Source organism: Salvelinus alpinus, chromosome 17 (assembly GCF_045679555.1).
Source record: "Salvelinus alpinus chromosome 17, SLU_Salpinus.1, whole genome shotgun sequence".
Classification (NCBI taxonomy): domain Eukaryota; kingdom Metazoa; phylum Chordata; class Actinopteri; order Salmoniformes; family Salmonidae; genus Salvelinus; species Salvelinus alpinus.
In genome coordinates this window covers 6800361-7088718 of record NC_092102.1, presented here as the reverse complement: position 1 = coordinate 7088718, position 288358 = coordinate 6800361, and the positions used below count along the sequence as shown (strand labels likewise).

Genomic DNA, 288358 nt, shown 5'->3' with positions numbered 1-288358 from the left:
ATTTATATGAGGGCCTATTTATAGGAGGCCCTCTGCTATCCCAACCATCTAGCCTCAAGTCCACCCCAGCTATCACAACACAATGATGGGATCGCTCATTCACTAATTCATCCAACGGCGATTCGATGCAAATAAATAAATTACGACAGCACATCTGTCCCCTGTTGTATTCTCAAACCAGGAAGGATGTAAGCTATTTTTGGCAAATCCCCGGGGGCTCCTCACGTGTCTGCAACTGTGCGATAGGTCAGGATGGTGCCTCCCAACAGCACTCCTCCCTTCTTCCCTCCCTCCCTACTTCCCTCGCTTTTTCTCTCTCTGGCCCCGCTACCAGGCACTCATCCCCCTTGCAACACTGTTTGTGATTCAATTAACTTATCAAGGCCTAATGTGGGACTGGAACAAAATAGTGCAACCTGTGCAAGACTCTTTAAACAGGTCAACATTCCGCGGGGCCAGGCGGATAACCAGGACGTGTACTCAGAGCATGCGCGGACCAACTGGCAAGTGTCTTCACTGACATTTTCAACCTCTCCCTTACCGAGTCTTTAATACTTACATGTTTCAAGCAGACCACCATAGTCCCTGTGCCCAAGAAAGCGTAGGTAACTTGCTTAAATGACTATCGCCCGTAGCACTCACATCGGTAGCCATGAAGTGCTTTGAAAGGCTGGTCATGGCTCACATCAACACCATCATCCCGGAAACCCTAGACCCACTCCAATTCGCATAACGCATCAACAGATCCACAGATGACGAAATCGCAATTGCACTCCACACTGCCCTTTCCCACCTGGACAAAAGGAACACCTATGTGAGAATGCTGTTCATTAACAAAGCTCATCACTAAGCTAAGGATCCTAGGACTAAACATCTCCCTTTGCAACTGGATCCTGGACTTCCTGAAGGGCCACCCCCAGGTGGTAAGGGTAGGCAACAACACATCTGCCACGCTGATCCTCAACACTGACCCCCTCAGGGATGTGTACTTAGTCCCCTCCTGTACTCCCTGTTCACCCACGACTGCGTGGCCAAACACGACTCCAACACCATCATCAAGTCTGCTGACGACAAGGGCCTCCCAAGTGGCGCAGTGGTCTAAGGCACTGCATCGCAGTGCTAGCTGTGCCACTAGAGATTCTGGGTTCGAGTCCAGGCACTGTCGCAGCCGGCCATGACTGGGAGACCCATGAAGCGGCGCACAATTGGCCTAGCGTCGTCCGTGTTAGGGGAGGGTTTGGCCGGCAGGGATGTCCATGTCCCATTGCGCACTTGTGGCGGGCCGGACACAGTCGCCAGGTGTACGGTTTTTCCTCCGGCTGGCTTCCGGGTTAAGTGGGCATTCTTTCAAGAAGCAGTGCGGCTTGGTTGGGTTGTGTTTCGGAGGATGCGCAGCTTGATCTTCGCCACTCCTGAGTCCGTATGGGAGTGGCGAACTACCAAACTACCAATTGGATACCATGAAATTGGGAAGAAAAAAAGGGGCAAAAAATATATATATTTTTTGCTGACGACACAACAGTGGTTTGCCTGGTCACCGACAACGATGAGACAGCCTATAGGGAGGAGGTCAGAAACCTGGTAATGTGGTGCCAGGACAACAACCGCTCCCTCAATGTGAGCAAGACAAAGGAGATGATCGTGGACTGCAAGAAAAGGAGGTCCGAACAGGCCCCCATTAACATCGACTGGGCTGCAGTGGAATAGTTTGAGAGTTTCAAGTTCCTTGGTGTCCACATCACCAACAAACTATCATGGTCCAAACACACTAAGACAGTCGTGAAGACAGCAGTCTCCCCCTCAGGAGACTGAAAAGATTTGGCATGGGCCCCCAGATCATCAAAAGGATCTACAGCTGCACCATGGAGAGTATCCTGACTGGCTGCATCACTGCCTGGTATGGAAACTGCTTGGGCTCCGACAGTAAGGTGCTACAAAGGGTAGTGCGTAAGGCCCAGTACATCACTAAGTCCAAGCTTCCTGCCATCCAGAACCTATATACTAGGCGGTGTCAGAGGAAGTTCCAAAAATGGTCAATGACTCCAGTCACCCAAGACATAGACTGTTCTCTCTGCTACCTCACGGCAAGCGATACCGGAGCGCCAAGTCTAGGTCCAAAGGCTCCTTAACAGCTTCTACCCCCAAGCCATAAGACTGCTGAACAATTAATCAAATGGCCACCTGGACTATTTACATTGACACCCCCACCCCCCCTTCTTTTTACACTAATGCGACTCGCTGTTTATTATCTATGCATAGTCACTTCACCCCTACCTACATGTACAAATTACCTTGACTAACCTGTACCCCACACATTGACTCGGTACCGGTACCCCCTCGATATAGCCTCATTATTATTTCATTGTTACTTTTTATTTGAATTTTTACTTTAGTTTATTCAGTAAATATTTTCTTCACTCTATTTCTTGAACTGCATTGTTGGTTAAGGTAAGTAAGCATTTCACGGTAAGGTCTACACCTGTTGGATTTGCGCATGTGACAAGTACAATTTGATTTGTTGAGAAACAGTTAAGTTCGTTACTAAAACGTGATTGTACATTTTCCCCTATCTACAGCTACAGTATCTTTACCATGGTACACCTTCTTTACCTCAGATGTCAGCCATGGAGAGCATGACGGAGAAGCTGGAGAGCTTTGGCGCTCTCAAACTGGATGCCCCGCCCAACTTGCTGCAGCACTCGGCCCGCCCACTCTTCAACTTCCGCTCTCCGCCGCCCTCCCTCTCCGACTCCATCCTCCGCAAAGGCAAGGAGCGCTACACCTGCAGGTAGGTACCCACCAGACAGTTTAGTTTGTCAACTTAAAAAAAGATATATGGGATCAACATAAGATATTAAAGCCATGCTCTCTCTCCCTCTCCCCGCTCCCCCATCTCGCTCTCTCACTTTACCTGCTCCCCCATCTCTCTCTCTCCCCCTTTCCTGCTCGCCCATCTCTCTCTCTCCCCCTTTCCTGCTCGCCCATCTATCTCTCTCTCTCACTTTCCCCACTCCCCCCTCTCTTTCTCACTTTCCCCGCTCCCCCATCTCTCTCTCCCCCTTTCCTGCTCGCCCATCTCTCTCTCTCCCCCTTACCTGCTCCCCCATCTCTCTCTCTCACTTTTTCTGCTCCCCCATCTCTCTCTCTCACTTTCCCCACTCCCCATCTCTCTCTCTCCCTTTTCCCACTCCCCATCTCTCTCTCTCTCTCTCACTTTCCCCACTCCCCCCTCTCTCTCTCACTTTCCCCGCTCCCCCATCTCTCTCTCCCCCTTTCCTGCTCGCCCATCTCTCTCTCTCCCCCTTACCTGCTCCCCCATCTCTCTCTCATTCTCACTTTCCCTGCTCCCCCATCTCTCTCTCTCTTTCCCCACTCCCCATCTCTCTCGCTCACTTTTCCCACTCCCCATCTCTCTCTCTCTCTCTCACTTTCCCCTCTCCTGCATCTCACTCTCTCTCTCTGACACTTTCCCCGCTCCCCCATCTCTCTCTCTCCCCCTTTGCTGCTCCCCATCTCTCTCTCTCTCACCTTCCCCGCTCCCCATCTCTCTCTCACTTTTCCCACTCCCCCATCTCTCTCACTTTCCCCTCTCCCCATCTCGCTCTCTCTCTCTCTCTCTAGGTACTGTGGGAAGATCTTCCCCAGGTCAGCTAATCTTACCAGGCACTTACGGACACACACAGGGGAGCAGCCCTATAGGTAAGCCATTCCTCTTCTCTCCTCCATCCCTCTATACCGCTGACAGAGACCTACTCCACCCGGTCAACCAATGATGACATCCCGTCCTTCCCACCTGATTTATTACTCCTCGTTTGGCAATCAAAACACACTCATGCCTTGCATATGCCTTCGTAACGGACACACACATACACACACACTCAAATGTGCTGATTCGGCTGTACACAGTGATATAGTGATATATACATATATATCTTGGAGGAAGGGAATAGGGTGGTAGGGAGGGATGGAGGAATGGTCCTGGACAATGTCGGGTTGTAATAGTGCCCTGGGGAAAACAGGGCCTCCATTTATAGAGACCAGTTAATTATCAGTCATTTGGCCCCTGCCCAGTCTCTGCACAGATAGGGAGGGGGCTTCCTTCCTCTTTAGACCCCAGCCATTCAGAGAGCCCACTGATTGACCTCTGAACCTCACAGCCCTCATTTCTCAAGATGCTCTTAAGCCGTTTATCATAACAACATCAAGTACGTAGTACGTCCTGCCAGCTACTTCTGCTCGCCACGCCACAGAGAGCTCACACATACACACTCACACATACCACGCTCTCTCTCTCGCTCTTGAACCCTGTGTCCCTCCATCTCTCTCTCTTTCTGCTGAATGTTTCTCCATCTCTCTATTTCTCCATCTCTTGGAGTCCAACAAACAGTACGCAGTTTGAGAACATGTTGACAGTGAAATGGCAAGAGTGGCAGTGATAGGCAAGCAGTTCTACTTTTGACAATAACCTGCAATCTCACTTTCAAATGGACCATCTAGTATTTGAAACTTGGTTAACCCGAGGGCACAAAACGAAAGTGGTGCACTTTGTCCTCTGTTGAGCTGTAGTGCCAACTCCCTGAGCACAATTTACAGAAAGAGAGAGAGAGAGAGAGAGAGAGAGAGAGAGAGAGAGAGAGAGAGAGAGAGAAAGAGACACACTCTCTCGGGGGACCCAGTCCCCACGCCCAGTCCAAACAATCTGCTGATTACCTCATTTAGAAACAATTTACCCTAACACATAGCAGACATCATTATCTCTGCCACTTTTCACGCAAATAACACCAAAGCGGCGCAGAGGGAGGGAGAGAGAGAGAAAGAGAAAGAGACAAGAAGAGACCTACAGCAACAGAGAGACAGAGAGAGGAAAAGAGCAACCAAGAGAGAGCGACAGTGTGTGTATGTGAGAGTGAGAAAGCAACCAAGAGAGAAAGACAGAGAGAGAGAGAGAGAAAATTGGGCCTCATAGCCAGGCACTCATGCTTCATTGTCGTAGGGCCATTTCCCTGCCTGAGATCTTTTATCCTATCAGACGGATGCTTTCTGCTTTGAAATTGGCCCCACTTAGACCGGACCACTGAAAGACCCCATTCAGGCGGTAGTGCTCCATTCATTACTTATTCAGAGGCTTTCATCAAATGGCCTGGACCAGGCTGCGTGTAGCTGGTTTGAAAATGATTTAAAGGAGAGAACACAGTGTGTATTTACTGATGGTGTTAAATGAGGTTTTCTAGACATTAACAGGGATCGATTTTTGGTCTGGTTCTTTTCATTATTTACATTAACAATATTGGCTTATCTGTAAAAAAAAAAGTATAACTTTCAGCTGTACCCAGAACTTCAATCTGCTTTATTGTCCTGCAGAAAGCCTTTGTTGAACCTAAATTGGTACTTCAGCAAAGTAAAACAAATTATATGTTATTTTCCAAATCACTTAAAAATGTATCTGATGTTATATGGATGGTGCCCTCATTGATCGTGTCTGGGCATCTGGATTGACAAAAAGCTATCTTTCAAAAAGCATGTTGAAGAGTTAGTTAAGACATGAAGAATTAAAACCGGCTTCTTCTATAGGAACAGGTCCTGTCTTTCATTAAATAGCAGAAAACAAATCGTTCAGTCAACATTCATTCCGGTTATTGACTACGGCGATAGCGTCTATATTCAAGGTACAATTTCTAAATTTGATTGAGCATCAGCCGTTTTTCTCTTGTTATTTCAGTCAAAATCTTTTCTCTGGACAATGGCAAAATGTATATAATTGCAGAAAATGTGGCTAAAAACAGCAGCATTTTCTCTACTCCCTATGGCAAAATGTGTAGAATTGCAGAACATGAACTCTAAAAAAAAATGTCTATACGATGTCAAGAGGGGGGCAGATAAAAGTAGTCTGGCCTCCTTTGAAGCAATGTATATTGCTTACCTCATTGTCAACCTACAGTATAAGTTAGCAGACCAGGACTCAGGGTCTAACCCTGGAGATGCCTTCAGACATACAGTATAAGTTACCAGACCAGGACTCAGGGTCTAACCCTGGAGATGCCTTCAGACATACAGTATAAGTTACCAGACCAGGACTCAGGGTCTAACCCTGGAGATGCCTTCAGACATACAGTATAAGTTACCAGACCAGAACTCAGGGTCTAACCCTGGAGATGCCTTCAGACATACAGTATAAGTTACCAGACCAGGACTCAGGGTCTAACCCTGGAGATGCCTTCAGACATACAGTATAAGTTACCAGACCAGGACTCAGGGTCTAACCCTGGAGATGCCTTCAGACATACAGTATAAGTTAGCAGACCAGGACTCAGGGTCTAACCCTGGAGATGCCTTCAGACATACAGTATAAGTTACCAGACCAGGACTCAGGGTCTACCTGGAGATGCCTTCAGACATACAGTATAAGTTACCAGACCAGGACTCAGGGTCTAACCCTGGAGATGCCTTCAGACATACAGTATAAGTTACCAGACCAGGACTCAGGGTCTAACCCTGGAGATGCCTTCAGACATACAGTATAAGTTACCAGACCAGGACTCAGGGTCTAACCCTGGAGATGCCTTCAGACATACAGTATAAGTTACCAGACCAGGACTCAGGGTCTAACCCTGGAGATGCCTTCAGACATACAGTATAAGTTAGCAGACCAGGACTCAGGGTCTAACCCTGGAGATGCCTTCAGACATACAGTATAAGTTACCAGACCAGGACTCAGGGTCTAACCCTGGGTAGGCCTAGGCAGAGCAGGTGGCTGCAGGTAGGCCTAGGCGGAGCAGGTGGCTGCAGGTAGTCCTAGGCGGAGCAGGTGGCTGCAGGTAGGCCTAGACAGAGGAGGTGGCTGCAGGTAGGCCTAGACAGAGGAAGTTTTTGTGGTTGCAGTCCTGTTCCACCCTTTATGTTAATGTATTCATATATGCAAATACACCCAGTGTATTTATGCAAACGAGGCACATATAATTATGTTTATTTTAACACAAAATATAAAATAAATACCTGATACCATTACAAAATGTATATACTGTACATATACAGTATGAGTGCAAAAAAAATATGACATTTGACAATAAATGGAATACCTTAATTACCACCAAAATCCCTGAAATCCATTATTTGTCTGTGCAAGTAAAATGTTTGATGTGCTATAATTCAGTCTCTACCTGACAGATTTAAAACGTGTAAACAGGTTGGAGTATCTTCATCCATTGTGCAACTGTTGCCTTTACTAGAATTGTTTTAAAACGTTTTACAATTTGAATGACCAACATTTAGACCACCTCTCCTTTCTTTACCAATGTTCGCTTTATTTCTCTTTCTCTCTGCCTCCCAAGCTCACTCCTTCTCCCTTCCTTCTCTACCTGTACTCTCTCTCTCCCTCTCTGCCTCCCTTCTCCCTGCCTGTCTTACCCCTTTACCTCTCTTCTCCTTTCTCTCTCTTTCTGCTTCCCTCTCCTCCGGTGTTCTTTCTCTCTATACTTTTCCATTTCTTTCTCTCTTTCTCTTTCAATTCAGTTAGATGCACATTAATCTTTCATTACCAAAGCAAATACAGAAACATATGAAATGTAATCTCTCTCTCTCTCTCTCTCTCTCTCTCTCTCTCTCTCTTCCCCCCCTCCCCCCAGGTGTAAATACTGTGACCGCTCGTTCAGCATCTCCTCCAACCTCCAGCGGCATGTACGCAACATCCACAACAAGGAGAAGCCCTTCAGGTGTCACCTGTGCAACCGCTGTTTCGGCCAGCAGACCAACTTGGACCGCCACCTAAAGAAGCACGAGCAGGAGAACCTGCCCGGTGGGTCCCTGTTCACCTAATGACCCCCCTAGATCAGCTGTGTTATACCATAAAATCTAAGTTTAGCAGATATTTTCAAACATCTTATGTCCAAGGCCACCTGTTTTGTAGATTCAGCGATAAGTGTCATTATAACCTCAAATGAATGGAAAAGATACGTGTAGTATAATTTCCAGATCTAAAAACATCTGACAAACATTGGTTTTGGAGTTTAATGTCCCTTTAACATACATGGTTGTTATTCGCAGCCTCAAATAAAATAGCATTTACCTATTTTCATTTTACTGCTGGTGACCGTACTGTAATTGATAACATTGACTATATTGACTACATTAACATGTACTTACTGTACATTAACTTTGACTACAGGGCCTAGTGAAAGTTTACACACTCCTTGCAAAGTTGTCACATTTTACTTCCTTTAAATAAAACCTAAAAAGGGATTAAATTGGATACACAACCTGCTCCACATTTTCAAAGTGAAATTAATAAAAATAAAAAAATGAAAATGTCTTGATTGTGTATGTCTTCACACCACGGAATACTTGGTGGAAGCACCTTACAGCTGAAAATCATTTTGAATAAGATTCTACCAACTCTGCACAACTGTTAAGGCAACATGATGGATCATTTGAAATAGATTTTTCAACATAGACCTTTTTACTTTGTCATACCGGCCAGTAATGCGGAGTGAATGCAATGATGGGAAACTTCTGTATTTGCAAGTATTGTGGTGGCAGCATCATGGTATGGATAAGCTTGTCACCGGCAAGGATTGGGGAGTTTGCTCGGATCAAAACACATATGAAAGGTAGAACAGCCCCGGTAAAAAGTTACAGGAAAACCTTCTGAAAAATGCTGACCGCAAGGCACTCCGGAGGGTGCTACTCTCAGCCGAACGCACCATTGGGTGCACACTGTCTGGCCTCCAGGACACCTACAACACCAGGTGTCACAGGAAAGTCAAGAAGATCTTGAGGGACCTCAGCCACCCGAGCCATGGCCTGTGCTCCCTGACTCTATCACTCAGACACGGGCAGTACAGGAGCATCATGGCTAAAATGAACAGATTGGCCAATACCTTCTACCCCTAGAACATCAGGCTGCTGTACAGCCACCACTAGTCACCTCCCCCTGTCCCCCTAATATCTTTTCTTATTATTCTTTCATTCACACCTGCACTGTGGGAGCTCGGAGCTTAAGTATTTCACTGTACACTGCAACTACATCTGCGACTTTGCGCATGTCACTAAATAAACATCGAATCTAATCTGAATACCTAACCCTGGGATAGAGTTGAATTTTTCATCAGGGCAGTTACATACATTTGAATGCCAAAGACACAGCAGAATGGCTTTCTAAGAGGTGTTGACTGGAACAAGAGGTCCAGCTTCAGTCCTGACTATAAAGGTTTGAATTTTGCTGTCCATCAGTGATTCCCAACCAAATTTACTCAGTTTAACTTCTCTAGGATAGGGGGCAGCATTTTCACGTTTGGATGAAAAGCATACCCAAATTCAACTGCCAGCTACTCATCCCCAGAAGATAAGATATGCATAGTGTTAGTAGATTTGGATATAAAACACTCTGAAGTTTCTAAAACTGTTTGAATCATGTCTGTGAGTATAACAGAACTTATTTAGCAGGCGAAACCCCGAGGACAAACCATTCAGATTCTTTTTTTTGAGGTCACTCTCTTTTCTATGGATTTTCATTGGGAATACAGATTTCTAATTGACCTTCTTGCAGTTCCTACCGCTTCCACTGGATGTCAACAGTCTTTAGAAATTAGTTGAGGGTTTTTCCTTTGTGTAATGAAGAAGTATGGCCATTTCGGATCAGGGTCACTTGTTGTGTACTGTTAGATAGAGCGCGTGACCAGAAAGCATGCTACAGATTGTTTTAATCCTGTATTGAACACAGATCATCCCGTCTTCAATTTTATCGATTATTTACGTAAAAAAATACCTAAAGTTGTATTACAAAAGTAGTTTGAAATGTTTTGGAAAAGTTTACAGGTAACTTTTGAGATATTTTGTAGTCATGTTTCACGAGTTGGAACCGGTGTTTTTCTGGATCAAACGCGCCAAATAAACTGACATTTTGGATATATATCGATGGAATTAATCGAACAAAAAGGACAATTTGTGATGTTTATGGGACATATTGGAGTGCCAACAACTGAAGCTCGTCAAAGGTAAGGCATGAATTATATTTTTATTTGTGCGTTTTGTGTCGCACCTGCAGGGTTGAAATATGCTTATCTCTCTTTGTTTACAATGGTGCTAACTCAGATAATAGCATCGTTTGCTTTCGCCGAAAAGCCTATTTGAATTCTGACATGTTGGCTGGATTCACAACCAGTGTAGCTTTAATTTGGTATCTTTCATGTGTGATTTAATGAAAGTTAGATTTTTATAGTAATTTATTTGAATTTGGCGCTCTGCATTTTCTCTGGCGATTGGCCAAGTGAGACAGTAGCGTCCCGCCTAAACTCAGATTTTTGGATATAAATATGAACTTTACCGAACAAAACATACATGTATTGTGTAACATGAAGTCCTATGAGTGTCATCTGATGAAGATCATCTAAGGTTAGTGATTAATTTTATCTCTACTTCTGCTTTTTGTTACTCCTCTCTTTGGCTGGAAAATGGCTGTGTTTTTCTGTGGCTATGTACTGACCTAACATAATCGTTTGGTGTGCTTTCGCCGTAAATCCTTTTTGAAATCAGACATGTTGGCTGGATTCACAACAAGTCTAGCTTTAATTTGGTGTCTTTCATGTGTGATTTCATGAAAGTTGGATTTTTATCGTAATTTATTTGAATTTGGTGCTCTGCACTTTTACTGGCTTTTGGCCAAGTGGGACGTTAGCGTCCCACGTATCCCAGAGAAGTTAACCAATTTTGACAAAAACAATGGAAACACAAGTAACTGATAAAAAAATGGAAACGCAAACATAAAGTGTCTTAATAGGGCGTTGGGCCACCACAAGCAGCCAGAACAGCTTCAATGCACCTTGACCTCTATTGGAGGGATGTGACACCATTCTTCCATGAGATATTCCGCAATTTGGTGTTTTGTTGATGGTGGTGGAAAACACTGCTTTAGAATCTCCGATAAACGTTCAATTGGGGTGAGATCTGGTGACTGAGATCGCCATGGCATATGGTTTACATAATTTTCATGCTCATCAAACCATTCAGTGACTACTGGTGCCCTGTGAATGGAGACATTGTCATCCTGGAAGAGACCACTCCCATCAGGATAGAGATGATTCACCATAGGTTGAATGTGATCACTCAGAATGGCTGTGTATTTATTGGTCTTTGCCTTGACCTCTACGGGGTTGAGTGGACCTAAACCATGACAGGAGAATGCACCCCGCACCATAACAGAGCTGCCAGAACCCACATTTACTCAAGTGTTTCCATTATTTTGGCAGTTACGTGTACACTGCATTCAGAGAATATTTATACCCTTTGACTTATTCAACATGTCTTTGTTTCACAGCCTGAATTCAAAATGGATTAAATAGATTGGTTTTCTCACTTGATGAAATAGATTGGTTTTCTCACTTGATGAAATAGATTGGTTTTCTCACTTGATGAAATAGATTGGTTTTCTCACTTGATGAAATAGATTGGTTTTCTCACTTGATGAAATAGATTGGTTTTCTCACTATACAATGTGGCTGCCACGTTTGAGTAGGCTAAATTACCTAGCTGCATTTGCTAGCTAAGTAAGTGAAACTGAAAGTTTCTCCTTCATTTTGGAAGAAAGGAATTTGTTCAAAACTGTTCCACTGTGGTCTTTCTCTCTCTTTGAGTCAACTACTCACCACTGCAGTGCTAGCTAGCTGTAGCTTATGCTTTCAGTACTAGATACATTCTCTGATCCTTTGATTGGGTGGACAACATGTCAGTTCATGCTGCAAGAGCCCCCCCCCGGAAATTACTGTGTAAGTCTATGGAAGGTAGTGAGAACCATGAGCCTCCTGGGTTTTGTACTGAGGAGGACAGGAACTAGCTGTCCTCCGGCTACACCATGGTGCTACCCTACAGAGTGTTGTTGAGGCTACAGTAGACCTTCACTGCAAAACAGTCTGTTTTCATCAATTATTTGGTGACAATATATTTACTTTAGTTTTAACTAAAATGGATCACTTTTTAAATGTTTGACTATTTTTCACAGAGGAGGATGGTCCTCCCCTTCCTCCTCTGAGGAACCTCCACTGGTGTGAATACTTTCTGAAGGCACTGCATGTTGCCCTAAGTGTTATGCAGAGTTGACAGAATGTTATTAAAAATGATTTACAGCTGTAATTTCCGCCAAAGTTACTTCCGCCAGGTAATAACTGTGGCATGTGAAGACATACACAATCAAGACAAAGTTCTATACTTCTCCTTTCACCTGTGGAGCAGATTGTGTTGATGTGTAGGAAAAAGAATCTAATGTAATCCTTTTTAGTTTTTTTGAGGCAGCAAAATGTGACAACTGTGCAAGGGGTGAGTAGACTTTAACTAAACACGTTACGCATCTCATCGAGTGTAGTCCCCTATTCCTGCTGTTGATTATAGCTTTATATGCTGTTACTAACGGTTGTGTGTGTGTGTGTGTGTGTGTGTGTGTGTGTGTGTGTGTGTGTGTGTGTGTGTGTGTGTGTGTGTGTGTGTGTGTGTGTGTGTGTGTGTGTGTGTGTGTGTGTGTGTGTGTGTGTGTGTGTGTGTGTGTGTGTGTGTGTGTGTGTGTGTGTGTGTGTGTCTCTGTCTCGCTTACAGTGAGTGAACACTCTGGGATCCTCTCCAACCTAGGAACCAACATTTCCTCTCCCAACTCCGAGCCAGATCACGTTTTAGATGAGAAAGAGGACTCTTACTTCTCGGAAATCCGCAACTTCATTTCCAACAGCGAGATGAACCAGGCATCCAGCTCCACAGACAAGAGGTAGGGGTAACACATGCACACACACACACACACACACACACACACACACACACACACACACACACACACACACACACACACACACACACACACACACACACACACACACACACACACACACACACACACACACACCCCTGTGTTAGCCGGTGGGGTTAAAGCCAAGGTATTAGCTCGGGGCGTCTTAAAAGTTACTCATCATTACATGAGTGTTGTTCACAGAATCACTTCCGTTTACATACCTTACTACACAGATAAACACCCAAATACATTTAACTCACATTGATCGTTTTTGATGTACATTTGGCTTCTAGGGAGTATACTATACAGTTATTGGGGTGTCACTCTGCCCTCCTGACAGAACTAACTCTGCTCCCCTGTCAGATGTTGCTCAAACAGGCTTTAGGGGGAGTACAGTACAGTAAGCACAGCACAGCCCCCAGTGCCCACTCCTCTACTCTGCCTGTTCTCAACGACTCATTTCACCTCAACTGAAATAAACCGCCCAGGCTGTTCCACTATAACTAAGGCCATGTTTACCAGACCTTCTGGCCTGCTCTCCTCTCCTCTACAGACTGAAGCATCACCAGCCTATAGTCTATGGCCCTGCAGTTCCAGGTAGTGCTAGAGGCTAGCAGGGTCATGTTCATTAATGCACACTGCAGCAAATGTTTTGCACCCGGGAAATGAAGACAAGCGTTTCTTACTGGACACGTTTCTTATAGTCCCTCCCTCCCTGTTTCAGTCCGTTTTCTTCAGTGTGGTGTCTAATAAATACGACCCAGGTTCCAAGGCAGTGGTTCCAAGGCAGTAGCTCTGACAGATGTGTGGGGGGAAATATGCAAGCTGTCTTCTCCAATAAGCCCCAGGGAAACAAGTTGGATTCTTTAGATGTCAAGTAATGGTTCCTCCTTGATTTCGCTGACCCGTCTTCATGCCAGTAACAGAGGGCTGCTTGTTTTTCTATTTTTCTCCAACTCTGTCTTTCTCCCCATCTCACTCTTCTTCTTTGTCTCTGTCTTTTCTCTGTCTGTCTTTCTATCTCTTTCGATCCCTGTCTCTCTTTCTTTCATGTCTCCCCCCATCCCTCCTCCCTGGTCAGTAGACAAGAGACATAAAAGCCAACAGAGCTCAAGGGTAATTTAGCCCCTCTGCCATCTGGGATCAATAGTGCAGAACCATCCAGAATATGCAAGCCTGGCATTTTAATATCTGTAATTCAAAATAAGTGCTCTGCTTTCTGTCTGTCACAGACACGCTCACATGCATGCACACACACACATGCATGTACGCACACACACATCACTCCCCCCCAATGAACACAGACACACAGCTGTGTGTATGCCTATCTGTGCACTCATGCGTCTCCTCTCCACAAAGGGTTTGTTAACTAAGTCAAGTTGGTCTAGTCACTTGTCTCACTCTATTGTGTTTCTCTCCTCTGGACACTGTCTAGCCTGTGAGGTAGGGTGCTGATCGAGATAGCTGGAGCTTTGTGTATGGGGCACAAAACAGTGTGTGTGAAGGAGGGGACTGGGACAGTGGAAGAAATTGTAAGCAGCAGAGACAGTAGAAAAGTGTGTATGGGGGGGCGGGTAGAGCTGGACGGGGCGTTTCTTCCCTCAAAAGTTGTGGGGTGGTGGCTGAGGCATTTATCTACGAGATAAAACGGATGGACCTACAGTGGTTCCTCCTTTTAAAAGTTGCGAGCTTACACCACGGGACCCACATCACGGTTTCATTGCTCCAGACCACCACAAGGGGGAGTTAGAGCACTCATCACTTTGTCACCAAAGCCCCATATACTACCCACCACTGCGAACTGTATGCTCTAGTTGGCTGGCCCTCGCTTCATATTCGTCGTCAAACCCACTGGCTCCAGGTCATCTATAAGTCTTTGCTAGGTAAAGCTCCGCCTTATCTCAGCTCACTGGTCACCATAGCAGCACCCACCTGTAGCACGCGCTGCAGTAGGTATATTTCACTGGTCACCCCCAAAGCCAATTCCCCTTTGGCCGCCTTTCCTTCCAGTTCTCTGCTGCCAATGACTGGAACGAATTGCAAAAATCACTGAAGCTGGAGACTCACATCTCCCTCACTAACTTTAAGCACCAGCTGTCAGAGCAACTCACAGATCACTGCATCTGTACATAGCCCATCTGTAAATAGCCCATCCAACTACCGCATCCCCATACTGTTTGTTTTTTTGCTCCTTTGCACCCCAGTATCTCTACTTGCACATTCATCTTCTGCACATCTATCACTCCAGTCTCTATTACTCCAGTGTTTAATTGCTAAATTGTAATTATTTCGCCGCTATGGCCTATTTATTGCCTTACCTCCCTTATCTTACCTCATTTGCACACACTGTATAGAGACTTTTTTTTCTTTTATCTATTGTGTTATTGACTGTATGTTTTGTTTATTCCATGTGTAACTCTGTGTTGTTGTTTGTGTCACACTGCTTTGCTTTATCTTGGCCAAGTCGCAGTTGTAAATGAGAACTTGTTCTCAACTAGCCTACCTGGTTAAGGAGAAGTTTATCTAAATGTAAAACAATTGTATCTTTTATCAATGTTTATTATGAGTATTTCTGTAAATTGAATTCTGCTCCCTGCAAAATCACCGGATGTTTTGGAGGCAAAACATTACTGAACATAACTAAGATTTTTGGATATAAATATGAACTTTATCGAACAAAACATACATGTATTGTGTAACATGAAGTCCTATGAGTGTCATCTGATGGAGATCATCAAAGGTTAGTGATTCATTTTATCTCTATTTCTGCTTTTTGTGACTCCTCTCTTTGGCTGGAAAAATGGCTGTGTTTTTCTGTGACTAGGTACTGACCTAACATAATCAGATGGTGTGCTTTCGTCGTAAAGCCTTTTTGAAATCGGACACTGTGGTGGGATTAACAACAAGTTTATCTTTAATGGTGTAAAATACTTGTATGTTTGAGGAATTTTAATTATGAGATTTCTGTTTGAATTTGGCGCCCTGCACTTTCACTGGCTGTTGTCAAGTCGATCCCGTTAACGGGATCTCAGCCATAAGAAGTTAATGCAACCGCTGTGTCAGATTTGTTTTTAAACTTTACAGAAAAAGCACACCATGCAATAATCTGAGTACAGCGCTCAGACACCAAAACAAGCCATACAGGTGCCCGCCATGTTGTGGAGTCAACAGAAGTCAGAAATAGAATTATAAATATTCACTTACCTTTGATGATCTTCATAAGAATGCACTCCCAGGAATCCCAGTTCCACAATAAATGTTTGTTTTGTTCGATAACGTCCATAATTTATGTCCAAATACCTCCTTTTTGTTCAGGCGTTTAGTTCCAAAATCCAAATTGATGACACGCAGGCCAGACGAAAAGTAAAAGAATTCCATTACAGTTTGTAGAAACATGTCAAACGATGTATAGAATCAATCTTTAGGATGTTTAACATAAATCTTCAATAATGTTTCAACCGGAGAATTCCTTTGTCTTTAGAAAGGAGAAGGAACGCAGCTACGTGAGCTCGTGGCACTCTGCCAGACCCCTGACTCAATCAGCTCCCATTCCCCCCTCCTTCACAGTAGAAGCATCAAACAAGTTTCTAAAGACTGTTGACATCTAGTGGAAGCCTTATGAAGTGCAAAATGACCCCATAGACACTGTATATTGGATAGGCAAACCTACAAACCTCAGATTTCCCACTTCCTGGTTTGATTTTTTCTCAGGTTTTTGCCTGCCATATGAGTTCTGTTATACTCACAGACATCATTCAAACAGTTTTAGAAACTTCTGAGAGTTTTCTATTCAAATCTACTAATAATATGCATATCTTAGCTTCTGGGACTGTGTAGCAGGCAGTTTACTCTGGGCACCTTATTCATCGAAGCTACTCAATACTGCCCCCAGCCATAAGAAGTTTTAAATAAAGGTAAAATATTTATTTATTTTTTAATTATGCATTTTGGTCCCAAGGTTTTTAAATGAGCAATCATATAGAGTGGTTCCAATGACGAATTTGATGCGAGCCACCCATCCCTGGTGACTTTCTCTAACAAAGATGACTGACAAAACATTACGGGGGAAGCAGATGTAAGTAGTTGTCATAACGTGTCAAACTAAAAATGGACAATTTAGAGGAATATGTTAATGTAGAGACAAACAATTGTGCATAGTTTTTTGTCATAAAGTTAATTTACGAAAATCGGGATTTAGCAAGTTAACTGACTAGCTAGCTAGCTGGTGTTATGACATGAGTACAGTATGACCTTGTAATTCATGTTATTTAATGTTTTAGGGACTCCTGAGGAAACCCGCAAACCGGGCTGTCGTCTTGGGAAACAGTGGATGTAAAGAATCTAGCTAGCTAAAGCATTTACTACAAATTGAATGTACATTTGTGTAAGCTTGCCTTGCAATGCAGCTGAAGTAACATAGCTAACTATTTACTTGCTTATTGTGTAGTGGATGATAAAAAGAACTGTATGCCTATGGATGTGTAGCTAGCTACAGTAAGTAGTCGATCTGTGTATGGACTCTAAAACGTTTGGTATGAATATTAGTTCAGAACCTATCTATGAACCTCAGCTATCATAGTTGTTGTATCAACTTCAAGTCTGAATGGCATTAATGAAGCCTATGGATTGAGTAGAATATAATACCTTTATTGTGCCAAGGATGCAAGTCCTATTTACATGTACTGTAGTTATTACCACACATGATATTCCCACATTGTAGCCTGTACATTTAATATATTCACTGATCATGTACTCTTCCATGGCAAATAAAGGTGCGGTTCAGGTATGAATCTCTGTGAGACATTCTTTTTCAGTCAGATCCAATACCAGGTGTATCAAACTCCAGTCTTTGAATGATGCTGTGTCTGCATGTATGTATTACAATTATACACTTCAACAGTGTTTACCACTCCTGCTCCTGGGACATCAATGATTACACATTGTAACTATGCAATAGACTAGAAATATGATTTGTAATTCATATATACAGAATAAAAAACCTATGCATATCTAACTCCCTTCATCTGCATTAATCTGAGGACACAGGATAGTATTTCAATGAGATACTTAATTTCACAAGTGGAGAATGTGAAACGCTTTATTGAAAGCAGTTCATTATCCAGGTGTTATAAAAACATAATACATGCATTCTAATTATGATAATTGTCATATTCTATTATAAGTTCAATCTGCACTTCAATGCACATATGGTGTGCATTATAAAATGAGGAAGAAAGACGAGGTGGGGAGAGAGGTAAGAACAGAGGCAGATAGCATATGATTAATGAATTACAGTGCTACCCTAATATTCTCTAGCGGTGTCTCCTAACCAGCGTTGGGCCTCCAGTTGGCCCGAAGGTTATCTTAAGAGCGGGTGAAGTGGCGATGACGGGAACTGGCTTCCTCTCTCACATCAAAACATACATGACAGATGGATAGAGAGAGAGCATGATTAAGCCTTGTTTGTTTTATTCTAACACGTTCAGTCATCATAATCATCAGGAGGTGAAGTGCAAAACTGACCTTGGATCATTAACTCTGGGACTACTACATCTCTATCTGCATTTCAATGTAAAGCATCTCTTTAATAATAGTTCCTGTTGAGCTGACCTCTCACCTATGATCATGCTGTGCCCTCTGTGTCAGCCAATTCAGATGCGGGAGGGGTTCACCAACACAGCTGATATAACTAGAGGATTTAGGGAGAAGGATGGAGTGAAGGAGAGAGTCTGTTATTGTGTGTGTGTGGTTTCACCTGGTGTCCACACTAAGTGGCCAAAGAGTACTTTATGCTGAAAAACAGACTCATGAGGACAAACAATAGAAGATAATGTCATTATTAGACTTTTACATTACCAGATCACAAATTAATATCAAATCACATTTATTTATATAAGCCCTTCTTACATCAGCTGATATCTCAAAGTGCTGTACAGAAACCCAGCCTAAAACCCCAAACAGCAAGCAATGCAGGTGTAAATACCACTTGAAGCTTGATGATGACTTGATCATTTGGATCAGCTGTGTAGTGCTAAGGCAAAAACTAAAATGTGCACAGGTGTTTGGAGCATTCCGATATGCCACAGCTGGTGAGGTGTCAGGTTCACCTCTGTACTTAAAGGGTGATTATTTCAACTCTCTGTGAAATGCTGCAGATCTGCACGCAGACGAGGTAGGAACACATATCCCACACAGAAGAGGTGGATAGAATTCGGCGGGTCAAGGTATCCTTCTTCCTCCAAACTGTGCATGTGAGACAGGTTCCATGTACAAGACAGGCAGAGAGGAAGAGAGAAAAAGAACAGTTTAATTACCTATGGTTATGGACACTTTTGCCAGGAATAAAGCTTCCTCGGACAGTGAACATCTGGCAATATCTACATTTTCAACCCCTTGATCAGCTCACACTCTGAAAGTAAAGAAAATTGCTTATTTTTTGTAAATATGAAAATAATAACTGAGATGAACGTTCAATCTAAAGCAGCAGATGTCATTTTCAGGATGCGTCAATACAGCACAGAAAGTTTAACACCAGACTGGTATTGTGGTTGTTCATTAGGTGATGGGAAATATGCAATATCTATACAAAATAATATACTCACCTTCCTTGAAAATCCATCTATACCACCAAATGAGACAATGCTGTATCTTGAAATAAAGCACTGGAATTAAAAGTGAAATGTTTCACCTATTAACCTGCTTCATTATTTATGTATTACCAGTTGATGAAGATCAACTTCAGTTTCATACATTATTGAATATTTGTCTTGGAATAAGTAAGATTAAAAAAGTTAACTTCTTAGATTTGATGGAGACATTATACATCTTAGTACCTTATCAATTTATGATTTGTATCATTGTGGACGAGAGACAGGGGTGCAGGAACAGAGTATTTCTGCAGAGCAATGCAACGAAGTTGGATAATTCCGGCAATGATACCTGCACCATCTACACGCTGCAAAGACTCTTCTCCATTGTACATGATGTCCCATCGCTCTGAGACTTCCTTTGACCATGCTAAAGCCTGCATGGGGCATCCTTGCCTTAATGGCCCTGACTTTCTGGTCTAACTCTTCATCTGACATATCAGAATGGCATTCCCTGACAGACATATTGTGTTCTTTCATCCTTCTGTAAAAAATGCTAACCGCTAACACTGTCATGAAATATGATTATATATCGACTATGAAACAAATAGGACATGGCCTGCTTATGAGTTGCCGTGAAAGAAAGTTAGATGAATTCAACTGAAAATGGCGAGAACAGGAGTTCGTAGCTGAATGCTTTTGGTTATCTTGAGAATAATAATTGCATGATTTATAATTCTACGGTATGTATGTATCTATGTAATATAGTAGAATGTTATGAACCGACACTGAATCGTAGGAGCTAACTACTAGCTATGTAACGTTAGAAGTTGGACGGAAGAACGCCCAGTGCTGCTTACCTGAGATGCCATCATCACACAGTCCTTCTTCGTAGGTGTCCGCTATGACTTCCTTTATGTCGGAGAAAAAGGCTGAACAGTATTGGTTGTAGCCAAACTGACACTCAAAAAAATTTCAAAATGGAAGGTGGTTTATAGGGAAATTAAATTGGTTTTGTTTTCAAATACATTTTTTGTTCTCAAAATATTTTTGGGGAATAAAAAGCATAACGTTTTGCGCTCTATTACCAAATATTTGATTGCAAAACATTTTTTTTTACTTTGAAGCCTATTTTTTGTTTTCAGAACAATTCTTTTTGGTCAAATTTTTGGGGGGGATTTTGGCTCTCGGCAAAAAGACATCCATTTGTTGCAAGTTGAGGAGAGGGGCTAATAGCTGAACAATAGACTATTCAACCTTTACTAAAGAATAGTCTAATAGACGAGCTAGGTGTGAAAACCCCCCGTCCTATCACAGACCAGATTTGCCCTAACGACCAAGGGGGAGTTAGAGCACTGATTATGCTTTTGTGTCCCAATGCACTACTGTGTCTCTAACTGACTATGAATGGGCAATATAAACCTAAATAGAAACTGGAAATTGTGCATGACTTCAAATGAAACAAGCAGGAAGCAGGTTTCGAACCCTCAACCTTCTTGCCTGAAGTCCAGCGCGCTATCGACAGTGCACCAAAAGCATGCTTAAGCCGCAGAGTTGATAGAGCACATCTTCGCGGTAGCTTGCTACTCAATGTAATAAATAAATTACTTTTCAAATAAGTTACCTTACATGTTATGTTGGCTGACAATTTGTTAGCTACGCTGTCCTTAAGAACCACATACCGGTACATACTGCTGTAATGATATGCTATGTTAGCTATCTAATTACCCAACGTTTATTGACTTGGTTATTCCAGTCATTCTTAGCTTAGCTAAATGGTATAATCGTTGTGCGTTCTCAATGGACATTCGGGTGATTTCGTAAATTCGCTCTGGCTATCTACGCCGATTTCAGAGCACTCTCGTCTGTGTACCAGAGCACAGAATAATGAATTTACGAGAGCTCAACACCCGTTGAATATGGCCGGTGTCAGTAACGTCAGCAAAAAAGACGAATTATTAAATTGTTTCCCGCAGCACAGTTAGTCACCAACGCTCTGGTTAACACGAAAACTGCCTAACCAGCTCTGCTAGGGCGAGTAAAATGGTCAGAGTGGTCTCACTTGTGTCTGGAAGTAGCTAGCAAGCTAGCCAACGTTAGCTTGAGTGCTTGACTTCCTCGGCCCGAACGTTCAGTGTGCGCTCCGAGAGCTAAACTTTCTGAATTTACCCAGAGGGTTTTGCATTTTTCATGGAATAGAAACACCATAATAATAATCAAATGAATTAAGCAAGTACCAGTCAAAATTTTGGACACACCTACTCATTCCAGGATGTTTCTATATTTTTACTATTTTCTACATTGTAGAATAAACAACACATATGGAATCAGTTAAGAACTCATTCTTATTACAAGGACAGCCTACTCCTTCCTCCCCGTCGGGGGATTGAACACCGGTCTTCCGCGTATCTGCAATATGGAAGACTATCAAATGCTTCTCAAAGATGCCCTCTGGTGGTCAAACTAGCAATAACTTGCAGTAACAGAAAAAAACGGCTGAGAATGAAATGACGTGCCACAGAATGCTGCAGCAGCACACAAGGTGTGCCGCAGTACGACAACTTTTAAAGGAGGAACCACCGTAGGCCGCTAACACAAACATACTGCTGATGTGTTTAGACTAAGTGACAAAATGGAGGGCTCTGCGTCAGAGCCGTGCTTGTCTCCCTATACCCCCCCCCCCCCCCCCTTACACACAGCCCATGCCAATTTGATTATAGGATATTTAATCTAGATTGATAAAGAAGAACAGCCCCCCCAGACACCCCTCTGTCCCACTTGCTCCCAGAAAGTACCCCGTCTAGTTTGATGAATGTCCATCTGCCCTCCGCTCTGTGGCAGTGGCTTCTCGGAGGGCTCACCCTGAGGAAATTACATCATGAGGCATTAAGCTGAGGAGACCAGGGGGCTTAAAAATGTGAAGGGCGGCTGGTTGCTGATGGCTTGTTTGCAGAGCAGCCCCCCTCGCCACACATCCACAGCCTCTAGAATCGGGGCCCGAGCGAGCCCTTTGAGCTTGGCCCTCTTGTCCAGTATGCTTCTTAGGAATTAGCCAGTTAATCATTCAGCTCCGTTTCTCGCCGATTGTCAACACGCATGTTTGTTTGCTTGGACTGGGGCTCTGCTCGCTGTCAACGGAGCTCCTGACAGCTTAGTTATGGCTCTGCAAAGTATGACTCATTGCCTATTGACAGATAGACAAACCGCAGGGATGCCTGGCCAGTGGCCCACTGAGGCAGGTAGGGCAGTGGGCCTATAAATCCCAATCAAAGTCCTAATGGAGGTGAGGTGGGCTGGGGGAAGGCCCTCGTCCCCCCTGTCTCCTCTCCCTCATCTCCGCTCGTCTGGCCAAGACAGAATGGGTGGGAACAGTAAACAGTAAGTCTAAATTGGCTGCGTTTGATGACCAGTTCTTTCACATCAGTGCAGATGAAGGAAAGGAAGCACAGAGAGAAAACGGCCTTAGACTATTTGGATGCAAATTATATTGTTCCACAGATTACACCCAATGAGGGTTTCATATAAAACAAGACATTTTAAGGATAAAATACTGGACATTTTGGGGGGTGTAAATGAATGGAACACATTTTTGGAAACTATGAATAAAGAGCAAAATCAATACAATATATAATGTACAGCCACTGACCTCGCGGTTCTCGTTGTTGCAGGTCAGAACTTGCGGAGGAGGAGCGTCTGTCGAGCCACGGCCTGTCCAGCTCCCGGGGGCTAGAGGAGGAGGAGGGAGTTGATGAAGAGGAGGTAGAAGGCAGCCTGACGGAGAAATCTCAGGACGAAGCGCCCGAATCCCCCTCCCCGATCAGCATGGTCACACCGGGGGCGTACGAAGACGAGGAGGAAGAGGAGGAAGCCACACCGTTGGCTATAAGCTACGAACACACCCGCAGGTATGTCTTGTCTGGCAGAATAAAAGCTCTTTTACAGACACAAAGTCCTGTCTAATAGACCACAGACATAGTTGCGGACACAACTACAGGTATGTTTTGCCTGTTACAGACTTCTGACCAAGTTACAGACACAACTACCACCGTCAGACCCGCAGGTAGTGGTAGAATACAGACATACTGTAGGGACAGACACAACTACAGACAAAGTCATGCAGTCACATACAGCACCACCACACCTTCACAAACAAACCCACCCAATCCCAACGGCCACCCCTGTCTCCTCCCATTCCAACTAACACGACTTATACAGTTTAATATAGCATGATCTGCCCTCTCTATGATGGCAGTACAATGAGTTCAATGAGAGATAGATGGTGATAAAGAGTGTTGGGATGCAGATAGAACTCTCACAGTCCCATTCCATTGCCACCTGTCTGTCTGTCTCTATCAGTGTCGGTAAGTGTTGTACCTGTCTCGAGACCACATATTGGGTGTCTCGGTCTTGTCTTGGTGTCAGGAAGATTTTACTTGGTCTTGACTCGGTCTCGGACAGCCAAGACCAGCGGAGAAAAACAAAAAAAAAGATCAGCTTCCATTCATTCATTGCATAAAACCGCTTCTCCAGGCAAAAAAAAATACAAGTTTCTACAGCTGCACCATCGAGAGCATCCTGACGGGTTGCATCACTGCCTGGTATGGCAACTGCTCGGCGTCTGACCGCAAGGCACTACAGAGGATAGTGCGTACAGCCCAGTACATCACCAGGGCCAAGCTTCCTGCCATCCAGGACCTCTATACCAGGCGGTGTCAGAGGAAAGCCCTAAAATTGTCAAAGACTCCAGCCAACCTAGTCATAGACTGTTCTCTCTGCTACCACACGGCAAGCGGTACCAGAGCGCCAAGTCTAGGTCCAAGAGGCTTCTAAACAGCTTCTATCTCCATGCCATAAGACTCCTGAACATCTAATCAAATGGCTACCCAGACTATTTGTATTCCCCCAAAAACTCCACCTACATGTACATATTACTTCAATTACCTCAACTAACCAGTGCCCCCACACATTGACTCTGTACCGGTACCCCCTGTATATAGCCTCGCTACTGTTATTTTACTGCTGCTCTTTAATTATTTGTTACTTTTATTCATTTTTTTCCATCTCTTTTTCTTTCTTAAAACTGTATTGTTGGTTAAGGGCTTGTAAGTAAGCATTTCACCGTAAGGTCTACACCTGTTGTATTCGGAGCATGTGACAAATAAAATTTGATTTGATTTGAAATACATACACTCCTTTCTTAAAACATGAATATCTTATCGTCTACTGAAACCTGGGATTCCTACTTTACCCATAACATTACTGTATGTATATTTATTATGGATCTCCATTAGTTCCTGCCAAGGCCTCAGCTACTCTTCCTGGGGTTTATTATGGATCTCCATTAGTTCCTGCCAAGGCAGCAGCTACTCTTCCTGAGTTATACAATTTTAGAAATATGACAATACATTCAGAGATTTCACAACACACTGTGTGCCCTCGGGCCCCTACTCCACAACTACCACATATCTACAACTGTCCTTTACCTTAGTTGAAAACTATTTTCAAACTTTGTTCGAATTTCCTTGACTCACTGGTAAGGAAGAGTGTGGAAAATTGTTGGAAAGTTGCACACTCACTATTAGTAAGGGGAGATGCGGCAGGTAGCCTAGTGGTCAGAGCGTTGGGCCAGCAACTGAAAGGTTGCAAGATCAAATCCCTGAGCTGACAAGGTACAAATCTGTCGTTCTGCCCCTGAACAAGGCAGTTAACCTACTAGGCTGTCATTGTAAATAAGAATTTGTTCTTAACTGACTTGCCTAGTTAAATAAAAAACATGTTATAGACCTGTTTGTGCAGTGTTGAGCCTATTGGGCCATCAGTGTGTGACAGGATCTTGATGCTGAATGGACAGCAAATTTTATTACCAGCACACTCAAGTATGTCAAAGAGTGCACTTTCTGTGAAACACAAAGGGCCAGTGGGCATTGTCTATGCTCACTTCTTAATCCCTACTGTTGAGTATCAAAGAAATTATGCACAAAATAGCCTACACAATCGCAAAGCACATGAAATATATTCATGCGCACCGCACAAATAGCCTAGTTTCAGCGGAATAGCAGCAAGAGTGCAGCTCTCAAAAGGTTGTAGCATGGAGCAGCTCACTGATGAATGACATCGGTAGCTGGTAGGTAGGAAAGATGTTTCAACTTATATCTACCAGTAAAACGCTAGCTAAGGCAACAATGGGTATGCAAAGCTATTGAAGGAAAGGCACCCTGTGTGAAAAGTCCTATGTTTTCCTATAGATTTTTCAGATGTACACTCTCAAAATTACACCAAAACAATTATAATAATAATCCTTAAACCACTTTAAAATATATATTTTTGGAGGGTGTAGTTGCCATTTAATTCAATTGAGCAAAACAAATGCCCTCCCCATTGATACAAATCTGCATTATATCATTCTGTCAGGTCGGCCTACATTATGTTCAACATTTAATTGGGAAGGGTTTTTGGGAAAGGCTTTAGAAATGTTCATGCAAACAGTGGATGATGACTGAAATGGCCATTGCAAATAGCCTACGAACCAAGACGATAGACTAACCTTTTTCCACACAGGACACACTTCTCCAGGCACCACTACACCACTGGATAGTGCCGATGGAAAGACAGCAGTCACACACAGCATGATGTTAAAGCACCACTACACCACTGGATAGTGCCGATGGAAAGACAGCAGTCACACACAGCATGATGTTAAAGCACCACTACACCACTGGATAGTGCCGATGGAAAGACAGCAGTCACACACAGCATGATGTTAAAGCACCACTACACCACTGGATAGTGCCGATGGAAAGACAGCAGTCACACACAGCATGATGTTAAAGCACCACTGCATAGGGCCGATAGAGAGACAGCAGTCACACACAGCATGATGTTAAAGCACCACTACACCACTGGATAGTGCCGATGGAAAGACAGCAGTCACACACAGCATGATGTTAAAGCACCACTACACCACTGGATAGTGCCGATGGAAAGACAGCAGTCACACACAGCATGATGTTAAAGCACCACTACACCACTGGATAGTGCCGATGGAAAGACAGCAGTCACACACAGCATGATGTTAAAGCACCACTGCATAGGGCCGATAGAGAGACAGCAGTCACACACAGCATGATGTTAAAGCACCACTACACCACTGGATAGTGCCGATGGAAAGACAGCAGTCACACACAGCATGATGTTAAAGCACCACTACACCACTGGATAGTGCCGATGGAAAGACAGCAGTCACACACAGCATGATGTTAAAGCACCACTACACCACTGGATAGTGCCGATGGAAAGACAGCAGTCACACACAGCATGATGTTAAAGCACCACTGCATAGGGCCGATAGAGAGACAGCAGTCACACACAGCATGATGTTAAAGCACCACTACACCACTGGATAGTGCCGATGGAAAGACAGCAGTCACACACAGCATGATGTTAAAGCACCACTACACCACTGGATAGTGCCGATGGAAAGACAGCAGTCACACACCGCATCATGTTAAAGCACCACTACACCACTGCATAGGGCTGATGGAAAGACAGCAGTCACACACAGCATGATGTTAAAGCACCACTACACCACTGGATAGTGCCGATGGAAAGACAGCAGTCACACACAGCATCATGTTAAAGCACCACTACACCACTGCATAGGGCCGATGGAAAGGCAGCAGTCACACACAGCATGATGTTAAAGCACCACTGCATAGGGCCGATAGAGAGACAGCAGTCACACACAGCATGATGTTAAAGCACCACTACACCACTGCATAGGGCCGATGGAAAGACAGCAGTCACACACAGCATGATGTTAAAGCACCACTGCATAGGGCCGATAGAGAGACAGCAGTCACACACAGCATGATGTTAAAGCACCACTACACCACTGCATAGGGCCGATGGAAAGACAGCAGTCACACACAGCATGATGTTAAAGCACCACTGCATAGGGCCGATAGAGAGACAGCAGTCACACACAGCATGATGTTAAAGCACCACTACACCACTGCATAGGGCCGATGGAAAGACAGCAGTCACACACAGCATGATGTTAAAGCACCACTGCATAGGGCCGATATAGAGACAGCAGTCACACACAGCATGATGTTAAAGCACCACTACACCACTGCATAGGGCCGATGGAAAGACAGCAGTCACACACAGCATGATGTTAAAGCACCACTACACCACTGCATAGGGCCGATGGAAAGACAGCAGTCACACACAGCATCATGTTAAAGCACCACTACACCACTGCATAGGGCTGATGGAAAGACAGCAGTCACACACAGCATCATGTTAAAGCACCACTACACCACTGCATAGGGCTGATGGAGAGACAGCAGTCACACACAGCATGATGTTAAAGCACCACTGCATAGGGCCGATGGAAAGACAGCAGTCACACACAGCGTGATGTTAAAGCACCACTAGACCACTGCATAGGGCTGATGGAGAGACAGCAGTCACACACAGCATGATGTTAAAGGATAAGCAAAATACGCCAGTAGGTCATAATCATAAGAATACAAAAACACAACCATTAGGCTAACCATTTCCCAATACAAAAACACAACCGTTAGGCTAGCCATTTCCCAATACAAAAACACAACCGTTAGGCTAGCCATTTCCCAATACAAAAACAGAACCGTTAGGCTAGCCATTTCCCAATACAAAAACACAACCATTAGGCTAGCCATTTCCCAATACAAAAACACATTCATTAGGCTAGCCATTTCCCAGTTCAAATGTGCAGCCATTAGGCTAACCATTTCCCAGTTCAAATGTGCAACCATTAGGCTAACCATTTCCCAGTTCAAATGTACAACCATTAGGCTAACCATTTCCCAACTCAAATGTACAACCATTAGGCTAACCATTTCCCAATTCAAATGTACAACCATTAGGCTAACCATTTCCCAAATCAAATGTACCATCATTAGGCTAGCCATTTCCCAATACAAAAACACATCCATTAGGCTAGCCATTTCACAATACAATAACACGACCCTTAGGCTAGCCATTTCCCAATTCAAATGTACAACCATTAGGCTAGCCATTTCCCAATACAAAAACACATCCATTAGGCTAACCATTTCCCAATTGAAATGTACAACCATTAGGCTAACCATTTCCCAATTGAAATGTACAACCATTAGGCTAACCATTTCCCAATTCAAATGTACAACCATTAGGCTAACCATTTCCCAATTCAAATGTACCGTCATTAGGCTAGCCATTTCCCAATACAAAAACACATCCATTAGGCTAGCCATTTCCCAATACAAAAACACGACCATTAGGCTAGCCATTTCCCAATACAAAAACACGACCATTAGGCTAGCCATTTCCCAATACAGAAACACAACCATTAGGCTAACCATTTCCCAATTCAAATGTACAACCATTAGGCTAGCCATTTCCCAATACAAAAACACATCCATTAGGCTAACCATTTCCCAATTGAAATGTACAACCATTAGGCTAACCATTTCCCAATACAAAAACACATCCATTAGGCTAACCATTTCCCAATTGAAATGTACAACCATTAGGCTAACCATTTCCCAATTCAAATGTACAACCATTACTTAACATTGTGTTTAGCACACAAAGTAACCGGTGATCTAAAGTTTAAATGCAACAATGTTTCACACACGTAAGTTATTTTCAAAGAGATGGCTAACAACAGCATGCGAGCTGCAATAAACAACTCAGTTCCATTCACCAGATGATGATCATTTGAAATGTAACTTCTTGTTGAAAGTTATTCTTGAAAAGGTACAAGCTAACAAATTAGCAACAACACCTTTTTGATAACAGCTGCTGCAAACTAGCCTACAAAGTTAGCTAGGTAGACCGTGGGAAAACTATTGCTCGCTATTGGAGAGTGGCCTGTTGGCCTTTGAGAAAGCAAATGTTTCCATACGTTTTTGTAAAAATGGTCCCACCCTTTGCAAGTCAATGTGATTGGTTGATTCCACTGTCACTCCAAAATGTTGCCCTAAAACAGTAAAATGGCAGATGCCTTCTATCAAGCATCTGATGGCCTAGCCAATGGCTGAATTAGCTAGCTAGACTTATTTCCCCAGAAACCACCAAAGAAAAATCCTGATTGGATTCCTGACTTCCTAACTAAAACTGAATAGATTGATTCCTTTCACTGAAAGCAGTGTTCCCCACTGTGTTTGGGTTAGTGATACTTTGTAGAGTGGCTCTATTTGCCTTCAGCATACATTTTTTCACCATTCTGGATGTCTAAAGAATTCATATGTTCCTCTGAAATATTAACACAGAAATACTGGTGTCGCTACTTTACCATCTCTCCCCACACTGAGAATGGTTAGCTCCTTGGTTAAGCATTTTAGTGCCGGCTTTCCCTTTTGGTGCACAAAACCGGTGAGGAAAACCATCATGCCCTTTGCAGGTTCTCTAGTGGGGTTTCAGTCAAGTTGGTTTTCAGCGGTAGTAGTGTGAACTGTTTTCAGACAACAACTCCATACCATCTATCCCAATCGTCCGTCTCCATCCATCCGTCCATCCATCTGTCCCCCATGCATGCACCATCGAAAGTCCATCCGTCGAGTTACAAGATAGTATTGGTTAGGCTAACTGAGGACAACCCCCCCTCCCTCACTGCACCTTCCCTTTCCTCCTCCACAACCTCTCCTTCCCCCGTCCCTCTCTTTATCCCTCCCTCCCCCCTGTCTTCTCTCTTTACTTACTCTATCATCCCCTCTCCTCTCACCTTACCCCTCCCGTTTATCCTGCCTCCCTGCTCTTCCCCTCCCCTTCCCCCGGTGCTGCTGCAGGTGTATAGAGGAGGACGGTGGGCTGTTAGACCTGGAGGCCCTACCCAGCTTCCCCAAGGGTCTGGACCTGCATAAGGCCAACAGCGGCGAGGAGCCCCCCTTTGATGTTAAAGTCATTTTTAACACCGCCTCACTCGAGTCAGAAGCCCTGAAAGAGACTCTGTACAGACATGCTAAAACTCAGGTAGGTGGACTCCCGTATAAAAAGAGAGAGGGAAGGGGGATACCTATTCCATTGTACAACGGAATGCATTCAACTCAAATGTGTCTTCCGCATTTAACCCAACCCCTCTGAATCAGAGAGGTGCAGGGGGCTGCCTTAATCGACATCCTCATCTTCCGCACCCGGGGAACAGTGGGTTAACTGCCTTGCTCAGGGGCAGAACGACAGATTTTTACCTTGTCAGCTCGGGGATTGAATCCAGCAGTCTTTCAGTTACTGGCCCAACAGTAACCGATTACTGTTGATCGGTTACTGGCTCTAACCACTAGGCTACCAGAATGGAGGCAGCAAGTGGCAAATCATTTTGAGCGTCCGTCCAAAAGCTTGAGTTCGGTAGGGGGAAATACAAAAAGGAAAATGCATGACAACCAGGCCAAAACACGATGCCAGGTTGTTCAATGTGACTTTATGGAGTGTCGGGATGAAAGTCAGTGAATAACAACCAGTATTTAATCTCGTTGACATGCTCTCCCCTCTCTTAGCTTACCTACTAACTGAGCTATTAACTCTCTCCCTCTTTTCTAAACCTCTCATCTAACTACTCCCCAATCAGCAGCATCACAGTGCTCTCTCACCTTTGACCTCTTGCATGCCAAGACATGTTGCAACGGGCAAAGTGACGCACCTAATCCGAGACGGAACAGCTCTTGGGTTTTATTGACAACAATGACACCCACGTTTGATTGGCTGACAATTAACGCGGAGACTCACAAAACGGTTCCTGAACAACGGTGGTGTCTTTTTTGTTGTTCCTCTGTCTCCTCCAGGCTTATGCAATGATGCTGTCTCTGTCGGAGAACAGTCCTTTGCACGCGTCCTCCCAGAACTCACTGGATGCCTGGCTGAGCATGGGAAGGGGCCCGTCCGAGACGAGCAACTTTTACCCACTCTGCCACATCTAAGAGAGTTAGGAGGAGGGATGAAGCCTACTGCGGAGGAGAACTCAACATCACATAGTCCTGGCCTGAGAAGAGAGAGGATTTGTGGCTCCTGCCCTTCTGTGTGTGAGTGTGTGTGTGTGTATGTGTGTGTGTATATGTGTTTGTTTGTGTGCACGCCCACATTCGTGCGTGTGTGTGTGTGTTTGTGCGTGTGAGTGTGTACGAGGGGCCTCTTAGATAGACACTCGCAGGCAGAGCTCAAGGTAGCACTGCTCCGCCCCTGTCGAGGGGTGAAGGACATCCCAGGAAGGACCACCCCACTCCATTCCAGCGAAGTCCTCTAGTTGAACTCTCAGAGACAGTCAAGTTTGAGTATGCCACTGCATTACCAGGGGAGAAAAACGTCTATTCTACACAGTCTACCACAGCAATTTCTCAATAGCTTCATATACAGTGACAGTAGGTCTGGAATATGTGCATTGCATGTCCATAGGGGGGCGCTCTTCTCACTCGGTGGGAGGAGCAAAAGTATCAACACATAATGGCGGTGTAGTAGCTCGTTCACCCACCCACCCCCATCCTCCTCATCTGATCAAATGACTTCACACTCTTCTTTCCTGTTTGAAATCAGTAATACCACAATGCTAAATGTTACAGCAGGAAACGGCACTCTGGTTTATAAAGAAAGTACAGGACGATGATGTCATGGAGATTGACCCACCCCCAACATATAATGTCCATTGCAGAGGACAAAGTCTGGACTTCAACAGTTATCTGGTGAGCAAGAGGTTTTAAATTGACGTCCATTGGTTAGAGTAGGGAAAAATGTATTTTCCCCTCTTTTTCTCCTCTGTTAACTTGATTCCATTTTGTGTTTTGCTTTTTGATAAACAATATTGTCTCTTTTTAGGCACCTCCGTGCTCAAATGTTAATATAAATATATAAATAGTGAAGGACCAAAATTGTATGATATTGTTGTATGATGTACAAAATAACCTGGACGTTCATAGCAAGAGTGGTATGTGCCAAATAACCCGACAAGCATTTCTTTTTCAAGGGGTTTTCATAGCTGTCAAAGTTGATGTGATTACCTTCTTCTATATTTAATTTAAAGACTGGGTGGATTCTATTTATTTGGGTAAACATTTTGGGGTCACGATTGACAAATGAAAAAGTATTTTTCTCTCTCTTTTACTTGTTGTTGAAGGAATGAAATTGAATCGAAATGCAAGCGAGATTGTGAGTCTCGGTTCCAATGCTTTTTTGTGTCAAGACCAGTGTGCCAAATTGGAAAGAAACCATGAAATCAGATGCTTTTATTTATAGTGACATGGTAGTTCTAGATTGTTTAGATCAGTGGTTCCCAACCAGGGGTACTAGGACCCCTGGGGGGTACTTGGTCTATCCACAGGGGGTACTTGAGAAGACAATGGGCCTACTGGTAAAATGCACATGAGGGGGTACTTCAGGGGTACTCCGGCCAGAGCAAAATTCAGTCGGTGGTACAATAACTGAAAAAGGTTGGGAACCACTGATTTAGATCATGTTTGCAATGTTGTGTCTATCGTGAGGTTTGATGATTCTCGCTTCAGTTGAAAACATTTCAACCAGTATGCTGAGTGTTTTGTGTTCAAGGTGGTTGAATTTTTACTTTGGCTATTTTGGAAATTGCAGCCTTTACTATGATTGTCAGGTGATTTGGATGCCAGGGCGTTGTATTGTTAGCTTGTAATTGATCCTAAGTTTGAGCAAATCCGTTTTACTCCACAATAAATCCCATCAACATGTTAACTTAATCAGTTTATCAGTGCTCCGATTCTGCGTGAATGGTTTCATTTTGTAGGAATTCTTATTTTTAAATGTGACCATGTGGTTTTGGAAAAGAACATCTCAGAATGCCCATCATAGATAAAATGGACATTGTTTGTCAGATAGTGTCCAACTACAGTGTACCATGCCATCATATTTCCACTCTTTAGTTGAAGGGTCTGTGCTATCCGGGATCCTTGGGACGTCCCTACCCCATTGAAATTGAAATGTAAAATGGTTAAGGTAAGGGTTTTCGGTAAGGGTTATGGTTATGGTTATGGTTATAGGTTAAGGTAGAAGTTAGGGTTTAGGGTATGGACGTCCCAACGATTCCGGAATAGCACTGACCTTACTTGAAGTAGCTTTACTCTCAGGGTCAAATGGTTCTGTAAGTAGTATTGACTCTAGTGACTTGCCTGGTTAAATAAAATAAAATGTAAATAGCTTGATGGTTCACCCCTTACTTCAGCTGTGTCTGAGATGTATTTATTGACTGTAAGGGGTTTTAACACCCAGCATAACACATTTACTGTACTGTGAGGAGTAAACGTGACTGGCCTCACTTAAAATAAGGAAAATCTAGATCTAACTGAAGCACTGTAACCCTTTGTTTTGTCAGCAGGTGGCAGGGTCATACTAGTTTTGCTGCATAAATCCTCTTAAGGATCCACCACTTTTTTCAAACATTTTTGCCTAAAATGACATACCCAAATCTAACTGCCTGTAGCTCAGGCCCTGAAGTAAGGATATTCATATTCTTGATACCATTTGAAAGGAAACACTTTGAAGTTTGTGGAAATGTACTACTGTAGTAAGTGTGCGCTGTTATGGATCCACATTGAAGTCAAAGGTCACATTGCCAGCTTTTGATAGGATCTGGCAATATTGGTCCCAAACTGGTCACTTCAGAATCCGGTTGCTGTTCTTCCCCCATTGTTACAGGAAAAAGTACAAAAAAATATGGTTCATTTTTAACTGTATAGACAGGTTGTTTGTTCAGCAATAAAACCGCTGTGTTCGTAACTATGGGGCCAAACAGGGGATGGCTTAGATTGTTGACAACATGTAAACTATATATCGTCTCCAATGTTTATTGAAAACATAAATACATTTGCACAATGAGCAATTGTTGTCTCTCAAATACATAGTTACAGTTGTTGGTTAGCTAGCTAGCACATTTTTTGCCATATTAACATTAGAAGTGACATCAATCAAAACACCTCAAACAAAGACATGGTATCAAGAACGGTAAAACTAGCTGAAACGAGTCACCCACGATTCACCACGTCAGCTTCTCGTTGCTAGCTAGCTATGTGGCCATCCAGAATCACAACACACAGACGTCTGCCCCATTGAAGTGCGCTCATCGTTTTCATTATGTTTTCAGCAAACCAGTCTATAGTATTTTAATAACAAACAATGTTGCATTATGTCCGAAAAATTAAATGAAAAAAAATGGGTTAAATGGATGGTGCTCGTTTCATTTGAATCTGAGTTGTATCACCTCTGTTATGTTTATTAAAAATATAAATTGTGCATGACGTGTTTAGCAGTCATAATGATGTCCATTTGTGAAATGTGTATCTTAAATTTAAAAATGAAATGTAAACAAAAATGAAACCGTATTTGCACTTATTGTAAGTGGTTGGGTTAGTAGGTTTGACTTCAAACCCTTACAAATGTATTGGGCAAGTGGTTCTTAAATGATTACAAAAAAGCTTGTGGCAGAGAGATGTAATTTTTTTTAAATGAAAGGATTGTAGAATAATATTGAACAATTCTGAAATTGCAGTTTTTTTAATGCTTGTGATTATTGAAGAAGTGTAATGGAAATTATATGATTCTGATGTTAATTCTGTAGAATAGAAATGTATACCAAATGTAATCTTTCCAATGTTATGAAGAATTTATACATGAAATTGATATGCAATAAAACCTGTGTGCTTTTTATATGAAATGTCCCTTGCATTTGTCATGTAGCCTTCAATGAACCTCAAATGACCCAATTGCACTTTCTCTCTATCTCTCTTTTTTCTCTGCATTGCCAAAATTGTCCCGGGCCAAATTTGTGTATGGCTTAGAAAGCAATGGACAGATAGTGAACTATTTAGATGATAAATGAATAGGCCTACCCCGCCCACTTGCCATGATTCTCAAATCATGCATACAACCACTTTAAAGGGCCAATCTGCGATTGGTACATCCTGTTAAATGAATGATATATACCCATTGATTCTTGAAGAATTTTACTTGTAAATGCCTAATGATTTTAGTTCACCCGTCGTACAGCATCAGAACGCAAAATGCTTTTTGTACTCCATTGTTCGTAAAAAAATAACTGTAAATCTACACTGCATAGCGAAGTGTCGTTCGATTGTCACGTGTTGAAAAATGCTGAACATAATGTTTGATTTGATTGAGATGTTTTAGGATCCCCATTAGCCGACGCCAATGGCAACAACTAGTCTTAATGGGGTCCGACACAAGACAAAACTTACAATATGGACAAAATACTTTACAATTAACATGCATTTAAAAACACAAATACTGTACATAAACACAAGTGGGTCACATGGGGGACAGGGGTTGTGCCTTTGCTTTATTCATTTTTTGTAAACAGGTTTGCAGTTCACTTGCGCCATATGAGATGGAAGGGAGTTCCATGCACTCATGGCTCTTTGTAATATTGTACATTTCCTTGAATTTGTTCTGGACCTGGAGACTGTGAAAAGACCCCAGGTGGCATGTTTGGTGGGGTAAGTGTAAGTGTCAGCGCTGTGCGTAAGTTGACTATGAAAACGTTTGGAATTTCCAACACATTAAAGGAGCATTATGTCGATTGTTTTGCATTATAAAGTAATAAAATGTCTCTGATATATCTGCACTAATAGTGGAATGATAGTGTTTCACAAAGCAAATATACAAAAACAATGCTTTGGGCACTTAAAAAAATTGCTTTCAGAATTTCCGTTTTCCTATTGGTCAATAAAAGGCGGCGCATCTCTTGTTTTCGAATTGGAGGACTGCACCCTCCCTCTTTGAGCAGCATCACTCAGAGGCATGGTCATCTTCTTCTGAGCGCAATCAACTGAGGCGGATTTCTTAGGCAAGTGTCCAGTCCCACTGGTTGCGGATACAGGGACAAAAAAAGGAGAAGTTTAGCCAAGCGACTAAATGATAAGGCTCGGGGGAAAACCAGAGTTAATATAGGTAACATTATTTATCATTGGAGAGAAGTTATAGCCCTGAAAGGGCTAAAGTCTGATGCAAAGTGTTAGGATTTATGTTTATGCACTATAGCCTGTTAGCATATTGTTTGAAGATGAATATTGTTTTGTTACACACACACACAAACAATACAGATGGGTGTGTGTGTAGGTGTGTAAGGACTGACCAACACAGGCCATAAAAGCTGTGGTCAGTCTGGAGAGGGGAGGGGTGCATCACTCTAGGCCAACCAGGGAGGTTGGGAGACTGATCAGTACCATATTAGGAATTGTTTGAGTGAAGATTCAAGGGGGAGACACAAGACGGAGCTAATCTACCCAGCAACCAGATGTGGACAAAGGAAAGCACTCAGGGACTTGGACAAGTCCAAGTGCCACCAAAGGCGGGGCAAAGTCTAAACCGCGCTCAGCCTCTACTCTGATAGGCCAACAGACGCGTTGGAACTACGTCATCACGGTATAAGAACAGCTGTTTACGCACTTCCTGCCAGTTCCCTGCTTTACCCTGCGTGGTGATACAGCGAACCCGTATATACGAAAATTGCATTTGCCATTCATTGTTTGCGGTAATTAAACATAATTAAAGAAAGTTAGCAGACCTTGCTTTTTATTTATCCTGACACCGGATGTGTTACACGCAGCGTTCACAAAAGATTACCGGTTTTCTGCTTGACAAGTAGCTAGCTAATGTTAGCTGAGATGGCTGTAGATGGAGAATCTGGGTTAGCTTTATGCTATCTAAATTATATGGCTGTCTTGATAAATAACTAAGATGTACATGGTATTTATGATCTAAAACTAGTCAAGATATTGACATAAACGTGTATTTTTGAGAGTTATGATCTTTTAGAACCTACTTACATTTTACACATTGTTTTCTTGGGGCGGCTAGCGAACGTTTCTTGTGCATTTCTCTGTTTGAGAGTGATAGAACTGTAAAGGCGCTCAGCTGTAACGTAAGCAGCTGTAATGGTGCTCGGCTGTATAGTTGCCTCACATATTTGAGACGTACAAGTAACTAACGTTATTACAGAACATTACTGAAACAATATTAGCTAGCTAGTTAACATTATGTAGCTTGGTAGAGAGTTGACAAGTTAGCTCACTAGCTAGGTTTTGTGACATACATTAGCAAGCTAGATATGTGATATAATAAATGGGACATGTGTGAAATAGAAATGTAATTTCTCATCTTCTAGTTATGAAAAGGCCCCACCACAGTCCACTTCAATGGAAGTGTTATCTCTGCCTGCTTTATCACGCATTGGAGTGGCATCCAGCACCACACTGTCAAATAGCTAAGAACACATGCTTCATTTCAATAGGAGAATAGCTAGGTACCTTTTTCCTATTCCTTTCAATGATGGGTAGTGTGAACTTTGTGTGCATCATTTATGGTTGGTTTCTGTGTACCTCTCTTTGAGCCTGCCTTCTTTGAGTGGCCTGTGTGTAGGTTTATCTCTCTTTGAGCCTGCCTTATTTGAGTGGCCTGTGTGTAGGTGTATCTCTTTGAACCTGCCTTCTTTGAGTGGCCTGTGTGTAGGTGTATCTCTCTTTGAGCCTGCCTTCTTTGAGTGGCCTGTGTGTAGGTTTACCTCTCTTTGAGCCTGCCTTCTTTGAGTGGCCTATGTAGGTTTATCTATCTGGCACTGTCATGTCTCCCTCTCTACTATTCAAAATGTTTGCCAGCAATAAAGATACTATATGCTTGGAGTATAACCAACTGTCTTTTTCTAAAGGGGGGATGAGTTTCTGAAGGAGCCTGGAGTTGTTGAACTAGATGGGAGCACCATGGAGGCAACAAATGGCGAAAACAGGCAACAAGGTTTTTTCCGTAAACTATTCCCAGACATTATCACCCTATTGTGTATTGCAATGTTGTACAGATCTAATTCAGTGAATTTACTTTTTTGTTATGTTCTATCACTTCTATTTATCCTGATGAATATGAGCATCTCCGAAGAGAGACCATAGAAGTAAATGATGATGAGGTCAATTACCTAATGAATAGTGTGTACACTGGTTCTTCCTGTCAAACCTGCACACCTTGCCGGTTGCCACAGAATTCTATGGCATTATTTAAATGTCAGCTATTGTTGCCATTAATGCTAGTTAGTGCTAGTTTGACCACCAGAGGGCATCTTTGAGAAGCATTTAACAGCCTTTAATGTTGTCTGTACTAGAGAATTTAAAACCTTTTTTGTAAGAACATAGTATATGGGATTAATTTTAAGAATTGTAGCTTAATTAAGTTGATTAATATTATAGTGTTTCTATTCCAAGAAAAAGGAAAAACTAAACTCAGAAAATATGGCGCTGTACAATGTGATCGGTCGGGAGTAGGCTACAGTACCAACAGCAAAATAATCCTAACATTTTCACACCTAATTGTAGTCTAACCAATACTCAAACGGAGATTCAGTGAAAATAAAAATCTCATTGATTTATCAAGACCAGTCTCCATGCCTGTCTCAGAGCAGCGCGAAACGGTGGTGAAATAGTTGACCACACGTGTGTAGGCTATTGCTTCATATCCTATTGCTTCTATCTTCAATATGCTTTAAATGCCACAAGGTCACAAATAATTGAACACACACTTCTTAAAACTCTGAATAGATTAATAGGAGGTGATCTGCACTGCATATTAAACTGACAATCTTATTGCTATATTCCACGCGTTACTGTGTGTTTCGATCCTCTCTCTCACACACACACACACACACACACACACACACACACACACACACACACACACACACACACACACACACACACACACACACACACACACACACACACACACACACACACACACACACTTGCTGTCTTGACCACTGAATGCTCGGCTTTGAATATCCAAAGGACATTTATTCCTACACTCTAAAAAGAAAAGGTTCCTGGAGTATCCTTTAGGGGATCTTCAAATTGAATCTGTAGGGGAACCCCTTTAAGTTCTTCGAAGAACCCCTCATAATGGTTACTCAATGAACCTTTTGGGGTTCATTTTTTTAACTGTCCACCTTCCCTGAATTAAAAAAATATATATTTTAATAGTGACAATATTGACTTAAATATATATATATATTTTTAGTGGCACCACAAATGTAAATTCATATTTACAAAACAATCTACCAAACAAAACCCATGACAAAATTGCAAAATTTCAGCAGACATGTCAGACCATAATAAATAATACATTTACTTTGTATAGTGCTTTTCATTACAATATGCAGGGAGACTATTCGAGCCACCGACTGATGGTTGAAGATGATAAGCGATCGGCAATCTGCGTGCTGCAAAACCAGTTCGGATTTAAGTGTAACTTTTGTATGACTGACGCCTTTAGTGAGAGGTCTATTGCTTTAATATTTAATCAGTTCTGCCCTCCGAATTCATATTCATTATATAAATAGGCCCATCTGCACCTTCATCAGCTAAAGTGATTTAATTAATGAATGCAAAAAAAATCAACCAATGTCAGCCTTTAAATGATTTACTATCCAAATGTTTAAAGTGCGTGTGAGCGACGGAGATAATGCATTTGACATGGAGGAATGGAAAATTGTGTGTAAATTCATTAACCATGTGCCATCGAAAATCTCTTCCCAACTATTTTGCAATCTATATGGCTCTACGCTAGTAATTATATTTAGAGGATTTGAGGATTCTAAATTCATAACAAGGGGGCATTTTTCGTTTGGGCAAATCTGTAAAATGACATGCGCAAGAGACGGTGGTAATGTTTTTCCTTTTAGAGCCTGTAATACATGGCATCCAAGTCAGGATAACCAAAACATTTCATTATTAAAGACTATCAGAAAGAATGTTGGTACTTATTTATTTTGTTCCAAAGCAATGCATGAGTGAGTCACTCAGCTTTATGTAGGTGCCTGAGGCTATATGAGTGAGTCACTCAGCTTTATGTAGGTGCCTGAGGCTATATGAGTGAGTCACTCAGCTTTATGTAGGTGCCTGAGGCTATATGAGTGAGTCACTCAGCTTTATGTAGGTGCTGAGGCTCTATGACTGCATCAACTTCAATATTTAGCAGGCATCACTTGCTTCAATTCAGTCAACACATATATCTGAAGAATATCATGGAATATAATTGGAATAAGAATAGAATAGAATAAAATAAAAACCTTAGTATAACAACAGTTACAGCTTCTTCTGATCAAGTAGAAACAAAAAAATAACTTTTTTTTCTGGGTGTGCGTGCAGGACAGAGGAATAGCAATTCTTACACTATTGTTCTAAATTCAATCACCTTCTTCATCCTTCTTCATCATTCAGTTAATTGAAATTCAGTTTTGAAGTCGTGCACATTTGTCAGTTTCTATATGGTTTATATATGTCGTGGCAATTTCCTGTATTACCAAATGAGGAGAGTTACAAACCACACACCAGTCAGAGTTATACTTAAATGTCATCTTTAATAATATGTGAGCTTTACTATAGCCCTTTGACTCTCAGATCAATTCAGTGTCTATAATGAATTCTGAGAGTGCCTACAAAAGAATACCAAAGTCTTTTATAGCAAAGATACACCCCCCTAGTCGACATGTCAAACCACAGCTCTTAGGAACTTGAGAAAAGAGTATCCCATAGCCAGATAGCATTCGCTATAAATTATCGTTCAGTTTGGTCTCTAAGACGAGGTTCTAATCTCGTTCCTGGTACTTCATAGTACTAAAACATTACCTCGTCCAAGGCATAACTCAATTGTCAACTCTATATTCTCCCATCTCAAGTAAACCCCCTCTTCTCCCCACTCCTGGACAAGCTCACTGAGGGGAGTGACTTGCGCACAGACATTGTGGAGCCAAGAGATAATTGGTTCCCCGTTAATCACGCCATCCCTTCACATGGTTTAACAGATACATTCACATATGAAGACAATGTTCCATTCTGACCTCTCCCTTTCTGATATTCTGCATATTACCAGACATGTAAAAGACAAGCCTGACCTCTCCCCTCTCTGGGCCCCAAGTGACTTTTCCCTAGCTGAGAAGGGAAAAGTGCAACTGCCAACAGTATAGTCCAAAGGGAGACATTCTAATGACAAGTATCTCACATAAGCATATTATGTATATAAAACATCTTATTTATCTATGTTACCCAACTAATTTTGATTCATCCTCCACATATCGCCCATTCATTGACAGCATTTCATTCAGGTAGAGACATATTAGCGCCAACTCCCCCTTGCGCTGGTCTGGAGCAATGAAACAGTGACGCAGGGTAACGTACTAAACTACAAATTACCTCTAAGTACATTTTACATTTTTACATTTTTTTTACATTTTTAGTCATTTAGCAGACGCTCTTATCCAGAGCGACTTACAGTAGAGTGCATACATTTTACATACTGAGACAAGGATATCCCTACCGGCCAAACCCTCCCTAACCCGGACGACGCTATGCCAATTGTGCGTCGCCCCACGGACCTCCCGGTTGCGACAGAGCCTGGGCGCGAACCCAGCCCAGCCTGGGCGCGAACCCAGAGACTCTGGTGGCGCAGCTAGCACTGCGATGCAGTGCCCTAGACCACTGCGCCACCCGGGAGCTCAGTAGTGCGGCATAATCTCAAAACTTTTAGTTGAGGAACCACTGTAAGTGTAAGATTGTTCTTAGTATTTGTGATGTGCTAGTGTACTTACTTTTGTTGTTTGTATTTATAATTTACCATTATATTATAATTCCGTCTTATTTGTGACAGCATCGATTGGGATGATGAGAGTGGTGCTGACGAGACCTGGTGTTCCACAAAGGAATCACAGGTGACTGAAGATTCTGATCAAGAGGAGTCTGACAAGTTTGAAGATTCTGGGGACAGCAGCTGGGACGAAGAATACATTCCTTCACTTTGTGTGAAGTATGTTTATCATTCTATGCCTTTAGCCATGTATACATTTTTAAATGTGTCTCTTATGCTACTTCTGTACCGTTTTTCGAAAATAGTTTATCCACATCATTTTCTATGTGTTGAAACAGAAGGGGTGGATCTCTTCATCCACAGCTGCGCACTGATAGACTACCGGTCATCAGTGTGGAAGAGGCAGAACATGACTCCATCCTTTTAGAAGACTGTTCTGCCACAGACGCGCCTCCGTCCGCAGACACGCCTCCATCCACAGACGCACCTCCATCCACAGACGGTCTTCCATCCACAGACGCACCTCCATCCACATCAAGTGATTTGCGAGGATGACATCATGTCACTTCTGAAGTCAGTTTAATACATCTGACAAACCTTCTTGTGCTACCTGTGGATCAGTGCCTGTTCCACAACCGTGGAACAGGTGAAGATTGTCATGCCCTTCCTCTCTTTGAGGTCCACATCAGTTCGAGAGGCACAGCAAGCATCATTGAATGGGTCAGTTAATCCAATCCTAACATGGGTTTGTTGTACTTCTCTACATGCATGCAATGAAGGGTGTCATAGACTTGTATCTTTGAACCTCTTATGCTATTTAGACATTGGTTGGCATCCACCCAAGTAAGGATGTATTTGTTCAAATAAAAGCTGTAACTTGGTAATAGTATACATTTTAATAGTATATTTTGAATATAATAATATAATATTTTAGGTTATTTTTAGTATACATTTTTATCCAGGTTGTGTCTCATTGAGATAAAATCTCTTCCAAGAGACCTGGTTTGAGACCAAGTGTCACGCCCTGGCCATAGAGAGGCTTTAATCCTCTATTTTGCTAAGGCCAGGTGGTGACTAGGGTGGGCATTCTAGTTTCTTTATGTCTATGTTTTGTATTTCTATGCTTTGGCCGGGTATGGTTCTCAATCAGGGACAGCTGTCTATTGGTTGTCTTTGATTGGGAATCATACTTAGGCAGCCTGTTTTTCCACCTTAGTTGTGGGTAGTTGACTTTGTTCGTGGCCTGTATAGCCCTAGTAAGCTTCACGTTCGTTTTTGTTGTTTCTTGTTTTGGTTGGCGACATTTAAAATAAAGTGAAATGTACGCTCACGACGCTGCACCTTGGTCCACTTCTTTCGACGATCGTGACACCAAGAGCACGGGGGGGGGGGGGGGGTATATTATATTATATACAGTTGAAGTCAGAAGTTTACATACACCTTAGCCAAATACATTTAAACTCAGTTTTTCACAATTCCTGACATTTAATCCTAGTAAAAATTGCCTGTCTTAGGTCAGTTAGGATCACCACTTTATTTTAAGAATGTGAAATGTCAGAATAATAGTAGAGAGAACGATTTATTTCAACTTTTATTTCTTTCATCACATTCCCAGTGGGTCACAAGTTTACATACACTCAATTAGTATTTGGTACCATTGCCTTTAAATTGTTTAACTTGGGTCAAACGTTTCGGGTAGCCTTCCACAAGCTTCCCACAATAAGTTGGGTGACTGTTGGCCCATTCCTCCTGACAGAGCTGGTGTAACGGAGTCAGGTTTGCAGGCCTCCTTGCTCGCACATGCTTTTTGTCCATTTGGAAGACCCATTTGCGGCCAAACTTTAACTTCCTGACTGATGTCTTGAGATGTTGCTTCAATATATCCACATAATTTTCCTACCTCATGATGCCATCTATTTTGTGAAGTGCACCAGTCCCTCCTGCAGCAAAGCACCCCCACAACATGATGCTGCCACCCCCGTGCTTCATGGTTGGGATGGTGTTCTTCGGCTTGCAAACCTCCCTCTTTTTCCTCCAAACATAACGATGGTCATTATGGCCATAAAATTATATTTTTGTTTCATCAGACCAGAGAACGTTTCTCCAAAAGTACGATCTTTGTCCCCATGTGCAGTTTCAAACCATAGTCTGACTGTTTCATGGCAATTTTGGAGCAGTGGCTTCTTCCTTGCTGTGCGGCCTTTCAGGTTATGTCGATATCGGACTCGTTTTTCTGTGGATATAGATACTTTTATACCTGTTTCCTCCAGCATCTTGACAAGGTCTTTTGCTGTTGTTCCGAGATTGAATTGCACTTTTCACATCAAAGTACGTTCATCTCTAGGAGACAGAACACATCTCCTTCCTGAGCAGTATGACGGCTGCGTGGTCCCATGGTGTTTATACTTGCGTACTATTGTTTGTACAGATGAACATGGTACCTTCAGGAGTTTGGAAATTGCTCCCAAGGATGAACGAGACTTGTGGAGGTCTACTTTTTTTTGAGGTCTTAGCTGATTTCTTTTGATTTTCCCATGATGTCAAGCAAAGAGGCACTGAGTTTGAAGGTAGACCTTGAAATACATCCACAGGAACACCTCCAATTGACTCAAATTATGTCAATTAGCCTATCAGAAGCTTCTAAAGCCATGCCATCATTCTCTGAAATTTTCCAAGCTGTTTAAAGGCACAGTCAACTTAGTGTATGTCAACTTCTGATCCACTGGAATTGTGATACAGTGAATTATAAGTGAAATAATCTGTCTGTAAACAATTGTTGGAAAATTACTTGTGTCATGAACAAAGTAGATGTCCTAACCAACTTGCCAAAACTATATATATATATATAGTTTTGGCAAGTTGGTTAGGACATCTACTTTGTTATATATATATATACAAAAAAAACGTATTTACATGAGTATTCAGACCCTTTTCTATGAGACTCGAAATTGAGGTCAGTTGCATCCTGTTTCCATTGATCATCCTTCAGATGTTTCTACAAGTTGATTGTGGAGTCCACCTGTGGTAAATTCAATTGATTGGACATAATTTGGAAAGGCACACACCTGTCTTTATAAGGTCCCAAAGTTGACAGTGCATGTCAGAGCAAAAACCAAGACATGAGGTTGAAGAAATTGTCCGTAGAGCTCCGAGACAGGATTGTGTCGACTGACTCACAGATCTGTGGAAGGGTACCAAAAGATTTCTGCAGAATTGAAGGTCCCCAAGAACACAGTGTCCTCCATCACTCTTAAATGGAAGAAGTTTGGAAACACCAATACTCTTTCTAGAGTTGGCACCTAAATGTCTCAAGATTCTTTTGTCTGACGAAACCAAGTTTAAACTTTTTGGCCTGAAAGCCAAGCGTCACGTCTGGAGGAAACCTGGCACAATCCCCACGGTCAAGCATGGTGGTGGCAGAATCATGCTGTGGGGATGTTTTTCAGCTGCAGAGACTAGTCAGGATCGAGGGAAAGATGAACGGAGCATTGTACAGAGAGATCCTTGATGAAAACCTGCTCCAGAGCACCTAGGACCTCAGACTGGGGCAAAGGTTCACCTTCCAACAGGACAACGACCCTAAGCACACAGCCAAGACAACGCAGGAGTGGCTTCAGGACAAGTCTCTGAACGTCCTTGAGTGGCCCAGCAAGAGCCCGGACTTGAACGGTCAAACATCTCTGGAGAGACCTGAAAATAGCTGTGCAGCAACGCTCCCCATCCAACCTGACAGAGCGTGAGAGGATCTGCAGAGAAGAATGGGAGAAACTCCCCAAATACAGGTGTGCCAAGCTTGTAGCATCATACCCAAGAAGACCTGAGGCTGTAATTGCTGCCAAAGGTTCTTCAACAAGGTACTGAGTAAAGGGTCTGAATACTTATGTAAATGTGATATTCTTTTTTTTTATAAAGTAGCAAAAATTTCTGAAAACCAGTTTTTGCTTTGTCATTATTGGGTATTGTGTGTAGATTAATGATGGGGGAAAACGATTATTCCAATTCATAATAAGGCTGTAACGTAACAAAATCTGTAAAAAGTTAAGGGGTCGGAATACTTTCCCGAATGTACTGTATATTGCTCATTGAACCATAGACCAAATATTTGTACTTATAAACCCTCCCCATAGGCTGTCCATACAGAATAAAACGATATCATCAGTAATTTCTTCTTTGAAAAGAACAAGACATTGCCACTGACAATTTAAAATCCCAATCAATCGACCATATTTCAACATCCACTATAGCTTGTTAAATAGATTTGATCACATGAGACCTTCCTTCCCCTCTTCCAAATAGATCCTGGGAACAGGAAACAAGGGGCAGTCAGACATGGTTTTAACTCTAGACACAGAAAAGGTAGGAAAAATACGGCGGGTACGGGGCAACAGAGGACGAACAGCAGAGGGGCTAATGATCTTGGAGCTGGGGGAAAGGTCTCGGTTTTTGGGGTTGTAGCCGCAGCACTATAGCGGCTTGCCAGTGCCTCAGGCTTGACCTTCTTGGATACCGGTTGGTGCTGCGGAAGCAAAGTGATCCGGGCCCTACTGAACCACTCCCGGAGTTCCTGGTACTCTGCGGAGCTGGCGGAGAGGTCCGGGGCAATTTCCAAGCCCACAGGAAGATGTCCCGGGGCAGGCAGAGCTGACTTTAAGCAATGAGTGTGGCAGGACGGTGCCCACAATGGCACCAGTAGCCCAGTCAATAGATGGATTGTGTCGCTGGAGCCAAGAGAATCCCAATACCACAGGAACCTGCAGAGACTCAACCAGCAGGAATTGGATCGTCTCGCTGTGGTTCCCCGACACTCGTAGGTTGACGGGGGTTGTCTGGTGGGTGACCCGATCTATAGAGCGCCAGCGCTCTAACACCCATGGGAATGGAGAGGGGTTGAGTGGGGATGCCCAGCTCGGACACCAGGGTAACTTCCATAAGACTCACATCGGCCCCCGAGTCGATGAGTACCTGGAGAGACTTGGACTGGTCGCTCCACCGCAGGATGGCACAGAAAGGGGGGCGAGCAAGGGGAGCCGAAAATTATCTTTAAGGCCTACCAGAGTACTCACTCCAACAAATTAGCTAGGTCTCTTGAAGGGACAGATGGACACATAATCACTGGCAGTACCGCAATACAGACAACTCTAGGTCTCAAGTCTGCATACACGTTCGGCTGGAGACAGCCTAGCCCTGCCGAGCTGCATCGGCTCAGGAAGAGGTGAATCGGCAGTCTTCGGAGGCTTTTGGAGGGACTCGGGTAAGCTCGGATCCTCTCGGGGACGTAGACGACGGGGACTTCCGGAGTTCATCAGATGCAAGATGGGATTCCTGAGTGAGAAATTGGAACCGCAATCGCACCTCTTCTCCCTCCCACGTTCCCATAGCCGACCATCAATCCGGATGGTTAAAGCGATGAGTGAGTCGAGATCCGTCGGTAGTTCTCGGGCTGCCAGTTTATCCTTTACCTCCTCCGATAATCCATGCAGGAACGTGTCAGGCACCCTCACCTGCTACCGTGCAGAACTCCACTGCATAGTGTGCCACACTGAGGGTGTCCTGCCGAAGCTGGAGTAACTTCCGGGCAGCTTCTCTCCTGGACAACTGAGCCTCAAACTTCTCACCTCCACCACAAATACCTCCAGACTGAGGCAGACGGCGGATTGTTGCTCTCACACCGCCGTGGCCCAGACGAGTGCCCTCTCGGACATCAGCGTAATAATATACGCTGTCTTCGAGCGGTCCGAGGGGAACAAAGAAGGCTGCAGCTCAAAAACGAGGGAGCACTGGGAGAGAAAGGCCAGGCAGGTTTTGGAATCTCCATTGTAGCGCCCCGGGGGAGGTTAGCAGGGCTCCCGGGAAACCGGGGTGATAGCGCTGCTACCAGCCAGATTACTGAGAGGCTGGGAGGTTGCTGCCTGGTAACCCACGGAATTGTTTCGGCAATGCGTCCAATGCTAGGTCGTGATGTTTGGCCACGTCCTAGAACCCTTCCATCAGACCATGAAGCAACTCCTCGTGTCTACTAATGATGGCTCCTTTGGGAGGAGATGGAGTTGAGGAGCTGGTCCAAGTCTGCTGTGTCAGTCATAGTACGAACTGGCTATCAGGTTTCAGGTAAGACCCAAGTGCAGACTGTGTTGAAGTAACAATGTTTATTGTAATGTGCAGTGAAACGACAGGTCAAGGCAGGCGGGCGTCAATAATCCAGAGTAGTGGGGCCAAGGTACAGGACGGCAAGCAGGCCCAGGTCAGGTCAGGCAGCGGTCGGTAATCCAGAGTAAGGGCAAAGGTACAGGATGGCAGGCAGGCTCTGGGACAGGCAGAGTGGTTAGGCAGGAGGGCTCAGAGTCAGGACAGGCAAGGGTCAAAACCAGGAGGATGAGAAAAAGAGAGATTGGGGAAAAACAGGAGCTGAGAAACGCTGGTTGACTTGAACAAACAAGACAAACTGGCACAGACAGACAGAAAACACATGTATAAATACCCAGAGGATAAGTGGGGAAGATGGGCGACACCTGGAGGGGGGTGGAGACAAGCACAAGGACAGGTGAAACAGATCAGGGTGTGACAATAAGACTGATAGCACTGGCTTGAGGAATGATTGCATGAATGAATACGGGCTGATTGCAGAACGTAAAGTCTGTTAGTGGGTCCCCCGCCAGGGTCAGGTTCTCGGTCTGGGCTTGTCAGACCGTGGAATCAATACTCCATATCACAGGGGCCACAATGTGTGAGCTGGGGATGATGGGTTCGGTGTCCCTCTCCTCGTTAGAGACATCGTGTTGGCGGGACAGGGCATCTGCCTGCTGATTCTTGGATCCCGGGCAATAGACTAGTGTGAAATCGAACCTGTTTAAAAAAACAGAGCCCACCTAGCCTGGCGAGCGTTCAAGCTCTTGGCTTCTTGAATGAAGACCAAGTTCTTATGGTCAGTCCAGATCACGAAAGGATGAGGTGCCCCCTCCAACCAGTGTCTCCACGCCTCAAGAGCCCACTTAACTGCCAAGAGCTCTTGGTTGCCTACATCGTAGTTGCGTTCCACTGGCGAGAACCGCTTGGAGAGAAAAGCGCATGGGTGCAGATTCTTGATCGTAATCTGGTTCAGCCCTCTGTAGTTGATGCAGGGACGCAGGCCTCCATCCTTCTTACCCACGAAGAAGAAGCCTGCACCAGCAGGGGATGTAGAGGGGCGAATGAAACCTGCCTCCAGCGACTCAAGGATGTAATTGTCCATGACTGCTGCTTCAGGGGTCGAGAGTCCTTACAAAGTTATGTCCAGAATGTGACCAGTTTTTTGGGGGGTGCAATGTTCAGACATTCACAGAAGTAGCAACAGCATAACACAATCATCCAAATCTGAAAATGTTTTATAACTCTCGACTGACAAAAACTACAATATGAATTAGCTAATAGCAATTACTATTTATAATTAATCACATCATGGGTGAGCTCACCATTGATCGAAATAATTGAGTAAAACACTTCTAGAAATCGGAAGTAATCCGACGATGGGTAGTTTGTGTGTGCTGCCATGTTTTTTTTCTTTCGCATCAACCAAAGATAATGAGAGGAGACAAGATGAGTTTGATCTATAGTATGCATGTTGAAAAGGGTGTCGTCTACCATCGTTCACATCACATCATTCACTTCCGGAAGTTTACTCTAAAAATTTGTGAACCCTCCCTTACCTCATTTTGTTATAACATCTTTGGTCCGACAGAAGTTTGTGAAACCCAGAATGCATTGTATGTCAACAAACATGGCTCCACACATAGCTAGAATTAGCTTAGCTCATCATAATCAGTACAACCTTCAAAAAAGTATTTTACACACATAATACGTGTCCATCTATGCAAGAATCGGAAGGCATGATTTGTTACCAGAACTTGAAAACTTGTGAATAAAACAGTAAATAAATAAATAATTACCACACAAAACATTTTCTGATAGTGATTTATTGATACAAATGGCGTGTGCCGGCAGTCAATCACATAACCTCTCACTCCCACTCTGAGCCATTCAGTGTTGTTGTTTATGTATGTAGCTAGTGAGCTAAGCTGTATTAGCAATGTCTTTCAAAAGGAGACAACTCACAAATGTGGAAATTCTAGAGATTTAAAAAAAAATCTGACAATGAGTCTGAGTATGAAAGTCAGGAATCAGATTCTGACAGTGAGGAGCTGGTCCCCCAACCTTGTAGCCACTGAGAACCCTGAATCTGAGGACCCCTTGTCCACTGACGAAGTCCCAGGTCCCTTTGAAGATGCGGGTGGTGATGGAGGCAGACCGACAGTGGATGTAGTACAGGAGTTCTGTGGTAGCTGGAAGGCTGCCAGCCATTTCACCCCTCCTGGCCCTGCTGTTTGCTTTGATGAGTCCCAGTCTGGAGTGCAAAGCCCTTGTCATTTCCCTCTGAGGCAGAGTGCTTCAAGCTGTTTCTGACAGAGGAGCTGATGGGAGACATTAGAGGAGACCAATCACTATGCCTTGGAGCTACAGGAGAAGAGAGGGCCAGGAGTGAGGGGTAAACTTGCTAAATGGGTGACAATCACAATTAGTGAAATGTATAGCTTCCTGGTGACAGTCCTTCTCATGGGAATAGTAAAGAAGAACTCCCTAAAAGAGTACTAGAGCACAGATGCTATGTTTGCAATTGCCTTCTTTGACACCCTCTTTTCCCAAGACCGCTTCCTAGTTCTGCTGCGATGGCAGCATTTCGTCAACAATGCTACTGCCAACCTTAATGACCCTTTACACAAAATAAGAAATGTTCTTATCAGCCTGACATCAGCATTTGGTAGGGTCTTTGTGCCATACAAGGCCCTATGCATTGATGAGTCCCTGATGTTATGGAAGGGTTGGCTGGCGTTCTTTCAATATATTCCTTCCAAAAGGCACAGGTTTGGGGTCAAGTTCTTTGTCATGTGCGACATGAGGACAGGATTTGTCCAGGACATAATAGTCTACACCGGGTCCACCACTGACATGCAACATTATGAGGGGCTTGGTGTGTCCGGGTCCATGGTGATGACCATGCTGGCTACTCATCTCGGGCAAGGGACAGCCTGAATTCAAAATGAATCCAAAATAAAATATTTTAACCCATCTTCACACAATACCTCATAATGACAACGTGAAAACATGTTTTCAGAATTTTTTGCTGATTCATTGAAAATGAAATACAGAAGTATCTAATTTACATAAGTATTCACACCCATGAGTCAATACATTGTAGAAGCACCTTTGGCATCGATTATAGGCGACGCATATAAGGCCCTCCCCCGCCCCCCCTTTCGGAAAAGCTGACCACGACTCCATTTTGTTGATTCCAGCCTACAAACAGAAACTCAAACAACAAGCTCCCGCGCTCAGGTCTGTTCAACGCTGGTCCGACCAATCTGAATCCACGCTTCAAGACTGCTTCGATCACGCGGATTGGAATATGTTCCGCATCGCGTCCAACAACAATATTGACGAATATGCTGATTCGGTGAGCGAGTTCATTAGGAAGTGCATTGACGATGTCGTACCCACAGCAACGATTAAAACATTCCCAAACCAGAAACCGTGGATTGACGGCAGCATTCGCGTGAAACTGAAAGCGCGAACCACTGCTTTTAACCAGGGCAAGGTGACCGGAAGCATGACCGAATACAAACAGTGTAGCTATTCTCTCCGCAAGGCAATCAAACAGGCTAAGTCCCAGTACAGAGACAAAATCGAGTCGCAATTCAACAGCTCAGACACAAGAGGTATGTGGCAGGGTCTACAGTCAATCACGGATTACAAAAAGAAAACCAGCCCCGTCGCGGACCAGGATGTCTTGCTCCCAGACAGGCTAAACAACTTTTTTGCCCGCTTTGAGGACAATACAGTGCCACTGACACGGCCCCCTACCAAAACCTGCGGGCTCTCCTTCACTGCAGCCGAGGTGAGTAAAACATTTAAACGTGTTAACCCTCGCAAGGCTGCAGGCCCAGACGGCATTCCCAGCCGCGTCCTCAGAGCATGCGCAGACCAGCTGGCTGGTGTGTTTACGGACATATTCAATCAATCCTTATCCCAGTCTGCTGTTCCCACATGCTTCAAGAGGGCCACCATTGTTCCTGTTCCCAAGAAAGCTAAGGTAACTGAGCTAAACGACTACCGCCCCGTAGCACTCACTTCCGTCATCATGAAGTGCTTTGAGAGACTAGTCAAGGACCATATCACCTCCACCCTACCGGACACCCTAGACCCACTCCAATTTGCTTACCGACCCAATAGGTCCACAGACGACGCAATCGCAACCACACTGCACACTGCCCTAACCCATCTGGACAAGAGGAATACCCATGTGAGAATGCTGTTCATCGATTACAGCTCAGCATTCAACACCATAGTACCCTCCAAACTCGTCATCAAGCTCGAGACCCTGGGTCTCGACCCCGCCCTGTGCAACTGGGTCCTGGACTTCCTGACGGGCCGCCCCCAGGTGGTGAGGGTAGGTAACAACATCTCCACCCCGCTGATCCTCAACACTGGGGCCCCACAAGGGTGCGTTCTGAGCCCTCTCCTGTACTCCCTGTTCACCCACGACTGCGTGGCCATGCACGCCTCCAACTCAATCATCAAGTTTGCGGATGACACTACAGTGGTAGGCTTGATTACCAACAACGACGAGACGGCCTACAGGGAGGAGGTGAGGGCCCTCGGAGTGTGGTGTCAGGAAAATAACCTCACACTCAACGTCAACAAAACAAAGGAGATGATTGTGGACTTCAGGAAACAGCAGAGGGAGCACCCCCCTATCCACATCGACGGGTCAGTAGTGGAGAAGGTGGAAAGTTTTAAGTTCCTCGGTGTACACATCACGGACAAACTGAATTGGTCCACCCACACAGACAGCGTTGTGAAGAAGGCGCAGCAGCGCCTCTTCAACCTCAGGAGGCTGAAGAAATTCGGCTTGTCACCAAAAGCACTCACAAACTTCTACAGATGCACAATCGAGAGCATCCTGTCGGGCTGTATCACCGCCTGGTACGGCAACTGCTCCGCCCACAACCGTAAGGCTCTCCAGAGGGTAGTGAGGTCTGCAGAACGCATCACCGGGGGCAAACTACCTGCCCTCCAGGACACCTACACCACCCGATGTCACAGGAAGGCCATAAAGATCATCAAGGACAACAACCACCCAAGCCACTGCCTGTTCACCCCGCTATCATCCAGAAGGCGAGGTCAGTACAGGTGCATCAAAGCAGGGACCGAGAGACTGAAAAACAGCTTCTATCTCAAGGCCATCAGACTGTTAAACAGCCACCACTAACATTTAGCGGCCGCTGCCAACATACTGACTCAACTCCAGCCACTTTAAAAATGGGAATTGATGGAAATTATGTAAAAATGTACCACTAGCCACTTTAAACAATGCCACTTAATATAATGTTTACATACCCTACATTACCCATCTCATATGTATATACTGTACTCTATATCATCTACTGCATCTTGCCATCTTTATGTAATACATGTACCACTAGCCACTTTAAACTATGCCACTTTATGTTTACATACCCTACAGTACTCATCTCATATGTATATACCGTACTCTATACCATCTACTGCATCTGCCATGCCGTTCTGTACCACCACTCATTCATATATCTTTATGTACATATTCTTTATCCCTTTACACTTGTGTGTGTGTGTAAGGTAGTAGTTGTGGAATTGTTAGGTTAGATTACTTGTTGGTTATTACTGCATTGTCGGAACTAGAAGCACAAGCATTTCGCTACACTCGCATTAACATCTGCTAACCATGTGTATGTGACTAATAAAATTTGATTTGATTTGATTTTGACTCTTCTGGGTAAGTCTGTAAGAGCTTTCCACATAAGGATTGTGCAACATTTTGCCCATTATTCTTTTAAAGAAATTGTCAAATTAGTTGTTGATCATTGTTACATGCTGACCAGACCGGACACGTCGCGTGCGCAAGCGTCGCAAAATAAATTTAGAAACCCATGTTATTCAATTATTGCACCCACACTGCTTGCGCGTGCCAAGGAGCGTCTGCGACACCAAGGGCTAAAATAGATGTCGTTCCTATTTCTGATGCAGATCGCGCTGCAAGTCCTGCCTCTCCCATCTCCTCATTGGTTTATAGAAGCAGGTATCCACGTGCCATCTCCTCATTGGTTTATAGAAGCAGGTACCCACGTGCCATCTCCTCATTGGTTATACCCACGTGGGTGATAGAAAGACGAAAACTGTTTTGCCGGTAGTCGTGGTAATACAATGAAAGTTTAGATGCGATCACCATATAATTTAAACGATGAAAAAGCCTGGAAGGAGGAGAGATGACTAGAAACGATTCGGTTGGCCGTTTTATATGTGGATTAATTGTCGGAGTAGAGATCCTTGTCCATTTCAGGTAAAATAACAACTCAAGGTTTATATCCCAGGACAAATTAGCTAGCAACAGCAAGCTAGCTAAACAGGACAAATTAACGTTAGCTAGCAAGTGCAAGCTAACTAGCTAAAATACCATACATGTTTAATGCTTTTCGACCTGTCCCCAAATGAATGTCATTGGTTCAGAGTTTGTTTTGATATTTTAACCTGCGTGTCGTGATCGCGTTTGGTGTGGGGGGGCAAAAAAAAATTATGCACGATAGCGCACGCGCGCAGAGGGTTTGGGCAAGGTGTTAGACAACCAATTTTAGGTCTTGCCATAGACTTTCAACTAGATTTAAGTAAAAACTGTAACTCGGCCATTCACTGGCAACTCCAGTGTAGATTTGGCCTTGTGTTTTAGGTTATTGTCCTGCTGAAAAGTGAATTCATCTCTCAGTGTCTGGTGGGAAGCAGACTGAAGCAGATTTTCCTCTAGGATTTTGCCTGTGCTTAGCTCCATTCCATGTATTTTTTATCCTGAAAAACTCCCCAGTCCTTAATGATTACAAGCATACCCATAACATGATGCAGCCCCCTGTATGCTAGAAAATATGGATAGTGGTACTCAGTAATGTGTTGTATTGGATTTGCCCCAAACATAACACTTTGTATTCAGGACACATTTATTGCAGTATTACTTTAGTGCCTTGTTGCAAACAGGATGCATGTTTTATTTTGTACAGGCTTCTTTCTTTTCACTCTGTCAATTAAATTAGTATTGTGGAGTAACTACAATGTTGTTGATCCATCCTCTGTTTTCTCCTATCACAGCCATTCAACTCTGTGAGTGTTTTAAAGTCACCATTGGCCTAATGGTGAAATCCCTGGGCAGTTTCCTTCCTCTCCGGCAACTGAGTTAGGAAGAACACCTGTATCTTTGTAGTGACTGGGTGTATTGATAAACAGTACCATCCAAAGTGTAATTAATAACTTCACCATGCTCAAAGGGATATTAAATGTTGTTTTTTTACCCAGGTTTTGTTTTTTTGCGAGGCATCAGTAAACCTCACTGGTCTTTGTGGTTGAATCAGTCTTTGAAATGCACTGCTCAACTGAGGGACCTTACAGATAATTGTATGTGTGTGGTACAGAGATAAGGTAGTCAATCAAAACTCATGTTAAACACTATTATTGCACACTCTTTAGTCCCAGGGTTCTTAGCTTATTGATGTGCTTTGAGGGCACTATGGTGTTGAATGCTGAGCTGTAGTCAATGAATAGCATTCTCAAATAGGTGTTCCTTTTGTCCAGGTGGGAAAGGGCAGTGTTGAGTGCAATAGAGACTGCATCATCTGTGTATCTGTTGGGGTGTTATGCAAGCCAGCTGTATGTTGATATTGTTTTCGTTCAGCCACGACACCGTGAAGCATAAGATGTTACAGCTTTTAAAGTCCCGTTGGTAGTTTAATCTTCCCAAATGCTCGTCCATTTTATTGTCCAAAGGTTGCATCTTTGCTAGCAGAATTGAGGGGGGTTTATTCGTTCGCCTCCGACTCCTCAGAAGGCAGCCTGCCCTCCGGCCTCTTTTTCTCCGCCTCCTCTTCACGCAGATCACTTTGGGTCGGGGCCTGTTCCCGAGGTAGCTGCATATCCTCCGCCTTGGGCTCGTCAGAGTCGTGAAAGAAGAAAAAGGATTCTGCTAGTCCGTGGTGAGTAATCGCAGTCCTGATGTCTAGAAGTTATTTTCGGTCATAAGAGACGGTAGCGGCAACATTATGTACAAAAATAGTAAGTTACAAACAACGCACATATACGAACAAAAAACACAATCGGTTGGGGGCACGTAAAACGTCTGCCTTCTGCTCCGGCGCCATCTTACAGGTATTGTATTAATATTAGTCCAGACGTGTCGCTCTGTTCTGGGCCAGCTGCAGCTTAATTAGGTCTTTATTTGCAGCACTTGACTATATGACTGGACAATAATAAAGATAAGATAAAACTAGAGCTTGCAGGACTTGCTTTGTGGAGTGTGGTGTCAAAAAATCTGATCATCTCTTTATTACAGACAGACCTCTCCATCTTTACAACCATTGAATCTATATGTTTTGACCATGACAGTTTACAATCTAAAGTAACAATAACTAATTTAGTCTCCTCAACTTGTTCAACAGCCACACCATTCATTACCAGATTCAGCTGAGGTCTAGAACATAGAGAATGATTTGTACCAAATACAATGCTCTTAGTTTAAAAGATGTTCAGGACCAGTTTATTCATGGCCTCCCATTCCAAAACAGACTGCAACTCTTTGTTAAGGGTTTCAGTGACTTCATTAGCTGTGGTTGCTGATGAGTATATGGTTGAATCATCAGCATACATGGACACACATGCTTTGTTTAATGCCAGTTGCAGGTCATTGGTATAAATCAAAATGAGTATAGGGCCTAGAGAGCTGCCCTGCAGTACACCACACTTTACATGTATTTATGCAAAAAAATAATAGGGAGAACAATGGAAATAAGTCCCCGACTTTATTGTGCAATCCTGGTCACTTTTGAAAATATTTGTACCCACTGACCACACACTGGTTGAATCTTTTTCACTCAGGACTCCTTCCACCATTTCACTCAGCCCCGCATGCACGCGACCACGCCTATTTCTATGGGCACAAGCACTGTTGCTGGAGACACATTTTGTTATTTAACTAGGCAAGTCAGTTAAGAACAAATTCTTATTTACAATGACCGCCTACTCCGGCCAAACCCGAACAACGCTGGGCCAATTGTGCTCCGCCCTATGGGACCCCAATCCCAGCTGGTTGTGATACAGCCTGGATTCAAACTGGGGTGTCTGTAGTGACGTCTCTAGCACTGAGATGCAGTGCCTTAGACCGCTGCTCCACTATAAAACATTTTGCCGTGTCTAATGTGTATTCATGGGATATTTGATTGACTCAAACATTACAACAAAATCTATGGGCAAAGAAACCTGGGCTAGTTGATCTGGACATTTCTGACAAGTTATAAATAGCTCTATAAGGTATGCAATGGCTGACATGATGCACTACCCAATTTTGAAGTTGCACCTTGCGCATTTCTACTTTTACAACTTTCAAGAGTAATAGTTCCTAGATTTTCTTTACCTTGATTTTGACAAAGTCAACGCTGAGATCAAGGTCTCTTCCAGATGAGACCTGTATAGCACCACAATACAATAAACACATTAAACTACACATTTATATACACAAAAAAATACATAAAAATACACAAAAAGCAAAACACAGTAATAAAAAAAACAGACACATTCTTCAGTAAAAAGGTCCCATAACAACTGTCTGAAATTACCTAGTGGCTTCCTGCAGATTAGAGAGAGACAAGATCTGTTATGCTGGTGAATGAGGACCCAAAAGCGACTTAATAGAAACAGAGTCTTTATTCCAGTCTTAAACAAAAAACGATACTCCTGGATATTATCTTAGGTAAATCCAAAACAGGAAAACTGAAATCCTCTCGTCAGTAGAGAGGAACGACTGGAGACGCGACCACAGACTGCAGGTCGCTTCGGGAAGGCACAGGCCGTAGCTGACATAGACACCTGCTCACACGCAGCATCTGAAGAAGGCAAAAACACGACAGGGCGGAACAAGGACACAGAACAGCAAACATCAAACAAGGATCCGACAAGGACAGAAGCGGAAAACAGAGGGAGAAATAGGGACTCTAATCAGAGGGCAAAATAGGGGACAGGTGTGAAAGATTAAATGAGGTAGTTAGGAGAATGAGGAACAGCTGGGAGCAGGAACGGAACGATAGAGAGAGAGAGCGAGAGAGGGAGAGAGGGAGGGGGAGAGAGAGGGATAGAAAGAGGGAAAGAACCTAATAAGACCAGCAGAGGGAAACGAATAGAAGGGAAGCACAGGGACAAGACATGATAATCAATGACAAAACATGACAGTACCCCCCCACTCACCGAGCGCCTCCTGGCGCACTCGAGGAGGAACCCTGGCGGCAACGGAGGAAATCATCAATCAACGAACGGTCCAGCACGTCCCGAGATGGAACCCAACTCCTCTCCTCAGGACCGTAACCCTCCCAATCCACTAAGTACTGGTGACCACGTCCCCGAGAACGCATGTCCATGATCTTCCGTACCTTGTAAATAGGTGCGCCCTCGACAAGGACGGGGGGGGGGAGGGAAGACGAACGGGGGCGCGAAGAAAAGGCTTGACACAGGAGACATGGAAGACAGGGTGGACGCGACGAAGATGTCGCGGAAGAAGCAGTCGCACAGCGACAGGATTGACGACCTGAGAGACACGGAACGGACCAATGAACCGCGGAGTCAACTTGCGAGAAGCTGTCGTAAGGGGAAGGTTACGAGTGGAAAGCCACACTCTCTGACCGCGACAATACCTAGGACTCTTAATCCTACGTTTATTGGCGGCTCTCACAGTCTGCGCCCTGTAACGGCAAAGTGCAGACCTGACCCTCCTCCAGGTGCGCTCACAACGTTGGACAAAAGCCTGAGCGGAGGGAACGCTGGACTCGGCGAGCTGGGACGAGAACAGAGGAGGCTGGTACCCAAGACTACTCTGAAACGGAGATAGCCCGGTAGCAGACGAAGGAAGCGAGTTGTGAGCGTATTCTGCCCAGGGGAGCTGTTCTGCCCAAGACGCAGGGTTTCGAAAAGAAAGGCTGCGTAATATGCGACCAATCGACTGATTGGCCCTTTCTGCTTGACCGTTAGACTGGGGATGAAACCCGGAAGAGAGACTGACGGAAGCACCAATCAAACGACAGAACTCCCTCCAAAACTGTGACGTGAATTGCGGGCCTCTGTCTGAAACGGCGTCTAACGGGAGGCCATGAATTCTGAACACATTCTCAATGATGATTTGTGCCGTCTCCTTAGCGGAAGGAAGCTTAGCGAGGGGAATGAAATGTGCCGCCTTAGAGAACCTATCGACAACCGTAAGAATCACAGTCTTCCCCGCAGACGAAGGCAGACCGGTAATAAAGTCTAAGGCGATGTGAGACCATGGTCGAGAAGGAATGGGAAGCGGTCTGAGACGACCGGCAGGAGGAGAGTTACCTGACTTAGTCTGCGCGCAGTCCGAACAAGCAGCCACGAAACGGCGCGTGTCACGCTCCTGAGTAGGCCACCAAAACCGCTGGCGAATAGAAGCAAGCGTACCCCGAACGCCGGGGTGGCCAGCTAACTTGGCAGAGTGAGCCCACTGAAGAACAGCCAGACGAGTAGAGACAGGAACGAACAGAAGGTTACTAGGACAAGCGCGCGGCGACGCAGTGTGAGTGAGTGCTTGCTTTACCTGTCTCTCAATTCCCCAGACAGTCAACCCGACAACACGCCCTTCAGGGAGAATCCCCTCGGGGTCGGTAGAAGCCACAGAAGAACTAAAGAGACGGGATAAGGCATCAGGCTTGGTGTTCTTATTTCCCGGGCGATAAGAAATCACGAACTCGAAACGAGCGAAAAACAACGCCCAACGAGCTTGACGTGCATTAAGTCGTTTGGCAGAACGGATGTACTCAAGGTTCTTATGGTCAGTCCAAACGACAAAAGGGACGGTCGCCCCCTCCAACCACTGTCGCCATTCGCCTATGGCTAAGCGGATGGCGAGCAGTTCGCGGTTACCCACATCATAGTTGCGTTCCGATGGCGACAGGCGATGAGAAAAATACGCGCAAGGATGGACCTTATCGTCAGAATGGAAGCGCTGGGACAGAATGGCTCCCACGCCCACCTCTGAAGCGTCAACCTCGACAATGAATTGTTTAGTGACGTCAGGAGTAACAAGGATAGGAGCGGATGTAAAACGCTTCTTGAGGAGATCAAAAGCTCCCTGGGCGGAACCGGACCACTTAAAGCACGTCTTGACAGAAGTCAGAGCTGTGAGAGGAGCAGCCACTTGACCGAAATTACGAATGAAACGCCGATAGAAATTAGCGAAACCGAGAAAGCGCTGCAACTCGACACGTGACTTAGGAACGGGCCAATCGCTGACAGCCTGGACCTTAGCGGGATCCATCTGAATGCCTTCAGCGGAAATAACAGAACCGAGAAATGTGACAGAGGAGACATGAAAGGCGCACTTCTCAGCCTTCACGTAGAGACAATTCTCTAAAAGGCGCTGGAGTACACGTCGAACGTGCTGAACATGAATCTCGAGTGACGGTGAAAAAATCAGGATATCGTCAAGGTAAACGAAAACAAAGATGTTCAGCATGTCTCTCAGTACATCATTAACTAATGCCTGAAAGACAGCTGGAGCATTAGCGAGACCGAACGGCAGAACCCGGTATTCAAAATGCCCTAACGGAGTGTTAAACGCCGTTTTCCACTCGTCCCCCTCTCTGATGCGCACGAGATGGTAAGCGTTACGAAGGTCCAACTTAGTAAAGAACCTGGCTCCCTGCAGAATCTCGAAGGCTGACGACATAAGGGGAAGCGGATAACGATTCTTAACCGTTATGTCATTCAGCCCTCGATAATCCACGCAGGGGCGCAGAGTACCGTCCTTCTTCTTAACAAAAAAAACCCCCGCTCCGGCGGGAGAGGAAGAAGGCACCACGGTACCGGCGTCGAGAGAAACAGACAGATAATCCTCGAGAGCCTTACGTTCGGGAGCCGACAGAGAGTATAGTCTACCCCGAGGGGGAGTGGTCCCCGGAAGGAGATCAATACAACAATCATACGACCGGTGAGGAGGAAGAGAGTTGGCTCTGGACCGACTGAAGACCGTGCGCAGATCATGATATTCCTCCGGCACTCCTGTCAAATCACCAGGTTCCTCCTGAGAAGAGGGGACAGAAGAAACAGGAGGGATAGCAGACATTAAACACTTCACATGACAAGAAACGTTCCAGGATAGGATAGAATTACTAGACCAATTAATAGAAGGATTATGACATACTAGCCAGGGATGACCCAAAACGACAGGTGTAAAAGGTGAACGAAAAATCAAAAAGGAAATGGTCTCACTGTGGTTACCAGATACTGTGAGGGTTAAAGGTAGTGTCTCACATCTGATACTGGGGAGAAGACTACCATCTAAGGCGAACATGGGCGTGGGCTTCCCTAACTGTCTGAGAGGAATGTCATGTTTCCGAGCCCATGCTTCGTCCATAAAACAACCCTCAGCCCCAGAGTCTATCAAGGCACTGCAGGAAGCAGCCGAACCGGTCCAGCGTAGATGGACCGACAAGGTAGTACAGGATCTTGATGGAGAGACCTGAGTAGTAGCGCTCACCAGTAGCCCTCCGCTTACTGATGAGCTCTGGCTTTTACTGGACATGACATGACAAAATGTCCAGCAGAACCGCAATAGAGGCAAAGGCGGTTGGTGATTCTCCGTTCCCTCTCCTTAGTCGAGATGCGAATACCTCCCAGCTGCATGGGCTCAGTCTCTGAGCCGGTGGGAGGAGATGGTTGAGATGCGGAGAGGGGGAACACCGTTAACGCGAGCTCTCTTCCACGAGCTCGGTGACGAAGATCTACCCGTCGTTCTATGCGGATGGCGAGTGCAATCAAAGAGTCCACGCTGGAAGGAACCTCCCGGGAGAGAATCTCATCCTTAACCTCAGCGTGGAGTCCCTCCAGAAAACGAGCGAGCAACGCCGGCTCGTTCCAGTCACTGGAGGCAGCAAGAGTGCGAAACTCTATAGAGTAATCCGTTATGGATCGATCACCTTGACATAGGGAAGCCAGGACCCTGGAAGCCTCCTTCCCAAAAACTGAACGATCAAAAACCCGTATCATCTCCTCTTTAAAGTTCTGATAATCGTTAGAACACTCAGCCCTTGCCTCCCAGATAGCTGTGCCCCACTCCCGAGCCCGACCAGTAAGGAGTGATATGACGTAAGCGATCCGAGCTCTCTCTCTTGAGTATGTGTTGGGCTGGAGAGAGAACACAATATCACACTGGGTGAGAAAGGAGCGACACTCAGTGGGCTGCCCAGAGTAACATGGTGGGTTATTAACCCTAGGTTCCGGAGACTCGGAAGACCAGGAAGTAGCTGGTGGCACGAGACGAAGACTCTGAAACTGTCCTGAGAGGTCGGAGACCTGAGCGGCCAGGGTCTCAACGGCATGACGAGCAGCAGACAATTCCTGCTCGTGTCTGCCGAGCATTGCTCCCTGGAACTCGACGGCAGTGTTGCGAGAATCCGTAGTCGCTGGGTCCATTCTTGGTCGGATCCTTCTGTTATGCTGGTGAATGAGGACCCAAAAGCGACTTAATAGAAACAGAGTCTTTATTCCAGTCTTAAACAAAAAACGATACTCCTGGATATTATCTTAGGTAAATCCAAAACAGGAAAACTGAAATCCTCTCGTCAGTAGAGAGGAACGACTGGAGACGCGACCACAGACTGCAGGTCGCTTCGGGAAGGCACAGGCCGTAGCTGACATAGACACCTGCTCACACGCAGCATCTGAAGAAGACAAAAACACGACAGGGCGGAACAAGGACACAGAACAGCAAACATCAAACAAGGATCCGACAAGGACAGAAGCGGAAAACAGAGGGAGAAATAGGGACTCTAATCAGAGGGCAAAATAGGGGACAGGTGTGAAAGATTAAATGAGGTAGTTAGGAGAATGAGGAACAGCTGGGAGCAGGAACGGAACGATAGAGAGAGAGAGCGAGAGAGGGAGAGAGGGAGGGGGAGAGAGAGGGATAGAAAGAGGGAAAGAACCTAATAAGACCAGCAGAGGGAAACGAATAGAAGGGAAGCACAGGGACAAGACATGATAATCAATGACAAAACATGACAAGATCTGTTTCTGTAAAAAAAAAAAAAAAAAAAGTTTCTTAACAAACTCAGTCGTATGTTTTGTTAACAATAAATCATTGCTTACCCAAATATCAAGGTATTTGTATGCAGGAAATGACTGTTATTTATCTAATCAACTAACTATGTTTAATTGTTACCTGTTCTGTGAAGGGAGTAGTACACAGCGTTATACAAGATTTTCAGTTCCTTGGCAATTTCTCGCATGGAATAGCCTTAATTTCTCAGAACAAGAATAGACTGATGAGTTTCAGAAGAAAGTCCTTTGTTTCTGGCCAATTTTAGGCCTGTAATCGAATCCACAAATGCTGATGCTCCAGATACTCAACTAATCTTTAATTTTGCTACTTTAAATCAGTACTACAGTTTTCAAACTGTGCTAACATAATTGCCAAAGGGTTTTCTAATGATCAATTAGCCTTTTAAAATGATCAACTTGGATTAGCTAACACAACGTGCCATTGGAACACAGGAGGTTGCTGGTTGCTGATAATGGGCCTCTGTACGCCTATGTAGATATTCCATAAAAAATCTGAAGTTTCCAGCTACAATAGTCATTTACAACATTAACCATGTCTACACAGTATTACGGATCAATTTAATGTTATTTTAATCGACAAAAATGTGCTATTCTTTCAAAAACAATTTCATTTCGAAGTGACCCCAAACTTTTGAATGGTAATGTATGACTCCGGAAAAAAATAGAAAGTGTTTTGCTAAGAGGGATGCTTGGGAAACCCCAACTCTGACATCATCCCATAGAAGTTTAAATGTAAAACAACTACGGTAAGGGTTAAGGTTAGGCTTAGGTAAGGGGTTATGATTAAAGTCAGGTTTATGCTAAGGGTTAGGGTTAATTTTAGGGTCGTCTCAAGTAACCCACTTAGCATCTGCCATATACAGTGCATTCGGAAAGTATTCAGACCCCTTGACTTTTTCCACATTTTGTTACGTTACAGCCTTATTCTGAAATGGATTACGTTGCTTTTTCCCCCACATCAATCTACACACAATACCCTATAATGAGTCAAAATGTGAGATTTTTGGTTCTAACCGCTGTGTCTTTGTGAGACGCAGAGTAGGTGAACGGATGATGTCCGCATGTGGGGTTCCCACCATGAAGCAAGGAGGAGGAGATATGATGGTGTCGGGGTGCTTTGCTGGTGACACTGTTGCGATTTATTTGGAATTCAAGGCACACTTAACCAGCATGGCTACCACAGCATTCTGCAGCGATACGCCATCCCATCTGGTTTGCGCTTAGTGGGACCAACATTTGTTTTTCAACTGGACAATGACCCAAAATACACCTCCAGGCTGTGTAAGGGCTATTTGACCAAGAAGGAGAGTGATGTAGTGCTGCATCAGATGACCTGGCCTCAATAACCCAACCTCAACCCAATTGAGATGGTTTGGGATGAGTTGGACAACAAAGTGAAGGTAAAGCAGCCAACAAGTGCTCAGCATATGTGTGAACTCCTTCAAGACTGTTGAAAAAGCATTCTAGGTGAAGCTGGTTGAGAGAATGCCAAGAGTGAGCAAAGTTGTCATCAAGGCAAAGGGTGGCTACTTTGAAGAATCTAGAATCTAAAATATATTTTGATTTGTTAAACACTTTTTTGGTTACTACAGGATTCCATGTGTTATTTCAGAGTTTTGATGCCTTCACTATTATTCTACAATATATTTGGGGAGTTTCTCCCATTCTTCTCTGTAGATCCTCTCAAGCTCTGTCAGGTGGGATGTTGAGCGTCATTGCACAGCTATTCTCAAGTCTCTCCAGAGATGTTCGATCGGGTTCAAGTCCGGCCTCTGGCTGGGCCATTCAAGTGCATTCAGAGACTTGTCCCGAAGCCACTCTTGCGTTGTCTTGGCTGTGTGCTTAGGATCGCTGTCCTGTTGGAAGGTGACCCTTCACCTCAGCCTGAGGTCGAGAACGCTCTGGAGCAGGTTTTCATCAAGGATCTCACTGTACTTTGCTCCGTTCATCTTTCCCTAGATCCTGACTAGTCTCCCAGTCCCTGCCGCTGAAAAACATCTCCACAGTGTGATGCTGCCACCACCATGCTTTATCATGGGGATGGTGCCATGTTTCCTCCAGACTTGACGCTTGGCATACAGGCAAAATAGTTCAATAGTTCAATCTTGGTTACATCAGACCAGAGAATCTTGTTTCTCATGTTCTGAGAGTCTTTAGTTGCCTTTTGGCAAACTCCAAGCGGGCTGTCATGTGCCTTTTATTGAGGAGTTGCTTCTGTCTGGCCATTGTATCATAAAGGCCTGATTGATGGAGTGCTGCAGAGATGGTTGTCCTTCTGGGAGGTTCTCCCATTTCCACAGGGGAACTCCTGAGCTCTGTCAGAGTGACCATCAGGTTCTTGGTCACCTCCCTGACCAAGGCCCTTCTCCCCCTTTAGCTCAGTTTGGCCGGGTGGCCAGCTCTAGGAAGAGTCTTGGTGGTTCCAATCTTCTTCCATTTCCATTGGGGACCTTCAATGCTGCATAAATGATCTGTGCCTCGACACGATCTTGTGTCGGCGCTCTACAGACAATTCCTTCAACCTCATGGCTTGGTTTTTGCCCTGACATACACTGTACACTGTGGGACCTTATAGATAGGTGTGTGCCTTTCCAAATCATGTCGAATCAATAGTATTTACCACAGTTGGACTCCAAACAAGTTGCAGATGATCAATGGAAAGAGGATGCACCTGAGCTCAATTTCAAGTCTCATAGCAAATGGTCTGAATACCTATGTAAATAAGATATGTCTGTTTTTTTTATACATTTGAAAACATTTTCACTTTTTCATTATGGGTTATTGTGTGCAGATTAATAAGGATTTTTATTTATTTAATCAATTTTAGAATAAGGCTGTAACATAACAAAATGTGGTTAAAGTCAGGGGGTCTGAATACTATACGAATGCATTGTAAGTAAGTTCCTTCAAACAGTTAATGACCCTCGTTCTAGTGAGTAAACATAAAACTTGTCAAAAGGTATGTGTACTCTGTCATATGCTGTATTATATTATTTTTAGAGAGAAAGAATAAGTAGGCTATTTAATTAGGGGCATTATTTTAGGCTACGTGAAAAGCAATTGAAAGTAAAGGTTTGGCTGGATTTTTTGTTGTGTCATAATTGTGTTGTGTCATATATAATTGTAGTTTATATTTTCCCATTGTCTTTTCAAATAAGTAGGTATTTTAAATTCTCCAGTGGCCAGGCAAAGTGCCACAAACCCCCTGTGCATCTCGCACACCGGTCCAGGGTTTTCTTTGCTCTTCTGATCTTGCCTGCCGTACTTTAAAGCGAGTCCTCGCGGAAGTACTGACGTGTTCACATTAGCCGAACCAGCACGAGAGGTAGTTAGGTAGAGCCGAGTGACACAGCGGCAGAATCAGGTAAGAAAACCCTGTCTTGCAGCAGTATGTCTGTCAGTAGGTGTGTGAACATATGTTCTTTAGTTTTAGTGGAATTAAGGGGACCAATACCAAAGTAATATTTCAATTGAAGTCCTCTCTAAATATGGTAACGAGAGGCTATGCCTATGCTAGCTAGAAAGGGCTCGGTTTCTAACCGGAAGTGAGTTGTCAAATTCACGAAGTTACTGCTGGTGGTTGTAGTTCAACTTCCCGCTGATTTGTAGCCATCAAAATGACAAGATTGAGATTAAAGACTACAATTTCCTTCTGTAAGGTAGCAGGGTTGAACTGTTTGATTCCCGCTGCACATTATGGGAAGTAGAGGGAATCCATCCCCATCCCCCTGTTTCACACACACTTAGTGAAAGGTGGTTGTTTAAAAACTACACAAACCAAGAAGCTTTTTTCTAATGTTAGCCAACGTCACTCACTCTGCTTGCGAGACAGGAAAACATTTAATCAAAATTGCGCTATGAATAAAAAAACACAAATGCTAACCATCTCATCTCAAACACTATGAATAATTGTTTTAGCTGGCTACAGTAGCTAGCAACTGCATTCGTTCGCTCGCTAGCTAACCAGTAAACGATTCAACGTTGGAGAGCTAACTAGCCATTATGAGAAGAGACAGTCTATGTGAGCGACTCAACCCCACGATTTACGATGGAGTGGCGCGCCGACTAGTGTGTGGGCGGCCTGTTATGTTTTTAATACAAACTAATGATTTCAGCGCTATTCTTTGGGTGCTGAAATATGTCGTTTTTGACTCATTACATTTTGTGACTTCGGAACTCCAGTCTGCCCACACTAGTCGCCGCTCGTAAATCGTGGAGTTTAGTTTAATTCGGCTATCAAGTCTGTCATTATCAGCTAACTTCAGTCTCACAATAATTGGATGGCTGTTTGATAAGCAACGTGACATTTGACTAGAATGGAAATTAAAATGAAACTATTATCGTTTGAGCCGGTAGACCTTCCAAGGGGGCTAGCCCTATTACAAGCCAAGGACTTTGGGTGGGACGAGTTGGGATAACATTAAACCAGTACTTAGGCTTGAGGAGAAGGTATCTCCTCTGACGCCCATTATCCTTAAATTTCTAAGTCCCATTAATCAGCTCTGCAAATGTGATGTCAAAATAAGTTCAGTACACACCCAAAATATGGAGTTTCGCAGCAAATATCGTCTTTACTGCCGTTGTGCGCAGTATGTACTTGCAAAAAAATTCTACATCGTTTTTGACCAAGTGCATGAGCCAAATCCACAAATCAACCTAACACCAAATGTTGACATTAGGTTGATGTAGCTGACTTAACTCAATTCCATGGAGTTGAGCAGAGACCAGGCTTTGTGGAATTCAGCTACTACTACATCGAATCGCTCCCAAGGTCAATACTCAAACATTTACATTATGTAACGCTTACCATGATGTCCCTATGTTTGCCCTCTAGTTGCATGCCTTTCCTTGTTTGCTGAGATCCATACTTTTTCAGTAAACGTTAATGAAATACAACCACCGATTGTTTGCTCGTTGCTTTTAGATGGCATGTGCCAATTTGAATCTCAACAACCAGTCGGTTGTATTTGATTCATGTTTTATAAAAAAAAAAAAATGGATTTCAGCAAACAAAGGCACTCAACTACACAAGATTAAACATAGGTACAAGGTAAGCATTTCATTTGTTGTTGTTGAAATGTTGACCTTGGGCAAATCAATTTAGTCAGAGCTGAATTCCAAAAAGCCTGGTCTCTGCTCAACTCTGTTCATGGAGTTCATCAGAAACTTCCTTTACGGACCTCCTGAACGGCGCAGCGGTCTAAGGCACTGCATCGCACAGCTAGAGGCATCACTACAGACCTGAGTTTGATCCCGGGCTGTATCACAACTGGCCGTGATCAGGAATCTCATAGGGCAGTGCATAATTGGCCCAGCATCAGCTGGGTTAGGGGAGGGTTTGGCCAGAAAGGGTTTACTTGGCACATTGCGCTCTAGCGACTCCTTGTGGTGGGCCAGACGCCTGCAGGTTGACCTCGGTCATCAGTTGAACGGTGTTTCCTCCGACACATTGGTGCGGCTGGCTTCCGGGTTAAGCGGGCGGGTGTTAAGAAGCGCGGCTTGTTTTGGGGGATGCATGACTCAACCTTCGCCTCCTGAGCACGTTGGGGAGATGCAGCGATGAGACAAGATCGTAATCGGGGTGAAAAAATATATAAATAAACTTCCTTTACCATGGAGTTGAGTTTAGTCAGCTAGGTTGATGAAGCATTGTTGTCGCTGTATGTGAGTTGTTGCCATGTTATTATATGTGGAAAAGGACTAACAGAATAAAGAAACTAGCTAGCTATATAGCTAGCCAATTCAAAAATTACTGTAGCCTACATGTTGGGTAAGGATGATCTGCCAGTGTTAGTACTGAATATCAATAGCCTGAATATCAATAGCCTATTTGCCAAATTGCTCTGAGCTGAAGGCCAAATATCCTCAGGCTCATCTGTCCACACATTATTTCTATGCAGCAAATGTAGCCATGCTTTGTGAGTCACAGCCAGGCAAGACGTTCTTGTCTTGATAGCACACCACATCAACACATTGTGTCGATAACACCTTACTATAAACACTTTGTCTACAGATCCATACTCACGTTGCAAACAAAAAGCCTGGTGGTGAAATCTGTTAAAGTAATACCTGTTAACAACCCTTTTCTCTCCTTCCACAGACAGAATGTCAGAAGGGGACAGTGTTGGTGAATCAATCCATGGGAAACCATCCACAATCGGAAGCTTCTTCACACGGGTTGGACAGGTACTGCTGCCAGGGCCTTTAGTTGTTCTCTCATCAAATGTCAAGAGGAAAGAAAACTAGGCCAAACCAAGGGAAACGCTGCCACCACTGTTTTGATGAAGATAACCATTGGACCCACTGTCACTGTGGTGCTGCATTGAAAAGTTAGAAATTATACTTCAGATAAGACGATGTGAAAATGTGACGCTTTATCTAATGTTTACTGTTGCGCTCCTGGTAATGGTTGTGCACTGTCTTTCTGGTTGGTGTCTTTTCCAGATCTATCAGTCATGGCTAGACAGGTCGACGCCGTTCTCCATAGGGCGATGGGGAGTCACTCTTTCGCTAACGGCCATCTACATGATCAGAGTGTACATATTACAGGTAGAGAAACACACCACACACAGGGCTTATGCTGGGTCGCGTTCAGGAGGTTGCAACGTACTGAACACTACAGATAGAAGTGCCATGAGTAGAGCTGACATTTTCCCTTTCTCAGCATGTCAAAGAGGTATGTCTGTTCTGCACAATATATTTCTATCTTAGCGTTCCACAACATTTTACCCTACTGAATATGCATCTGACGTGTTTTGAAGGTAGACTCTGTAATCTGGCGTCACCATATACAGTGCGACAACTTCCTCCTTTGACGAAAACAACAACAAAAGTAAAATCTGCCACGATTTGGGTATGCCTCAATGGAGGGAGCCTGTAACTGGCTTGTCAGATTTGAATTCTGTTGTTTATGACTGATCATGTTACATTTCTGAGTTTGAACGTTAAGATATTTTGGGGCTCTCCTAGGGTTCTGCAATGTGCCTTTAGGCGTAATATGCACTTGCACACATCCAAGGAGTAGAAGATCACTTTGGGCGCGTCTGTGTGAAAATGTAGGCTACTGTTTTCCCTTTAGACTAGTATTGCCCCAGATATTGTCAATGTGATACATTTGTGAATTATGTGAGGGAATACACATGTTTACGCTTCTTTAATTTCCAGTTTGGATAAGAGCGTCTGCTAAATGAGTAACATTTTAAAATGTAATGTATGAAATTCAAATGAACACTAATATAGGTTTTCTCTGCTCCCTCCAGGGTTGGTATATTGTAACGTATGCTCTGGGAATCTACCATCTCAACCTGTTCATCGCTTTTCTATCACCAAAAGTGGATCCATCAATGCTTGACGAAGGCAAGTTAGAGTTCACTGTAACATACGACATTCCTTTGGGTTGCAGTCATGTTTAAGATGTTTACTTTCTCACATAAAACGATGTACTTCTAGCGCTCACTCTTCATAAAGATACCCTCAAAGCACTCTCCATGTAGGACTGTGGCTCGAGACTATATTTTAAAAAACTTTGACATGGGGTGTGTATCTTTGGCCGACTACGCATCTTGAGACACTGGTGTGTATATGATTCAGGAAAGATACATTATAGTTTGGGACGATTCAATACTATATGTTTCAGTTTTCATCCTTATGACTAAACAAAGACTTAAAAATCACATTTTCTAATTGGGTGATTCTCAAGAAACTCACAGTTCACAAAAATTCCTCTTGGATCACTAAGATTAGATCTGTATTTATCTATTTCATAATTATGTTTATTAATGAGATTATGTAATTTACAACAATTTCCACATCTACCAATGCAAAAATGATCATTACTGCAACAGTTTTAGAAGTCCAAAGTAGTAGTACATTTCTAATATTTGTTTTAGCATTCCTCACTTAATGAAAAGGCCTGAGTTAAACATGACACGGAAATATTTCAAATGTTATTATTATTTTGTAACTTCTCATTACCGCTACACAACCTTTTCTGAATCTTGTGTATACATGGTATTTTCACGTACACGTTTAGATAAAGGCATAGTATCAGATTAAGCCCAAATAACTAGAGTACATTTTATTTGTTCTAATAGTTTTAAATGTTGGTGCATTACGGTAATGATGAGCAGGTTTCAGAGATGATAATGCGTGTTTGATAGTTGGCGATTTAAAAATTATACTGAGTTCTATTAGAGATTAGATATACTTTTGTATATATAGTGTACAGTTGAAGTCGGAAGTTTACATACACCTTAGCCAAATACATTTAAACTCAGTTTTTCACAATTCCTGACATTTTAATCCTAGTAAAAATTCCCTGTCTTAGGTCAGTTAGGATCACCACTTTGTTTTAAGAATGTAAAATGTCAGAATAATACCTTGACTTTGTTGTCCTTAAGCCATTTTGCCACAACTTTGGAAGTATGCTTGGGGTCATTGTCCAGTTGGAAGACCCATTTGCGACCAAGCTTTAACTTCCTGACTGATGTCTTGAGATGTTGCTTCAATATATCCACATCATTTTCCTACCTCATGATGCCATCTATTTTGTGAAGTGCACCAGTCCCTCCTGCTGCAAAGCACCCCCACAACATGATGCTGCCACCCCCGTGCTTCACGGTCGGGATGGTGTTCTTCGGCTTGCAAGCCTCCCCCTTTTTCCTCCAAACATAACAATGGTCATTATGGCCAAACAGTTCTATTTTTGTTTCATCAGATCAGAGCACATTTCTCCAAAAAGTACGATCTTTGTCCCCATGTGCAGTTGCAAACCGTAGTCTGGTTTTGGAGCAGTGGCTTCTTCCTTGCTGTGTGGCCTTTCAGGTTTTGTCGATATAGGATCGTTTTGCTGTGGATATAGATACTTTTGTACCGGTTTCCTCCAGCATCTTCTCAGGGTCCTTTGCTGTAGTTCTGGGATTGATTTGCACTTTTTGCACCAAAGTACGTTCATCTCTAGAGACAGAACGCGTCTCCTTCCTGAGCGGTGTGACGGCTGCATGGTCCCGTGGTGTTTATACTTGCGTACTATTCTTTGTACAGATGAACGTGGTACCTTCAAGCGTTTGGAGGATGAACCAGACTTGTGGAGGTCTACAATTTTTTTCTGAGGTCTTGGCTGATTTCTTTTGATTTTCCCATGATGTTAAGCAAAGAGGCACTGAGTTTGAAGGTAGGCCTTGAAATGCATCCACAGGTACACCTCCAATTGACTCAAATGATGTCAATTAGCCTATCAGAAGCTTCTAAAGCCATGACATAATTTTCTAGAATTTTCCAAGCTGTTTAAAGGCACAGTCAACTTAATGTATGTAAACTTCTGACCCACTGGAATTGTGATAGTGAAATAATCTGTCTGTAAACAATTGTTGGAAAAATGACTTGTGTCATGCACAAAGTAGATGTCCTAACCGACTTGTCAAAACTATAGTTTGTTAACAAGAAATTTGTGGAGTGGTTGAAAAAACAAGTTAATGACTCCAACCTAAGTGTATATAAACTTCCGACTTCAACTGTATGTGGACACCCCTTCAAATTAGTGGATTTGGCTATTTCAGCTACACTCATTGCTGATGGGTGTATACAATCGAGCACACAGCCATGCGATCTCCATAGACAAAAATTGGCAGTAGACTGGCCTTACTGAAGAGCTCAATGACTTTCCACGCTTCACCGTCATAGGATGCCACCTTTCCAACAAGTCAGTTCGTCAAAGTTCTGCCCTGCTAGAGCTGCACCGGTCAACTTTAAGTGCTGTTATTGGGAGGTGGAAACATCTAGGAGCATCAACGGCTCAGCTACGAAGTGGTAGGCCATACAAGCTCACAGAATGGAACCTCCGAAGCGCGTAAAAATCGTCTGTCCTTGGTTGCAACACTCACTACAGAGTTCCAAACTGCCTCTGGAAGCAACGTCAACAGAATAACTGTTCGTTGGGAGCTTCATGAAATGGTTTCCATGGCTGAACAGCCACACGCAAGCCTAAGATCACCATGCGCAATGCCAAGCGTTGGCTGGAGTGGTGTAAGGCTCGCCGCCATTGGATTCTGGAGCAGTGGAAACGCGTTCTCTGGAGTGATGAATCACGCTTCACCATCTAGCAGTCCGACGGCCGAATCTGGGTTTGGCGGATGCCAGGAGAACATTACCTGCCCCATTGCATAGTGCCAACTGTAAAGTTTGGTGGAGGAATAATGGTCTGGGGCTGTTTTTCAGGGTTCGGGCCATGCCCCTTAGTTCCAGTGAAGGGAAATCTTAACATTACAGCTTACAATGACATTCTAGACAATTCTATGCTTCAGTTTGGGGAAGAACCTTTCCTGTTTTAGCATGACAATGCCCCTGTGCACAAAGCAAGGTCCATACAGAAATGGTTTGTCGAGATCGGTGTGGAAGAACTTGACTGGCCTGCACAGAGCCCTGACTTAAACCCCATCAAACAGCTTTGGGATGAATTGGAATGCCGACTGCGAGCCAGGCCTAATCGCCCAACCTCAGTGCCCGTCCTCACTAATGCTCTTGTGGCTGAATGGAAGCAAGTCCCCGCAGCAATATTCCAACATCTAGTGGAAAGCCTTCCCAGAAGAGTAGAGGCTGTTATAGCAGCAAAGTGGGACCAACTCCATATTAATGCCCATGATTTTGGAATGGGATGTTTGACGAGCAGGTGTCCACATACTTTTGGTCATGTACTGTATCATGGGTGAATAAAACTTTATTTAAAAAAAAAAGTTTACAGAAACTTGAAAAAGTCTTAAGGTAATGGCAAACATGTCCACAGACAGTGTTTTTACTTAATACATATTTAGTTTAATGTGAATTTCAAATGGTATACAATTTATGATTGATCAAGTCAAATGTTACTGGTCACATACACATGGTTAGCAGATGTTAATGCGAGTGTAGCGAAATGCTTGTGCTTCTAGTTCCAACAGTGCAGCAATATCCAAACTACAGCAAGTGTTTTATTCGAATACATTAGGTTTATCGAAAGTAAAATTGTATAAAAGGAACTGAATTTATGGATGCATTTTGGTAATGAGAATTTGGGGTGAAAATGTCGTTCAGGCTCATATTTATTTGAAATGAGACACTATGCCTAAACTAGGCACCTTAGTCTTCAGAATGATTGCAGATGCAACATGGTTTTCTAAGTCCATTTGCAACTGTCAAACTGGTATCATGAGAATGACTCATTTCTGAAAACATTGCCATTGATATAGGCTAATGCCAAAATTAGATCACAAAATTCAGATATTTGTTACAGTTCAGTTCACCTACATGCAATATTTTGGATAACGGTTGGTTTACTTTGCCCTCACCAGACTTGCTAATTAAAAATTTGGAAATGCATTTGGTAAGTGGCGTTATTTTAAGGCTAGGATTGTGACCGAATCGGGGGGTGTCGTCTCATACCAGTTCTCAGAAAGTATTGGTGAATAGTTAAACCTACTCTGTACACTCAAGCAGACTTTCTTTAAGTATGGTTTGTGACCCACCTGTTAACGGTGGGTTGCGACGTGTCACAGTAAATGTATAATTATTTAATTCATTACCGGAATTAATTTGGCCAAGTGCAATTGCGCTCTATGGTCAGTGCTCTCTCTGCTTAGCAGGGGTGTCTCTGCTCATTTTGGTATCTGCGGGAGTGGGAGGGAGACGCCGGTGTGCTTTGCAGTTTGATCTGGTTTCTGCAGTTTTATTGAAGATCACTGCAGCGCTGTCTTTCAGCAGCAGATGATGCGCTGTCAGCCACTGATTTGTTATTCTCACTCGCCATCACTCACCGCTGCCATCAAATGGACTCAAGCTAGCCACAAGTTCTGACTGAGCTCATACACCACAAATACAGCGTTGAGTTTCTCTCATGCAAACTTTGAGAAATGGTGAGGAGCACCCACAGTGTGTTTTATGCGGGAAGTGCTAAGTAATGAGTCTCTCAAAACAAACATTAAAACGACACATCCGACCAAACATCCACAGCATGATGGTAAACCCAGAATTTTTTTCAGACAGGGCACAATGCTTCAGGAGACAGTGCTTCGACAGTGGAAAAGTAAGTCAGCTAGCAAGGCATTGTTGTCATTTTATAACAGGTGATGATAAGCAGAAATAAGGGAGCACTAACTCTCAGTAGTAAATGTGAATTTCTCTTTCAAAAAATCCCCTTGTACACAGCTAAGAGCTAGCTAATGTTAGCAAAAGCAAGTTAGCTACTGTACTTAAAAAAAATTAAAAAATTATAATTCACTAGCGAAGTCAGTTAGGAACAAATAATTGTTTTACAATGATGGCCTACCAGAAGGCCTCCTGCGGGGACGGAGACTTGGATTAAAAATAAATATTGGACAAAACACACAACGATGAGACGACAACACTACATAAAGAGAGACGACAACAGCATGGTAGCAACACAACATGATAGCAGCACAAAACATGGTACAAATATTATTGGGTACAGACAACCAGCACAAAGACAAGAAGGAAAAGACAACAGTGCATCACGCGAAGCAGCCACAACTGTCAGTAAGAGTGTCCATGATTGAGTCTTTGAATGAAGAGATTGAGATAAAAACTGTCCAGTTTGAGTGTTTGTTGCAGCTCGTTCCAGTCACTAGCTGCAGCGAACTGACAAGAGGAGCGACCAAGGGATGTGTGTGATTTGGGGCCTTTTAACAGAATGCGACTGGCAGAATGGGTGTTGTATGTGAAGGATGAGAGCTGCAGTAGATATCTCAGATGGGGGGGGGGGGGAGTGAGGCCTAAGAGGGTTTTATAAATAAGCATCAACCGATGGGTCTTGCGACGGGTATACAGAGATGACCAGTTTACAGAAGAGTATAGAGTGCAGTGATGAAATCTAATGGCTGAATGGTAAAGAACATCTAGCCGCTCGAGAGAACCCTTATCTGCCGATCTATAAATGATTTCTCCGTAATCTAGTATGGGTAGAATGGCCATCTGAATCAGGGTTAGTTTTGCAGCTGGGGTGAAAGAGGAGGGATTACGATAGAGGAATCCAAGTCTAGATTTAACTTTAGCCTGCAGCTTTGAGAGAAGGACAGTGTACTGTCTAGCCATACTCCCAAGTACATGTATGAGGTGACTACCTCAAGCTCTAAACCCTCCAAGGTAGTAATCACACCTGTGGGGAGAGGGGCATTCTTCTTACCAAACCACATGACCTTTGTTTTGGAGGTGTTCAGAACAAGGTTAAGGCAGAGAAAGCTTGTTGGACACTAAGAAAGCTTTGTTGTAGAGCGTTTAACACAATCCGGGTAGGGGCCAGCTGAGTATGACTGACTATCATCTGCATATAAATGGATGAAAGATCTTCCTACTGCCTGAGCTATGTTGTTGATGTAAATTGAGAAGATCGTGGGGCCTAGGATCGACCCTTGGGGTACTCCCTTGATGTGCAGTGGCTGAGACTGCAGATGTTCTGACTTTATACACTGCACTCTTTGAGAGAGGTAGTTAGCAAACCAGGCCAAAGACCCCTCAGAGACACCAATATTCCTTAGCCCGGCCCACAAGAATGGAATGGTCTACCGTATCATAAGCTTTGGCCAAGTCAATAAAAATAGCAGCACAACATTGCTTAGAATCAAGGGCAATAGTGACATCATTGAGGACCTTTAAGGTTGCAGTGACACATCCATAACCTGAGCGAAAACCAGATTGCATACCAGAGAGAATACTATAGACATCAAGAAAGCCAGTTAGTTGATTGACAAGTTTTTCCAACACTTTTGATAAACAGGGCAAAATAGAAATTGGCCTATAACAGTTAGGATCAGCTTTATCTCCCCCTTTAAATAAAGGATGCACCGTGGCTGCCTTCCAAGCAATGGGAACCTCCCCAGAGAGGAGAGACGGGCTTGGTGACGATAAGTGCTGCAACCTTAAAGAAAGAATCTGACCCAGATGTTTTTTGGGGGTCACGTTTAAAACTTCTTCAGGATTGGTGGGTCCCCTGCGGGACGGTTGAGCTAACATAGGCTAATGTGATTAACATGAGGTTGTAAGTAACAAGAACATTTCCCAGGACATAGACACATCTGATATTGGCAGAAAGTTTAAATTATTTTTGCACTGTCCAATTTACAGTAGCTAATACAGTGAAAGAATATCATACTATTGTTTGAGGAGAGTGCACAGTTTTGAACATGAAAAGATATGAATAAACAAATTAGGCACATTTGGACAGTCTTGATACAACATTTAACACAAATGCAATGGTTCATTGGGATCAGTCTTAAACTTGCACATACACTGCTGTCATCTAGTGGCCAAAATCTCAATTGCACCTGAGCTGGAATAATACATTATGGCCTTTCTCTTGCATTTCAAAGATGATGGTACAAAATAAATACAAAAACTTTTTCTTTGTATTATCTTTTACCAGATCTAATGTGTTATAGTCTCCTACATTCCTTTCACAGTTCCACAAACTTCAAAGTGTTTCCTTTCAAATGTTACCAAGAATATGCATATCCTTGCTTCAGGGCCTGAGCTACAGGCAGTTTTTCATCTGTATTGTTACTTAGGGTTGTATTATCAAACTGAGCCTGTGTGATGTGATCAATCTGTTTATTCCTGTTCAGAATGAAAATGATTTATTGTATTTTAACAGCAACAGTTCCAATCTAGACATATGTACGAGTTAATGGGGAAAATAAACATGAAATTATGGGTATTTAATTTCATTGTTATTTGTTTTTGTCTATATTGCATTTGTTTTAGGCATAAGGGAAATGAAATATACCGATAATTACGTATAGTCCCATGTTTTCATAAGCTTGGGTCCCAGGAAAACAGACTTTCTAATTTGGTTCCCAGGCTGAAAAAGTTTAAGAACCCCTGCACTAGAGAAACAAGATATTGGAGAGCTCCTTTCCTTTCAATGTGATGAGTAACTTAGAAAGGTATTTCTTTGGAAGCTCTTGGGTTACTATGCAAATACTATTTAAAATGCCTTTAGTGACATTTTGGTATTTAAAACAGAATGCAAAGTGTCTACACCAGTGCTCTTATCGGGATTCTATTTAGAGCCGTTTTGAAACTCTGTAGTCACTGTTCTTGTTTTGAGTCCATTTGATTGGCTAGCAACGTGATCCTCGCTGTAACTTTGCTCCCCCTCCATTCACCTGTAGATGAGGGCCCGGCGCTCCCCACCAAGCAGAACGAGGAGTTCCGTCCGTTCATCAGGAGGTTGCCTGAATTCAAATTCTGGTGAGATCCCCCAAGGACCACACCATCTCTAGCTGTCATCTACCCAGCTTGGCCTGTCACTGAACTGGACTGAGTTACAGGCTTGTGCATCATTTGTGCCCACTATTTCAGTGTCCTGTCGGAATATTCCACAAATCTTTGAGTGAATGATGTCACACAGAAAATACACACAATCCATGGAAAGTGAGAACACCCATATTAACGTAGTACACTGACATGTACAATACTGTGTTCTATGTCCCACTATTCAATAGCCTGGTTCACAGAAAATACCTCCTGCACACTGTCCCTTGCAAATTCTCTCCTTTTTATTCTGTTTACTCACCAAGTAGCCAGCTCACCCACCAATGTGAAGATATTCTTGGCCTGTGGAAGTATATTTCCAATAGGACACGGCACTAGGATTGCTCTACGAACTTTTACAATACAATGTAGCCTAGCTTTCCAGTGCAGAGCTGTATCGTTGTACATACTTTCCTTACTATCAAGGCCATTTCATTCTCAACCTGAACCTATAACAACAATGCTAATATGTACCGGAGGTGGCACTGACAAGTATGTTGTTGCCCATACTTATTTTGATGGTAGGAAACAGAAATATCTCGTGCTTAGCGTTGTAGTTTACTTGTGCTTTCTTTACCACTGTCTACAGGAAAGGAACTTACTATCGTTAACGCTGACTTTTTTGTTGTTGTGTGCATGTGTTTTTTCTTTTGTCTTCAGGCATTCGGCAACAAAAGGCATCGTCATCGCCATGATTTGCACGTTCTTTGAAGCCTTCAATGTGCCAGTGTTCTGGCCCATACTTGTAATGTACTTCATCATGCTTTTCTGTATCACCATGAAGAGGCAGATCAAGGTAAGGGAAACCCAGATGACGCTGCTGCTTACTCTGCATGATATATAGTTGTCAGACAATTCAAAGCTAAATGGATCACAGTCATACAATCCTAATGAATTCCTCTGCTCTTGATATGTATCTGTAATTAATCATGCTTGTCAATCTTCAAGATGTTTCACCTAGAATTCAGTCAATAAGAACATCATGTGAATGTGGCTAATTTTATTTTTCTTCTCCTACTTTCAGCATATGGTCAAGTACAGATACCTCCCCTTCACACACGGGAAGAGGACTTACAGAAGCAAGGAAGAAACCGGGAAACCTTTTGCTAGTTAAAATCAAACCCTCCCCCTTAACCCCCCCTTGAGAATTAAAAGTTATGGAAAAATAGTATATGTGGGTAAAAGGGGTCAGTGATTGTCTGAGGGGGGAAAAAGATACAATAAATAGGTTTGATCCAAAATGTTGACAGTATTGGATGGTAGTAGTGCTGAGGATTGACGTAATCACAAGAACACGCTGCCTTTGGTTATTATGGGGATGGGGAGTCATCGCTCAGCCGCGGGATACCGTTGTCTTTGGTCAGTGGATGAAACGCAGTGCCGCCCTTTGCCTTGTAACCCCCTGGGGTAAGTATGAACTCTGCTGGAGGGGGCGCCACTGGACGGATTGCAGGAGAAATTCAGTTGTGGATTCTTAATGACGCTCCATTTCTAACTGCTGGCTCCAAGCGAAATACAACTACTTTTGATTAAAGACATGGTACCTACTCGTTTATAACGTGTACTTGTGGGAAGTCCTTAGGTTTAGAATGAAATAACCTGATTAGATGTACTTTTTATTTTAATTTAATTGATTTAAATTGATGTGGGTCTATGATCAAGTGTACTTTTGCACTGTCTTGAGACTCACATCAGAAATGTTCCTTTATGTAAAGCAGTTAATTTTTAGTGACTGGTTACCCTTCAGTTGAACACGAATTCACTACATACAGTACAGAACCATCGTCCAACCATCTGTTGATGGCACAAGCAGTGATTTAGGTATAGGAGATTGGCTAGATAACAAGTTAGCGAAGAGTGAAAACGCTGCATGGCTAGGACAGACTTGGTGTACTTTCCAGAGAATATCATCATGGAGAATTATGAAATGTTATGTTTTTTACAACATTATGTACAGAGAGGTTTAAGAAAGCCCAGTTCAAGTTGTGTGGCTGCTAAAAAGAGAAAAAAAAAGTATTATTAATTTGTTACTGTTTTTCCCTCCGTAGCCATAGAATCCCTTTTGTGTTTATTCCCTCTGCTTTCCCGTCATGTCAAACATACGATTTGCTTGTACAGTTGAAGAGAACTGTAATTGTCATTCAGCACTCTTGGATACTAAATGACAGATTACTTTACGTATGGGGAAGTAAATCAAGTAGTTAAACTTCAGATTTATGCTTTGCGCCCCCTGTGAATATACTTTTTTGGGTTCAGATTTCTTAAAATGTACATCAGTATCATACTCTTATTCAAATTATTATTTCCTTACAAAAAAGTTATCCCCTGAAAGACCATATCCTTTGAACAAGCAGTTTAGGCAACTGTTTACAAACTAGGGTTCCATTCAAATCTAGTAGCTTGATACTCACATTCTTTATTTTTCTTTTGACAAATGTGGTAATAGTCTAATCATTCCAAACAAAAATTATTTTATCTTTTGCAGAGGACACATAAGAAAAAGTGAAATTTGAGAGCTTTTAATGTAACAAATGAATGAAGGGGGTATGCTGGGGATCTTATGAAAAGTGTGCGGTAGTATTTTTGGTAACCAGAGACATTTTGGAAAACCTTTGATCAGCAATAGGGAAGGGGGAAAAAAATAAAAAATCCTGTCAAAGTACATAGTGTTTCAAGGGTTTATATCTATTTTAAAGATTACATTTGTTTTGAGATTTATTTTCAACATTTTTTTTCTTCAAACAACTGTTGAACAAGTGTTCCAAGTCATCGTATGTCATTTAAAAATAAACTAGTAAAATTGATTTCTAGATTTATAAACTTTCTCATGAAAGAGATTGCATGTTCTTGGTTGCTCTTGTGCTGCAATTATAAACAAAAAAAGATTTTAATAACTTTTAAGTGTAATTTTTTTCACTCCAAATGCTATTAAAGAGACTGTGTCCCTTCAAATTAGGTGTGGCTGTTTCTGCTTCATGTTTTTGGATCTCACTGACATTTGTCTGTTAACTTTAATCCATTCCTGCTTTTAGAAGTAACCATTAGGGCGGTAGGTAGACCAGCGGAGATGGACAGTTCGAATCCCAGGCCAGGCACTGGAAAAATAGGGGGAATTGATCTGGCAGCTGGAGGGCTGCTGGGTTCACATCTTAAAGACCTCCCCCTACTGTTGGGCTCTTGAACAAGGGCATTAACCCCACAACTTGCTCTCCATCCAGGGGAGCTGCTCGTCTCAACTGTATGTGATGTTGGTGTGGACACAGGCACTCTGCCTTCACATTTACTATCTGAAAAAAACAATGCTGTAGCATCTCCTAGCCCTGCAGGTAATGCACTACCTGAATAATTCTCTTGCCCAGCCTCTGAGTTTAAACTGGATAGAGAATATATACTGGGAGGACTTTGACATTCATCATGCCAGCAGCTCAGTTCGTTACAACAGACCGGAGACTGGATTGCTCTCTGAGTACTGTAGCACAACATACGTTTCCACATTCAGGGAACTCCCAACTCTAGACCTGGAGAGACATTGGGTGTGCAGGGTTGGTTTTTTTACAGCCCAATTTAATTAAGCAATGCTTGTACTGAATACCAAGGTGATTATTGTAAACTGTTCTGTTAGTGTTGGTTTGGAATAAAAGCCTGCATACCCAGTTGGAGTTGGAGACCCCCGAGTTAAATAATAACACTTACATTTAAGTAAAGTGAAATGTCTTCATAGTACTGTAAATGTATTATACTGGGGCTATTCAACTATATTCTTACACGGGCCAGATTTGAAAAACGTTATTTACAGGGGTGGCAGACATTTTTTACATGGGATTACTCTTCCTAAAACTGGTATAAAGAACAATGCAGAAACATAATTAATGACCGCTAAAACACAGACTTTTATCTTAACCAATTGAAGAGTAGTATGCTTTTTCAAAGTGAATAGCTATATAAGATACACCATTTAAACAAAACCAATGGATTAATGAGTCAATGTGGTGGAATGATAGCTCCTGTATACATCTGTTTCAATAACTGTCTCGATAGACTCGATCCTACAAGAGAACAGAAGAAGTGTAACTATCAACAAGAGACAAAATCAGGAGGTGGAATTTGAGTCTATATATTATATCATAGGCCTATAGAGTTTATTGCTAGGCCTACTGATTTATTGTCCAAGTTGCCTGATACTCTGCTAATTGACAGCTTGATATAATGCAGCCAGCTATCATAAACCATTTAGAAAAGAGCATTAACATTGTTGTGGATAAATCTAAGAGCTACAGTACACCTGTGCGCTACATTCTTGTTAGCATTACACTGTGCTGTGTTACATGTGTTCTTTCTAGCAGCTATTTGTGCTACACGATGTAGTTGAGAGCCCAATTGGGTAATTGTTTAGCAAAAGAATGGGACAAAGATAACACAATGGTAGATGTCTTGCAGGGTTGACCGTAAGTTTGGGTTGTGTCAGGTAAAAGGGGCATGGTCATTCTTAGGTTAAGTCTCCAAATTCAGCCTTCAAGAGCCTTCATTTTCTCCACAATACTATAATTATGCTCTTTTAGTTTATTTTCATTTGGGCCACACGCCTGCAAGCACACACACACACACACACACACACACACTCTCACACGCACACACACTCTCACACACGCACACACACTCTCATGCGCACACACTCACGCACGCACACACAGTCTCACTCGCACACACACACACACACTCTCACACGCGCGCTCACACACAAACAGAGTAGTAGTTTGGTTGTTTGTGAGCTCTTGAAGACTGCATGTTGGGAGAGCAGCATGTTGGGAGAGTAGCATTGTAGTCTACAAAAAATTGTGCATCTGGCCTGTTGAGTGCTGCAGGCAGAGCAGAGCGAGTGAGTGGTGTGCTGCTTGTCTCTAGCCAGACGGTAAATCTCTAGCCAGGCGGTAGTGCTCTAGCTAGACAATAAGGCTCTAGCCAGACGGTGGTTCATCCTTGGGAGCAATTTCCAAACTCCTGAAGGTACCACGTTCATCTGTAAAAACAATAGTATGCAAGTATAAACACCATGGGACCACGCAGCCGTCATACCGCTCAGGAAGGAGACGCGTTCTGTCTCCTAGAGATGAAGGTACAATGGTGCGAAAAGTGCAAATCAATCCCAGAACAGCAAAGGACCTTGTGAAGATGCTGGAGAAAACGGGTACAAAAGTATCTATATCCACATCAAAATGATCCCATGTCAGTATCCAGGGCCATTAAGATGTCCTTCTCAGTAACCATGTCAGTATCCAGGGCCATTAGGATGTCCTTCTCAGTAACCATGTCAGTATCCAGGGCCATTAAGATGTCCTTCTCAGTAACCATGTCAGTATCCAGGGCCATTAGGATGTCCTTCTCAGTAACCATGTCAGTATCCAGGGCCATTAGGATGTCCTTCTCAGTAACCATGTCAGTGTCCAGGGCCATTAGGATGTCCTTCTCAGTAACCATGTCAGTATCCAGGGCCATTAGGATGTCCTTCTCAGTAACCATGTCAGTATCCAGGGTCATTAGGATGTCCTCCTCAGTAACCATGTCAGTGTCCAGGGCCATTAGGATGTCCTTCTCAGTAACCATGTCAGTATCCAGGGTCATTAGGATGTCCTTCTCAGTAACCATGTCAGTGTCCAGGGTCATTAGGATGTCCTTCTCGGTGGCCATCAGCATGAAGGCCTCTCGGTGTTCTTCTGAGAGAGTGCTCCTGAGTCTGCTCTTGATATACTTTAAGGTAGAGAAACTTCACTCACAAGCTACCTGGGTAACTGAGAGGGTGAGTAGGAACTACCTGGGTAACTGAGAGGTCAGTAGGAACTACCTGGGTAACTGAGAGGTCAGTAGGAACTACCTGGGTAACTGAGAGGTCAGTAGGAACTACCTGGGTAACAGAGGGTGAGTAGGAACTAGCTGGGTAACTGAGAAGGTGAGTAGGAACTACCTGGGTAACTGAGAGGGTGAGTAGGAAATACCTGGGTAACTGAGAGGGTGAGTAGGAACTACCTTTGTAACTGAGAGGGTGAGTAGGAACTACCTGGGTAACTGAGAGGGTGAGTAGGATCTACCTTTGTAACTGAAAGGGTGAGTAGGATCTACCTTTGTAACTGAAAGGGTGAGTAGGATCTACCTTTGTAACTGAGAGGGTGAGTAGGAACTACCTGGGTAACTGAGAGGGTGAGTAGGATCTACCTTTGTAACTGAAAGGGTGAGTAGGATCTACCTTTGTAACTGAAAGGGTGAGTAGGATCTACCTTTGTAACTGAAAGGGTGAGTAGGAACTACCTTTGTAACTGAGAGGGTGAGTAGGAACTACCTTTGTAACTGAGAGGGTGAGTAGGAACTACCTTTGTAACTGAGAGGGTGAGTAGGAACTACCTGGGTAACTGAGAGGGTGAGTAGGAACTACCTGGGTAACTGAGAGGGTGAGTAGGAACTACGGTATGCATCAGTCAGCAGGTTGTACCGTCTCAGCATCTGTTAACAACACAGTGGACATTCTTTGCAGGACGAGCAGCATTTATTCTTAATTTCCATCTCCACTGTCCTGGTCATGTATTCCATCAAGCCTGAACTTTTCAGTCTTTTCCACTGTTACAGCGAGGCTCCTCAGCTCACACTGCAAATTGTCAACAGTTGCTCGGCTATCAAATCGAAGCAAACATTTGCTGAGCTCTTGAAAGGTTGTCTGTTGAAGACCATGGGATGTTATTTGGGAGAAGTTTCCAGGGTCCAGATGGGCTAGGTCAGCATATAGAGTGTCATGAGACAGAAATCCCTTGTGGATACTATCTGTGACTGTATCCATAATTTGATTGTGGACTTGAACTTTCTAGGCACTCTCTGCCTCTGTCAAAGCTTCATCTTGAGCTAACTCTCCAGACATTTCTTCTTTCTTGCCCTTTTCTGTGGCAGAGTGGCTTCCACCTCCTCCAGCTCCGTGTCCTCATCCTGTTCTTTGATCTTCTTATTTGCAAACTGAAAAAATGTGTCTGTAGCTGCAATAATGGTGTCAAAGTCTCTTGGCATGCCTTTCAGGGTTTCCTGTGTAGCCACAACCATTCGGTGGGCAGACAGGATGTCCATCCCACTTGTCTGCAGGTATTTGGACATTGGTGACGTGTTCTCAAATATCCAAAGAAATATTTGAGCTGTCCGTATCATCTCATACCGGAGAAGAGCCTCAGTAAATCCTCTTGCCTTCACCCAAACAATTGTCTTCACGTTGGCCTGTCCTTGTATGGCTGACAGTGAGAGGAGTACTTCAACATAGAGACCCTGGCCTGGTTTTCCGAAGGATCCAAAGACCTTCAAAGCACTATCCTTAGCCCACCAGCGTGTTTCTCTGATTGGAGATAGGCGTCTGTGTCGCGTGTCCTGGCTCTTCTTCTCCCACACATCCATCCTTTGGTAGGATTCACGGAGTAACACAGCAATGTCGCTAAGGAGAGCAAACAGTGACCCACTTGCTAAGACAACTTCAGTTGTGTCAAAACCAGATGAAGGATATGTGTATAGCACCATACATGCGCTTGATTGGGGGACTTTGAGGATAACAGAGTAGAGAAACCCTTATATTTTCCCTGCATATTGGATGCTCCATCCGTAGCATTGCCAATGCACTTGCTCATGTCTAATTTGAGTTTATCCGCGGCATCTGTCAACAACTGGACAAAGCACTGTCCAGTGGACGCCTCACACCTCACAACAGCCACAAGCCTCTCTTGTACGACGTCTGTCGCATATCTCACAATGACAGAGCACAGAGCACTTGAGAAGTTATGTCCTGAGTTGTGTCGATCTGGACAGAGAACATTCCAGCTTGCTCAATTTCACTTGACATGGTCTCTTGGATAATGCTCTGAATTGTGTGAATGACGGTGTTGACGGTATTTTTTGAGAGGAGTGTGATTAGAGAACCTCTGCCTTTTGCCCCAGACTGATGTCGGTTCTTGCTTTTCTCAATGCATTCGGTGAGATGTTGTTTCAAGCAGACGTCATGCTTTCCCAGCAGTATTTATCATCTCCAAGAAATGACCGTGATGGATACTGGTGTCCTCTAATGTATACGCAGCCTCAGACTGCATCCCCCTGTAACTGAGCCACTCTTGCCAATCTGCATTGGCATCCCCCTGTAACTGGGGCGGCAGGTAGCCTAGTGGTTAGAGCACTGGACTAGTAAACGAAAAGTTGCAAGATCGAATCCCCAAGCTGACAAGGTAAAAATCTGTTCTGCCCCTGAACAAGGCATTTAACCCACTGTTCCTAGGCTGTCATTGAAAATAAGAATTTGTTCTTTAACTTACTTCCTTAGTTAAATAAAGGTAAAATAAAATAAATGGAGCCCTGCCCCCTCACATGTTCCAGCACCTGCCTTCTCCTGCGTTCCTGATCTCTGTGGGCAGACACCTGACTGCCACTGAGCAGACTTTGAATGTCTGCTTGGGAGGGCCTTAAAAAGTATGTCTCAGCACTACTTCTGTGTGTCAGGTTTTGGCCAGGACTGTTCTGGTTTTGTCACTAGATGTCCCCATTGCACCTTTTTTGAACCTTTTGTTTTTTCCTTGCTCTTTTATTGTTTGCACCTGTAGGTCGTTCCCTTGTTTGTATTTAAACCCTGTGTGTTCCTCAGTTCTTTGCTCAGTGTTTGTATGTTAGCACCCAGCCCCAGACCAAGCCTTTTTGTGTGAAACATATATTTCTCGGATTGGATTTTCCAGAGGTTCTCTGGTTTAGTTCTTGTGTAATTTTGAGTAGTCTTTTGAGGTTTGTTTTTCCCTGCTGTTTTTTACCACTTTGTTGAGTTTTCTTTGTATTTTTGAGGATATCCATTTTGTGCCTCTTGGCTTTATTTTGGACATTGTGGATTTAGATTTTGGCCTGAAGATTTTGTTCTTTAATTAAACCACCATCTCTAGAACTACTGTGTCTGCCTCATCTTCTGGGTTCTGCTGATTATTAGTGACTGTTTCTCGCACCGGGTCCTGACAGAAACACTGAGCCATTAATATGAACCCAGAGGCAGCCAGTACCCAGGACTTTTTTCCCATGCTGTCCCACCACGAGGGGACTGTCCAACGTCACGAAGCTGCTCTGGTTCAGCAAGAGGCCTTACTGGCTGGACATTCTCAACTTCTGTCGGAGATGATGACTTCCATAAAACAGATTTCTGATCAACTTTCTCCTGCAACCGCTTCTGCTCCAGTTCATCAGATTCAAGTGCCCGTGGCAGTTAACCCCCTGGCTGAACCTCGTCTGCCGCCTCCCCAACGGTTCTCAGGTGATCCGAGTGTTTGTAAGGGGTTTTTCACCCAATGTTCTCTCTCCTTCGAGCTGCAACCCTCGTCGTTTCCCACCGACCGGTCCAAGATAGCATATATCATCACCCTGCTGTCGGAAAAAGCCCTAGCCTGGGCTACTGCGGTGTGGGATGCCCAAAGTCCCTGCTGTGCCAGCTACTCTACCTTTGCTGAGGAATTCAAGCGAGTGTTTCAAGATCCCACCAGCGGTCCGGACTCAGCCAAACAGCTCCTGACTCTCAGCCAAGGTCGGCGCAGCGTGACGGACTATGCCATCCAGTTCCGCACGGTGGCAGCAGCGAGTGGCTGGAACGACGAGGCGCTCACAGTGTGCTTTTTGAAGGGTCTTTCCGACACCATCCAAGATGAACTGGCCACTCGGGAACCACCGGACAACCTCGAGTCCCTGATCAAGTTGGCTTCACGCATAGACCAGCGTCTGAGAGAGAGAGAGCTCAACCGTAGATCTCTCACCCTAGCTCCTATCGGTCCCAGCTCCGAGTCTCCACCTTTATCCTCGCTGACTCCACCGGAACCCATGCAGGCTGGACGCATCTCCCAGGCTGAGAGAGACCGCCGGATAAGGGAGCGATGCTGTCTATATTGCGGCAAACCGGGCCATTTCCTCTCCACGTGTCCCGGGCTCCAGGGAAAACGCACTCTCCCGTGCAGGCCTGGGAGGACTGTAACGGGAAACATAACCTCCTCCCATCCATCGAACTCCCGCCTGCTCATTCCAGTTACCCTTTCCTGGGACAACCACGAGCTTCCCCTTCAAGCCTTGGTAGACTCTGGAGCCGCAGGTAACTTCATGGATGGTGTCTGGGCGAAGGAGAATGGCGTTCCCTCTGAACCTCTAAGTGACCCCATAAGGGTTACTACGTTGGATGGAAGCCCTTTGGGATCTGGACTTGTCACTCGTGTCACTACCCCCTTGCGACTTTCAGTTTCCCAACACCAGGAAGTGATGAACTTTCATCTGACCTCGTGTTCCGAATTCCCTCTCGTCCTTGGATACCCCTGGCTTCACAGCCATAACCCTCACATCGACTGGTCTGTGGGCACTATCAAGCAGTGGGGTCCTACGTGCCAAGCCACTTGTATCTTCCCAAGTTCCCCGAGTTCCCCTCCCGAGTCTCTAGAATCCATCGACCTGTCCTGAGTTCCTGAGTGTTACCATGACCTCAAACCGGTATTTAGCAAACAGAGGGCCACCAAACTACCACCCCATCGACCTTACGATTGCCCCATCGACCTGTTTCCGGGCACCTGCCCCCCCAGGGGTCGGATCTTTTCCCTATCTCCTCCCGAACGAGCTGCTATGGATACCTACATCAAGGACGCTCTGGCAGCAGGCCTCATGCGTCCATCCACCTCGCCGGCAGGAGCAGGGTTTTTCTTTGTGGCCAAAAAAGACGGTGGATTACGTCCTTGCATCGACTACCGGGGACTTAATGCCATAACCGTCCGTAACTGCTACCCGCTACCCCTTATGGCCACAGCCTTTGAGCTGCTCCAGGAAGCAGTGATCTTCACTAAGCTTGACCTGCGGAACGCATACCATCTTGTGCGGATCAAACCCGGGGACGAGTGGAAGACCGCTTTCAACACGCCTACTGGTCACTACGAATACTCGGTGATGCCCTTCGGCCTGACCAACGCTCCGGCTGTGTTCCAAGCGCTCATAAACGATGTGCTTAGGGATATGCTTAACATCTTTGTGTTTGTTTACTTGGATGACATCCTCATCTTTTCGAGCTCCCTTCAAGAACACACTAAGCATGTCAGACAAGTGCTCAAACACCTCCTAGACAGCCATTTGTACGTTAAGCCGGAAAAGTGTGAATTCCATTCCTCTCGAGTACAATTCCTGGGATTTGTAGTGGAACCCGGTCGAGTCCAGATGGACCCCAAGAAGGTAGGGGCGGTAGCGGATTGGCCCACCCCCAAGTCCGTTAAGGAAGTTCAGCGTTTCCTGGGCTTCACCAACTTTTACCGCAAGTTCATCAAGAACTTCAGCTCGGTGGCAGCCCCTCTCTCAGCTGTAACCAAGGGTGGCAACACAAGGTTTCTGTGGGGAAGAGAAGCTGAGACGGCCTTCCAAGGACTCAAGCAGCGCATCCTCTCTGCTCCCATCCTGACACTACCGACGGCGGATGAACCTTTTGTGGTGGAGGTAGACGCATCAGAGGTTGGTGTTGGAGCTGTCCTGTCTCAGAGGGGTGAAGACAAGAGGCTTCATCCTTGCGCCTTCTTCTCTCACCGGCTTACCCCGGCCGAGAGGAATTACGATGTGGGGGATCGTGAACTCCTAGCGGTTAAGATGGCATTGAAGGAATGGAGACACTGGCTCGAGGGGGCTTCTCAACCATTTCAAGTGCTTACGGACCACAAAAATCTGGAGTATATCCAGCAGGCGAAGCGGTTGAACTCCAGACAAGCTCGATGGTCTCTTTTCTTCAGCCGATTCCAGTTTATCCTCACCTATAGACCCGGGTCGAAGAATCTCAAACCGGACGCCTTGTCACGTATCTACTCTCCTGCCATTCGAGAAGATACTGACATGACTGTCCTTCCTGCCGCTAAGATCGTGGCTCCGATCTCGTGGCAAGTGGAGGATACCGTGAAACAAGCTCAAGCCATCGAACCGGGTCCTGGAGGAGGTCCTGCCAATCGGTTGTTTGTTCCCAAGGCAGCAAGGTCCCAAGTCCTTCTGTGGGGGCACTCCTCTCGCCTCACCTGTCACCCGGGCGTAGGTCGCACCTTGGAGTTCATCCAGCGTAAGTTCTGGTGGCCCACCATAAAAGAAGACGTTGCCACTTTCGTCAAGGCTTGTTCCGTGTGCTGCCAGGGCAAATCTTCTCACCTCCGCCCTCAAGGACTCCTTCACCCTTTATCTATTCCCCACCGACCCTGGTCCCATATCTCGTTGGACTTTATTACTGGCCTTCCTCCGTCCCATGGTAATACCACGATCCTAGTCATCATCGACAGGTTTTCTAAGGCGGCCAGGTTTGTTCCCTTGACCAAATTACCTTCTGCCAAGGAAACGGCTGAGTTGGTGATTAACCATGTGTTCCGAGTCTTTGGCATTCCGCAAGATATGGTTTCCGACAGAGGTCCACAGTTCGCCTCTAGGTTTTGGAAGGTCTTCTGCCAACTCATAGGGGCCACGGCCAGTCTTTCTTCAGGGTACCATCCGGAGTCCAACGGCCAAACTGAGAGGATGAATCAAGAGCTGGAAACCACCCTCAGATGTATGGTCTCCAACAACCCATCCACATGGTCATCCTTCATTGTTTGGGCCGAGTACGCGCACAACACCTTGTGCTCCTCCTCCACTGGTATGTCTCCGCACGAGTGTCAGTTTGGCTATGCTCCGCTATTGTTCCCGGACCAGGAGGCAGAAGTCAGAGTGCCTTCAGCCTTGAGGTTCATCAGACGCTGTCGGCTTACGTGGAAGAAGGCCCGTCTTAATCTTCTGCGTGCCTCACAGCAGTACCAGCGACAAGCCAACAGACGTCGCCGTCCCGGTCCTACCCTGTACCCCGGCCAGAGAGTATGGCTCTCAACAAAGGACTTACCGCTACGGGTGGAGTCTCGCAAGCTGTCCCAGAGATTCATCGGTCCCTTTAAGATTGCCAGGAGAGTCAATCCCGTTACTTTTCGCCTGCACTTACCCAGATCCCTTAAGATCAATCCAACATTTCACATTTCTTTATTAAAACCTGTTGTTTTTTCTCCCCTTATCCCGGCAGGCAGACCTCCCCCTCCGCCCCGTGTCATCGGAGGCCAGTCGGCTTATACCGTCCACCGGATACTGGATTCCCGCCGGGTGCAGCGGTCCTGGCAGTATCTGGTGGACTGGGAAGGCTACGGTCCCGAGGAGCGCTCCTGGGTTCCTGCCAAGGACATACTGGACCCTGACCTCATTCGTCAGTTCAGGGCCCTCCACCCTGAGAAGGCTGGTAGGAACGTCAGGAGCCGTTCCTAGGAGGGGGATTCTGTCAGGTTTTGGCCAGGACTGTTCTGGTTTTGTCACTAGATGTCCCCATTGCACCTTTTTTGAACCTTTTGTTTTTTCCTTGCTCTTTTATTGTTTGCACCTGTAGGTCGTTCCCTTGTTTGTATTTAAACCCTGTGTGTTCCTCAGTTCTTTGCTCAGTGTTTGTATGTTAGCACCCAGCCCCAGACCAAGCCTTTTTGTGTGAAACATATATTTCTCGGATTGGATTTTCCAGAGGTTCTCTGGTTTAGTTCTTGTGTAATTTTGAGTAGTCTTTTGAGGTTTGTTTTTCCCTGCTGTTTTTTACCACTTTGTTGAGTTTTCTTTGTATTTTTGAGGATATCCATTTTGTGCCTCTTGGCTTTATTTTGGACATTGTGGATTTAGATTTTGGCCTGAAGATTTTGTTCTTTAATTAAACCACCATCTCTAGAACTACTGTGTCTGCCTCATCTTCTGGGTTCTGCTGATTATTAGTGACTGTTTCTCGCACCGGGTCCTGACACTGTGTTCTGTCAACCAATTGATTTTCTAGTCCTTCATCAAGGACTTTATTCAATTGTATAGTTGGAGGATCAAAAATCTATTTCTTGTAACATATTTTTTTATCATCCAACAGGCTATTCATTTTTTTGATATACATGTTGGTATTAGAAATCACTGTTTAATGCTGATAATGAGGCAGATTGACCAGAATGACATTTCATAGCTTCTTATTTTAAATCCACACACATAGTATGTAACTCACTGTATTTCAGGCATTAGTCATTTTACCTTTTCTCCCCTCAGCTGACCTTATTTGTATGTTTTTTATGTTTTGCAGTCCATGGTGGCCTATTAGACCAGCACATTAAGCTGGTCAACGGCATGCTCACCAGAAATCTCAAAAGGTCTGTATATACAGTATAGTCTATTTCTTTACGTTGTTTTCGCTTTCGTCCATCTCTGTCTTAATTTTTCCCTGCTTCCTTCAGAATTCCAAAGCTATTCTCTCATTTGTTATCTTCATGTTCTTTTTTCAGAATGGTCCCATTCAGACATTGTGAAAGCCCCTGTGAAACCAACAGAGAAATGCCAGACCAGAGGTCTCTCTGATGATTAAGATTGACAGGTATGGTTATTTAATATACAGTTCCAGTCAAAAGTTTGGACACACCTACTCATTCAACGGTTTTTCTTTATTTTACTATTTTCTACATTGTAGAATAGTAGTGAAGACATCAAAACTATGAAATAACACATATGGAATCATGTAGTAACCAAAAAAGTGATAAACAAATCAAAATATATTTTAGATTTGAGATTCTTCAAAGTAGCCACCCTTTGCCTTGACAGCTTTGTACACTCTTGGCATTCTCTCAACCAGCTTCATGAGGTAGTCATTGGAATGCTTTTCAATTAACAGATGTGCCTTGTTAAAAGTTCATTTGTGGAATTTCTTTCCTTCTTGTGACAAGGTAGGGGTGGTATACAGAAGATAGCCCTATTTGGTAAAAGACCAAGTCCACATTATGGCAAGAAGAGCTCAAATAAGCAGTCCGTCATTACTTTAAGACATGAAGGTCAGTAAATTTGGAACATTTCAAGAACATTGAAAGTTTCTTCAAGTGCAGTCGCAAATACCATCAAGCGCTATGATGAAACTGGCTCTCATGAGGACCGCCACAGGAAAGGAAGACCCAGAATTACCTCTGCTGCAGAGGATCCGTTCATTAGAGTTACCAACCTCAGAAATTGCAGCCCAAATAAATGTTTCACAGAGTTCAAGTAACAGACACATCTCAACATCAACTGTTCAGAGGAGACTGTGTGAATCAGGCCGTCATGGTCGAATAGCTGCACACAAAAAGCACTACTAAAGGACACCAATAATAAGAAGAGACTTGCTTGGGCCAAGAAACATGAGCAATGGACATTAGACCAGTGGTAATGTGTCCTTTGGTCTGGAGTCCAAATTGGAGAATTTTGGTTCCAACCGCTGTGTCTTTGTGAGACGTGGTGTTGGTGAATGGATGATCTCTCCATTTGTATTTCCCACCACTAAAGCATGGAGGAGGAGGTGTTATGCTGAGTGTTATGGTGTGGGTGTGATTTGCTGACAACACTGTTGTGATTTATTTAGAATTCAAGGCACACTTAACCAGCATGGCTACCACAGCATTCTGCAGCGATACGCCATCCCATCTGGTTTGCGCTTAGTGGGACTTATTTGTTTTTCAACTGGACAATGACCCAACACACCTCCAGGCTGTGTAAAGGCTATTTGACCAAGAAGGAGAGTGATGGAGTGCTGCATCAGATGACCTGTCCTCCACAATCACCCGACCTCAACCCAATTGAGATGGTTTGGGATGAGTTGGACCGCAGAGTGAAGGAAAAGCAGCCAACAAGTGCTCAGCACATGTGGGAACTCCTTCAAGACTGTTGGAAAAGCATTCCAGGTGAAGCTGGTTGAGAGAATGCCAAGAGTTTGCAAAGCTGGCAAAGGGTAGCTACTTTGAAGAATCTAAAATATATTTTGATTTGTTGAACACTTTTTTAGTTACTACATGATTCCATGTGTGTTATTTCATAGTTCTGATGTCTTCATTATTATTCTACAATGTAGAATATAGTCTCCCAAGCGTTGCAGTGGTCTAAGGCTGCATCTCAGTGCCTTCACTATAGTTCCTGGTTCAAGTCCAGGCTGTATCACATCCGGCTGTGATTGGGAGTCCCATGGGTGGCGAACAATTGCCCCAGTGTTGTCCGGGTTTGGCCGGGGTAGGCCGCCATTGTAAAAAATAATTTGTTCTTAACTGACTTGCCTAGTTAAATAAAAGTAAAATAAAATATCAAGAATTGGGCTGCCTGTGTAAACACAACTTAAAGATTTGGGAGTACATTCAAACTATTTCCCTACAATAACTTTTCAGTCAATGCTATTTTGCTTGACTAAATGGAGAGGAACAAGTCTCCCGAAGGTTTGTGCAAATTTGTTGACGAATAGTTGTATATCTCTCTGATTTAAATCAATTAAAAAAACTAAAATGCCCGTAATTTTTTTCTGAAATAGCGCAACTCTACCACTAGATGGCATGGTGACATCATTACCTCATTTAATGCATGTAAAAAAACATGGGTGATATCACACATTTTCCAATGCATTTAACAAAACATTTCCAAGTGCTCTGGAGTAAGACTCTGCTTCTCTTTTATCACACTGTCTTTTCGGTCAGAGGTGTGTGCAGCGATTTTTATTTTAAGACCAACTTTAAAATCCCCATGTCACTGGTTTTGCTTATTATCGTTCATCTGTCATTACATAAAGAACATAAAACAAACATTTGGAATGGCCTTCCTGTTCCAGTCTGTTACCACTGATAGGTGGTTAGAGAGGTAAGGAAACCTCACTATAACACACACACACACACACACACACACACACACACACACACACACACACACACACACACACACACACACACACACACACACACAGGGAAATGTATTGCCAGACACAGGATGATGGTGAACAGTGCAATAATAAAGTGTGTGCGTGTGTGTGTAATCACACCACAGTACTTCTATGAAAATCTATTTAACAGCTGAAGGCCCATTTGGAAGGACCTGATGTCAACCTTAGAGACCAAGCTGGAACAGTTGAATTGTTTATTTTTGTAAGTTATCAATCTTTGTTAACATATCACTGTCAGTATTAGAGCTTCTATTTTTTTAATTTATGTGTACGGTGGTTGTTCGTATTGTACATTTGCCTGACCTATGTCTTGGGCATCATAAAAAACATTGTGCGGGGACCGCGTTCTTCAGACTGCTTATCCAGACGCAAAGTACACAGGTTTATCCACACGCAAATGATAGCTCACCACACGCACAGGGAGAGGATAGCTCGCTTTGCTTCGATGATCACCCCTCATAGCTCGCAATGGATTTTGTCGCCTGCACAACACCTGTCAGTCCAAGCGCCTATCAAAATGACACTGTGCTTGTTGTGTAAAGGACTTCGGGCTGTTTGCTAAGCGAGTACCACTTCCTCCCTGTTCTTCATACTATTCGGCCAATACCTGGCACGAACTTCTGCCTCGCTCGCACAAGTGACTACTCTCCTGACGCGTCTTACCGGTCGGCGCCTCGAGAAAAGCTAGCTATCCGCTGGCGCAAGTGGAGACACTTCAGGCAGAGGTGTAAGTTTCACAGCTCCCCATGTGCTACACTTGCTCAACTGCCAAACTGCTTTCGATTTGACTGAAACCTTGTTCCTTAAAATGGCATGTTTACTATTTTACTAACCATTTAAAGCCATATATTTAAACGTTTGTGTGACAGTTGGTGGGTGCGTCTTGATTACACGCACTTCTGTGCGTAATGATACGTTTTCTTACCAACTAAAATGAAATAGTATTTTGTCTCAGTCTAGGCCTAGGTTATGGCTAAATATATCCCAGTCATACCAACAAAGACAACTAAGGAAAATTGAAATGAAGAGGAATATACCACGGTATCGTAGTTTTTATTACAGCTAAATATATGTACAATGCGTAATGGTAATACATATACAAATACATCCCTAAAAGAGACATTTTACGTTTTTAAGTAACATAACACAACGTGCTTACATATCGTTTACCTGCACAGACCCAGAATACTGAAGTCAAAAGTGCAAATGACACATAATAACCCTTTGGGTTTACAGAGGCGTTTTCTGTGGCCCTTTTATCATTTAACCCCCAAAGAGGACTAAATTTAGCAAAATAAAATCCATGCAGATCTTAATAAATAAGAAGAATTTCTTCAAACTTGTCCATTTACAGGACAGAAGACGTGTAATTACTTCAGTATATAATACTTAACTAACATGATTTAACGATGAAGTATAGCTTTTCATCAAGAGAATATGACAATGCATGCATCTCTATAGCCTAGTATTGACAAATACAAATGTACAAGAGACGTTTTCCCGACATGTACATATCATACAATTTACATTGGCGTTATGGCTTCTTGAATCTACCAGGGTCTCCACATGTTAGCATTGACAGCTTGTGGCACTGGCTGGGGCCGGTTGGGAAGCGAGTTCGAGTGGTTCTCGATTCTGGAGCCAACGTTGGCTTTGAGGCTCAGGAGTCTCTGCTGAATCTGGGGGAAAGCCCTGGAGCTCTGGGCGCAACAGTTCTGACAAGCTGGGTCGACGGACGCTGACATGGACTGCTGGATGAAGTCGTTCACCCGCTGACACGAGTCTTTGTCCAGGTTTGTTTTGGGGATCAGAGCGGTAACGCGCTGCAGGCAGGCTTTGTACCCTTCTTTGAAGCTGTCTGATGTACTTTTTTTCTGAGCAGCAGGAATATCACTGAGGAATCTTACGGTCATCTCAAGGATGTCAGCTTTCTCAAGCTTCGAGTACCGAGAATTCTGCACAAAAAGAGAACAGGGTGATGGTTAGACCACTATCTATCTATACGCATAACTTCGATGATGAAATGTTTACAGCTGTGTATTCTAGACACGTATAAAGCATAGCCTATTTGTTGGTTATTTGGAACTTACATCTTTTCCTGTGAGTGGAAGGATCAGAGTCTTCAGATGGTTGATGCTGTCATTGATACGAGCGCGCCTTCTCTTTTCCAACAAAGGTTTCATTGTCTGAAAAATGGTAACACACAATTTAGAATCCATGGCAAACCCATTTATCACGAGAATTTAGAAAAACAAAGTATTTTCTATTCTTGTATCTATTTAGACCCTTACCTTTCTCAATTCAAGCGCCTCTTTTCTCCTGGCCACAGTTAGCCTTGGAGCAAAGGATTGGACAGATTCGGAGGTTATATTTGGAATCATTTTCATTCTCGTATGTGGAGGAGCACTATTTTCAAGTAGGAATCTTTGAGATTGGAGAGGATATGTTTCCAACGACCTCAGGCCGCAGTTTATATGGAGGTCACGAGCGTCGGTTCTGTGCGTCACGGGTACGCCCCCAAGCTACCGTCAAATAATTTTGACTGAGGACTTTTGCATTTGAAACAACACGAGCACCAAATGTACAATAATAACCATCTGTCTCCCCATTTAATCCAAGCATAACAACTATGGTTTGTGCAAGCTACATTTGATGATACAAAGCTTGCAAAACGTCTGCGTAAATAAGCGTTGCTTTTTGGTCAAAGTGATTTGAACATCAAATGCTATTGTATACAAGCAGTCTTTAACTTCAAAGATTTCTCATTATTCTCTGATTATTCTAAATTGCATAGTCTTTTATGTACAGCTTATTATTTACGTTTTTAAATAAGTTAAATGGTTCGATACCCATGCGTAATTACGCATAACCAATGTTCCCATGGAAAGCATTTTGCATTGTAACACCTTTCATGGTTAGTGATTTAGAAACATATCAGCCACACATTAGGCCTACATGTTATTTGAATAAATATTAAACGTGTATGCAATTTCACGTTCAATTCGATAAATAGATGCAGGTTATAGTAGATGGACATTGTTCAATTCAATACACGTTTTTCAAATATACCGTTCAGCCTCTCACGTTTTGTAGATAGCATTAAACATGTTTTGCACAGATGTTGTTTGATATCCATTCTGTATCGTAGTCTAACATTGGTGGAGGGGCTATGGATGGATGGACGATGGGAGGGGGCACTGGGCTTTATGCATTATTTACATCTACACCGACAGATACCCAAGCCAAGCTAACTTCAAATAACATCTGCTTGTAAATTGTGATCAACAATTTTCTTAGTGTGTGATGTCTAGGCCTCTTACATTTTCTGATGGGAGCTGTCTTTACCTGTAGCCTACTTGTGCTGCCTGGGGAGGGGCGTGACTTTGGGGGGGTTGCACGACAGATGATGGGTATGAACTGAAATTCGTTTAAGTTCCTACATGAACAAAGCAAATGTAGAAATGTTTAGCATTCGGCCTATATCCTGAGACACATTTAGTAGACGAACCATTGTTGATTCGAGTCATGGTGTATACATTCCATGTGGCATAGTCTACAAACCCTTTACCGTTAATTCTATTCAGAAATGCCTTTAGCATGTCTTCCATAGGTTACCAGTTCCTAACAACAATCACTACTCCAGTGTTAACGACCTATCAAACTCGACGGTTCTCATGGGAATCACGCGTGCAGCACGCGCCATGGAGACCAGATGGGCGTATGTTACCGACCCCTAACCCAACCCATCTCTCCCATGTCCCCCTCCTCCCCACTACCATCACCCTACCACCAGCCCGTGTCACCCTACTATAAGGGAAGAAGCCCCCACCCTACTTGTTCTAAACTATTTCTGCATTAAGTTTTATGAAGCATGTTTTGCTAACAATTTTGGCGTCGGTAGCCTACAAATCTGCATGCGATTGGGTGATGGTCTCCATGGTATCCATGATTAAAAACTAGGATGCCAAAATAGATTTCCCCCCACACCCCCCTTTCTATAGATGCTCTCTCCATATTGCCATAGTCCGGTCGGCTTGACTTTTACATACTTTATAGCGTCCACGCTATATTTTTGCAAGTGTGTTTTTCAGTGTTTGTGCGTAAAAGCCTGTTTGAGTGTAACGAATTGATGATGGTCGATGCCCTAGTTCAGAGACGGGTCGCATCGATGTAGTTTAAGAAACACAGAATCAAACAAATAACATAGCCTTTCATTATAAGCCTTGTATATTTTCAAGTAACTTACAGATTGTTCGAAACTGGATATTTGCTATCACACAAATCACTTTTAATTACCATGTGTACTTGACCTGTGAGGTCTGCATGTTTCAAAACATTTTCAATAAGATAAACAATCGAAATACTTCCAAGATAACCATCGTTCTAATTCTGTGGGGACAGGACCTTCTAACGATGCAGTTGAGCGGACGCTTGGCTTGGAACAAAACGAAGCCGTGAAATTGATACGCGCATTTGCTGCACGCGCCCCTATCACCCCCGCGGGGCCTTCAATTAACATTTCGGCTGTGTGAATCCAGAACTTTTCCATATAGAGCTTACGGTTAGGGTTCCCTTTGTCTTCCCAGCCAATTCGGCGTGGGTAACCCATCTGTGCAAGCTGAATGGACAGTGACCTATTGTCTAAGAATGTTCTGATACGTGAGAATGAAAAATTCAGCTTTTGGGATGGGGGACGATGTCAGCCGCACCACGACTGCCCATGACGAGGAGCTGCGTAGCTGGAGTTGGGCTCTACACTTCTTTTGTCATGGCATGACCAGCGTCTCTTTAGCCAGACAAATGGGAATGGAAAAAAACAACCTCTCAGGTCATGTCTGGTTTTCTTGTGTGAGATCCAATGTAGCATATACCCATTAGTAGATCTCTGGTATATTAACCAAAGCAATTAGATGGTAAAGTAGTATTGTAATTTGGTTGAATACAATAGTTGTGTGTGTGTGTGTGTATATATATAACTCACATAACGGTTATTGTACATCAAATGAGTTTGGAAGCTCTTTTGTACAATGTGCACCTTATAACATTTGTTGGCATCCATCCAAAACATTTCATGTCATAAAATACAGTAAGATATAAAACATCGGTAAAGTATATCTAAACCGTTTTCGTCGAGCTTATCAGACCACAGTGATAATGAGCTGGTGACTGGTGCAGAATCTGACGTTTTAGGCGTGGAACACAGCTGGGAAAAGGGGCCAGAACTCACTTAATATAGTTGCAGCAGATATTTTGTGATTAAGTGTACGTGAAAACAGATTAATATTCTACATTTATTTTGATGGGTTTATTTATCCAGGGGTTACCAGGTAGACTTTGCACCTGATGCGAACACTTAAGAAATCCCCGTACTTTTATGGAAGTGGAAGAGGTTTAAATTGTAATTCAAGATGGAAGAAAAGATGAAGCAGTTAAAATAAGTGAGTGGTTGAGGGATGGATGGTTGGGGAATGTAAAAAAGTACATTTCTTTAAGAAAATGTCGTGTTTGCTAGTTTGTTTTAAAGTATTTATGGTTGTGAAATAAGTTATAATAATAGTATAAGTAGTAGTGATGACTGCAGTAGTAATGGTAGTGACTGGTTATAGTAGAAAAATTAGGTAGATGGAAAGATATTGATTGATTGACTGATTTGATAGGATGGGATACGATGGAATTGCCGAAACATGTGAAAGTTGGTTTGGTGTCTGTAGCATAAACGGTTCAAGAGTTACTGTTGGTGTGTTATTTTAAGCAAAAATAGTCATGGTTGATAAATATTTTTTACGAATTTGAAGTTAGCATAGCCTTAACATGTGAAAGTTGTTTTCCTTACTGTTGGTGAGTTATTTTCTGCAAATGTGTGCACATTTATGTAACTCTAGTTCATAAAGGTTTTAAAGAATTTGAAGTTAGGATACCCTATATGTTTTTTTTATAGCTTAATTGGCAAAGGAGCAGGACCATTTTGAATAGCTACCGTCAGTATTCCCATGATTCTCATTCAAACCCATGTTAATGTATGCACATTTTTAAATGGTTAGAGTTGAAAAAGTATAAATAGTATAAAAAATGGCAAGCAATCTAATTCGGGTCAGTCTGAACATCTCAAAGTGGCTTTTGTATTGATAGCTTATGTAAGAGCAGTGGCACATCCAAATAGCTCCTGTTCAATTCTATGGAGCGTTTATGAACATTTAACACGGTTATAGACTGTAGTTCAAAAAGTGTAAATTATATAACAATTCTGAAAGCAATGAATGTAAGTTGGGTCAGTCTGAACATCTCACCGTTGGTTTGGTGTTGATAGGTTAAATGGTGGAAGAGGAGATGCATGCCAATATTTTCACCGTGGAAGTCTATGGCTCTTTTATTGCCATAGGTCATGCATTGGGAGCTCATTTAAATCAGTGGTGTAAAGTACTGCGTAAGTTTTTTGGGGGTATCTGTACTTTAGTATTTATATTTTTGACTTTACTTCACTACATTCCTAAAGAAAATGATGTACTTTTTACTCCATACATTTTCACTGACACCCAAAGGTACTGGTTACATTTTGAATGCTTAGCAGGACAGAAATTGTCCAATTCGCACACTTATCAAGAGAACATCGCTGGTCATCCCTACTGCCTCTGATCAGGCGGACTCACTAAGCACAAATGCTTTGTTTGTAAATGATGTCAACAGCAAAGGTTATTGTGAAGATGCTGGAGGAAACAGGTACAAAAGAACGCGTCTCCTTCCTGAGCGGTATGACGGCTGCGTGGTCCCATGGTGTTTATACATGCGTATTATTGTTTGTACAGATGAACCTGGTACCTTCAATTCGCACACAAATGCTTTGTTTGTAAATGATGTCTGAGTGTTGGCGTGTGCCCCTGGCTATCCGTAAATTAAAAAACAAGAATATTGTGCCGTCTGGTTTGCTTAATATAAGGAATTTTTAATTAGTCATACTTTTACTTTTGATACTTAAGTATATTTTAGCAACTACATTTACTTTGATACTTAAGTATATCCCTTTAAGACCATCTGCCACAGGGAAGATAGCTTTATGGCATCACAGGATGTAGGCTACACATTTTGGCGCAATGGGGTCTCATGTACTTAGTATGAAACTGACACAATGCATGAAAATGCCAAGGAAATATGTTCACAGTGAGTTTGCTCAGTGAAGAGTTAATTCCAAGCCACTGGATGTATTAGGGGTGCTATCTGTTGTGAAGCCAATATGTTTTGTTGTAATTTTACTCAAATCATATTTTATTTGTCACATACACGTCTTTAGCAGATGTTATTGCGGGTGTAGCAAAATGCTTGTATTCCTAGCTCTAACAGTGCAGTAATATCTAACAGTAATATCTAACAATTTCACAACAATACACACAAATCTAAAATAAAGGAATGGAATTAAGTACATATAAATATTTGGGCAAGCAATGTCAGAGCGGCATAGACTAAGATATAGTAGAATATGATAGAATACAGTATATACATATGAGATGAGTAATACATAGACTAAGATATAGTAGAATATGATAGAATACAGTATATACATATGAGATGAGTAATACATAGACTAAGATATAGTAGAATATGATAGAATACAGTATATACATATGAGATGAGTAATATATAGACTAAGATATAGTAGAATAGGATAGAATACGTATATACATATGAGGTGAGTAATACATAGACTAAGATATAGTAGAATATGATAGAATACAGTATATACATATGAGATGAGTAATACATAGACTAAGATATAGTAGAATATGATACAATACAGTATATACATATGAGATGAGTAATACATAGACTAAGATATAGTAGAATATGATAGAATACAGTATATACATATGAGGTGAGTAATACATAGACTAAGATATAGTAGAATATGATAGAATACAGTATATACATATGAGATGAGTAATACATAGACTAAGATATAGTACAATATGATAGAATACAGTATATACATATGAAATGAGTAATACATAGACTAAGATATAGTAGAATATGATAGAATACAGTATATACATATGAGATGAGTAATACATAGACTAAGATATAGTAGAATATGATAGAATACAGTATTATATATATATATTGTTTAGAACTATCATCTAGATCTCATAGACTGTCACTCCTTGCACCTGTTGCTCCTTGACTGAATATGAGTGGTTACATTTCTCTAGCCCCATCCCTCAGCTTAGGATAGACAACTGGCAGGCTCAGGCTGTTGTACCTTTAACTTGAATAACAAATACAGATTTTGTTAATACAATTTTTGGAATCTATACTGACCCCTAAAGAGACATTGAAATACAGGACAGTAAGAGCAATCTGGTCTCATAAACGGATGTGTCCAAAGACAGAACAATCCATCCATTGGCTTCACATCAACCAGAAGGCAAAGACATTTCCTAAATGTAGCATGTCTTTATACAGAAACATTTTCTGTAAAATGTCATGTTGATGGTGCATTGGTCATTTAGATTACAATCCATCATGATGCTGTTATGGGACTCATACTGGTGAATTTTGAAGCACTTTATCTTAGCATTACACTACTTCGTATGGGCTCACCAAAATGTTTTCTTTAATTCGTTTTGTTTGAAATGCCTCTATGGGCTACCCCCATAGACTTTACCCCCAAACCAAACAAGCAAATGGCCTCTTTCCCGAGCAAATTCCCGATCAGAAGTTATGAGCAGCGCACCACCCCACAATGGGACAAATGGGGATCAACTGATGTGCAAACAACCAAATAGTTATAGAATTATTCCTATAGCGCCATTTCAGTAAATAAAGAGATTCATGTCATTTTAAAAGAAACACATGTTCAATCCAATGTTTCATGTTGTTGGAATAATGTTACCAATACTGAGAAAATACAACAAAACAGTTTCTTCTTCTTTTTTTTTTTTTTATATAATGAGCTTTTATTGAAAGTACATGATCAATGACAAAATCGTTTGTGTCATAGGATACATCAACTAAATTATGTCTTCATCAAATAAATAATACATTACTACAACACACAGTGTTTACAGTCTACTCCTTTGCACAGACCAAAAATACTTTAAGTCAATAGCGCAAACCTCAAACAAAATAACCCGTGGGGTTTTACAATTGTGTTGTCTACAACCCAAATCTTGGAAACCCCAAAGAGGATTGCATTTAGCCTAACAAAGATCATAGAATTTGTCTGCTCATAAAATCTGTGCTCATCTGATTTTTCTGTGAATAAATAAACACATTACTATAGTCAAACGTGAAATTACTCCCTCATCTCTTCCAGTTAATATCTACATCTAACAGCGTATATATATATATATATATCACAAAACAATGATCGCTAAGGGGAGCGTCTGTCTAATCTACCAGGGTCTCCACATGTTAGCATTGACAGCTTGTGGCACTGGCTGGGGCCGGTTGGGAAGCGAGTTCGAGTGGTTCTCGATTCTGGAGCCAACGTTGGCTTTGAGGCTCAGGAGTCTCTGCTGAATCTGGGGGAAAGCCCTGGAGCTCTGGGCGCAACAGTTCTGACAAGCTGGGTCGACGGACGCTGACATGGACTGCTGGATGAAGTCGTTCACCCGCTGACACGAGTCTTTGTCCAGGTTTGTTTTGGGGATCAGAGCGGTAACGCGCTGCAGGCAGGCTTTGTACCCTTCTTTGTAGCTGTCTGATGAACCTGGAAGAAAAATAGGCGAAAGTTTAGTTTAATGACCCAATGACAAATGTACAACTTATTCATACAATACAGTACACATATACAACATGAAATAATTAGCTTTCTGAAATAATACTCACTTTTGACTGGAGATGAAGGGAGATCTCGGAGGAATCGGACGGTCATCTCCAGAATATTGGCTTTCTCAAGCTTCGAGTATGGAGCGTTGTCTTTGCCGACCAGAGGGAGGATGAGAGTCTTCAAGTGACCGAGGCTGTCGTTGATGCGTGCGCGCCTTTTCTTTTCCAACAAAGGCTTTAGAGTCTGGAAGAAGCGATAAAAAGCCATTAGTAACTCGAAAAGGGTAGAGCATTGAACGAAAGCTACAGTATAGCGAGTTGATGATAAACACATTTGACTCTTAGTTTCTCTTACCTTTCTCAGTTCGTTCGCTTCTTTCCTCTGGGCCACCGTGGACCTTGAGGGGACAAGCTGGGTAGTCTCGGGAGTGATTCTTGGAGTCATGTCTTTAGCTAGAAGTTGTGCTTTTAGGAGAGAGGCGATGTGCTCTTTGCGAGGCGGTGAGCTGCTGTGTGCTGAGCGGAGGGAGAGCGCTCTATTTATGCGAGTCTCCCGCGTCGAGGGAGGGACCTCCATCCATTGTCTTGGAGTCTTGACGCAGGGGACTATGCCTTTGGGACAGCAACACATGCACTCGACTTGACCATCTGGCCTGTGGGGATATATGGTTGACATTTGGCTTCCACAACTGGCATGTCTCACTGCTGGTATTGCATTTTGTGGTAGCTATAACTTGAAAGCGATTTAAAGTTTCATTCATTCATGTGCACCATCTACATCATTGCCTATAACCTACATGCTTATATAACACGTGGGATCCTAAACTATCCTGAAATCCAATTTTAAAGATAAAACTGTATTTTTATGATAACATCATGTTTAATAAACAGCAGTAAGGTTTATTCGGAAGCATTTATTAGATAGCCTACAACTTGCTTATTGACACATTGTAAATTGCGTTATTTGCACATTGGGCTACTGGACCATAATGAACTTGGGGGGGGGGGGGGGGGGGGGGGGGTCTTACAACCAAACAAGTTGTATTACTAGTTCTTATAATCATGCTTCTATTCAAATGTAGATTCTGGGTCTAGGTTTGTTTTCTTCAGTCTTGATTCAGAGTTAGGACTCAGGCAAATGTAGCCAGACAAACGTTCTAAAATAGTAAGGCGATGCGATGCGATTCCAAAATGTTGAAAAACAGATCCCCAAGCCACGCTATGTATGGATTAACATTTGCTTGTCCTAATCAACATGTTTTCAATGCAGTCTATCTGAACAAGGACATTCACCTGTGGCCAATACCCTTCTTAAATGGGAGGGGGGGGGGGGGGGGCAATGCAGTGGAACCATAGATGTTTATAAAATAATGAAATGTAGATTGTTTGAATTATTTATGTCAAATAGCCTACATTCTGTTGATATTTCAATGCATGACAGGAGATTTATTTCCAAATAAACACCGTTGTGTTAGCCTACTCAGGTGGACTTTTCATGTATCACTATATGAACCAAAATGCAGAAGTTGTATTTATACATTTTGTAATTTTATGTAAGTCTTTGTCAATAGAGCGCTCTCGTTTGCTCTGTGCAGCTATGAGCTGCTGTTAAAAACTCACGCGCTCGGCACGCGCCATGGATGCGCAACAGATGGGCGTCTGTTGTACGCCCATCCCCCACGTCTCTGCCATTGCGCTGCACTTGTTCCGTGTCCCGTTGCCTACCCATGTTCTTGATTTGTGCTCCCGTCACCTATCTGCGTGTTTTTTCAAACATATTTGGCGTCAGTAGCCTATATTCCATCTGCATGATGGTGAGTGGGGGTAGGGACAATGGTTTACAACACCATCTCTAACAGTTTTGCACCAGAATTAGAAGCTCAAACGTCAAATTTCAAAGTGTTTAAGGTTAAGTTTAGGCATTAACCGCTCATTTTTAAGGTTAGGGTTAAGTGCAGGCACTCATTCCAAATTCTTAATGTTAGGCATTAACTCTGACAGTCAATATGTGACATAATACACCTGGTTTTGGATTGTTAAATCCTGGTGACACTGTATTGGCTTGTCAAATCTTCCCGAACAGGCGTGTGAAGGCTTCTTAACAGTCAATTGCAGCCTATATGCTACAATGTACTGTGCCAAAGTATAGAAAAGTATATGTCCTATACTTTGTCCATTACTTCTAGATTACATTAAGCTACACAATTTATTAGGCTAAATTAAAATACAAAGTCTCTCCAAACAATTTATGCATTGGTTATTCAATATTGCTTATCGAGGTGACCTTGCACCATCCATGTGCTTTGTAAATATATGTTGCATCCTTAGCTACATTTATAGTGTAAGGGAGATGGAAGTTATCATATAGGCTTACACTGTTGCAAGCTGCCCTTGCTTGTAGTCTCTTTGTGAGACAGCTAGGGCACTAGACGGTACACTGTATGGCCAGATGGTACACTGTCCTTCTCTCAGCACATATCAAAGCTGCAGGCTAAAGTTAAATCTAGACTTGGTTTCCTCTATCGTATTCGCTCCTCTTTCCCCCCAGCTGCCAAACTAACCCTGATTCAGATGACCATCCTACCCATGCTAGATTACGGAGACATCATTTATAGATCGGCAGGTAAGGGTGCTCTCGAGTGGCTAGATGTTCTTTACCATTCAGCCATCAGATTTGCCACCAATGTTCCCTATAGAACACATCACTGCACTCTGTACTCCTCTGTAAACTGGTCATCTCTGTATACCTGTCGCAAGACCCACTGGTTAATGCTTATTTATAAAACCCTCTTAGGCCTCACTCCCCCCTATCTGAGATATCTACTGCAGCCCTCATCATCCACATACAACACCCGTTCTGCAAGTCACATTCTGTTAAAAGGCCCCAAAACACACACATCCCTGGGTCGTCTTTTCAGTTCGCTGCAGCTAGTGACTGGAACAAGCTGCAACAAACACTCAAACTGGACAGTTTTATCTCAATCTCTTCATTCAAAGACTCAATCATGGACACTCTTACTGACAGTTGTGGCTGCTTTGAGTGATGTATTGTTGTCTCTGCCTTCTTGCCCTTTGTCCTGTTGTCTGTGCCCAATAATGTTGGTACCCTGTGTTGTGCTGCTGCCATGTTGTGTTGCTACCATGCTGTGTTGTCATGTGTTGCTGCCTTGCTATGTTGTCTTCTTAAGTCTCTCTTTATGTAGTGTTGTGTTGTCTCTCTTGTCGTGATGTGTGTTTTGTCCTATATTTATTTATTTATATATATAGGACAAAACACACATCACGACAAAAGATATATATATATTTATATATACACACACACACACAATACCGTTCAAAAGTTTTAGAACACCTACTCATTCAAGTTTTTTTTTAAACTTTTACAATTTTCTACATTGTAGAATAATAGTGAGTACATCAAAACTATGAAATAGTGTAACAGTATAACTTTATGGCGTCCCCTCGCCCCGACCCGGGCGCGAACCAGGGACCCTCTGCACACATCAACAACGGTCGCCCACGAAGCATCGTTACACATCGCTCCACAAAGGCCGCGGCCCTTGCAGAGCAAGGGGCAACACTACATATTGGTTTCAGAGCAAGTGACGTAACTGATTGAAATGCTACTAGCGCGTACCCGCTAACTAGCTAGCCATTTCACATCCGTTACACTCACCCCCCTTTCAACCTCCTCCTTTTCCGCAGCAACCAGTGATCCGGGTCAACAGCATCAATGTAACAGTATAAATTTAAACCGTCCCCTCGCCCCGACACGGGCGCGAACCAGGGACCTTCTGCACACATCAACAACGGTCGCCCACGAAGCATCGTTACCCATCGCTCCACAAAGGCCACGGCCCTTGCAGAGCAAGGGGCAACACTACATATTGGTTTCAGAGCAAGTGACGTAACTGATTGAAATGCTACTAGCGCGTACCCGCTAACTAGCTAGCCATTTCACATCCGTTACACTAGCACATATGGAATCATGTAGTAACCAAAAAAGTGTTAAACAAATCAAAATATATTTTATATTTGAGATTCTCCAAATAGTCACCCTTTGCCTTGATGACAGCTTTGCACACTCTTGGCATTCTCTCAACCAGCTTCACCTGGAATGCTTTTCCAACAGTCTTGAAGGAGTTCCCACATATGCTGAGCACTTGTTAGCTGCTTTTCCTTCACTCTACGGTCCAACTCATCCCAAACCATCTCAATTTGGTTGAGGTCGGGGGATTGTGGAGGTATGTCATCTGATGCAGCACTCCATCACTCTCCTTCTTGGTAAAATAGCCCTTACACAGCCTGGAGGTATATTGGGTCATTGTCCTTTTGAAAAACAATTGATAGTCCCATTAAGCCCAAACCAGATGGGATGGCGTATCACTGCAGAATGCTGTGGTAGCCATACTGGTTAAATGTGCCTTGAATTCAAAATAAATCACAGAACGTGTCACCAGGAAAGCACCCCCACACCATAACACCTCCTCATCCATGCTTTATGGTGGGAAATACACATGCAGAGACCGTTCACCAACACCGCGTCTCACAAAGACACAGCGGTTGGAACCAAAAATCTCCAATTTGGACTCCAGACCAAAGGACAAATATCCATTGCCCGTGTTTCTTCACACAGTCTCCTCTGTACAGTTGATGTTGAGATGTGTCTGTTACTTGAACTCTGTGAAGAATTGATTTGGGCTGCTATTTCTGAGGTTGGTAACTAATGAACTGATCCTCTGCAGCAGAGGTAACTCTGGGTCTTCCATTCCTGTGGCGGTCCTCATGAGAGCCAGTTTCATCATAGTGCTTGATGGTATTTGCGACTGCACTTGAAGAAACTTTCAACATTCTTGAAATGTTCTGGATTGACTGACCTTGATGTCTTAAAGTAATGATGAACTGTCATTTCTCTTTGCTTGTTTGAGCTATTCTTGCCATGATATGGACTTGGTATCTTCTGTATACCCCCCATACCTTGTCACAACATAACTGACTGGCTCAAATGCATTAAGAAGGAAATTCCACGAATTAAAAAGGCACACCTGTTAATTGAAATGCATTCCAAGTGACTACCTCATGAAGCTGGTTGAGAGAATGCCAAGAGTGTGCAAAGCTGTCATCAAGGTAAAGGGTGGCTATTTGAAGAATCTCAAATCTAAAATATATTTTGATTTGTTTAACACTTATTTGGTTACTACATGATTCCACATGTGTTATTTCATAGTTTTGATGTCTTCACTATTATTCTACAATGTATAAAATAGTAAAAATAAGGAAAAGCCTTGAATGAGTAGGTGTTCTAAAACTTTTGACCAGTAGTGTACATATTTATTTAAGAATCTTAACTAACTTGCCTAGTTAAATAAAGGTTAAATTTAAAAAACTTGCCAGAAATGGATAGGCCTACGCATTGTTTTTGCACTCGCCCTTTTACCCAAATGAACTGCCGCGAAGTCCAATTTGAGAACAGGGCTTTCGAGATCACACACAAAATCCTGGAGGGCTTTCTGTTAGGGCCCTCTTTGTCCATAATTTGGCGTGGGTATCCCATCTGTGCAAGCTGAATGGACAGTGATCCTTTGTTGGGGAATACCTCGAAATGTGGAGGAAATTATCATGTTTTTGTTGGCCACTGTATCGGAGATGCTGTGCATCATGGATGCGCTGGATGAGGGGTCACACAGCAGCTATAGAACAGACAAGTGTTCCGTTTTAGCTGGGATAATGTCTGTGTGCATCAGGATATAGGCTACATGAGCCATCCATGTTTGTCAACGAGATGTAGGCTAGTGCATCTATTTCAGTATGACAGTACTCCCAGTGCAAGAAACCATTTCATTGCCAGATTATTTTCCAGTTAAGACTATCCAATGACTATTTTGCACATTGAAGATCTAAACTATTTAATTTAACCTTATTCAATTGGCATATTTTCATGATCTAATTCACGTCAATGTGGTACAGGACTACACTATGAAAACCTTAGAATTATTATTCTATTGACCTATTATGTTGTAAATAAGATCATGCTATGCATCATAAATGGTGAGATTCTGGGTTTGAGCGGGTTCGCAGACGCAGTGCACCCCCTCTTTGAACTCGTTATGAAAACGGCATGAGACTGACACGAGCCAACATTTCAAGACAGATGGGGGTCAAATGAAAATTCAGTGAAGCATAAAGTGGAACATCAAGCTTCTATTTGGGGTAGACTAGCCTTGTTGGAACAGTTATTTGAATATTATAAGAATGCCATGGATTTGCCATCATGGAATGTAAATGTTCCAATATTGAATGGATCCAGATGTTAAATATGTATAGGCCTACATCAAAACTGTATTTGCTAGCATAAGTTACCTATAGTGCTATGATGGTTTCATTGTTGTCCATAACGGATATTTATTGCCATTCTAGTGGCATATAGAGTCATAGGCTACCCTCCTATAGGTCTTTAGCAGAACGATGGAGTGCTTATCTATATACAACACCCTCGTGATGACCAGCCAATGAGTACTGTTACATGCACACAATAATGCTATATAAGAAGAATAAATTCCCTTATAATCCTGTTCACATGGACACATCGGAATGCCATCAGGTTTCAGATAAGTGCAGAAAACCGCCACTCAAAATGAACGTTCTAATAAACAGCGACCATGTTGCTTTTGAGAAGCATATTTGATTCTGAGTTGGGACATATAACGTTTTAATGTGAAAACTACTTCTAAGACACATACATTCAGTTGTTCTGAACTTACTTCACTCGCCCTAAAGAGGGAGGCTCTCGGCTGGTGCTAGCACATGCGCAGATCAAATACATTGCTGAAACGCCCATGAAGGTGTTTACATATCCTAATAATTCTAAAGATTACTAAAAAAAAACAGATGTTTTAATCGGCATATGCTTACTCCGATTTTGACCTTATGCTGATTCAGATAAGTAGAGTAAGGTGTTAACATGACTTTTGCATAATCTGCCTACTGATACTCAACACGGGGGGCCCCTCAGGACTGCATGCTTAGTCCCCTCCTGTACACCTTGTTCACCCACGACTGCGTAGACAAACACCATCAATAAGTTTGCTGACGGCACAACAGTGGTAGGTCTGATCACCGACAATGATGAGACAGCATATAGGAAGGAGGTCAGAGACCCTTCTCATCGAAGGGGCTGTAGTAGAGCAGGTTGAGAGCTTCAAGTTCCTTGGTGTCCACATCACCAACGAACTCACATGGACCAAGCACACCATGACAGTCGTGAAGAGGGCATGACAAAACCTATTCCCCCTCAGCAGACTGAAAATATTTGGCATGGGTCCTCAGATCCTCAAAAGGTTCTACAGCTGCACCATCGAGAGCATCCTGACTGGTTGCATCACTGCCTGGTATGGCGACTGCTCGTCCTCCGACCGCAAGGCACTACAGAGGGTAGTGCGTATGGCCCAGTACATCACTGGGGCCAAGCTTCCTGCCATCCAGGACCTCTATACCAGGCGGTGTCAGAGGAAGGCCCTAAAAATGTTCAAAGTCTCCAGCCACCCTAGTCACAGACTGTTCTCTCTGCTACTGCACGGCAAGCGGTACCAGAGCGCCAAGTTTAGGTCCAAGAGGATTCTAAACAGCTTCTACCCCCAAGCCATAAGACTACTGAACATCTAATTAAATGGCTACCCAGACCACCTGCATTGCCCCCCCCCCCCCCCCCCCACCCCCACCCCCTTTAAGCTGCTGCTAGTGTCTGTTATTAACTTGGCATAAGTCACTTTAATAGCTCTACCTACATTGTACATATTACCTCGCTAATGTTATTTTACTGCTGCTCTTTAATTATTTGTTACTTTTATTTCTTTTTTTCTTAAAACTTAATTTTTGGTTAAGGACTTGAAAGTAAGCATTTCACTGTAAGGTCTACCTACACCTGTTGTATTCAGCATTTCACTGTAAGGTCTACCTACACCTGTTGTATTCAGCATTTCACTGTAAGGTCTACCTACACCTGTTGTATTCAGCATTTCACTGTAAGGTCTACCTACACCTGTTGTATTCAGCATTTCACTGTAAGGTCTACCTACACCTGTTGTATTCGCATTTCACTGTAAGGTCTACCTACACCTGTTGTATTCAGCATTTCACTGTAAGGTCTACCTACACCTGTTGTATTCGCATTTCACTGTAAGGTCTACCTACACCTGTTGTATTCAGCATTTCACTGTAAGGTCTACCTACACCTGTTGTATTCAGCATTTCACTGTAAGGTCTACCTACACCTGTTGTATTCGCATTTCACTGTAAGGTCTACCTACACCTGTTGTATTCAGCATTTCACTGTAAGGTCTACCTACACCTGTTGTATTCAGCATTTCACTGTAAGGTCTACCTACACCTGTTGTATTCAGCATTTCACTGTAAGGTCTACCTACACCTGTTGTATTCAGCATTTCACTGTAAGGTCTACCTACACCTGTTGTATTCAGCATTTCACTGTAAGGTCTACCTACACCTGTTGTATTCAGCATTTCACTGTAAGGTCTACCTACACCTGGTGTATTCAGCATTTCACTGAAAGGTCTACCTACACCGGTTGTATTCGCATTTCACTGTAAGGTCTACGTACACCTGTTGTATTCGCATTTCACTGTAAGGTCTACCTACACCTGTTGTATTCGCATTTCACTGTAAGGTCTACCTACACCTGTTGTATTCGGCGCATGTGACAAATAACATTTGATTTGAATTAGGCTGAGAAGTGAGTTTCCCCACATGCTACATTCACCCCCCATCTCACTCCACAGCATTAAGCTATGTGCAAACGCAGATCCGGGTCACAGTACCATTGTAAAGAGCATCACACTGCTTGCTTAATGAGTACAGCTTTCTCCTGATTCAGCTCTTAACGGGGCTCAAAATCATCCCTTATGGCTTGCAAACACATGCGACTTCCCTCCTAAAGCGTCTGACCCTATCTCCCCACCAAAAAGCCAGCCTTTCGGGAGTGCAAGTGGGGACACTTCAGGCTATGGAATGAGTTTCACAGATCCTCATCTACTACATTTAGTTCCATCTGACCATCCTGTTTCTTTTGATCATGAAAAACTCCCCAGATCCTGCCCTTGACAAGCACTCATAACATAATGCAGCCACCACCATGATTGAAAATATGCAGGGTTAGTGATAGGATTTGCCTCAAACCAAGGCCAAAAAGTTAATTCCTTTGGTGTTTTTTTCTTCTTCAGTAACAGTTTTACTTTAGTGACTTGTTACAAACAGGATGAATGTTTTGGAATGTTGTTGTTTTTTCAGTACAGGCCTCCTTTTTACTCACACCAGTTTTGTGTAGTGACCAAGCATTTGAACGGTTCCCTTCCTCTGGCAGGTCCGTTAGGAAGGACATCTGGATTTTTGTAGGGTCTGGGTGATATGATACACCATCCAATGCTTAATTATTAACTTGACTGTGCTCAAAGTGATATTCAGTGGGTTTGTGTTCATTTCGTCAACAATAACTATGACGAAAAATACTCGGCAATTATCTATTTTTCCTGACAAAAACTATGACGATAACGAGATGCCCTGGGGAAAAAACGCTAACTATTACAAATTACTTTTCATTTTAGTAGAAAATATGAGTCGAGACTAACGGACATTTTATTTGACATGAAGCTCCTTTTCTTCTGTTTTGTCCGATCCTAAACATGCATGCATGCAGAATATTTCATGCAATCTGCTTGAGTTGATCTTCCCGGCTCTCCCACATAGCTTCCAGGCGGTCACTTCAGTCACTCGTCCGTCTTTTTAACTGATGCGAAGCCAGGACACTTGACTTGTAACTAACCTCAACTAGAAACAATGTTGACTCTTACTCTCTCTTACTTTCATGTAGGCTATTTTTCCTTTGATCACATTATAAGCTTAATTTCCCCATGTGTTCTGTTATTCATTCATCTGTGTTGCCGCTCTCGTTCCGCCGTCCACAATGAGGTAGCGGTAGCTCTTTCCTATGGGAAAAACCAATGCTATTTGTTGAATATTACACTGAAAAAATGATTGGAATTTACTTCATTCAAATGTGTACATCGATTCCACATGAATGAAACATGTTAGATAAACACTTTTCTTTTCAGTTTACCTCTTTTTGTCAAGCAAATATAATGTGTTCAAGTAAATGCACTGTAATGGAATACAATCAATTTAACATGATTTGGTATTAAATGTGTAGCTTCAAATGGATTTGATCATGTTCCCTAAACCTGATCACAACTGAATAATTAACATTTTATTGATGATATTACTCATAATTATGTAGAACTTTGTCCATAATTTATATTATAAACAAGGTTCTACATAATTATTCATGGAAGCACAAGATGAAATGCTGCCATTTTCTACCTTAGTGTTTGAATTGACAAAAATAAGGGAATAAAAAGCAAATGCTAAAGATGCGTAACCAAGGAGCAAGAGACCATTTGCATCAGTGACTAAGAAGACAAATGGCATGCGTTTCAAAAATTACTGTATTTTTTTTAATGGTTCAGCTCTTTGGAATGACAAATGTCCATTCACTGACATTCAGTGTTCAATGAATTGCACAGGTCTAAATCACATTAATGTAGGCTATACAGCGGCAAGAAAAAGTATGTGAACCCTTTGGAATTACCTGGATTTCTGCATAAATTGGTCATAAAATTTGATCTGGTTTCCATCTAAGTCACAACAATAGACAAACACAGTCTGCTTAAACTAATAGCACACAAACAAGAATATGTTTTCATGTCTTTATTGAACACACCGTGTAAAAATTCACAGTGCAGGGTGGGAAAAGTATGTGAACCCTTGGATTGAATAACTGGTTGACCCTCCTTTGGCAGCAATAACCTCAACCAAACATGTTCTGTAGTTGTGGATCAGACCTGCACAATGGTCAGGAGGAATTTTGGACCATTCCTCTTTACAAAACTGTTTCAGTTCAGCAATATTCTTGGGATGTCTGGTGTGAACCGCTCTCTTGAGGTCATGCCACAGCATCTCAATCGGGTTGAGGTCAGGACTCTGACTGGGCCACTCCAGAAGACGTATTTTCTTCTGTTGAAGCCATTCTGTTGTTGATTTACTTCTGTGTTTTGGGTCATTGTCCTGTTGCATCACCCAACTTCTGTTGAGTTTCATTGGCGGACAGATAGCTTTACATTCTTCTGGAAAATGTCTTGATAAACTTGGGAATACATTTTTCCGTCGATGATAGCAAACTGTCCAGGCCCCGAGGCAGCAAAGAAGTCCCAAACCATGATGCTTCCTCCACCATACTTTATATTTGGGATGAGGTTTTGATGTTGGTGTGCTGTGCCTGTTTTTCTCCACACATAGTGTTGTTTGTTCTTTCCAAACAACTCTACTTTAGTTTCATCTGTCCACAGAATATTTTGCCAGTAGCGCTGTGGAACATCCAGGTGCTCTTTTGCGAACTTCAGACATGCAGCAATGTGTTTCTTCCGCAGTGGCTTCTTCCGTGGTGTCCTCCCATGAACACCATTCTTGTTTAGTGTTTTACGTATCGTAGACTCGTCAACAGAGATGTTTGCATGTAACAGAGATTTCCGTAAGTCTTTAGCTGACACTCCTGCATTCTTCTTATTAACCTCATTGAGCATTCTGCGCTATGCTCTTGCAGTCATCTTTTAGGCTTTTTCTTCTCTTGACTTTATATTGCGATTGGCAACTTTCAGAAATTAGGTGCATTACCACCACTGACCTAGTTCGTCTTTCAGACACCCACGTGGGTATAACCAATGAGGAGATGGCACGTGGGTACCTGCTTCTATAAACCAATGAGGAGATGGGAGAGGCAGGACTTGCAGAGCGATCTGCGTCACAAATAGAACTGACTTCTATTTTAGCCCTTGGCAACGCAGACGCTCGTTGGGGCGCGCGAGCAGTGTGGGTGCAATAATTGAATAATATAGATTCCTAAATTTATTTTGCAATGCTCGCGCAAGCGACACGAGCGGTGTAGTCAGCCTGTTACCGTGGACTGATGAACATCAAGGCTTTTAGAGATACTTTTTTAACACCGTCTGTGAAGATACGTGTGATGAAAGACTGAAGTGAGAAACAAGAATGATGCAGCCCATAAATAACAATAAACATAGTAGTGTCTAGTCTTCTTAACTAGAGGCTCATTTAACTATACAGGAATACATTGTGTCTCAGTAACACAATTACCAAACACTGCATCAACAGATCTTTACCAAATAACCTGTTAAGTGGGCAATTCTAAATTGGGATTGGGACCCATCATTAATATCTATTGATAAGATTAAACGTTGACACTGTCTCCAACACATTTTGACCATGATGACAGTGTCTCACAGGAGATGTTTAACAAGGTCCCTAGTAGCTATCTATAACCTTTCCCTACTCTCATGCTGTGCGGCTTTTCACTCTTCCTCATGGACCTGTGACAGGCAGCCCTCACGGTGATCTCCCCTGTCAATGTATATTTGTTAGATACTGTGTAGAAGACATGAATAACAATTATTTTTTAGCTAGCAAATATAGCTAGCAAGCATAACTTAACCAAGCTAACGAAAATACACACATTCTCAGATAGATTCTGTCAACGTTACATCATTTTACAAAGTAACTAGCTATAGTTAAATTAGCTAGCTAATATGATTGTAGCTAGCTAACGTTATATCTGTCACTGACTTGGTACTCACCTTCATAGTTGTCTATGTAGCTTCCTATATACATCTTGAACCCCTTTTCATTCTTGCTAGCTGGAGGCTGATTTAACAATTCGATGTACATCATTAATATTAATTTGAGGCAAGTCCTGAAAACACCTAGTAGAAAACTGCGACATAGTGGTAGTAACATTATATCGTCGATAACAACAAGACTGGCTTCCGTTCTATAGTATGCGCCACCGGACATTGCCACGCCGGTAGGAAGTGTGTTTAGAACGTTCGATCATGGAATGTGCATAAGGGCTATTCGGACTACAACCACACAGACAAACGTTGAATAAAATCAATCACCATGCTTACCTTGACCAAGATTCTAGGTACTGTCTTCTCCGCTAACGCGCCAGCGTTCTGTTGTGGCAATTTCCTGTATTACCAAATGAGGAGAGTTACAAACCACACACCAGTCAGAGTTATACTTAAACTGCATCTTTAATAATGTGAGCTTTACCATAGCCCTGTGACTTTCAACAATTCACTATCTATAATGAATTGTTGAGAGTCCCAACATAATGGCAACTGAGATCTTTTATAGCAAAGATACACCCCTCTCAACTTACACGACGAACCACTGAACTTTAGGAACTCTTCAGAAAGGGCCTTTTACTTGAGAAAGGAGTATCCCTTAGCCAGATTGCATTCTCTATAAATTATCGCTCAGTTTGGTCTCTAAAACGAGGTTCTAATCTCATTCCTGGTACTTCATAGTAACAAAACATTACCTCATCCAAGGCATAACTCAATTGTCAACTCTATATACTCCCATCTCAAGTAAACCCCCTCTTCTCCCCACTCCTGGACAAGCTCACTGAGGGGAGTGACTTGCGCACAGACATTGTGGAGCCAAGAGGTAATTGGTTCCCCCCATCCCTTCACATGGTTTAACAGATACATTCACATATGAAAACAATGTTCCATTCTGTACTCCTCCATTTCTGATATTCTGCATATTACCAGAGACATGTAAAAGACAAGCCTGACCTCTCCCCTCTCTGGGCCTCAAGTGACTGAGCCCTAGCTGAGGGAAAAGTGCAACTGCCAACAGTATAGTCCAAAGGGATACATTCTAATGACAAGTATCTCACATAAGCATATTACGTAAATAAAACATCTTATTTATCTATGTTACCCAACTAATTCTGATTCATCCGCCACAGTTCTTTCTGGAAGGTTCTTCTCTCGCGCGGTTTGAATTGTTCCTCATGACTCGTCATAAATTAACTTTATTGGTTCACACTCCCCCTACATGATTCAAACTAGCAGATCTGATTTTGCTTCGTGTTGCATTGATTGCAAGCTAATGATATCGCGTTGAGAGGAGAAACAAACATGTTTCAGTAAATCACACACAATATATTTTGTAAATCTGACAGCCCACCTTGTCCCGTTTTTTTCTGTGCAGGAGTACAGTAATACTGTACTTCTGGCATTTTTGTAAAGCTCATTCTCTCCTTTTTAAGGAAACTACTGTTATTTACCGCCCTTGATGGTTATGATTGGAAAATTTGAGCTGTAAATTGTTTCACCTGTAACCAAGGCCTATGGCTGTCATTGGTTACGACCTGCGACAATATCAATGTTGCCGGCTAAGGTATAGGAGGGGATAGTGGGCCTAGTTGGACAAGGCTATTCGAATGTGCACATGATGGAATTTAGAGGTAGTCTAAATTGTGACTGAAATGGCTGTGAATCATTTCTCAAGAGATTTAGGCGACTGATAAAAACTAAAACTAACGATGAACGATGAAATGACTAAAATGTGACTTAGTCTAAAAGGTATTTTAAGACTAAAATCTAAGACTAAAACGAAATAAAATAGCTGCCAAAATTAACACTGGTTTGTTTTTTTTGCTGCTTTTTATGTGTACCTATCTGTGCACTTTTTTATGAGCCATTGGAAAAGGTCCTTGGTCTTTGTGGTAGGGAGGGGGCCTGATCCTAGATCAGCTCTCATACTCTAAAACACTTTAAGTACAGGCACAGGTTTCATTTAGTTTAGTTTATTTGGATCCCCATTAGCTATTGCACATGCAGCAGCTACTTTTCCTGGGGCCCACATAAAACGTAAAATACATAAGGTAATATTACATTAAATAAAAAATCAAATAAGAGTTATATATTGTCAAGACACCAAGAGACAACAAATAGACTATTTACACACTATTTATAAATACATATTCATATATTCGTACACTCTTATATTACAGTACAGTTAAAGATGCAGTCCGGGATCTTAAGCACTTACAAATTTGCAACATATTGTACGAATTGGAGTTGGAATTCATAACATATGGTACAAACTTTTTGCAGGACCTAACATATAACACCAAATGGATGACGTAGTGCACTACTGGCACTGGCTCGAGAACACTACTTTCAAAACTACTGGCGGAAATTATACAAAAGCTCTGGAGCATCACTTGAAATTAGATCTTTAGAAAGAGGAGAGGCGTTGCGAAACAAGAAAATGTTTTATCTGTTTTTTAAAGCTTAACTTGCTTTTGCCTGAGTAACCTCTGGTGGCAGCGCGTTCCATGATGACATGGCTACACACATAACTGAGCGACGCATTCAATCCGTTTTTTGGTTTGGGTACCGTGAAGAAACCCACAGTGGTGTGTCTGTTGAGGTGTATGCAAATACATTTACGAGTGGTTAGGAATTTTCATAAAACACGAATGTTTTCATAACACCAGAAAATAAGTGGTCGATATCTCCTCAACCCTCAACCAGGAAAGGCAATCATGCATGTTGTTAGTTCTGTGTTGAGCCAGTTGCAGCTTTGCTAGGTATTTCTTTGCTAAACCTAACCATATCACTAGACAGTAATCAAGATGGGAAAAGACCAAAGCCTGAACAACTAGTACAGTTGAGCTTGAATCGAAAAACATATTTTTTAAAACAGACATACCTCTCCCCATCCTCACAACAACTTTGTCAATATGAACTGACCATGAGAACTGACCATCCAATGTTCCTACTAGGAGTTCAGCTTCTTCGACTTGCTCAACACCCTTCATGCTCAACTCCAGTTTAGGTCTTAGAGAATGTTTTGTCACCTGGTCCCCAGGAAGGTTACGCATCGCACAAGGATCTACATAGTAGTAGTGGGGAGGTGGAGTCGTCAAACATTGGAATATTTTTTTTACATCTAAAAACATGTAACACACTGCAACAAGAGAAAGATGGTGCTATGTTAACTAAACCAAGGTGCCACGAAGCCTAATGATCTGTGCCCACCCACTTGGCAAAAACTGGTTGAATCGACGTTGTTTCCACGTCATTTCGACAAAATAATTCAATGTGATGACATTTAACTGCCTCGCCTGGTTCACCAACTACTTCTCAGACAGAGTTCAGTGTGTCAAATCGGAGGGCCTGTTGTCCGGACCTGTGGCAGTCTCTATGGGGGTGCCACAGGGTTCAATTCTCGGGCCGACTCTTTTCTCTGTATACATCAATGATGTCGCTCTTGCTGCTGGTGATTCTCTGATTCACCTCTACGCAGACGACACTGTTCTGTATACTTCTGGCCCTTCTTCGGACACTGTGTTGGCTAACCTCCAGAAGAGCTTCAATGCCATACAACTCTCCTTCCGTGGCCTCCAACTGCTCTTAAATGCAAGTTAAACTAAATGCATGCTATTCAACCGATCGCTGCCCGCACCAGCATCACTACTCTGGACGATTCTGACTTAGAATATGTGGACAACTACAAATACCTAGTTGTCTGGTTAGACTGTAAACTCTCCTTCCAGACTCGCAATAAGCATCTCCAATCCAAAATTTAATCTAGAATCGGCTTCCTATTTTGCAACAAAGCCTCCTTCACTCATGCTGCCAAAACATACCCTCGTAAAACTGACTATCCTGCAAAAATCACTGAAGCTGGAGACCCAATCTCCCTCACTAACTTTAAGCACTAGCTGTCAGAGCAGCTCACAGATCACTACACCTGTACATAGCCCATCTGTAAATAGCCCATCCAACTACCTCATCCCCATACTGTTATTTATTATTTTTTGCTCCTTTGCACCCCAGTATCTCTACTTGCACATTCATATTTTGCAGATCTATCACTCCAGTGTTTAATTGCTAAATTGTAATTTTTTCGCCACTATGGCCTATTTATTGCCTACCTCCCTTATCTTACCTCATATATATACAGTTTTTCTCTATTGTGTTATTGACTATACATTTGCTTATTCCATGTGTAACTCTGTGTTGTTGTTTGTGTCGCTTTATCTTGGCCAGGTCGCAGTTGTAAATGAGAACTTGTTCTCAACTAGCTTACCTGGTTAAGTAAAGGTGAAATTAATGAATTAATTAACGTGGAAAGCTATTTGGATTTCCAGAAAGTCATTCAACCTAAGGGGATTTCGTCTTTTTACCCAAATCCAATGTCATGGTGAAATGTTTTGTTGATTTTATATTGAATTCATGTCAGCTGACAATTCAACCACATGTGAATCAAAACCAGATGTTGAAATGACTTCTGTGTTCCATAGTGGAACACATTTTTCTTCTTTAAAAGTATTTCTTAATGAGACATATGCATTTTCATTTTGATTTAGTAAATGTTCCATTTCATCTTCCAGTGGTTTAAAAAAGTCCAACTCCTATAGGTCCAGGTGCAGGAGAAATGAAGTACCAAACTTCATTACGGTTACATGTTGTAGTGGTGAAGCATTGCCAGAAGTCTCCCCTATCATACTAGGCATCATAATGGTGCAGATGTATTTCAGGCCAACTTGAACTGTCACTGTAAAGAAATTGTCAATACATGGCACTGCAAACCTAAGAGTATATGTGTTAGTCTGTGTAGCCTCTCTAGGAAAGACAATGGTCAAAAAACGAAGTTCAAATGGACTGAGACATGGAATGATTTTCTCTTTATACGGAAAAATTGAATAGTTTTATTATAAATGATCAGTATTGTGGAATCCTTTAAACCCAACCATAACAACAGAAAGTAATTCATCCTCCGTAAATCTGGGTACTTTACAATACAACTGCATTGCTTTGATCGAAATGTATAGTCCTCTGGATCTGTACAAACGAGTTCCTCTTTAAACATGATTATCATCGGTGTTTCATTAGATTGTAGAAATGACAATACTGTAGTTTATAGTGAAATTCTTTTTACACTGTAACTATCAGATGATAAATCTCAATCAAGTACATTTTGTATAGCATTCAAGTCAATTACACCCTAAACAAGCAATATATGGTGTGTACAATGTTACACTGCCCTTTGTTGTGCATCATATATTTACCATCTGTTTTTGTGAGTGACATGTCAATCAGAATATGCCTCTGGAGGTGTTTGAGCTTGAAACAAGAAACTGGTGTAAGAATTTTTAAAACAGCTTGCCAAGCATAAACCAACGTCATTTTCAGGAAGCATCTGCCACTTAGAAGCGTAAACATATAGTAAAATGTTTACACTGTAGCGAAGGACTCGAGTCAATACGACCAGGTGACGCGTCTCCTGGCCACAAAGCTTCCGCATCATTTCGAGTCAACAGGGGAACAACAAAGCGACAGGTGATTAATGTATTACTGTACAGACATGTTTATTTAATAACTAAATAAAACATATATTATGTCAACTGCAATGCTGAATACAATATGATACGAGAGTGGGTGACACTGTAATATCTCATTTGTGCTATATAGACTGTGATCACATCCTAATTTGTCTAAATATTTTTTGTTTTGGATTGTGCCATGAAAAAACAATAAACGAATTCGAGTGACATCCTGAAACAACGATTCCTAATTGAACTGACTGTAGTCTAACGGATCGGAGGTTCTTCAGAAATCTATGGTCAGTGTAGGTGAGGACCATTTTAAAACTCCATTTTAACTCGTTCGTATCTATTCTACAGTTGTCCATAGACTATATGTCTCTGAATTTAATGATTGAGCGCCAAATGAAGGGTCGCATTGTCTGCGTAATGGATGTCACGAGAACTGCACGAGCCGGGTGACTCGGGCACCAGTTGGTTGCGCAAGTGTGTTTTTGACGCACACAATAACCTACAAGATGAATGTAACAAACCCAAAAGACTGTCTCAGTATGTTTTACATTTAGCCTTTTTATAACAAGTGTATATTCTTTGTAGTTTGTAGGCCACCGAACTACCGGAAAACATAGCATGCGTAAGGGGGGCATAGCGTTCATTCTAACGAGACCTAGAAAAACAAGTCAAAAGATTATATTGTGGATTCATGCATAATATGTTTGGCTTACATGTCACCGTCAAATCAAGTCAAACAACGTTCACTTCTAAATCATTTAATAGTACAGGCTAAGGCACCCCTAGTCCCCAAGCGTGGACAGATTGTAAACGCATATGAACTTCATCAATGACATGAAATGTAAATACCCAAGCCAAAATCCAAGCTAAAAAAGTACACATCTGGTGCCTCAACTTTGGTTTCCCCTTAAACCATGTCAAATGGCTCTATGGCGTCACATTAGAGACTCAAGATATATTCCTAATGTCCTCCAACAGCAGTCTCTCTGACGCATCGGCCTGTATCAGACACGAGATCACGGTAGTCTGCATTAATTCTAGGTAGTAATAACTACAATTTTACTCGTATGGCCTTTTTATAGCCTATGCTTCTATAACTGAAATTAAAGAGATCGTGCGGTATTTCATATTTCAATCATATGTATTGGACATTGTCTTTCGGTATACAGAATTACAAGTGGGCTAAGCTGCAATCAGACATAGTCGAGGTTATTGGACAGACGGCTCGATGGCGCGTTTTTTGAATGCACGATTTCATATGGGCATTGAGGGGTCTTCATTGTGCGGCCCCTGTAGATATGGGGGGCACGAGAACGACACGAGCCTGAGGAACAAAAGGACAGATGGCCCTCCGGTCCATCTAATGAATTATGGAGAATTTGAAGGAAATTGGACCATCAAATATTTCATGAAGGGTGAGGTATCTTTCTATCTGATAATGTTGCATTATATTATTGTTATATTAGGCCTATAGGCTCCTGAAACTAAATACAATGCTCAATGCTATGGGCATCCAACGATATGATCATATTAATGATAGCCATCACATCTTTAAAAGAAGGTCTACCTTATAACATTATTTTACTGAAAATAGTGTAAGAAGGAAAGATAACTGGATTAATAAACTATATTGAGCTCATTTTGTGAAAGAATCAATCGATATAGATGTTTAACATGAAACAAATCTCGTAAACAACAACCAAAGCCAAACATGTTTTATGTTTTGATGTGGTAATATGCATACGGTTAGGCTATATTCCAGATATTCAGGTTTTGACGCTGAGGGCTTAGTCAAGCCTTAGAAGGCGTGGACCAATCGCCTCCGCCCACAAAGAGCAAACCAGCCACACTGGTTCACCAGCCTAGTGCGCTAAAAGGGCGCTCAATGCAATTCACTGTTCCAGCCATCCACGGGCAACGCCACGCTCCTGCTCCATCGAAGCTCCATCAAAGCAAGGAGGCCGATTTCTGGTATGTAATCATCAATAATATCCTCTATAGTATTATCATTACACGCTTTCCTTGAACGAACGTGTGAACTGTTTATATTATTCGGAGCACTCTCGAATTGGCAGAGCAAGTCGTTTATGTTGCACCATATAAGCATGAACGTCATTAGCATTTATCAGTACATTTGTAAATGCATTAAAGTAGTATCATAATCATATTGGTATGAAAGTAGCCTATTGTATCGATACAATGTAATCTTGTGCTTGTGCATGATTAAGTAACATGCATATCGAGAGCCTTTATTGTTACTCTATTATATGTAGAAGGTCTGTTCCATAATATCTGTTGTTATTAGTCGTATTCCTGTTATTCACTCATGTCAAAATGCTCAATTATGTCAAGTTAGTGTTAATTCAATCATGGATAAAGTGCTGTTGTTAATGAGATTCACGAATTTGTCAATTGAGGACAAGTGTGTGAGAAAGTTCGACCATGTAAATTCTCACCAGCAGCTCACACGGATGACTGCATTGCTGTGGTGTGGCAGAGGAATGGTAAGTTGGTGGTCATTAAGAAAGAATGTGTTGTCTCAAGGTTATATGGATGTTGGAATAGCTTGTATCTACAGTAAATAGGCTACATATGTCTGCTAATGTAACATGAAACCTAATTGTAGTTCAATCCGTGCAGTGTCAATAAGTGCATTTTGAATGACATAGTTAGCCTTAAACACTTAATAGTATGGTCAGTAGCTTAAGTCAAACAGTGGTTTTGTCTTTAACACACGTGGCAAATACTTAAAAGCAATGTGGCATCTCAATAAACAGCTCAGATAGTTTTGCTTTATGAAATGTCAATATGTCAAAGGCATGCATTATTAGTACAAAAAAAAAATGAGGGAATCAGAGTTAGGTCTACAAGGAGTTTACAACACATTATGCAGATTCATTTAATTGGAGGTGATTTCAAAGGTCTTTCACTTACATTAGTATTTCAACTTGAAAGAGATAAACACTATATTTCTCACTATGTTAGATATCAGAAATAACACGCATACTCTTAGAAGTAAATCCTATGACGTTTGCCAGGACATTTCCAGACGTACTTGTTATGAAAATGGGTTTTATGTTTTTATTCCCACATGTTTTTGTTTTCATTGCATTAAGATGCTATGAATATATATTTATATATATTTATATTTGATCTGTAAAAAAATATGCATGAATTATTTACTCACTAACTGTTTTTAAATCATTAGAAAACTGTCAGAATCTCAGTCATTTATAAACACCATAGTTATTTGGAAAAGTGGTTAATGAAATGTTTCATTAAAGCGGCAATCATATAGTTTTAACCATGTTTTTAGGCTATATGGTGTTTGTTTAAATGTACTTTGTTTACAAACATTGGAGTAAAACAAGCGTATATTTTGGGTTCTGATGATGGAACTAAGCTCATGAGGCATTTATAAGTAATACTTTTCAAAAATCAATAGGTAGGTATACATATCATTAATTCACAAGTCCACAAATGGATGTAGCAACAGCAGATTGCCCCTTTATGGATCTTAAAGTGAATTGACTAGTCTTTATGAATATATATATATATATGCTATTTATTATTAAACGATTTTATTCAAAGCGGCTTCCAGTCATGCGGTCCCGGGAATCAAACCCACCATCCTGGCATAGCACCAACCCAAACCAACTGAGCTACAGAGGACCACATGAATGTAGATTGCACTGTTACCGTGTCATTTTAAACCCCATATAGAGAACAAAAACCCATTGTTTCTGTTTGACCAATTCCACTGGGCACACACTGGTTGAATCAACGTTGTTTACGGGTCATTTCAATAAAATTACGTTGAACCAACGTGGAATAGACGTTGAATTGACGTCTGTGCCCAGTATACCTGTTAGATATACACAGTTAGGTATTGCTTCACAACGTGTGTGTGTGTGTGTGTGTGTATGCGTCTGTATGTCAAGAGAGAATCCACCATTAAAGTCTTCAGGAGGATCAAACTGGACGGCCAAATAAAGTGATCTCTTGCCGTTTGTGTCTTATTTAATTGTGACAATTTCACATGATGTAGCTATGCTAAACTGAAACACACATACATGCTGAAATATTAAAGTTTTTGTTGTGGTCTGGTCTGGTTATTTATGTATAGTACGCTATGGGTTGGGGTTATAAATGCGGCATTTATAGATTGCAGAAAAGTATGGTGTTGGGATGCATATAAATCCTAGTTGTCAATTATATAAGGAAATGTAGTTGTAATTTCCGTGAGAACATATTTACATATATCATTTTATATGGAAAAATTCCAATTGGTCAACGTATCGGTTTTTGTGAGAATAAATCTCCCCTCAGAGACTAGATGATGACGCACAGGACTGTGCCAAAATACATGTAAAACGGTAGGCGTCTTGGAGGTGGGATAATAACGATTGTCACAAAGGTTTAAAAAGAAAAGTGTTGAAAATGGAACCATAAAAAAAGTGACATTAAACACCCAATTGAACTCTGAATAAAAAAATAAATAAGAACACGGCCGTTTTATTTGTAATTTGATTTCAAAATGAATTTAAGGTACTATATGAGAGGCTCTTGATTTAAGAAGCGAAACAATGAATAGGCCTCCAACTGCACGCGTGCTGTTTGCTCAACCGAGGTTAATTCATGGCACGCGCCACCCCGCTGAGCATTTGGACAGATGGGCCAACCTCTCTCTGCGGAGGCTGTGTGGAGGCACTGCCATTAGTAAAGGAATTTGGTAACTGCAGTAGACCTACACTGGAAAATATATTTAATAACATGTTTATATTTAGCCATAAAATGTAAATACATGTTTTCATTTGAATGTAAAACACAAACCTACAATATAGGCCTAGGCCTAATTGCAGGGTATAATATGCAGTGATTTGTTGCTCATGTTATTGTTGTCATTGTTTTTAATTCGAGTCAATTTTGTTATCTTTTTTTATTTTGTTTTATTTGATCTGTCTTATAGATTTGGCTATTTCCACCCATAATTTTGGTTTAACTTGCCATTAAAATCTATTTGTAATATCCTACATTGTTAATTTTCACAATTTTCAATAGGTTACTAAAATGTTGAAAACAAATTGGTAGGCCTATATTGGAAACCAAAACGTCACTGAAGTTCCCCGGGGAGGCAGCAGCGTTCCTGATTTGAATGTTCCCGCGCAGGCAAGCAGCAGATGGCGATAACAACGGGCCTTCAGTTTGGCCATGCTCTGAATGTAATTGAATAACTGTCACACGTCAGACGCGTGCAAGGAATACCCCCGCGTTCCCAGACTTCGTCTTCAACGTTCAAATTGAAAAACCGTTGGAAAGCCTGTTCCAAGTCAATCGGGATTTCCAAACATTTGGAGCGTTTAAAATGACCATGGAAACAAATACCCATAAAAGACTAGTCTAGCTCCATAGTGCTTTATTTCTCTATATGGTCTATATAGCCTTATAACCCAAAATGTTTGTGCTATAAGTAGGTTATATACAGCAGCTGTTCTCTACAACAATAAAATAAAGCATATAAATAAATATATAAAATATAGGTCGTTTTTTTGAAAGCCTATTGAAAGCCTAAAAAAGGCATTTTAGCCTAATAATCACGATTGCGCAAAACATATCCATTTATTTCTGGCAATAAAACTAGTGTTCCTTATTTGTGCCATCAATTAATTGCCAGTCCCTCATGGGGTTTTAAAAGTCCAATGCAGCTGTTTTTATCTCAATATCAAATCATGTCTGGGTAACAAGAGGCTACCTTGCCGAGTTTGTTTTCAATTTTTTTTTAAATAATTTTTTACAAAAATAGCTACTTAACAAAGAGCAATTTCTCAAGCAAGGGAAACCTGAAAAGTAGCTGTTATTAGCAGAGAGGTTTGTAACTCTTTCTTATTGGTCTATTAACTCATTTACAGCCTCCATCCAACAGGCTGAAACTTCCGGCAGTATTTTCAAACAGCTCTTACACTAAAAAGGGCATTATCATCATTTTCACAATCTCACAGTATTATTCCAAACTCATAGTGTGGAAATATATATAAAACACGGGAAAAATCACGTTTTTGACTGCACTGGGCATTTAATAAGCACCTCCTCTTAGCAAGCACCCGCATGGTGTCTATAACAATTGGGCTTATGGCAACAGATTGTCCCATGAGGTACGAGTTAAGCACGGGGCTCAACCCATAGAGACCCAACCAACAGAGTGTGCTTGAGCAGAAAGTGATAAACCAGATAACACGAGTAGTAAAATAGAATGCGTGCTTATGATACAGCAACAATGCTCATATTTCTGTGCTTAAAACCGTTTGTTAAATCATCTTAAGGGCTGGAATTCTATTAAACGCCATTACATGATTCTTGCAAGTCTAACTAAACAAAACGAATAGAATATGATGGGATTAAAGTCTCTGAAAGAATATCATACATACAAATATATATACAAATATACAAATATTATATTAGGCTATAAAAATGTTGGGAACTATGAGACCTCAATAATGCTTTTGTGGTAAAGATCAGCCTAACATACAAGTCTCATTTAAAGGCCCAATGCAGCCATTTTTATATTAATATCAAATAATTTCTGGGAAACAGTTAAGTACTCTACTGTAATAGATTTCCATTAAAATCGTAAAAATTTGCTTTTTAGCAAGAAAACATCTCTCAAGCAAGAATTTTGCTAGGGCTAAGACTGAGTGGGGAGGGGATAACGGAAAACTAACTGTTATTGGCAGAGAGGTTTGGAACTCTTTGTTATTGGTCTATTAACCAATTTACCCCACGGTGATGTCACCATGGAAACCCAAAACTCATGCAAGCCTGCTGATTATAAGGTCCTGTGTTGATTGCGGCGGTTACTAGTCCAACGCTCTAATTAGTGGTTTGAGCGTTGGACTAGTAACCGAAAGGTTGCAAGATCGACTCCCAGAGCTGACAAGGTACAAATCTGTCGTTCAGCCTCTGAACAAGGCAGTTAACCCACTGTTCCTAGGCCATCATTGAAAATAAGAATTTGTTCTTAACCTACTTGCCTAGTTAAATAAAGGTAAAATAAAATTGTATTTTCAACCAGAAACTATCAGGAAATAACACTGATCACATTTTTTATCCCTTTTACACTTCTAACACTGAAACTAACAGTGTTAGTATCATCAGCTGTTGTACAATATGATATAAAACACAGGGACATCATTTGACTGCATTGGGGCTTTAAGGCTATATCTTATTCACAGATTATTGATGTTTTATCCAATATTGATGCATACCCAGCTAGGTTGCTTGTGTGAGCTGTGGTCCAACATATGATGATTTCCTGACACACTTTGGTGATGAAACATATTGCAATTCATCACAGTCAACCATGGAGAGGCATGTGCACAGGTATGCTACGGAGATGGAGAATAAAAAAAATAATATATATATATATTTGTGAGATGCGCCGAATACAACAGGTGTAAACTTTGCCGTGAAATGCTTACTTACAAGCGTTTTCAAAACAAAGCAGAGTTAAAAAGTAATAAAACCCCCCACACAAAGTTTCAGAATTGGTCGGGAGCCCGTAAAACAGCCGCTATCCACTGCACGCCATCTCCTGATATTGAAATGGCCTACAAAATGCACGAGAAAACGCACGACTCTCACACGTGTTGCTCCACCCCTACTTCCAATAAATATTATTGCAGGGTCCCTTTACATGATGCAAGCCATACATTTTGTTTCTGGACTACATCAACAATAAGATCTGTTTTTTGATATGAGCAAAAATGATTTAAAACGTTTTCTGATATAGCATGGGCTACCTGGCCTACAGGCTATTGTGTGTCCCCTGATGCGAACCACTAATTATATTGGGTAATGCAGAGTCTATCTCGAGTATGTAAAAGGATTTCGGAATTAAAATATACATAGGACTAACACTGCTTTGAAAGACATTACAGCCCCTTATAAGCAGTGGTGTGTAATGATGGATGTCAAGGGAAGCCAGGCGTCCCCCAAAAATTGACCAAGAAAAACAGAAAATTATCAAATGTTCGTGTCTCTGTTTCATAATTTTCCTTTAATTCAATAGGCTGAATGTACACTACAATGCCAAACGTATGTGGACACCCCTTCAAATTAGTGGATTTGGCTATTTCAGCCACACCCATTGCTGACAGGTGTATAAATTTGAACACACAGCCATGCAATCTCCATAGACAAAAATTGGAGCTCAGTGACTTTCAATGTGGCACCGTCATAGGATGTCACCTTTCCAACAAGTCTGTTTGTAACATTTCTGGCCTGCTAGATCTGCTCCAGTCGACTGTAAGTAAGGTGAATGCACCAATTTGTAAGTCGCTCTGGATAAGAGCGTCTGCAAAATGACTTAAATGTAAATGTTATTGTGAAGTGGAAAAGTCTTGGAGCAACAACGGCTCAGCTGCGAAGTGGTAGGCTACATGTAACAGTGCAGCTTCCGTCCCTCTCCTTGCCCCTACCTGGGCTCAAACCAGGGACCCTCTGCACACAACAACTGACACCCACGACGCATCATTACCCATCGCTCCAAAAGCGTCCCTTGCAGAGAAAGGGGAAAAACTACTTTGAGGTCTCAGAGGGAGTGACGTTACCAATTGAAACGCTATTAGCGCGCACCCTGCTAACTAGCTAGCCATTTCACATTGGTTACACACACAAGATCATAGAACAGGACCGCCGAGTGCTGAAGTGCATAGCGCGTAAACATCATCTGTCCTAGGTTGCAACACTCACTACCGCGTTCCAAACTGCCTCTGGAAGCAACGTAAGCACAATAACTGTTTGTCGGGAGTTTCATGAAATTAGTTTCCATGGCCGAGCAGCCGCACACAAGCCTAAGGTCACCATGCGCAATGCCAAGCATCGGCTGGAGTGGTGTAAACCTTGCCGCCATTGGACTCTGGAGCAGTGGAAATGCGTTCTCTGGAATGATGAATCACGCTTCACCATCTACCAGTCCAATGGACGATACTGGGTTTGGTGGATGCCAGGAGATTGCTACCTGCCCGAATGCAAAAATCAAATCAAATTTTATTGGTCACATACACTTGGTTAGCAGATGTTATTGCGAGTGTAACGAAATGCTTGTAATATAGTGCCAACTGTAAAGTTTGGTGGAGGAGGAATGGTCTGGGGCTGTTTTTCAAGGTTCAGGTTAAGCCCCTTAGTTCCAGTGAAGAGAGATCTTAATGCTACAGCATAAAATGACATTCTATACAATTCTGTGCTTCCAACTTTGTGGCAACAGTTTGGGGAAAGCCCTTTCCTGTTTCAGCATGAAAATGCCCCGTGCACTAAGTGAGGTCCATACAGAAATGTTTTTTTGAGATCGGTGTAGAATAACTTGACTGGCCTGCACAGAACCCTGACATCAACCCCATCGAACATATTTGCGATGAACTGTAACGCCGACTGCGAGCCAGGCCTAGTGGCCCAACAACAATGCCCCACCTCACTAATGCTTTTGTGGTTGAATGGAAGCATGTCCCAGCAGTAATGTCCCAACATCTAGTGGAAGCCTTCCCAGAAGTGTGGAGTGCTATAAGAGTGGCTGTTATAGCAGCAAACGGGGACCAACTCCATATTAATCCCCATGATTTTTGGAATGACATGTTCTAAGAGCAGGTGTCCACATAAGTTTGGCAATGTATCTCACCGGAGAAAGCATCCGAGTGAGCAAAACAGCGCCCCTCTGTCTCTGTATGTGTATCCCATCTAGGCCTATATGATGCTGTCTTATTATTACATTTTTTCCGCCCGTAGTATTGAATGCAAGGGAAGCTAATAATAGCCAATCAGCATTGAGCTAAACTGAGTGAGCGCACCCAAAAAAAGTGTCAAGGAAAGCCAGTTTGGATTTGGCTTCACACCAATCACATCAGGAGCAAAACATCAAATCACAGAATAAAATGTAACTGTTGCATCTCATTGTGTTGTTGTCCTCCGGTGGCTAGCTAGCTAGCTAAAAGTGTCCCTTTCCTAAATTAACCATGGATGGATGTAGGAATTTGGACTTGTGGGTTTTACTTAATTCTTCTTACTGGCCAATGATTATAATGGCGATTCTGATCGAACTATAAATTCATACTTTGTGCCCCTGGCCTGAGGGGATGGAAGATCAATATGTAGCTAAATGTAGTAGGCTAATGTAAACTAGCTGGGTCCTCGTAGCCCATGAAAGGAAGTTAGGCTATCGAGCAAGCATTTTAGCCAGGTAGCCTATGACAACACAAACTAAAAGCATACTGTATGACGGAGTCATAGATCATTTTCTCAACATGAAAGAAAGGATGGCATTACACGAACGCAAGCACAAACAGAAATCACAACCATGGACAGCCAAATCATATTTAGGTTACGTTGATTGGACTAAACAGTTTTGGTATCTTTTAGTTGTCACTGTATTAGACTAAACATATGTGATTTGATGTTGAAATGGTGCTGGAATAGTGGAGGCAGCTCCTGTTTTCTTTGTTACTTGTGATTTGGCATGGTCCTCAGATCCTCAAAAGGTTTTACAGCTGCACCATCGAGAGCATCCTGACGGGTTGCATCACTGCCTGGTATGGCAACTGCTCGGCCTCCGACTGCAAAGCACTACAGAGGGTAGTGCGTACGGCCCAGTACATCACCAGGGCCAAGCTTCCTGCCATCCAGGACCTCTATACCAGGCAGTGTCAGAGGAAAGCCCTAAAAATTGTCAAAGACTCCAGCCACCCTAGTCATAGACTGTTCTCTCTGCTACCGCATGGCAAGTGGTACCGGAGTGCCAAGTCTAGGTCCAGGAGGCTCCTAAACAGCTTCTATACCCAAGCCATAAGACTCCTGAACAGCTAATCAAATGGCTACCCAGACTACCTGCATTGCCCCCCTTTACGCTGCTGCTACTGTCTGTTATTATCTATGCATAGTCACTTTAATAACTCTACCTACATGTCCATATTACCTCAATTACCTCGACACTGGTGCCCCCGCACATTGACTCTGTACCAGTAGCCCCTGTATAAAGCCTCCACATTGACTCTGTACCAGTAGCCCCTGTATAAAGCCGCCACATTGACTCTGTACCAGTAGCCCCTGTATAAAGCCTCCACATTGTTAATCATTTGTTATTCTTATCTCTACTTTTTTAGGTATTTTCTTAAAACTGCACTGTTGGTTAAGGGCTTGTAAGTAAGCATTTCACTCTAAGGTCTACACCTGTTGTATTTGGCGCATGTGACTAATACCATTTCATTTGATTTGATTTGAACTCTCCCTGGTTCTAAATGAATAGTTGTTTAGTAGTCCGAAAATGTCGTAAACATTAACTAGCATGACCATGCTTTTGGTCATGTAACTATTTATTACATGCAATATGCTTTGTGGCAATCACCAGACAGAGGTTGCTCTCAGGTTTTGTGATGAAATAAAGGTGTGGTTGATTTATTCTGCCACTGTGTCTCGACCTTATCACGGTCGCAAGGCATATTAACTAACAGGTTATACAGCAAACAATCCAATTATCAATGCCCCATAGGTTGTAATATGGCTTTTTTTGTTGCTTGGCTTCCCCAGTGATTTTACCAAAGCACTGCTACTGCTTATAAGGGTAGATAGATTTTGCTACAATGTTATTTATCGACCACTGAAATAGCACAATCCCAAACTAAAAAGTGGTCAACTCTCCTCCCGCAGAGCAGATGGGGTCCGGAGGTTTTGGTACCAACCCTTTCTCTAACACACCTGATTCTGCTAATCAAGGTGCTGATTAATATTTGATTAGCAGTGTCAGTGTATAAGGCTGTAGGTTGGGTAGCTAGGTTGGTGCAAAAAGCTTGCAAAACAAGTATCTCTCCGTGAGGACTGGCCACCCCTGACATAGGTTACTGTCTCTTTAACTACTGATCCGATTTCTAGAGACGTTCTGTTACTGCAGGAGTGATCTCCCCCCTGATGGATTATTTAACAAGTGCTGAGTCCCAAATCGCAATCTGTGGCCACAGATACATGAGCCAAGATAGCCGCGCGCAATATTCTTCGTAGCTAATTTAATGGGCTACAACGTCGATAACGTTCTCAAAGCTGAGTAATATCTAAGAAAGAAGGCGATAAAACCAAGGAATATCCCTGCAGCAGGTGTTTGAGCTATGGTGTTGAGGCAGCGGAGAACAAGGTAGCCATCAGTTGAACATTATCGTCGTGCGCGATTACAAATCACCGGTACGCAATAATGATTAACTTCATTCGCTCAATTATACGAACATGACTGGTAATTGGTCAAGTCTGTGGATATAAAGCAAAAACATATGTTTTTACGTAGTAAAATGACCAAATACATGCGCATTGAAAGACATGTCCAAAGAAATAGGCTTTTTCTCGTTCTCAAAAAGTATGCTTACTTAGAGATGCATTTTTAAAAATCTGTCAATTCAGCAGGATAGGCTTCTAAAGACTGGACATGCATTTCTGTTCCTGTAATGAACACATGACTGAAATGACTTATCTACGAAGAAAATAGTTCGAGTTAAATAGAGATTAACCTCATTTAGATGGTGCGTTTATAAATACGGAGGAGTTGTCGAGCCGCAGTTATGGTGGTGGAAAGGACACTGATTGCCGCAAGGCAGGGGGATGTACAAACTCTGAAAGTGCAATTAGCGGAGAAAATACTGAACAGCGGAGTAAAGGACCTTTTGGGAGCCTCACCTGTCCACCACGCCGCCCGTACTGGAAAACTGACTTGCCTACGTTTCCTCGTGGAAGAAGTTGGTTTACCAGGCAACTGTTTGGCTAATAATGGCGCCAGCCCGGCACACGACGCTGCTGCCACTGGCAACCTATCCTGCTTACAGTGGCTATTAACTCAAGGGGGATGTCACACCGCGGTGAGTCAAGTTATTTTCTTGCCTCGGGCATACAGTACAGTAGCTTTTTAAATGGTATGATTAGTTCCCTATAGTCATCACGTAATTCACCACAGGCCTATTTTTCTCCTTTCAAACAAGAGCTTCAGACCTTCCGATATCTATACGACAACGTCTAGAGCAGCCAGGTCAAGGCCTACAGTGTATGGCATTTGTTCCAATAGTCCTGCAGCCTAGACCTGAAAACATGTATTATGTCACAAGAGTAGTCATCTTGGATAGTCCCTAACCATCTCTGTCAGGTCATTAGTTTGTCTGTAAAATTGAGCATATTGCCACATTTCCAGCCTGAAAATTCCATTCAACACTTTTTCACACTACTTCAACATACTAACACAATTAGTCACGCAGACAGTTCTTTGACATTTGTGATAGGCCTAAAGGGATTACCTTTGTCTATACTACACCACTATGCTTGTCCAGGCTTTTGTCTCAACGAACAACACACGGGATCATTGTAATGGCTATATCAGGGCTAAAGGCACACCTGTTGCAATTGAGAACACCTGAGATTGTTATTAGTGATTACACCCAGACCCCAGGTACCCATGAGAGAGAGAATTAAGGAGACGGTATGTGTCAAAAGGTGATTGATTGAGCTATTCCTGTGTTCTTCCTGTGCAGCTGTTTCTTCGAAGTAAAGGCCTGTGGTGACATTTTTATCCGACATGTACTTTACTTGTATAAAAAGGTTGGATGGAAACTTGTTTTCAAAGTGTGACATTTGTGTTGTAAATAAATGTTCAGGGAAAGTTTTAGTAAAAAGTGAAGTATGTTCGGATGTCCTCATTTAGGGTGTGCTTATGTAACATGATGGTGCAGCTGTTTCTTCGAAGTAAAGCAAATGTTTGCAATAAAATGTAATGGCCTGATTGATGTGTAGAGACCTTGTTGAACTGAAATAAAATGTGAAACAGTTTGTATTGAATGGGGGAGGCCTGAGTTTGAACAATGTGAAACAGTTTGACATTTTTGTGGTGAACTTATGGAGCTGCTGGGTAGTGAGCTTGTGACCCCTTGTATAATGAATAAGTAATTTCCGGGGTTGGTCTGCAGGGTATAAGTAAGTGTTAGACTTGTCTTGTGAACACTACGAGCGACAAGAAACCTCCAAAAGAGACAAACCACAGAGAACTTGAAAGAAAAAAATTAAGAAAACAAATCCATGTTAATTAAGTACTGGCGACCCTAACATTGGAAGTAGGACCCTGGCTAAAACAGAGAAATATATAGGGTGAATTCAGAAAAAGTTGGACATCATGTAAACCGGGACATATTAATCCTGAGAAGTACATTTTTTGGTCTGACAAGTGAAAATCAAAACCATTGTTACTAATGGTGCTTTCAAGACAACTGGGGACTCCGGAGGGGGGGGTTAAAACGCTTTTTCGCAGTCGGCGCTAGTTAAAAAAAAAAAAAATTGTTCCCAGTTGTCTTGAACACTCTGACGTCGGAAGTCTGAGATTGCTGAGTTGTTTTGAACGCGGCATAAGCCCTTGCAGAGAAACCTGCAAAATCACTTCGTTGGTGTGACATCATAGAGGGGGCGGAGCAAGCTTCAAACAGGAATCTCACCCAGTGAAGCACCTGCCTCCTGAGTCTGTACAGGAGTTGCAGTGATGAGACTAACTCCCAATTGGATACCACGAAATTGGAGAGAAAAAGGGGTAAAAATAAAAAAAAGTGTGTGTGTGTATATATATATATATATATATATATATATATATATATATATATATATGAAGATCATTGACAGCTTTTTTTTAATTTTAAGGTTATAAAACTGTCATAAATAATACACTGTGACAAATTGTGTTATAAATGTGCATACGATGTACTGGTGCATCAAAATAATTAAATAAGTTGCTAATATTAGGTTCCAATTTTGTAAATCACACTTTCTTTAAATGTTTTATTTTTTTGCTTTACCAACCATAGCTAGCTAACGTAGGACAGCATGGAGTAGGTAAAGTGGCACAGTCTTATAAGCTTTTCCAATTTAGGAAAGAGATCCAGTTTACATTAGGGACCTCCTGTACTTAGGTTAGGCAGGGCTTTGGTTCTTGTAGTAGCCTGAAATGACTTTGGTCGAAACAGTTTATAGAAGAATGAAAGACAATCAGCTTGTTACCAACCCATAATTAACTTTTGAAAAATATTGTGTTTGACCAGATACAATGCTATTTCACAGTAAACAAATTGACAACAGACTTTCAGCACGCTTATAGGGGGAAGGGCACTCAACATGTACAGCACTTACACAATTGACTGACTGGCTGAAATTGCTAAGAAAATTAGGGGATCTTTTTGTTAGACTTCAGTGTAGTTTTTGACATTGATAATAATCTGCTGCTGTATTATGGCTATACATCTCCTGCTATATCGTGGATCAAGAGTTAACTGTCTAGCAGGTCGAGAAATTTGAGTAATCAAGGTGACCGACAGTGACACATTCAATACCACCTTGTACACTCCTTGCCTGCATCTAGCTGATCTAGGGTGTAGTCATTAGTCCAACAGTTTGCAAATTAGTTTCTTCTATTGGACAAATGTAGGTATTTTTATCCCTGTTTTGTTCCGTTGGCTTCCGTTAAGTAAAGTTAACCGGATCAGTGGACTGAACACACCTCTGACTACACGCAAACACAGTTCACTTTCATAGCAGCCACATACATACAGCATGATCCCTTTGATCGTTGTATAATTACTTCTCACATCTACGTGCTCTCCTCTCACCTTTGTCCCTTTGCTTGTGGACTTCAGTGCACAACACGTCAGCTGTCTGTGACCAGGAGGAAAAATATTTCCAAGCCAAACCTTCATATCATCTTAACAGCTACACACAGCCTACATCGTTGTCACCATTTTACAACGTCATAGTCAACATAGCTACTGGAACTAACGCTTTAGTAAACCCACTACAATCATGCAGTACAGTCAGCAAGGAGTTTAGCAGTTACACTGGCGGGCCCCGGTGGAAATAAAATAATAAAAACAAAAGCTTACTTTGACTTGGAAGACTTCCAGTGTTGGATAGCCAGCTAGATACCTGACCACACGACTGAACAGTAGTCCAGGTACGACAAAACTAGGGCCTGTAGGACCTGCCTTGTTGATAGTGTTAAGAATGCAGAGTAGCCCTTTATTATGGACAGACTTCTCCCCATCCTAGCTACTGTTGTATCAATATGTTTTGACCATGACAGTTTACAATCCAGGGTTACTCCAAGCAGTTTAGTCACCTCAACTTGCGTTCGTGACGAACTCTAATTCACACTGCTTTGTTCACTGACCAATGCAGCAAAAAAACTAGGGATCATTTTTCTCATTCATAAATAGGTCTCAGGGAGTTGGCTACTTATGATGGTATTGAGGAGGCGGCGACTAGTGCCAGTGTGTGCATTGAGCTTACCTCCACTAGCCTTTCAGTGTTAAAATGTAGCCCCCAGTCCCACATGTCTGAGCTTGTCTATACATGATACAAAGGGTTGACAACAAAATAAACAGGGAGGAGGGCCAAAGAATGCCTTGACGCCATTTTGAAGCACCACAAATTATTATTTAAGGTGTACACCCATGCTCCTTTATTTGAATGGCGGGATTGACGCTAGTACTGAATTTGCATTAATGTCTCAAAAGGTCTGAAAAGGAAGTAAGGGCTATGGAGGGAAAATGGAGCCTCTCTCTCCTCTGGCTGTTCTACCATGCGTGTCTCAGGCTTTAGAGAGAGGGTACATGGAAAGGAGGGATGAGTGACTTCTTGTATGCCATCATTCTCACTAATACTATGCATCATCAAGCAACCTTTAATAAACGCAGCTAAATTCTCTTGATGGTCCGTTCACCAACATATTAGGGGGGGTTAAATAAGTGGTTACTCTCCCCAAATCAATGGCATGACTACCAGTAGCGGTGCATGGGTAAAATCACTGGGGAAACCAAACACCCACCCCCTAAATAAAAAAAGCCCTATTACAACCTGTTGTGATAATTGCATTGTTTGTTCTATAACCCGTTAATTCATATGCCTTGCGACTGTGATGTATAGGCCTAAAGGCTGAGACAGTAAGAAAACAGCGGCAGAAGAAATTCAACGGTAACTTTTTTTGTTTTATCACAAAACTGGATAGCAACCTCTGTCCAGTGAAGTCCACAAAGTGTATTGCATGTAATAGACAGTTACATGACCTTCAAGCAAGTTAATGTTTCCGACATTTTCGAACCACTAAACAACTATTACGTTAGGAGCACGGAGAGTTGCTGCAAGTCACAAAGAAAACAGGAGCTGCCTCCACCATTCCAGCACCATTTCAACATCATCTAATCACCTCTGCTTAGTCTAATACAGTGACAACTAAGATACCAAAAAACTATTTAGTCCAATCAACTAAAGCTAAATATTATGTGGCTGTCCATGCTTCTGATTTGTGTGTGTGTGTGCAAGTAGAAACACATGTTGCAATGCCATCCTCCTCTCATGTTGACAACAGTCTATCACTCTGTCATACAGTACACTTATTTATTAATTTTCTTGTCCTAGGCTACCTGCCTAAAATGCTTGCTCGCTAGCCTAACTTCCCTTCGTGGGAAATGTTTGCTAGTTAACATTAGCCTTCTACATCTAGCTGCATATTGAACTTCCATCCTCTCAGGCCAGGGGCACAACAATGTATGAATTAATGGTTGGATCAGAATCACCGTCATAATAATTGGCCAGTACGGTGAATTAAGTTAAACCACAAGTCCAAATCCCTGTCTGCATACATGGCTAATTTAGGTAAGGGCCAATTTTAGCTAGCTAGCCACCGGAGGGCAGCACAACGAGATGCAACAATTGTAGTTTTTCTGTCAATGACGTATGCTTTCAATGGGATTTGATGGGCGTGATGCCAAATCCAAGCTGGCTTCCTTTGACATCTAGTTTTTTGGTGCGCCAGGACCATCCCCAGTTTAGCTCAATGCTGATTTGGCTAATTCTGTTTTGTTTTTTTTGTCAAGGGAGGCCAGATGCTCAGTGGCTTCTCTTCCCTTCAATGCTACGGGCCGCAACAATGTCATAGTCGTTTGGACCAGACGGCATCAGATAAGTGGCCTACTCGTAGAGAGACAGAAGGGCGCTGTTTCACTCGCTTGGATGCTTTCTCCTGTAAGATACATTCAGCCTCTTGCGATTTGAAAGAAAATGATGAAACGGAGACATTGCTTCCCTTTGCGTCCACGAATACACACTACTGACGACAACTACTACTACAATTATTTTGCCCCTTTTTTTCTGCTCAATAAACTAGTGCCAGTAACGGGAGCAGCCTAATAAGAGATCTCTTCATTACCGCTACATGTTCACCATTCAATGCTAGGCTGAAGTGGTTGACCGACTATACAGCCACCACAAAGTGTGCAAGTGATAAGCAAATTGGCAAGCATTTGTATATGGCCTCTCTTACCATTAGTAATGTAGTCTAGATGGAGTTTGACACAGTGGGTGGTCCTTGTTCGTTTCCACTCTATATGTCAGCGTGTCATTGACACCTCTTGTTTTGTGAGTGGTTTCAGGCACAGTGTTACCCAATTCAGATCATATATGAACGTCTTTCAAATTATTTCAGGTTCACCCCATCTCTTTTTAATAATGGTTTCATACCTTTTTTTAAATGACTTGAATCTGTTTCAGGCAGACTTGAATGCAGGGCATAATGTCATCTTTTCTAATGCTGTATAGAGCTATTTTGTTGTTTATAAATAGTACTCTCTTGTTCCTGACATAAAGGTGAAGTGAGTCCAGTGAATTGATTGGACGATACAAGGCATACATTAGCACAAACCAGACTGTCACGACTTCTGCCGAAGTCGGTTCCTCTCCTTGTTCGGGCGGTGTTCGGCGGTCGACGTCACCAGTCTTCTAGCCATCATCGATCTATTTTTCATGTTCCATTTGTTTTGCCTGGTTGTCGCACTCACCTGGTTTCAATTCCCTAATTACATGTTGTATATGTTCCCTCTGTTTCCCCCATGTCCTTGTCGGGAATTGTTTATTGTAAGTGCGTGTGCTTTATGTGACTGGTGCGATACGGGTTGTTGTGCCCATGTGTTTTGTTACCTTTGTATGCCGGTAGTTATGTACATTAAACGGCTCTGGCTATTTACCAAGTTCTGCTCTCCTGTGTTTGACTTCCAATCCACCAGTTACGCACCCATTGACACAGACATTGAATAGTCCTGTGTACGTACGTGATGTAACACGTGTCCTTGATCTAGGCTACTACTAGGATGTAACCAAACTAACCCGACACATAAGCCCTGACGCCTATTTCTAATATTTTCCACGTTTCCCATGTTTTGCAGGACAGGGATAGTTCCGGAGCCACCGTTCTCCACCTCGCCTCCCGGTTCAGCCATCACGAGATCACTGATTGGTTGCTGAAGAGCGGGGAGGCTGATGCCAGGGTGTCCACAGAGACTGGGGCCCTGCCTGTCCACTATGCTGCTGCCAAGGGAGACCTGCCCTCCCTCCGACTCCTGTTGAGACACATCCCAAAGTAAGCTAACCCACTTACCTAGCCATTATCCACAAACAGCGCTAATGTGGCTAACCCTGACAGGATTTTGGGATGTTTCAAAAAAATAAATCCAAATAATTTCTGGGTAACAATGCATAATACACACTGCTCAAAAAAAATAAAGGGAACACTTAAACAACACGATGTAACTCCAAGTCAATCACACTTCTGTGAAATCAAACTGTCCACTTAGGAAGCAACACTGATTGACAATAAATTTCACATGCTGTTGTGCAAATGGAATAGACAACAGGTGGAAATTAGAGGCAATTAGCAAGACACCCCCAATAAAGGAGTGGTTCTGCAGGTGGTGACCACAGACCACTACTCAGTTCCTATGCTTCCTGGCTGATGTTTTGGTCACTTTTGAATGCTGGCGGTGCTTTCACTCTAGTGGTAGCATGAGACGGAGTCTACAACCCACACAAGTGGCTCAGGTAGTGCAGCTCATCCAGGATGACACATCAATGCGAGCTGTGGCAAGAAGGTTTGCTGTGTCTGTCAGCGTAGTGTCCAGAGCATGGAGGCGCTACCAGGAGACAGGCCAGTACATCAGGAGACGTGGAGGAGGCCGTAGGAGGGCAACAACCCAGCAGCAGGACCGCTACCTCCGCCTTTGTGCAAGGAGGAGCAGGAGGAGCACTGCCAGAGCCCTGCAAAATGACCTCCAGCAGGCCACAAATGTGCATGTGTCTGCTTATCACTATACAGTATGTCTGCTGCAGAGGGAGACGAGAGGGAGCTTGAGAATTTTATTTTTGTATTATCTTTTTAAAATGTTTATTTACTGTTTATCGGCCTGGGCTGAATCGGTGAATTTGTCCTCCACTGTCATCCTGTCTCTCCACAAAGCTAACAGGATGAGTATCTGCTGATAGTGCTACTGGAACATAAAAGGTGGGGAAAACTGGCAATAAACCTCTGCGAGATGGTCACACACAGAGTTTCACACATGTTTCACAATCAATTAGAGCAGATTAAGAGCTTTGCTAGAGCTTAATTGCAGAATGTGGTCAAGGGAGGCACAGCGACAGGGCCATAAAATAAGCCTTTTAGACTTTCTAAAAGCCTAAGCGACAGTGGGTGAACTTTCAACAGTGTCTCTCGCTCTCTCTGGGTCTAAAGTGTAGGATTTGGATTAGCCTAATGCACTCCCACTTTTCTGTATTGCTTTTTGTTAGATCTTCAACTTTCTAACAAGATGTATTGTTGTCTGGGTTTATCCAAGTCTGTAAACCACTATTGATGTTTACCTTTCAATCGCTCTGGATAAGATTGTCTGCTAAATGACTGAAATGTAACATACAGTTTCGGCCAAATATATTGGCACCCTTGCAGTTTTCTTAAATAATTCCCTTATTTCTTCTAAAATCTTTTGAAATTGAAAACTTATGGTCACCACACCTTATTGGATTTTCTACATTGCAGAACAGATTTTATTTTATAAACATAAGTTTACAATTTTAATAAAAAATTAAGACAAAATTATTGGCATTCTGGAGCTAGTACCTGGTTGCACAGCCTTTGGCCAAGATAACTGCAGACAAAATGCATCTTGTAGCCATCAATGAGCTTGCTGCACCTTTCTACTGACAATTTGTCCCATGTTCAACCTATAGGTATTGGATGTGATTCAGATCTCAACTCTTTGCTGGCCACTCCAGAACAGTCCATCTTTTTTTTAACCATTCCTGGGTGCTTTTTGATGTGTGTTTGGGGTCGTTGTCCTGCTGGAAGACCCACAACCTTCAATGGAGCCCCATTTTTAGACACTGGGTTGAACATTGGACTACAGAACACCTGATAATGTGCCGCTTTCATGCCTTGCGCATGTTCAAGGCCCCCAGTACCAGAGGCAGCAAACCAACATCACAACTTTTTATCAAACCTCACCCATCTTTGATTGTAGGGTCTTCTTTTTATGGAATGCTTAATTTGGTTGTCAGTAAACACACCGCTAATCTGTATTGCCAAAGAACTCACATTTTGTTCAATGGTCCACTGAACATTTCCCCCAAAAATGTAGGCTTTTTTTTACTGTTGGTGGGATTTTGAGTGTGTTTTTCAGCAGAGGGATCTTCCTTTGTCTACCAATACTCAAATGAAGTGTTCAAAGAAAAGAACACCCTCCCTACAATGACATATGGGGGGAGGTTCGATAATGCTGTGGGGTTGCTTTGCTGTCTCTGGTACTGGGGGTCTTGAATGTGTGCAAGACATAATGAAATCAGAAGATTATTAAGGTGTTTTGGAGTGCAATTTTCAACCCAGTGTCCAAAAACTGTCTCTGTTGAAGGATGTGGATCTTCCAATAGGACAACAACCCCAAACACACATAAAAGCACCCTGGAATGTTTCAAGTAAAAATGCTGGATTGTTCTGGAGTGAACAATGAAGAGTCCAGATTTGAGTCACATCCATAACCTAACTGCTGAAAACAGCAGTTTGTCGAGGGCACCCCTCGACATCGAATTAGAGCAGTTTTCTGCTGAGGAGTGGTTCAAATTGCAAGTAGAACATTGCAGCAAGCTCATTGATCGCTACAAGAAGAATTTGTTGGCAGTTGAAGTCGGAAGTTTACATACACTTAGGTTAGAGTCATTAAAACTAGTTTTTCAACCACTTCACACATTTCTTGTTAACAAACTATAGTTTTGGCAAGTTGGTTAGGACATCTACTTTGTGCGTGACACAAGTCATTTTTCCAACAATTGTTTACAGACAGATTATTTCACTTATAACTCACTGTATCACAATTCCAGTGGGTCAGAAGTTTACATACACTAAGTTGACTGTCCCTTTTAAACTGCTTGGAAAATCATGGCTTTAGAAGCTTCTGATAGGCTAATTGACATCATTTGAGTCAATTGGAGGTGTACCTTTGAGTTTGAAGGTGGGCCTTGAAATACATTCAGTGTCAATTTGCTTGACATCATGGGAAAATCGAAAGAAATCAGCCAAGACATCAGAAAAAAATTGTAGACCTCCACAAGTCTGGTTCATCCTTGGGAGCAATTTCCAAATGCTTAAAGGTACCACGTTCATCTGTACAAACAATAGTACGCAAGTATGAACACCATGGGACCACGCAGCCGTCATACCGCTCAGGAAGGAGACACGTTTTGTCTCCAAGAGATGAACGTACTTTGGTGCGAAAAGTGCAAATCAATCCCAGAACAACAGCAAAGGACCTTGTGAAGATGCTGGAGGAAACAGGTACAAAAGTATCTACAGTGGGGAGAACAAGTATTTGATACACTGCCGATTTTTGCAGGTTTTCCTACTTACAAAGCCTGTAGAGGTCTGTCATTTTTATCATAGGTACACTTCAACTGTGAGAGACGGAATCTAAAACAAAAATCCAGAAAATCACATTGTATGATTTTTATAAGTAATTAATTTGCATTTTATTGCATGACATAAGTATTTGATACATCAGAAAAGCAGAACTTAATATTTGGTACAGAAACCTTTGTTTGTAATTCACCAACACAGCTGATATAACCTAGAGGAGAAGGGGGAAAGGGATGAAGTGAAGAAGAGAGACTGTTATTGTGTGTGTGTGTGTGGTCTCACCTAGTGTCCACACTAAGTGGCTACACAGTACTTTATGCTGAAAAACAGACACATGAAGACAAACAATAGATGATACTGTATGTGACGCAGACACCTATCGGAGTGTACCTGAAACATTTAAATATAGAGGGCTATGTGTCTCACCTCTTGGTTATTGCAAGGCTAACCCCCAGGGAAATCATGACTTGGCAGCCACAGATAGTCCAGGGAAAATGGCTGTGTTTATGTGGTGTAAATCTGAAAATTAGCAGCAGACATCTTACTTTTTATTTAAATTAATGCATGTGAGACAGGTTCCATGTACAACAAGATAGGCAGAGAGGAAGAGAGAGAAAAGAACACAGAACAGTTTAATTACCTCTGGTTATGCACACTTGCCAGCAATAAAGCTTGTGGCAAAATCCTGCACTTAAGTGCGCTGCCACTTTAAAAGCACATGAGCAGTAGGAAGGAGGAGATAAAAGAGCTCGTTAAGCTCTATTGGAGAGGAGCTCTTGTTGGCGCGACAGTTTGGTTTGTGTGTGCTATGCGAAGACGTGGTTGTTCTCATTTGGGACCGCGACAGTTTTTGTTGTGTGCTATGCTGCAGAGGTTTTTTGTTTGTCTTCAGCGTATGTGGTTGTATAGTGTTTGGATCAATCCTCGGTGTGATCGCTCGACGACGTGGTTGTTCTCATTTGGGACCGCGATGGTTATGGATCAAATGGATTAGTAGCAACATTTGTTGCGAAGCGTTCAACTACAACCCAACATACCATCGGACAGTCAGACCGGATACCTGCACCCTCCAGACCACAGCTAAGCCCTCTCTTGTTCTTTTTCTCTTTCTTTTCCTGCTATGTTCCAGTGCTTTACACTGAAACCGACTCTATTTCCTAAGTACATTGAAGTTTCATTGGAGCTGGACTAGTGTGTGTATATGAACACCACCCATTCATACCCTCTGCACTCCTCACCAGGAAGAGAATACAAACTATTGCCAATCCTCTGTGTGATGACTGGTTTCATTCATTATTGTATGAAGTTGCTGTTTATTTGCTCTGCCATTATTGTTATATGAGGTATGCTTGGTGAAGTAGTGTGTATATGAACCCCACACATTCCTACCCTCTGCACTCCTTCACAACAGAGAATACAAACTGTTGCAAATCCTCTGTGTGATGACTGGGTTCATTCATTATTGTATGAAGTTGCTGTTTATTTGCTCTGCCATTATTGTTATATGAGGTATGTTTGGTGGGGTTACCAAGAATTGTGGAAGGACTGTGCTGTGATGTGGGATCTATAGGGTGTGTATTCTCTTTTCTCTCCGCTGGCTATCTGGTCAACAGGCTACACTCTAGGCAGTCTCTTCTGCTGATGTGTGTGGGTCTGGTAGTGGTACTCTCGCTGTTCTATTATTTCCTTCTTTCGGCAGGGTTAATACCTGCCTGGCGCCCGAACAAAATCTTCTTTACCTTTCTCTAATTAATACCGCTACAAGCTTCCACGGCCTGTTCCTCAGACAGTGAACATCTGGCAATATCTACATTTTCGGCCCCTTGATCAGCTCGCTCTCTGAAAGTGAAGAAAATAGCTTATTTTTTGAAGAGATGAACAATAACTGAGATAAGACCGTTCAATCTAAAGCAGCAGATGTAATTTTCAGGATGCGTCAATACAGCACAGAAAGCTTAACACCAGACCGGTATTGTGGTTGTTCATTAGGTGATGGGAAATATGCAATATGCATACAAAATAATATACTTACCTTCCTTGAAAATAGATCTATACCGCCAAATGAGACAATGTTGTATCTTGAAAAAAAGCACTGGAATTAAAAGTGAAATGTTTAACCTATTAACCTGCTTCATTATTTATCTATTACCAGTTGATAAAGAACAACTCCAATTTCATACATCATTGAATATTTGTCTAGGAATAAGTAAGATTAAAAAAGTTAAAATAACTTTTTAGATTTGATGGAGACATTATACATATATAACTCCTCATCTGACATATCAGAATAGCATTCCCTGACAGACATATTGTGTTCTTTTATCCTTCTGTAAAAAATGCTAACCGTTACACTGTCATGAAATATGATTATATATCGACTATGAAACAAATAGGACATGGCCTGCTTATGAGTTGCCGTGAAAGAAAGTTAGATGAATTCAACTGAAAATGGCGAGAACAGGCGTTCGTATTCAAATGCTTTTGGTTAGATTGAGAATAATAATGGAAGTTGGATGGAAGAACGCCCAGTGCTGCTTAACTGAGATACCATCATCACATAGTCCTTCTTCGTAGGTATCCGATATGACTTCCTTTGTGTCGGAAAGAAAGGCTGAGCAGTATTGGTTGTAGCCAATCTGACACTCAAAAAATTGTCAAAATGGAGGGTGGTTCATAGCAAAATTTGTTTTGTTTTCAAATGCATTTTTTGTTCTCTAAATGACTTCCTTTGTGTCGGATAAAAGTTGCTTTCAGAACAATTATTTTTGATTGGAACTAAAGTTTTGCTCTCGACAAAAAGACACACGTACCTCCATAGCATAACAGTTTTCCTGTGAATAACCACACCTTCATACAAACATGCAGAATTCTTGACGCACAACCGAATATGCTGCCATATCCTGCCAGCACGCCCACAAGCAAGCCGCAGAATGATGACGCGTGGAAGAGGGAAAGGAACGAGATGGGAACAACAAAAATTTGTTGCAAGTTGGGCCCCTCCCCAACAGCTAATAGCTGAACAATACACTATTCAGCCTTTACTAAAGAATAGTCTAATAACCGAGCTAGGTGTGAACACTCCTCTTCCTATCACAGACCAGATTAGTCCTAATGACCAAGGGGTAGCTTGCTACTCAATGTAATAAAGGACTTTTCAAATAAGTTATGTTGGCTGACAATTTGTTAGCTACGCTGTCCTTACGAACCACATAGCATATCATTACAGCAGTATGTACCGGTATGTTAGCTATCTAATTACCCAATGTTTATTGACTTGATTATTCCCATCATTTTTAGCTTAGCTAAATGGTATAGTCGTTGTGTGTTCTCAATGGACATTCGGGTGCTTTTGTAAATTCGCTCTGGCTATCTCCACCGATTTCAGAGCGCGCTCGTCTGAGTGTACCAGAGCGCAGAATAATTCATTTTACGAGTGCTCAACACCCATTGAATATGGCCGGTGTCAGTAAACGTCGGCAAAAAAGCGTAATTAAATAGTTTCCAGCAGCACAGTTTATCACCAACTCTCTGGTTAACACGAAAACTGCCTTACCAGCTCTGCTAGGGTGAGTAAAATGGTCAGAGTGGTCTCATTTGTGTCTGGAAGTAGCTTGCCAGCTAACCAACTTTAGCTTGGATGCTTGACTGCCGTTGTAAGGCCAGAATGCTCAAATCAACCCTACTCCTTGGCCCAAACGTCCAGTGTCCTCCAAGAGCAAAACGGTCTGAATTTACAAACTGACAATCTGACAACGCTCTGAATTTATGAGCGTCACGTTGTGCAGCGCCATATTTTCTGTTCCATCCTAACGGAAACCCTGAGGGTTTTTCAAATATCATGGAATTGAAACACCATAATATTAATCAAATTAATTAAGCAAGTACCAGTCAAAAGTTAACACACCTACTCATTTCAGGATTTTTCTTTATTTTTACTATTTTCTACATTGTAGAATAATAGTGAAGACATCACAACTATGAAATAACACTGGTCTCTCGCGTACCCCACATTCTGTAGTACAGACATGGTCTGCTCTCCCTTATGTAAGGATTTAGGCACTTTCCCATGTTTCCTGCAGTATGTATTGTAGACTGCACAGTAGCCTAATAAACAAAAAGACATTTCATTAATAGAATAATTATAAAAAATACTCTTTCAAAATGCAGATGTTGATTTAGTTATGGATCCATAATGGACTCCCAACGGGACTCCCAACGGCTGGTTGCGATACAGCCTGGAATCGAACCAGGGTTTGTAGTGATGCCTCTAGCACTGAGATGCAGTGCCTTAGACCACTGCGCCACTCTACACACCTGTACACATGGATGTTGTATTGTAGATATGTGATAGTAGAGTAGTGGCCTGATTGAACACACTTAATGTGTTGTAAAAGTGTTATGAAATGTAATGTTATGTAATATTTTAAATTGTATAGAACTGCATTAATGTTGCTGGACCCCAGGAAGAGTGGGGGATCCTTAATAAATAGAAATACTATCTCTGGGGTGCCAATAATTTTGTCTTTCATTTCTAAAAATGTTTTTGTAAACTTAAGTTTACAAAAATAAAATTGGTTCTGATATGTTGAAAATCAAATCAGGTGTGGAGACAGTTTAATTTTTTTTTTGACTTATTTGAGAAGAAATAGGGAATTATTTACAAAAAGTACACAGGTGTCAATATATTTAGCCGCAACTGTACCTGTTGAGACTGTCTAAGGGTGCAGGCCACAGCAAGCTAGAAAACTGAAATAGTAGCACCTAAATAATTGTTGAGAATGTCAAAAATGTAAGTGATTTTAGCATGACTATGTAAAGCGATCTTTCCCTGTGTGGGAGAAATAATGATGATAAGATTGGCCTTCCACGGAACACGGGGTAGGGGAGAAGGGTGTGTATTGCACACTGTACATCCAGTAATAGTGGAGGCAATTTCAAGTTGACTAATTGCAGACAAACCTGATAGCTTGAAAAAAAAAATATATATATAATTGGGTGTGTGCGTTTGTTGGACGGTGTCATCTATTGTTGCACTTTGTATTGCTACTCTCTCACAAGGACAAGCCCTTTGAAATCTACACCTGTACTCAAAGCACTTCCTTTATAGGAGTACCTAAGTATGTATAGGCTAGAACTCAGTAGTCCCCCTTGTCATGAGGCATCTCATAAGAGCACAGACATCTTGGTGCATTTTCTCTCCAGTAGTATTTGAGGGGGGTTGTGTGATGCGGGAATGTTAGTATATAAGCACCAGCCCCTTTCCATAAACCTATGTTGTTCTCCCCCTCCAGACCCTGGGATGCAGGAGAGCTCCGTCCCACTTTAGTTTCACTCCTGAATAATGCAGTTGTCTGCCCACTTCCTGATGACAGAACTGCAGATAAGGTCCCTTTCCTGTGGTGAAATATTTAAGGGGTGCTTGTTTTGACCTGGAGCATCACTCCAAATGCACTCCTAAGGATGCACACATACTGTTTGGAGTTTTGTCATGTTTTTGAGACACAAAACAAAGGGGGGGGCTTACTCGGTCGAGTAAGTTGTTGGCTTGGGTTCTAACTATGTTGGCTCTGTCCGGTGAGGTGAAACGGCGTGGAGTTGACACTCCTACTTCATTAACCCCCCCCCCCCCCCTCCCTCCATGTCTGGCCTGTCACCACACTGCTGCCTGGTTAACCCTGGGGTAGTGAGGAGCAGGACCAGCGGAGCGGTAAGCCTCTTAAGGGGCTCATTGCCTGCTTGTCAGTCAGTGTCCAACTAAAGAAAAGCCTTATGGGATTTAGAGGGGAAGCACTTGTTCACTCCTTGACCTCCCGCTGTGACTAGGAGATCTGGGGCAAGTGCGGGAATTGTCATTGGATGGTCCACCCTGTTGGCCTTTGGGGAAACAGGGAGAACATTGAGGGTGGAGTTTGGTTCCAGGGGGTGGAGTTGGCTCGACCGAGCTCATTCTGAGGGTGTTATGGATTTTTGACCTATTAGATTAGTTTGGTTATTCAGAACCCCGCCCCCCCCCCCCACACACACACACACACACACACACACACACACACGAATAGCATTAATTCCCAAGTGTTGGCAACCGGATACATGTTTACCCAAAACAATGTCATTTTACATGGTAATTCATTCAATAAAATTGAATACAGGTCTGTTAATCCTCTTTTAGCGTTGTCGATTCCCAAACAAAGAATGGTGCCACACCCCTCTACCTGGCCTGCCAGGAGGGTCACCTGGAGGTCGTCCAATACCTGGTGAAGGACTGCGGGGCGGAGCCGAGCATCAGAGCCAATGACGGGATGACACCTCTGCATGCTGCCGCCCAAATGGGCCATAACACTGTCATTGTCTGGCTGGTAGGTCAATTGTCCTGATTCATACTGTCTGCTTTTGTCATTTCTTCTACTGTATTTGTTGTACTGTTGTGTATTTGGGTCCTAGACAAGCACTAAATAAATCCACTGTGGGTGTACATAGGGCTGTTGCGGTGACCGTATTACCGCCACAATAGCAGTCATGAGTCATGACCGCAGTCAAAATCCACGTGACCGTTGAGTCATGGTAATCTCCTCTTATACACTCTGGACATGTTTTGGTAGTACCCAACTTTCTAAATACCATCAGGGCTCTATTGTCCCTCCATCAGGTCCTAATGGCCTCGTAGTCAGGGCTCTATTGTCCCTCCATCAGGTCCTAATGGCCTGGTACTCAGGGCTCTATTGTCCCTCCATCAGGTCCTAATGGCCTGGTACTCAGGGCTCTGTTGTCCCTCCATCAGGTCCTAATGGCCTGGTACTCAGGGCTCTGTTGTCCCTCCATCAGGTCCTAATGGCCTGGTACTCAGGGCTCTATTGTCCCTCCATCAGGTCCTAATGGCCTGGTACTCAGGGCTCTGTTGTCCCTCCATCAGGTCCTAATGGCCTGGTACTCAGGGCTCTGTTTTCCCTCCATCAGGTCCTAATGGCCTGGTACTCAGGGCTCTACTGTCCCTCCATCAGGTCCTATTGGCCTGGTACTCAGGGCTCTACTGTCCCTCCATCAGGTCCTAATGGCCTGGTACTCAGGGCTCTCTTGTCCCTCCATCAGGTCCTAATGGCCTGGTAGTCAGGGCTCTACTGTCCCTCCATCAGGTCTTAATGGCCTGGTACTCAGGGCTCTCTTGTCCCTCCATCAGGTCCTAATGGCCTGGTACTCAGGGCTTTATTGTTCCTCTAACCACTCTGACATCAATGCAAATGCAATAGAAAATCACATCAAACACATCATCAGAACAGTATCATGCTTTTAAAACTCACCTCACTGTGATGATCAATTTGAAGAAAGTTCAACAACAGGTTGAAACTGAGTGTAACACGTGTGGATGTTGTATCAAAGCCTAAGACAAGGAAATGGACAGCGCTTTCTAAGGTGATGATTCATTCAAAACCCTATTTGCATATTAGAGCTTATGCATATACACAGGCCTATATATGAGCTCAAGCCTGAAAAAGCTGAATTAAAATAATAATTGTGCTGTTTTACAATACATAGCCTATGCATGGCAGAAAAACATTAAATTATATTTTAAGATGTCTTTGGTACATAATAGGCTAGACCAATATTCTAAAATGAACACATTTTAGTAATCAGAGTGTGAACTGTGTTATTATGCATACTGGATGGACTGGTTACATTATGCTCCAAACTGTCTATTCATGAGTCTGGGAGAGAACGTATAGGCCTAGGCAATGCTGTTGGTTCATTGATTGTGCAGGGTGGCTTACAGAGTTAGCCTACCATTATAGTGAATGTGATTTTAAATAGCCTAGTAAAAGGGATTTTTTTAATATATTCATAATTTATAGGCCGACACATTTACCTTTTTTTAGCTACATCATATCTCACAACCATGAGTTTGGGCGGAATATCACCTGTCACGTAGGCAGAGGCTGCATGCTCCTCAAACAGTGGTTGATGCATGGAGTGAAACAACCGAAGTAGACTATCCAACATGATTGAAAAAAGAATTGGTAGGAAAGCGGCCTCCGCTCGCTATTGACTGCATACAGATGACATGTCTTTTTGCCCCTGACTCTTTGATAATGGGCCATTCTAAATCGCAACTCATTTTATATATTAGTAAAAGACCACATTTAAATTGAGAATAGTCTGATGGGTGAAAGTATGATCACTTGATGAAAGAGCATGTGCAGGCTGCACAAGGGAAGCTTTTTTTGCGACTTTCTCAAATCCTCAATAGCCTATAGTTGTATCATGCAGGCCATATATATTTTGAGTTCTAAAGCATTTTAAGCTTTGTATCATTCGCAACTAAAGTTGCCAAATAGGTTCTATATGTTAGATTTGGAGTTGTTTTAAATGATCACTTTTACGCTCAACATAGCCACTTCATATGTGCACTCGCTCCAGAATGGGAGAAAAAATGTCCTTTTCTATTTTATTCAGTTCAATTCTATTCTTCTTACTATAAAATGGCACAGGACTGGTTGCATATCTTGTCTGCTAATATAACAAGCCTACAGCCTATGGCCCATAGCCAGATGACATACAGTAGGCCTGCTCATATTCTGTTCTTCTGAAATACATTTATGTTTCTTTAGACATAAAATCATGGGTTTATTGTAATGGTGTATATGAAAAAAAAAAAAATTATACTTTACATTTTTTTTTAATGTAGATGTTACAAAGGCACATCAGCGGCTTGTATGAGTGGAGGCTAGGAGATGCTAAACACGTTTATGTTAATTAAGTGTCAATTACCGTGAGATTGGCAGTTTTTTGCATGCCAATAACCAGCTGGCAAAATGTCAGGACCGCCACAGACCTACATGTACATTAGTATCCTTTTAACCATAAAGGGCATACAGTGCCTTCAGAAAGTATTCAGACCCCTTGACTTTTTACACATTACATAACAGCCTATTGTCTACTTATTAGTCAAATTAAAGAGATACAGTGTATTCAGACCCCTTGACTTTTTACACATTTTGTTACTTTACAGCCTTATTCTAAAATGGATTACATTGTTTTTTTCCCCTCAGCAACCTACACACAATACCCCATAATGACAAAGCAAAAACAGTTTTTTAGAAAGTGTTGCTAATTAAAAAATAAATAACATAACTGACTACATTTACATAAGTATTCAGACACTTTACTCAGTACTTTGTTGAAGCACATTTGGCAGCAATTACAGCCTCGAGTCTTCTTGGGTATGATGCTACAAGCTTGGCATACCTGTATTTGGTGAGTTCCTTGAATTATTCTCTGCAGATCCTCTCAAGCTCTGTCAGGTTGGATGGGGAGCGTTGCTGCACAGCTATTTTCAGGTCTCTCCAGAGATGTTCGATCGGGTTCAAGTCTGGGCTCTTGCTGGGCTACTCAAGGACATTCAGAGACTTGTCCCGAAGCCACTCCTGCGTTGTCTTGGCTGTGCGCTTAGTCGTTGTCCTGTTGGAAGGTGAACCTTCACCCCAGTCTGAGGTCCTGAGCGCTCTGGAGCAGGTTTTCATCAAGGATCTCTCTGTACTTTGCTCCATTGATCTTTGCCTCGATCTTGACTAGTCTCCCAGTCCTTGCTGCTGAAAAACATCCCCACAGCATGATCTTGGTTTCATCAAACCAGAGAATCTTGTTTCTCATGGTCAAACTCCAAGCGGGCTGTCATGTGCTTTTTTACTGAGGAGTGCCTTTTGTCTGGCCACACTACCATAAAGGCCTGATTGGTGGAGTGCTGCAAAGATCTTTGTCCTTCAGGAAGGTTCTCCCATCTCCACAGAGGAACTCTAGATCTGTGACAAAGGCCCTTCTCACCCCATTGCTCAGTTTGATTGGGCGGCCAGCTCTAGGAAGAGTCTGGTTGGTTCTAAACTTCTTCCATCTAAGAATGATGGAGGCCACTGTGTTCTTGGGGACCTTCAACAATGCAGAAATGTGTTGGTGCCCTTCCCCAGATCTGTGCTGAGACACAATCCTGTCTCGGAGCTCTACGGACAATTCCTTCAACCTTGTGGCTTGGTTTTTGCTCTCACATGCACTGTCAACTGTGGGACCTTTATACAGTTGAAGTCGGAAGTTTACATACACCTTAGCCAAATACATTTAAACTCAGTTTTTAACAATTCCTGACATTTAATCCTAGTAAAAATTCCCTGCCTTAGGTCATTTGGGATCACCACTTTATTTTAAGAATGTGAAATATCAGAATAATAGTAGAGATTTATTTCAGGTTTTCTTATATCACATTCCCAGTGGTAAAGTTTACATGCACTCAATTAGTATTTGGTAGCGTTGCCTTAAACCATTTAAACTTGGGTCAAACATTTCGGGTAGCCTTCCACAAGCTTCCCACAATAAGTTAGGTGAATTTTGGCCATTCCTCCTGACAGAGCTGGTGTAACTGAGTCAGGTTTGTAGGCCTCCATGCTTCGGATTGATTTGCACTTTTCGCACCAAAGTTTAAAAAAATATATTTCACCTTTATTTAACCAGGTAGGCTAGTTGAGAACAAGTTCTCATTTACAACTGAGACCTGGCCAAGATAAAGCAAAGCAGTGCGACACAAACAACAACACGGAGCTACACATGGAATAAACAAACATATAGTCAATGATACAATATAAAAAAAAGTATATGTACAGTGTGTGCAATTGAGGTAAGATAAGGGAGGTAAGGTAATAAATAGGCCGTAGTGGCGAAGTAATTACAATTTAACAATTAAACACTGGAGTGAGAGATGTGCAGAAGATGAATGTCCAAGTAGAGATACTGGGGTGCAAAGGAGCCAAAATAAATAACAGTATGGGGATGAGGTTGTTGGATTGGCTATTTACAGACGGGCTATGTACAGGTGCAGTGATCTGTGAGCTGCTCTTACAGCTGGTGCTTAAAGTTAGTGAGGGAGATTGGGTCTCCAGCTTCAGTGATTTTTGCAATTTGTTCCAGTCATTGGCAGCAGAGAACTGGAAGGAAAGGCAGCCAAAGGAGGAATTGGCTTTGGGGGTGACCTGTGAAATATACCTGCTGGAGCGCGTGCTACGGGTGGGTGCTGCTATGGTGACCAGTGAGCTGAGATTAGGCGGGGCTTTACCTAGCTAGCAAAGACTTATAGATGACCTGGAGCCAGTGGGTTTGGCGACGAATATGAAGCGAGGGCCAGCCAACGAGAGCATACAGGTCGCAGTGGTGGGTAGTATATGGGGCTTTGGTAACAAAACGGATGGCACTGTGATCGACTGCATCCAATTTGCTGAGTAGGGTGTTGGGGGCTATTTTATAAATGACATCGCCGAAGTCAAGGATCGGCAGGATAGTCAGTTTTACAAGGGTATGTTTGGCAGCATGAGTGAAGGATGCTTTGTTGCGAAACAGGAAACCGATTCTAGACTTAATTTTGGATTGGAGATGCTTAATGTGAGTCTGGAAGGAGAGTTTACAGTCTAACCAGACACCTAGGTATTTGTAGTTGTCCACATATTCTAAGTCATAACCGTCCAGAGTAGTGATGCTGGACGGGCGGGCGGGCAGGTTCGGGCAGCGATTGTTTGAAGAGCAGACATTTAGTTTTACTTGCATTTAAGAGCAGTTGGAGGCCACGGAAGGAGAGTTGTATGGCATTAAAGCTCGTCTGGAGGCTAGTTAACAGTGTCCAAAGAAGGGCCAGATGTATACAGAATGGTGTCGTCTGCGTAGAGGTGGATCAGAGAATCACCAGCAGCAAGAGCGACATCATTGATGTATACAGAGAAAAGAGTCGGCCCGAGAATTGAACCCTGTGGCACCCCCATAGAGACTACCAGAGGTCCGGACAACAGGCTCTCCGATTTGACACACTGAACTCTGTCAGAGAAGTAGTTGGTGAACCAGGTGAGGCAGTCATTTGAGAAACCAAGGCTATTGAGTCTGCCGATAAGAATACGGTGTTTGACAGAGTCGAAAGCCTTGGCCAGGTCGATGAATATAGCTGCACAGTGTTGTCTCTTATTGATGGTGGTTATGGTATCGTTTAGGACCTTGAGCGTGGCTGAGGTGCACCCATGACCAGCTCGGAAACCAGATTGCATAGCGGAGAAGGTACGGTGGGATTCGAAATGGTCTGTAATGCCTGTAAATATGTAACATGTGAGTCCCTAAACCTTGCTGTCAATTTTCTGTTTTGGGAACTGGTAGCGAACATCCCAGTTGTGCATTTCAGTTTTTACCATCAATCATCTGTAAGCTTAATGATTTGATCAAAATCACCTTTAATTGTCTCTGAATGTATTCAAACTGTCTTTTTAAAGCCCTAGGTTAGATGGAGTCAATCAGTTTGATATAGAGGAGGACTGGAAGTCCGTAGTGAACTCACTGATATCAAATCACTTTGCAAACGCTCCAACATCCTACTTTTTTTAGCACATTTTCTTTTTTAATATTTTAATTGGGGATGGGGGTTTACCGGTACAATATTTTCAGTTCATTACTTCACACATTGTACCTATGACCTGCAACGCCAAATTATATATATTTTTTAAATTACAGAAGCTACAGAACTACAAATGATGTATCATATTTTACATACAGGAAAAGAAAGAAACAAAAAAGAAGTGGGCCTCCATCTTTCCATCCCATTCCTCCAGCCCCACCCCCAATGTTTTCCACCCCTCCCCCCTGGCAATTAGAGTTTCTTGTCAGTCACTCCTCCCTCCTCCCCCAGAAGACCAAATGAAACCCTGACTCTTAGATGGCAATCACCTCACTCTCCGCCAATTCATCAGTGGATAAGCATGTAACTACAGCGCACTCTCACTTCATATGAAGAAACGTGCCTATCTGATTTAGGGAACACGGAATGCCACGGTCCTATTTTTCAATTTTCTGTTCCAGTTAAAGGGTTGTTAAGATTCACTTAGATCTGTAGACCATATTTTTTTAATGGGCCTTCTCTGAATATGAGCTTTCCAACAGTTGTTTATATATTATAGAGGGAAGTCCTTTCAGGAGCCCAGATCATTTATTTATATTTCCCTTCATTGGATGGTTCGGTCGTTGGATTTCCAACATCCTCTTCTTAAAGTGGTCTCATAATTTTTATAAACAATTGTGAATCTCACTAGCCAAGTTAGCTAGTGAGATTCACAATTGTTTATAAATTTACAATTCGTTTTCTTTTTTGGGGGGGGGGGTCAAGGATAATCAAGCATAATTCAATTTCATTACTATATTATGGTCGTCTGCTGCAATATCCCGTCCGTGACAAGGATTGACGAGTTGTGGATGCCAAGATGCCGTTCTGCACACCGCTGTTGTATTGCGCCATTATTTGTCTGTTTGTGGGCCACCTGTTAGCTTGCACGATTCTTACCATTCTCCTTCCACCTCTCATCAACGATTTGTTTGCGCCCACAGGACTGCCGCTGACTGGATATTTTTTGTTTGTCCCACCATTCTCGGTAAAGCGTAGACGCTGTCGTGCGCAAACATCCCAGGAGGGTGGACGATTCTGAAATACTTCATCGGCTGGCACCAACGATCATACTAGGCTCAGTCGCTTAGGTCCTAATGTTTTGCCTATTCTAACGTTCAATCGAACAGTAACTGAATGCCTCGATGTCTACCTGCCTGCTTTATATAGCAAGCCACGTGACTCACTGTCTGTGGGAGCGATCCATTTTTGTGAACGGGATGGTGTACCTAATAAAATGTCCGGTGAGTGGATCCCTTTCCCACCTCGTCCCTACTGCTTGCTATGAATTATATTTGATGGTGTATGCATGTTTAGGCCCGTGCTTGACTTGGACGGAAATAGGTGACGGAACTCCTCCATACTTTTGCACTAGTATTCTATATGAGATGCAGGAATTCAATCCAAATAACATTTCAGGTGCAAGTGCTCTGTTCCGGTGAGCTCCTGCCAAAGTCGAGTACTGTGTTTAGGTAAAAAGACAAATAATGTTCCGTTTCGAACACTGACAAACGGAGCACCAAAAAATTTGCTCAATCTGATTGGGAACATCCATATTAGCAAAACTGCAGCAATATTTTCAGAACTACTTACATTGTTGTTAAAGTATATTTTTAGAACAATTCTGGGCCATAAACGTACAGAATGTTAGGAGAACATTCCAAGGATATTTCAGACATTCTTAAAAATATATGTGGTGATGTTTTGTGGAATGTTAGCTTGAACCATACTTTTATGGGAATATACGCTAATGTCTTGGGATTGTCCCCGGATTGCTGGTCTGTTATCAATAGACATAATTGGTTGTTAGGCCTATACTGGATCTTAATTTGAACACCCTGTTGCAGTACATGTTCCTGCGTCGTATTATAGTGTATTCAAGGTTTTTAAAAGAGGGTTTAAGTTTGTAATTCACACTTTTAACAAAACATTTTATCAACCCATCCAAAAATGTCCATTATAATCCACATAGTAATTCACATTTCCTGTTGCTGCAGGATAATTTTCCTGCTGTGAGAAACTGGTCAAACGAAGATCCTATACCTGGGTAGGCATCTCTCCATTAATGTTAGCGAAATGCTCCAGTAATGTTTCCTCAGAACTAATTTAATTAAATCATGATTACTGAAGAATGTATAGGGAACATTATTGTAATAATCGTGTCAAAACGTCACACTAGAACTTTGAGAGCATTGTGGGAATATTCCCCGCTTGTTGTGATGGGTGTTTTGAATTAACTCCTAATGTTTTCTCAGAACCATTTCTATTGCTCTCTCATTTTGTTGCGGCAGTATGTTCTTAAAGCATTACTGATGCATTGGCTTATTAAATTACCTGGAAACCTTATGAGAAAGTTAGGGATATGTTATGTGGTGGTTGTTACAAACATTTTAGTGAAAGTTAGGAGTACATTACAAGTAAATTTAATTGAAAACATTTTCTGATAAAAATTATCCTAATGTTCGATAAAATCCTGACTAGAACTTAATGGGAATTGTAGAATTGATTTGAATTTATTTGACAATTTGTAAAATCCATACGTAAGGGCGCTCCAGCTGGTGAGGCCTCCACATACAATTTAAGAAAATTATCAAGGATAACACAAAGCTTAACAGCTTATTTCCATTGTGGTCCTTTTGAAGAGGGAAAGGGGGAATACAACAAGGTTAGTCGGCGATTGAAATGACAACAGACACAACTTTAGTTTGTTTCACAGCATCCGATAATTAATACAATTTCTGTTCCTAATAAACAACTATGGACAGGTACAGCTTCCTTGTCTCACATACCCTTTATATATATACACACACAGTTGGAAGTTTACATACACTTAGGAGGAACGGGAAAAAATTCACCCAACTTATTGTGGGAAGCTTGTGGAAGGCTACTCGAAACATTTGACCCAAGTTAAACCATTTCAAGGCAATGCTACCAAATACTAATTGAGTGTATGTAAACTTCTGACCCACTGGGATTGTGATGAAAGAAATAAAAGCTGAAATAAATCATTCACTCTACTATTATTCTGACATTTCACATTCTTAAAATAAAGTGGTGATCCTAACTGACCTAAGACAGGAGATCTTTACAAGGATTAAATGTTGTGAAACTGAGTTTAAATGTATTTGGCGGAGGTGTATGTAAACTTCTGACTTCAACTGTGTGTGTGTGTGTGTGTGTGTGTATATATATATATATATATATATATATATATATATATATATATATATATATACACACACACACAAGACGTTTGACCAGCAAACCAGAAATGGTTGTTCCTGTGGTAGAAATGGCACATTATGCCTTGCGTTTTAGTTATTAATTTGCAGCTCACCACCAGTTACATACATACATACATACAACAATAACACATTTGATTTACATAATCCCCTTCCATCTAAGTGCTTAAAGCTCTTTAGTCTACAGAGCAACACCCATCCACTACCAATGGTTGATAGAGAATGCTTAATGTTAGGATTAGGGTTAATGGATACCAATTTGTTGGTGGGAAGTTGAACATCTATAAACTAAGGGGAGCCAACTAACAAAGTGTTACCGAATCAAATGGCAGCTGGCGCTACATGCTGTTCAACCTCTACTATTGTCCGTTGCAGATGAGCTTCACAGAGATCAGCCTGTCAGACCAGGACGGAGACGGTGCCACGGCCATGCACTTCGCCGCCAGCCGCGGCCATGCCAAGGTGCTCAGCTGGCTGCTACTGCACGGTGGCGAGATCATCACCGATAGCTGGGGCGGAACGCCGCTACACGACGCCGCCGAGAACGGGGAGCTGGAGGTGTGTGGGGGGGTTTATAACCGTACATAGGGAGGGATCTGTCGGAGAACACATGACAATGGTTCAATGGATTTAGACACCGTATAGGGCTGTGTGTGAGGTTGGTCAAGACAGATTGGAATTACGAACAGGTAACTTCATACAAATCCAGAAATAGCCAAGGGGGCCCATTACACCATGCATTTGAGTGAGAGCGGAAAGTTGATATTGTCTCCCAAAGGTTAGACGCACAGTTATTTTTTTGAATGAGCTGACATTCGTCTGTGTTGCTGTCTTTGTCACGGTCTCTCTCTTCCTCTGTCTCTTTTGCAGTCGTTTCTGACTCTCTCCTTCTCCCCCCCCCTCTCTCGTTGACGATGTTGTATGTTCGCCTACTGTTTTATGTTTTCTGTATGTTTGCTATGAGTATGAGCAGCATGCCTGTATTTGTATTCTATTTCTATTCATTAAGGATCCCCAGTAGCCGCTGCCGAGGCAGCAGTTACTCTTCATGGGGTTCAGCAACATTAAGGCAGTTATATTCAATTTAAAATATGACATTACATTTCAAAACACGTTTTACAACACATTATGTGTGTGCCCTCAGGCCACTACTCTACTACCACATATCTACAATACAAAATCCATGTGTATGTGTGTGTGTAGATTGCGTGTCTTATCATGTGTACGTGTAAGGGTGTGTGTGTCTCTTCACAGTCCCTGCTGTTCTATAAGATGTATTTCTATACTGCTTGCATCAGTTACCTGATATGGAATAGAGTTCCATGTAGACATGGCTCTATGTAATACTGTGCGCCTGTCAATACTTTTCTGCTTGATAACTAGCGCACTTCTGTATGTTGTAAAAGCGTTACATGGTCGCTGCCCACATCACTGCATAGTGCAGAAAATACACGAGAGTTCAGGGGCCTTGTTTTCACAAAGTTAACCATTTTCACTGTAGTGTCCAAAACGTCTTTCAAGCTGTCAGGCATTCCCTTGGCAGCAAGAGCCTCTTGGTGGATGCTGCAGTGTACCCAAGTGGCGTCGGGAGCAACTGCTTGGATGCGCGTTACCACTCCACTGTCCCCCTGTCATGGCTTTTGTGCAATTAGTACAGATACCAACACATCTTGACCACCAAAGTCCATATGATGTCACAAAGCTGTCCAGTACTTTACAAATATCCTCTCCTGGTTTTCAGAAGAGACTACTACTCGAAAGGCATCTTAATTATCTCTCAAACTCCTGTGGCTTATTTTTCAAATTGGCATGTTTTGTTTCTAAATATCTGTGCAAGAGTGAAGGTTTCATCGAGTTGTGAGATAGTACTTTTGCACATATAACACACCGTGGCTGAGGAAAGGCACTACTCCCAATATAAGTGAACCCCAAATCAATGTAGTTATCATATGTGCGCCTCTTTGATGGTCCAACATCCCTGTCTGTTGTTCAGTGCTTTCCTGGGTAAGGGGGCAGTAGTTCTTCAGCTGCATTAGATTCACAACTGTCAGTGTCCATGCTAGCTGGGCTAACAACAAATGTAGAATTACTGATGCTAGCATTGGTTGCGCTTGTGGAAGCAACTTGTGTCGTTGACAGGTGCAGGTGTAGTACTGCTGGTAGTAGCAGTACTACCACCAGTAGAGCTGGTGTGTATCTCTATGGACGCGGGCCTTTTTTTTAACCATTTATCAATTTTCGAGCAAACAGAATGAGCAGCAGCTACGTTTGGCTACATACGGACCGTTAGTGGAATTCCCCCTAGACAGTAACGGTTAATGTGATTGGATGTTAATTATTTGACAAGACTACCTGTAATTGACAATGTTGTTATTTCGCTGAACACTAGATGGTTTAATTTTATTTTTGGCAGTGAAACGAGGCTACTCAGGCGAGGGGAAAAAAACTCACCCAAATGTATAGCCTCGTTGGAAAATATAAATGGACTGTTTGAAAATGTGAAAAAATACTACAAATCAAATTATTATTTGGAGTACCCCCAACGGCATTGCGCGTATCCCAGTTTGGGAATACCTGCGTTAGGAGATAAAGCAGATTCTTCATTTCACCTGTCACAGACCGGATCCTTGTGAGTCACTCACTGTTGCAGCACTCCAGGAGATCTAGTTACAGTATGGAATACACAACGAAAGGTTTACCAGCCAGATATCTTATGTCTATTAAGTTAACGGTCTAAAATGTGCTAAATGCTCTGTCTAGCTAAGTGGTTAGCTTCTTGCAAAATCAAGCTTCTCTAAGTGACAGCAGAGAATCCCCTCCTGGATCAAGAACCTTGCTGTCAAACATTTATTTTGTGTGAGTAGCATTTTTTTTAGTTACTTGTATAACTTTATGAGCTGGGATGTCTGTCCTGCAAGTAGTTTGTCAGAGACTGTATAAAATGTTTGCAATGTGCTTGTTAGCATTTAGCTAGCATTCACTGTGGGATTTTACATGTACTTGTTAGCATTGCCTTCGGATTCAGAGGGTAAGTGGGGTTTGAAAATAGCGGCCCTTGTGTTCAGTGCCGGTATTACCGAATATCCCTGGTTAGCAAAATGTCGGAATGAAGGTTCGACAATCTGGATAACGGCCAAACCTACCGATGACATTTGGCTTACTCCTAAAAAGTACGGACAAAGTTTTTTTTGTATTTTCTCTCTCTCTCCCTCCCCTCTCTCTTTCTCTCTCCCAGTGCTGTCAGATCCTGGTGGTGAATGGGGTGGACCTGGGCATACGGGACCAGGACGGCTTCTCGTCGGCCGACCTGGCAGAGTACAACGGGCACGTCCAGTGTGCCAAGTACCTGTGCACTGTTGAGAACATGGTGAGACACAGGATGCATTCGACAGGACACACTGTAGTGAAATTGTTTCAACGGAAAATGTAATGTAGTCCGTTTTCTTCCACTGGTGCCTAATGAATACAACCCAGGTGAAATTTGTAGGTAGACATCATTCAGGGCGATATCTAGATGAGAGGAAGATTAAGTCTATTCCAGCCAGGGCACTAAATTCACTTTTTTCGTTGGTAGCACTGTTGCCCCGAACTTCAAAAAGTAAGGAGCACCAGTCAAAATTTAGATTTATTTTTTATTTTTTTACTGCAAATGACTGTCCTATCATTCTTAATTGTCATCAGCTGTTACCTTGATTTAGAACTCACTAGAGTGGGAAAGACATTAGAATAAAAACAACATTTTAATAATTGTATTCAAAAGTGCAACATCAAACAATTTTATATAGGTGAATAACCTTTTGTATTTAAAAGTACAACTGCAAACTGTTTGCGCAGGATACCTAATTTCCATATGTTGGGTTGATTTGTAATCCATAATTTTTCTGCATGAGTAACATGGGTCTGAATTTGGTAAAAGCCATCTTTTCTTTGGCAATGCAGTAAGCGGTGTTCAATTTAATCTGTAGCTGAGTTAGCTGCCTGTTGACCGGCTTGTTCCCTGTCAAATACGGCTGTCTGGTAGTAGATGTAGTGATGTTGTTCCTGCCCCCTTCCCCCAATGCACTTGTCCCAGAAATTGATGTGCTTTTGGCATAAGTTATGTTTTAGCAATGACTTGTGTTTTAGGTTGCTGGACCCAGTAGCAAAATAAGTTTCCCTGCTGCTTTTACGCCACACTTACAACAGTACTCGCAGAACTTTGTGTTTGTTTTATCCCTCCTTAGCCACTTGAATTCGCGAAGTCACCCCTCTCGAAACATGTAGATCTTTGACTTTTTCTGAGGTGGATCGGTAGCAGCATATCCGACATTGTCCATCTTGTCACGATCGTCGTAATGATGAGACCAAGGCGCAGCGTGCATAGACTTCCAAATAATTTTAATAAAGAGAAACTCACTAAACAAAACAACAAAAGCACAAACGAAACGTGAAGCTACTGGAGTGCACAAAGGCAACTTACTGTAGACAAGATCCCACAAACACAAATGAGGGAAATGGCTACCTAAATATGATCCCCAATCAGAGACAACGATAAACAGCTGTCTCTGATTGGGAACCATATCAGGCCAACATAGACATAAAAATACCCCTAGACATACAAAAACTAGAGTACCAACCCTAGTCGCACCCTGACCTAACCAAAATATATAGAAAAACAGATATCTAAGGTCAGGGCGTGACACTTCTGGTTGTGGTTGATCATTTCATCATTTGTTTTTTTGCTAAGGAAAGCTTCAATTCTGCCGCATTTCGTTGTTGTTCTTGCTAGCTAGCTTGCTAGCTAATGCCATTACTTAGCTGACAGAAAGGGGCGGCACAATTCTGAGGGAAAGTTTGCGTGAAAAGGGATTAGTTGTGTGCCTGGGATTTAATTAGCTACATTGAAACTTTTGTAGCATTATGATTTGGTTATGATTTGTACACAATGTATCAGCCTGTCTTGTTTGCGCAGTGAAGAGAAGAGTGTTGTGGTGTAATATTGTTATGCAATGATAAAAATGTATTATTGGATCATTGTTCCTCGCACAGTGCTCCCAAAATGCAAGATATTGGTCGCACAGCAACATTTTTAGTCAGGAGCCCAGATTCCAGCTTGAATGTAAAGATAATATGTGGTCTGTGTCAGTCTTCCACTTTTATATTTGTTTTTTTTCACAGAAGTTCCCCTTTAATTGCTTAACTCAACGCTTGATCAACAGCCTGTCACGTCTGCTCCCGCTCTTTCCCTCCCCCTGGCGCTTGAGGGCGCCAGAATGCCTTGCATCACTCACTCCTGCCATCCATCACGTACACCTGCCTTTCCTTGTCACGCGCATCAGCGTTATCGGACTCACCTGGACTCTATTATCACCTGTTCATTTCCTCCCCTATATGTGTCAGTTCCCCAGCTCTGTTCCCTGCTTCTGCATTGATTGTTTTTCTGTTTGCTAAGCTGTTTATGTCTCGTTCCATGTCCGTGATTTATTAAATGTTACTCCCCGTACCTGCTTCGTCTCTCCAGCGTCATCCTTGTGATAGATCGTGATAGAATGCAGAAGCCATCACACGAAGCATCGGGGAGTACTGGCGTTCTGGTTGGTATAGTGGCATCGGCTCTGGGTCACCACCGATGGAACCGGGGGTGCCTAGCCTGCTCGTCGGGCTTCCACGCCCTAGCAGGCTCGAGAGGTTTCCTTGCCCCGGTTGGCTCGGATGGCGCCCATCCCACGTCGGGCCTCAGCTGGATCGTCAGTTCTTGTCTGCCCAGCCTGTCCAGGAGTTTTTTTTGTTTGTTTGTTGTTTGTTTTGTCGGTGACGTCGGGGGTGGATTCTGCCGCCGATGGAACCGGGGGTGCCTAAGCCAGCCCGTCGAGCTTTCATGCCCTGGCTGGCTCGAGAGGTTTCATTGCCTCGGTTGGCTCGGTGGCTTCCCATCCCACGTCACAATCCACCGGATCATCGGGTTTCCTCAGCGGGATCGACAGGCGTCTGGACTCAGCCGGATCGTCAGGCTCCCATGCCTCAGCCGGCTCGCCAGGCTCTCACGCTCCAGCCGGTTCGTCGGGCTTCCACGCCTCAACCGGCTTGCCCAGCGCCCATGTCTCGGCCGGTTTGCCCAGGTGGGACGCCGGGTGGCGCCCCTAGTGGGGGGGTACTGTCACGTCTGCTCCCGCTCTTTCCCTCCCCCTGGCGCTTGAGGGCGCCAGAATGCCTTGCATCACTCACTCCTGCCATCCATCACGTACACCTGCCTTTCCTTGTCACGCGCATCAGCGTTATTGGACTCACCTGGACTCTATTATCACCTGTTCATTTCCTCCCCTATATGTGTCAGTTCCCCAGCTCTGTTCCCTGCTTCTGCATTGATTGTTTTTCTGTTTGCTAAGCTGTTTATGTCTCGTTCCATGTCCGTGATTTATTAAATGTTACTCCCCGTACCTGCTTCGTCTCTCCAGCGTCATCCTTGTGATAGATCGTGACACAGCCTCCTCTTCCAGCCGGCAGTGAATGTATTTTCCTAGGAGTGAGAGACCCTTAAATGGTTAAAGGGCGGGACATGTTTCCCACATACTTTAGGGAGTCCCGGTGGAAGTGTTATTTCTCATGCCACCCCGTGGGGCTTTACCCAGGAGGGCCAGGCAGAGAGGGTAAATGGCAGTAATTGTCATTAGTGGAGCGACAGGTGTCAGTTTGGACACATGCTGGCTCCCGTGGCTACATTCTAAGTTGTGTGGCTCGTGCCAGCTGGGAGTAGGCACGCAAATGATTGTCTAATTTGTTGTTGTGGTGTTTTGACGACTGACCTGGGACCTGTTCAGGAGGGTGCAATTTTACAAGATGTTAGACCCCATACAGACACAGGTTGTACAACGTATTTGACACAATGGTTGTGATACATCTGATACTGATATTGAAGAGTATTTGTTTACACAACCATCATGCGGTGTCTCCATAGGGTTGTGTAATTACTTTTGTGAAGACAAACTCTCTGTTGCATAACAACCTTTGTGCATTGTAGATACAGTGGTTCCTTCTTTTAAAAGTTGCGAACTTGCACCGCGGGACTTTGAGGTACCCAGCGTCACGGCTTCATTGCTCCAGACCACCACAAGGGGGAGTTAGAGCTCTCATTATGCATTTGGGTCCCAAGGTTCCAATGACGAATTTGACGCGAGCCACCCGTCCCTGGGTGAAGATGGCTGACAAAACATTACAGTGGAACCAAATGTAAGTAGTTATAACGTCATAACGAGAATGATGACGCGTGGAAGAGGGAAAGGAACAAGATTGGGACAACAAGAATTTGTTGCAAGTTGGGGAGGGGGGCTAATAGCTGAACAATAGACTATTCAACCTTTACTAAAGAATTGTCTAATAGCCAAGCTAGGTGTGAAAAAAAAAAAAATCCTATCACAGACCAGATTTGTCCTAACGACCAAGGGGTAGCTTGCTACTCAATGTAATAAAGTAATGACTTTTCAAATAAGTTACCTTACACGTTATGTTGGCTGACAATTTGTTTGCTACGCTGTCCTTACGAATCACATAGCATATCATTACAGCAGTATGTACCGGTATCTTAGCTAGCTACCTAACGTTAGTAGTTATACGTCAATCTTGCCATTAACTATAGGCTATCTAACTACCCAACGTTTATTGACTTGACTATTCCCGTCATTCTTAGCTTAGCGAAATGGTATAGTTGTTGTGCGTTCCCAATGGACATTCTGATGCTTTCGTAAATTCGCTATGGCTATCTACACCGATTTCAGAGTGCGCTCGTCTGAGTGTACCAGAGCGCAGAATAATGAATTTACGAGGGCTCAACACAAGTTGAATATGGCCGAGGTCAGTAAACGAGGTCAGTAAACGTCGGCAAAAAAGCATAATTAAATTGTTAACTGCAGCACAGTCGCCAACGGTTAACATAAACTGCCTTACCAGCTCTGCTAGGGCGAGAAAAATGGTCAGAGTAGTCTCATTTGTGTCTGGAAGTAGCTAGCCAACGTTAGCTTGGATGCTTGACTGCCGTTGTAAGGCCAGAACGCTCAAATCAACCCTACTCCTCGGCCCGAACGTCCAGTGTGCGCTCCGAGAGCGAAACTGTCTGAATTTACAAACTGACAATCTGACAACGCTCTGAATTTATGAGCGTCACGTTGTGCAGCGCCATATTTTCTGTTCCATCCTAACGGAAACCCAGAGGGTTTTTCAATTATCATGGAATTGAAACACCATAATATTAATCAAATTAATTAAGCAAGTACCAGTCAAAAGTTTGGACACACCTACTAATTTCAGGATCACAACTATGAAATAACACCGGTGTCCCGCGTGCCCCGCATTCTGTAGTACAGACATGGCCTGCTCTCCCTTGTGTAAGGAATTAGGCATTTCCCATGTTTACTGCAGTATGTATTGTACACTGCACAGTAGCCTAATAAACAAACACATTTCATTAATAAAATAATGATATAAAATACTCTTTCAAATGGCAGATGTTGAGTTAGTTATGGATCCATAACGAATTACTATGGGAATAAATATCATTGATTTACAGAAATATTGGAACAAAGTTGTCTAATGAATGCAAACAATTTAGAATCCTCCAATCCTGTAACCTACTTCCTACCGTCACGTTGTACAGCGCCATATTTTCCATTCCATCCTAACTGTCCCCTGAGGGTTTTGTTTTTGTTTTTCTCTGACTAGAAACAACATAATATTAATCAAATTAATTAATCAAAATTTCTTAAAATCAATCCCATATACTATGTTATTACAAAAAAAGTTTTTAAATTCTCTGGTAATTCCAATACGGAATACTATCAAATGCTTCTCAAAGATACCCCTGGTGGTCACACTAGCAATAACTTGCAGTAACAGAAAAAATGGCTGACAATTTAATGACGTGCCACAGAATGCTGTAGCAGCATGCAAGGTGTGCTGCAGTATGACACAACTTTTAAAAGAGAGAACCACTGTACAGTAAGTTGTACAACTTGAGTATATAGAGCAAGATAGAAATGTATCATGTGTAAGAGATGATTATTGTCGTGTCAACTCTATTTGTTACATTTCGATATATAACATTCGAAATGTTTGACATCACTGAACACACCCCAAGACAAGCAAGCACACTCATTTTCTTCAGGAAATGTACCTTTTCAGTCCCACTCCCAGGCTAAGTTAGGTTGCTCTCCCCCAGGTTCCTGGTTGACCTTGTTTTGTTAACCCCTCGTTGTGGTTGTCTTATCCAGAGTGTGGCGCACCGCGTGCTTTCCAGGGACCCATCGGCCGACCTGGAGTACAGCAAGCAGCCCGACTTGGGCCTGTCGTCCCCCAACAACACGATGCCCCCGGCAGGGTCGCGACAGGCCCAGCAACCGGCCCACTTCGACATGGGCTCGCCCTCCAGCACCCTGTCCAACTACAACTCAGCCAGCTCCAGCCAGTGTAGCATGGGAGAAAAGCGGAGCGGCTCACCCCCTTCATCACGAGCCCCCGCCGGTCAGTCACACAAGCTTTCACACACACGCACCCCACACGCACCCCACACCCCAGCTTTCACACACACGCACCCCACACTCGTGCACACACACACACACTATTTTAATTAACTTCCTGAACTGGCTGGATTGAACTATAGGACAATTGAACTAAGGACAATAGTTAAGATTACACAGGGCAAAAAATAGTCATGGTGAGGCAATCGGTGCCAGGATCTATGAATACACTATTTGTATGATTTTCCTAGCCTGGTATGAAAAACAGTTTGCGCTTTGCCAATTTTAGAGTGTGTGTGACCCCAAACATGACATGACATCTTTGATTTGGTCATGTGTACACTGTTATCATAACAATTGTGGGAACTACCACCACTCATCTGACTGGAACAAATTCCATGTAACAATTTGCATTCCTTTGTTTGATGCCACAGCATCACTCCATACTAGTGCTTCCCTCTAGTGGCAGGTAGGATAAATCATCTGTCTGTGAATCAACCACTGCATGCTCTCCAAACAAAATGCATTCCTGGAGAGCTACTTGGTGTGCAGGCCTTTGTTCCACACCTGCACTATTATTTAACAAGGTAATGGATATTATAGTGCTTTTCCAGGTGCGCAATGCACTTTACATAATTATGTGCAATACCCAACCTGGGTGTTTCTATGTCCTTAGAAATAGAATTCCTAGAACAGCCGTTAGTCCACCCATCACCCACCCATTGACTTGAATGGTGATGTCTGTTCAAGGAATTCTAGCTATTTCTATAGCCACCTCATCCATCTCGCCCCTGACCTATTGTGTCCTTGTCGCAGGCGGAGGCCCAGCGGAGTCGGCCATAAATGACATGCAGACTTACACGGACATGCTCAATCCTGACGTGGAGGCCGGAGCGCCCAAGTGCAAGGAGCCCGCCGCCACCGCTCAGCCACCTCCCTCACCCCTGCTGGCCTTGCCAACGCCCCCTTCCCCTGAGTCCCCCGCGGACTCAGCCGATATCTATCTGAAGGTGAAGAGCAGCCTGAGGCACGTGGAGAAGGTGAGCTTTCGCTCTTCCTTTACTGGTGAAAGGCAGAAGGGCACAACTCAGGTTCCTCAAGGGACACAGTCCTGTTGTTTTTGTTAACCAATCCCTGGTGTAGAGATTAAAACACACGCGCGCGCGCGCGCGCGCACACACACACTGTCAATCTCTCACTTGCTGTGTCACTAGAGATTCTGGGTTCGAGTCCAGGCTCTGTCGCAGCTGGCTGCGACCGGGAGAACCATGGGGCGGCGCACAGTTGGCCCAGCGTCGTCCGGTTTAGGGGAGGGTTTGGCCGGCAGGGATGTCCTTGTCCCATTGCGGACGCTGACACCGCGCCAGGTGTATAGTTTTCTCGAACACATTGGTGCGGCTGGCTTCCGGGTTAAGTGGGCATTGTGTCAAGAAGCAGTGTGGCTTGGTTGGGTTGTGTTTCGGAGGACACACGGCTCTCGACCTTCGCCTCTCCCGAGTCCGTATGGGAGTTGCAGCGATGAGACAAGACTGTAACTGCCAATTGGATACCACGACAAAGGGGTAAAAATAAATAATTCTTACATTTTTTTCTCTGGGTGCTGGTGACAAATGGCCAAGTCCTCACAGAGGGTTGCCTTTCGATGCCACGCTAAGATAATATCCTAGCACAGTGCAGTAAGCTGATCAAACAGACCATTAGCCCGCCATAAGAACAAAAAGCTCAAACAGCTGAAGCTCAGATACAATTCAGCTACAGTTCAGATACAGATCTAGGACCAGCTTACCCCACTCCATATTAGGAGATGGTACACTCAGAGCCTTCAGTTGACAAAGGCAATTGTGAATGCAGGTTTTCATGGCTGTACAAAGGAAATTGTGTATACATGGCTGTACAAAATCAGTTAATCTCTTGTATCTGCTTGATCACAGGTCTTAACTACTAATTTATGTGATTTGTTAACAGGATTTTTACATGCCTACTGTCACGCCCTGGCCATAGAGAGGCTTTTATTCTCTATTTTGGTTATGCCTGGGTGTTACTAGGGTGGGCATTCTAGTTTCTTTATTTCTATTTCTTTGTGTTTGGCCGGGTGTGGTTCTCAATCAGAGGCAGCTGTCTATCGTTGTCTCTGATTGAGAACCATACTTAGTAGCCCTTTTTTCCACCTGTCTTTGTGGGAAGATTACTTTTGATTAGGGCACATAGCCTGTAGCACCACGGTTTGTTTTTATAGTGTTTGTTGTTTTGTTCGGCGTCTTTTTTCCAAATAAAGAGAAAATGTACGCTCATCACGCTGCACCTTGGTCCTCTTCTTTTAGCGGTCGTGACAGAACTTCCCACCACCAACAACGGACCAAGCAGCGTGGTAAGGAGGAGCAGCCTGTCCAGGCTTCCTGGACTTGGGAGGAGATCCTGGACGGTAAGGGACCCTGGAGGCAGGCTGGGGAGTATTGCCGTCCACGGGAGGAACTGGAGGCAGCAAGAGCAGAGCAGCAGCGTTACGAAGGGACTCGGGGGGGGGGGGGGGGGGGCACACGGAGAGTGTGGCTGAGTCAGGTTGGAGACCTGAGCCAACTCCCCGTGCTTACCGGGGCGAGCGTCGTACTGGTCAGGCACGGTGTTATGCGGTGGAGCGCACGGTGTCTCCAGTGCACGTGCACAGCCCGGTGCGCTACCTTCCAGCTCCCCGAATCAGCCGGGCTAGAGTGGGCATCCAGCCAGGTCGGAGGATGCCGGCTCAGCGCATCTGGTCGCCAGTACGTCTCTACGGCCCGGGATATCCTGCGCCGGCTCTGCGCACTGTGTCTCCGGTGCGTCTGCACAGCCCAGTGCGTCCTGTGCCTATGCCCCGCATCTGCATGGCGAAAATAACCATCCAGCCAGGACGGGATGTGCAGGCTCTACGCTCAAGACCGCCAGTGCGCCTCCACGGCCCAGTGTATCCGGTGCCTCTGCCTAGGACAGGGCCTCCTGTATGTCTCTCCAGCCTGGTGAGTCCTGTGCCTGCACCTAGAACTAATCCTCCCATATGTCTCCCCAGCCTGGTGAGCCCTGTGGAAGCTCAACGTATCAGACTGCCCATACGTCTCCTTCCTCCAGTGATGATCCATGGCACGAAGCCTCCAGTGATGATCCATGGCAAGAAGCCTCCAGTGATGATCCATGGCACGAAGCCTCCAGTGATGATCCATGGCACGAAGCCTCCAGTGATGATCCATGGCACGAAGCCTCCAGTGATGATCCATGGCACGAAGCCTCCAGTGATGATCCATGGCACGAAGCCTCCAGTGATGATCCATGGCACGAAGCCTCCAGTGATGATCCATGGCACGAAGCCTCCAGTGATGATCCATGGCACGAAGCCTCCAGTGATGATCCATGGCACGAAGCCTCCAGTGATGATCCATGGCACGAAGCCTCCAGTGATGATCCATGGCACGAAGCCTCCAGTGAGGAGTCATGGAACGAAGGCCTCCAGTCCGGAGCTTCCAGCGACGTTCTCCAGTCCGGAGCTTCCAGCGATGTTCTCCAGTCCGGAGCTTCCAGCGACGTTCTCCAGTCCGGAGCTTCCAGCGACGTTCTCCAGTCCGGAGCTTCCAGCGACGTTCTCCAGTCCGGAGCTTCCAGCGACGTTCTCCAGTCCGGAGCTTCCAGCGACGTTCTCCAGTCCGGAGCTTCCAGCGACGTTCTCCAGTCCGGAGCCTCCAGCGACGTTCTCCAGTCCGGGGCCCGCTACGAGGGTCCCCAGTCCGGGATTGGCGGCGAGGGTCCCCGCACCAGAGGTGCCACCAGAGTGGGGGGAGCCAGAGGCGGAAGGGGGTCTATGTCCCGCACCAGAGCCGCCGCCGTAAAGGAAGCCCACCCGGACCCTCCCCTTTAGAGTCAGGTTTTGCGGCCGGAGTCCGCACCTTTGGGGGGGGGGGGGGGGGGGGGCTACTGTCACGAAACTAGGGTGGGCATTCTAGTTTCTTTATTTCTATGTTTTCTATTTCTTTGTGTTTGGCCAGGTGTGGTTCTCAATCAGAGGCAGCTGTCTATCATTGTCTCTGATTGAGAACCATACTTAGGTAGCCCTTTTTTCCACCTGTCTTTGTGGGAAGATGACTTTTGATTAGGGCGTATAGCCTTTAGCGTCACGGTTTGTTTTTGTAGTGTTTGTTTTGTTCGCCGTCTTTTTTCCAAATAAAGAGAAAATGTACGCTCACCACGCTGCACCTTGGTCCTCTTCTTTTTACGGCCGTGACAACTACCCCATCTCTGTACCCCACACATACAACTATCTATAAGGTCCCTCAACCGAGGAGTGAAATTCAAGCACAGATTCAACCGCAAAGACCAGGGAGGTTTTTTGCCTCGCAAAAAAGGGCACCGATTGGTAGAAGTGTAAGCATTTTAAAAGAAGACACTGAATATCCCTTTGAGCATGGTGAAGTTATTAATTAGGCTTTGGATAGTCTATCAATACACACAGTCACTACAAAGATACAGGTGTCCTTCCTAACTCAGTTGCCTGAGAGAAAGGAAACTGCTCAGGGATTTCATCATGACGCCAATGGTGATTTTAAAGAGTTTAATGGTTGTAATATGAGAACTGAAGATGGGTCAACAACATTGTAGTTACTCCGCAATACTAACCTAAATGACAGTGAAAAGAAGGAAGACTGTACAGAATAAAAATATTCCAAAACATGCATCCTGTTTGCAACAACCCACTAAAGTAATACTGCAAAAAATGTGGCAAAGAAATTAACTTTTTGTCCTGAATACAAAGCATTAAGTTTGGGGCAAATCCAACACAACATATCACTGAGTACCACTCTTCAAATTTTAAACCATGGTGGTGGCTGCATCATGTTATGTGTATGCTTGTCTTCAGCATGGACTAGGGAGTTTTTTGGGGATATAAATAAACAGAATATAGCTATAAGCACAGGCAAAATCCTAGAGGAACCCTTGGTTCAGTCTGCTTTCCAACAGACACTGGGAGACGAATTCACCTTTCAGCAGTACAATAACCTAAAACACAAGGACAAATCTACAATGGAGTTGCTTACCAAGACAACATGTAATGTTCCTGAGTGGCCGAGTTAAAGTTGACTTAAATTGTCTTGAAAATCTATGGCAAGACTTGGAAATGGCTGTCTCGTGATAGGTTTGGATGTGCGTGAAGCGCACACTTCTCCAGCATGCCAGTGGCCATTGAAGGTGAGCATTTGCCCACTGAAGTTGGTTATGACACCGAACTTCAGTTAGGTCAAGACCCTGGTGAGGACAATGAGCACAGAGATGAGTTTCCCTGAGACTGTTTCTGACAGTTCTTTCAGAAATTCGTTGGTTGTTCAAACCCGCAGTTTAATCAGCTGTCCGAGTGGCAGGTCTCAGACGATCCCGCAGGTGAAGAAGCCGGATGTGGAGGTCCTGGGCTGGCGTGGTTACACGTGGTCTGCTGTGGTGAGGCCAGTTAGACATACTGCCAAATTCTCTATAACGACGTTAGAGGCGTTTATGGTAGAGAAATTAACAAAATTATCTGGCAACAGCGTTGGTGGACATTCCTGCAGACAGCATGCCAATTGCACACTCCCTCAACTTGAGACATCTGTGGCATTGTGTTGTGACAACTGCACATTTTAGTGGCCTTTTATTGTCCCCAGAACAAGGTGCACCTGTGTAATGATCATGCTGTTTAATCCGCTTCTTGATATGCCACACCTGTCAGATGGATGTATTATCTTGACAAAGGAGAAATGCTCACTAACAGGGATGTAAACAAATTTGTGCACACAACTTGAGAGAAATAAGCTTTTTGTGCATATGGAACATTTCTGGGATCTTTTATTTCAGCTCATGAAACATGGGACCAACACTTTACATGTTGCGTTTATATTTTTGTTCAGTATAAAAAAATATACTTGCTCATATCTTTAATATTAAATTATTTACAATGTACAGTTGTGGCCAAAAGTTTTGAGAATGACACAAATATTAATTTTCACAAAGTCTGCTGCCTCAGTGTCTTTAGATATTTTTGTTCGATGTTGCTATGGAATACTTAAGTATAATTACAAGCATTTCACAAGTGTCAAATGCTTTTATTGACAATTACATGAAGTTGATGCAATGAGTCAATATTTGCAGTGTTGACCCTTCTTTTTCAAGACCTCTGCAATCCGCCCTGGCATGCTGTCAATTAACTTCTGGGCCACATCCTGACTGATGGCAGCCCATTCTTGCATAATCCATGCTTGGAGTTTGTCAGAATTTGTGGGTTTTTGTTTGTCCACCCGCCTCTTGAGGATTGACCACAAGTTCTCAATGGGATTAAGGTCTGGGGAGTTTCCTGGCCATGGACCCAAAATATCGATGTTTTGTTCCCCGAGCCACTTAGTTATCACTTTTGCCTTATGGCAAGGTGCTCCATCATGCTGGAAAAGGCATTGTTCGTCACCAAACTGTTCCTGGATGGTTGGGAGAAGTTGCTCTCGAAGGATGCGTTGGTACCATTCTTTATTCATGGCTGTGTTCTTAGGCAAAATTGTGAGTGAGCCCACTCCCTTGGCTGAGAAGCAACCCCACACATGAATGGTCTCGGGATGCTTTACTGTTGGCATGACACAGGACTGATGGTAGCGCTCACCTTGTCTTCTCCAGACAAGCTTTTTTCCAGATGCCCCAAACAATCGAAAAGGGGATTCATCAGAGAAAATGACTTTACCCCAGTCCTCAGCAGTCCAATCCCTGTACCTTTTGCAGAATACCAGTCTGTCCCTGATATTTTTCCTGGAGAGAAGTGGCTTCTTTGCAGCCCTTCTTGACACCAGGCCATCCTCCAAAAGTCTTCGCCTCACTGTGCGTGCAGATGCACTCACACCTGCCTGCTGCCATTCCTGAGCAAGCTCTGTACTGGTGGTGCCCCGATCCCACAGCTGAATCAACTTTAGGAGACGGTCCTGGCGCTTGCTGGACTTTCTTGGGCGCCCTGAAGCCTTCTTCACAACAATTGAACTGCTCTCCTTGAAGTTCTTGATGATCCGATAAATGGTTGATTTAGGTGCAATCTTACTGGCAGCAATATCCTTGCCTGTGAAGCCCTTTTTGTGCAAAGCAATGATGACGGCACGTGTTTCCTTGCAGGTAACCATGGTTGACAGAGGAAGAACAATGATTCCAAGCAGCACCTTCCTTTTGAAGCTTCCAGTCTGTTATTCGAACTCAATCAGCATGACAGAGTGATCTCCAGCCTTGTCCTCGTCACTCACACCTGTGTTAACGAGAGAATCACTGACATGATGTCAGCTGGTCCTTTTGTGGCAGGGCTGAAATGCAGTGGAAATGTTTTTGGGGGTTTCAGTTCATTTGCTTGGCAAAGAGGGACTTTGCAATTAATTGCAATTCATCTGATCACTCTTCATAACATTCTGGAGTATATGCAAATTGCCATCATACAAACTGAGGCAGCAGACTTTGTGAAAATTAATATTTGTGTCATTCTGACCACAGTAAAGTAAAAACAAGAGACTGAAACAGCTAAATGAATAGAGTTAACTGTGTCTGTCAGTGTGGTGGGAGGGGTTGGGGTTGAGGGTGGTTATGGTCTTGTCCTGGAGGCAGAACTGAGCAATTTCCCCTTTAGATAGACCAGCTGCAAAGTCCAAATTGGCTATGTTGTTAAAGGTCTTGACCTGAGCTCACAGATCACTGCACCTGTACATAGCTCATCTGTAAATAGCCCATCCAATCTACCTCATCCCCATACTGTATTTATTTATTTATCTTGCTCCTTTGCACCCCAGTATCTCAACTTGCACATCATCTTCTGCACATCCTACCATTCCAGTGTTTAATCGCTTTATTGTAATTACTTTGCCACCATGACCTATTTATTGCTTTTACCTGTCTTATCCTACCTCGTTTGCACATGCTGTATATATAGAGTTTTCTACTGTATTATTGATTGTACGTTTGTTTATCCCATGTGTAACTGTAGTATGTGTCGAACTGCTTTGCTTTATCTTGGCCAGGTCGCAGTTGCAAATGATAACTTGTTCTCAACTGGCCTACCTGGTTAAATAAAGGTGAAATAAAAAAAGATCTATATTTAAAAAATGTCTAAACAAAAATGAGCTTTTTGGTCTTACGCTTTGTTGGGGTTAGGCATTAGGGTTTGCAGTGTGGTTAGGGTTATGTTTAAAATGAGGTGTTATGACTTTGTGCCTGTGACCACTCTGCAGAGCTGCCCCAGAACAAGATGCATGACGAAAAATGCATTACCCACCGTGCACGGGCACACACACACCTCACAAAGTGCTGCTTGGGGACAGCAGACGTGAGCCAACAATGCAAATACACCCATGAAGCCACAAAGGACAAGAGAAAAGAAGAAACAACAGGACAATACAAAGGGGAAGAGAGAGGTCACTGACGCTGGGGATATCGGTCAATTATTTCTGCCTGTCTTGGATTTTAGAATTTATTCATCTGTTGAATGTCTCTCTAGCTTTTGCCATGGTTCCTTTTGAAAATTAAATGAATGCAATGAAAATTGAAATGGCGAGGGCATTTGTGATGCTTTTGTTTTGGTGAGATTTGACAGGAAAAGTGGGTGTCTGAATTGAGGAAGTTGACCCCATAGCTTCTACAGTGATATACTCAACAGCCATTTTTTTTATATGCATTTGTTTATTTATTTCACCTTTTATTTAACCAGGTAGGCCAGTTGAGAACAAGTTCTCATTTACAACTGCGACCTGGCCAAGATAAAGCAAAGCAGTGCGACAAAAACAACACAGAGTTACACATAAACAAACGTACAGTCAATAACACAATAGAAAAATCTATGTACAGTTTGTGCAAATGTAGAAGAGTAGGGAGGTAAGGCAATAAATAGGCCATAGAGGTGAAATAATGACAATTTAGCATTAACACTGAAGTGATAGATGTGCAGATGATGATGTGCATATCACTTAGTAATATAGCATAATCCTGTATCTGGTTGGTTATACTCTGTACACTTGTTAAAAAATAAATAATTGTCTATATTGATAAGTACAGAGCCCATAAGAAGAAATTGTTTTTACCTGAATCTGCTGCTTTTGTACAGTGCAAAAAAAAAAAAAATGTTTTTCGAGCATAACTTCAGCAATCACCCTTAGGCTGTTCACCCACACTGAGTAAGCCTGGCCAAAAGTGGCAATACTTTTAGTTGAAGAGATGGAAAGAAAATTCAGACGCATCCAAGCTTTTGCTAGAGTCAAACTTGCAATGTAAATAGTTTTAATGCAATACTTTGCATTGGGTAAATACTCTACCCCCAAAAAGACATAGGTGGAAAAGCACTACATTTTTACTTCCCGAACTGATTGAATGGAAAGGAATTGTCCCCAACCCTGGATGACCATAATATCATGAAAAGGCCTAGCTATCTTTGAAACATGGGTCCTTTCGGATAAACTGTTGTCAGGTGTCTGAGCTTTCTTCTCAACAGGTGGCCTAGAGCTAGGAATGGGAAAGTGAGCAGCCCGGAGATGCAGTAGAGGGCCATGTTACTGACCTCTGACCCCTCCTATGAGGTCACGAGGGGGTTCTCTTACCTCGAACAGGAACTGTGTAAATGTGAAATCTTATTTTCTTTGATCCCAAAGGCTTTTGTGCAATATTAATGGTGATGCTTTAACCCAGAGGCAAAGAAGAAAATACTTTTTGTTCCTGGTGCTGTTAAAGCTGCTTTTGCTCTAAATCCTCCAGAGGTGACACAATATCTTACATTTTTTACCCTCAAATGTCGACAAAACAATGTCATTTTTGTGTAGATAGGTTTCAAGTTGGGCGATGAAGACTTATTTTGTGAATGTTCTGTGGTCTACGCTTTGCAACTGTTTGCCTAAACATGTATCATATAGAACAAAAGACGATCTGATCACTTAAAATATCGAACTCCTACTTTTGAACTAGCGTAGCTTTTATTGCTCAGTCTTCCTTCCACACAGCTACTAAACCCCACATTTGGCCACGCTGTCGGTATTTCAAAAAACCCAAATGGCAAGCCAAAAAAACAACAAGCAAACCCTAACATATTTATTTACTCATTGCTCATTGGCCCCTCCCTTGTTTCTACCCAGCAACTGACTCCAGAAGAGAGCCACGATAGGCTGTGCCGGGTGGACTCCAACAGAAAGTCTAGAAACTTCAACAAGCAGCCCAGCACGGGGGACTACTACAAAGCCCTGGGTAGCGACGCGGTCGACGACCGTGGGGTCCGAACCATGGTGCCTAACGAGGAGGTAAACAGGACCAGACAATCAGGCTTCTCCAACTTCAGTCCTGCAAACTGGATGTGCAGGCTTTTGTTCCAGGCCAGCACTACAGACCTGATTCAACTAATCGTGGTCCATACCTAAGACCGTGATTAGTTGATCAACAGGTGTGATAGTACTGGGCTGGAACACAAGCCTCTCCAGAACCGTAGTGTATTCACTGTAGAAGAGGGAGGCATTTGTTTTTGGGGGGGGTTCATGGGCTATTCCTCTTAACTTTTTAAATATATTGTCTGGATGTTCTGTGACATACACAAGACCAGTTCTGTAATAGTCAAGTCAGCGGCACAGCATCATGATGGCTACCGTACCGTGCCCCCCTACAGTCAACTGGCTGGCACCAACAGGACTGGCTCCCCAGAAGTCTGTCCCTCCCAGGCCTTAATCATCACCTCAACCCAGGGCTTGCTGGTCCACCTCTCTGTGGCGAGGCAGGGTCTCCCTTGTAGAAAACATTAAGATCACATCTCTGTTGTATAAAGATAGATGAACACAAACAGAAAATAAACTACTGTCCTTAAGGGCTGCAGTATTGCTATGCTTTGAATTAGGTATGCACCGATACAACATTTTTGTCCGATACCGATATCCAATATTTTCCTTGCCAAAAAAAACCCCGATACCGATATTTAAAATTTTTGCGGCCTTTTAAGCATTCTAGTACAGTTCTTAAAAAATATGTTTTACCCCTTTTTCTCCCCAATTTCGTGGTATCCAATTGGTAGTTACAGTCTTGTCTCCTTGCTGCAACTCCCGTACGGACTCAGGAGTGGTGACGGTTGAGAGCCGTTCATCCTCCGAAACACAACCCAACCAAGTCGCACTGCCTCTTGACACAATGCCTACTTAACCAATGCATCGGAGGAAACACCATACACCTGGCGACGGTGTCAGCGTGCACTGTGCCCGGCCCACCACAGGAGTCGCTAGTGCGCAATGGGACAAGGATGTCACTGCCGGCCAAACCCTTCCCTAACCCGGGTGACGCTGGGCCAATTGTGCGCCGCCCCATGGGTCTCCCGGTCCCGGCCGGCTGCAACAGAGCCTGGACTCGAACCCAGAATCTCCAGTGGCACAGCTAGCACTGCGATGCACTGCACCACTCAGGAGGCCACAGTTAAATAGTTAACACACACACACATGGACACAGCAGTCTAAGGCACTGCATCTCTGGCACTGCAAGAGGCATCACTACAGTCCCTGGTTCGAATCCAGGCTGTATCACATCCGGCCGTGATTGGGAGTCCCATAGGGCGGCGCACAATTGGCCCAGCGTCGTACGGGTTTGGCCAGGGTAGGCCGTCATTGTAAATAAGAATTTGTTCATAACTGACTTGCCTAGTTAAATAAAGGTTACACACACCACACTGACCAAAAAGTTATTTTGTTGGCCTTTACGTATGTGCCCATTACCACTAAACCATAATCAAAACCTATTTCTTTCACTTACTTGCTGTGCTGTTTCATTGTTCAGTCGTTTCATTCTCAACCAGGATTTCATCATACATGTCAAGTAGTGAAGTTTCAGCTGTCTGTCCGTGGCCTCTCTTCCTCGGTGCGCACCGTGTCCGTTTCCATCTTGTCCAGCTGTCTATGTAACACTTAACGTAAACCTTGTTTCTTTTCTGCATCGAATTAGCGGTCCTTGTACCAAGCATCGAGCATGGTGGCGACAGTAAAGAGGCTCAGAGAGAATACCACCGAATCACTTGTTCACAGCCTCGGGTACTTTTGTAGGTTTTACCCCCACGGCCTGTCGGCAGTTTTTTTGAGCAGGCGTTTCAATGCCATGACAGAGGGTATCATGTCTGCTGCAGATGCAGTTGATGAGCTTATTTCCCCAGTCAGATGTTTGAATGGCGCTAGAAGTGTGTTCATGTTTCAAACATGTTCTCAAATCCCATTGAAATGACAGCAGCGGTATGAGAACCAGCACATTCTTGAGCAATACGGCTTTCCTCAGTAGGAAATCCTAGACGACCCACTGTGCTGTTCGACTCGGCATGCTAATGGGGCTGACATCGCTGGTCCAAATGTCATCGTTACGCCCATAGCAAGTAGCATCATGAATCCCATTATCGTGGCGTTAATGGATTTCGCCTTTGAGTTTTCTCGCTGAAATGTTCTTACTTTTTCAAATGACTGCTCAACTTGAACTTGTTTAGTTGTTGGAAGTGTGCGCTTAGTATTTTTCTGACATCGGTTTTGCACATCGGCGTTAAACTAGACATCGGGCCGATGTTGAGATTTTTTGCTAATATCGTCCGATTCCGATATGCTCACCGATATATCGTGCATCCCTAGATTGAATTGTTCCCTGGCATTTAATGGATGCCTTCATGTCATTGATAGGCCAGGGGTATAATTTAATCTCTGATTTGAAAAGGCAAGGAGGAAAACTAGTGTACACTTTGGTCATCAAGGAGTTGTGCACCTGTGGCTATGTGTGACTACGTAGGGCGAGACAGAGTTAGGTGTATTTTGTCTGTGGCCATCGTGTTGCGTTAGCCTTGGGCCACCACCATAAAAATATAATTGTTATGGAAAGTAATGTTATTTCTATGGGCACCACAGACAGCAGTGTTTGCCTGTGTCTCACTCTGTGTACCCCTGTTTACCATCCGTTGCCAACTCACTAACTGCTGCACTCTCATTTCCATCACCGCCCGAGTCTACGTCCTGTTGTGCAAAGTCACCTGCAGAACACAGACCCCAAAAAACGGAGTACAGTTCCATGTCTTACAAAGTGAAGCTAACCAGGACTGACTGTGCTGACTGCACTGCCAGGGAAATTTAAATGCTTTAAATGCAGACTTGAATTTGTATAAACCAGTGCTTTATCTTTTTAAAGGTAATGTCTTGTTTCAGGTCTAATCTATGTTGGCTTTATGGTTTTGTTGTGCTCACTAAACCTAAAGAATATTGTCTCAAATAAAATAAGCTAAATGTCCATTTTTGGGGTCAACACAGAAGAAACAGTTGAGCAGACAAATATTTCCACAGACACGGATCAATCAGGTCTTGCACGCATAGTCAACAGGCTCCCCAGGGAGCGGACAAAAATCTCATGGGTATCAGTTTGGTGTAATCTACATTGAGCCAATTAGGACCTCCATGGGGCGTCCTAACCCTTACACGTCCCCGAGGACCGGACAGATGGCGCCCCACATCGCCCCCGGCTAATCATTATCGCCAGCTGGGGCCCGGCACGTGCGGGAGAGGGACCCCCGTGGACGACCCCATCCCCTCATTATAGGGGAAGAGGGGCATAATGACAGGCACGCGTGTAAAAAGAGGAGGAGGAAGGGGGTTAAATGTCACGGTCCATTAACTCTGTAACAGCTGTGTTAGTGTCACTGTCAGGCTGTAGTGGGGGGTGGTGCGGAGGGGTGGGGGGGCTATTACTCTGTTACTCACAGCAACAGATGCCCCCCACGCCCCAGAGGGACACTAGATTAACTCCATTATTATTCCCACTGGGTGTAATGTCTTTATGTGTAGATTTAAGACAGCAAATGTTTAATTGAGCCGTCATTTCAGAGTCAACTACAGTACCGTACATCTGTCACAGTATTACTCCCCCTCTCTCCTCCCACTACAACAATGTTATTGGCCCAGCACAGCACAGCTACTGTAGACTGTCTTGGCAGGTATTCCTGCGAAGACAGGAGTGATATGGTTCATTGGCTCCTACCATTATTACAACTTCCTCTCAGCTGTCAAGGAATGAGATCACAATAAGATCCGGATGGGTGATGTTTTGACTGTGCAAAAATGGGGAGATGTTACCAAAAAAAAGTAGATTCACAATTTTACCTGCATTTCTTCTTTTCACAATGTCCATGGCAAGGGATTGATTTGGGTTTAAAGATAACTGTACCGTGTATGCAATTCAATGAAAAAATTTGCTTTCGATCAAGTGTTGTACATAGTATTTGAAATCTCTGTATTTTAGCTCTGTCAAAATGGGGCCCTTTTATATTTAAGATGGGCAGGCAACCCTTATCATTTTCCTCATGTTATATGTTTTTGCTGGTGGGATATGAACTAACCATTTTCTATTCTTTATGATCCAATCAGGGTTCTCTGTTATTGGAGGAATCAGCCGACAGCCCCGCCCCCAGCCCACAGAACGGCACCACCGAAGAGTTGCCCCCCCCTCCTCCCCTGCCCCCACTCCCCATCAGCAATCCCACCCCGGCACCCCCTCCTCCCCTGCCCCCACTCCCCATCAGCAATCCCACCCCGGCACCCCCTCCTCCCCCGCCATTGCCCTCAGAAATGCCCACCTGCCAGTACAGCCCTTCCTCAAGCACCAACCAGCGACGCCCCTCCTCCTCTTCAGGAAGTGAGTCATCACTCCTGCGATCTTTCGCTTTCTCTTTTTCTTAATTTTTCTTTTCTCGCTTTCACTTTCTCTCCATTTTCACTACCCCTTCCTCTCTTTCTGGCATTGTGCTTCTCTCCTCTTGTAACTGCAGTCCATTCTGAACATGGTTTCTTTCATGTTACATTTGCTAGTTTCACAGATGGCAAAACCAGTGTGAAGTGTCAATAGACTCCTTCTCCACTCCCCCTGATGGTGCACTAATTCCTGGAAAGCTGAGTTGCGGCAGGCGCAAAACTGGAACAATGTTATCTCATTCTGTAGCCCCGAGAGATGAGTCTGGCTTTACCGTCCCAGATAACTGATTACAAATGTATGCCCTCGCTCAGGGCTATCGTTACCAACCCGTTTAGTGTTCAGCAATTTCCTTAATTCCCCCCCCTCTCTCTTGACTGACTGGCACTACCTTACATGGTTGCTCTTTGCCCTGTCTGCTCCTCTGTTCTAGTTACAAAAATCGTGGTTATTTTCTATGGTTGGGGGAAATTTGATTTTAGCAATATGTTCAATTGTTCCATTCCAGAGCATTGGGGCGCTGCGTCAGCACTATGATGTCAGCCGCTCTATAGTCAAAACCATAGAGATAAAACGTTCTCATATTTGATTTGTCCTGTTGAATTTGACACTCATCTGTCTTCTATTACGGCCGTCTACTAACAAGCTCTCTTCGTCCTCCTTCAATTGTGTCAATGGTCCTATCCCTCTCTCCCCTCCGGAACACCTGCTATCTGTCTGCATGCGTCGACCCCTTCTCACTCTCCTCCTCTTCTCTCTCTCTCCACTGCTGCCTATCTGAAGGTGGGGAGTTTCTGTGCCCCTCTCCTCAGCCTGAAGGCGGCCCACGTAGGGTGATAAAGAGTAAGTACTAGTAGCTTCAATTCAACTTTATTTATCCCCTCGTGGGCAATTAAGGTGCGTCTCAAATCAACATCCTTGTCGTCCCTCTGGGCAGAAGACCTCTCTTTTAACCCATACAAACCATTTCCTTTATTTTCTTCCTCTCCTTTCTTTCACATCCACCTGCCATGGTGCTTGTCTCACCGTCTGCCTGCTGGAGACACACAGTCGATTAGGCAGAAAACTACAAAACAAATAAGTGGTCAGAGGCTGTATCCTGGTTGGTTGATGCGTGTAATAAATGGGCAATACATGGGTTATAAAGGGGTAATAAGAGTGAATTAAAGCTGTAATTATAGATGGGTGTGGAACAAAGAGGCCAGAGAGCTTATTCAAATTAGGTGTGTGCAAAGTGTAGAGCGTCACAGAAAGACATACAATATAGAGCAGACATGATTCTGGTCAATAACATGGCAGAGAAGCATTGAACATACCCTTTCTGCACAACACATTTCTATCTGAATCCTCCGAAGTAGACCCAATAAGCCCAGCAACACACGTTTCCTCCTGACGAGAGGGAGTTAACCCTGGGGAATCTGGACTTGTTTTCATCATATCTAAGGCATTTCTAGGACCGTGAGATGTTTCACACATAATTGCCCAGGAGGAAGGCAGGTCAGGGCTTCCCCCGCAGAATGGTGCGCCCTATGACGGCTTGCGGTGTATTGATGTAGTCCAGCTCTGTGGCATTCGGCGAAGGCTGTTAAACTGTTTGTGGGTTCAGATATGGTTGTCCTTGTTCGATAGGAACATCGCTGAAAGACGTCTCTCTATCAGCAGATTCATTGTTAAATATACGAGCAGACATGTATTTTTTTCAGTCTCTGAAAGACTACAACTTGTGTTGGGCGGTGCTTCGTGCTCTGGCCCCTGTCCCTCTCCCAAGATGGACTTTTTCGAAGAAGAGGCGGACACTTAACAACAATCCTTTGGGCAAAACTAAATGAACTGACCAGATGCAATGGCTTCAAGTGATTCCTCTCATCAACACGAATTCGACGATGGAGCATCTATAAGCTACATGGTGACATTCAACCATACATGCTTCAACCTGAATATAGCAAAGATGATTTGAAACAAAGGGTTGGATTTAGCAAACGTTAGAAGCTCAGCTATGGCCGATGCCAGCATGAGGGCAGATGACAAAAATACGATTTCTAGCGAAGTAAAATATTTTTCCTGAAAGCCACCTAGCTAGCTAACTTTAGTTTATCTACTGAAACTCATATTGTGTATTGCTGGTTAACTTACTACTGTGTTATTGTCGGAGGGAAATAAAATTATTTTTCTGTTTGCTAACTTCGCTAGCTAGGTAGCTAACTAACTAAGTTAGATAAACAACTACCGGTAGCCATAGGTATGATCTAAAATAATGTTTTACAATCTGCTATTTTTTTTCTCTATTGTTTGACCTATTCTCTTTTTAGTCGTAGATATGGCTAGCTACTAAATAGCAAACTACAAAGTTATAACCAGCCACCTAAAGCTTGGTTTACTAGCAAACATTAGCACATGACTGGAATTAGCTAACTAGTTAGCCTGACACCTGCTAACTTATGTGCCACACCTCGCATTTGTAACTTGTTAATAAACGTGTAACATCAACAACTGTAAATCATTTTACTAGCTAGCTATGTAACATAATTGATGAGGGTTGACATTGGTTATGATTATGACCGTGGATGCATTTCACAAAATGGTATGCATGACGCAAGAGGATTCCAAACAGATGTAAATAACAAGTATTGTATATCCAGCAAGCTAGCTAACAACGTTTACTAGCAAACAGTGAGGAGAAACAATAATAGAACGATTTACTGTTGTAAATCTCTAAAACTGAAGCTGGTTTTACTATAAAAAATGGGTGTATACTACATTAATTTGTTACTTTTTTATTTTCAATTTTTGACTTTTTTTAAGCATTGTTAGCTAAGGGCGTGCAAGTAAGCATTTCACTGTCATTTCACTGTAATTCACCTGTTGTATTCGGCGCATGTGACAAATAAAATGTACTTTTTTGTCTTGCCAACGTAGTGGTGCGCACACGAAATGATGTAGCACAGACGGGGGTCACGCACTGCAAGATTCTTCACTTGGTTGTGAGGATTGTCGATACCATGTCTTGTGTGATTAGATTTAACGTAGCTACAACAAACAGTGGCGTAAAGCAGCATCATAAACGTTTTCAGTCACATTCACGCTTGCCATACAGAATTGAAATGTCTAGCCAACATTTTGAATTGAATAACATTGCTTGTGCACTTCAGAGCTGTAACGATTTGACGCTTTGTTTAAAGGCAAGTACAAACTATACTGAACAAAATTAGAAATGCAACAGTAAAATCTTTGAAATTGTTGCATGAGTTACAGTTCATATGAAGAAATCAGTCAATTTAAATGTATTAATTGGCCCCATATCTATCGATTTCACATGACTGGGAATACAGATATGCATCTGTTGGTCACATACATAAAGAAAAAATGGGCCTCACAATGGGCCTTAGGATCTCATCATGGTATCTCTGTGCATTCAAATTGCCATCGATAAAATGCAATTGTGTTTGTTGTCCGTAGCTTATGCCTGCCCATACCATAACCCCACCACCACCATTGGGGGCACTCTGCTCACAATGTTGACATAAGCAAACCGCTCACCCACACGACGCCATACACGTGCTCTGCGATTGTGAGGCTGGTTGGACGTACTGCCAAATTCTCTAAAACGATGTTGGAGGCGGCTTATGGTAGAGAAATCAACATTAAATTCTCTGGCAACAGCTCTGGTGGACATTCCTGCAGTAAGCATGCCAATTGTACGCTCCGTCAAAACTTGAGACAACTGTGGCAATGTGTTGTGTGGCAAATTTGAGTGACCTTTTATTGTATGTTATTTAACCAAAGATTTTCCATTCATGTTTTTTTAAATTGAACCTTTATTTAAACAGGGAGTCACATTAAGATTAAAAAGCTCTTTTACAAGAGAGCCCTGTATACATTACAATTAAAACAGAATAAAACATACACGTGTATAAAACAAAATAATTCAGCACACAATCACAAAATAAACAAATTTAATAAAGCAATCACATTCAACTACATAGAGGTCCTCAATCAATAATGTAAACTGCCTGAGTGACACCAGCACATATAACTGCAGTGAACTCTGCAGATTGTTCCACAAATTAGGGGCAAAAAAAAACTAAACACAGATTTTCCCAAATCTGTGGAGACTGAAGGGATCTCTAGTGTTATCCATTCCTGAGAACGGGTTTGGTAAGTTATGATTCTTAACATAATTAATGAAGTTACATATGCAGGGAGTTTCTGTCAGATTGCTTTGTAAATAAATAAAAGAGAATGCAGTGCTCTTCTTACAGACGGAGCGGTCCGTCCCACATTTTAATACAGACTACAATGATGAGTCCTAAAATTGTCCCCTGTGATAAAACGTATTGCGGAATGGAAGACGGGTTTTAAAACAGAGGTTGCCGCATGCGTGTAAACAATATTACCACAATCCAATACAGGGAGAAGCATTGTTTGAACAATCTTTCTCCTATTTTCAATACTGAGGCATGATTTATTTCAATATAAAAAAACAATCTTGGATCTTAGCTTCTTAGTCAGCTTCTTTTCTATATGCGTTACGAAGGACATCTTGTCATCAATCCAGACACCCAGGTACTTATATTGAGAAACAAGCTCAATTTGGCTTCCATTTGTAGGCCAAATATGCAGGTCCTCAGGGTCAACAGCTCAGATAGCTGATGTTTAAAGTTAGTGAGGTAAATATAAGTCTCCAGCTTCAGCGATTTTTGCAATTCGTTCCAGTCACTTGCAGCAGAGAACTGGAAGGAAAGGTGGCTAAATTAGGTGTTGGCTTTGAGGATGACCAGTGCTGGAGCGAGTGCTACGGGTGGGTGTTGTTATCGTGACCAGTGAGCTGAGATAAGGCGGATTACTGCCCGTCAGGAAGTAATATAGTAATGACTATATGCTGTGGCAGAGCCAGGGTGAAATTCCCCTTTAATGTGGGGGGGTGTCAAAGAGACTAAAGACTGTTAAATCACCAACCCCAGATGCAGTCTGCAGCAATAACCCTTAGAAATTAACGCTGAACCATTGGTCCCCATTGCCGTCCCACTGTGGTGCCCATTGCGGTCCCATTGTGATCATATTGCTGTTACATTGTGGTCCCATTACCGTTCCATTGTGGACGGCTATTTACTGAGTAGTGCACCTGTCAGTAGTTATTTCACCTACTTATTGCCTTTCTGGCAAACGTCCTATGTCCACACCCTCAGCCTAAACACAACCATGCACATAGTGTTTGCACACACACACACACCAATCCACACCCGTCGTTCTTGCCTCTAGAGAAAATACCACACCATGCAAACCTAAGCCTGTCTGCATTTGTGAACTGCTAAAGTTTAGCTTGTGCTCCTCAATGAAGATTTAATAGGACCAATTAGACGAAAGTAGGCCCAGAGTAATACCATCAGTTGTCAGGGGTTTCTATTTTATGGATATTTTGTATATGGTCTTTGTGAGTATTTGTATCTAAATATATGTATGAAACATAGTTAATCAGTCCAATTGAAAGAAATTCGGTGACTGTGACGTGTAACTTTTAGTTTTTGGATGGATGATGGTCCGGGATGGTGTCTTAAGAGCTGAAAGGTGCCTGCTTCTTGATCTCGCCTTATATCAATGGGCAGGCTGGCTCTGTGCGCGTGCGCCGGGGTAGGCGAGTGGTCAGGTTGCTCATTAGCTTGACTGACTGAGATCGCTCTCTCCCTCCCACTAATCCACCCTCAGAGCCTCTTTGAGCATGGGGTGGTGCTGGACGAGGCAGGGTAAGGCAAACGGGAGAAGGGGAAGGGGGGAGTGAGGCTGGATCTTAAATCCAGGCCCAGTTTGGCAAGCCGTTCGCTGTCGGCGCCAATTACCACTGATTCCTGTATATTTCTCCCCAACTGTGATGGGTCTTTTATAGATGGCTGCTCTCTTTTCTCTGAGGATAGAGAGGGAGAGAGCGCAGGAGGGAGCGAGGGGGAGGAGAGGGAGTAAGAAGGGGTGGGTGATTGCATGAAGCTTAGCCCCGGTTGCTCAGTCAGCCTGTTGCCGTTTCCTCCTGTTTCTGTTGCCTCGCAGCAAGTCGGGTTTTTGTCTCAGTCGGGCAGGAATGAAGGAATGATCGAAAGTGAACTGGGTCGTCAAATTCAAGTTCCACACACAAATTCAGGTATCTATCCTACTGTTTTATTTATTTGTGTCAAGTTTTATGCTTTGTCTGTCATTGGGATGTTAAAGATTTTACCTTTTGGTGTCTTAGAAAAGGTATGATGAGTCTATTTGCTAGTGTTCATTTTATCATATAGTTAAGTGTTTTACCTGCTGATTGAGCTGTCAGTCTGAGGCATTTAGCAGGTGATTTTGTTGTGAGGGTTCAGGCAGCCCTGTTGAATGTACCTTTTTAATTGTTAATGTTATTTGAATACGTTTGTGGTATCTAATCAAATTGAGTTGTTTGCGCTTCATTTCTTTACATTGACTTTACGAAGTGCATTTTCCATTTTTATAAATCACTTTAGCTGTTCAATATGGCAGGCATTGCATAAGTATGTTTCTCAGGTAACATAATTGTTTAATAACTGTTATTGCGGTAATAGGCATTGTCACCATTGTCACTTGATGCATTATGACAGTTCAGACAAATCACCTGTTGGCATTGCAGGTTGTGTAGTCTATTCATTACTTTACCAGATGGAAACTCCCTGTTTCTCTACTGTCCTTTATACCATTACAATTTCCAAACAAAGTGCCTTTGTTCCCGGATTTAACAATAAAGACGCAATTATTAGCAGACCCTATTTTAGGACACTATTCTGTTGTAAGGGGATTGGGCTCGTGGCAGCCTTTTGTTTTAACTAAGATTCCAGTTTTAAGTCTGAAACTTAGTTTTACACAAGGAGCTGTGCCGGATCATCCCTAACCTGTGCATTTTGATTGTTCCGAATCGGTCATGTGAAATCATTTGCTGCCCCTTTCTCTCAATAGCAGCAAATTGGCAGTGTGTCAATCTATCTCTCCATTGGTTCTAGAGTGGTGCAAAGTCCTGTTTTTTCCCTTGATGGTGCACTCACAGATTATTTGCTGAAATATATAATTCGGTGCACATGACCCCTCTGCCCAAAATTGTTTTGTTTTCGTTTCCAAACCATATGATGAATGGCAATTAGTTGAATGGAAAGTGGAGGCCCCATTATAGTCCTTTCACGAGAGTCATTTTACTACAAGTGTCTGCTCTAAAAAGAAGACAATAAAAACAGCATCAAAAGACTCCTCTCTGCACTCGTCTCCCCTTTTGCGTTTCACACATGCCTTACGTCAGTATTGTCTGCCACCGACTGACGAAGAGAGACAATATTCAACAGCCAGGTGTCTACCGGTGCCAGTGTCCCTCGCCACCAAGGCTCTCTTGCTCAGCTCAATTATACTGTAGTTCAAAAAGTATATTCAGGAGGAAAAGGCTTTCTTCAGGGTCCTTAATTTAGAGTATTCTGAACATTAGACCTATCAGGAAGTTGGTGTTCCTATCTCTACCAGTGTAAGAGCAGTGGGATTCTAAGAATTGCAAAGAGCCTGTGGTATTAGTGGAATGAGAGAGTAGTCTTCAATCTACTATATGTAAATAAACCTTAACCCAACAGTAATTGTAATTTATATACTTAAAAAGGCATGATAATTATTTTGCCACAAGCAGGATTGAAACCCTGGTATATAGGAGTGGAAGCCATTGTCGTTACCATTAAGCCACAGAGACTTGAGTGTTGGCAGTCTAAAATGGTGGATTTAGAGAGCAACAGGCGAAATGGTGTGTTTTTACATTGTCTCACAGTGAAAACGTAGTTGATTATTCCTGGCTTGCTAGTTACCTTGCTAGCTACATTTCCAGATTAGATTGAAGGATGGCATGCTAGCAAGTTAGTCTATATTTGTTACGACAGTGCTAGCTAGCTAGAGAAATAAGAAAGTCGTTGTGTGGTTGTGGTCAGTAGTTATGGTCAGTGGTTGTGGTCAGTAGTTGTGTTGCAGGTTCTTTGGGCCCTATAGTATGGACTTGTTCAGTAGTTGTGGTCTGTAGATGTGGAAGTCATTAACATTAAGCCATGGAGACTTGAGTGCTGGCAGTCTAAAATGGTGGATTTAGACAGCACCGGGCGAAATGGTGTTTTTACTTTCAGTAATAACAATAATTTTATTGATAACTAGAAAAGGAAGTCTCAGCTGCCTGAAAGTATTATTAATGTTAGTGGAAGAAGTTTACAGGTGAAAAGTCTCTGTGCCCTTGAGCAAGGCACTTAATCATCATCAATTGCTACTCTGGTTGAACCACCATGTTAACTAATTGGAGTTAAAGAGTGTTTAATTGAAAGTTGGTTTGGAGTGTGTATCTTAAAAGGTGTACAGCAGTGTTCCAAAATTTGCAGATTTTGTTCACAATAGACCTCCATGTTAAAATTAGCATTTTGCAATACATACACACCCCCATACACACCCCACACAATACACACCCCTTTTTTCTCCACAATTTCGTGATATTCAATTGGTAGTTAGTCTTGTCCCATCGCTGCAACTCCCTTACGGACTCGAGAAAGGCAAAGGTTGAGAGCCATGCATCTTTCAAAACACGACCCTGTCAAGCCGCACAGCTTTTTGACATACTGCTCACTACCCGGAAGCCAGCCTCACCAATGTGTCAGAGGAAACAACTGGCGACACGAGTCAGCGTGTATGCACCCAGCCCGCCACAAGTAGTCGCTAGAGCACAATGGGACAGTAATTTTGTAATTTCTTGGAAGAATTACTCTTGCTGAATAATATTTTTTGCAATGGATTAGAAAGTGCACTTTTTTTGTCTACCTTTTCTATAGCCAATTGGTGGTCACTGAGCCTGTATTTGGTCAGGATCTGTCTCTGTTTTGTATCTCTGACAGAGTAGAGAGATTCTGCCAATTTGTATGATCTTTTTAGAGCCAAATAACAAATGTTGTGTTTTTTCTTCATTTTCCCAATTTGTCAAATAGGAAGTTTTAATTTCTGTAAGAATCTAATTAGATGTTCCTGTGTGTTTGATTGTTTAGTGTTTTTAACAACTGACATAGGGGACTCTTTTCAAGGTTCAACTCTTGGCTTTCCAGTGAAGGGGTGTTTTGGGGCTTCATTTAAACAATGTTAGTGTCCTTTTCTTTATATTATCAATTAGAGCAAATCTTCCGTGTTCCGCTCTGCACGCATTATTTGGTACTTTATTTCTCTATTATTTTCTTTCCCTCCCAATGCTTATAATCATAATTGCAGGTTGGACCCTAAACCTCACTTCAACATAGTGAAATTGGTAAAATGACACAATTGAGTATTTTGCACCAGATTTGGATTGGAATATTTATTTTGGAGAATAGTTTTTCAATGGAGTAAAATGTTTTGCCAGACCAAAGCCACCAGAGGCACAGATTTTTAGTCCCCGGTAGTTGCACCATTGGGCATGTTCAACTGTGTGTTTTCCTATGAAGGAGTGTCTGCTTCTCTGGTTCCTGGCCTAGTGGTCCTCTGTAGCTCAGGTGGTAGAGCATGGCGCATGCTACACCAGCATAGTGGATTTCGATTCCTGGGACCACCCTTACATAAGATGTATGCACGCATGACTAAGTCGCTTTGGCTAAAGGTGTCTGTTAAATGGCATATATTGCTGTTTATTGCCCAGTTGATGCAGTATTCCCATAGAATGTCTAGTTGCTCCTGTAGACCTTGCTCTGTTGGTGACAGCAGGACAACGTCATCTGCGTAGAGCAGGTATCGGACTTCCTCGTCTTTGAAGGTGAGTCCAGGGGCTGCAGATCGGTCCAACAACGCTAGTTTGTTGATGTAGATGTTGGACTGCACCGTTGTCTCACCCACACCCCTGGCCGCTCTTGTGCAAAAAACTCTGTTCTCTTAGTGTAGTTTAATGCACCATTTGTTATTCACATAAAGGGATTTAATGACGTCGTATAGTCTACCCCCAATGATGCTTTTTAGGGTTTTGTAATATAATCCATTATGCCAAATGGAATCAAAAGCATTCTTAAAATCAACAAAACGTGCAAATACTTTCCCTCTGTTGTTCTGATGAACATGCTGGTTTATTAGCGTGTGAATGTTCTGTGTTTGGGTAGAAAGACAACACATTTTTTGCTTAGAGCGTTATGTTTTGTGAGGAAGGTCTGAATTCGGTCATTGAGAATACAGTATAACAATTTTTCCCATGTTACTAGCGACACATTCGCCTATAATTTTTAGGGTCTGATTTGCTACCTTTTTTGTATATTGGGGTTATGAGCGCCTGGTTCCAAGTATTAGGGAAGCATCCACTTAATAAGAGGGTCTTCACACTTCACAAAAATACCCTCTGCTACACGTATACTGCAATGTAAACTTGTCACATCTCGACCGCTACCTCCAACACTCGCCCGCCTCTAATCTGGGCAGTGTAAACAGAATTATTATTTCAGTCGCAATTTGCTTTTACCTCATGACTTCCATGATATTGATCAAATGAAGCCTGGTTTGTTCTAAGGTAACTTTAATACGGTAGCTAGTGTAAGCCTAAGAGCGCCTTTCAGCTAAACCAGGGCTCTCCAACCCTGTTCGTGGAGAGCTTCCCTCCTGTAGTTTTTCATTCCAACCCCCAGTTGTAACTAACCTGTTTCAGTTTATCAGCTAGCTAATTATTAGAATCATGTGCGCTAGATTAGGGTTGGAACGAAAACCTACAGGACTGTAGCTCTTCAGGAACAGGGTTGGAGAGCCCTGAGCTAAACGTCAGCATTTACGTAGCTACAGTCAGCACATTCTGACTGTAGCTACAGTCAGCACGATTTCATTATCGATTTGCTAACGTTACTTGATCATGAAGCATGTTTGTTATTTAGCTTTCTTAGTTAGCTAGCAGGAGTTAGCTGTGGATTGTCAGCTAATTTAATGTGTATGGCCCGCAAAATAAACCCTCTGTCTGCACATGCTTGTGGATTGTTGCATTATTCAAGACATTTACATTTACATTTAAGTCATTTAGCAGACGCTCTTATCCAGAGCGATATGATATCCAGTGGAACAACCACTTTACAATAGTGCATCTAACTCTTTTAAGGGGGAGGGGGGGGGTTAGAAGGATTACTTTATCCTATCCTAGGTATTCCTTAAAGAGGTGGGGTTTCAGGTGTCTCCGGAAGGTGGTGATTGACTCCGCTGACCTGGCGTCGTGAGGGAGTTTGTTCCACCATTGGGGTGCCAGAGCAGCGAACAGTTTTGACTGGGCTGAGCGGGAACTGTACTTCCTCAGAGGTAGGGAGGCGAGCAGGCCAGAGGTGGATGAACGCAGTGCCCTTGTTTGGGTGTAGGGCCTGATCAGAGCCTGAAGGTACGGAGGTGCCGTTCCCCTCACAGCTCCGTAGGCAAGCACCATGGTCTTGTAGCGGATGCGAGCTTCAACTGGAAGCCAGTGGAGAGAGCGGAGGAGCGGGGTGACGTGAGAGAACTTGGGAAGGTTGAACACCAGACGGGCTGCGGCGTTCTGGATGAGTTGTAGGGGTTTAATGGCACAGGCAGGGAGCCCAGCCAACAGCGAGTTGCAGTAATCCAGACGGGAGATGACAAGTGCCTGGATTAGGACCTGCGCCGCTTCCTGTGTGAGGCAGGGTCGTACTCTGCGAATGTTGTAGAGCATGAACCTACAGGAACGGGTCACCGCCTTGATGTTAGTTGAGAACGACAGGGTGTTGTCCAGGATCACGCCAAGGTTCTTAGCACTCTGGGAGGAGGACACAATGGAGTTGTCAACCGTGATGGCGAGATCATGGAACGGGCAGTCCTTCCCCGGGAGGAAGAGCAGCTCCGTCTTGCCGAGGTTCAGCTTGAGGTGGTGATCCGTCATCCACACTGATATGTCTGCCAGACATGCAGAGATGCGATTCGCCACCTGGTTATCAGAAGGGGGAAAGGAGAAGATTAATTGTGTGTCGTCTGCATAGCAATGATAGGAGAGACCATGTGAGGATATGACAGAGCCAAGTGACTTGGTGTATAGCGAGAATAGGAGAGGGCCTAGAACAGAGCCCTGGGGGACACCAGTGGTGAGAGCACGTGGTGCGGAGACAGATTCTCGCCACGCCACCTGGTAGGAGCGACCTGTCAGGTAGGACGCAATCCAAGCGTGGGCCGCGCCGGAGATGAGTGTAATCTCGAGTGTAATATGGTTTGGTTGCATTATTGCATTTTGTAATGTGTTTTAGAATAAAAGCTGCTTGGGTTGTTAAATAGTTTGTACTTACTGGCTTGTGGCTACTGTGATATTTACGGTCAACTTGAGCTGCGGACCAAGAATGTCGCGTTGCCATGAAAGGTAAGGAGAGGATGTCATATGAATTGAAAAGTAGAAATCTGTTTAGTCACTCCGCTCCTCAGACTCTCCTTCATCTCTCGTAGTGGGAATAGGGCCTAAGACATCCTGCAGCTCAGAAGTACTGTGTTTAAGCATTTCATTCCTGATGCTATCAGGGCCACATGCCTTTGCAGCTTCAAGGGCCTTTTCACACTAACCTACTTTGGCGACACAAACTAGGTCCAGGAGAGATACTTATGTAGTGTAAAGAGATGCTTCGAAAACAACAGGTGCAGACTAACAGTGAAATGCTTACTTACGGGCCCATTCCCAACAATGCAGAGAGAATAAAAATAAAATAATAGATAACACAAGGAATAAATACACAATGATAATGTGGCTATATACACCGGGGAACCAGTACCGAGTCGATGTGCAGGGGTATGAGGTAATTGAGATATGTACAGATAGGTAGGGGTAAGGTGATGATGAGAAAAAGCAGCAGCGTATGTGACGAGTCAGAAGGGTTAGTGCAGATAGTCCAGGTAGCTATTTGGTTAACTATTTAGCAGTCTTGTGGCTTGGTGGTAGAAGCTGTTCAGCGTCCTGTTGGTACCAGACTTGGTGCGTAGGTACCACTTGCCGTGCGGTAGCAGAGAGAGCAGTTCATGATCTGGGTGGCTGGCGCCTTTGACCATTTTTAGAGCCTTCTTCTGACACCGCCTGGTATAGAGGTCCTGGATAGCAGGAAGCTTGGCCCCAGTGATGTACTGGGCCATACGCAGTACCCTCTGAAGGACCTTGCGATTGGATGCCAAGCAGTTGCCATACCAAGCGGTGACGCAGCCTGCTACCAATGGTGCAGCTGAAGACAATTTTGAGGGTCTGAGGGCCCATACTAAATATTTTCAGCCTCCTGAGGGGGAAGAGGCATTGTCTTGCCTTCTTCACGAGTGTGTTGGTGTGTGTGGACCATGTTAATTCCTTAGTGATGTGGACACAGAGAAACTTGATGCTCCCGACTCGTTCCACTACAGCCCTGTCGATGTGGATGGGGGTGTGCTCGGCCTTCCATATCCTGCAGTCCATGATCAACTCCTTTGTCTTGCTGACATTGAGGGAAAGATTGTTGTCCTGGCACCACACTGCCAGGTCACTGACCTCCTCTCTATAGGCTCTCTCATCATCAGTGATCAGGCCTTCCACCATCGTGGAAGCAAACTTAATGATGATGTTGGAGTCATATGAGCCCACGCAGTCATGGGTGAACAGGGAGTACAGGAGGGGACTAAGCACGCACCCGAGGGTCTCCCGTGTTGAGGATCAGTGTGGCCACCTGGGGGAGGCCGTCAGGAAGTCCAGGATCCAGTTGCAGAGGCATGTGTTCAAGTCCCAGGGTCCTGAGCTTGGAGGGCACTATGGTGTTGAGTACTGAGCTGTAGTAAATGAACAACATTCTCACATACAGTGCCTTCAGAAATTATTCACACCCCTTGACTCTTTCACCTTTTGTTGTTACAGCCTGAATTGGGGCGGTAGGTAGCCTAGTGGTTAGACCATTGGGCCAGTAACCGAAAGGTTGCTAGATCGAATCCCCGAGCTGACAAGGTAAAAATCTGCCCCTATCGTTCTGCCACTGAACAAGAAGGTTAACCCACTGTTCCTAGGCCGTCATTGTAAATAAGAATTTGTTCTTAACTGACTTGCCTAGAAAAATAAAGTTTAAATAAAAAATTAATAAAAAATGTTGTCACTGGTCTACACACAATACCACAATGTCAGTGTAATTTTTACAAATTAGTATAAAATGAAAAGCTGAAATGTCTTGAGTCAATAAGTATTCAACCGCTTTGTTATGGCACTAAAGTAATACTACAAAAGACTTGGCAAAGCAATTCACTTTTTGTCCTGAATAGAAAGTGTTATGTTTGGGGCAAATACAACACATTACTGAGTACCACTCTCTATATTTTCAAGCATAGTGGTGGCTGCATCATGTTGTTGGTATGATTGTATCGTTAAGAAACGGCATGGAGCGAAGCACAGGAGCACACATAGAGGAAAACCTGGTTCAATCTACTTTCCACCAGACACTGGGAGATGACTTCACATTACAGCAGGGCAATAACGTAAAACACAAAGCCAAATCTACACTCGAGTTGCTTACCAAGAAGAGAGTTAATAATCCTGAGTGGCCGAGTTACACCTTTGACTTTAATCTGCTTGGAAATCTATGGCAAGACCTAAAAATGGCTGTCTAGAAATGATCTACAACCAATTTGACAAAGTTTGAAACATTTTGAAAATAATAAATGAGAAAATGTTGCCCCATCCTGGTGTGGAAAACTCTTAGCCTTACTCAGAAAGACTCAGCTGTAATGGTTGCCAAAGGGTTTTCTAACATGTATTGACTCAGGGGGTTGAATACTTATCTAATCAAGATGTATTAGGGTTTTATTTGTCATTATGTTAATTCTTACATTTGGAAAATATTAGTATTTTGAGTAGGTTGTTGACAAAATATGATGAATCCCCCTTTGTAACACAATTAAATGTGACTCACGACCTGGATTCGGTCTTATGTAGCAAAATGTGAAATTGTGTTTTTTACATTGGATAAAAGTAGAGACTCATAGCTACAAAATGTTATATCATACACTGCAGTTGAGGAACAATGGGAAAGTAATTCTGCATTGAAAGGTGATCAACTTGTAAACTCACTTTTGAGAAAACCGCCTTTGAATGTTTGGGTATCTAGTGAAGAGCTCTTCTTTGTCTATTCAGCATCATTCACACCCTCTTAAGCTTTAGCCCCACCCATCTCGTTTCACTCTCAGAGCGCTCAGAGCACACACTTGACACTGGCCGATTTTGTTTACCTCTGGATAACATGAAAACAGCCTAACCAGCACTGCTGGCAACAATTTCATTATGCTTTTTTGCACCGGCCATATTCAACGGGTGTTGTACACATATCACGTAACGTTAGCTAACGAGCCAGCCAGCTAACGTTAGCTAGTTAAACAACAATGAACAAAGTGCCTACACTGCCTAACATTAGACTCTCTTGCTACAAAAGCAAACAGCTCTGGGAAACTAATAATAACGTCCGCTAGGGAGCCAGCCAGCTAACGTTAACTAGCTAGCTAACAGTACACTTTAGCTTAAGACAAGAGCTTAAGTGTACTTTAGCTTTAGATAAACAATGAACCTAGCTAGGTAAACAACGTTTAAGACCACACACGTAAAGTTAGCTAACAAGCCAGCCAGCTAACATTAGCTAGTTAAACAACAATAAAGAAAGTGGCAACAATGCCTAACATTAGGCTCTAACTAGAAAAGCAAACAGCTCTGGGAAATTAATAATAGCGTCCGCTAGGGAGCTAGCTAACAATACACTTTAGCTTAAGACATAGCTAGTTAACAGTACACTTTAGCTTAAGACATAACTAGCTAGCTAGGTAAACAATGAACCTAGCTAGGTAAACACAGCTTAAGATCACACACGTCATGTAACGTTAGCTAGCGAGCCATCCAGATAACGTCAGCTAGTTAAACAACAATTAACAAAGTGGCAACAATGCCACAGTGCTGGGAGCTAACCAACCAGGTCCAATGTTAGCTAGCTAACATTAGGCTCTAACTAGAAAAACAAATGGCTCTGGGAAACCAATAATAACGTCAGCTAGGGAGCCAGACAGCTAATGTTAGCTAACAGTACACTAGCTTGAAATGAAACCATTTTGTCAAATTTAGAAACGTGTAATATCTGAATGTAGCTAGACTATCTTACCTGTTTACATCAACATGCATCATGGACGCGTCACCCTGTCAGGAATCCCAATCCACAGTTGCCCTTAGTTTTTGAAGATGTAATCCGGAGACAGGTGTTTTCTCCATCTCTTCTGATTTCAAAAAACGTGATCCTCCAGAAAGTGGAGCGCAACACTTATGCAGCTCCACTACACAATACATATTTTTTTAAAGCCACATTTAACAGGATTACCAACAGACCGACGAGCCGAAATAGGCAGACGCCTTCAATATGGCAGACCAATCCGAACTTCTCTCTTGGCATGTCCAGCCCACTCATTATCTCAGCCAATCATGGCTAGTAGGAAGATTCGCCCCTTTTTCTGTGGCTTAACCAACAAGGATCGTAATGTAACAATTGTATTCGTATTTACAGATGGCATACACGTTTGTTATTAAGGCACATGAAAGTTCACATGTTCGAGAAGGCATTTCTGCCAAAAAACGCATTTTGTAAAAACCAAAATTACGTTCAAACGTCTCTTTTGTGAAGTCGTGACTTGCGACATATGCCTCCTGAATCGGGTCACATGTGGAAAAAGTCAAGGGGTGTGAATACTTTCTGAAGGCACTGTTAGTGTTCCAGGGTGTCTGGGATGATGGTGTTGTGAGCCATGTAATCCATCTGGCCCCGCCTTGTGAATGTTAACCTGATTTAAAGGTTTTACTCAAATCAGCCATTTAAGAGCGAGATTACAGATGTCCAGAACAGCTGGTGCTCTCATGCATGGTTCAGTGTTGCTTGTCTTGAAGGAGGCATAGAAGGCATGTAGGCTTTTGGGTTTGCCTTTGTAACCTGTGATAGTTTGCAAGCCCTGCCACATCCTACGAGCGTCAGAGCCTGCGTAGTAGGAGTTGATCTTAGATGTTTGATGACTTGTCGTAGGTTGTTTCCTTTATAAGAGTCCCAATTGGTGTTCTGCTCCTTGAAAGATGCTGCCTTAGCCTTTAGATCAGTGCAGATGCTGCCTGTAATCCACAGCTTCTGGTTGGGATATGTACGTACTATCACTGTGGGGATGACTTCGTTGATGCACTTATTAATGAAGCCAGTGCTCAAACCGAGGTTAGTGATTGCTGTTCTGATGTCGAGAAGCTGTTTTCCGTCATAGGAAATGATGGCAGAGACATTATATACAAAAATAGTTAAGATCAGGATTTAAAAAATCACACAATAGCAGGATTGGTCAGGAGCCCATAAAACTACCGCTATCCACTGCAGCACCGACCTTAACTCTCTAAGAGACGTCTCCCACACTACCCCCTCTGAGTGTTAGTGTAAAAAGAAAGGCTCTCCCACACCACATGTCCCTGCAAGAACAACCTTAATTACCTTAATATACCAGTACCACTCTGTTAGCCAGATTAAAAATGAAAGGCTTTAAAAATAAAAAAAAATCCACATATTTGTGAATCATTACATTAATCAAGTGTGTAACGCTATGTACAATATGGTTTCAATGAGAAGCTCCTGTATAGTTTGAATTACTTCCATCTTAGGTTATGTTTGTATTCTTTCAATGTATCACAATTATTCTTGCCGAACGTCTGTATCTTGTGGTTGGTAATGTTTTGTCTTGGATAAATATCACAAAAAAAATCCTTGAGCTTACAATTACCATCCAACCATTTCTCTTTTTGAGGTTTCCAATTAGAATATTAGATTTTTTTGTCTATTGCATAAATGTGCTTTTGTGGCTGCTTTATGATAAATCTAATGAATGAATTTCTCGCTCGCTCGCTCTCTCTCTCTCTCACTTTTCCCTCCGTTCTTTTGTCCTCCCCAGGCAACAAATCCTTCAACATGATGTCCCACACTGGAGACAACACGGAGTTGCTGGCTGAAATAAAAGCGGGGAAGAACCTGAAGCCCACCCTACACAGTAAAGGCTACACAACAGTCTTCTCCAACAGCGGCCTGCCGGGCAATAATGTATGTGGCTTCTACACTGTCATAACGTGACTATTATTAAATGTAAAGAATGTTATATTATCAATTCTCTGTGTAATTATTCCGTGATTTGTTTAATCACGGCATAGTAATTAACTAGGAAGTCGGGGCACCAAGGGAAAATGTTTAAAGAGCCTCTATTTCAAAAATGTAACTCTTCAGATATTTTCATATCTTTATTGATTAGTCACTTATTAATGTATTATTACCTCACCAGTCATATTCTGAATGTCGCAAACCCTTGGGTATCTGCACGAACCCTAGCATAAATCATGAATCAGCGATATACAAATTGGCTTAATTATTTATTTACCAACTAAATAAACACACACACAATAGGTCATACGTTGTTTACTGTCATGATACAAAGAAAAGTCCCTAGTAGACGAAACCGATATGACAGCTTGGTAGACAAAGGAAAGGGGTGGGGACAGCTCAAGAGCGGGAAACTCAGTGGACCCACGTACATACAGTTGATAACGACACTCATGGAAATGCTAATACTTTGAACATGCACAGCCACTCATTTCAATTTACATATTTACGAGTGTATGCCTTTGTTGTCCCTCTCTTTAATCGCCGGTCCGTCTGCTGGATAGTCAGTAGATGGACAAACCAGAGACTTTCTATCAGAGATCAGTCTTTCGTAGTTGTAGCTTGTACCATTCGGTCGTTCGATCGGTTGCGTTTACCAGACTAATGTACTTAAACAGCTGCAGACTGAATAATTATTTTTAGTTTGTAGATTTCAGCATGTGGATGATCCCCACGTTCTCTCATCTTGTCCTTAGGTAGAGTTGTAGTGTAAACCATTTTGCAACATCCAGCTCATGCCTTAGTCTGCTTGGTCAATAGAGTGGTAGCCATTTCAACGTGGGGACCCCGTCCCTGCGTTCTCTTGACTAAATGTAAATTTTTGTCACAAGTCCTTTTATTAACTCTGTGGAAAGGGGCGTTCCATGACGTTTGGGTGTAATGTCTGTGCTCACAGGGGCGTGGCCACTGACTGATCATACGTTACTATGAAAAACTATTCTCATTTAGAAGACTAAGATCACATTATCTTTCCAAAAGTATTCTTATACTTAATCATGTATTTCATACAACATTGATACAAACTCCATATACAAACAAAGATACAGTAATGTGTGTCTCCTGTCTTTCATGAGGTCACCAAATGAAACAAGTTCAACATGGTCATTCTTTGCTTCCCCACTGACCGGTTCCACATTCTCAAAAATATAAGTTTTGATGGGAACAGCTTCTCTGTTCCACTGTGAAATCCTCTCTCCCCATACTGCATGTCCAAAGGGGGAGAGGGTCTCTTCAAGGAATTTAAGACCTGTCGTTAAGTCATAAAACTGTGGAGAGAGAGAGGGAGGGGGGCACCTATGATCCTGCCCCAAGGGCAGTCATGACAACACCAACACTAGATAGATAAATAGATATGGTCAATGTAGCAGACACTTTTATCCACACACCACAGCGACTTACAGAATATGCAAATCATATTGTATGGGTCAAATCCTAACTTCAATTTAAGTAACATTTTCACTTAGTCACGCTTTAGTGTCAATAGGAGACAAAGTGAAAATTTGACTTAGGGGCGAATCATAACTTCCACTGAAGTACATATTCAAGGAAAACCGGTGCTGTTATAAGCTCCAGCAGGCTCCAACCAACAGCTCCAGCCATCAGAGCCATACACACTTTGAAAAAAGGGTTCTTCTGCTGTCACCATAGTAGAACCCTTTTTGGTTCCAGGTAGGACCCTGGTTCCATGTAAAAAAGGATTCTACCTGGAACCAAAAAGGGTCTGCCTATGGGGACATCCGAAGATCCCTTTTAGGTTGTAGATACTACCCTTTTTTTTCTAAGAGTGTAGATGCAAAGTCCTGTTTTGGTTGGTGATATAGAGAAGTTTTTTAATATAATATGTTGCTGAGGATACTGTAGTCATAGCAAAGCAGTTTGACTCATTCAGTAATATGTGTTGGAGGTAATATGGGATCACTGGTCCTTCTTAAAGAGACATGACAACAACATTCTATCATTTGGTCTGTTGACCATAAGACATTTTCAAACAAACTGTGCCATCCTACTGTGTCTACTTGCCAAAGCAGGAGTTAGCAGATGTAGAACAATGGTACACACCCCCTTTGACGTTACCCAATACTACTGACTGTGGGAATCCATGGCAGAGGACAGATGGCAAGAACCAAACCACAGAAATATTAATATCAGTGACATTTCACCTCCTAGACAGTAGTCGAAGTAGTCAGACCTGAGTATGAGGAGAGACTAGCTTTGTATGCATTTGTAGACTACCAACAAATAGTCATTGTTTGCAGGTAGCTGAGGGAAAGGGTTGTCATTATAACCAGGATGTACAGTGCCTTGCAAAAGTATTCATCCCCCTTGGCGTTTTTACTATTTTGTTGCATTACAACCTGTCATTTGAATGGATTTTTATTTGGATTTCATGTAATGGACATACCCAAAATAGTCCAAATTGGTGAAGTGAAATGAAAAAAATTACTTATTTCAATCAATTCCAAAAAATATATAACGGAGAAGTGGTGCGTGCATATATTCACCCCCTTTGCTATGAAGCCCCTAAATATGATCTGGTGCAACCAATTACCTTCAGAAGTCACATAATTAGTTAGATTGCACACAGGTGGACTTTATTTAAGTGTCACATGATCTGTCACATGATCTCAGTATATATACACCTGTTCTGAAAGGTCCCAGAGTTTGCAACACCATTAAGCAAGGGGCACCACCAAGCAAGGGGCACCACCAAGCAAGTGGCACCATGAAGACCAAGGAGCTCTCCAAACAGGTTGTAAGGCAACAAAATAGGAAAAATGCCAAGGTGGTGAATACTTTTGCAAGCCACTGTACAACTAAGACTAGAGGTTAGTGGTAGTCAATGACCACAAAGGTGCCTCATCTGAAACTGTCCAATTGTAAAGGCTGCTGTGTTGGCAAATATTTGTATCCCCTTCTGGGTTTCAATGAGAAACAAATACGCCTATGATATCGTTCATTGCTGCTTCTGTGGCGATGAGTTTCTGTGTCAGTCTCTGATAAGCAGCTCATATTCTGGAACAAAGGGTTTTTCAGGCATCAGAAGGATCCCAGATTGAGTGCTAACAGTGAACTTCCCTGTAAAACCTCATTGAAGTGACTAGACACACTCTGCAACATGAGACCAGCTTTCATCCCACATGATCAACATACACTGTATGTCAGGGATCATCAACTAGATTGAGCCGCGGGCTGATTTTTCTTCTTGAGCGGATAACTATGTAATTATGTTCTCTATCTGGGAACACATTTACAAATAATTTGTAGATTGCAAATTCACCACAAGAAACCCAAACAGATATAATGTTGGAATATAAAAAATATAGATTTTGTATATGATCACGTGACTCTTTATTATGTGGAAGAATACTTGGCAACAGATTTTCTTAAATAAAAATCACTTGGAGCTGATTTCCTGGTGTTTTTACAGTATTTTATGCCCAACAAAGAAAAACATTTTAAAAGTACAAAAGTTTTGCACAGCCGTTTGCACTTATCACAATATGACCATTTAACAGTTGGTCAAATGGTGACTCACTGATGGCTGAACAAACATGTCACTCAATGGTGGTTTTTAATGCTTTTGACTGTTTACTCTTTCACCGTGGAGAAGAAGTGGGGTGTGCTAACTTGGTGACTCAACCCATTGTTCTCCACCTCAGAGCTGGCATGGCCTTCACTGCCACGCTTGGTTGCATTACACTGAATTAGGCCAAAGCGTCCACTCAGTGAACGCAATGAGTAAGGAATTCGATATGAGTGGTGCTCTGTGTGGGTGTTATCTGCCGTGTGACACCCCGAAGCAACTCGTTAGGTTCTCCTTTTATTCTATAGGCAGTCAGTCTTGTTTCAAATGCATACGTACATAACCAAAAGTATATGGACACCTGCTCGTAAAACATCTCATTCGACAATCATGGGCATTAATAAGGAGTTGGTCCATCCTTTGCTGCTATAACAGCCTCCACTCTGGGAAGGCTTTCCACCAGTTTAAAATTGCTGCAGGGACTTGCTTCCATTCAGCCACGAGCATTAGTGAGGTCGGGCACTGATGTTGGACAATTAGACCTGGCTCGCACTCGAACCATGAAAAACAGCCCCAGATCATTAATCCTCCTCCACCAAACTTTACAGTTGACACTTTACATTTGGGACAGGTAGCGTTCTCCTGACAGCCAGATAGTGAAGCTTGATTCAGGCGTTTCCACTGCTCCACAGTCCAATGGCGGCGAGCTTTACACCACTCCAGCCGACACTTGGCATTGCGCATGGTGATCTTAGGTTTGTGCTCGGCCTTGGAAACCCATTTCATAAAGCTTGCGACGAACAGTTATTGTGCTGAAGTTGCTTCCACAGGCAGTTTGGAACTCGGTAGTGAGTATTGCAACCGAGGAAATGCGAGTTTTACGCGCTACGTGCTTCAGCACTCGCCGGTCCCGTTCTGTGAGATTGTGTGGCCTACCACTTTACAGCTGAGCCACTTCATAATTACAGCACTTACCGTTGATTTGACAAACTGACTTGTTGGATGGCCTCCTATGACAGTGCCATGTTGAAAGCCACTGAGCTCTTCAGTAAGGCCATTCTACTGCCAATGTTTCTCTATGGCGATTGTATGGCTGTGTGCTCGATTTTATACATCTGTCAGCAACGGGTGTGACTGAAATAGCTGAATCCACATACTTTTGTATATATAGTGTGTCTTGGTTTCTGTCATTCATCAATGTTGCACATCCTATGTAGTTCATGTATATCGCAACTGAGCCTATTTAGTTAAAGCCAGAGACATTCCTGTTTGACCTTAATGAACAATGAAGCTTTTGAACTTTGAACTTTATTCCCCTCTTTCTGCCACCCCCAGGGAGAGAGCCCCATGTCACCGCCCCAGACCCACACGGTCAGCCCGTCCTCAGCCAAGCCCACGTCTCCGCCCTCCGCCGCCAGCACCACCTCCCCACCCACCGCCCCCAGCCCTGTGGGCACCAGCACGCCCCGGACCCTCTCCACCTCCAAGAGCAGCGAGCAGCACCTCAATGGGAACGGCAGCGGGGCAGCAAGCCTGATGGGACAGACACGGAAGGGTAGCCTGGCGGATGTGGAGGCCCTAGTGCCCACACACGACGAGCAGGGCCGAGCCATCCCTGAATGGAAAAGGCAGGTGATGGTGCGCAAGCTCCAGGTGAAGACGCAGGAGGAGGATGAACACAAGCGCAAGGTAGGCGTGAATGGAGGAGGTGTGAGAGAAAGGAGTGTGATGATAAACATTTACAATTTCAGCTCTTTTTTTTGTGCTGCTGTCACAGAACGGGCACTGAGGGGAAAACAAGGTCGGAGTGGTTAAAAGGGTTGGGCTGAAATGTGGGTTGGTGTGTGGTTTTGGTGGGTTTGTTTAGACGGGTTTACTAAGCTAACATATGGAATTGTTTTAAGATGGACATACCTTTTTTTTCATTTAGCTATTTGATTTTGAATTTAAGTACCCTAAAAGGGATCCCCTCCAAAAAATATTGAAATATTATTTGATAAAAATTGAATAACACATTCAAAATTGGCAAAAAAAAGACAGTCAAAAAATGTATCACAAGGAATACGGTTTTGAAGTTTCTGTCCTGTATCTAGGAAAAATAAGAAAGCTCAGGGAATATTTTAGTTTTTTGGGACACATTATTAACCTCTTATTTTTGTTGGCACAAAACTACCTCGATACTTCCATTCGTTTGTATGGGTTAACTTCAGACGAGTCCCGTGACACTTATGGGGGTCGCAGAGCAAAACAAAAGAAAGTTTCCCCTTTCCATTGAGTGGTCATAATAGTATGTAAACTATTCGGAAGTTAGATGTTTTTGTGAGAGGACCGAATTTTGGGATGTCTCATGGTCGGGCAAACACCGCTGTAGCTTGGCCACCTTCCACCGCAGATGATGAAAGGCCGACATAGGCAGATGCAGTGGATTGAAACGCAACCTGATTCCTGATGGATTTTTTTATCATGTTACTTTAGATTGACTCTTAAGGATTGTAAATGCCTGGGTTCGAGTAAGAACATTGTAGTTGTAGTGCTTGTCATGTTTTATTGGTGTTGTAATATCTGACTGTTGATTTGATCTGTTTCTGGCTCTCATAAGAAGTCGGCCTACAGGTTGGAGTCAGATGATTGATTTGTTGGTTGTGAGGACTTTTACGCGAGCAGTCTTTCACTTTTCACTTTCAAGCTTTTATATCCATGTTTTGTGATTTAGAATTAATGATGTATTTTTTTAATGATCATTAGGTTGGTATGTAAAGTTGAACTCTCTGATCTGCCTGGCTGCTAGCTACTAGTATCTGTGCCCTTATTATCTGATACTATTACCTGTAGGAGCTTGAACATAAAGGATTCTGTACATTGGCAGCAGTTCTGTCATAATACAAGTAACACACGTGCGTCTTGAACAATAAACATGATTGACAGGCTAGAACCCTGTAGCCTATGTATTCCCCAGGGAGAATGCCCCTTAAGCAGTTTGAGAGCTTCTTTGCTATTGCCCTTTAAGTGCTATTATTAAGGTAGTCCTATCAGACATGTGCAATGTGTTTGTTTATTTATATAATCTATATTTTATGTAAACGTATCAGTGTCAGATTGCCTTGTTCTGACTGGAATGTTAAATAGGATTTCAGACACTTAACGGTCAGTACTTGTTCCATCCAAGATGGTAGACATTGGCTACTGTACTAATACAGTGACAGATGCCTTAATTGCTTTTCAAGTCCATGAAGGACCCATACATGGTATGTGGATGTAACAATTTCCAAATTTATCAATGGGTACATTCTAAAAGTGTTTCCCAACTCAAGTCCTCGATTATCCCCAACAGCACACATTGTTGTTCTAGCCCCAGACAATCAGATTTGCTTGTCCATGCTTGTCCCGGGCTACAGCAACAATGTGTGCTGTTGGGGATAATCGAGGACTTGTTGGGAAACACTGTTCTGAATGATGCCGAATCTGATTGTAGCCTTTCCATCAGGCCATACAGATATTTCCTGTTTTGATATATTGAGTTCATGAGTCACAACCAGGTGTTGGAACCAAAATAATTGTCCAAATCGTTTAGTTCTATAACAGAACCATTGTTTATTTTTTGTTCCGACCAGCAAAATACAGTCCTGAACCGAATGAATGCTAGTGGAGAGAAAGCTAATCTGGGTTGTAAGCTTTGAGGTCTCAGGTAACACGAGGTTTTAGGAAGGAAAGGAGCATCCAGCGTGTGATTGGATGTGCGGATGTCAATGCACTTTTTTGATTTGCATATCAGTGGTCAAGACAATCTGGTGTAATGATAGAAGAGGGAATGATCTAAATGTGCTTCCAGCAATGATTCCCTGAATTCTGAAGAAAAACATATGTTTCTGCAGTTGCTACATCAATTGTTGGGCTGTTAAATAAATGTTATTGCCGTTGATTCTTGAAGAATATAGCTTATACATTTTAGCTTAAACGGTCGTACCCCAACGGTCGTACCCCATCAGAACCCAACATTTCAGCTTGTTTTTACTCCAATGTTTGTGAACAAAGTCAATTCAAACAAACACTATACTGTGGCTTAAAAACCATGGTCAGTCCTTGCATCCATAGCTTTGTCTATGAATTTGAGTGGTGATATTTCTCCATCCCTCAGCTGTTCACCAAAGCAAGTGGCAGGTTGACCGCTTTAAGTTTCTTATGTGTTATTGGTTTGATAAAGTAGGTCTTTGAAATCCAAAAGACCGACCCTGATGTTGGAGAATGTAGTGTAGGAGGTTTGTCATCAAAAAAATGATATAACATATTGTACTTAGGCAATGCAAGCTATGTAACATAATTTGATCAAACCGGAGTATTGCTGAAAATGTTTAAACTTTGAAAATGTCAAATACTGTAGAGAACAGTTGGGCGCTGACTTGGGCTGGGAACATACCAGCATCGCAATATTTTTTCCATGGCAAAAATGAAAAAGTTAAGCAGACCAAGTCTTCGGTCCTTTAAAAACCTGCTCTATATTGTGTGATACAGCTTGGAAAAGAAACCAATGTAACTCTGGATGACAACACAAGTATGTTTGTATCCAACATTAGGGCTGTTTTCCTAAAGTTAAAATCTGCTTTGTGTTTTGTTTCCTTGCAACGATACCAACGAGTATCGCAATACTGATATCATCCTGGCCCTACGCCTGACCCCCCCCCCCCCAAGAAACTGCACCCTTGGCATGCTGGAGTAACATTCTAATGACATTTATACTCGTGTATTTTTAGGGTGTGTGCTGTTTCCGCTTCGTACGAGTTAAACTTCTACATGAGATGCACTGTGCTGTCATTAGTCAGAGATACTTCTACATGAGATGCACTGTGCTGTCATTAGTCAGAGATACTTCTACATGAGATGCACTGTGCTGTCATTAGTCAGAGATACTTCTACATGAGATGCACTGTGCTGTCATTAGTCAGAGATACATACAGTACTTGACGTCATCATATAGGTTTGACAAATATTCCCCCGATACTCACAATGGACTATCAAACCAATTACTCCTTACATATACAATTCCTGACTATGAAGATGGCTTTATTATCAAGAATGATGATCACTTTGCCGTCTACAAAATGTTAACCAGAACAGAGCCATATATTCCTCGTCCTCAGTCTCACATGGTGCTGGTTGTTGCATGAGCTCTAAGAGGAGGAAAGTAGGTCTCCAGTGTTCCTTTCAAGTGTTTAGGGTTACGCAATGGCTTACATGCTATCATTTTTACCCAGCCTGTGGCCTTATCAGGATGTAAACAATGCACACCTTTCAGAACAGATTAGGAGCTTGTCGAATAATGATAGCGGGGTTTGTATTCAATGGAAATGAATTATGATTTTGTTACTGTATTGTTTTGCATCTACACTTTCACATGTTCATATATTCACATTAGCAAATAAATTGGTTACTAAATTATAATCCTTTAGATTGTTGATAATACATAGGGTACAGTTGTATGTATATATATATATATATATATATATCTCATCACACTTTTGACATTTTTTAATACACTACATGACAAAGTATGTGGACATCTCCTCGTCGAACATCTCATTCCAAAATCATGGACATTAATATGGAGTTGGTCCCCCCCTTAGCTGCTATAACAGCCTCCACTCTTCTAGGAAGGCATTCCACTAGATGTTGGAATATTGCTGCAGGGACTTGCTTCCATTCAGCAACGAGCATTAGTGAGGTCAGGCACTGGTGTTGGGCGATTAGGCTTGAGTCGCAGTCGGCGTTCCATTTCATCCCAAAGGTGTTCAATGGGGTTGAGGTCAGGGCTCTGTGCAGGCTAGTCAAGTTCTTCCACACTGATCTCAACAAACCATTTCTGAATGGACCTCGCTTTGTGCACGGGGTATTGTCATGCTGAAACAGGAAAGGGCCTTTCCCAAACTGTTGCCACAAAGTTGGAAGCACAGAATAATTTAGAATGTCATTGTATGCTGTAGTGTTGACATTTCCCTTCACTGGAACGAAGGGGCTTAACCCGAATCATGAAAAACTGCCCCTAGACATTTCTACTTCACCATAACAGCACTTATAGTTGACCGGGGCAGCTCTAGCAGGGACGAAATTTGACGAACTGACTCATTGGAAAAGTGGCATCCTATAACAGTGCCACGTTGAAAGTCACTGAGCTCTTCAGTAAGGCCATTCTACTTCCCAATGTTTGTCTATGGAGATTGCATTGTTTGATAAATGTGTAAACATGTGGCACCCTCCTGAATTACCTCCAGATGTTGCCAATCTTGACATTGGATTGCTTTCGTCATTAGAGATCAACAGCGTTAACTTTTTGCCTGTAGCATAAAACATGCTTTTCAAGAATCTCCTTTAGAGCCTGAGGTGAGTTCAAGGGTTATTTTTCTTTTTAAATTGGACTTTTTGGGCATCCATTTTTATAAAATGAAGCCGCTCCGAATACCCCAGCCAAAAACAACAACCCTCTGTTTGTTCCCTGCACCGTCCCCGTCCCTCTGACATACCCACCCACTTGCCAACACATCTACAGACCTGCCTACCCACCACACTTGCTTAACCTCTTCACCTGATGTGAGTGCAAAACAACAATAACAAGCAAACGTGACACAAGACAAACATTCAACAGGTACTGGTGGGGACAGGCGGACAGGACCGGACATGTAGATAACATTTCATAACAAATTTGACATTTGTCTTTGGGGGAAGTAACCATGTTGTAGGGAAATATTGTTGTATGGGGTGAATCTTAATTGGCTATGTCATCCTGATTAGACACCGATACCATTGTTTTATAATAATAATAATAATAATTAGCTAAAAATAAATAGTAATAGCAAGTTGGGCGTTAGAGGAAACACTACGGTGGGGATCAGCTCATCGAGAGGTGAGTACTGGGGTGCAGTTTGTTGAATGATTTTCATTTTGTCTTTGGTGGATGCTGTCATTTTTCCCTTTATGACGTGGCCATTGAAAAACAGAAAATTGGTTTCTGTTTTTCCAGTTGAGTAATAGTGTGTGTAGTGAGTTTTTTTTAGCTGATTGTTAAGGCGATTAAAATGGACTGATGATGTTTGGGAGGTAGGTCGGATGATGAGACATCTCCAAGAAGGCAGAGGGATGGGGGTGAGGGGAATGCTGTGACCCGAAAGGGTGTTATTTCTTTCCAGAACTGAAGGGTGGTTGGACAGAGCCAGGTGGTGTGAAAGTAGTTCTCTGGAGTGTTGTGACTAGTGTGAACACATCCATTTGTGTGCATTTTGTGTTCAGGGTTATGTGCTCTGTGCATTTTGTTGGGCGTTATGTGCTCTGTGAATTTTGTGTTCAGGGTTATGTGCTCTGTGGATTTTGTTGGGCGTTATGTGCTCTGTGCATTTTGTGTTGCGAGTTATGTGCTCTGTGAATTTTGTTGCGAGTTATGTGCTCTGTGAATTATGTGGTGAGGGTTATGTGCTCTGTGCATGATCTTGTACTGTATAAGTTGTGTGTTAGGGTTGTTAGTCATAACTGAAGATGTTATTGCAGATTGGTTTCCAGAAATTGATATTGGGTAGTGATTGCATTCTGTGACCGGTAGAGAGAGATTGGTATCTGGTGGCAGGTAGCCTAGCCTAACCGAAAAGCCTAACCGAGAAGTTGCTGGTTTAAATCTGAGTCGACTAGGTGAAAAATCTGTTGATATGCCCGGCACTTGACCCTAATTGCTGCTGTAAGTCGCTCTGGATAAGAGCATCTACTAAATGATTAAAATGCCAAATGTTTTTTTATAGTAGTCTGTATAATATGGAGAATTGTTTATTTTGAATTGGCTATGCCTGCCAGCTGTTCTAGTAGTGGTGTTTGAAGGAAAGTGTTTAATAGATTGATTTTGGTTTGCAGAGATTTTTTAAATTGGAGATATTGTAGAAGCTTTCACTAGCGGTTGTCATATTTCTAGATTAGTTCGGGGAGTGGTATTAGTGAGCCATTTCCAAATATGTGTTGTAGATGGGTGATTTCTCGGTTTCCATGAGTTGAACATAAGCGGTTTCTTGTTGATTTGAAACCCTGGGTTGTTCCAGATTGGGGTGAATTAATTTAGTGCTGGGGTGTAATTTGTGATTTTATTGATTTTCCACCAAGCTCTCAGAGTTGTCGATATGATAACCTGGTTTTTGAAGCAGTTGGGGTTCTTTATAGTCTGGTTGAGGAAAGGTAGGTCACTTCTAGAGTGATTTGTTGGGGTTCTTTATAGTCTGGTTGAGGAATGGTAGGTCACTTATAGAGTGATTTGCATTCTTTGTTCTATTTCTAGCCAGGGGTTTGTTGTTGATTGGGATACATTTATTTTACTATGTAGTGGAATTGGTTTGCCAGATGGTAAAGTTTAAAATGTGGTGCAGTTAGACCCCAAGATCTTTAGGTTTTTGTAACGTGGACAATTTGAGTCTTGTTTTTTTTTTTTTTTTTTACATTAGAATGTATTCATCTTAGTCTAGTGTGTTGAACCAGTTAACTGTAGAAACTTAGAAATGTTGGATGTCAGTCTTGCCGCTACAATGGGTCTACCTGGAGGAGGAGACACTTGTTTGTGTAATTTAGCGACTGTATAGAAAGTTGGTATCTTAAGAAATGTCACATTCTCTTTTTGGTGATTTTGTCCTGATTCCAAACAGCTTTCCACTGTGGATAAGATGTCACAATTCAGTTTGCGATAGAAGTCACATTTACATAGTTGTTGGCGACATTTATTCACATAGTCACATTTGTTTTGTATGCAAATTCCTCCTCCTTTGTCACTTTTATTTGTAATTATAATCGAAGGATCTGACTGTAAGTCCTTAAGAGCCATCCTCTCGTCTCTACTCGGGTTATCATAGGGTTTGTGTTTTTGTCTTTCAGTAGGTCACCTCCATCATTTTCAACAATCCTTCAGAAGGTTTCTATGGACGCATTGCATTTGGAGGGAGGTATGAATGAACTTCCTGCTCTAAATATGGTTCTCTCTGTACCTCAGCTGGGTTAATGGCTCCATCTCCTCCTTGACTCACGGTAGGACAGGTACGTCTATTGATTAACCTGGTAGACCTATGTATACATCTCACTGAGGATGACACTTCAAGTGGAGTCATGTTTCACTCTTATCAAAGAACTCAAGCAATCTCAGATTATGGAAAAACTTGAATAGATATATCTGGATGTCAAAGTCATTAATGTATTCAGTGGGTACAAATGATAAGCCCTTATTGAGAACACTAAGTTGAGCTGATGTCAGGGTCTTACTTGATAAGTTGAACACATTTAGCTCCTGTTGGACTGGGGGCCCCGTCCTGGATCTCAATTGGTAGGTGTCGCGGGGTGGTAGTGGATTTCTCCTTCCCCCGACGTATGGGTCGAACCCTCTTACGTGCTGGGGTAGTTGTCCTCGACGTTGTCCCCGGTGTCCCCGCCCTCTGTTGTACAAAAACCACTCATCGTTGGTAGAGGAGCCAGAGTTAGCGCTGTCTGTGGATAGTTGGTCTGCAGAGGGACAAGAAAGCCATGAGAAAACTAGTTTAGATCAGTCATGGAAATAAGTGCTGAATACAAATTGGCTCCCTATTTAAAAAGAAGATGGAGAACAGGCTATGAAAGAAAAATACTGGAGTTTTGGTGCAGATACAGCCAACTACCGCATAAATAATAAAGTGATATTGTCAAAACGATACTATGCAATATATCGTCATATTTTTTCCCACATCACTACTGTTCATGATTGGCGCGCTAATGTTTTGTAAAAGGTCATGCAAGGCTCCCCATACCCAATTAGCCCTTTAATCCAAGCTACAGTATAATTTGATCCATACAGTAAGACTAAATCGAGTAGGAGTATAGTACACTTTCTTTTTTCTTTTTTTTGCTTTGTCGCACTACTTAAGTACCACACCACAAAAAGCCAGTCAGTCGATGTGGGTATTTTAACATTCGTCAACCAACATTCCTCTACTGCAACAGACACCCATGACAGCAAAGATGCATTTTGTCATAGCGTTTTCTCTTCTTCCCTCATGTACAGATTACATTTTTCCCCCCTGGAATATTAACCCTTTTACTGTCATCTGCTGTCATGCTAGCGAATGTGGAACGGTGACTTATACTGAAAACATAAGGAGATTACTCCTTACAGTGGACGACTTCCGATCTACTTTCAGCCAATTGGTTCGAGCTGGGATGCGCCCTCGTACAGGCTGGAGTCAAGATTGTGGATTGGATACATGGTTGAGACTGAGGGTACTGTCTAGATATTCGGAAACCCAATAGACAGTTATCTGCGGCAATTTATCAATGAAAACACCGGCCACCCAGAAAAATATTAATTATTAATTTAGAGAGAATGATTGTCAACTTAAATGGAGGAGATAACCAAATGTCAAATTACATAAAAATAAACCCTGTCCTGTCCAGTGGTTTTAACTTCTGTAAAAAATATAATGAAAAAAGGATTTGGATTAGATAACAATTCAAGTAGCTAAGTCAGGCGTTCCCAAACCTTTTTGGCCCGCGACACCATTTTAATATTAACGTTTTTGTGACCCCACCATCACACAAAAAGTGTGGCTGCAACCCTTATAATTTAGTGTATTCTGTGCTCACAACCCAGGATGAATTCATAGTCTCCGGCAGCGTTCGGACCTGCCGATCTGCAGTCAATAAGATGAACTCAGCCTATAAGCACCCCTTAGTCAAATCAAATCTTACCGTGAAATGCTTACTTACGAGCCCTAAATCAACAATGCAGAGTTTTTAAAAAGTTTGCTAAACTAAAGGAAAAAATATTAACACAATAAGATAACGAGGCTGTGTACAGTACAGGGGGCACTGGTACAGCAGTATGTGCAGTATGTTAGTCGAGGTAGTACTGTATGTAGGTGGGGGTAAAGTGACTATGCATAGATAATAAACAGAGTAGTGTGTGTGTGTCAGTGTAGTATGTGGTTAGAGTCCAGTGAGTGTACATCGAACCTATGCAAGAGTCAGTGCAAAAAAAAAGAAACGAAGAGGTCAATCCAAATAGTCCGTACAGCAGTCTTATGGTTTGGGGGTATACACTTTTTGGCCCTGACCGAGACATGGATTACCCCAGAGAACAATGCTACTCCAGCTGCTCTCTCTTCATCTGTCTATGTTTTCTCTCATAGACTGAGAGTATCTGGACGTTGCGGTGGTGGCACAGGGCTACTCATTTATATTTTCCCCCTCTCTCACCTCCTCATTTGAATACCATGCAGTCACTGTCACTTGTCCACTCAAGCTTAACATTGTTGTCATCTATCACCCACCGGGTGCCCTTGGAGAGTTCCTCAATGAGCTTGACACCTTGATGAGCTCATTTCCTCACCACTCATCGTACTGGGCGACTTTAACCTTCTGACACCTGACTTCAATTAATTTATTTCCACCTCTTTCCAGACATTTCCTCTTTTGACCTCACCCTTTCCCAGTCACCTTCCACTAGGGCTGTCTCTGACAACAACAAAAAATCTTGGTTGACCGAAAGTCATATGTTCTTTCGACCAATCGATTGCTAGACATTTTTAAACGTGTATTTTTCCATATATAGACAACACCATATGTGTTTTAATAAAGTCAACTATATGCACTGAGCTTGTCTGATGCTATAAGCTTACGGTTTGATGCCTCAAGTGGGCGCCAGATCTAGATAAACAAATTACCTGACCCAACTATTGTCCTCACTCCTGCTGGCTTTCACAGATTCTGCAATTACTCTCCTGAAGTTGCCCGTAATAGGCTACCATGGAGTGGGCAACCTGACTCATGTGGAATGCCAATTTATCTTACCATTTCTACCGATCTCTGTGCCAGTTTTGGTTTTCATATGCACATTTTCGTGAAAGTTTAATTTAATTTATAATAACATCTTGATGTCTCAATGTTCTATCCAAATCTGAATGAGAATTAAACAAACCTAAAAATGTCACTTCTATTGCCAACTAAACTCAGCAAAAAAAGAAACGTCCTCTCACTGTCAACTGCGTTTATTTTCAGTAAATTTAACATGTGTAAATATTTGTATGAACATAAGATTCAACAACTGAGACAACCTAAACAAGGTCCACAGACACGTGACTAACAGAAATGGAAGAATGTGTCCCTAAACAAAGGGGGGGTCAAAATCAAAAGTAACAGTCATTATCTGGTGTGGCCACCAGCTGCATTAAGTACTGCAGTGCATCTCCTCATGGACTGCACCAGATTTGTCAGTTCTTCCTGGGAAATGTTACCCCACTCTTCCACCAAAGCACCTGCAAGTTCCCGGACATTTCTGGGGGGAATGGCCCTAGCCCTCACCCTCCGATCCAACAGGTCCCAGACGTGCTCAATGGGATTGAGATCCGGGCTCTTCGCTGGCCATGGCAGAACACTGACATTCCTGTCTTGCAGAAAATCACGCACAGAACGAGCAGTATGGCTGGTGGCATTGTCATGCTGGAGGGTCATGTCAGAATGAGACTGCAGGAAGGGTACCACATGAGGGAGGAGGATGTCTTCCCTGTAACGTACAGCGTTGAGATTTCCTGCAATGACAACAAGCTCAGTCCGATGATGCGCTGACACACCGCCCCAGACCACGACGGACCCTCCACCTCCAAATCGATCCCGCTCCAGAGTACAGGCTTCGGTGTTAAACGCGAATCCGACCATCACCCCTGGTGAGACAAAAACCGCGACTCGTAAGTGAAGAGCACTTTTTGCCAGTCCTGTCTGGTCCAGCGATGGTGGGTTTGTGCCCATAGACAACGTTGTTGCCGGTGATGTCTGGTGAGGACCTGCCTTACAACAAGCCTACAAGCCCTCAGTCCAGCCTCTCTCAGCCTATTGTAGACAGTCTGAGCACTGATGGAGGGATTGTGCGTTCCTGGTGTAACTCAGGCAGTTGTTGTTGCCATCCTGTACCTGTCCCGCAGGTGTGATGTTTCGGATGTACCGATCCTGTTATACGTGGTCTGCCACTGCGAGGGCGATCAGCTGTCCATCCCGTCTCCCTGTAGCGCTGTCTTTGGCGTCTCACAGTACGGACATTGCAATTTATTGCCCTGGCCACATCTGCAGTCCTCATGCCTCCTTGCGGCATGCCTAAGGCACGTTCATGCAGATGAGCAGGGACCCTGGGCATCTTTCTTTTGTTGTTTTCCAGTCATCAGAAAGGCCTCTTTAGTGTCCTACATTTTCAGAACTGTGACCTTAATTGCCTACCGTCTGTAAGCTGTTAGTGTCTTAACGACCGTTCCACAGGTGCATGTTCATAAATGATTTATGTTTCATTGAACAAGCATGGGAAACAGTGTTAAAACCCTTTACAATGAAGATCTGTGAAGTTATTTGGATTTTTACAAATTATCTTTGAAAGACAGGGTCCTGAAAAAGGGATGTCTTTTTTTGTTGAGTTTATGTAAAAATTGCCTACATAAAAATCCTATAAATCATATTGGCTACACATGGCCTGTCTGCAACGAACTTGAAATATTATATCAACTATTAACTTGACACCGGCCTGAAGCTTGCACTAGCAAACTTGCAACATTGTATAAAATATTCTGCTCCAGTGAACTTGGGACAGACACAGCTGTAGGCTGGGGATAAGGGATAAGAAGCAGTGCTTGACTTGGGCAGGAGCTCACCGGAGCTGAGTACCGGCACCTCAAATTTTCGACTGCTTGAGCTCCTGTTCCTCTTATAGAATACTATCTTAAAAGTATTGTGGAGCTCCTGCACCTAATATAAATAGTACGAGCTCCCAGAATGAGTACAGGAACCTATTTCAGTCCAAGTCAGGCACTGATAAGAAGCCTATTTTATGACGTATCCACTGTATCAGAGCATTTTTCCCTTTCACGCTGAGTGGTTATCAAAAGGGAGAGAGCTGGAAAGATTTTTCAAATACATTGAGGAACTATTGGAATTTTCAATGGATGTAAAAACAGACCTTGTTTGCTTGCTGTTTGAGGTGAATAAAACATTATTTTGAGAAGCTCCACGGGGCATTAGTGGTGATGAGTTAAACCGATCAGAAATACTATCATCCCCAAATGGGCACATTTATATGCCTACATTTGCGCACTATAGTAGCCTATAGGCCTACTTCTATGCGTGTGTAACAGTATAACTTTAAACCGTCCCCTCGCCCCGACCCGGGCGCGAACCAGGGACCCTCTGCACACATCAACAACTGACACCCACGAAGCGTCGTTACCCATCGCTCCACAAAAACCGCGGCCCTTGCAGAGCAAGGGGAAACCCTACTTAAGTCTCAGAGCAAGTGACGTAACTGATTGAAATGCTAGTAGCGCGTACCCGCTAACTAGCTAGCCATTTCACATCCGTTACACCATACAATGGGTGTTATGCCACCTCCTGGTGGATTCGTGTGTTTACCATGTCTAATCACTCAATGATAAAAGTATGGAATTCTGGGTAATCCACTGCAGATTTATGGACAATTGCTGTGGTTGAGTTGAAAATTGAGTGGTCCCGTGATAGAAATGTATAAAGTTGACATTACATCATAAAATCCACATTTAACATCCTACATTAGCAATTTATGTTATTAGTAACTAATGTTGTTGGTTTAGCGTCAAATAAGCCACTATGTTATTTGCCATGTGGGTTTTATGCTAGCTAAAGTTCCCTCTGAAGTTGGTAGCTAACTCGAGAATGCATCTTTAGGAGTGCTGTTTATATCCCGTCTACTACTCACCACTCATCCATACTGTGTGTGGGCCATGATTGCAGGTATTTTGACAAATGTGTAAAGTATATGTATAAATTTATGAGCACCAGCTAGCAGTGTATTAGCCTGGCTTTGTTAGCTTAGGAAAATGTGGTACTTTCTAGGTGTATTATATTTCTTCGCCACAAGAGTGTGACATGAGTCATTTTTCAGTTAAATTTGATATCTTTTGAATACTAAAATGGATGATAGTTTATTCTGTTGTGAATGAGATTACATGGAAACAATATATATTTTTATTATAGTAAATTAGGAATTATTATAAATTGTTAAATCCACTATATGATTACAATGACTATGAAAGACATTTAAATTGTTATTTTGTCAGTATATTATACAGCAGATTTATGGAGAATTGCTGTGGGAGTGCTGTTATATCCCGTCTAATACTAATCATTCATCCATACTGTGTGTTCTATGATTGCAGCTTTAAAAATAACTATCCATCCATTACTCCTTCCTGTGTTTCACGGACTTGAGGGACGGGACCAAGAAGGTCACATGCGTCCTTACTCAACATTGACAGGAGCGCTCCAAACAAAAGACAATGACTAAATTGACAGAACTCGTAAATGGAATTAAATAAACCAAGTGTAACAGGCTGTGCACTCTGCACACAATGTGTCCACTCCGACAATGACAAAAGAAAGAATAATGTATTAAAATAAATGACTGTAACCAAAGTAACAAACATTGTAGATTAGGAATTAACAGTACATGAACTACTGGTGATATGTAATGGTGAATTTATATATACTAACAATCAAACGCAAATATTTCGCACAATGAAATTCTGAAACAATGAATGTGCACAAATTGTCAGGAGAGAGCAGTGCATTGTGCATCTGGGTGAATGGTCAATCCGACGTCTGCATTGTCCATGCAACATTTACGGTGATATGGCCTCAGCAGAAGTCAGGGCATTCATACTTCTTGCGCTTCGCGGAGCTGTTACCAAGGAAATTAATTTGTGTTTATACAGGATGTACCGCCCCCACCTACCGCCAACCAGTCATGTCAAGCTATACAAACCCTTCCGCATTGTTACAAAATTTGGGAGGCGCATGGCGATGCAGTACAGTTGCGTCCACACCCTCCATATGGAGCCTCCGACCACATTTTCGATTCAAGCATAAATTGACTTTTAGTCTAGGCCTCCACAATGGATTAGTTCACTGAGATGGGCGCAAATATATATATATATATATATATATATATATATATATATATATATATACATATATACACAGTACCAATGAAAAGTTTGGACACCTACTCATTCCAGCGTTTTTCTTTATTTCTACATTGTAGAATAATATTGAAGACTATGAATTAAGACATTCGACTAACCCGTACCACTGCACATACTCGGTACCAGTGCCCCTTGTACTGTACATAGCCTCGTTATTTTATTGTGTTACTATTTTTGTAAGCGAAGCCTTCTATGTTTTTTTCATACAATACATTCTACATTTCTGTTCTGTCTAAATGTTACCCACCCATACAAGTCAGATATTACAATAATAGTTTAGGAAACTTGTATGTGTTTCTGCTGCCATATGTATTAATTACAAGTTCCAGGTAGAACATATAGAATAATTTAACAGAATTCTTATATCTTTTCCATATGGGAATCTCGCCCACCTGGTGTTCTGGGTGAGCTAAATCGAGTCCACCTGCTGTATCTTTACCAACTTTACCAACCCAGAGATTCAAGGGGAGGAAAATGATATGTAGTGAGTAGACTCAGCCAAATCATGGGAAAACAAAAATATAATTACTTGACCCCCTGTAAAGAATTAACAAAAAAACTGAGCAAACTAAAATGCTATTTGGCCATCAACAGAGAATACACATTGGCAGAACCACTGTGACTGACCCAAAATGAAAGAAAGCTTTGACTATGCATAGCCTTGCTATTCAGAAAGTTTGCCGTAGGCAGACCTGGCTCTCGAGCAGACAGGCTATGTGCACACTGCCCACAAAATGAGGTGGAAACTGAGCTGCACTTCCTAACCTCCTGCCATATTAGAGACACATATTTCCCTCAGATTACACAGATCCACAAAGAATTCGAAATCCAATTTTGATAAACTCTCATATCTACTGGGTGAAATACCACAGTGTGCCATCACAGGAGCAAGATTTGTGACTTGTTGCCACAAGAAAAGGGCAATCAGTGAAGAACAAACACCATTGTAAATACAACCCATATTTACTTTTTTTTCATTTAAATTTTATAAATTTTATCCCCTTTTCTCCCCAATTTTCGTGGTATCCAATCGCTAGTAATTACTATCTTGTCTCATCGCTACAACTCCCGTACGGGCTCGGGAGAGACGAAGGTCGAAAGCCATGCGTCCTCCGAAGCACAACCCAACCAAGCCGCACTGCTTCTTAACACAGCGCGCCTCCAACCCGGAAGCCAGCCGCACCAATGTGTCGGAGGAAACACCGTGCACCCGCCACCCTCAGTTAGCACGCACTGCGCCCGGCCCGCCACAGGAGTCGCTGGAGCGCGATGAGACAAGGATATCCCTACCGGCCAAACCCTCCCTAACCCGGACGACGCTAGGCCAATTGTGCGGACCTCCCGGTCGCGGCCGGCTGCGACAGAGCCTGGGCGCGAACCCAGAGACTCTGGTGGCGCAGTGGTCTAGAGCACTGCATCGCAGGGCTAGCTGCGCCACCCGGGAGGCCCCGTTATTTACTTTTTTTTACTTTAACTATTTGCACAACGTTACAACACTGTACATAATGACATTTGAAATGTCTTTATTCTTTTGGAACTGTGTGTAATATTTACTGTTCATTTCACTTGTTTTGGCAATGTAAACATGTTTCCCATGCCAATAAAGCCCCTTGAATGAATTGAATGAGTAGGTATGAGGCTCTAGGAGAATCTTAATTGAATACTCCTCACGTCCTCTCATCGCCGCCTCCTCACGTCCTCTCATCGCCGCCTCCTCAAACCCATTGGAGAAGGTCACGGGCGGGACCTCTGGCTTTCTCATCCAATGAGTTTTGTTTTGAGAAGGAGTCTTAAGAGAGCTGACACGAGAGATTCTCCCTCTGTGAGTGGATTTGATCAATTGGGTTTTTGTGTCACCTCTAATCTAAATGTCCATATTTTATCAAGGCAAGATGGGACACCATGTTCAAAGGACCATTGAACAATCCATATTTCAATTTCTTACCAAGTTCAGCTCACACGTGTATACAATAAGACACAGTATTGGTCTTTGCCTATCAGTTCATAGTATTAGCTCAAGAGAACTTCCATGCATTCCCTAAACAGCAACCGTTCTTGTTACTCGTCCAGGTATGTATGGATGCCTTCCGACTGCGGCCTCCACGCCTTTTTATATGATGCAATTAGCATACAACCATGTAAATCTAGAATGGATGCTCTGCTGTTGTATAGGTAGCATTAAACTGGCTTTGTCTCACTTTCCTATTTTTACTCCCATTCCAGAGTTCCCAGGGGAACCTTAAAAAATGCAATGTGTAGAGAGCTAAGGTTACACGGATACTGTTGGCTAGGGCCAGCGAAACGCTGTGGGGTGAGAGGGATGCGAGGGGGATAATGGGTCTGTTGCCAGGTGAAGATGAGAAATCCAAGATGGCTCCCATCCTCTAATTAGGACCTGAAAGAGACAGGTTTCAGGCAGTGTGTCCACAACCTGTCTGCAATGAGCTGGGTTTCAGTCACTTAAAAATGGCTCTCCAAATCTCATTTTATTTGTCACATGCGCCAAATACTTACGAGCCCTTAACCAACAATGGAGTTAAAAAAATATTTACCAAATAAACTGAAGTCAAAAATAAAAACAAAATGACAATAACGAGGCTATATACAGGGGGTTCAGGTTAGTTGAGGTAAGGGTAAAGTGACTGCATAGATCCTAAACAGCAAGTAGCAGCAGTGTAAAAACAAAGGAGGGGGGGGGGGGGGGGGGTGTCAATGTAAATAGTCCAGGTAGCCATTTGTTTAATTGTTCAGTAGTCTTATGGCTTGGGGGTAGAATCTGTTAAGGAGCCTTTTGAACCTAGACTTGGCGCTCCGGTATCGCTTGCCGTGCGGTAGCAGAGAGAACAGTCTATGACTTGGGTGACTGGAGTCTTTGACAATTTTTTGCGCCTTCCTCTGACCCCGCCTGGTATAGAGGTCCTGGATGGCAGGAAGCTTGGCCCCTGGGCCGTACACACTGCCCTCTGTAGCGCCTTACGGTCGGATGCTGAGCAGTTGCCATACCAGGCGGTGATGCAACCAGTCAGGATGCTCTCAAGGATGCAGCTGTAGAACTTTTAGAGGATTTGGGGACCCTTAGCCAAATTTTTTCAGTCTCCCGATGGGGAAAAGGTTTTGTCGTGCCCTCTCCATGACTGTCTTGGTGTGTTTGGACCATGATAGTTTGTTGGTGATGTGGATGCCAAAGATCTTGAAACTCTCGACCCGCTCCACTACAGGCCCTCCTTTTCCTGTAGTCCACGATCAGCTCCTTTGTCTTGTTTACATTTGAGGGAGAGGTTGTTGTCCTGGCACCACACGGTCAGGTCTCTGACCTCTCCCCTATAGGCTGTCTCATCGCTGTCGGTGATCAGGCCTACCACTGTTGTGTCATCAGCAAACTTAATGATGGTGTTGGAGTCGTGCTTGGCCACGCAGTCGAAGGGTGAACAGGGACTACAGGAGGAGACGCACCCCTGAAGGGCCCCCGTGTTGAGGATCAGCGTGGCAGATGTGTTGTTGCCTACCCTTACCACCTGGGAGCGGCCCGTCAGGAAGTCCAGGATCCAGTTGCAGAGGGAGGTGTTTAGTCCCAGGGTCCTTAGCTTAGTGATGAGCTTTGTGGGCACTATGGTGTTGAATGCTGAGCTGTAGTCAATGAACAGCATTCTCACATAGGTTTTATTTTTGTCCAGGTAGGAAAGGGCTGTGTGGAGTGCGATTGCATCATCTGTGGATCTGTTGGGGTAGTATTCAAATTGGAGTGGGTCTGGTGTTGATGTAAGCCATGACCAGCCTTTCAAAGCACTTCATGGCTACCGAGGGTGGTAGTCATTTAGGCAGGTTACCTTCACTTTCTTGGGCCCAAGGTCAGCTGATAAGGTCTAGACCTGGGTTCAAATTTTTTAAGAAATTGCTTTAACTTGGCTGGAATGCCAGATGGGTGACGTTTGCAGTTTTGTGACTACTCTATTTGATACCTTGCGCCAGGCAAGCTCAACAAAGCAACAGGTAATGTATTTCAAATGTTTTTATGCCAGTGTAACTGATGTGAAATGGCTATCTAGTTAGCGGGTACGCGCTAATAGCGTTTCAATCGGTTACGTCACTTGCTCTGAGACTTGATGTAGGGTTTCCCCTTGCTCTGCAAGGGCCGCGGCTTTTGTGGAGCGATGGGTAACGACGCTTCGTGGGTGACTGTTGTTGATGTGTGCAGAGGGTCCCTGGTTCGCGCCCGGGTCAGGGCGAGGGGACCGTCTAAAGTTATACTGTTACACTTTAAAGAGCTGTCCTGGTGTATGTTTCAGCGATACTATGTAAGCATTATGAAGGGTCCAAAATCAGGTGCTTCACCTTTGTGAGCTACATCAACAAAGGATGTTGGGCAGGGACAGTGTTAAAAGCTCTTGTGTGTTTGGTCCTCTGCAGGTGGATGAGGAGGTGGCGCGCCTGGCGTCCATGCCAGGATGGCGAAGGGACATCATCAAGAAAAAGCTTGATGAAGAGAAGTGAGTGAGAGGTGGTGCTACCCATCCCATTCCTCCAATCAGGAGCTTCCACTGTTACTCCATTATCTCTTCAATGATTTGTCCTCCCTTCTGTCAATTTCTAAGGTTGTTTGTCTGTTTGCCTTGGTTGTTTTTTCTTTTTTTTTCTGTCTTTTCCCCCCTCAAGTTGGGTGGGTTGATTAAAAAAAGTAAAATAGATCCTGAAATATTTAGAGCAAATAGCTACCTACTGTATAACCACTATACACATTATTTCCTGTAGTCGTTAAGTAACATTTTGAATGCCATGCATTAATACTGTTTCCTTAATCCCTTTTGTGCCTAACTTCTCTGGGTCGGGCAGGGAACAAAAAAGGTAAGAAAACATTCTATAAAATGTTCATTTATAATATGCCAGAAACTATCATGATCTTGGTTTCCATCAACTTTGCAACATATTTTAAATGCACATATTCTAATATCCACATAACAATATGTGCATTTTCCCACCAGAGGGGTTTCCATCAAACTGAATTGTTGCATAGAAAAGGTTGTGTGTATTGCGAAAAAAAAAAAAAAAAAACTTTTGCAGTTAAATTCCAACTTACCGAATAACAATGTGTTATATAGAGAATGTACAATACCATGCACAATATTTTTGGATCAAAATTCAAAGTACATTTCATCTTGATGTTCTGATGCCGTTTGGGCAATTTATAGTATTGCTTTTTTTGTGGAGTAATGCAACTGTTTTTCTGTGTGATTTTTGTTTTATTTGTGCTTCCCAGACTGTGTTTTTGTCTTATATATATATATATATATACACTGCTCAAAAAAATAAAGGGAACACTTAAACAACACAATGTAACTCCAAGTCAATCACACTTCTGTGAAATCAAACTGTCCACTTAGGAAGCAACACTGATTGACAATAAATTTCACATGCTGTTGTGCAAATGGAATAGACAAAAGGTGGAAATTATAGGCAATTAGCAAGACACCCCCAATAAAGGAGTGATTCTGCAGGTGGTGACCACAGACCACTTCTCAGTTCCTATGCTTCCTGGCTGATGTTCTGGTCACTTTTGAATGCTGGCGGTGCTCTCACTCTAGTGGTAGCATGAGACGGAGTCTACAACCCACACAAGTGGCTCAGGTAGTGCAGCTCATCCAGGATGGCACATCAATGCGAGCTGTGGCAAGAAGGTTTGCTGTGTCTGTCAGCGTAGTGTCCAGAGCATGGAGGCGCTACCAGGAGACAGGCCAGTACATCAGGAGACGTGGAGGAGGCCGTAGGAGGGCAACAACCCAGCAGCAGGACCGCTACCTCCGCCTTTGTGCAAGGAGTAGCACTGCCAGAGCCCTGCAAAATGACATCCAGCAGGCCACAAATGTGCATGTGTCTGCTCAAACGGTCAGAAACAGACTCCATGAGGGTGGTATGAGGGCCCGACGTCCACAGGTGGGGGTTGTGCTTACAGCCCAACACCGTGCAGGACGTTTGGCATTTGCCAGAGAACACCAAGATTGGCAAATTCGCCACTGGGGCCCTGTGCTCTTCACAGATGAAAGCAGGTTCACACTGAGCACATGAGCACATGTGACAGACGTGACAGAGTCTGGAGACGCCGTGGAGAACGTTCTGCTGCCTGCAACATCCTCCAGCATGACCGGTTTGGCGGTGGGTCAGTCATGGTGTGGGGTGGCATTTCTTTGTGGGGCCGCACAGCCCTCCATGTGCTCGCCAGAGGTAGCCTGACTGCCATTAGGTACCGAGATGAGACCCCTTGTGAGACCATATGCTGGTGCAGTTGGCCCTGGGTTCCTCCTAATGCAAGACAATGCTAGACCTCATGTGGCTGGAGTGTGTCAGCAGTTCCTGCAAGAGGAAGGCATTGATGCTATGGACTGGCCCGCCCGTTCCCCAGACCTAAATCCAATTGAGCACATCTGGGACATCATGTCTCGCTCCATCCACCAACGCCACGTTGTACCACAGACTGTCCAGGAGTTGGCGGATGCTTTAGTCCAGGTCTGGGAGGAGATCCCTCAGGAGACCATCCGCCACCTCATCAGGAGCATGTCCAGGCGTTGTAGGGAGGTCATACAGGCACGTGGAGGCCACACACACTACTGAGCCTCATTTTGACTTGTTTTAAGGACATTACATCAAAGTTGGATCAGCCTGTAGTGTGGTTTTCCACTTAAATTTTGAGTGTGACTCCAAATCCAGACCTCCATGGGTTGATACATTTGATTTCCATTGATGATTTTTGTGTGATTTTGTTGTCAGCACATTCAACTATGTAAAGAACAAAGTATTTAATAAGAATATTTCATTCATTCAGATCTAGGATGTGTTATTTTAGTGTTCCCTTTATTTTTTTGAGCAGTGTATATGAGTACGAGTCAAAAGTTTGGACACACACTCATTCAAGGGTTGGTCTTTATTTTTACTATTTTCTACATCAAAACTATGAAATAACACATATGGAATCATGAAGTACCCAAATAAGTGTTAAACAAATCTAAATATATTTTAGATCCTTTAAATTAAAATTTAATTAAAATTAAAAGTTAATTTGTGCAATTTCTTTCCTTCTTAATGCGTTTGAGCCAATCAGTTGTGTTGTGACAAGGTTAGGGGGGGCATACAGAAGATGGCCCTATTTGGTAAAAGACCAATCCATATTATGGTAAGAACAGGTCAAATAAGCAAAGAGAAATGACAGTCCATCATTACTTTAAGACATGAAGGTCAGTGAATATGGAACATTTCAAGAACTTAGAAAGTTTCTTCAATTGCAGTCACTTAAACCATCAAGTACTATGATGAACCTGGCATGAGGACCGCCACAGGAAAGGAAGAGCCAGAATTACCTCTGCTGCAGAGGATAAGGTCAGACTTCAAGTAACAGACACATCTTATTCCCACTGTGAAGCATGGAGGAGGCTGTGTGTTGGTGTGGGGATGCTTTGCTGGTGACACTGTCAGTGATTTATTTAGAATTCAAGGTACACTTAACCAGCATGGCTACTACAGCATTCTACAAAGATACGCCATCCCATCTGGTTTGGGCTTAGTGGGACGATCATTTGTTTTTCAACAGGACAATGTTGAAAAACACCTCCAGGCTGTGTAGGGGCTATTTTACCAAGAAGGAGAGCGATGGAGTGCTGCATCAGATGACCTGGCCTCCACAATCACCCAACCTCAACCCAGTTGAGATGGTTTGGGATGAGTTGGACCACAGAGTGAAGGAAAAGCAGCCAGCAAGTGCTCAGCATATGTGGGAACTCCTTCAAGACTGTTGGAAAAGCATTCCAGCTGAAGCTGGTTGAGAGAATGCCAAGAATGTACAAAGCTGTCATACATATTTTGATTTGTTAAACACTTTTTGGGTTACTACATGATTCCATGTTTTATTTCATAGTTTTGACATCTTCACTGTTATTCAACAATGTAAATAATTGTAAATAACCTCCCTGGAATGAGTAGGTGTGTCAATTTTTGACTGGTACTGTGTGTGTGTGTGTGTTCACAGTGCATTCAGAAAGTACTCAGACCCCTTGACTTTTTTTTTACATTACAGCCTTATTCGAAAATTGATTCAATTGTTTAATTCTCTCATCAATCTCTGCACAATACCACATAATGACAGACATTTTTTGAAATTTCAAATTTTTACTGAAATATCACATTTACAGAAGTATTCAGACCCTTTACTCAGTACTTTGTTGAAGCACCTTTGGCAGTGATTACAGCCTCAAATCTTCTTGGGTGTGACGCTACAAGCTTGGTACACCTGTATTTGGGGATTTTCTCTCATTCTTCTCTGCAGATCCTCTCAAGCTCTGTCAGGTTGGATGGGGAGTGTCGCTGCACAGCTATTTTCAGGTCTCTCTATAGATGTTAGATCGGGTTCAAGTCCGGGCTCTGGCTGGTCCACTCAAGCACATTCAGAGACTTGTCCCGAAGACACTCCTGCGTTGTCTTGACTATGTGCTTAGGGTCATTGTCCTGTTGGAAGATCAATCTTCACCCCAATCTGAAGTCCTGTGCACTTTGGAGCTGGTTTTCTGTACTTTGCTCCGTTCATATTTCCCTCGATCCTGACTAGTGTCCCAGCCACTGAAAAACACCCCCACAGCATGATGCTGCCACCACCATACTTCACCGTAGGGATGGTGCCAGGTTTCCTCCAGATGTGACACTTTGCATTCAGCCCAAAGAGTTCAATCTTGGTTTCATCAGACCAAAGAATCTTGTTTCTCATGGTCTGAGAGTCTTTAGGTGCCTTTTGGCAAACTTTTTTTTTTTTTTTTTTATTTTTTTTTAATAAATTTTATCCCCTTTTCTCCCCAATTTTCGTGGTATCCAATCGCTAGTAATTACTATCTTGTCTCATCGCTACAACTCCCGTACGGGCTCGGGAGAGACGAAGGTCGAAAGTCATGCGTCCTCCGAAGCACAACCCAACCAAGCCGCACTGCTTCTTAACACAGTGCGCCTCCAACCCGGAAGCCAGCCGCACCAATGTGTCGGAGGAAACACCGTGCACCCGCCCCCCTCAGTTAGCGCGCACTGCGCCCGGCCCGCCACAGGAGTCGCTGGAGCGCGATGAGACAAGGATATCCCTACCGGCCAAACCCTCCCTAACCCGGACGACGCTAAGCCAATTGTGCGTCGCCCCACGGACCTCCCGGTCGCGGCCGGCTGCGACAGAGCCTGGGCGCGAACCCAGACTCTGGTGGCGCAGCATAGCACTGCGATGCAGTGCTCTAGACCACTGCGCCACCCGGGAGGCCCCTCTTTTGGCAAACTTAAAGCGGGCTGTCGTGCTTTTTACTGAGTGGCTTCTGTCTGTTCACTCTACAATAAAGGCCTGATTTGGTGGATTGCTGCAGAGATGGCTATCCTTCTGGAATGTTCTCCCATCTCCACAGAGGAACTCTGGATCTCTGTCAGAGTGACCATTGGGTTCTTGGTCACCTCCCTGACCAAGTCCCTTCTCCCCCGATTGATCAGTTTGCCGGGCGGCCAACTCTAGGAAGAGTCTTGGTGGTTCCAAACTTCTTCCATTTAAGAATGATGGAGGCCACTGTGTTCTTGGGGACCTTTAATGCTGCAGAAATGTTTTGGTACCCTTCCACAGATCTGTGACTCGACACAATCCTGTTTCGGAGCTCTACGGACAATTCCTTCAACCTCGTGGCTTGGTTTTCGCTCTGACATGCACTGTTAACTGTGGGACCTTTTATATAGACAGGTGTGTGCCTTTCCAAATCATGTACAATCAATTGTATTTACCACAGGTGAATGCCAATCAAGTTTGTAGAAGTTGTAGAAACATCAAGGATGATCAATGGAAACAGGATGCACCTGAGATAAATTTCAAGTCTCAGAGCAAAGAGTCTGAATACTTATTTTTATATAAGGTGTTTTTTTTAAATAAATTTGAAAACATTTCTGAACCTGTTTTCGCTTTGTCATTATGTGGTATTGTGTGTAGATTATGCTGAATTTTAATTTAATCCATTTTAGAAATAAGGCTGTAATGAAAGAAAGTGGGAAAAGTGAAGGGGTCTGAATACTTTCCAAAGGCACTGTGTATGTGTATATATAATGTTTATTTGTTATATTATACAGAGCGCATTTGGAAAGGAGACCTAGGTTTCAATAATTCTTCCCTGGCAAAATAAAGGTTAAATAATAAAATACAAATGATTTAATCCGTAGCCCAATAAACTGCATGCTTTCCCGAGTCGTAGTGGGAGGACCACACCACATATCGTGACTCCATGTTTACTTCTATATGATGGTTATTATACCAATATTTGCGCATTTAAACCACCATTTCTCGCATAATACATTTTACCGATACAAAAAGATCCCACATTGTCTCGCGTGTTTTGCTTTGTCAACATTTGGAAAGTGTACCAACAAATGAGCTGTTTTCCATTATCCCTGTTGTGACATTCTTTATCCGACATGTACTTTACTCGCATAAAAAGGTTGCATGGAATCCTGGTTAGTAGTATATGCCATATAGCATTTTGATTGTTGGTTTCACATGGACTGAAAAGCCTATATGAATTTGAGATCAAGGTTTCCAACTACTGGTCAGTAATTGTATTAGAATAATACCCATCATTTGATACATCCCCCATACCTGCAGTTATAATGAAGCAGTTAAACGCTCATATAGTAAATATTCTTAAGACATCATATAAAATGGATCAACTAGAGGCAAGCATGGCATTATATTGACTTCTCAGCCCTCAAATGTTGCTGCCTTTTTGATACAATAGGACTCAGTCATTAACAATCAGCGTTAGGTGACTAACTCATTGATTCTGCTCAGTGTAATACGACACGTTTAAAAGTTAGTTAAATCATCCGTAAGGCAGTAGTCTATTTACCTGGTATCCATTTATAAATGACACTAATGTATGTTTACCAGGTAGTAACCAGTTATAGGAGGTACCAAAAGTATTCATTGTTACCAGACCAGGGTCAAATACTTGAGCTTTGGTTTGCCTGGTACAATGGAACCAATAGAATAGTCCCAAAGGTTTAAACTCCCAGCTAATTTAAGCCCATCTCAAATATTTACATTTGACTGTGGTGACCTAGCCTAAAATCCAGAATCTGTTTTATGCTTACATTCCACTCCTTGTACTCCGTGTCATGCCAGACAAGACAAGGAGAGGTGAGCTTAACAGAGTCGTGCCCAGGGTAATAGTGACCTTTTTATTTACTCAACAGGGCCAAACCGAGCGAGCTGTACTGGGCTATTCTGGTAACGCATGAGCCATAGTTACCATGTAAGAAATAACATATCAGAGACAGTACAGTAGAGTTCGGGTTGGCCCAGAATCAGGCAATTGTTTCTTAATACAAGCTGAAACAGTCACACATTGAATCACACTGACGCCTTGTATTCACGTTCTCTCTTGTTGGTGCACTCAGAAAAGAGGAGGAGCTTGCAAACAAGGCAAAGGAGAGCGAGGAGAAGAACGAGCAGGAGCGACTACGGACCATGGGTTACAACGAGAGCAAGTTGGCGCCATGGCAACGGCAGATCATCCTGAAGAAAGGAGACATAGCGAAACAGTAGATAGCGCCTCCCCGTCCAACCCTCTTCCCCTTTAATGTCAACAAACCAACACCCAACCCTCATCGCACCCCACCCCAACCAGGTTTCCACTAGATAACACAGCCACAAAGTCAGATTCCAGAGCCACAAAGGCAAAATTAGCTACAAAAATGTGCGTTTTGGCCTTAATTTAAGGTTATTAGGGTTAGGTTTAAAATAAACGTTTAATTTGAGAAATTATAGAAATGTGCCCAGTGTCTTCGGGAGTTTAGCCATAATTATGACTTTGTGGCTGTGTTAACTAGTGACGACCCACCAAACAGGACCATGCCACCTCACAACATGCTTTGCAGCTCTGCCATCCTGAAATGGTGTGGCCGCACCAAGGTCCCGTGGACAAATACTGTACGTATCGCAACGTTAGCGGTGTCCGATTCAAAGGACTACATGACCACATTGAATAGATGCTCCTACCCCTTTTTGTCCTGGCAAAACATTTGGCTAAAAACTGTACGTATCCCAACTGTATGAAGACCCTTAGTCTTGAATCATATACACTAGCTTTACTTTACATTATTTAACATGACTGTAGGAATTTCCCACACAATTCCATACACTCGAACAACCTTTCTCAATGTTGATCTGTTGGTCTGTCTTGTTGGGCATTGTCGGAAAAGTTGTCATTGCTATAGGTTCAGCAGTTTTTCATAAATAGAAAAACTGTCCACGATCGGTTTTCTCTGCATTTGATTCACCCACACTTACATTGATAATTGAGCTCTGAAACTAGCCTGTTGTATTCTACTGTAGGTTTGCTTTAAGGATGGAAAATGTCATGGTCAACATAATAAGCAATGGCATTTTGATACTGTATATATCATCTCCATGTATTGCAGAAAGACCTATATAAAACCAGACCATTCTACTTAATGATGCTATTTTTCATTGAGCCCATCTGAACTTCCAGAGATATTATTGAACCAAATGGGAAATTGATAAAGTCCCTCCTGTACCTGTTATTTTTTCAGTGTACGTTAATATCACATGGCTAACTGCAACCATAAGTCATTTAAAATGGGTTTATTAATATTGTTGTGGATAACGTAATTAAAGTAAAAAACAACACTGAACAAAAATATAAAAGCAACATGTAACAATTTCAACGATGTTACTGAGTTACAGTTCATTTAAGGAAAGCAGTCAATTGAAATGATTTCATTAGGTCCTAATCTATGGATTTCACATGACTGGGAATACAGATATGCTTCTGTTGGTCACAGATACCTTTTTTTTAAAGTAGTGGATCAGAAATGCTGTCCGTATCTAGTGTGATCACCATTTGCCTAATGCATTGTGACACATCTCCTTCACGCTGTTGATTGTGGCCTGTGGAATGCCCCACTCCTCTTCAATGGCTGTGAAGTTACTGGATATTGACGGAAACAAACCGTCGTACACAGCAATCCAGAGCATCCCAAACATGCTCAATGGGTGACATGTCTGGGGAGTATACAGGCCATGGAAGAACTGGGACATTTTCAGCTTCCAGGAATTGTGTATAGATCCTTGCGACATGGGGCCGTGCATTATCATGCTGAAACATGATGTGATGGAGGAGGATGAATGGCACGACAATGGGCCTCAGGATCTCGTCACGGTATCTCTGTGCATTCATATTGCCATTGATAAAATGCAATTGTGTTCGTTGTCCATAGCTTATGCTTGCCTATACCATAACCCCACCGCCACCATGGGGCACTCTGTTCACAACGTTGACATCAGCAAACCGTTAACCCACACGAAGCCATACATGCTGTCTGCCATCTGCCCGGTACAGTTGAAACCGGGATTCATCCAGGAAGAGTACACTTCTCCAGCATGCCAGTGGCTATCGAAGGTGAGCATTTGCCCACTGAAGTCAGTTACAACGTCGAACTGCAGTCAGGGCAAGACCCTGGTGTGGACGACGGGCACGCAGATGAGTTTCCCCAAAACGGTTTCTGACAGTTTGTGTAGAAATTCTTTGATCTTGCAGGTAAAGAAGCCAGATGTGCAGGTCCTGGGCTGGCATGGTTACGTGAGGTCGGTTGGATGTACTGACAAATTCTCTAAAACGATGTTGGAGGAGGCTTATGGTAGAGAATTTAATGCATCTGGCTACAGCTATGGACATTCCTGCAGTCAGCATGCCAATTGCACACTCCCTCAACTTGAGACATTTGTGGCGTTGTGTGACAAAACAGCACATTTTAGAGTGGCCTTTTATTGTCGACAGCACAAGGTGCACCTGTGTAATCAGCTTCTTGATATGCCACACTTGTCAGGTGGATTGTCTTGGCAAAGGAAAAATGCTCACTAACAGGGATGTAAATTGTTTTTACATTTAAATTGTTTTTTTATTTAACCTTTATTTAACTAGGAAAACTAGTTAACTTTGTAAACACGTGTGCACAACATTTAAGAGAAACAAGCTTTTTGTGCGTATGGAAAATGTCTGGGATCTTTTATTTCAGCTCATGAAACATGGGACCAACACTACATGTTGCTTTTATATTTTTGTTCAGTTTGAGCATATAACCCTTTTTTACTTTTCAATGAATGTCCTTATTGTGATCATGGTGAATTCTATGTGTCTTATGGATGTCAAAATTGACTGTTGTCCAACCAAAAGCACATCTCTTGTTATCCAAGAGGATTGAACACTCCACAATCATGCTAATTAAAAAACACAATATTTAGCAAATCGCTATGAGTTCAACAAGCAAACATGTTTTCTTTTATCGATTGTATAAAATATTAGGAGCACAATCGTAACAGAAGTCTCATCAGCACACTGAATATTGCAAAAGTCCCACAAATACATCAGTGACTCCTGTGTCCTTTATCTGGCTTTCACCAGTGAACCTTGGAATGTAATATTTTATGAGCAGATCCTTTTACTAGAGGAGAGTTCTCTTTCTCTCTCACTTACTTACTATATTTTCAATCCACCTACTGGATTTTATCTAGTTTTTTTTTGTCAGGGGACCAAACTATAGGTAACTCGGGCATTATCTTTTTTAGAAATGACCATTGACACATTGTTGGTTTCGTAGGATGATGTGCACTAATGTTGTGGCTGGAGTTGTTGGGCCTCAGAAATGTGCCAGACGTGTCTGTAAAACATACAGTATATGGGCATCCCCCAATGTCAGAAAATGTGCTACAAGTTTACCTCGTATGTATTGGGTGTACATTTTTGCAAGTGTATCAAACATATGTTACATACATCATATATAATGAAATGCATGGTCCTTGTTGAGAAACTATTTGGAAATATTCAATTCATTGGATGGCATATTGATGTGAAAATGTAAGTATGTAAACGTCATTGCCATTAGAAGATTTTCTATACATTTAATACTGTATATAGTAACCCTCAATACTTTGTTGTTTCATTGTTCCCATATTACAGTTCTCATCCTTGCTTACATAAATTGTTAGTTCATGAATGTAAAACTATTTTCAGATTGTCAAATGAAATCTTTGACCTTTGTAAATTGATTTATCTACTACTGCCTTTGTATTTATTATGGATCCCCGGCAGCAGCTACTTATCGGGTCTGGCAAAATTAAGGCAGCTATACAATTTTAAAAACAATACAATGTAATGTGTTAAACAAATCAAAGTGTTAAAAAAATCTAAATATTTTATATTTGAGATTCAAATAGCCACCCTTTGACAGCTTTGCACACTTTGCATTCTCTCAACCAGCTTCATGAGGTAGTCACCTGGAATGCATTTAAATTAACAGGTGTGCCTTTTTAAAAGATAATTTGTGAAATTTATTTCCTTCTGAATGCGTTGGAGCTAGCAACAGCTAGTTACGGAACCCAAACCGTCTGCGCGCGTGCGCCATCGTGCGCGAATTTATTTTGTCTTCCCACACCAAAAGCGATCACGACACGCAGGTTAAAATATCAAAACAAACTCTGAACCAATTATATTAATTTGGGGACAGGTTTGAAAAGCATTAAACATTTATGGCCATTTTGCTAGTTAGCTTGCACTTGCTAGCTAATTTGTCCTATTTAGCTAGCTTGCTGTTGCTAGCTAATTTGTCCTGGGATATAAACATTGAGTTATTTTTCCTGAAATGCACAAGGTCCTCTACTCCGCCAATTAATCCACACATAAAATGGCCAACCGAATCGTTTCTAGTCATCTCTCTTCCTTCCAGGCTTTTTCTTCTCTGGACTTTATATTGCGATTGGCAACTTTCATAAATTAGGTGCATTACCGCCACTGACCTCTTTCGTCTTTCAGTCACCCACGTGGGTATAACCAATGAGGAGATGGCACGTGGGTACCTGCTTCTATAAACCAATGAGGAGATGGGAGAGGCAGGACTTGCAGCGCAATCTGCGACAGAAATAGAACTGATTTCTATTTTAGCCCTTGGCAACACAGACGCTCGTTGGCGCACGCAATAATTGAAAAACAGATTTCAAAATTTATTTTGCAACGCTCGCACACGCGAATGGTGTAGTCAGCCTGTTAGCAACGCAGACGCTCGTTGGCACACGCGAGCAGTGTGGGTGCAATAATTGAATAACATAGATTTCTAAATGTATTTTGCAATGCGAGCGAGCGGTGTGGTCAGCCTGTGAGCCTACAATTTCTCTGAAATTCTGCTGGACAATTGCCGAACAACTGGACGTTATGTCACACTAAGTTGTTTGCAAGAGAATCTTTCTTCGAGTTGGACAGGTACAGTACTTTTATGAATAGTTTTTAATTACGTTTTGTTAAGAGGGAATAACACAGCAGTCGTCGACCGTGGGGCGCTACACTCACATCCCTTTCTAATCGATTTAATGGTGGAGTTTTCAGCGTGGGTATATGCAATTATTTTGTTTAGAGGTGGCACCACTGGTTCAAAAGTGTTGTTGCAAAATTCATACATGTATTTTCTGGGGCCTCATTTATAAACCTTGCATAAATTTTACACAATTTCTGCCTGCGCCATTTCTGAAAGTCTGCCCACGCCATACAAGCGCAAGTTTCCTGTTATAAAAATCAGACCTTGTCATAAAACTGCGTGAAGGAGCATTAGAACTCTGCCTGAAAAACACCTTCCATTCACTTTTTATGGTGACAATAACGCCCTTATTTGCTATCTAATGTGGAACTATTGGCATTAGGCCAAGGCATGCAGAACACCAATTGTTGTTTAATATTTAGTTTATCAATAGATTATTGGGTGTCTATACCCTGGTTTGGTATAGGCTCAGATTAAAAATGCAATTATGTCACGCTCCTATCTCACACCAATACTGTAGCATACCCATACTGTCAAACATTTCACATAAACTACCGGTCTACTTTGTTGGCAGGATGTTTAAATCTTACGCAGTAATTTAGGCTGTATCTGGAAAAGGACCATAGCTGCAGGAAGTACGGGGTGCTGCAGCCGCCTCTGATAAATCAGAATAAGCTTTTTTTTAAGGTTCATCCATATATTTATTTACAAAGCTAGGAGACTGAATTTCAATATCCACCCTCCAGGAAGACAATCTGTTCCTGTATTTATTGAGTATTTGTGCCGCCATAGAAACGGCCCCTCAACACATATTGATCTCCAATATAGGCAATGAAAGCCAAGGATCTGGTATCATGTACCACCTCACAATGCCAAATATGGAAAAGATACAACCAAGAGCAGCACAGTCTAAACTAGCAACGGTCACAGCAAATTACCATTCTTATTTCATCAATACTATCAAGTGCAAGTATATTAAGGTTATAATATTGTGGAGAACAATCTAATGAATAATTATATCAGTGGAGGCTCTTCAGAAGAGGAAGGGGAGGACCATCCTCAGTGAATTTCAGAAAAAATCTAAATAGTGAAACATTAAAGGTATCCTTAGTTTTATCTAAAAAAAGGTTAAATATATTCACGTCACCAACGAATGTATTAAAATACACAGTTTTGCCGTGAAGGTCTACAGTAACCTCAACAGCACTCGATAAGGTAGCACACCATGGTGTAGCTTCCGTCCTCCTCTGGGTACATTGACTTCAATACAAAAGGTAGGAGGCTCATGGTTCTCACCCCCTTACATAGACTTACACAGTAATTATGACAATTTACGGAGGACATCCTCCAACCGATCAGAACTCTTGCAGCATGAACTGACATGCTCATAAAAAAATGTATCTGTCAGTTATTGTATGGCTCCTTCGGGAATATGAACTAGAGGTTGACCGATTAATCGGGATTGGCCGATTTAATTAGGATCGATTTCACGTTTTCAATCGGTAATCTGCATTTTTGGACACAGATTATGGCCGATTATATTGCACTCCATGAGGAGACTGCGTGGCAGGCTGACTACTTGTTATGCGAGTGCAGCAAGGAGCCAAGGTAAGGTGCTAGCTAGCATTAAACTTATCTTATAAAAAAGACTCAATCTTAACATAATCACTAGTTAACTACACATGGTTGATGATATTACTAGTTTATCTAGCTTGTCCTGCATTGCATATATTTTATTCACCTTTATTTAGGTAGGAAAGTTGAGAACAAGTTCTCATATACAATTGTGATCTGGCCAAGATAAAACAAAGCAGTTCGACACATACAACAACACAGAGTTACACATGGAGTAAAACAAACATACAGTAGAAAAAAAAGTCCATCTACAATGGGAGCAAATGAGGTGAGATAAGGGAGGTAAAGGCAAAAAATGGCCATGGTGGCGAGGTAAATACAATATAGCAAGTAAAACACTTAAAACACTGGAATGGTAGATTTGCAGTGGAAGAATGTGCAAAGTAGAAATATAAATAATGGGGTGCAAAGGAGCAAAATAAATAAATACAGTAGGGGAAGAGGTAGTTGTTTGGGCTAAATTATAGATGGGCTATGTACAGGTGCAGTAATCTGTGAGTTTAAAGCTAGTGAGTGAGATAAGGGTTTCCAGTTTCAGAGATTTTTGTAGTTTGTTCCAGTCATTGGCAGCAGAGAACTGGAAGGAGAGGCGGCCAAAGTAGGAATTGGCTTTGTGGGTGACAAGTGAGATATACCTGCTGGAATGCGTGCTACGGGTGGGTGCAGCTATGGTGACCAGCGAGCAGAGATAAGGCGGGACTTTACCTAGCAGGGTCTTGTAGATGACCTGGAGCCAGTGGGTTTGGCGACAAGTATGAAGCGAGGGCCAGCCAACGAGAGCGTACAGGTCACAGTGGTGGGTAGTATATGGGGCTTTGGTAACAAAACGGATGGCACTGTGATAGACTGCATCCAATTTGTTGAGTAGGGTGTTGGAGGCTATTTTGTAAATGACAACGCCGAAGTCGAGGATCGGTAAGATGGTCAGTTTTACAAGGGTATGTTTGGCAGCATGAGTGAAGGATGCTTTGTTGCGAAATAGGAAGCCGATTCTAGATTTAACTTTGGATTGGAGATGTTTTATGTGAGTCTGGAAGGAGAGTTTACAGTCTAACCAGACACCTAGGTATTTGTAGTCGTCCACATATTCTAAGTCAGAACTGTCCAGTGTAGTGATGCTGGATGGGCGGGCAGGTGCAGGCAGCGATCAGTTGAAGAGCATTCATTTAGTTTTACTTGTATTTAAGAGCAGTTGGAGGCCACGGAAGGAGAGTTGTATGGCATTGCAGCTCGTCTGGAGTGTTCTTAACACAGTGTCCAAAGAAGGGCCAGAAGTATACAGAATGGTGTTGTCTGCGTAGAGGTGGATCAGAGACTCACCAGCAGCAAGAGCGGGGGTGCCACAGGGTTCATTGATATGAGAAGAGAGTCGGCCCAAGAATTGAACCCTGTGGCACCCCCATAGAGACTGCCAGAGGCCCGGACAACAGGTTGCTAGAGATGCGACCCAGTCGTTTGTTCGATTAGTTCGATATTTATGGTCGTTAGTTCTTTATGTTCCGTTGCCGTTGATCTTTCAACGGGGGGGGACTGCCTCCTCTGGGACTCTTTATTGGGAGTCAGACCACACTTATCTAAATAGTAAAGTCCACCTGGGATGCTCTCTATGCTAATACAGCCACACCATTCGTTGTCCGCCTTAGTCCATCCACTCCCACTGGCTAACCTTATGTCAACAGCAATATCTCCCTTCTCAAAAGTTTCAGAAGCACCTAGATGCGTATTAAACTAGATTTATCAGTGGTATCTTCTACTCTGTAAGGTGAATGCTTAAAGTTACAGCTTATTAACTGCTCCTCCATATATTTTGTTGGATTAAAGTTTCCAGTTAAGTGTCCTTTGGGGGCAACATCCATTGTCATGGACAGGCATGGCACTCGATTGTGTTTGAATGGGACATGGTCCATTCAAAATGGTCCTTAGATCTAACTGATACGTAGTAAAAGATGTCTTAATATTCAGTTCCCACAAGTTGGGAACACAGTAGTAGACGTCAATGAAATGGAAAGTGTCCTTCAAAGTACAGTTTCACCATTCGGCGACCTTTGGTTTCCAAACAAGTGGCCTTTGCGTATTCACCATATTATTATCTCATTTTGGTCACCTCCCTGACCAAAGCCCTTATCCCTTGGTTGCTCAGTTTGGCCGGGAGGCCAGCTCTAGGAAGAGTCTTGGTGGTTCCAAACTTCTTCCATTGAAGAATGATGGAGGCCACTGTGTTCATGGGGACCTTCAATGCTGTAGATTTTTTTTGGTACCCTTCCCCAGATCTGTGCCTCGACACAATCCTGTCTCGGAGCTCTAATCGAATCAAATCAAACTTAATTTGTCACATGCGCCGAATACAACAGGTGTAGACCTTACAGTGAAATGCTTACTTACAAGCCCTTAACCAACAATGCTTTAAAATTAAAATAAGTGTTAAGTAGAAAATAGAAAATAAAAGTAACAAATAATTAAACAGCAGCAGTAAAATAACAAGCAAGGCTATATACAGTGGGTACTGGTACAGAGTCAATGTGCGGGGGCACCGGTTAGTTGAGGTAATATGTACATGTAGGTAGAGTTACAGTGACTATACATAGATTATAAACAGAGTAGCAGCAGCGTAAGAGAGGGGTCTGGGTAGCCCTTAATTAGCTGTTCAGGAGTCTTATGGCTTGGGTGTAAAAGCTGTTAGCTTTTGGACCTCGACTTGGCGCTTCGGTACCACTTGCCGTGTGGTAGCATAGAGAACAGTCTATGACTAGGGTGGCTTGAGTCTTTGACAATTTTTAGGGCCTTCCTCTGACACTGCTGACTCTGCGTCTCTGCACCCAGAGCCCTTAATTGTGATCGAACAGCCTCCGGTCCACGTTTGTCGTTCCCAGCCACCAAGTCCTTAATCTTTTCATCCAGAGCCATGTCTGACATGTCAGAATATAACAGGTCATGTGACAGATTGAAGTGTCTGGAAAAAAAGTAACAATGGACAGGGATGAGGTAATGCATATCATCATAGTCATTTTAAAGTCCTGTCTTGATTGTAGTCATTCTAAATTGTTTGATTGGTAAGAAACTGGAAACCATGCATCTAAAGTCTGTAGTTTATAGCATTACTCCCAAGAACAACTGGAAACCATGCATCTAAGGTCTGTAGTTTATAGCATTACTCCCAAGAACAACTGGAAACCATGCATCTAAAGTCTGTAGTTTATAGCATTACTCCCAAGAACAACTGGAAACCATGCATCTAAAGTCTGTAGTTTATAGCATTACTCCCAAGAACAACTGGAAACCATGCATCTAAAGTCTGTAGTTTATAGCATTACTCCCAAGAACAACTGGAAACCATGCATCTAAAGTCTGTAGTTTATAGCATTACTCCCAAGAACAACTGGAAACCATGCATCTAAAGTCTGTAGTTTATAGCATTACTCCCAAGAACAACTGGAAACCATTCATCTAAAGTCTGTAGTTTATATCATTACTCCCAAGAACAACTGGAAACCATGCATCTAAGGTCTGTAGTTTATATCATTACTCCCAAGAACAACTGGAAACCATGCATCTAAAGTCTGTAGTTTATATCATTACTCCCAAGAACAACTGGAAACCATGCATCTAAAGTCTGTAGTTTATATCATTACTCCCAAGAACAACTGGAAACCATGCATCTAAAGTCTGTAGTTTATATCATTACTCCCAAGAACAACTGGAAACCATGCATCTAAAGTCTGTAGTTTATATCATTACTCCCAAGAACAACTGGAAACCATGCATCTAAAGTCTGTAGTTTATATCATTACTCCCAAGAACAACTGGAAACCATGCATCTAAAGTCTGTAGTTTATAGCATTACTCCCAAGAACAACCGGAAACCATGCATCTAAAGTCTGTAGTTTATATCATTACTCCCAAGAACAACTGGAAACCATGCATCTAAAGTCTGTAGTTTATAGCATTACTCCCAAGAACAACTGGAAACCATGCATCTAAAGTCTGTAGTTTATAGCATTACTCCCAAGAACAACTGGAAACCATGCATCTAAAGTCTGTAGTTTATAGCATTACTCCCAAGAACAACTGGAAACCATGCATCTAAAGTCTGTAGTTTATAGCATTACTCCCAAGAACAACTGGAAACCATGCATCTAAAGTCTGTAGTTTATAGCATTACTCCCAAGAACAACCGGAAACCATGCATCTAAAGTCTGTAGTTTATATCATTACTCCCAAGAACAACTGGAAACCATGCATCTAAAGTCTGTAGTTTATATCATTACTCCCAAGAACAACTGGAAACCATGCATCTAAAGTCTGTAGTTTATATCATTACTCCCAAGAACAACTGGAAACCATGCATCTAAGGTCTGTAGTTTATAGCATTACTCCCAAGAACAACTGGAAACCATGCATCTAAAGTCTGTAGTTTATAGCATTACTCCCAAGAACAACTGGAAACCATGCATCTAGTCTGTAGTTTATATCATTACTCCCAAGAACAACTGGAAACCATGCATCTAAAGTCTGTAGTTTATATCATTACTCCCAAGAATAACTGGAAACCATGCATCTAAGGTCTGTAGTTTATAGCATTACTCCCAAGAACAACTGGAAACCATGCATCTAAAGTCTGTAGTTTATAGCATTACTCCCAAGAACAACTGGAAACCATGCATCTAGTCTGTAGTTTATATCATTACTCCCAAGAACAACTGGAAACCATGCATCTAAAGTCTGTAGTTTATATCATTACTCCCAAGAACAACTGGAAACCATGCATCTAAAGTCTGTAGTTTATATCATTACTCCCAAGAACAACTGGAAACCATGCATCTAAAGTCTGTAGTTTATATCATTACTCCCAAGAACAACTGGAAACCATGCATCTAAAGTCTGTAGTTTATAGCATTACTCCCAAGAACAACTGGAAACCATGCATCTAAAGTCTGTAGTTTATATCATTACTCCCAAGAACAACTGGAAACCATGCATCTAAAGTCTGTAGTTTATAGCATTACTCCCAAGAACAACTGGAAACCATGCATCTAAAGTCTGTAGTTTATATCATTACTCCCAAGAACAACTGGAAACCATTCATCTAAAGTCTGTAGTTTATATCATTACTCCCAAGAACAACTGGAAACCATGCATCTAAAGTCTGTAGTTTATATCATTACTCCCAAGAACAACTGGAAACCATGCATCTAAAGTCTGTAGTTTATATCATTACTCCCAAGAACAACTGGAAACCATGCATCTAAAGTCTGTAGTTTATATCATTACTCCCAAGAACAACTGGAAACCATGCATCTAAAGTCTGTAGTTTATATCATTACTCCCAAGAACAACTGGAAACCATGCATCTAAAGTCTGTAGTTTATATCATTACTCCCAAGAACAACTGGAAACCATGCATCTAAAGTCTGTAGTTTATATCATTACTCCCAAGAACAACTGGAAACCATGCATCTAAAGTCTGTAGTTTATATCATTACTCCCAAGAACAACTGGAAACCATGCATCTAAAGTCTGTAGTTTATATCATTACTCCCAAGAACAACTGGAAACCATGCATCTAAAGTCTGTAGTTTATATCATTACTCCCAAGAACAACTGGAAACCATGCATCTAAAGTCTGTAGTTTATAGCATTACTCCCAAGAACAACTGGAAACCATGCATCTAAAGTCTGTAGTTTATAGCATTACTCCCAAGAACAACTGGAAACCATGCATCTAAAGTCTGTAGTTTATATCATTACTCCCAAGAACAACTGGAAACCATGCATCTAGTCTGTAGTTTATAGCATTACTCCCAAGAACAACTGGAAACCATGCATCTAGTCTGTAGTTTATATCATTACTCCCAAGAACAACTGGAAACCATGCATCTAAAGTCTGTAGTTTATATCATTACTCCCAAGAACAACTGGAAACCATGCATCTAAAGTCTGTAGTTTATATCATTACTCCCAAGAACAACTGGAAACCATGCATCTAGTCTGTAGTTTATAGCATTACTCCCAAGAACAACTGGAAACCATGCATCTAGTCTGTAGTTTATATCATTACTCCCAAGAACAACTGGAAACCATGCATCTAGTCTGTAGTTTATATCATTACTCCCAAGAACAACTGGAAACCATGCATCTAAAGTCTGTAGTTTATATCATTACTCCCAAGAACAACTGGAAACCATGCATCTAAAGTCTGTAGTTTATAGCATTACTCCCAAGAACAACTGGAAACCATGCATCTAGTCTGTAGTTTATATCATTACTCCCAAGAACAACTGGAAACCATGCATCTAAAGTCTGTAGTTTATATCATTACTCCCAAGAACAACTGGAAACCATGCATCTAAAGTCTGTAGTTTATATCATTACTCCCAAGAACAACTGGAAACCATGCATCTAAAGTCTGTAGTTTATAGCATTACTCCCAAGAACAACTGGAAACCATGCATCTAAAGTCTGTAGTTTATAGCATTACTCCCAAGAACAACTGGAAACCATGCATCTAAAGTCTGTAGTTTATAGCATTACTCCCAAGAACAACTGGAAACCATGCATCTAAAGTCTGTAGTTTATAGCATTACTCCCAAGAACAACTGGAAACCATGCATCTAAAGTCTGTAGTTTATATCATTACTCCCAAGAACAACTGGAAACCATTCATCTAAAGTCTGTAGTTTATATCATTACTCCCAAGAACAACTGGAAACCATGCATCTAAAGTCTGTAGTTTATAGCATTACTCCCAAGAACAACTGGAAACCATTCATCTAAAGTCTGTAGTTTATAGCATTACTCCCAAGAACAACTGGAAACCATGCATCTAAAGTCTGTAGTTTATAGCATTACTCCCAAGAACAACTGGAAACCATGCATCTAAAGTCTGTAGTTTATAGCATTACTCCCAAGAACAACTGGAAACCATGCATCTAAAGTCTGTAGTTTATATCATTACTCCCAAGAACAACTGGAAACCATTCATCTAAAGTCTGTAGTTTATATATCATTACTCCCAAGAACAACTGGAAACCATGCATCTAAAGTCTGTAGTTTATAGCATTACTCCCAAGAACAACTGGAAACCATTCATCTAAAGTCTGTAGTTTATAGCATTACTCCCACGAACAACTGGAAACCATGCATCTAAAGTCTGTAGTTTATAGCATTACTCCCAAGAACAACTGGAAACCATGCATCTAAAGTCTGTACTTTATAGCATTACTCCCACGAACAACTTGAAACCATGCATCTAAAGTCTGTAGTTTATAGCATTACTCCCAAGAACAACTGGAAACCATGCATCTAAGGTCTGTAGTTTATAGCATTACTCCCAAGAACAACTGGAAACCATGCATCTAAAGTCTGTAGTTTATATCATTACTCCCAATAACAACTGGAAACCATGCATCTAAAGTCTGTAGTTTATATCATTACTCCCAAGAACAACTGGAAACCATGCATCTAAAGTCTGTAGTTTATATCATTACTCCCAAGAACAACTGGAAACCATGCATCTAAAGTCTGTAGTTTATATCATTACTCCCAAGAACAACTGGAAACCATGCATCTAAAGTCTGTAGTTTATAGCATTACTCCCAAGAACAACCGGAAACCATGCATCTAAAGTCTGTAGTTTATATCATTACTCCCAAGAACAACTGGAAACCATGCATCTAAAGTCTGTAGTTTATAGCATTACTCCCAAGAACAACTGGAAACCATGCATCTAAAGTCTGTAGTTTATAGCATTACTCCCAAGAACAACTGGAAACCATGCATCTAAAGTCTGTAGTTTATAGCATTACTCCCAAGAACAACTGGAAACCATGCATCTAAAGTCTGTAGTTTATAGCATTACTCCCAAGAACAACTGGAAACCATGCATCTAAAGTCTGTAGTTTATAGCATTACTCCCAAGAACAACCGGAAACCATGCATCTAAAGTCTGTAGTTTATATCATTACTCCCAAGAACAACTGGAAACCATGCATCTAAGGTCTGTAGTTTATAGCATTTCTCCCAAGAACAACTGGAAACCATGCATCTAAAGTCTGTAGTTTATATCATTACTCCCAAGAACAACTGGAAACCATGCATCTAAAGTCTGTAGTTTATATCATTACTCCCAAGAACAACTGGAAACCATGCATCTAAAGTCTGTAGTTTATAGCATTACTCCCAAGAACAACTGGAAACCATGCATCTAAAGTCTGTAGTTTATATCATTACTCCCAAGAACAACTGGAAACCATGCATCTAAAGTCTGTAGTTTATAGCATTACTCCCAAGAACAACTGGAAACCATGCATCTAAAGTCTGTAGTTTATAGCATTACTCCCAAGAACAACTGGAAACCATGCATCTAAAGTCTGTAGTTTATAGCATTACTCCCAAGAACAACTGGAAACCATGCATCTAAGGTCTGTAGTTTATAGCATTACTCCCAAGAACAACTGGAAACCATGCATCTAAAGTCTGTAGTTTATAGCATTACTCCCAAGAACAACTGGAAACCATGCATCTAGTCTGTAGTTTATATCATTACTCCCAAGAACAACTGGAAACCATGCATCTAAAGTCTGTAGTTTATATCATTACTCCCAAGAACAACTGGAAACCATGCATCTAAGGTCTGTAGTTTATAGCATTACTCCCAAGAACAACTGGAAACCATGCATCTAAAGTCTGTAGTTTATAGCATTACTCCCAAGAACAACTGGAAACCATGCATCTAGTCTGTAGTTTATATCATTACTCCCAAGAACAACTGGAAACCATGCATCTAAAGTCTGTAGTTTATATCATTACTCCCAAGAACAACTGGAAACCATGCATCTAAAGTCTGTAGTTTATATCATTACTCCCAAGAACAACTGGAAACCATGCATCTAAAGTCTGTAGTTTATATCATTACTCCCAAGAACAACTGGAAACCATGCATCTAAAGTCTGTAGTTTATAGCATTACTCCCAAGAACAACTGGAAACCATGCATCTAAAGTCTGTAGTTTATATCATTACTCCCAAGAACAACTGGAAACCATGCATCTAAAGTCTGTAGTTTATAGCATTACTCCCAAGAACAACTGGAAACCATGCATCTAAAGTCTGTAGTTTATATCATTACTCCCAAGAACAACTGGAAACCATTCATCTAAAGTCTGTAGTTTATATCATTACTCCCAAGAACAACTGGAAACCATGCATCTAAAGTCTGTAGTTTATATCATTACTCCCAAGAACAACTGGAAACCATGCATCTAAAGTCTGTAGTTTATATCATTACTCCCAAGAACAACTGGAAACCATGCATCTAAAGTCTGTAGTTTATATCATTACTCCCAAGAACAACTGGAAACCATGCATCTAAAGTCTGTAGTTTATATCATTACTCCCAAGAACAACTGGAAACCATGCATCTAAAGTCTGTAGTTTATATCATTACTCCCAAGAACAACTGGAAACCATGCATCTAAAGTCTGTAGTTTATATCATTACTCCCAAGAACAACTGGAAACCATGCATCTAAAGTCTGTAGTTTATATCATTACTCCCAAGAACAACTGGAAACCATGCATCTAAAGTCTGTAGTTTATATCATTACTCCCAAGAACAACTGGAAACCATGCATCTAAAGTCTGTAGTTTATATCATTACTCCCAAGAACAACTGGAAACCATGCATCTAAAGTCTGTAGTTTATAGCATTACTCCCAAGAACAACTGGAAACCATTCATCTAAAGTCTGTAGTTTATATCATTACTCCCAAGAACAACTGGAAACCATGCATCTAAAGTCTGTAGTTTATATCATTACTCCCAAGAACAACTGGAAACCATGCATCTAAAGTCTGTAGTTTATAGCATTACTCCCAAGAACAACTGGAAACCATGCATCTAAAGTCTGTAGTTTATAGCATTACTCCCAAGAACAACTGGAAACCATGCATCTAAAGTCTGTAGTTTATATCATTACTCCCAAGAACAACTGGAAACCATGCATCTAGTCTGTAGTTTATAGCATTACTCCCAAGAACAACTGGAAACCATGCATCTAGTCTGTAGTTTATATCATTACTCCCAAGAACAACTGGAAACCATGCATCTAAAGTCTGTAGTTTATATCATTACTCCCAAGAACAACTGGAAACCATGCATCTAAAGTCTGTAGTTTATAGCATTACTCCCAAGAACAACTGGAAACCATGCATCTAGTCTGTAGTTTATATCATTACTCCCAAGAACAACTGGAAACCATGCATCTAAAGTCTGTAGTTTATATCATTACTCCCAAGAACAACTGGAAACCATGCATCTAAAGTCTGTAGTTTATATCATTACTCCCAAGAACAACTGGAAACCATGCATCTAGTCTGTAGTTTATATCATTACTCCCAAGAACAACTGGAAACCATGCATCTAAAGTCTGTAGTTTATAGCATTACTCCCAAGAACAACTGGAAACCATGCATCTAAAGTCTGTAGTTTATAGCATTACTCCCAAGAACAACTGGAAACCATGCATCTAAAGTCTGTAGTTTATAGCATTACTCCCAAGAACAACTGGAAACCATGCATCTAAAGTCTGTAGTTTATAGCATTACTCCCAAGAACAACTGGAAACCATGCATCTAAAGTCTGTAGTTTATATCATTACTCCCAAGAACAACTGGAAACCATTCATCTAAAGTCTGTAGTTTATATCATTACTCCCAAGAACAACTGGAAACCATGCATCTAAAGTCTGTAGTTTATAGCATTACTCCCAAGAACAACTGGAAACCATTCATCTAAAGTCTGTAGTTTATAGCATTACTCCCAAGAACAACTGGAAACCATGCATCTAAAGTCTGTAGTTTATAGCATTACTCCCAAGAACAACTGGAAACCATGCATCTAAAGTCTGTAGTTTATAGCATTACTCCCAAGAACAACTGGAAACCATGCATCTAAAGTCTGTAGTTTATATCATTACTCCCAAGAACAACTGGAAACCATTCATCTAAAGTCTGTAGTTTATATCATTACTCCCAAGAACAACTGGAAACCATGCATCTAAAGTCTGTAGTTTATAGCATTACTCCCAAGAACAACTGGAAACCATTCATCTAAAGTCTGTAGTTTATAGCATTACTCCCACGAACAACTGGAAACCATGCATCTAAAGTCTGTAGTTTATAGCATTACTCCCAAGAACAACTGGAAACCATGCATCTAAAGTCTGTACTTTATAGCATTACTCCCACGAACAACTTGAAACCATGCATCTAAAGTCTGTAGTTTATAGCATTACTCCCAAGAACAACTGGAAACCATGCATCTAAGGTCTGTAGTTTATAGCATTACTCCCAAGAACAACTGGAAACCATGCATCTAAAGTCTGTAGTTTATATCATTACTCCCAATAACAACTGGAAACCATGCATCTAAAGTCTGTAGTTTATATCATTACTCCAAGAACAACTGGAAACCATGCATCTAAAGTCTGTAGTTTATATCATTACTCCCAAGAACAACTGGAAACCATGCATCTAAGGTCTGTAGTTTATAGCATTACTCCCAAGAACAACTGGAAACCATGCATCTAAAGTCTGTAGTTTATATCATTACTCCCAAGAACAACTGGAAACCATGCATCTAAGGTCTGTAGTTTATAGCATTACTCCCAAGAACAACTGGAAACCATGCATCTAGTCTGTAGTTTATAGCATTACTCCCAAGAACAACTGGAAACCATGCATCTAAGGTCTGTAGTTTATAGCATTACTCCCAAGAACAACTGGAAACCATGCATCTAAAGTCTGTAGTTTATAGCATTACTCCCAAGAACAACTGGAAACCATGCATCTAAAGTCTGTAGTTTATATCATTACTCCCAAGAACAACTGGAAACCATGCATCTAAAGTCTGTAGTTTATAGCATTACTCCCAAGAACAACTGGAAACCATGCATCTAAAGTCTGTAGTTTATAGCATTACTCCCAAGAACAACTGGAAACCATGCATCTAAAGTCTGTAGTTTATAGCATTACTCCCAAGAACAACTGGAAACCATGCATCTAAAGTCTGTAGTTTATAGCATTACTCCCAAGAACAACTGACCTTAGACTGTTTGACTGTCGATCGGGACACGTAGAATATTTGCTATCTGTGACGCACCGAAAGCACAGGACATCAGAAACCTCAGTTGCTCTTGAGTGATGGCATAACAAGGTGCACCTCTAGCTCCTCTCCAAGTCCGAGGAGCCTGTTAACTGGAACTGGCTGTAACAATAAAACACTGTGTTTAGGCTACTTAATGTATTGTGACACAGCCCACCCTCCTCATTCCAAAAACACTTAAATTATAGTAACTGTCACAAATTGTGGCCAAGTAATGTTTTTATGATATTGGATTTTAAAGCCAAGACATAAATAGAAATGTTGACCAAGAACGAATAGAATGGGCAGCAGGAGAATGAAGAGTGAAAAAAAACAAAAAACAGTAAACCCAACCACACCCAACATTGGTCAGCCTCCCCCTACAGTAAACCCAACCACACCCAACATTGGTCAGCCTCCCCCTACAGTAAACCCAACCACACCCAACATTGGTCAGCCTCCCCCTACAGTAAACCCAACCACACCCAACATTGGTCAGCCTCCCCCTACAGTAAACCCAACCACACCCAACATTGGTCAGCCTCCCCCTACAGTAAACCCAACCACACCCAACATTGGTCAGCCTCCCCCTACAGTAAACCCAACCACACCCAACATTGGTCAGCCTCCCCCTAGCCCACTCAAGGCTCCTCTGTATGGTCTCCATTCTACAAGATGACAGTTTGGTGAAAATAGACACCATAGATGGGACTGCGATTCCTGTTCAAACAGTGCCATAGTACTAACGTTAACATTCCTGGTTCATGTCTGAAATTGTTCATTTCTACATCATAGGCTTAGGTGAAATATTAATTATTCAAAAGTAATATCTGTGCTGTTGGAAAGCTGATATGTTGATATTAGCAAAGTTTTTACATGGTTGTCAGAGGTCAAATGAGCATTGTGAGCTTTGTAAATGTTTTCATGCTAATCGCGAGCGGCTAAGGCTAGGTAGCATTGAAATGATTTATTTGGCCTAAAAATACAAAAACATGTTTGACGTCAGTACTCCTCGATAATAAGTCACCTTTATGTAATTAGCAGGGCTGTAAAAATATTACTAGACGGCGCCCTTCACTGTGGCTTTGGCCGGGTTAGGCGGCTAAGGAACGTTAAAAAGCGAACTAGTAACTCATTTAGCAATCCAGTCATTTACATACCAGCATTCATTACAACAAAATATATATACTACATATACTAGCTAAACATAAAATACTCCCTTGGCCTAATCAGACTTACAATATTTGCGACACATAGGCCTAAATTACTTGCACTGCTGTCTCTGTCTGAGCCTCCAACATAGCCATACATAGATCCATCCTCTGTGTCAGCTAGCAGATCAACTTTATGATTAAGTAATAATAGTATTTAAAAAGAATCAACCTTGTTAACGTGGACTGAAGGGCATCAAGTCCAGGATTATCGGCGAGCAGAAGCAGAGTGCAGCCATTTAGGGTCTGTTTGCAGCGGATATGGAAGTTCCTTCTCGCCATCTTCAATTGTGATGTTGTTGCATCAAACTGACTGTACACAGATTAAATTAAAGGAGGAGCTAGGGGAATTAGCATATTTAAGAACGCATTCAGTTAGTGTGTGTAGGTGTATATTTAGCAGCTGTGGGCGTTAATTTGATGTGTGCAGGACCGCTTTCAGCCGTTTATTTAGCATGTTAATTTAACGCCTGCACCTGCTTACTTTAGATTGCTTTAAGACCCAAACGGCGTTCCAGGTAGCTACGTCGAATAACGATGTATTAATCTCCATGTCTGTTGACACAAACTCCGTACATGTCTCTGTGTTGCAGCTCGAGAATCGGGATGTTAGATTTACTCAGTGGATGTATTTTTTATTAAAATATAAAAATTAAATCAGGCCCTATTCATTTCTGCGTATTTTTAACTCGGATCTTGTACATGGACAGAGAATTGCGTAGTTGGTACGTCTGGGATTATTAGATGCAATCTACCTTGATTGCAGTGAAGCATGATATTGTCCATCTTTTGGCTATTTAGATAACAAATCAGTATATCTCAGTTTCCAAGCTTTTCTGAACTGCAGCACACCTGGATATGATAAACATTTTATTTCATACAGCATGTGAGCAAAATGTATGTATAAATGGATGGTTCGGATTACATGGTCATATTTTTCCATATTCTGTTTGTTAGTTGTTCAGATTCTCTTAGATAAAAATGTAATGGCTAGCTCAGAATGAGCATTCCAAAAGTTGTTTGTGTACATAGTTGAGATTAGTTCTTTCTGGAACCCCATGTTAATATTATTATAATTTCTATAGCACATTTTCATGTCAGTTATGCCTTCCCCATCAACACTTATGTTATGGGCCAAATGGATCATGCGAATGACAAATTAAAGAATATTCAAACTTAAACATTTTCTTAACTACAATTTTATACCCAACCAATAAGTCCCTCTGTCAATCAGTGAACGAATGGTATTTCTGTAGTTATTTGAACAGTTTATTGCCGTGGGTCTTGGGGTAAAAGAACACATTGTAATACATCAGCCAATTTATGTCAATACCACGGTGATTGCATTTAGCAGGCAAAACAAAAAACAGTTGAGTCGCCAGTTCTTCTTTGACTTTTATTTGAGCTTGCATTTTGTTTGAATACATAAAAAGTTTTAAAAAATGTCAAACTGACCAGATATCAAATTACTTTTCTTTTAAAAACCATTGTGTAAAAACTTAGGACCGATTTAGAAAAAAAACATCTTCCGTTTCCCCATAACTTTTCTTTTAATATATATATATAGCTGTCACTTAAAAATAATGGAACAAAACAGGTCTGCATAGATTCTGCAGGCAAATCGGTGGTAATCTGGTCAAATGCATGGTACAAGCTTAAGACGATCGTCAAGTCAAATCTGTTTCTTATTGCTCAGATCTTTGATGTTTCTTCTTGATGACATCACTGTAGAGAGGAAAAGAGAGATTGTTAGAGAAGATACATTGACAGGTCAAATCCCTTTACTGTATCAGTCAACTCAGACTGTGCAGAAGCATCAAGACAGACAGGAGGACCAACAGACAATGGCAGGAGGCCTGCAGTCAGTCAGGCAGACAGTTTGCTTGATCAAATCCATGGCATCGCCCCTGCCTTGGGTAATGAGCGCAGCGTCAATGGAAAGTGCAGACCGATGCTGGCTTTAGAACTCAAGAGTGAACTGGCCCGAGACACTACACCAAGGCCTACTGCCATCTGATGGACTTTTCCCACTGATATGTTGTAAATTGGGGGTCTCAAACTGGGGGCATGCGGGCCAGATGCGTCCTGCAAGCAGATTTAATGCGGCCCGTGGTCGAAAATGTAGATTGTATATTGAGAAGTGCTGTGAATGACTACAGCTGATCATACAATGCATACTGAGGACTCAACCAAACCCTATTTAACCAGGTTTCTGGGATAAGTTATCATTTGGCCAAATTCCGAGATTTTTTTATACATTAACCATGAATAAACCAGCACAGTCCACTATGAACAAAAACTAAGCTTGACTCTATGGAAATTCAATCCAGCATGTTTTCTAACAAGGAAACAAATAATTGTTTACCCATATCCCAGAAATCAGGTATGCAGATTTGATTAGAGCACCAAGTAGCAATGTGTGTGTGTGTTGGGACTCACCCGGACGATGGTAGAGATGGTATGCCGGTAGTTTCTACTCAGCCCCGCCCTGCTCGGCTGCGGGAGCGGACGTTTTCTCAAGGGATGGTTCGCCGTCGGCCTTGGCCTCCTTTCCATCCTGGGGCTTGCCACCGGTCTGTGGGCGTCTGCGGCGGTAGTTGAAGTTTCGGCGGTAGCGGCGCTGGCGGGGCTCCTGGTTCTCGCCGTCACCACCCTGGTTCTCCTTGTTTTCCCCCTCGCCGTCCCGTACCGGTCTGGGACGGGGTGGACCACCACCTCTGCTGTAGGACCGGACACACACTTTAACACCTGACAAATCTTAAAACAGCCCCTAGCACCCATACAACTTCAAATTATGACAGTGAATTCCATTAAAAAAACTCTTACTGAAATCCCAACTCGGAAACATTGAGTCAAATTTCAGATGATTACCTAAATTGAAATTGACCCAAACCCCGGGGTTTGCAGATTTGATGGAATTGGAGGTGTCCAAAAGCAATTATGGGGATTTGATCCACCCAGCCTTCTAATGGGCTTAGGGGTGGTTGTGCATTACATGGCTGCAAGGACACATGGCCCAAACATCTTGTGCACGATGTGTGTGTAATACGTGCCATGTACAGTATGCAATGTGCTGCCTTGTCCTTATATTTCATGAATGGGCTTCTGTCAATTCTGCCATATACTCAAACAAGCTAAGAATTGTCCATGACCTAACAGTGCCACCATGTGTTTGAGCGTATAAAACAACTTATGACACTCCTGTCATGTGTATGAACCTGTGTCTGTGCCCTCAACTACTTCTGATCAAGTACCAATTTAAATACCATGCCCCCATACAAGCTCATCGGTGCATACCAGGAGAGAGTAAAAGCAGTGCCATAACAGACAAAATGGGAACAGGAATAACCTGAAAAAGTAATGGGCCATGTACAGGGTGGTTAAGGGGGCATGAGAGTAGACGTTAACTATGCATATGCTGAGATCAGAGGTATTTATGCTGTCCATTATTATTGTCAGAGAGAAGAGAAACTCATCACTTCAACAGCATTGATATTCATAGATTGTTTAGTTCAGGAATGATTCAAGATAATAGTCCATAGATAGTTTGGCCAATTTGCCACATTTCACACATTTCATAATACTTCTACTAATAAAAACAATCAGGACTAAAGAGACATGAAGTCGTTGTCATTTCTGAAGGAGTACATTTAAATGCAAAGTAAAATAAACTTTCGGAAAGCAGTTGCCATTCAATGTTAGGCTGCAATAAGGGGAACATGCAGTCAGTAAACTGCCCAATGGTAACGTCGCAGATAAATAGATTCCGAATCACGTACCTTTGTGACAAATTCACCTAACCTTTAGTTGACAGGCAAATTAGATATGGCTTTCTGCTGTTATATAACCCCTTTTTGCAGCCTTGTGTCAATGAACTCAACACGCAAACCTTGGTCTGAACCTTGGTCGGAAGCCTCTGTAGTAGTTCTGCCTCATTGGTTTGTTGCCCTGGTCTGGACCTCCCTGGTTCTCGTCACCTTCTCCACCCTAAATACAAACAGGAGTTAGTCACACACATTCAATCACTGACTCAATACCCGAGATCCAGGTCTGAAACTCACCTTTTGGATAGAACGAGTCTTGAAAAACAGGAAAAGATATACTTTGACGAAGGTCAAGTGACTGAAAGTTTAGTTACTATTAAAATAAAACAAAAATAAATGCACAGCTGTGCAGACACTTTTTCCTGTTTTGCATTTTACCTTCAGTAATTACCAGCCACTGATTCAGTGAGGAAATCAGTGACTGGTTTCTTCAAAATGAGTATTTGTCTGTTTGCAGCCAACTTCAGGTGCGGTCAGTATATTATATGAACTTAAGTGTTTTCCACTAGCGCCGACTACTCATTTTACAGCCGGACACTTTCCCCACTTAAATTAACAAGGCTACTAATTAGCTAGTCCTAAAATAATTCTGCTGAGCCCTCTTCCGTTAGAATGAACATTATTCATCTTCTAGCGATCTATTGATAGGACAGGCGCAAGTCAGTCACAAAGTCATCGATGACAGGGAAACAGTTCTGGTTTGACAGTCTGCTGTCCGTCCCACCTCTCATTACCTGGGTGTGTTGTGTGCGCTGTGGTTGCAGCCACATTTCTTTACACGGAGGGTGAGAGCATGAATTTGCACATCCCATATGTGGTAACGATGAGTCGAAATCCAATTAGCCTATTGTTTTCTGGCACATTCATATCCTTTCGCGTGCAGGGTCCGACATTAAAGATGACCCAGGAAGAGTAAAAACATGTGCCGGCCCAATGGATCTTGTCGGCAACTTTTCAGCGCATTTTTGCATTCCAGTTCAACATTTACCTGCAAAATGGCTTAACCCTGGGGGACAAGCCACTCCGGATCACAGACCAGGAGAGCCTAGCTGGCTTCTTTTTCAATTTGGCTGGCTACTCCATGTGATTGTGGAAAACATTGCTATAGATTGAAGCACTGCGTGTGTTGCAATCAGCAGTAGGTGTAACATCTTGGGTTTGTGTGAAAGTTTGATTGATAGACCTATTTTGGTCAACCTGAGGTTTGATTTTGGTCTGTTGACCAGTGGTTTGGAGCCAACTTTAAGTACGGTCAATATATAGACCTCTATGTAGACCTATTTTGGTCAACCTGTATTGGTCTGTTGACCAATACACGTGAGGTTTTGATTTGTCCGGCCATAACCAATTGTGGCGCGCATTTTTGACGAGAGTGTGTATGACATCACTGGAACAGGGCCGGACTGCTTCAGGAGTGCCTGTGACAGCGTACCTCAGTCATCTCTCCGCGAGGTGCGTTGGTGTACGGGGGCCGACGGCCGTAGCGTCTACGTACAAGGTATGGGGGGTAGCGCCGTCTCCCAGGGAAGGAGGGCCTGCGCTGCTGGGTCTGCATCTCTCCCTCTGGGGCGCTCTCGGCGCCCTCACGGCTCTTGCGGGGGGGCCGCTCTCCTTCGCCCTCACCGTCGCTGTCTGGGTATTCGCCGTCACGGGCTGGGCCCCTCCTGCGGGGGTACCGCCTATAGCGGTTCCGGTCAGCGGCATACTTGCTCCCCTGGACTGGGACACCCGCTGGGCCGGTGACATTGGCTGCCTCTGCTCCCTGGGAAGAGATACATACATAACCACCGGGGTGCACACTACCCTTCTGAAGTATGAAGTTGGTTTTAGCTGTGTATCATTGCATGATATTGTGTTGACTGGTCAAATCCAATATTGGGCACATTAGAATCACCGATAATCATAACTTTGAGGTACATGAAGTTAAAGTCTAGATTTGATTGCCTTAAATATGGCTAAACATATTAAACAAGTCGTATGAAATCATTTGTGAGCCTGGAAGAGTGGTGCCAATTGATATGACAGCTAACAATAAAGCTCTCTGTTGTGTAAATAAAAGTTGTAACTACCTTCTCCCCTTCAACCACATCAAACTCCACAATTTCTCCATCTCCAACACTGCGAAGGTATTTCCTTGGGTTGTTTTTCTTTATGGCAGTCTGAAGAAAAAAGAAAGTATAAAACATTTCATTACAAACTTGTCTTTGTGGTGCCAACTACAATCCAATTGTGATGGTTCTATGTTAGGCAATAAATGACTCGACCATTGGAGAACTGGAGAGTTTTTACCTGGTGGACAAAGACGTCATCTTTCGTGTCATTCCTTGTGGGTGAAGGGAGAAAGGTGTAGTTAAATATAGGACAATAAAACCCATTGGATTAAAAATGTCTATTGTAACATTGAGGCTAACAGATTTGAACAGAACTGGCTTAATTGTGCATTCATTGAGTCTTTACACAACAAGAGCATGCCGTGGACAGCCAAATACACTTCCCAGCTTTGTAAGCAAATCCAAGCCGTATTAGGATTCGGAATGTTCCCTCACAAACACCCTCATCATATTAGTGTCTTTAGGAGACGCCCGGGAGAGAGGGGCAACTTGCCTGTTGATGAAACCGTAGCCATTTCTGACGTTGAACCATTTGACTGTACCCAAGACCTTAGTTGCTGAAAAAGAAAAATATGTACACACAATTTAGGTGTGATTCACTTGTTTTTATCCCCTATATTTTTTTTGCATTCAAATTAATAAGGTGGCACCCCCCAAAAAATGTACATGCACATGAGCAGTTTCTCATTTACATATTGCACATCAAAGGGGGGAAATTGTGAAGTGCACTTCAAGTGGGTAATCTAATGGCAAGACTGATAAAGACCACAGACAAGGACCAGAGAAGATACTAGGGAAGCAAGCTATAATTAACCTCCAACCGTTGGGCTTTTTATAGATTCTGATGCTAAACCCTTGGTGTTTGCTTCCACCTGCCATGGCATGGTCCAATGCATATCACCATTACAGTGGCGCAACTTTCACTGGGGACAGGGTGGTCATGACCCCCATTCTGAAATTTAATTTTGTCCCTCCCAGTTTTATCATTGCACTGTGATACAACAACAAAGAACGGCAGCAGTGTGCTTGAGGACCACGCGGACACCTCAGAGCGGCCGAGTAGGCTGTTGGGAGGTTAGCCGGCTGGATTTAGGACCTGTCCGAGCGGGCTAATAGGCTGTTTGAAGACAAAGCTTCGGAAAGACTGTTCAAGTCTTTGGTGCAGGCCAGCCAGAGGCAGCTGCTGTCAGTGCATGTGTTGCACTCTTTCGCCTAATTGTAAAAGCAGAGCAGAAACTGGCCACTCTTTAGTTGACTGATGTAGCTGGCAAGGTAACTGCTGTTTAACTAAACAGAAGAAAAAGGGTGTTTATTCCCAGAGCGGAGCTGGTAGTGTAACAGATGTAACATTGGCTAATGTTTCATCTCGACAGAGGTGAATGAATTAGCTAGCTAGTAGCTACCACAACCAGTTCTAGCTATTGGTCAGATGGATATCGATATGCAGTGGCTATTATTACTAACAGCTTTTTGTATGAAATGTTTTGTAGCCTTTGTTTTGTCCCATTTCAACAGAAGTAAATGAACTTGGCTTGCTTTCGCCAGTTGATGTACCATTTGAGTTGGCTAGCGTAAGCTATTAGTTTTGCTTCAATCACACCAGACCTGAATCAAACGATGAAATCAGCAGCCAAACTATTGAAGGTCAATGGTTTGACGTTTTCAGTGCAATGTGAATTATAATTAGAGTCGGTATAGCATTGTAACGTGAAACATCAGTCAGTTTCACTAACTAATTCCCTATTTTTCACACTGACCGTAATAAACAGCTCTACAGGCTTTACGGTCATTGTACAGTCAGTACACAACATTATGCTCATCAAGTCTTAACAGGATCAGATGGTGACAGGTGTCCCAGCAGGGTCAGACAGCCAGGGAAGACCAGTCTACAGAGCGCAGGTTGATGGGTAGACCTTCAGTATCTACAGGACAGCAGTTTAAAGAAACAGTCTGGGATCTGGGAATAACGGTAATTTCAATTATTGAACAATTGATTCTATTCTTGGTTAATATAATGTATAAATGGACACCAAGGTCATTCTTTGTCATCCCTCATCTTAGGAGGATCAGATGGTGACAGTGGTCTCAGCAGGGTCAAGCATCCAGGAAAGACCAGTCTGACAGAGCAGAGGTAAGTTTTTGCAGATAAAACACTATTCTCTCTGTGCAGTAAGCACTGGACAAGCCAGATGCTTCAAAGATTGAAACTATTTTAAGGGAGGAAAACCTGGTAGAAGCTGTTGATGATGAATGGATACAGATATGTTTGAATGCCCAGTCATGTTCATATAATCTCAGACAAATTGCTGCCGTGTAAAACCACATGCCAGCGAAACATTAACATGGAATCAAAAGTCAGTCCTCTGCTGTAGGTAAATTAACAAAAGGGGACACATTTGCATAGGTTATGGTCTTGTGAAGGCTGGCTGAATTCTGGCAAAGAGTATGTTCTTTTATCTCAGCATGTCTACAGATTCTCCATTCTCCCTGTTTTTGTTTGCTTGGAAATGTTGATACTGGAGACTTAAAAGAAACTATAACCATTAATTGGAAGCTTCAACAATGTCACAAAGGACGGGCGAAATGTCAATTTAGGTATCACTATATTTGATTACAAGATTAAGGATATATTGGGCAACTTTCATAAAGTCTGGATGCCTTACATGGAATACAGTATGACAAAAGTATATTGAAAACATGCCCACGCCAGGGGAGATATCTATTTAGGCAATCTCTAGCTGCTGGGCTGCTCAGTCCTGGCCCTGGGGGCTGCTGTCCTGTGGGTTGTCACTCTGGCCTTGGCCTAACCCACCTGAACCCAATAATAAATGTTTCCCTAAGATCCTAAAGCAGAGTGGGGAGAGCTGCAGGGTGGTGGACCCCTAGGGACAGGACGACCCAGCTCTACAGTGTGCAAGTAAAAATGCCTCTACAGTGTACTATTAGACATTAATTATATGGAGGATGTGGTGTTTGTGTATGTTATTTTTAGTTTTTATTACTTGTTTTCTAACATTACTTTTAGGAGGGCTTTTTTTTTTTTAAGATGGGAAGGAAATTGATAGGAGAGTTGTGTTGTTATTGACTAGACTGATGGGGGTCAGGTATGCAGGTGGCTGGCTAAAACTAAAGTTGCACCCCTGCATCATTAGCTCCAAAAACGCCCATCCTACGTGTTATGAGACCAGAACATATCGGTACTAGCCTAGATATTCAATGTGGCCTACCAGCACTTAACCAAACTGATCAGAACGAGTGCCTGCCCTGGAGGTAGCATAGCTAGCTAATGTAATGTGTAAGCTGGACTGCTAATTATTTTCCGAGCGGAACTATCTGAGCATCATTTATGAATACTAGGTAACTAGCTAGACAACCATTTACCCAGTTCAAAAGAGCAAGTCTTGAATCTTCGCACGTGGCGTCGCGCCTTATGATGATAGCTTGCTACTTTGCTAGCATATTATATTTGGTCTCAACCGTGTGGTTGGACATGAGCCAGGATGTCGTTCATAACGTCAAATTAATACTCATGTGCACAGAGGTAGAAATAGAGTGCTGGGTACGGTTTCATGCTTAATAAAAGTACAATTGTCAGCCAAAGCGGGACAAAAGAAATTCGTAGAATACGAATATCAAGGCGGACATTTTGGGGGCCCCTATAACGTTAGCTATCACCTCGACCGAACGGAACGTTATCTAGCTTAGCCATCTGCAATTTTACACGAAATAATAATTTGGGGGCTATGCTTTTTCATCATACACTTGGTTATATAGTTATCTAACGTTAGCAATGTATTAGCGAGCTTGTTAGCATGATCGCTAGCAGGCGAGTTAATTAGTATGTGCATAGCTGCGAACAAAGGGATACGAATGCAATCGAGCCTCTGCAGTGCAGTCAATCATGGGCCTCAATGAATTGTTTGTTACAAAACTGTCGTATACACTACCAATGTATTGGAAACAGTGTTCTTTATGTGTAACCAGTGCGTTACGAAACCGGGAACCGGTCACGACCAAGGCCAATATCTACTTCTGCAAACTGTTTTGTCAGGTTAACGTTAGCTGCTGGCTAAATCACTGCTAGATACACGAGACTGCGGACAGGAAGGTAAGGTCAATCTAACTAACGTTGGTTACAATTACAACATGTGCCAAACCAGAAGCCAAACCACATGCATTACAGTATTAATTAACGTTAGTTAGCTAACGTTACCTCTAAACTTGTCTCATAGGTCAGGTGTGTGGTCAGACTGATTGATGCGTTACCAGTTAGGCTAGGTAGAAAACAGTTGTAGAGCAACTGACATTTTGAATTGGCAGTTGAGACTAACTATAAACGATTTCAAACTAGCCATCATGCTAGCAAACTAAATAAAGAAACGGAACAATATTTAGCGGTTGCTATCTAACTAGTTAGCTAATAACAATATTATCTAGATTTAAACAACTAGTTAGTTACCTAACGTTAACTGTTTTAATAATCAGCTGACGTTGTGAACTAGCTAACGTCAGTTAGCCAATGGACATAGCTTATAGCTAAGCGAATTGTAGGTAAATTAGTAAGCTTTTTGGGAGTAACGTTACCGTGCCAATAAACCCACATTTGCATTTAATGGTTCACCTGGCCAGCTTGCTTACCGATGACCTTCTTATCCCCCGCGGAAACGGCGGCTGCCGCCGGGCTGGATGGGCTCTCCGCGTCGACGACAGCAGGCTCCGGCGGTTGTGTCTCGGCCTCGCTGCTCATGTTTTCTGGTTGGTTATGGCTTTTGCCGGCGGTGGCTCTCTAGTGTGTTTCCCGGTTCTAGATGGTAAACTGGGCCGGCGGTGGTGGGGGCTGCTGCCTTCGGGCTCTCAACTTTCCTCTCCGCTCCCGTTGCTGATCGAACTGGGAGGAATGAGAAAAGATGCAAAGGAATATCCCTAGCCATAGTCCCTCCCACTCTGTAATATAATTGGTCGAATTCTTTCCCCTCCATAAACATAACGAATCATTTCGTTACTATTGGTTATATTGGTTGCCAGTTATTCAACAAAAAAACACCATGAATATTGGTAGAAGAGAAATTTCGAAAACCAACACGGACTACAAGACAGAGCCAGACAGACGATCACGACACATTGTAGCTAGCTAACCCATTTTGTTACATTGTACCGTACGCCTAGATTATGGAGAACCAAAACTGCCGTAATTAGAATTTCATTAATTAATACATTCACACAAATAGATACATACATTAATACATCCATATAAATGTATACATAAACGGATGAATGATTGCATACAAATATATTAATATTTAAATAATTAATCCCACTTTTATTTTATTAATTTATATAATTTCCCTGTTTCTGTATTTCTTCCTCCAATATGATAATGAGGGGGTGTCAAGCAAAGGTAGGTATGTGGGTGGTGTCTAACACACCATTGGTTGATCAATGCCACAGTGCGTTGATCGATTGCATTTGCGTGGGCTGCGTTTTGTATGATAAAGTGTCCAAAGTTTAAAGGTCATGTTCACAATAATATATAATTAATTAACATTTTGTTGCTTTGCGGCACGTGCACAATAAAAACTCACAAACGGCACATTTTCCTTGCTTGACGTAGAAACAGGTGAACAGTTTTGGATCACTGTGCCAATGACTGTACCAGGTCTGTGTTACGCGTGGGTTGCCTTTGACAATAAGGCACCGGACTACAGCCGTATATTTTTCAAACTAGAAGACCAATAGACGAGAGTAGGCAAGAAGGAGTCTACCGGGATGGGCGAGAGGAATGTCCAGTTGTCTATAAAAGCATGGTAATCTACCTCAGTTTTACACTTCGCTAGCTAGCTAGATAATGAAGTCAACTGCAGTCAAGTAAGGAGGAGCATGTTGTCATGATGGAATAAATCACCAATGTGAAGCTAGCCACAATACGGATTAGCCACAATAGTAGCAAGTTATACATTCACATGTATGCCATGTACTGTAATTTGTCATAGCTGTTATCACACAATGGCATGCATACTTTTAATTAGATCTATTGTCATTTACAGACAGGAATGTGAAATTGACATACTGATACATAAATCCTAAATACATGTGCCATTTTCTTGTTAATCTCTGCAGGTTTGTCATCTGATTTCTTTGAGCCTGGTAGAGATGGATGCAACCATACTACAAGGCAGGACATTTCGCTGCATCCAAGTTGAGGCTTTCTACCAGCAGGAACATGGAGCACTCTGTCAGTAAGTCATTATATTATTGTTTTATATTGCATGATACTAGGCAAGAGGCCCTGGGCCAGTCAGGGGTGAGGGTTCTCTCTCTTTATAGCACTCACTACCTCTATCCATCTCTCTTCAGGTGCTACAGAGACAGAATGGTCCAAGGACCTCCAGAGCCTTCTGATCAATTACCTGCGTTCTCTTCAGACTACAGAGAAGTAAGCTCCACTCATAGTGTACCTAATGCATCATGTAAACCTCCTTCACTGTGGCAGTCCGCCTGTGTGATGACATAGTATATTATCTAGAGCCACTTGTTGGATTGGATTTACTGTACTCACGCCATAAGTCATGCGCTCTCCTCCCTGTAAACGTCTCCCAGACTTTTATCAAAACTAACGTGTCCATCCCCTTATCCCCAGGTGAGTCTGTTGGACTATGGTACTTTAGAGCAGCACATCAAAAGGCCTGCCACCCTGTTGTCAGGTATATGCAGACAGTTCCCTGAAGAAGGATGCCACTATCAAGGCTTAAAGGCCACATTTTGGGGATGACCAAATGCAATATAGTTTTGTATAAACTAATTTGATTAGATTACAAAACAACTTTTTCATAGCATGTTTGTCACTAACTTTTACTTATTTCTGTGGTAACTTAAACTCAACACTTGGAGATTATGATTCAAAAGGTCTAAAGTATATGAACGTCTCATGTAAAGGATGAATACATTGTATTAATGTATATCACATAGGTCTCAAGTAAAATATATATATATATATATCCCAGACAAGATTGAAGAATGGGACAAGTAAAGTGAATGTAAGTCAGTAATTGTGTCCGTAGCAGTTTTTATGAATTTGAGTGGTTACATACAATACATGTTGACTGAATGACTTTACTTCCAGGTAAGGCCCTTGCTTCTGGTACCACTGAAGGCCACAGGCAGGCAGCTTAAAGAAATGTCACCATCCAGGCCCATGTCATAGCATCCATTTGTCTGATAGGGAGATGACATGCATTATGTACCTTTCATCACCAAAGCAGTGTTACCATTCACTGCATGTTGCTGAACAATTCAACCCTTTTGTTAGTGTCATTGATATATTGAAATTCGCATACAATATTCAGTTCATAAGCATTGACTAATACCTCTATGGCAGGGGTAGGCAACCCTGGACCTGGATTGGTGCAGGCACTTCATGTTTTGATTTAACCGGCCTGGAAGACTAGGTGTGTTGATTTTAGGCAATCACTCAACTGATCAATTAGTACAGTTGGTCAGGGCTGCGTTCAGTACATAAAAACGTAATAGAACGTTAAAAATGGAACTGAAACGGTGCTGTACTGAACAACTAGTTGAGAAACGGGGAGGGGTTGGGTTGTGGGTTCAAAAGGTACCTTAAATACGTAACTCATTGCGTCAAGCCACACCCCCACAAACGGAGCAAATTAATATCTGTTCAACACCATACAATAATATTTTGGGAACAGGGTTGCCTGCTCTAGGGACCTGTGGTGTAAGGACTGCTGTGCAACAGTGTTCTTCCAGGGACCATATTCACAAAGCATCTCAGTGAAGGCATAATATATTATAATATCAGGGGAATATGGGCCCTGGCCTATCAGCATGCTAGCCTGTCAGGAATGCCACTCCACTTGAAATGCAACAAAAACATAAGAATTAGCTTAGTAACTTAGTTACTGAAACACTAATGTAAATGTGCACAACCCCCCTAATCAGCGGAATTATATGAAAACAGCCTATTTGCAGTCACATTTGGGACATTTTCTTGCCAACTTTCAGTCACAAAAGCATGAATAAACCCGGCAGGGGAACAAAGTAGTTTGACAAAAACTGTTCAAATTGCCAGTAACTACTAGTAGCTACCAATTATATAGCCAGTTATTTTCTAGAAACGTAACTAGAGTCCACTTAGCTAGCTAAAGTGAACTCTGTTGGTGGGGGTAAAACAACGGTATCAGCCTACTCGGTGACCTACTCGGTGACACCCACAGAGCACAATTGTGAAGTGTACATAACCATTGTAGCTCATTTTGCAGGACTTTGACTGTGGGAAATCACCTCCCCAGTCAGTCTATTGTGAATATTGTACATTCATACTGCAATGTGCAGCACAGTGTAGGTCGGTGCCGTTTAAGATGAGGGAGGACGAGAAAATGTTTTATGAGCGTTGCCTTATTTCTATTACAGCATATTTGATGACTCATTCATATTCCATTCACCCAGCTCAATGTAACATCGATAGATTTTGCTACCACATGATACTTGAATTTTCCCTATACCAAGGAGTTTTCTACAACCTAGCCAGTGGTGATTTTAGCATGTCAATCTTGGTGTGGCAAAAAAAAGCATTTTTTTTTTTAGATGCATGCCAGCAAAGCCACAACACTAAACAATGATGTCGATTAAGGCAGGCCCCCGCACCTCTCTGATTCAGAGGAGTTGGGTTAAATGCGGAAGACACATTTCAGTTGAAGGCATTCAGTTGTACAACTGACTAGGTATCCCCCTTTCCCTTACATTAACAGCACTATAACGGTGACAAACGGTGCACACAAACTGTTAGGGCCTACATAAAGCTGTCCCAACAGCAGAGTCCCAACCGCAGTCCCAACACTGCTACACCTGGCTATCAGCGGAGCCTTGTCTGGCAGCAAAACAGTTCATTCAGCCTCATTTACTGCCTTTTAGAAAACATAGCTGATATGGCTGACTTGCTTAAACATATGTGGTTTCTACTGACAATTGAGAAGTACAAACTATGGCATAAATGGATGAAGAGAGGATAAGAGGCCATCTGTAATTTCAATTAAGACATTCATGAGCGTGCTAGGACGGATGTAGTCAATATAATTATTTATTTGTTCAGCATTTTTTAAATGCACAGCGACATAATTCAGAACATGGGCCGTTCTTACAGTATTCTCCCTGTACAACAATTCAGAACCGTAGGATAAATAAAGGGGGCATATAAACAGACAATAAAAGCTCTTACAATATTCGATGATGATATTTCTCTAAAACAGGCTATAGGCTACATGTGCACCACCAAGTCAGAACAGGACTGATTTCCACTGGTCTAATGTCCATTGCTTGTGTTTCTTGGCCCAAGCAAGTCTCTTCTTCTTATTGGTGTCCTTTAGGAGTGGTTTCTTTGCAGCAATTTGACCACGTAGACCTGATTCATGCATTCTCCTCTGAACAGTTGATGTTGAGATGTGTCTGTTACTTGAACTCTGAAGCATTTATTTGGGCTGCAATCTGAGGTGCAGTTAACTCTAATGAAGTTATCCTCTGTAGCAGAGGTAACTCTGGGTCTTCCTTTCCTGTGGTGGTCCTCATGAGAGCCAGTTTCATCATAGCGCTTGATGGATTTTGCGACTGCACTTGAAGAAACTTTCAAAGTAGCAAAAAAATAAAACTGCAATTCCAATTCCCTAAAATGCTTTTTTAATGTTCATTGGAGTGTCACCTATGACCTTATATTAGTTATATTCAATAATAAAGCCAATAAATCATTTTTATTGTGATTCATATGAATGTCATTCAGTATTTAATTACATTTTTATTTTACCTTTATTTAACTAAGCAAGTCAGTTAAGAACAAATTCTTATTTACAATTACGCCCTAGGAACAGTGGGTTAACTGCCTTGTTCAGAACGACAGATTTATACCTTGTCAGCTCAGGGATTGGATCTAGCATACTGGCTCAATGCTCGAACCACTAGGCTACCTGCCGCCCCTATAGCACTGTTTTTAAAAAAAATATATATATATATGCCCATTTTTCAAAATCACAAGGTTATATATCCATGCTTAGACTGGCAGAAATTTGAAATTATTTTATTTTGAATACCACATATTTGATGTGTCACGGGTACAACTCAAAATTTGTTGAAGTTTTTTTTACAGAACTTCCTGCCTTACACTGAAAAAAATGCTAAAATCTATGAAAATATTTTTCACTTCATCCTTTGAGATTTGTTTTTGTCTCTCTGAGTCAACAAAACAAAGTTATTGTATTTTAATATAAAAATACTGGTGTTATACTGTATGACAATATTTGTTACCCTGAATGACATATCACTACGGCCCACAAATATTGGTTAAATCTGATTTCTTCAGCAATAACAATTATGATCCTATGAACTATTATTAGTAGCAGCAATAGTATTTTTCTTTTAGCAAATCTTTTTTCTTCGGCTCTGTAATGTAAAATGGCCGCAGTCGTAAAAACTGTCTGTATGACAGCGAGATTGTCCCATCCACCTCTGAATTGTACTCTGCATGGAGTTCTTTTAGAGATTTCATGAGTATGTGCCTCTGAACCACCTTTTGCGTGACAGTGTCTTTCTTCCCTGAGAGAAGGTGACTATTTTCATCTCTACTGAGAAATGCAATGACCTGTGTTTTCCTCACTAAAGACATTTTCTTTTTCCCTCGTGGCCTGTATTTTTCACTTAGATTGCGTTTGAATTTATTTGACCTTTGCATGCCCTTTTGTAATTTGTTTCTTTTTTGTTATGATTATTTTAGTTGCATTTCCAATTGGAGAATTTTCTTCTTTAGTTCTCGTTTTTTCCTTTTGCAGTCGCTTGCAACGTTTTGATACCCTTTTCACTTATTTCTGGAGTGGAGGAAGAAAGTGGTTGCTCCAGTGTTTCAGATTGAGGCTCAAGAGATTGCTCTAATTCTGGAGTCAAGGACCCAGATGGTTGCTCCAGCTCTGGAGGTGCAGTTTCATGTTGTACTTGTAGTCCTTTAATAGTTTTCAAGCCCTGCCACCTCTGACGAGCGTCAAAGCCGGTGTAGGAGGATTCAATCTTAATCCTGTTTTGGCGCTTTGCTTGTTTGATGGTTCGTCTGAGGGCATACCGGGATTTCTTATAAGCGTCCGGATTAGTGTTCCACTCCTTGAAAGCGGCAGCTCTAGCCTTTAGCTCTATGCGTATGTTGCCTGTAATCTATGGCTTCTGGTTGGGATATGTACGTACGGTCACGTGGGGACGACGTCGTCAATGCACTTATTGATGAAGCCGATGACTGAGGCGGTATACTCCTCAATGCCATTTGATGAACCCCGGAACATATTCCAGTCTGTGCTAGCAAAACAGTCTAGGGTGTAATCATGAGTCCAACAGTTGCAAACGACAGTTTTTATTGGACAAATTCAGGTATGTTTCTCTCCTTTCAGTCTGCTTCCATTTTTTTTAAAGTTTTTCAACAGAATCGACAGAAGAAATACACCCATGATCACGCGCAAACACAGTTCACCCTCATAGCAGCCACATGCCACATACAAACAGCATCATCACTTTGCTCACTGTAAAAACCTTTCCAAGCCAAACCTCATATCATAACCTCTACACACAGCCTACATCGTTGTCACCAAATTAGTTGACATAATAGTCAACATAGCTATTAGAACTAACGGGTTAGTAAACCCACTACAATCATGCAGTACAGTGCCCCAGTGGCAAAAAAAATACAATACCAAAAGCTTACCTTGACTTGGAGTTCCAGTGTTGGGTAGCCATAGCCAGCTAGCTAGCATAGCATCCCTCTCTGTTTGAGGCGGGTATTTGAGTAGGCTAAACTAGCTACCTAGCTGCATTCGCTAGCTAAGTAAGGGAAAGTGAAGGGAAAAAACGAAATATAGCTCTCTCTCTCTCTTGCTACTCCTTTAACTATTGTCTCTTTCTTGGAGTCAACTACTCACCACATTTTATGCAGTGCTAGCTAGCTGTAGCTTATGGTTTCAGTACTAGATTCTTTCTCTGATCCCTTGATTGGGTGGACAAGATGTCGTTTCATGCAGCAAGAGCTCTGATAGGTTGGAGGATGTCCTCTGGAAGTTGCCATAATTACTGTGTAAGTCTAAGGAAGGGGGTGAGAACCATGAGCCTCATAGGTTTTTCTATTAAATTCAATGTACCCAGAGGAGGATGGAAGCTAGCTGTCCTCCGGCTACACCAACAGAGTGCTGTTGAGGTTACTGTAGACCTTTAGTGCCAAAGTGGGTATTTTAATCAATTATTTGGTGAAGTGAATATATTTAGTATAGTTTTATCTAAAAAGGATACCTTTTTAATTGTTTCACTATTTAGATTTTTCTGAAATTCACTGATGAGGACGGCCTGTTCCTCCTATGAGGCGCCTCCGCTGGTACAGCCTTACCTATTGTAAAAATGCCTAGCTGGAGCCGTTTGAGCGTTCGGCTGTGAATGCCTTCACCCGCTAGTACTTAATGTGATATAATTGGTTCTGACTCGCTACAGACTGTCCGGCAAGAGCAGTACAGATCACCACCACACACTATAGTATACTACTATACTATAGTCTATGCCGCTCTGACATTGCTCGACCATATATTTATATATTCTTAATTCCATTCCTTACTTAGATTTGTATGTATTGGGTATATGTTGGGACATTTTTTAGATATTACTTGTTAGATATTACTGCACTGTTGGAGCTAGAAACACAAGCATTTCGCTACACCCGCAATAACATCTGCTAATCACATATATGTGACCAATACAATTTGATTAAGTATTCACACACACACACAGACACAGAAATCTTCAGGTAAGAACAAATATACAAGATGCAATAGGAATATCTACACAGGAATGAATGGCATAGCATCTATACAAGGATATTCAAATAACAGCATACACATTTACAGCAGTATATGTATAAGCATCTCGCTCGCTCGAGAGAACTAATTACTTACAGGCAATATTTTATATCCCTCTCTCTCAGGACTGGTGGATATCTTATCTGATCTGATATGTCTGGTGCCACAGTCATACATCTTATTGCGCATGCGCTAAACATCTAGAATCTCTCGCCATGGTTTAAGAGTAGCGCAAACCATGAAAACGCAGAGGTAAAGTGCGCATAAAGTATACTCGCTAATGTTTAGTCCCTGGACAATAAAGTCCAGGCAAATGTCAGTACAGAGATAAAGTGGAGTCACACGAGACGTATGTGGCAGGGTCTACAGATAATCTACAGATAATCACAGATTACAAAGGGAAAACCAGCCACGTCGCGGACACCGACGTCTTGCTCCCGGACACGCTAAACACCTTCGCCCGCTTTGAGGATAACACAGTGCCACTGACGCGGCCCGCTCCCAAGGACGGTGGGCTCTCGTTCTCTGTGGCCGACGTGAGTAAGACATTTTTAAGCGTATTAACCATCGCAAGGCTGCCGGCCCAGATGGCATCCCTAGCCGTGTCCTCAGAGCAGACGCAGACCAGCTGGCTGGAGTGTTTACGGACATATTCAATCTCTCCCTATCCCAGTCTGCTGTCTCCACTTCCTTCAAGATGTCCACCATTGTTCCTGTACCCAAGAAAGCAAAGGTAACTAAATGGCTATTGCCCCGTAGCACTCACTTCTGTCATCATGAAGTGCTTTGAGAGGCAAGTTAAGGATCATATCACCTCCACCGACACTCACTTCAATTTGCATACCACCCCAATATATCCGCAGACGATGCCATCGCACTGCACACTGCCCTATCCCATCTGGACAAGAGGAATACCTATGTAAGAATGCTGTTCATTGACCACAGCTCAGCCTTCCACACAATAGTACCCTCCAAACTCATCATTAAGCTCGGGGCCCTGGGTCTGAACCTCACCATGTGGAACTGGGTCCTGGACTTCCAGACAGGCTGTCCCCAGGTGGTGAAGGTAGGAAACAATACCTCCACTACGCTGATCTTCAACATTGGGGCCCCACAAGGGTGCGTGCTCAGCCCCCTCCTGTACTCCCTGTTCACCCATGACTGTGAGGCCACGCACGCCTCCAACTCAATCATCAAGTTTGCAGACAACACAACAGTAGTAGACCTGATTACCAACAATGACAAGACATCCTACAGGGAGGAGGTGAGGTCCCTGGTGGTGGCAGGAAAATACCCTCTCCCTCAACGTCAACAAAACGAAGGAGCTGACCATGGACTTCAGGAGACAGAAGGAGCACACCACTATCCACATCAACGGGACTGAGGTGGAGAAGGTGAAAAGCTTCAAGTTCCTCGGTGTACACATCACTGACAATCTGAAATGATCCACCCACACAGACAGTGTGGTGAAGAAGGCGCAACAGGCACATTTGTGGCCTGCTGGAGGTCATTTTGCAGGGCTCTGGCAGTGCACCTCCTGGCACAAAGGCGGAGGTAGCGGTCCTGCTGCTGGGTTGTTGCCCTCCTACGGCCTCCTCCACGTCTCCTGATGTACTGGCCTGTCTCCTGGTAGCGCCTCCATGCTCTGGACACTACGCTGACAGACACAGCAAACCTTTTTGCCACAGCTCGCATTGATGTGCCATCCTGGATGAACTGCACTACCTGAGCCACTTGTGTGGGTTGTAGACTCCGTCTCATGCTACCACTGGAGTGAGAGCACCGCCAGCATTCAAAAGTGACCAAAACATCAGCCAGGAAGCATAGGAACTGAGAAGTGGTCTGTGGTCACCACCTGCAGAATCACTCCTTTTTTGGGGGTGTCTTGCTAATTGCCTATAATTTCCACCTTTTGTCTATTCCATTTGCACAACAGCATGTGAAATTTATTGTCAATCAGTGTTGCTTCCTAAGTGGACAGTTTGATTTCATAGAAGTGTGATTGACTTGGAGTTACATTGTGTTGTTTAAGTGTTCCCTTTATTTTTTTGAGCAGTGTATATTTCACTGTGATCTGCTGCTGCTGACAATCAGGCAGTGAGCCGGCTGTTACTGAGCGAGGAGGGCAACATTTTTTGTGACAACTTTTTACCAATTGTATGTAGGCTATTTAGATCGGTCATTATGGAGACATTCCAACCCTTTTCCCATAACTTCTTAACGCCATAGAACTGATATAAGGCGACAAAGCATTGGAAAACGACTATGCGCACTAGAGTGCTTTATATACATTTGCTCAGAGGTAGCTTAAAGATAGCTGCATTCTAATACCTACTTTTCTTATGGAAAACCATATCAAGCGAAAGGTACTCATGTTCAGTTCTTGGGTCTCAACTTTGCGTGAGTTGAACTTTGAAATGGAAGTTATAGACCTCCCTTGCGTGCTTCTGTTATGGGGGAAAAGTCCACAATGAAACTGACATTAAGTGTGGAGAATGATAGGTCTACATTTGCATTTGCTCGCCATTAAGTAGGCTATTAAATTGTATGCCATTGTAGGTTACTTTTTTAAATTTAATCCGTTACAGTTACTAATTACCTGTCTAAAATTGTAATCAGTAACGTAACTTTTGGATTACCTGAACTCAGTAATGTAATTTGATTATTTTCAGTTACTTTTGGATTACTTCATCCGTAAAACACATAAGAAAAAAATGTTTGAGCCACGAAGCAGAGCCACATTAGAACACACCACATTTTATTTTACAACATGCACAGTGTAATGACACATTTAGTCCACCAAGTACTTTTTAAGTTTAAGCAAAAAAATTATTATTACCAATTTAACAACATTTATTGCAGGATGTTTGAGGCACTAAGCAAAGCCACATTAGAACACATCACAAAACATTGTGACAAAAATGTATTTAGGCCCTGTATACCTGCCTCTAACATGTGTCCTTCGTCCTGATCTTGTCCATTTACACCTATCTGATCACAGTCAGATCACAATGCGTCTTTTAATAATGTACACCTGTCTAAAAATGTGGGCTTAAACACAATGTGCAGAACAAAGGATACATGTTAAAACCAGGTTTAAGTAATGGTTTAAGTATCACCGCAACATGGATGGTGCTAAACACTTTTCGCACGGGACACCAGTACAAAAAAGTATGAAAATGTATGCACTCACTACTGTAAATCGCTCTGGATAAGGGTGTCTGCTAAATGGCTAAAATGAGAAATAGAAATATGAAGAAAACAACATTTTTTTTTACAACATGCAAAGTGTAATGACACATTTAGTCCACAAAGTGTTTTTTAAAAGTTTAAGCAAAAAAAGTGCAGCTAGGTGCAATAAACCCACATATCCGACATGGCATTACAGTAGGCCTATTCTGAGTCTAGCCTACTAAAATGATTGAAGGCAGAAATTGCTGGTGTATCACAGCAAATCAAATCAAATTGTATTTGTCACATGCGTCGAATACAACCGGTGTAGACCTTACAGTGAAATGCTTACTTACAAGCCCTAAACCAACAATGTAGTTTTAAGAAAATAGCACCTCCCCTCAAAAAAAAGATAATAACAAATCATTAAAGAGCAGCAATAAATAACAATAGTGGGGCTATATACAGAGTCAATGTGCGGGGGCACTGGTGTCGAGGTAATATGTACATGGAGGTAGAGTTATTAAAGTGACTATGCATAGATAATAACATAATAACAGAGAGTAGCAGCAACGTTGCAGTTGGAGGCCGAGCAGTTGCCATACCAGGCAGTGATGTAAGCAGTCAGGATGCTCTCAATGGTGCAGCTGGAGAACCTTTTGAGGATCTAAGGACCCATGCCAAATCTTCCTCTGACACCGCCTGGTATAGAGGTCCTGGATGGCAGGAAGCCCCAGTGATGTACTGGGCCGTACGTACTACCTTCTGTAGTGCCTTGCGGTTGGAGGCCGAGCAGTTGCCATACCAGGCAGTGATGTAAGCAGTCAGGATGCTCTCAATGGTGCAGCTGGAGAACCTTTTGAGGATCTAAGGACCCATGCCAAATCTTTTCAGTCTCCTGAGGAGGAATAGGTTTTGTCGTGCCCTCTTCACGACTGTCTTGGTGTGCTTGGGCCATGTTAGTTTGTTGGTGATGTGGACGCCAAGGAACTTGAAGCTCTCAACCTGCTCCACTTGAGAGCTTCAAGTTGAGACTTCCTTAGATATCGTGCACCAGCTGTTGTGATCCTTCCTTCCTTTTCTTTTTCCACAATCATCTCCTTTGTCTTGATCAGGTTGAGGGAGAGGTTGTTGTCCTTGCACCACATGGTCAGGTCTCTGACCTCCTCCCTATAGGCTGTCTCATCGTTGTCGGTGATCAGGCCTACCACTGTTGTGCCATCAACAAACTTAATGATGGTGTTGGAGTCGTGCATGGCCGTGCAGTCATGAGTGAACAGGGAGTACAGGAGGGGACTGAGCACGCACCCCTGAGGGCCCCCCGTGTTGAGGATCAGCGTGGCGGATGTGTTGTTACCTACCCTTACAACCTGGGGGCGGAGCCAGTTGCAGAGGGAGGTGTTTAGTCCCAGGGTCCTTAGCTTAGTGATGAGCTTTGAGGGCACTATGGTGTTGAATGCTGAGCTGTAGTCAATGAATAGCATTTTCACATTGTGTTCCTTTTGTCCAGGTGTGAAAGTGCAGTTAGGAGTGCAATAGATATTGCATCATCTGTGCATCTGTTGGTGCGGTATGCAAATTTGCCTCGAAGCAAGCATAGAAGTTATTTAGCTCGTCTGGTAGGCTCGTGTCACTAGGCAGCTCTCGGCTGTGCTTCCCTTTGCAGTCTGTAATAGTTTGCAAGCCCTGCCACATCCGACGAGCGTCAGAGCCGGTGTAGTACGATTCGATCTTAGTCCTGTATTGATGCTTTACCTGTTGGATGGTTCGTCGGAGGGCATAGTGGGATTTCTTATAAGCTTCCGGGTTAGAGTCCCGCTACTTTAAAACGGCAGCTCTGCCCTTTAGCTCAGCACGAATGTTGCCTTTAATCCATGGCTTTTGGTTCGAATATGTACGCACAGTCAGTGTGGGGACAACGTCATCGATGCACTTATTGATGAAGCCAGTGACTGATGTGGTGTCCTCAATGCCATCGGAAGAATCCCGGAACATGTTCCAGTCTGTGCTAGAAAAACAGTCACGTAGGTTAGCATCTGCTTCATCTGACTACTCTTTTTTTAGAGACTGAGTCACTGGTGCTTCCTGCTTTAATTTTTGGTTGTAAGCAGGAATCAGGAGGATAGAATTATGGTCAGATTTGCCAAATGGAGGGCGAGGGAGAGCTTTGTATGCGTCTCTGTGTGTGGAGTAAAGGTGGTCTAGAGTTTTTTTCCCTCTGGTTGCGCATTTAACATGCTGATAGAAATTAGGTAAAACTGATTTAAGTTTCCCTGCATTAAAGTCCCCGGCCACTAGGAGCGCCGCCTCTGGATGAGCGTTTTCCTGTTTGCTTAGAGCAGTATACAGCTCATTGAGTGCTGTTTTAGTGCCAGCATCGATCTGTGGTGGTATGTAGACAGCTACGAAAAATAGATAGTAGATAGTAGACTCGGTAGATAGTGTGGTCTACAGCTTATCATGAGATACTCTACCTCAGGCGAGCAAAACCTTGAGACTTTCTTAGACATCGTGCACCAGCTGTTGTTTACAAATATGCATAGGCTCCCGCCCTGTGTCCTACCAGAGGCTGCTGTTCTATCCTGCCGATAGTGTATAACCTGCCAGCTGTATGTTATTAATGTTGTCGTTCAGCCATGACTCTGGGAAACATAAGATATTACAGTTTTTAATGTCCCATTGGTAGGATATACAGTTGAAGTCAGAAGTTTACATACACTTATGTTGGAGTCATTAAAACTTGTTTTTCAACCCCTCCACAAATTTCTTGTTAACAAACTACAGTTTTGGCAAGTTGGTTAGGACATCTACTTTGTGCATGACACAAGTAATTTTTCCAACAATTGTTTACAGACAGATTATTTCACTTATAATTCACTGTATCACAATTTCAGTGTGTCAGAAGTACACTAAGTTGACTGTGCCTTTAAACAGCTTGGAAAATTCCAGAAAATGATGTCATGGCTTTAGAAGCTTCTGATAGGCTAATTGACATAATTTGAGTCAATTGGAGGTGTACCTGTGGATGTATTTCAAGGCCTACCTTCAAACTCAGTGCCTCTTTACTTGACATCATGTGAAAATCAAAAGAAATCAGCCAAGCCAAGACAGCAATTTCCAAAATCCTGAAGGTACCACGTTCATCTGTACAAACAACAGTACCCAAGTATAAACACCATGGGACCACGTAGCTGTCATACCACTCAGGAAGGAGACACGTTCTGTCTCCTAGAGATGAATGTACTTTGGTGCGAAAAGTGCAAATCAATCCCAGAACAACAGCAAAGGACCCTGTGAAGATATTGGAGGAAACGGGTACAAAAGTATCTATATCCACAGTAAAACGAGTCCTATATCGACATAACCTGAAAGGCGCTCAGCAAGGAAGAAGCCACTGCTCCAAAACCGCCATAAAAATGCCCGACTATGGTTTGCAACTTCACATGGGGACAAAGATCGTACTTTTTGAAATCATTTGCGCCAGCCATTTCACACAATATCTCCTCCCTCTTAGGAATCTGAAAATGCTCCCTTTTGATACATTTATTAAGGTCCTTGGGGGTCCATACAGACTCTCAGATCTCCGTTCCTTTTCTGAACACACACCATGGAATTGACCCAGTCTGTTGGCTCCTCTGTTTTCACATGCACATCGAGTTTCACCATTCTTACCAACTCCTTCTTTAGAGCCTTCCGTAGTGGCACCGGAACTCTGCGTGGTGCATGATTCACTGGCTTGGCATTCTCTGTGAGGGTAATAGAGTGAATGAGAGGCGATGCTCCAAATCCTGTGAACACATTTGAATATCTTTGCGCAATCTCCTCACCATTTGGATTACTTGTCACCCGTTGAACACTGTGTAGCCAGTCAAAGACATTAATGGTGTACACTCGCTTAACCAGTCCCAACAACTCACATGCTGTATCCCCCAAAAGAGAATCATGCCACTCTGGTACATCACAAACCATTAGTCTCAATTGCTTGGCCATTGTACGCTTTGATAGCCACAGCCTTTTGCATGATGGCTGGTTTGTGCTTTAACTCATGAAAATCCCTCATTCATTAGGTTGGCTTTAGCTCCTGTATCCAGCTTTAAGGTCAAAATTGTACCATTGACCACTAGTGGTACAACCCAGTGGTCACTAGCTACAGTATGGACCTGTGATGGTTCTTGCCAGTCCTCCATGCAATCCACAGTGCACACAAACAAATCACTTTGTTCATTCTCCTCCATTTCAATGATGTGAACATTTTGTCTCCAATACTTGTCCTCTGCAAAACACATTTTTCCAAAATGATTTTTTCCCTTGCACTTGTAGCAACATTTCCCAAACCAGGACACCTCCTGGTCTGGTGCCACACCTGATACAATCATGTTGCTTGTGAATCCTTTGCTCATAGCGCCCCCTTGTGTATTTCTCTACAAAATCCAATTGCCTATGAATGATTTCTGAAGCATCTATATAGGCCTAATTTTAAATAGTTTAATTTTTATTCTTTGTAAATGGCTTACACGAGCTTGTTAGCTCCCTCCATAATTGCCTGATCATTGCCTGATCAGGAGGAGTCAGAAGAGGTGGGTTCCAGGGTGGCCTCCTGAATGTCAAGTGTTCTTCTGTTCTGTCCCAACATCATGTTAGAAAAAGAGTGCCATAGAACAATGCAGGCTATTAGTCAGTTACTGTATCCTTGTAGTAATGTCTGTAGTTGCTGACATCAAATCTAAATAGAAAATTATTATCTGAGCCATTCTGAGTGGTCAAAGGCTATTTCCAAATATTTCCAGACTTTCCTGGAATTTCTTACACTTATTACTGTCAATTGGGGAAGCGACTTTTAGCTTTTACACCACAAACCTCTGGAATGCCGTACCACGCCATACCAGGGACCTTTTTAGACACAAAGTGAAGATTCACCTCTTTAGTTTGGCTTGTAATTAGCCTGGCTAGCTTTTGTCTTTCTTTTTAACGTCTTTGTCACTCCCGTGTTTGTCTCCACCCCTCTACAGCTGTCGCCCATCTTCCCTGTTATCCATTCCGCCTGCCTTGACCCTGAGCCTGCCTGCCGTTCTGTACCTTTCGGACTCTGCTCTGGACTACTGACCTCTGCCTGCCCTTGACCTGTCGTTTGCCTGCCCCCCTGTTTTTGTAGTAAACTTTTGTTACTTCGAAACTGTCTGCATCTGGGTCTTCTCCTGAGCCTTGACAATCTTATTCCTATGTATTTGTATTCATTTTTGTCATTCTATGCTGCTTTTGTTTGACATTTCTTTGTAATTTTATATATTCTTTATTATAGTTATTTATAATAATAGTTGTGGTCTGTATGACATTTTACAAATAAAGTGTATTATTCAATAGCAAATATACGTTAAGGCACGTCTCTATCATATTCAATCTTTTCTATATCTTTTTTGGCTGATGTGTATGTCAATTGTTTTATCTTTAGTCTGTAGCAGCACCAAGAGGCATTTCGATCCAAAAATATTTATTCTATCTTATTTTAACAAATCAAAATCAAATCAAAATTGTATTTGCCACATGCTTCGTAAACCGGTGTAGACTAACAGTGAAATGCTTACTTACGGACCCTCCCCAACAATGCAGAGAGAAAGAAAATAGAGAAATAATAAAAAAGTTAAACACATAATAACAAAAGTAATAATAAATACACAATGAGTATTGATAACTTGGCTATATACACAGTGTACCAGTACCGAGTCGATGTACAGGGGTACGAGGTAATTGAGGTAGATATGTACTTATAACTAATAATAAAGTGACTAGACAACAGGATAGATAATAAACAGTAGCAGCAGTGTGTGAGGAGTCAAAGTTAGTGCAAAAAGGGTCAAGGCAGATAGTTAACCAAATAGCTACCCGGACTAACTATTTAGAAGTCTTATGGCTTGGGGGAGGAAGCTGTTCAGGCTCCTGTTGGTTCCAGACTTGGTGAATCAGTACCGCTTGCCGTGCGGTAGCAAAGAGAACAATCTTTGGCTTGAGTGGTCTTTGACAATTTTTAGGGCCTTCCACTGACACCGCCTGGTATAGAGGTCCTGGATGGCAGGGAGTTCGGCCCCGGATGGCAGGGAGTTCGGCCCCAGCGTCGTGTTGTCAGCAAACTTAACAATGGTGTTGGAGTCAAAAATGGCCACGCAGTCGTAGGGTGAACAGGAGGGGAGAAAGCATGTACGCCTGAGATAAGATATACTTTATTAGTCCATACCGGATAGAAATTTGGCTTCTGGTTTTTATCCAACCCCCCCAGATATAGCCACACATTAGGTTGGAGAAGAGAGCACCTGCAGTGCAGCGCCCAATGAGCAGATTAGGGGTTAAGTTCCTTGCTTAAGGGAACATCGGCAGTAGGTGGCACCCTGGACATTCACCTAGATTTTTGCCCCCTTCAGCAGTGGGATTTGAACCTGCAACCCTCAGGGTACTGGCCTGCTTCCTTAACCTTGAAGCTATCACCGCCCCTGCCCTTTTGTCCAGGTGGGAGATGGAAGTGTGGAGTGCAATAGAGATTGCATCATTTGTTGGGGCGGTATACGAATTGGAATGGGTCCAGGGTGTCTGGGATGATGGCGCTGATATGAGCCATGACCAGCCTTTCAAAGCATTTCATGGCTACAGATCTGAATGCTACGGGTGATAGTCATTTAAACAGGTTACCTTGGCGTTCTTGGGCACAAGTGTTGGTGTTCTTGGGTATTACAGACTGGGTCAGGGAGAGGCTGAAAATGTCAGTGAAGACACTTGCCAGCTGGTCAGCGCATGCTCACAGTATGCGTCCTGGTAATCCGTCTGCGGCCTTGTGAATGTTAACCTATTTAAAGGTCTTACTCACATCGGCTACGGAGAACGTGATTACACAGTCAACCAGAACAGCTCTCATGCATGGTTCAGTGTTGCTTGCCATTTAGCTCGTCTGATAGGCTCATGTCACTGGGCAGCTCGCGGCTGGGTTTCCCTTTTGTTATCCATGATTGTTTGCAAGCCCTGCCACATCCGTTGAGCGTGAGACCCGGCGTAGTAGAATTCAATCTTAGTCCTGTATTGGCGCTTTGCCTGTTTGATGTCTCGAAGGTTGTAGCGGGATTTCTTATAAGCGTCCGGATTAGTGTCTCACTCCTTGAAAGCGGCAGCTCTTACCTACAGTATATCAGTGCGGATGTTGCCTGTAATCCATGGCTTCTGGCTGGGATATGTACATACGGTCATTGTTGGGATGACGTCGTCGACGCACTTATTAATGAAGCCGGTGACTGATGTGGTAAACACTTCAATGCCATCGGATGAAGCCTGAGCGCGAGAGCCCCAAACTACCCCAATCCTTTGTCATGTTAATGCCCTGCTGGCACTGTTTGAGTACTGGTTGATGTGTGAAGAGCTTGTTGTTAATGGCCAGGCCCTGTTGTCCCACACAAAGAAAGGCTTTAAAGTGACACTCCAGTCTCATTTTCACCTAATTTATGATCTGATTTACTTAGCAAAGGCACATCTCAATAGGTGGTCCAGGTAAGTCATGACATAGCACAAGTGGGGTGTGGGCCTTTCCTCTTTTGTTCTCTATTGAGCCTCAACTGTTAATTAAGCAAGGGGGAGGCCAATGACCTCACTGATTCCCAACAGACCAACTCCTTGAATGCCCTAATCCTTGAAGTCTGCAGTTGTGTCTAAAAAAAACACTATTTTGTTCAAACCTTATTATTGTACCCTTTTGTCTGTGTACTTGGGATATCGCTTTTTAACAGTAAAAGTTACAAAAAAAATGAATCGCTGGAGGACGTCTTTAACATTGACCCCAGAAGCCTCCACCAAACTCCCCAAAAACTCATAAGAGAGTAGAGCTCAATCTGAAAGTATTATTTTGTATTGGGAAGGAAAGGGTCCAAGGCGGGATCGGGTGGGGGTGTGTTCTGTCTTGTGTGTTCTGTCCAGTATGTTTTCCTTCTTGCTATGGTTGGTATTTGCTGGTTTCAAGGGCCTCACCGATGTGTGAAAGGTAAAGCGTGTCAAATTTCACCACATTAGATTCAAGTCAGGGTATGTGCAGGAGGGTTTAATTGACAGACTCAAGCTAGCCTATTGCACATGGGAAATACCTCCCCAGAAGAAGACAATAAGGCATCAAGTTGTTTGTTAATCATTCATACATGCACACATAAACTATTGTGTCTTTGAGATTGTTTCTCAACCCTAACATATAATATGGTTGGATGTCTTGATCAATTAGAATACCAGTAGTAGTTAACAAATTAACAAAAAAGTTAAACAATTAATTATACATGACACATTGAGAAACATGAATATTGTCCATATGCGACATCTATTCTAATTAGGCGATAAGACAATTCATCAATGTCTTGCGACTGAGATACATTGTTGGTTGAGGATACTAAATAATTGTTGAAAACCTGCCATGGCTAACAACTACTAAGCAAAATAGAGCTGCACCAAAAAGCACATTTACATGATCAATTCATAAAAAGGCAATAATTTCCATACAAAACATAATGAACTTCCAAGAATGTTTTTATTTATAGCTAGGCACTGAGGAACTACACATATAGGCTGAACTAACCTATACATATACAAGTGAATTATGGAATACATATTGGAAATGTATTGAAGTATAGCTGAAATTTTGGGGTGGGGGGGGGGGGGGGGTAATGAGGCTTAAGTCTGGTTGATATCCAAGACAAACTGTCTGAGGAAAGGACTTGACATTAGCATTTCCCAACTAGATGGTCCAAGGAACTGCAGCGCTCTCAGTTTACATCTGACCCCTTTTACATCCTAGATTTAGTCTCAGAATTTGACCAACTTCAGCAATGCAAAACTGTTGAAGGTATCTGTTTGCTATACTATTCATAGGAGAGATGTCAATATTGTGTGGTAAACTCTGACAGACTTACTTCCACTGTTTATACCAGTCAATTTACAGAAGTAAACAGAATACAGAAAGAGGTTGCGTGGGTGTCCTAAAAATAAATGAGCCCTATGAGTTGGGTCACATATCCCCACACTGTGCTATGAGGACGGGGAACTTGGGCTTGTTGTCCTGGCTGGTGGGAACATTTTGTGGGAGAGAGTGGAGTCCAGATCACGTTCAATATGACATTCTGAAATGGTACAAACATTTCTACACTACAGAATTAGTTAGAAACCAAATTAGGGTTGTGATTCTACGACCAGCACTTGATGTAGTGTATACAAATAATTATGTGGTTGTTGGAAAAAGATTTGGACAGGTAAGGTATTGGCGAAAGATACTTCTAATGTCTAAACAGTGTGTACTCTGATGTGTAGAACAGATTTGAGGTTTCTTTGACGTTTTTTTTTACTAGATTTGTATAGTAAAACCTGACTGACTATACAATACCAGATGTCTGCTTCAAATGTCTGCTTTCAACAAACACAAACAGGGCAGTTTCCCAGACACAGATTAAGTCTCATCCTGGACTAAAAAAGATAACTCAAAGGAGAATTATTTGTAGTCCAGGACTAGGCTCAATCTTTTTATTAGTATAGTTAAGGACTCAGCAATCCAGTACGATGTAGTCCAAGGTTAAATCATGGCTCTAAAATCACATTTGTAGATCTGAATTAACTAAGTGGCCTATTCCCTGCTTCTATTTCCATGAAACCCACCAGCCCATATAAAGTTTGATCATTGTTCTGTATGATCATTAAATCTTTCCTTTGGGCACATGCAGTGCATTCTGAAAGTATTCAGACTCCTTCACTTTTTCCACTTTTTGTGTCACGCCCTGACCGTAGATTGCTTTGTATGTTTCTATTTTTAGTTTGGTCAGGGTGTGATGTGGGTGGGTATTCTATGTCTGGGTATTCTATGTTGTAGGTCTAGGTTTTCTGTTTCTGTGTGTTTGGCCTGGTGTGGTTCCCAATCAGAGGCAGCTGTCTATCGTTGTCTCTGATTGGGAGCCATATTTAGGTAGCCTGTTTTCCCACTTTTGTTTGTGGGTGGTTGTTTCCTGTTTAGTGTTTTGTTTCACCTTTCAGGACTGTTCGTTTGTCGTTTTTGTTGTTTGTCAATTGTTTTCGTATTTTATTTAAAAAATATGACCACTTACCACGCTGCACCTTGGTCCTCCTCTCCTTCTCCAGACGACAATCGTTACATTTTGTTACTTTACAGCCTTATTAAAAATATTTATTTATTTATTCCTCTTATCAATCTATGCTCAATACCCCATAATGACAAAGCAAAAACAGTTTTTTTTTAATTATTTGCAAATTTATTAAAAATAAAAATCTTTAAATAATTTAAATAATTATTCAGACCCTTTACTCAGTACTTTGTTGAAGCACCTTTGGCAGCGATTACAGCCTTGAGTCTTCTTGGGTATGACACGACAAGCTTGGCACATCTGTATTTGGGGAGTTTCTCCCATTCTTTTCTGCAGATACTCTCAAGCTCTGTCAGTTTGGATGGGCAGCGTCACTGCACAGCTATTTTCAGGTCTCTCCAGAGATGTTTGATCGTGTTAAAGTCCGGGCTCTGGCTGGGCCACTCAAGGACATTCAGAGACTTGTCTTGAAGCCACTCCTGCGTTGTCTTGGCTGTGTGCTTAGGGTCGTTGTCCTGTTGGAAGGTGAACCTTCACCCCAGTCTGAGATCCTGAGCGCTCTGGAGCAGGTTTTCATCAAGGATCTCTCTGTACTTTGCTCTGTTTAGGGCTGTTACGGTGACCGTATTACCGCCACAGCGGTGGTCACAGAGTCATGACGGCAGTCAAATTCCACGTGACCGTTTAGTCATGACAGTAATTAGGCTTCTCCAAGCTCTGATACTGCTGGTCATTAGTAGCCTACCAACCTGCCAACTGCCTGGTACTCAGCACTCTATTGTCTCTCTAATCACTCTGACATCGATGCAAATGTAATTGAAAAAATCAAATCAAACACTTTATGAGAGCCATGAGCTCATGTTGCGTAACATTTCTATAGGCTATGCAACTGCGTGAGAAAACAGAGTTTCATGGCCACTATTAAAAAGAGGGTCCAATCAGCTTTCTATAGGCTAGGCCTACTACATTTGATTTATGAACTTTCCTAATATTAAGCACATTGCTTTGCTTTAACGTGGATTTTTTAGGGGGCGTTACGGCCACACAAGGGGGATGACACCGGGAAATTCGATGCCTGGTGAGAATATTATCAAGTGCTTGTCAAATTGTGAATGAGACTGATGAAGTGTGTGCAGCTTGCGACCTTTTTTCAAATCATCATTAGAGTCCCATCATGCAGCCTTAGAATGTATTAAAAATCAAAACATAGCCCAACGTTTGTATCACAACGAATTAAGTGATAATGCCC

The 288358-nt window shown here is 42.6% G+C and overlaps 6 protein-coding genes and 1 long non-coding RNA gene across 18 annotated transcripts in view; 4 read left to right on the top strand and 3 right to left on the bottom strand.

Moving 5' to 3' along the window:
* Nucleotides 1-31300, top strand: part of LOC139542047 (histone-lysine N-methyltransferase PRDM16-like) — a 339347-nt gene extending 308047 nt beyond the window's left edge. For 4 of the 9 annotated variants that reach the window (XM_071347033.1, XM_071347034.1, XM_071347031.1 and 1 more), the window contains exons 11-16: nt 2577-2788; nt 3622-3699; nt 7623-7792; nt 12577-12742; nt 23019-23255; nt 30168-31149. In XM_071347033.1, the coding sequence (XP_071203134.1) occupies nt 2577-2788; nt 3622-3699; nt 7623-7792; nt 12577-12742; nt 23019-23255; nt 30168-30462 (1158 nt within the window). In that variant the 3' untranslated portion in view covers nt 30463-31149. The other 5 variants (XM_071347040.1, XM_071347035.1, XM_071347038.1 and 2 more) reach the window with 4 other exon arrangements.
* Nucleotides 31301-66366: 35066 nt separating this feature from the next.
* Nucleotides 66367-81438, top strand: LOC139542046 (protein RER1-like). Its single transcript, XM_071347030.1, has 7 exons — nt 66367-66550; nt 69287-69372; nt 69631-69735; nt 70446-70542; nt 78342-78420; nt 79144-79279; nt 79508-81438. Exons 2-7 carry the CDS (start codon nt 69292-69294, stop codon nt 79595-79597), a joined length of 588 nt encoding a protein of 195 aa, XP_071203131.1. The 5' UTR covers nt 66367-66550; nt 69287-69291; the 3' UTR covers nt 79598-81438.
* Nucleotides 81439-96297: 14859 nt separating this feature from the next.
* Nucleotides 96298-97689, bottom strand: LOC139543239 (transcription factor HES-2-like). Its single transcript, XM_071349491.1, has 3 exons — nt 97552-97689; nt 97351-97446; nt 96298-97215 (listed from the first exon to the last, which is right to left on the bottom strand). The coding sequence occupies exons 1-3, from the start codon at nt 97645-97647 to the stop codon at nt 96811-96813; spliced, it is 597 nt and encodes a 198-aa protein (XP_071205592.1). The 5' UTR covers nt 97648-97689; the 3' UTR covers nt 96298-96810.
* A 6502-nt stretch (nt 97690-104191) lies between these two features.
* On the bottom strand, nt 104192-105653 carry LOC139542048 (transcription factor HES-2-like). Its single transcript, XM_071347041.1, has 3 exons — nt 105375-105653; nt 105080-105263; nt 104192-104960 (listed from the first exon to the last, which is right to left on the bottom strand). Exons 1-3 carry the CDS (start codon nt 105648-105650, stop codon nt 104644-104646), a joined length of 777 nt encoding a protein of 258 aa, XP_071203142.1. The 5' UTR covers nt 105651-105653; the 3' UTR covers nt 104192-104643.
* A 19532-nt stretch (nt 105654-125185) lies between these two features.
* On the top strand, nt 125186-127810 carry LOC139543238 (uncharacterized). The gene is made up of 3 exons (XR_011668633.1): nt 125186-125276; nt 125768-125809; nt 126897-127810. It is a non-coding gene; the product is annotated as an uncharacterized lncRNA (long non-coding RNA).
* A 7495-nt stretch (nt 127811-135305) lies between these two features.
* Nucleotides 135306-238795, top strand: LOC139543213 (espin-like). The gene is made up of 16 exons (XM_071349475.1): nt 135306-136186; nt 142568-142761; nt 152243-152429; nt 162133-162315; nt 164993-165124; nt 170997-171246; nt 172059-172367; nt 173564-173664; nt 181364-181630; nt 185639-185906; nt 191926-192090; nt 203868-204013; nt 208986-209339; nt 228083-228162; nt 228506-228517; nt 235115-238795. Exons 1-16 carry the CDS (start codon nt 135893-135895, stop codon nt 235260-235262), a joined length of 3090 nt encoding a protein of 1029 aa, XP_071205576.1. The 5' UTR covers nt 135306-135892; the 3' UTR covers nt 235263-238795.
* Nucleotides 238796-256407: 17612 nt separating this feature from the next.
* On the bottom strand, nt 256408-265901 carry LOC139542044 (Y-box-binding protein 1-like). Of its 4 annotated transcripts, none has more exons than XM_071347029.1 (8): nt 265599-265901; nt 261454-261517; nt 261139-261172; nt 260919-261008; nt 260345-260611; nt 258927-259012; nt 257465-257745; nt 256408-256750 (listed from the first exon to the last, which is right to left on the bottom strand). In XM_071347029.1, exons 1-7 carry the CDS (start codon nt 265705-265707, stop codon nt 257499-257501), a joined length of 897 nt encoding a protein of 298 aa, XP_071203130.1. In that variant the 5' UTR covers nt 265708-265901; the 3' UTR covers nt 256408-256750; nt 257465-257498. The 4 variants fall into 4 exon arrangements, with proteins under 4 accessions (XP_071203130.1, XP_071203127.1, XP_071203128.1 ...); XM_071347026.1 differs by having other exon boundaries at nt 258915-259012; nt 260282-260611; nt 265599-265900; XM_071347027.1 differs by having other exon boundaries at nt 260282-260611; nt 265599-265900.
* Between the last annotated feature and the right edge of the window lie 22457 nt (nt 265902-288358).

What these genes read in the sequence shown, in the direction of transcription:
- LOC139542046 (XM_071347030.1), top strand. Translation starts at nt 69,292, where the DNA reads ATGTCAGAAGGGGACAGTGTTGGTGAATCAATCCATGGGAAACCATCC. An exon ending in TCTTCACACGGGTTGGACAG is followed by an intron (nt 69,373 to 69,630) that starts GTACTGCTGCCA and finishes TGTCTTTTCCAG; the next exon opens with ATCTATCAGTCATGGCTAGA. An exon ending in TTGCCTGAATTCAAATTCTG is followed by an intron (nt 78,421 to 79,143) that starts GTGAGATCCCCC and finishes TTTTGTCTTCAG; the next exon opens with GCATTCGGCAACAAAAGGCA.
- LOC139543239 (XM_071349491.1), bottom strand. Translation starts at nt 97,647, where the DNA reads ATGAAAATGATTCCAAATATAACCTCCGAATCTGTCCAATCCTTTGCT. An exon ending in AGGCGCTTGAATTGAGAAAG is followed by an intron (nt 97,447 to 97,551) that starts GTAAGGGTCTAA and finishes ACCATTTTTCAG; the next exon opens with ACAATGAAACCTTTGTTGGA. An exon ending in TTCCACTCACAGGAAAAGAT is followed by an intron (nt 97,216 to 97,350) that starts GTAAGTTCCAAA and finishes CTTTTTGTGCAG; the next exon opens with AATTCTCGGTACTCGAAGCT.
- LOC139542048 (XM_071347041.1), bottom strand. Translation starts at nt 105,650, where the DNA reads ATGTGTTGCTGTCCCAAAGGCATAGTCCCCTGCGTCAAGACTCCAAGA. An exon ending in AAGCGAACGAACTGAGAAAG is followed by an intron (nt 105,264 to 105,374) that starts GTAAGAGAAACT and finishes CGCTTCTTCCAG; the next exon opens with ACTCTAAAGCCTTTGTTGGA. An exon ending in CCCTTCATCTCCAGTCAAAA is followed by an intron (nt 104,961 to 105,079) that starts GTGAGTATTATT and finishes TTTTTCTTCCAG; the next exon opens with GTTCATCAGACAGCTACAAA.
- LOC139543213 (XM_071349475.1), top strand. Translation starts at nt 135,893, where the DNA reads ATGGTGGTGGAAAGGACACTGATTGCCGCAAGGCAGGGGGATGTACAA. An exon ending in TGTGCACTGTTGAGAACATG is followed by an intron (nt 165,125 to 170,996) that starts GTGAGACACAGG and finishes TGTCTTATCCAG; the next exon opens with AGTGTGGCGCACCGCGTGCT. An exon ending in TTGGGAGGAGATCCTGGACG is followed by an intron (nt 173,665 to 181,363) that starts GTAAGGGACCCT and finishes GTTTCTACCCAG; the next exon opens with CAACTGACTCCAGAAGAGAG.
- LOC139542044 (XM_071347026.1), bottom strand. Translation starts at nt 265,707, where the DNA reads ATGAGCAGCGAGGCCGAGACACAACCGCCGGAGCCTGCTGTCGTCGAC. An exon ending in ATGACGTCTTTGTCCACCAG is followed by an intron (nt 261,009 to 261,138) that starts GTAAAAACTCTC and finishes TTTTTTCTTCAG; the next exon opens with ACTGCCATAAAGAAAAACAA. An exon ending in CGACCAAGGTTCAGACCAAG is followed by an intron (nt 257,746 to 258,914) that starts GTTTGCGTGTTG and finishes CCGGTCCTACAG; the next exon opens with CAGAGGTGGTGGTCCACCCC.